The 279,328-nt window shown below is 53.9% G+C and overlaps 9 protein-coding genes, 1 long non-coding RNA gene and 6 pseudogenes across 27 annotated transcripts in view; 13 read left to right on the forward strand and 3 right to left on the reverse strand.

Moving 5' to 3' along the window:
• The first annotated feature begins 676 nt into the window (after window positions 1-676).
• On the forward strand, window positions 677-2,520 carry LOC141989713 (glycine-N-acyltransferase-like protein 3). The gene is made up of 4 exons (XM_074956639.1): window positions 677-791; window positions 1,086-1,167; window positions 2,064-2,287; window positions 2,372-2,520. Exons 1-4 carry the CDS (start codon window positions 677-679, stop codon window positions 2,518-2,520), a joined length of 570 nt encoding a protein of 189 aa, XP_074812740.1.
• Window positions 2,521-11,367: 8,847 nt separating this feature from the next.
• Window positions 11,368-20,007, forward strand: LOC141989920 (glycine N-acyltransferase-like protein 3). The gene is made up of 6 exons (XM_074956849.1): window positions 11,368-11,528; window positions 12,640-12,772; window positions 13,802-13,909; window positions 14,255-14,376; window positions 14,750-14,875; window positions 18,714-20,007. Exons 1-6 carry the CDS (start codon window positions 11,368-11,370, stop codon window positions 19,195-19,197), a joined length of 1,134 nt encoding a protein of 377 aa, XP_074812950.1. The 3' UTR covers window positions 19,198-20,007.
• A 14,305-nt stretch (window positions 20,008-34,312) lies between these two features.
• LOC141988681 (glycine N-acyltransferase-like protein 3) lies at window positions 34,313-54,607 on the forward strand. Of its 5 annotated transcripts, XM_074954575.1 has the most exons (7): window positions 34,313-34,354; window positions 35,119-35,204; window positions 48,836-48,966; window positions 50,848-50,955; window positions 51,890-52,010; window positions 52,391-52,511; window positions 53,836-54,607. In XM_074954575.1, the coding sequence occupies exons 3-7, from the start codon at window positions 48,889-48,891 to the stop codon at window positions 54,290-54,292; spliced, it is 885 nt and encodes a 294-aa protein (XP_074810676.1). In that variant the 5' UTR covers window positions 34,313-34,354; window positions 35,119-35,204; window positions 48,836-48,888; the 3' UTR covers window positions 54,293-54,607. The 5 variants fall into 5 exon arrangements, with proteins under 5 accessions (XP_074810676.1, XP_074810677.1, XP_074810674.1 ...); XM_074954573.1 differs by lacking the exons at window positions 34,313-34,354; window positions 35,119-35,204 and adding an exon at window positions 48,469-48,721; XM_074954572.1 differs by lacking the exons at window positions 34,313-34,354; window positions 35,119-35,204 and adding an exon at window positions 48,470-48,707.
• Window positions 54,608-63,258: 8,651 nt separating this feature from the next.
• Window positions 63,259-68,284, forward strand: LOC141989921 (glycine-N-acyltransferase-like protein 3; annotated as a pseudogene).
• A 2,762-nt stretch (window positions 68,285-71,046) lies between these two features.
• LOC141988358 (glycine N-acyltransferase-like protein 3) lies at window positions 71,047-77,309 on the forward strand (annotated as a pseudogene).
• A 10,134-nt stretch (window positions 77,310-87,443) lies between these two features.
• Window positions 87,444-107,946, forward strand: LOC141988680 (glycine N-acyltransferase-like protein 3). 5 transcript variants are annotated; one of them, XM_074954570.1, is made up of 7 exons: window positions 87,444-87,485; window positions 88,250-88,335; window positions 102,176-102,306; window positions 104,188-104,295; window positions 105,230-105,350; window positions 105,731-105,851; window positions 107,176-107,946. In XM_074954570.1, the coding sequence occupies exons 3-7, from the start codon at window positions 102,229-102,231 to the stop codon at window positions 107,630-107,632; spliced, it is 885 nt and encodes a 294-aa protein (XP_074810671.1). In that variant the 5' UTR covers window positions 87,444-87,485; window positions 88,250-88,335; window positions 102,176-102,228; the 3' UTR covers window positions 107,633-107,946. The 5 variants fall into 5 exon arrangements, with proteins under 5 accessions (XP_074810671.1, XP_074810670.1, XP_074810672.1 ...); XM_074954569.1 differs by lacking the exons at window positions 87,444-87,485; window positions 88,250-88,335 and adding an exon at window positions 101,784-101,926; XM_074954568.1 differs by lacking the exons at window positions 87,444-87,485; window positions 88,250-88,335 and adding an exon at window positions 101,797-102,061.
• Window positions 107,947-113,921: 5,975 nt separating this feature from the next.
• LOC141988686 (glycine-N-acyltransferase-like protein 3) lies at window positions 113,922-118,944 on the forward strand (annotated as a pseudogene).
• Window positions 118,945-121,706: 2,762 nt separating this feature from the next.
• LOC141988359 (glycine N-acyltransferase-like protein 3) lies at window positions 121,707-127,969 on the forward strand (annotated as a pseudogene).
• A 10,233-nt stretch (window positions 127,970-138,202) lies between these two features.
• Window positions 138,203-158,487, forward strand: LOC141988683 (glycine N-acyltransferase-like protein 3). Of its 5 annotated transcripts, XM_074954580.1 has the most exons (7): window positions 138,203-138,251; window positions 139,017-139,102; window positions 152,731-152,861; window positions 154,743-154,850; window positions 155,771-155,891; window positions 156,272-156,392; window positions 157,717-158,487. In XM_074954580.1, exons 3-7 carry the CDS (start codon window positions 152,784-152,786, stop codon window positions 158,171-158,173), a joined length of 885 nt encoding a protein of 294 aa, XP_074810681.1. In that variant the 5' UTR covers window positions 138,203-138,251; window positions 139,017-139,102; window positions 152,731-152,783; the 3' UTR covers window positions 158,174-158,487. The 5 variants fall into 5 exon arrangements, with proteins under 5 accessions (XP_074810681.1, XP_074810680.1, XP_074810678.1 ...); XM_074954579.1 differs by lacking the exons at window positions 138,203-138,251; window positions 139,017-139,102 and adding an exon at window positions 152,340-152,481; XM_074954577.1 differs by lacking the exons at window positions 138,203-138,251; window positions 139,017-139,102 and adding an exon at window positions 152,447-152,602.
• Window positions 148,922-237,550, reverse strand: CLCF1 (cardiotrophin like cytokine factor 1). 3 transcript variants are annotated; one of them, XM_074954584.1, is made up of 3 exons: window positions 236,099-237,550; window positions 204,374-204,540; window positions 148,922-149,514 (listed from the first exon to the last, which is right to left on the reverse strand). In XM_074954584.1, exons 1-3 carry the CDS (start codon window positions 236,124-236,126, stop codon window positions 149,071-149,073), a joined length of 639 nt encoding a protein of 212 aa, XP_074810685.1. In that variant the 5' UTR covers window positions 236,127-237,550; the 3' UTR covers window positions 148,922-149,070. The 3 variants fall into 3 exon arrangements, 2 of the variants coding, with proteins under 2 accessions (XP_074810685.1, XP_074810684.1); XM_074954583.1 differs by lacking the exon at window positions 148,922-149,514 and adding an exon at window positions 198,140-199,037; XR_012639808.1 differs by lacking the exons at window positions 204,374-204,540; window positions 236,099-237,550 and adding an exon at window positions 186,042-186,299.
• On the forward strand, window positions 167,146-171,730 carry LOC141988685 (glycine-N-acyltransferase-like protein 3; annotated as a pseudogene).
• On the forward strand, window positions 174,930-181,192 carry LOC141988360 (glycine N-acyltransferase-like protein 3; annotated as a pseudogene).
• Window positions 237,551-249,182: 11,632 nt separating the features above from the next.
• Window positions 249,183-259,380, forward strand: RAD9A (RAD9 checkpoint clamp component A). Of its 4 annotated transcripts, none has more exons than XM_074954586.1 (12): window positions 249,183-249,433; window positions 254,368-254,574; window positions 254,836-254,906; window positions 255,220-255,354; window positions 255,844-255,958; window positions 256,454-256,553; window positions 257,428-257,537; window positions 257,804-257,910; window positions 258,002-258,066; window positions 258,321-258,443; window positions 258,709-258,925; window positions 259,141-259,379. In XM_074954586.1, the coding sequence occupies exons 2-12, from the start codon at window positions 254,541-254,543 to the stop codon at window positions 259,243-259,245; spliced, it is 1,182 nt and encodes a 393-aa protein (XP_074810687.1). In that variant the 5' UTR covers window positions 249,183-249,433; window positions 254,368-254,540; the 3' UTR covers window positions 259,246-259,379. The 4 variants fall into 4 exon arrangements, with proteins under 4 accessions (XP_074810687.1, XP_074810688.1, XP_074810690.1 ...); XM_074954587.1 differs by having other exon boundaries at window positions 249,183-249,412; XM_074954589.1 differs by lacking the exon at window positions 254,836-254,906 and having other exon boundaries at window positions 257,428-257,503; window positions 259,141-259,380.
• A 1,264-nt stretch (window positions 259,381-260,644) lies between these two features.
• On the reverse strand, window positions 260,645-266,521 carry PPP1CA (protein phosphatase 1 catalytic subunit alpha). The gene is made up of 7 exons (XM_074954590.1): window positions 266,312-266,521; window positions 264,585-264,716; window positions 264,081-264,311; window positions 263,498-263,602; window positions 262,008-262,231; window positions 261,518-261,652; window positions 260,645-261,064 (listed from the first exon to the last, which is right to left on the reverse strand). Exons 1-7 carry the CDS (start codon window positions 266,364-266,366, stop codon window positions 260,954-260,956), a joined length of 993 nt encoding a protein of 330 aa, XP_074810691.1. The 5' UTR covers window positions 266,367-266,521; the 3' UTR covers window positions 260,645-260,953.
• A 201-nt stretch (window positions 266,522-266,722) lies between these two features.
• TBC1D10C (TBC1 domain family member 10C) overlaps window positions 266,723-279,328 on the forward strand; it is a 17,117-nt gene continuing 4,511 nt past the window's right edge. Inside the window, exons 1-9 of the mRNA XM_074954592.1 lie at window positions 266,723-267,054; window positions 267,463-267,677; window positions 273,082-273,181; window positions 273,595-273,702; window positions 274,872-274,978; window positions 275,804-275,918; window positions 276,608-276,673; window positions 277,124-277,313; window positions 277,995-278,149. Of these exons, the coding sequence (XP_074810693.1) occupies window positions 266,857-267,054; window positions 267,463-267,677; window positions 273,082-273,181; window positions 273,595-273,702; window positions 274,872-274,978; window positions 275,804-275,918; window positions 276,608-276,673; window positions 277,124-277,313; window positions 277,995-278,149 (1,254 nt within the window). The 5' untranslated portion in view covers window positions 266,723-266,856. The remainder of the gene's footprint in view (window positions 267,055-267,462; window positions 267,678-273,081; window positions 273,182-273,594; window positions 273,703-274,871; window positions 274,979-275,803; window positions 275,919-276,607; window positions 276,674-277,123; window positions 277,314-277,994; window positions 278,150-279,328) is intronic.
• The window catches only part of LOC141988693 (uncharacterized), an 8,589-nt gene continuing 7,233 nt past the window's right edge, over window positions 277,973-279,328 (reverse strand). The window contains exon 3 of the long non-coding RNA XR_012639810.1: window positions 277,973-278,122. This is a non-coding gene — a long non-coding RNA (uncharacterized LOC141988693). The remainder of the gene's footprint in view (window positions 278,123-279,328) is intronic.

Genomic DNA, 279,328 nt, shown 5'->3' on the forward strand with positions numbered 1-279,328 from the left:
AAAAAATACCCACTTCATCACATGCAACCATCTTGACTAAAGGCAGCCTGTGGTGTCAGCCCCACTGGCAAAGACAGCAGAGAGTGGCCATTTTGGAGAAGGGCAAAAATCTCCACCAAGGTGTAGAAGATCACGAGACACTTGAAACCCCTACTAAAAATTGGGAGGCTCGTGACAGAGCCATGAGAGCTGGAATTGCTCTGACACCCCCCCGCCCCATCTCTGGCAGGTTTACGGTGCCGTGATAAACATAAACCGTGGGAACCTAGCTGGGCACGAGGTTCTGGTCAGTGGATTCATGGCCTGAGTTAAAACCATCCTCACTTGGCCACGCAGAGAGATGCTGCCCCTCAGCCACTGTGCTACACCTAGGGGAATGGCTGACTCAATGGAGTGGCGAATGGGACACAGGGCCTTTCCCCTGGAGGGGGAGCTGGCTCTGATCTGGCCCCCAGGGAGGGGGCCTGGCTGGCTTGCGGGGGGAGGGGGAGGGCAGGGATTGGGATCCAGGGTGTTTCTCCTCTAGGGAGCTCCAAGATGGGGGCCAGACTGGCTTGGGGGGGAGGGATTGGGATTTGGGGCCTTTCCCCTCTAGGGGTCAGGTTGGCTCAGTGGGGGGGCAGGCAGAACAGTCATTCAATGGGGTTTCCACGTCTCCCTCAGCAGGTGGCATTGGATGACTGATTTCTACACCAACATGTATGCGGCATTTCACCAGGACCTGGTCGCCTACCAGGCCCTGCTGGGCAGCACAGGTGGCATCAGCTGGGGCCAGGCCTTCCGCATCCATGGTAACCTCTGGGGCTGTCTCGTCCTGAGCGCCACAGCCACTGCTTGTCCCCCTCACCCTCTGGGGCCAAAACCCAGCAGACCCCAACACTGCCAGACCCTGAACCCACAGGCTTCTCAGGCTGTTCCCATGTGTCCAATGGGCTCAGGACACTGGGCTGGGATTGGCTCACTTGATGCAGGTCCCCTTTCACGAGACCTGTGTGCTGGTGGATTGGCTTGGTCTCCTCTCCTCCCCACATGCCAGGCTGGGCCCCCCACAGCCATGTTCTTCATTCAGTGCTCCCACTGCTCAGGGCCTGTCGCCGCCCCCTGCAAGGCTCCAGGATGGGTGTACGAGGCCTCGAGGGACACCGCCGAGGCCAAGGGGGTGCAGCTGTAGGCATCCAATTATTTCACCTACATTCAGCACTATGCCTGAAATCCAGTCAGTGTCTGCTGGGGAGTGGACAGATGGGGTGGGACAGCTTCACTGGAAAGCCCATGGATTGGCACTGCCCCTGTGGCCTGCTCTCTAGCTGCTCAGGGACCCCACAGACACTGGGCAGCTCAGGATCTGTGTGTGTGCGCGTGCACATGCACGGGGGTGGGGGTGGGGGCGGATCCTGCTTACCCAACACCAGACGTGTTATTTTAGAAAACTCCGGGGGCAGGAAGAGCAAAGCAGTGTTTGAACATTACAGACTATCCTGTACCCTGAAAAGGCAGATGGGGCAAAAAGTGGAACAGATAGACCCATGGGAGGAGGGCAAGCCAAGGTCTAGAGGAGCAATGGCGTCACTTGCTCCATAGCAAATGATGCTACTGCACAACAGCTGCCCGACCCACAGCCCTGGAGACCTGCACCCTGGCAAGCAACCCATGAAGAGCATGGACATCCACCTGCCCTATGAAATGGTTCTACCAGCCACAAGGGCCCCTGCGGGGCAGGAGCGTCTTCCCTCCCCAATGCCCATCCAGTCATCAGTGGCTCACTCAAGCCCTCAGCGAAGAGTCTGCCTCCCGGGGATGCTCTGGGAATGGGGAAAGCTTCCCTGAAGGAGACACTCCCTCCCAGACCCGCTGAGCAGGGACATGACAGTGCTGCTCCCATCTGCATTAGTGGGGAAAGGCCCCATGCTCTCAACTTCCCTGAGCCAGCCAGTTCCCTAGCCCCAGGGCCAGATCTGAGCCGGCACCCCACTGTGGGGAAAAGCTCCGTGTCCCATTCCCCACCCCGAGCCAGTCTGTCCCTCCCTCCCCTTGGCTCTACCTTGACCGTCTGTGCTCCCCAGGCTGGACTCTGCCATGTGGGAGACGTCCAGGGACGAGAGCCTCAGCAACCTGAGGAACAAGACATGGCTCTATGTGGGGACTGAGCAGAGCTGGCAGTACTTGGCCAACCTGATTCACCACTTCCCCAGCTTCTGCCTCCTGGATGCCACCGATCACCCAGTCAGTTGGAGCCTCATGGACCCCTTTGGTGCCATGGCGCATGGCTACACCCTGCCCCAGCACCGTAGGTGCGGCTAAATGCAGGTGCTTAGCACCATCACAGCCAAGCGGACTCATCCACAAGGCTGCTCCATCTTTGGCCACGTAGCCCTGGACAACCTCCCCATGCAGAGACTGCAGGAGAGCCAGAGCTTCCAGCGCCAGCCCAGCCTGTGCTATCATTATCCACACCCCAGAGCCAGTGATGGCTCCCAGCTGAGTGTCCTGACCCAGCACCAGCCACCACCTCCTACCTAAGTCCCCTTCCCCAGAAGCCTCTATGGGGCAGGGCTGAGGGCCAACAGGGTGGTCAGGAAAATCCAGGGCTCTGAATTGGGCCCCATGGAACTAGAAACATCTCCCATCTCTCCAGTGCCTCTTCATAACATAGCACATACCAGCCTCAGGGGTTGGGCCCTACCAAATTCACAGCCCGTTTTGGTCAATATCACAGGATTTTAAAAATAATAAACTTCACAGTTCCAGACATTTGGATCTGAAATTTCACCATGTTGAAATCATGGGGGTTCCCAACCAAAAATGCAGCTGGGGGGCCAGGTTGCAAGGCCATTCTGGGGGTGGAGGGGTGGGGGTTGCAGCATTGCTACCCTTAGTTTTGAGCAGCTGCTGGCAGCGGCACTGCCTTCAGAGCTGGGTGGTCAGAGAGCAGCAGCTGCTGGCCGGGAGCCCAGCTCTGAAGGCAGTGTTGCCACCAGCAGCAGCACAGAAGTGAGGGTGGCATAGTAGGAGAGGGGCCATCACTTTTTTGGGACAGGAAGGGCTGGTCTTAGGGGTGGGCAATAGCCCAGGTTGGTCAGGGAGGTGCCATGCCCCCCCCACATTTAGCCATCCCAAAGCCCCTTCAACCTCTGAGTGCTGGGACCAGAGCCAGGGAGGGACAGGGCTGTGGGCTCCTACCATGTACTGAGCTCCAGCTGCTAGTCCCAGTCAGGATGGGGAGGGACAGGTCTTCTTTTTCCCCTTCATGGGCCACTCCCTGGGCTGAGTCAGACCCACCTCCGGGACACTCCCCTGGCTTCAGGAAGCTCCGCAGCTGATGGCTGGGAACCCAGCTCTGAAGGGAGCACCACTGCCAGCAGCAGCACTCAAGCGAGGGTGGCCACCCTTACATTTGTGACACCGCCAGCAGCAGCGCAGAAGTAAGAATGGCAATACCGTATCATGCCACCCTCGCTGCTGCAGTGCTGCCAGCAGTGGCGATGGCTTCAGAGCTGGACGGCCCAAGAGCAGTGGCTGCTGGCTGGGAGCCCAGCTCTGAAGGCAGTGCTGCCGCCACCAGCAGCGCAGAAGTAAGGGTGACATAGTATTGGGGGGGCTGTCACTTTGGGGAGGGGGGCAGGTCCAGCCTTATGGGTGGACAACCCTAGGGTGCTGTGGCACAAACACAGCCAGCCCAAGGCCCCTTTAACCACTGAGTGCTAGGTCTGGAGCCAGGAAGGGGCAGGTCTAGGGCACCCCAGCCGAGGGCTCCTCCTGTGCACTGGGCTCTACACTCCAACCTCCAGAACCTCCCCTGGCTGCAGGAAGCTGCTGTTGGTGGCGGCGCAGACGTGCGGGGGGCAATACCACATCATGAACCCTCACTTCCGGGCTGCTGCTGGCGGCATCGCTGCCGTAAGAGCTGGGCTCCTGGCCAGCAGCCACTGCTCTCCAGTCGCCCAGCTCGTAAGGCAGCACTGCCACCAGCAGCTGCATAAAACTAAGGGTGGAAATCCCACGACCCCCCTACAATAGCTAGATTTTCTGGGGTAGCCCAGATTTCACAGTCTAATGCATTTTTCACAGCCTTCTTGGGTGGAACTTACCCTAAGTCAGGGGTGGCCAATCTAAGCCTGAGAAGGAGCCAGAATTTGCCAACGTACAAAGAGCTACAGTAATACATCCGCAGAACCCCGATCAGCTCCCCCCATCCCCCCGACTCCCAGCACCACCTGCCCACCAGCACCTCCCCCTGCCTCCCCACACCTCCTGATCAGCTGTTTTGTGGCATGCAGGAGGCTCAGAGGGGGAGGAGCGAGGGCATGGCAGGCTCAGGGGAGGGGGCGGGAAGGGGTGGAGTGGGGGCAGGGCCTGTGGCAGAGCCAGGGGTTGAGCAGTGAGCATCCCCCGGCACATTGGAAAGTTGGTGTCTGTAGCTCCAGCCCCAAAGTTGGTGCCTATAAAATGAGCCTCATATTAACTTCTGAAGAGCCACATGTGGCTCTGGAGCCACAGGTTGGCCACCCCTGCCTTAAGTCCTATAAACATAGCACCCTGCAGTCCAGCTCCCCTTTGCTGCTCCCTTCCTTAGCTTGTAGGTATCCTAGCAACTGTAACAATCTCCCATCCAATAAAGCTGTATGTCAGCCACAGCTCACAGGCCAGTATCAATGTGGTTGAGTGGCTGTAAATTCATATCCAACCCTCGGGATAAGTCTGAGAACAAACCATTCTTGCTGCTACAACCTGACTGCCAAAGGGGTTTTTAAATCATATTATTTGGGGGCCTGGGGGAAATGTAATTGCAGGATGGCAGAAGACTCAGAAGGTGCTTAAACTAGTAACATAAATGTCATATGTGAAAGTTTTCTGGAAGGGGGAATTAGAAGGCAGGGGGGAATAGGATAGAGGGGATTGGAGCTGCAGCAAAGGGAGGGGGATTATGAGGAGATCAGAGGGGCTAGGGGGTTCAGGTGATGTGATGGTGGGAAGGAGGCTAAGCAGGTGTCAGTCACGCTGTCAGGGTTCCCTCCCCACTCTGAATTCTAGGATACAGACGTGGGGACCCGCATGAAAGACCCCCCTAAGCTTATTTCTACCAGTTTAGGTTAAAAACTCCCCAAGGCACAAATTCTCCCTTGTACCTTGGATTAGGTAACACTGCCACCATCAAGTGATTTAGACAAACTCAGGGAAAGGACCACTTGGAGTTCCTACTCCCCCCAATATCCCCCTAAACCCCCTTTCTTGGGGAGACTTGAGAATAAACAAGATGAGCACAGACCAACCTTGGGTTGTTTTTTTTTTAGTGTCCTTGTCATAAATATAAAGGGAAGGGTAAACACCTTTAAAATCCCTCCTGGCCAGAGGAAAAACCCTTTCACCTGTAAAGGGTTAAGAAGCTAAGATAACCTCGCTGGCACCTGACCACAATGACCAATGAGGAGACAAGATACTTTCAAAGCTGGAGGGGGGGAGAAACAAGGGGTCTGGGTCTGTCTGTGTGATGCTTTTGCCAGGGACAGAACAGGAATAGAGTCTTAGAACTTAGTAAGTAATCTAGCTAGATATGCGTTAGATTCTGATTTCTTTAAATGGCTGAGAAAATAAGCTGTGCTGAATGGAATGGATATTCCTGTTTGTGTCTTTTTGTAACTTCAGGTTTTGCCTAGAGGGGATTCTCTATGTTTTGAATCTAATTACCCTGTAAGGTATTTACCATCCTGATTTTACAGAGGTGATTCTTTTTACTTTTTCTTCTATTAAAATTCTTCTTTTAAGAAACTGAATGCTTTTTTCATTGTTCTTAAGATCCAAAGGATTGGGTCTGTGTTCACCTATGCAAATTGGTGAGGATTTTTATCAAACCTTCCCCAGGAAGGGGGGTGCATGGTTTTGGTGAGGATTTTGGGGGGAAAGATGTTTCAAAACGGGCTCTTTCCTAATAAAATAAACCCGGTTAGACGTTTGGTGGTGTCAGCGAAAGTCCAAGGGCAAAAGGTAAAATAGTTTGTACCTTGGGGAAGTTTTAACCTAAGCTGGTAAAAGTAAGCTTAGGAGGTTTTCATGCAGGTCCCCACATCTGTACCCTAGAGTTCAGAGTGGGGAAGGAACCTTGACAGTCCTAAAAACACCCCAATCAGATTCTAAAAGAAATAGAACTTTATAAAGAAAAAAGGTAAAAGAAGCACCTCTGTAAAATTAGAATGGAAGATAATTTTACAGGGCAATCAGATTCAAAAACAGAGAATTTCCCTCAGGGCCAAACTTTAAAATTACAAAAAGAAATCCAGGAATACACCTTCCTCTCAGCACAAAGAAAAATCACAAGCCAAAACAAAAATAAGGTAATGCATTCCCTTGCTAGTACTTACTAATTCTAATGGAGTTGGATTGCTTGCTTCCTTGATCTGTGTCCGGCAAGCACACAGAACAGACAGACCAAAACCTTCCCTCCCCACTCCCACGATTTGAAAGTATCTTGTCCCCTTATTGGTCCTTTTGGTCAGGTGCCAGCCAGGTTACCTGGGCTTCTTAACTCTTTACAGGTAAAAGGATTTTATGCCTCTGGCCAGGAGGGATTTTATAGTACTGTATACAGGAAGGTTGTTACCCTTCCCTTTATATTTAGGGCACATGCCCGCATTCTTCCCTCCCATATGTGCCCTGGGATTGGGCAGTACTGTCCCTCTGAGGGTGTCTGAGGCATCATGTGAGCTGGAATCTGGAGTTCTCCCCCTTTAGGGGGCTCTGAGCCCCTCTCCCTGCCCCTGTGCATATGCTGGGATCAGGGGAGAACGTCTCTCTGAGGGTGTCTGAGCCCATCTCCCTGCCCCTTGGTGTGTGCCAGGATCTGGGGGTCCAGTCCCCTTTATATGGTGTTTGGCCCTTCTCCTTGCCTCCTCTCATGTGTGCTGGGAACTGGGGAACCCTACCGTCTGACGTCCTTTCTCTGCCCCCCACATGAGCTAGCATCCAGGGAAGCCCTGTCCCTCTAGAGGCGGGGAGCAGAGTGCAGCCATCCCAGGAGCATGCACCAAAACCACACCACTAGATCAGGGTGAGGAATTAAGAATGAGAAGGCTTGGTGCAAAACACAAGCTCCCAAGCACTGACCAGGGGAGAGGGGCTGAGAATACCCACTGAGGTGAATGGAGCTATTGTCCCAGGCTGTATCATCTCAATGGGTGCTCTTGTTCAGCAGATACCGTCACACCAAGATCTATGGGCCCTGTCACACTGCTCAGAGCCACCTGTACTTTCAGGATTGTCCCATGCTGGGGATCTGGAGATAGCAAAGCAGCTGCTGCTGATTAATTTCATACAATTTTACAGCTGAGTGCCAGGTTGGCTATGGTTAAAATAGAGAAGCCTTCTGTTTAAAATCAATTTTTCTAAGTGCTCTGAAATCCCCATGCTTACTTGGATTGTCTTGAAATTTGGGGTGCCTCCTGAGGGTATGATGTAGGGTTAGTGACCCACATTTGAGATAATTTGAACAAGAGGTTCCTGAACTACAGCCACCCACCATCTAAAATAAAAAAACAGCTTTTCTTCAAGTTCACATCTTTTACCAATAGTTTGTGTACACCTGCCTTCAAAAATGCTGATGCCTTAATGGGATGGCGTGATGGGGTTGGGACTCACCACCGCAGCGCCTCCTGCTGTTCACTCTGGGAATTAGCTCAGTTCATGTGGAGCGCCCTCTGCCAGTGGTGTCCCGTCCGTCTCTCGCCCTCGACTGGCTTCTCGACCTGTGTTGCTCCCAGCTCGTGGCATCCTCTTCAGGACGCTACCCTCTGGCAGTGCCTTAGCACTTAGAGGAGAGGAAAGTGATCAGGAAGAGTCAGCATGGATTCACCAATGGCAAGTCATGCCTGACTAACCTGATTGCCTTCTATGATGAGATAACTGGCTCTGTGGATGAGGGGAAAGCAGTGGACATGTTATTCCTTGTCTTTAGCAAAGCTTTTGATACAATCTCCCACATTATTCTCGCCAGCAAGTTAAAGAAGTATGGGCTGGATGAACGGACTATAAGGTGGATACAAAGCTGGCTAGATCATCGGGCTCAATGGGTAGTGATCAATGGCTCCATGTCTAGTCGGCAGCCGGTATCAAGTGGCATGCCCCAAGGGCCGGTCCTGGGGCCGGTTTTGTTCAATATCTTCATTAATGATCTGGAGGATGGCGTGGATTGCACCCTCAGCAAGTCTGCAGATGACACTAAACTGGGAGGAGTGGTAGATACGCTGGAGGGTAGGTATAGGATACAGAGGGACCTAGACAAATTAGAGGATTGGGCCAAAAGAAATCTGATGAGGTTCAGCAAGGACAAGTGCAGAGTCTTGCATTTAGGATGGAAGAATCCCATGCACCGCTACAGACTAGGGACTGAATGGCTCGGCAGCAGTTCTGCAGAAAAGGACCTAGGGGTTACAGTGGATGAGAAGCTGGATATGAGTCAACAGTGTATCCCTGTTGCCAAGAAGGCTAACAGCATTCTGGGCTGTATAAGTAGGAGCATTGCCAGCAGATCGAGGGACATGATCATTCCTCTCTATTCAGCATTGGTGAGGCCTCATCTGGAGTACTGTGTCCAGTTTTGGGTCCCGCACTACAAGAAGGATGTGGAAAAATTGGAAAGAGTCCAGCGGAGGGCAACAAGAATGATTAGGGGACTGGAGCACATGACTTATAAGGAAAGGCTGAAGGACCTGGGATTATTTAGTCTGGAGAAGAGAAGAATGAGGGGGGATTTGATAGCTGCTTTCAGTTACCTGAAAGGGGGTTCCAATGTGGATGGATCTAGACTGTTCTCAGTGGTAGAAGATGACAGAACAAGGAGTAATGGTCTCAAGTTGCAGTGGGGGAGGTCTGGGTTGGATATTAGGAAAAACTTTTTCACTAGGAGGGTGGTGAAGCACTGGAATGGGTTACTCTGGGGAGGTGGTGGAATCTCCTTCCTTAGAGGTTTTTAAGGTCAGGCTTGACAAAGCCCTGGCTGGGGTGATTTAATTGGGGATTGGTCCTGCTTTGAGCCGGGGGTTGGACTAGGTGACCTCCTGAGGCCCCTTCCAACCCTGATATTCTATTATTCTAAGTGGAATAGCCCCCCAAACTACCTTGTCTCAGTCACAGCTCTACCAAGCTGCTCCAGCTAACCCCTCCCCCATTCAGTAGAGCAACACCTAACATGCTGAGGACAGCTGGATCCCAGGGGCTCTTCGCAGTTCCAGGGGCAGGGTTAAGAACCATTGGCAGGCACCTTAACTCCTCATTGCTTGGTTTTCAGATGTGAGAATTTTGCTGGGCTTGACATTTTGGAAGGGTGCGTGGAACCTCTGGGCAACATTAACTCAGTGGTTTGCCAGTGACTTAGCACTGACCTCCTGGCACACAAGGGAGCAGGAGATGTGGACACAGCTCTACTACAGCTTGGAACAAAGTCACAGGGTGAGAAGGAGGCGACTGTGTTTGTGAGAACCCCAGAGACTCAGCATCCCAGGAAGTCACACGGGAACGCAGAGACAAGAGGAGGGAGAGCCAAGACGGATCCCACAGAGCTGGGGGTATTGAGGCAGTTGTTGATGCCAACATGACCTCTGCCTTCAGCTCGGCTTTGCCAAGCCAACCTGAGGATTCTCTGATGCCGGATTCCAGCTGAGTAATTGTGACAGGTTGGGTCACAGAAACCCCCTTGGGACTGCCACCTGATGTGCTGAGACTACCTCTGAGCCCATTTTCCCTGGCAGCTTGGGACTTCAGAACCCTGCCTTGTTGAGCCTAACATGCCAGTCTGCTCCAGCACAGACCCAGGATCTGAACCAACTCCTTCAAAAGCTGCAGACTTAACTGAAAACGGCTTAAGAAGTGCCCCTTTCTCCAGCACCCAGATATCCAGTTTCCAATGGGATCCAAACCCCAAATAAATCCGTTTTACTCTGTATAAAGCTTGTACAGGGTAAACTCATAAACTGTTCACCCTCTATAACACTGATAAAGAGATATGCACAGCTGTTTGCTCCCCCAGGTATAAATTACTTTCTCCGGGTCAATTAATAAGCAAAAAGTGATATTATTAAGTAGGATTTAAGTGGTTTCAAGTAATAACAGACAGAACAGAGTAAATTACCATGCAAAATAAAACAAAAACATGCAAGTCTAAGCCTAATACAGTAGGAAACTGAATATAGATGAAATCTCACCCTCAGAGATGTTCCAATAAGCTTCTTTCACAGACTAGACTCCTTTCTAGTCTGAGCCCAATCCTTTCCCCTGGTACAGTCCTTATTCCAGCTCAGGTGGTAGCTAGGAGATTTCTCATGACTGCAGCCCCCTTTGTTCTGTTCCATCCCCTTTTATGGCTTTGGCAGAAGGCGGGAATCATTTGTCTCTCTGGGTCTCCACCCCTCTTTCCTAATGCAAAAGCCCCAAGTTTAAGATGGATTCCAGTACCAGGTGACATGGTCACATGTCCTCTGAGATCCCAAGGCTTCATTCTTCCTGACCTGACTCACAGGAAGGCTTGCAAGTAAACAGAGCCATTGACAGTCAATTGTCCTGGTTAATGGGAGCCATCAAGATTCCAAACCACCATTAATGGCCCACACTTTGCATAATTACAATAGGACTTCAGAGTAATACTTCATATTTGTAGTTTCAGATACAAGAATGATACATACATACAAATAGGATGAACACACTCAGTAGATTATAAGCTTTGTAATGATACCTTACAAGAGACCTTTTGCATGAAGCATATTCCAGTTACATTATATTCACACTTATTAGCATATTTTAATAAAATAATATGGAGTGCAATGTCACAGTAATAAACGTGATGCCAAGTTTCTGCATATACGGATTGCATTGCTCCTGGCAGGTAATGAACCGTGACAGCCCCATGCTAAGGGGATTCCATCTTGTCATAGGTAGAAACCTGCCCAGCCCAGACCCCATGGCTGCTCCCCAATGCTGATAGAGACCATGTGAGATCCCGGCCACGGCATGGATATAACGGGTATAATGAGGAAAGAGTGTCCCAGGGCACACAACCCTTGGAGGACAGGGTTGGGAGAGACACAGAGCCAAGGCAAGGATAAAGCCAAGGAGAGGGGCCCAGACTGGGGTCTCCCAGCACAACCCTCAATGAAAAGCAATAGACAGAAACTGCAAGCTAGGAAGGAGCTGCGGTGGGGGAGCCTAGGGCTGGGACAGCAGGAGCTGTGGGTCGGACTCAGGATTGAGGGGCACCAGCAGAACTGGATTGCTCATGCCCTCCTCCTGACTGTGCTTGTGTTTCCTCAGAATTCTACTCCACTGGCCCCAGGAAATCGTCTCACCCCTCCCTGCCCATGGAAGGAGTGCCTTGTGACTGCAGGAATGCTGCTTTCCCCAGCTCTAGGCCAGGCACAGACTCTGTTAATGGTTCATTCACTCAGGGATAAGAGGCTGGAGCAGCCCCTGAGGGAGAGCAAGACCCAGCGGGGACAGGACCAGCTGCTGTCAGGCAGGGACCTCACTGCCTCACGGAGACTGTCCAGGTGAGTGGGACACAGAAACTGTCCAGGTGAGTGGGAGCTACTGGGGCCACCTGAGTCCTGCACAGCCCAGCCCTGGCATGGCTGGGGTCACAGAGACATAGACAGGACATATTATTGTAGGGTCTATTGTGAGCAAGGGAGAAGCACCTGGTATGTTATTGTGGGGTCTTGACTCTCACAAACACAGCTTAGCAAATTCTGGGGGAAAATGTTGTAAAGATTTGTTGCCCCTTACAAGAGAAATTAGACTCAGTGGAGGTATTGACCTGCCACTCCTTGTGCTCTGGGAACATCTAAGCGCCACTTGTTCAAATTCTCATCAAAAGTGATTTTTTGATTGAAAAGCTGAAACATTAACTGCAAGAAAGTGCTGATACTTAGGAGGAGAGGAAAATCCACAGGAAATGCTGCACTGAGAATATAACCATTGGGTTTGTTATTGCAGAGTCTCTGGTGGGTACAGGTGTGTAACCAGACTGGTTTCAAGTATCAGAGGGGTAGCCGTGTTAGTCTGGATCTGTAAAAGCGGCAGAGAGTCCTGTGGCACCTTAGGCCATGTCTACACTACGAAAGTACTCTGATTTTACAGAAGTCGATTTTTGGGGACAGATTGTATAAAGTCGCGTGCATGCATCCACACTAAGCACATTAATTTGGCAGTGTGTGTTCACAGTACCCTGGCAAGCATCAACATTCCGAGTGATGCACTGTGGGTAGCTATCCCACAGTTCCCGCAGTCCCCGCTGCCCATTGGAATTCTGGGCTGAGCTCCCAAGGCCTGATGGAGCCAAAAATTTGTCACGGGTGGTTATGGGTAAATGTCATCAGTCAACCCATAGACTAACAGACGTATTGGAGCATAAGCTTTCGTGGGTGACGAAGTGGGTATTCACCCACGAAAGCTTATCCTCTAAAACATCTGTTAGTCTATAAGGTGCCACAGGACTCTGCCGCTTTTACAGACTGGTTTGTTATTGTAGGGTCTACCCACAGCATTTGTTATTTTGGCAGGGCTGGAATGTTGCAGACACCCCTTGTGTCACCAGGGAGGTGTGGGCAGGGGGGCGGGGAGGGGGAGGTCACAGGGAACTGATGGGTCTCTCCCCTACAGGACATCCCTTGTGCCATCCCTGCTGGAATCTGTCAAGGGCCCATCCCCACCAGAGATGCTGATCCTGAGCTGCTCCTCCAAGCTGCGGCTGCTGGAGGGGACACTATGGAGCGTCCTGCCTGATACATTGCCGGTGACACGGACCCATCTTTTTTCCCACGTGCCACTTCCTGGGACGGGGATGGGAGCAGGGCAGAAAGTTCTCTCTCCCCAGGGTAAAGGGGTGGAGATTGGGCGGGCTGGGGGCAAGCCCCAACCCCTGGGTCAAGGGCTAGCTAGAGGGGGCAGGCCCCTCCCCCCAGGTGCTGGCTGCTCTCCCAGCCGCCCCCTCTCCACTCGCATCTCCTGTCTCCCAAAGTCCAAACCCAGCAAATTCCTGCTGTTCATCCAGTGTAGCCAGCAGGACCTCCCCAGTCAATCACAGGGCAGATTGGCTCTATATCAACCAATTACAGCGCCGGCAGGTTCTGAGCCAGCCAGTCACTGCATTGGCAGGCTCCGTGCCAGCCAAAGACCTGGGTAGCTCTAGCTTCCTCCATGACTCCATGCCCATCACATGGCTCAGGTGTATGTGTGGGGGTCAGCAGCCCCTTTGTCCTCCCTCTCCCACGCTCAGGGTCTCCCCTGCGATACCAGGCCCGGACCCACAAATAAGGGGTCAGACCCCTAAATCAGAAGAGTAAACCCAGGATGGTGGTTAGAGACTGGCCCCGCCCCGGCCCTCATCCCTCATAATCCCTTCCCCATATCTCTCCCCTCCACGTCTCTGCCCCCTCCCTGCCCCTCACCCCAACGCCTAGTATCCCCCACATCTCCCCACACGCTTCCCAATCGCCTCTCCTTGCTGCTCCTCACATTTCCCTGCCCCCCATCTCTGGTACCCAGAGCCTGGGGCAGCCGTCTTCCCTGGCCTCAGCCCCCTGAAATCATTGTGAGGTGGTGGCCATCTTGACTAAGGGCAGCCTGTGGTGTCAGCCCCATTGGCAGGGATGGGAGAGGGTGGCCATGTTGGAGAAAGGCAAAAACCTCACCTAATGTGCAGAAAATCACGAGATGCTGAAACCCCCCAATAAATATTGTGAGGCTCCAAACAGAGTTGTGGGATTGGGAATTGCTGCCCCTCCCCCAGCTCTGACCCCTACCACCTCCATGTCTCTGACAGGTCTATGACACTGTGATGACCATAAACCGAGGGAACCTGGCTGCGCAGGAGGTGCTGGTGGATTCATGGCCCAAGTTCAAAGTCGTGCTCACCCGGCCGCACAGAGAGGTGCCACCCCTCAGTCACCATGCTGCACCTGGGGAACTGGATGGCTCGGGAGGACGTAGAATGGGACCAGAGGCCTTTCCTCTCCAGGGGACCCCAGGACGGGGGGCCAGATTGGCTTGGGGAGGAGACAGGGACTGGGATTGGGATTGGGATTTGGAGCCCTTCCTCTTCAGGGGCCCACAGGGTGGAGCCAAGTTGGCTTGGGGGCTGGGAATGGGACATGCAGCCCTTCCCCTCTAGGGGGGGCCCAGGGCAGGGACGAGGCTGCCTCAGGGGATGGGGGGCAGGCAGATCAGTCATTCCATTGGGAGTTCTCCCGTCTTGGCTGTATGTCTCCCCCTGCAGGTGGCATCGGATGACTCTGATTTCTACACCAACACATACACGGTGTACTACCGGGACCTAGGTGCCTACCGGACCCTGCTGGGCAGTGCGGGTGCTGTCAACTGGGGACAGACCTTCCGTATCCATAGTAACATAGGCCCCACAGCATCTGGGAGAGCCCCACAGCAACTGAACACATATGTCGTGTCTGGGCCAAACCCAAGGATCCCGCCCTACAATGCCAGCCCCGAAGCCCTCCACTGCCCCTCCCCCAGGCTGCAAGGCTGCTCCCATGAGCCCTATGCAGGGCAGGTATATATGGGGTAGCCCCTTGCCAGTGCTGGGCTGGGATCAGCTCACCTGACCACACCCTCTTCCCTGATGGCTGGGGGTTTGGAAGCTCAGACTCCTGCCCCTCCCGCCCCCTGTGCCAGACTGGGCTCCCCACACATGTGGGCCCTTTTGTCACCACCATTCAGTCCCTTTCCCCACTGCTCATGGTCCGTCGCTGCCCCCTGCATGGCTCCAGGATGGAGTGTACAAAGTCTCTAAGGACATCGCCGAGGCTAAGGGGATCAAGCTGGAGGTGTTCTGCTACTTCACCTATTTTCACCCAGATCCCAGCTCCATGCCTGAGATCCGGTCAGTGTCTGCCTGTGTCACGGGGCCCCACAAGGGGCGTGGTAGGGAAGGAGGCAGCCTAAGAGGCGGGGGCATTGGCCAGTATGGCACCAGGATTAGGGTGACCAGACAGTAAGCATGAAAAATTGGGACAGGGGCTTCGAGGTAATAGGCACCTATATAAGACAAAGCCCCAAATATCAGGACTGTCCCTATAAAATCAGGACATCTGGTCACCCTAACTGGGATGCCCAAGATCTGGCTGGCTATTCCTTATGCAGGGCCCAGGGCATTGGGGTCATAGAATCATAGAATATCAGGGTTGGAAGGGACCTCATGAGGTCATCTAGTCCAACCCCCTGCTCAAAGCAGGACCAATCCCCAATTAAATCATCCCAGCCAGGGCTTTGTCAAGCCTGACCTTAAAAACATCTAAGGAAGGAGATTCTACCACCTCCCTAGGTAACGCATTCCAGTGTTTCACCACCCTCCTAGTGAAAAAGTTTTTCCTAATATCCAACCTAAACCTCCCCCACTGCAACTTGAGACCATTACTCCTTGTCCTGTCCTCTTCTACCACTGAGAATAGTCTAGAACCATCCTCTTTGGAACCACCTCTCAGGTAATTGAAAGCAGCTATCAAATCCCCCCTCATTCTTCTCTTCTGCAGACTAAACAATCCCAGTTCCCTCAGCCTCTCCTCATAAGTCATGTGTTCCAGACCCCTAATCATTTTTGTTGCCCTTCGCTGGACTCTCTCTAATTTATCCACATCCTTCTTGTAGTGCGGGGCCCAAAACTGGACACAGTACTCCAGATGAGGCCTCACCAGTGTCAAATAGAGGGGAACGATCACGTCCCTCGATCTGCTAGCCAACTTTCTACCCACCTTATAGTGCATTCATCCAGCCCATACTTCTTTAACTTGCTGACAAGAATACTGTGGGAGACCGTGTCAAAAGCTTTGCTAAAGTCAAGAAACAATACATCCACTGCTTTCCCTTCATCCACAGAACCAGTAATCTCATCATAGAAGGCGATTAGATTAGTCAGGCATGATCTTCCCTTGGTGAATCCATGCTGACTGTTCCTGATCACTTTCCTCTCCTCTAAGTGCTTCAAAATGGATTTCTTGAGGACCTGCTCCATGATTTTTCCGGGGACTGAGGTGAGGCTGACTGACCTGTAGTTCCCAGGATCCTCCTTCTTCCCTTTTTTAAAGATTGGCATTACATTAGCCTTTTTCCAGTCATCCAGGACTTCCCCCGTTCGCCACGAGTTTTCAAAGATAATGGCCAATGGCTCTGCAATCACAGCCGCCAATTCCTTTAGCACTCTCGGATGCAACGCGTCCGGCCCCATGGACTTGTGCTCATCCAGCTTTTCTAAATAGTCCCAAACCACTTCTTTCTCCACTGAGGGCTGGCCACCTTCTCCCCATGCTGTGATGCCCAGCGCAGCAGTCTGGGAGCTGACCTTGTTCATGAAGACAGAGGCAAAAAAAGCATTGAGTATATTAGCTTTTTCCACATCCTCTGTCACTAGGTTGCCTCCCTCATTCAGTAAGGGGCCCACACTTTCCTTGGCTTTCTTCTTGTTGCCAACATACTTGAAGAAACCCTTCTTGTTACTCTTAACATCTCTTGCTAGCTGCAGCTCCAGGTGTGATTTGGCCCTCCTGATTTCATTCCTACATGCCCAAGCAATATTTTTATACTCTTCCCTGGTCATTTGTCCAATCTTCCACTTCTTGTAAGCTTCTTTTTTATGTTTAAGATCCGCAAGGATTTCACCGTTAAGCCAAGCTGGTCGCCTGCCATATTTACTATTCTTTCTACACATCGGGATGGTTTGTCCCTGTAACCTCAATAGGGATTCCTTGAAATACAGCCAGCTCTCCTGGACTCCTTTCCCCTTCATGTTATTCCCCCAGGGGATCCTACCCATCAGTTCCCAGAGGGAGTCGAAGTCTGCTTTTCTGAAGTCCAGGGTCCGTATTCTGCTGCTTACTTTTCTTCCCTGTGTCAGGATCCTGAACTCAACCAACTCATGGTCACTGCCTCCCAGATTCCCATCCACTTTTGCTTCCCCTACTAATTCTTCCCGGTTTGTGAGCAGCAGGTCAAGAGAAGCTCCCCCCTAGTTGGCTCCTCTAGCACTTGCACCAGGAAATTGTCCCCTACATTTTCCAAAAACTTCCTGGATTGTCTATGCACCGCTGTAGTGCTCTCCCAGCAGATATCAGGAAGATTAAAGTCGCCCATGGGAACCAGGGCGTGTGATCTAGTAGCTTCTGCGAGTTGCCAGAAGAAAGCCTCATCCACCTCATCCGCCTGGTCCGGTGGTCTATAGCAGACTCCCACCACTACATCACTCTTGTTGCTCACACTTCTAAACTTAATCCAGAGACACTCAGGTTTTTCTGCCACCAGGATCCTGTTGCCACCAGCAGAATCTCAGTGGGATTGGCACTGAGCCCAGCCTCCTTCAGGGACCCTGCAGGAACTGGGGAGGATAGCCATTGGGTGTGGCCAGTCATGGGGATGGAGATCCCTGTTCAGCTCCTGCACAGGGCCCCCAGCCTCTGCCAGGAAACCCTGATGCAAATGGCTTCTGTGCCATCAATGGGGCCCCATCCGTGGCCCCTGAGGACCAGGCACTCCTGCAATCATCCATCAGCCCTGGCAGGGCTTGGGCAGCGAGAGGCCATGCTCCCCACATCCCTGCACCACGTCTCACCTGGCCCAGGATGGAGAGGAACCATCCCTGTCCACAGCCTGTTCAGACCTCGGCTTCTCACCCAGGACCCAGGGAAGGGCAGATACCCCAGGGGCACTGTAGGGATGGGGGGGGTCTCTATCAGGAAGGGTAATGAGACACTCAGTTTTAATGAGAAGGGATATTAGGCAGCCTTGCCCCTGTGTGGGTAAGAGGGTAAAGGCCCCGTGTCCCATTCCCCACTCCCTGAGCCAGCGGATCCCCCTGTTCTGGGGCCAGATCAGAGCTAGCGCCTCCTAGGGGGGAAAGGCCCTGTGTCCCATTTCCCATCCCCCAAGCAAGGCAGCTTCCTCACCTCTCCACTTGGCTCTATCATCCCCCTCTCCTGAGTCCCACAAGTTTGGCCAGGTCTGGAGCCCATCTTACAATGACCTTCATGGGAATCCCCCCCGTCCTGTGGGGGAAGCCCAGTTTGATTGACTGCCTCTCCCACATGCCCCTCCGGGGGAAGAGCTTCTGCAGTAAGAGGTCCCTGCCCCTCCCTCTCCCTGCAGTAACATGACACATTCTCATGGGACGGGGAGGGGGAAGAGGGAGCAGAATTTGCTCGGACATCTCAGGGTGGTTCCACTCCCTACTCCCCCGCCCCTCTTGTGAGCAATGGGACAGCCTGGTGTCCCTGTTCACCCCTTCCCTGGGACACCCAGCCTGGGAGGGGAAGAGGGGAGCCTGCTGCAGCCCCCACAGGGCTGGGAGGGGTGGAAGAACACCAGGAGGTGCAGAGGGGAAGCTGGGGCTTGGGGTTGGGGGCGGGAGGCTGGAGACAGAGTTGATGGGTGCCTGTGCGGGGGCAAAACTGATGGGGCAGAATGATTTGCTGGGCAGCAGATGGGCAGATATGGGGATAGGAGCTTCTGCAGGGAGGCCCATATCACCATAATAAATCTGGGAGTTTTGGCAACACTGATTATGTCACACCCAGGGGTTCGGGCCAGGGGAGTTCAGCTGTCAAGGGAGACCAGCAATCACAGCGTCATATTTTTAAAAAACCTCATGATCTTAGGGCCATCTCATGATTCTGAGGTGTCACTCTGATCATTGACATTTGGGGGTTGGCCCTGCTGCTCTCTGCTGCACCCAGGCTGGACCCGGCTGTGAGGCTCTCGTCCCTGGATGTCTCCCATGCCGGCCTGCTGAATGAGACATGGGTCTTTGGGGGGAACGAGAAAAGCGGGAAGTACCTGGCCAGCCTGATCCGCCACTTCCCCAGTGTCTGCCTGCTGGATGCTGTTGGCCACCCAGTCAGCTGGACCGCTTCAGACCTGTTTGGTGCCATGGGGCCTGCCTACACTCTACCCCAGCACCGGGGACGCGGCTACATGGGGATGCTGAATAATTTGATGGCCAAGAGGTTGCACGCACTAGGCTATCCCAGCTATGGCAATGCGGCCGCAGAGAACTACCACATGCAGAGTTTGCAGGAGAGGCAAGGCTTCCAACGCCAGCCCAGCCTGTGCCACTTCATTCACAGAGTTATACTTCATATTTCTAAGTATCAGAGGGGTAGCCGTGTTAGTCTGTATCCACAAAAACAACGAGGAGTCCGGTGGCACCTTAAAGACTAACGGATTTATTTGGGCATAAGCAAGCCTTTGTGGGTAAAAAACATCTGAAGAAGTGGGGTTTTTACCCACAAAAGCTTATGCCCAAATAAACCTGTTGGTCTTTAAGGAGCCACCGGACTCCTTGTTCTTTTCATATTTCTAGCTTCAGATACAAGAATGATACATGCATACAAATAGGAGGAATATATTCAGTAGGTTATAACCTTTGTTATGATACCTTACAAGGGACCTTTTGCATAAAGCATATTTCAGTTACATCATATTTACCCTCATAAGCATATTTCCATGAAACATATGGAATGCAACGTCACACCCTGCTCCTCAACTTACTGCCAGAGACTTGTACACTGTCCATGGCGGAGGCAGTATACATAAAATTCCTCTTTTCTGGACAGGGCATCTGCTACCCAGTTCTCTCTTCCTGTAATGTGCATAATTTCCACCTCAAATTCCTGCAGGACCAGGCTCAAGCGTAGCAGTTTGGAATTTGTGACCCCTCCCTTGAGGGCATCAGAAAGCATGCCTTGGAGGGAACTCCAGGAAGGTGGGGGAGAAGTTTTTTGAAGAGGATGGGAAACTGTATAGGGAGTCCCCTCTAGGGAAGAACCGAGGCCCCGGCCAACCCTATAAGCCAGGGATCTCAAACTCAGATCACCATGAGGGCCACATGATGATTAGTACATTGGCCTGAGGGCCGCATCACTGAAACCTTTTCATACAACAATACAAAAGTATAGTCAAAAATGAAAAAAATGAAGAGTAATATAGTATGCTATTAAAAGTCAACGTATTAACTTTTTTAAAACCGTAATGCGAAGAGGGGTTTTAATAAAATGTAAACACTCAGTAATGCACCTCACTCAAATGACAAAACATGCATTTACTTTTAGAATTACTTCGGTTAAAGCCCCCCCTCCCCTGCCCCTGGCCCTGCCCCCACTCCATCCCTTCCATGAGGCCCCACCCCTCTTCCCGCCCCATCCCATCCCCATTCCAACCCCTTCCCTAAATCCCCGCCCCGTCCCCACCTCTTCTTCCCCTCCTCCCCTGAGCACGCTGCATCCCCGCTCCTCCCCCGTCCCTCCTGGAAAGTCCTAAGTTTGGCAGCGGGAAGCACTGGGAGGTAGGCGGAGGAGCTAGGACGTGGCGTGCTCGGGGGGGGGGAGTGGAGGGCGGGGAGCTTGGCTGCTGGTGGAGTCGGCGCCTATGGCGGGCCGCAGGAAATAACTCAACGGGCCGGCCGCGTGTTTGAGACCTCTCCTATAAGCAGTTGGTTGTACCCAGTCAACCTGGGGAGGAATTAGTGCTGGTAGCGCATGATAGTCCTTTTGCTGGTCACTTCGTGGTACAAAGGACTTATGACAGGCTGAGGAGGAATTGCTACTGGCCAGGGATACAGAATGATGTGAGGGATTATTGTAGGACTTGTGCTGTGTGTCAAGAGAGGAAGAAACCAGTGGGACCCCAGAAGGCTCTGCTGCATCCCTTTCCTGTCATACAGGAGGCATTCCAAAGGGTGGCAATGGACATAGTGGGTCCTATGCCGTGCCCCACTCAGAGGGGGAACAAATATATTTTAGTCGTGGTGGATTTTGCCACTCGGTATCCCAAGGCAATTGTGCTGTCTAACATAGAGGCTGAAATGGTAGCAAGAGCCCTGCTCACCATATTCAGCAGAGTGGGCTTTCCTAAGGAGATTTTGTCTGATCGGGGGGCAAATTTTACGTTGCAGTTCTTCAATGAGTTATGGAAGGTGTGTGGGTGGAATGAGACAGCTTAAGACGGCCCCTTATCACCCCCAGGCCAATGAGCTCGTGGAAAGGTTCAATGGGACCCTAAAATCCATGCTGGGGATGTATGCCAAGAAAAGGGGCCAAAGTGGGCAGACAATTTATGAGTTTACCCTGTACAAGCTTTATACAGAGTAAAACAGATTTATTTAGGGTTTGGATCCCATTGGGAACTGGGTGTCTGGGTGCTGAAGAGGGGTGACCTGCTGAGCAGTTTTTGGTTAAAGTCTGCAGCTTTGGGGGTGTGGACCAGATCTGGGTCTGCGTTGCAGCAGGCTAGCGTGTCTGGCTCAACAAGGCAGGGTTCTGGAGTCCCAAGCTGGCCGGGAAAATGGGCTCAGAGGTAATTCCAGCACATCAGGTGACAGTCCCAAGGGGGTCTCTGGGACCAAACCTGTCACAGGTATATCTTATAAAAGAATAACAACCAGTTTTGGGTTGTGTTTGCCCTATTTCTCAGCAGTTCATCCTGAATTTGGCATCCTCAGTTGTGATCCACAAAGGCACGGTTACGGTGTGGGGCTCCACATGCTGTTGTGCGGAGTGGTAACAGCACGTGCAGAGGTTTGCTGCTGGTCACTAACATTACAAGGCATTATGAGAGACAGCCCAGGCTGGAGAGAGTTCAGGGGGGCACAGCGGTCCCACAATCCCAGGCTACACTCCGGGGATCCCGTCACACCATGGCACATGGCTGCAACCCTGCCCCAGTACCGTAGGCGCGGCTACATGCAGGTGCTCAGCACCATAACAGCCAAGCAGATGCATGCATGAGGCTGCCCCATCTTTGACCCTGGACAACCTCCCCATACAGAGGCTACAAGAGAGCCAGGGCTTCCAGCGCCAGCCCAGCCGGTGCCATCATTATCCACACTCCAGAGCCAGTGATGGCTCTCGCCTGAGCCCCGTGACCCAGCACCAGCTACCACCTCTTACCTAAGTCCCCTTCCCCAGCAACCTCCATGGGGCAGGGCTGAGGGCCAACAGTGTGGCCAGGAAAATCCAGCGTTCCGCATTGGGCCCAATGGAACTAGAAACATCTCCCGTCTCTCCAGCACCTCTCTGTAACAGAGCACATACCAGCCTCAGGGGTGGGGCCCTACCAAATTCATGCTCCATTTTGGTCAATTTCACGGTTTTAGGATTTTTTAAATTGTAATTTTCACAGTTTCAGATATTGTAAATCTGAAGTTGACCCCGTGGGTGTCCTGACCCAAAAGGGGGTTAGGAGGGGGTGCGGTATTGCCACCGGAGCTCTGAAGGCAGCACTGTCACCAGCAGCAGTGCAGGACTAAGGGTGCGGCCCCCCCTACAATAGCCAGATTTCATGGGGGAGACCAGATTTCATGGTTGTGAAGTTGGTAGGACTCTACCTATGGGGCCAACCGCTGCAGCCCCATAACCAGCCTCCTTGGATGGAACTTGCCCATAGCCCTATAGGCATAGCACCCCGCACCCCAGATCCCCTTTGCTGTCCCCTTCTTTGGCTTTCAGACTTCCTAGCCACTGTAGCAATCTCCCATCCAATGAAGCTACATGCCAACCACAGCTCCCAGGCCCCGTGTAGCTCAAAGCGGGGGTATTACAGTATCAAGGAGGTTGAAGGCTGAAAGTTCAAAGCCAACCCTTGGCAGAAGTCAGAGAAGGAACCATGCCTACTGCTATAACCAGCCTCTGCCAAAGGGGTTCTTAATCTTATTATTTGGGGGCGTGGGGAAAATGTAATTGCAGGATAGCAGAAGATTCAGAAGGTGCTTAAAATAGTTCACATAAATAAATGACCTCTGTGAATGCTTGCTGGGAGGGGAAATAGGGATAGAGGAGTTTGGGGCTTCAGCAAAGGGAGGAGGATTAAGGGGAGGTCAGAGGGGTTGGGGGTTCAGGTGAGGGGGTGGGATATTGGGACAGGTGATATGATGGTGGGAGGGAGGGTGAGTGGGTGTCAGTCACCCCCATATTCTTCCCTCCCATATGTGCCCTGGGATTGGGAGGACCTTTCCCTCTCGGGGTGTCTGAGCCCTACCTCTCTGCCCCTCTCATGTGAGCCAGAATCTGGGGGGCCCTCCCCCTTTAGGAGGCTCTGAGCCCCTCTCCCTGCCCCTGTGCATCCACTGGGATCTGCGGGGGCTGTCGCTCTCAGGGTCTCTGAGCCCTTTGTGTGTGCCAGGATCTGGGGTCCCTGCCCCTTTTTGGGGTGTCTGACCCCATTCCTTGCCTCCCCCCATGTGTGCTGGGATCTGGGGGACCCTGTGCCACTTCGATGGGCTGAGTCCTTCTCCTTGCCTCCCCTGCCCTTCTAGACAGTAGCTGAGCTCCTTCCCCTGCCCCCACAACACTAGATTGGGGCAAGGAACTAAGCATGGGCAGGCTTGGTGTATAGCAAGGGCTCCCAAGCACTGACTGAGGGAGGAGGGCTGAGAACACCACCGAGATGAATGGAGCTATTGGCCCAGGCTGTATTATCTCAATGGGCGCTCTCCTTCAGCTGATACCATCGCACTGAGATCCATAGGCCCCACGATAGCAAAGCAGCTGCTGCTGGTTAATTTCATACAATTTTACAGCTGAGCACCAGGTTGGCTACGATTAAAATTAAGATTTTTGTTTCAAAGCAGATTATTCTAGGTGCTCTAAAATCCTCATGCTTACTTGGATTGTCTTGAAATATGGGATGCCTCCTTGGGGTACGACGTAGGGTTAGTGACCCACATTTGAGATCATTTGATCCAGGGGTTCCTGAACTCCAAAAACAACTTTTCTTCAAGTTCACAGCTTCTACCAGTGGTTGTTTTGCACCACTGCCTTCAAAAATGCTGACGGCTTAATGGGATTGGAAGGTGAGGGTGAGCTGGAAATGCTGGGGGGGGGGGCGGGGAATACTAAATGTTGCAGGGTATGGTGGAGAGGGGGAAGGAGAGAGACACACCAGTCTTTTTACACATGTAACAAATAACCGCCACATTTTTGGGTCATAGACCAACTACACACTCCAAACGTTACAAAGCACAATCATTATCACCAATCCACTGTTACGTAGTGTGTGTGGGGAGCGGCGAAGAAATGCCCCGATACACCCATAATACACTTACTCATGCTCTGTCATTGCACTGTACTGAACAGGGGCTTCAACTACGTGAAGAGGGTTCCAAAGAGGATGGATCTAGACTGTTCTCAGTGGTGGCAGATGACAGAACAAGGAGTAATGGTCTCAAGTTGCAGTGGGGGAGGTCTAGGTTTGATATTAGGAAAAACCATTTCACTAGGAGGGTGGTGAAGCACTGTAATGGGTTCCCTAGGGTGGAATCTCCAGGTTCTTAAGGGCCAGCTTGACAAAGCCTTGGCTGGGATGATTTAGTTCGGGTTGGTCCAGCTTTGAGCAGGGGGTTGGACTAGATGACCTCCGAGGTCTCTTCCAAACCTAATCTTTTATGATTCTGTGATTCCCTACACTTGCCCAGCACACAAATGCTAAGGGCGAGTTTAGACTACAAAGGCAGATCAAGCCAGGGAAAAATTCTCACCCTGGAGCGAAGTTGTTACATTGGCCCAACTCCCTGTGCAGACAGCGCTAGGACAGCAGAAGAACTGTTGCTACAGCGTTTTCAGTGTAGACACGGACTGAGCCTGCTCTACATCACATCTGTTCAATTTTACAACCTCTTCAACCTCGTCCCCTTCGGGTACATGATGCCGTCTAACACTACAATGTCTTTTACCTTTCATTCCTACCCACCTCACTGATGACAGTCCCCCAGGCAGGAAGACCCCATGCCCCATTAGTGACACAACGTGCACAACCCAGTGCTGTAATGAGGTGAAATGGATCTCTCGGGGTACGCGGGCACCTTTCCTTTGATCACAGACCTGGGGGAGGAAGAGGGGCTCACCTTCACCGAGGGGAACAGCCCTCAAAACCACTTTGTCTCTGCCAAGCTGCTCCAGCTAACCCCTCTCCCATTCAGTACAGCGACACATAGAATCATAGAATCATAGAATATCAGGGTTGGAAGGGACCCCAGAAGGTCATCTAGTCCAACCCCCTGCTCGAAGCAGGACAATTCCCAGTTAAATCATCCCAGCCAGGGCTTTGTCAAGCCTGACCTTAAAAACCTCTAAGGAAGGAGATTCTACCACCTCCCTAGGTAACGCATTCCAGTGTTTCACCACCCTCTTAGTGAAAAAGTTTTTCCTAATATCCAACCTAAACCTCCCCCACTGCAACTTGAGACCATTACTCCTTGTTCTGTGATCAGCCACCACTGAGAACAGCCAAGCGCCATCCTCTTTGGAACCCCCTTTCAGGTAGTTGAAAGCAGCTATCAAATCCCCCCTCATTCTTCTCTTCCGCAGACTAAACAATCCCAGTTCCCTCAGCCTCTCCTCATAAGTCATGTGTTCCAGTCCCCTAATCATGGACAGGTGTAAGAGAGAACAAGTTGCCCTGGACTCGGAGGGAACTCTAGTCCAAGCCCTGAGAACTAGATTAAAGTCCCAGGCTGGAGCGGGTGATGTCACATGGGGGAAGAGAGTCCCAATGCCCTTAAAGAATCTACGCATTAGTGGTTGAGCAAACTCCAAGTGGGAAGCCATTTTCACCATGAGATGTACCTTAAGGGAGCTGAGTGAGAGTTTAAAATGTAGTGCAAAATCAAAGGGAGGAAAGAAGAGGTTGGGTCTGTCCGTTTGGAATGGTGCAAACTTGGAGTCGTTTCCATTTTGTAGATAGGTATGTGGAGTGGTCAACTTGTGGTTGTGTTGCAATATGTGTTTCAGCTTGACAGAGCATTCTGCTTCTAAGCCTTGGAACAAAGAAAGATCCAAGCCTGGAGGCGGAGGACCCATGGGTTGGGGTGAAGGGTCAGCCCATTGTTTTGAGAGAGCGGGTGAGGAATGGGCTGACGTCAGAGGAACAGGACGGCATATTGCCATCTGCATCAGGTAAGGGAGCCAGACTTGTCATAGTCAAGAGGGGCAATCACAATAACTCTCGCTTTGTTTTGTTGAATTTTCAACAGAATCTTGGATAGGGTAGGAAACTGGGAAAAAAGGCATACAAGTGGGCCCTGTCCCCTGGGAAGGTGAGGGCAACTGCCAGTGAATGTTTCCTGAAGCCAGCCCTGGAGCAGTAACAAGGACCTTTCTTGTTCCGATAAGTAGCGAAGAGATCCATAGGCCGGGTTCCCCAAAGGGTGGCTATATCTTGATGCACCTCTGAATTCAGTATACACTTATTGTTGTGAGAAAATTCCAGCAGAGACTGTTGGTTGTCCAGTTCTGTATCCCTTGTAGACAGACAGCTGAGATGAGCATATTGTGATGGGTGCATCAGTTCCAAAGTTTGAATGCTGTCTTCCAGAGGGAGGGAGATCTGGCAGCTCCTTGGCAGTTTATACAAAACATACAGGTCACATTAAGTCCATCATAACCTTTGTGGGTTGTTTTTGATGAAAGGCAGAGTTTGTGCACAGGCACTCCTGACAGCCCTTAGCCCCAAAAGAGTGATATGGAAGGTCATTTCTGTTGAAGGCCATTTGTCCTGAACCTTGTTGTTGTGTAGTTGAGCTCCCCAGCACATTAGGGAGACATGTTTCCCAGGGTGGTGAATGTGGGTAGTGAGAGGAGCGCTCTTGCTTGTACTGCATCAGGTTGGTGCTGATAAAGTCCAGTCACTGTACCGGGCTTAGTATGCCACTACAATGAAGTGAACCTTGGAGAATACCCTGTGTGGAGCAGTCTGTACCTATAGTGATCCTGCCCCAAAGGTAAGCAGTAGGAAATCTCCTGTATGATGGTTGTATTGAGATATGGAACTAGGCACCCTGTAGGTTCAGGGCTAGAAGTCAATCTCTTTGCTCTAGAGCTGGTCCTAACTGCTGTGAAGTAAGGTAAGGTGACTTCTGAGTGGTGTGACAGGTGTATAGATGGCAGCTGATGCTGTAAGGTATCATTGTTCAGGTCCCCGACCAGCTCATCAAAGTGCTTATAAGAGGCAGTTTCAGAGGTCATGGACTGGGGTGCAGACTGTTCTCACTTTTGAGCCCTGGGCCTCTTACACTGTGGCTCATAACAGCACAGAGATGGTGAGTATTGAGAAGGTTGTGATCTGTGGTGTGGTTGAGAGGTATATCTTCTCTTCTGTTCCACAGTGTAGATTCCTAAGGAGTGTAGTGCGGTCCGAGAATCCTTCAGGATGTGGAGGGAAAATCTGTCTTCTCCGCAAAGAGTTTGGCCCTTCAAATTGGAAGTCTGTAGCTCTTTGGGCAATCTAGAGAGGTGTAACAAACAAAAAAACAACCCACAACCCACCTCAGTACCACTGTCATGGAGACTGGGCGGGCAGCTGTAACAGCTACATCCAGTGGTATCTCTAGGACCTGTCTGGCTATTAACTGACCTTCTCTAAGAAGGGTCTGAATCTGTTCTTTTTGTGTTTCCAGTAATGTTTCAGAAACATCCTGGGTTTCCCAAGATTAACAAAATTGTTTTGGCCATGACAGTTTGGTAATTTATGACTCTAAACAGTAATGTTGTCGATGACTACGCCATCTTGCGAAGCCTGATCATATGGAGATGACTTGGCATTATGTTGGCATTATGTTGGCATTATGTTGCTTGCTTCATGCATTAACCACATCCACTATGATGGAGTTGGGTTGCGGATGCTGAAAACAAAGTCTGCCTCTTTGGGTAGAGATGTAGGGTTGGTTTTTTTTTTTTGCACTCTGTTGCTGGTTGGTGCGATGGAGGCTGGCTCTGCCAGATGATTTTGGTAGGATCTAGAATCAGCTCATTAATTGGGAGGACAGTTCTAGATGAGACGGTAGTGTGCAGAACTTCCACCAACTTGTGATGTGTATCTGCCACCTCCTGTAAGGGAATCTGCAGCTCGTCTGCCACCCTCTTGGTAAGATCCAGAAAGTTCTGAAATCTTCACCTAGTGATGCGGGGTGGGCAGCACAGTCTCATCTGGGAGAGAGGAGGAGAAGTGCGCTGAAGAGGTAGCTTCCTCTTCAGGTGGGTTTTTTTTCTTCTTCTTCCCCTTCTTTCCTGTTCTGAAAAAGCTTTCTCCTGCCCTGGCTCAGGTGCCAGGATGTAGCAAATCATCTGGTGGACTCTCCCTGAGAGACGGTCACGCCATGCGTGTGTATATACCCGAAGAGTTACAATATGGCCTTGGGAGGGAGAGGCAGGAAGGCAGGCAGGGGCGGCTGACGTGATGGAATTGGGGATGACCCTTGTAGTGTGGTGGTGGGCCCCCTTGAGGGGCCAGGGAATGATCTCCTCCTGGCCAGTGTCAGATTCGTCAGTGGGTGAGGGTGCCGCTGACTGGGGTATTGGCAGTATACAGCCCAGTGCTAAAACGATTCTGGGTGCCGGGATGTGCTCGATACCGGGGTCCTGGTACCAAGTAATGGGGATTGTGGTTCTTCCCTAATCATCAGGTATCCAGGGTACCAGAGCTCATGCAGTACCATGGGTCCATTTGGTACCACAGAGGAGGGTCCACGGTACATTCTCAGTACCGATAGTTGGCCAGAGCATTCCTTAAATGAGAGTTTTGCCCAGTACAAAAAGGTTGTTGGTGCCACTTTTTTAGAGACGATATGGTAATTGTCTCTCCCTGGGTATTGAGGCCACAGGTCTCCAGAGTATCAGAGTACCTGTGCTACCATGGGCTCCATCCGGAATCCCAGAGGAGTGTCTGTAGTCGGTATCAATGGTTGGGAAGGTGCAGAACACTTCCTAGATGGGAGGTTTGTTGCATCTGGTACCAAAGGGTATCTCTATGCCGCTCTTTTAGAGATGCTACGGTAACTGTCCCCTCTCCTTAGGGGACCATACCCTTGCCTGAGAGCATGAAGGTGGAAGCCTCTGGTGTCTCCCTGCAGAAGCAGAGCTGACAGCAGGGCTTCTCTGTGTCACTCTTTTAGAGCTGGTACATAACTGTCCCCTCTCCCTGCAGTAGTTGCCCAGAGTAGAGCTCAGAGCAGCACAGAGCTCACAAAAGCCCCTTGTCTCTGCTGAGAGCAGAGCTCAGAGCAGGGCCAGTTCACAGCAGGAAGCCCCTTCACAGGTTTCAGCTTCCAGAGCTTCGGTGCCCAACCAGAGCAGCAGCAGGAGGTTCCTCTGCGGGGATCCGTGCCGAGATGGCCACGCTGGGGAACGCCCCTCTGGCTGGCCAGTCGCTGGGGTCGGTGCCGAGATGGCCGCGCTGGGGAACGCCCCTCTGGCTGGCCAGTCGCTGGGGGTCGGTGCCTAGATGGCCACGCTGGGGAACGCCCCTCTGGCTGGCCAGTCGCTGGGGGTCGGTGCCTAGATGGCCGCGCTGGGGAACGCCCCTCTGGCTGGCCAGTCGCTGGGGGTCGGTGCCCAGGTGGCCGCGCTGGGGAACGCCCCTCTGGCTGGCCAGTTGCTCGGAGGCGCCTTTCCAGGGGGAGTCTCCTGGTGGCTTATTTTTCCCCGTTTCTCCCTCTCTCTTCTGTTCTTCACTACTTGACCCCTTTTGAAGGGTGAGCTCCGGGGATGATCAGGGGTCAACACCCACCAGAGGCCCCTGCAGACTGAAGTGTTTTCTCAATAGGGAGGAATTTTTACTTCAGCTCCCAGCTCCTGTGAGGCTGCAGTTTTAGGTGTGGCAGGTACAGCACTTTTGTGAGGGTCTCCCAGGCACAGTGAGTGTCTGGCCATTACAGGAACTGACTCCTGGCAGGAGAGGCACCGCCTGGAGCAGAGAGAGCCAGGCAAGCCCCTGGGTTAGGGGGTGTCATCCTCTAGCAGGGAGGAATATGCAGAAGAACATTGTCTTTACTTTTTTTTTTTTAAACTGAAAAAGAAAATAATTATGAGTCTACTAGATGCCTGCGGTGGGGAGATGCCCCCAGACAGGAAAGGAAAGTGAAGTTCTTTTCCTTTCTCTCTTTTCTTTTTAAACCAAAGGAATAAAATAAAACAAAACACTAGCCTGAGTACTTTTAGGGAGAAGAAAGGTAACAAAACAAACACTACTTATGCTAATGACACAGATAAGGACAACTGCTCCTTCCATCAGAGGCCAAAGGCAATAGAGAAGAAAGTGAGGGGGGTTCCCTGTGCAGTGCTAAAGACCCTCCAGGCAGACCACAAGGGAGGGAGAGCACATGTCCGGGCTCAAGGGGACACTGCTACCAAAAATCTCCGATTAGAGGTGCAGGGGAGCACCCATAGGGACACTAGTCGAAGAAGAACAGTTTTTCAACCAGGTTTTCAAATGAAATTTTCCAAAAAAAGGTTCTGCTTGTTCCCAGTGTCGGCTTTGTGTCAAAATACTGAGGGCCTGAAAACCAAAGTGTCCTGGATGCATAACCTAGTCTACAGGGTGGTGTCTGCAGCAAGTAAGGTCAGGGTCAAATATCTAGGACTTCCTTTTGAAAAGTAACCAATAGCACCTGTTGGAATCATCCCGTCCTGCCTCCCCCCACCCCACCCCCCCGCAACTTTCTGGGATCACTAAATATCTTCCCTGGGGGGACTTTAAGAGCAAACACTTCCTCACTCACAAGCGCTGAGTGTGTATGAAACAAGAAGAGCTTTGTTGGAGGGGATGGGGAAACCAGCACCCAACTGGGGAGAGCACAGCAATTACAACTCACCTATCTGTAGTTATGAATCGTAAGTAAACACCCAGTCCTGTCCCTTTGTGTCTCCAGCTGTGTCCCCTGATTCAGTTCCCCACCCACAACCACTGAACAGATGCCCCTTCAGCAGTGGTTTCCTCCTCTGCTATGCTCCACTCACTGTTTGGTGTCAGCTGTTGGCCTGGTCCTAGAGCCTGGAATCAGGCAGGCCTGTGCCCTATCCTTTGAGAAATGCCAGCTGGGCCAGCCCCCAGGCTCCACCACTTCACTCAGCTCTGGTGATTTCAGTCTCATTTGCTGAAGGGAGTAAGGGAGGGCTGCCCAGGGCTCCCTCAGCCCTGCTGCCACCCTCTGCCACTTTGGCAAAGAGCCACCTCGGTGCTGCCTCCCAATGAAGAGTTTTCTGACTTTGCAAAGTCTTTAGCAGAGTCACTCCACGCTGCGGCAAACAGGCCCAGACCCAGAGCACGCCTCTGCTGAAAAAGACAAATTCCCCCTTCTACCTTCCATGCTCCACTACCCACTGGCTGCAGCTTTGCTTAGGGTGACCCCTCGTCCAGGGCACAGTCAGTACAGTTCCCGTGCCCGCTGCCACACAATAAGCCTTGCAACGTTTCACTGCTCCAACAGCCAAAACGGACATGAGCTTTAACCACAACAACCCAACGTTGATGCTGAGATGGTGAGGCGTCCCGCGGCTTCCCCTGCCCCCATCCAGAGCCCAGCATCATGCCAGAGATCAGGTCAGCGTCTGCCCACACTACGCAGCCCCTGTAGGGTGGGGGAAGGAGCCCCAGGGCAGCCTGAGGATCACTCAAGATATGGCCAGCTGTCTCTGTCCTTCACCCCATGCAAGGGCCCACGCACAGGGGTCTTTATGGCACCAGCAGAATCCCCGCGGGATTAGCACTTAGCCCTGCCTTCCTCAGGAAGAATAATCATGGGGCAGAGAGAATCATGGGGTACAAGCTCCCTGCTTCAGCACCTGCACAGAAGCCCCTCATCCTCAGCCAGGAAAAAGTGATTCAAATGGATTCCGTGCCACCAAAGGGGCACCACCCACAGCCCCTGGTGGACCGGGCACTCCTGCCGTCAGCCATGGGAGGCCTTGGGCAGGGAGTGGCCATATTCTCCCCATCCCTGCATCACGTCTCACCTGGCCCAGGATGGAGAGGAACCTTCCCTGTCTAGAGCCCATGCAGAATTAATGGGCACATGGAGACTGGGCGGATGTGGGGGTAGGAACTTTAGCAGTGGGAGCCCAAATCACCTTAATACATTTTGGAGTTTTGGGAACCTAGAAGTCTCACCCACACTTGTGGGGGTTGGGCAGCGGGGGGTTCGACACTCCTCAGACAGACCAGAACACACAGTGTCATCTGCTTTGTAAAGAATCTCAAGATTTTGGGGCCTGACAGCCAACTGCTGACCACAGGGGCAGGGCCCTACTGCCTGAGGCTGGACCCAGCCAGGGGGCTCTTGACCCTGGACATGCTGAACGAGATGTGGGCCGAGAGGCATAACGAGCAGAGTTAGTGGTTCCTCTCTGGCCTGATCCAGCACTTTCTCTACTCCTTCCTCCTGGATGGCGCCGGCCCATCAGCTAGAACCTCATAGACCTATTCCTGTTCCAGGACAGGGGCCGAGGGAGAGGGTTCGGATAGTCCTGGGGTCAGCGTTGGGCCCAGTGGGATGCATAATATTTTCCAGCTCAATCCCCATGGGGCCCGCCCTGCCCCTAGCCCCATAACCGGCCTTATAGGGTCTGTCCTACTCTCCCAAAGAGTTCTGGGTGTGTAATCCCTTCTGCCAGGTGTTGTCTGCAGCAATGAGGGCAGGTTCAAATATCTAGCCCTTCCTTTAGAAAACTAGTGAATACCACAGACTCGAGCCCCAATCCAGAATTTCTGGGGTCGCTAATTATCTTCCCTGGGAACCCTTAAGAGGCAAATATTTCCCCACTCTCAAGCCCTGAATCTGTGTATGAAACAAGGAGGGCTTCCATGGTGGGAAAGGGAACCCAGCATCATCTTGGGAAAGCACTGCAACAATATGTATCCATAGGGTTACCATATTTGACCATTCAAAAAAGAGGACACTCCATGGGGGGCGGGGGATATTTGCTCGCACCCCCCCACCCCTGTCCCTGCCCCAACTCCACCCCTTCCCCAAAGTCCCCACCCCAACTCTGCCCCCTCCCTGCCCCATTGGACCCCTTCCCCAAATCCCCGCCCCAGCCCCACCTCCTCCCCTGAGCGCACCGCATTCCCCCTCCTCCCCCCTCCCTCCCAGCTGCACGAAACAGCTGTTTCATGGCGCAAGTGCTGGGAGCTAGGGAGAAAAAGCAGGCACTCTCTTGAGGGATCAACAATCACTCTCTTTCTTGAATGATCAACTCTTCTTTGGGGAAAAATAATAATGGCAAAATCCCAGACATGTTTAGATATTTAAAAATTCCTCCTGGATGGCGATTTAAGAACCAAAAAGCCGGACATGTCCAGGAAAATACGGACGTATGGTAACCCTTGTATCCAAGTTGTGAATAATAAGTAAATACCCGCTCCTACCCCATGGTATCTTCAGCCGTGTCCTCCAACTCCTTCCTCCCCACTGGTGTGAATGACCAAATACAAGTGTCCTTTCAAAAGTTCCTTCCTCCCTCCCTCCTCTACTATGCCCCACTCATATTTGGGGCAGCTGGTAGTGTTATCCCAGAGTCTTTGAGTGCACTCCATAGCTTCCACCTCCAAACCCATCTACGGTGATTCTAGCTGTTAGCGCTGGTATTAGGGCATCATTAGACTTCACTCCACCCTGGTTTTACTTCCCACAGCTCCAGCAGATGATCACCACCTTCTCACGGCTTCACAGCAAGAAACTACCCCACTTCTTTGCAAAATCTTCCAGGAAAAAAGATCCACAGTACTTCACACCCTTGAGCGAAGTCCTTACCACCAAGCATGTGGCCATAACAAAAAAAAGCACCTTTCCCTCTCTCTTTAGATCAGGGGTCTCAAACTCAAACACATGAGGACTAGTACATTGGCCCGAGGGCTGCACCACTGACCACCCCCTGACCTGCTGCCCCGGCCCCGCCCCCACTCCACCCCTTCCATGAGGCCCCGCCCCTGCCCCGCCTCTTCCCACCCCTTCCCTGCCCCCACTCCAACCCCGTCCCCGAAATCCCAACCCCAACTCCGCGGGGTGCATCAGGGAGCTCAGGGCAGGGGGTTGGGGTGCAGGAGGGGTGCAGGGTGCCGCAGGGGGCTCAGGGCAGGTGGTCGGGGTGCAGGAGGGGTGTGGGGTGTGGCAGGGGGCTTAGGGCAGGGGGTTGGGGTGCGGGGTGCAGCAGGGGGCTCAGGGCAGGGGGTTTTGCTGCAGGAGAGGTTTGGGGGGCAGGTCTGGCCCGGCGCACACTGGGGGCAGGGCAGGCTCCTTGCCTGCCTGCCCTGCCCCCTTGCCGCTCCGGGAAGCGGCCGGGACCTGGGGGAGGGAGGAGGGGTCCACAGGGGTCTGTGTGTTGCCCTGGCCGCGCCTCCAGGTACCTCCCCCAAAGCTCCCATTGGCCGGGAACAGGGAACCGCTGCCAATGGGAGCTTTGTGGGAGGTACCTAGAGGATCAGCCAGGGCAACACACAGACCCCTGTGCCCCCACCCCAGGTCCCGGCTGCTTCCTGGAGCGGCGCAGGGGCAGCGCAGGCAGGGAGGGAGCCTGCCCTGCCCACGGTGCACGCTGGGACGAAGCCGCTCTAGGTAAACGCTGGGCGGGCCGGGGGGGGGCCGTGGGGAGCTGGCGGGCCGCAGAAAATAACCCCATGGGCTGCGTGTTTGAGACCCCTGCCTTTGTCTCTCCTGCTGTTTCCTCTGAATCAGTTCCCCGCCCACAACCACTGAACAGATGCCACTTCAGCAGCAGTTTCCTCCTCCGCTACGCTCCACTCACGGTTTGGTGTCAGCTGTTGGCCTCGTCCCAGAGCCTGGTGTCAGGCAGGCCTGTGCCCTATCCTTTGAGAAATGCCAGCTGGGCCAGCCCTCAGGCTCCACCACTTCACCCAGCTCTGGTGATTTCAGCCTTGTTTGCACGGGGTAAGGGAGGGCTGCCCAGAGCTGCCTCAGCCCTGCTGCCTCCTTCTGCTGCTTTGGCAAAGGGCCACCTCGGTGTTGCCTCCCAGTGAAGAGTTTTCTGACTGCAAATCTGACCCCCCAACCCCCATGTCTCCAGCAGACCCACAACGCCACAGTGAACATTAACCACGGGAACCCGGCTGGGCACAAAGTGCTGGTGGATTCACAACCCTCGTTCAAAGTTGTTCTTACCCAGCCACAGACAGGAGTGTCACCCCTCAGCCACCACTCAGCACCCAGGTGGCCAGGCTGCTTCAGGGAATCGGGAATGGGACACGGGGCCTTTTTTCCCTCTGGGGGCCTCCAGACACAGGCCCGGCTGACTTGGAAGGGGTGGGGTGGAGGAGCAGGCAAATCAATCATTCCATTGGGCTCTATGTCTCTCCTGGCAGGTGGCATCAGACAACTCTGATTTCTACCAACATGGACGCAGAGTTCTACTGGGCCGTGCTGGGCAGCGCGGGCGTGATCAAGTGAGGTTAGGTCTTCTGCATCCACGGCAATGTCTGGGGCTGCCTCCTTCTGAGCCCCACAGCCACTGCATGTCCCCCTCTACCATCTGGGACCAAACTCCAGCAGACTCCGACACTGCCAGACCCTGAGTCTCCAGGTCCCCACAGTTCCCACCAGGCTGCTCCCATGTGCCCCATGGGCTCAGGACAGGATTGGCTCACTTGGTGCAGGCTCCCTTTTGTGAGACCTGCATACCAGTGGGTCAGCTTGGTACCCTCTCCTGCCCATATTCCAAGCTGGGCCCCCCACAGCCACGTTCCCCATTCAGGGCTGCCACTGCTCTGGGCCTGTTGCCACCTCCTGTAGGGCTCCAGGATGGGGTGTACGAGGCCTTGAGGGACATCACTTGGGCCAAGGGGGTGCAGCTGGAGGCATCCAACGACTCCACCTACCTCCACCCGGATCCCAGCACCATGCCTGAGATCTGGTCAGTGTCTGCCTGGGGGTGGGCACAGTGGGGTGGACCGAGTAACTGGAAGGCCCACAGACTGGCCAGCTGGCCCCATTCCTCACCCCATCTGGGCCCCAGGCACAGGGGCTCACGATACCAATTGCCGTATCCCACTGGGATTGGCACTGCCCACACAGCCTGCTCTCTGGCTCCTCAGGGACCCCACAGACACTGGACAGCTCAGGCACGGGGTGTGTGTGTGGTGGGCTCCTGATTCCCCAACACTAGAGGTGTCATTTCAGAAAAAACTCAGGGGGCAGGAAGAGCAAAGCTGTGTGTGAACATTACAGGCGATCCTGTACCCTGCAGAGCCAGGTGGGACAAAAAGTGGAGCAGATAGACCCATGGGGGGAGGGCAAGCCAAGATCTAGAGGGGCAATGGCCTCCCTTGCTCCATAGCAAATGATGGCCCTGCCCAACAGTTGCCCGCCCTGCACCCCTGGAGACCTGCACCCTGGCAAGCAGCCCAGGCAGAGCACAGGCAGCTACCAGCCACTTGCCCCATGCCACGGCTCCATGAGCCACAAGAGCCCCCCGGGGGCAGGGGCATCTTCCCTCCCCAAAGCCTGTTTAGTCATCAGCAGCTCATTCAGGCCCCCAGCAAAGGGCCTGGCTCCCGGGGATGCTCTGGGAATGGGGAGAAGCTTCCCTGAGGAATGAGATACCCCCTCTGAGACCCACCGAGCAGGGACATGACACAGCGCTTCTCCCACCTGTGTTAGCAGGGAAAGGCCCCATGCACCCCACTTCTCTGAGCCAGCCAGCTGGCCAGCCCCAGGGCCGGATCGGAGCCAGCACCCATTGAGGTCCCCACCTCCCCATTCCCCACCTCCTGAGCCATCCTGTCCCTCCCTTCCCTTGGCTCTACCCTGCCCCTTTGAGCTCCCCAGGCTGGACTCTGCCATGAGGCTCTCGTCCCTGGACGTCTCCCACGCCGACCTGCCGAACGAGACGTGGCCCCATGGAGGGACTGAGCAGAGCTGGCAGTACTTGGCCAACCTGATCTGCCACTTCCCAAGCTTCTGCCTCCTGGATGCCACTGGCCACCCTGTCAGCTGGAGCCCCATGGACCCCTTTGGTGCCATGGCGCATGGCTACACCCTGCCCCAGCACCGTAGGCACTGCTACATGCGGGTGCTCAGCACCATGACAGCAAAGTGGATGCATGCGTGAGGCTGCCCCATCTTTGGCCACGTGGCCCTGGACAACCTCCCCATACAGAGGCTACAGGAGAGCCAGGGCTTCCAGTGCCAGCCCAGCCTGTGCTATCATTATCCACACCCCAAAGCCAGTGATGGCTCCCGTCTGAGCCCCCTGACCCAGCACCAGCCACCTCCTCCTACCTAAGTTCCCTTCCCCAGAAACCTCTATGGGGCAGGGCTGAGGGCCAACAGGGTGGCCAGGAAAATCCAGGGCTCCGCATTGGGCCCCATGGAGCTAGAAACATCTCCCATCTCTCCAGCACCTCTCCATAAAATAGCACACACCAGCCTCATAGGTGGGGTGGGGCCCAACAAAATTCATGGTCCATTTTGGTCAATATCACAGGATTTTATAAATCATAAACTTCATGGTTCCAGATATTTAAATCTGAAATGTCAGTGTTGAAATCGTGGGGGGTTCCCGACCAAAAATGCAGCTGTAGGGGCAGGTTGCAAGGCCATTCTAGGGGAGGTCACAGCATTGCCACCCTTAGTTCTGAGCAGCTGCTGGCAGCAGTGCTGCATTGAGAGCTGGGTGGCTGCTGGCCTGGAGCCCAGCTCTGAAGGCAGTGTTGCCACCAGCAGCAGTGCAGAAGTGAGGGTGGCATAGTAGGAGAGGGGCCATCACTTTTTTGGGACAGGAAGGGCTGGTCTTAGGGGTGAGCAACAGCCCAGGGTGTCGTGGTCAGAGGGGTGCCATGCCCTCCGCTACATTCAGTCATCCCAAAGCCCCTTAAGCCTCTGCGTGCTGGGACCAGAGACAGGGAGGAGCAGGGCTGGGGGCTCCCCAGGTGGGGCCTCCTACCACGTACTGAGCTCCAGCTGCTGGTCCCATCCAAGCTGGGGAGGGATGGGTCTTCCTCTTCCCCTGCATGGGCCACCTCCGGGACCCTCCCCTGGCTTCAGGAAGCTCCGCAGCTGATGGCTGGGAACCCAGCTCTGAAGGGAGCACCACCGCCAGCAGCAGCACTCAAGCGAGGGTGGCCACCCTTACATTTGTGACACCGCCAGCAGCAGCGCAGAAGTAAGAATGGCAATACCGTATCATGCCACCCTCACTGCTGCAGTGCTGCCAGCAGTGGCGATGGCTTCAGAGCTGGACGGCCCAAGAGCAGTGGCTGCTGGCTGGGAGCCCAGCTCTGAAGGCAGTGCTGCCGCCACCAGCAGCGCAGAAGTAAGGGTGACATAGTATTGGGGGGGCTGTCGCTTTGGGGAGGGGGGCAGGTCCAGCCTTATGGGTGGACAACCCTAGGGTGCTGTGGCACAAACACAGCCAGCCCAAGGCCCCTTTAACCACCGAGTGCTAGGTCTGGAGCCAGGAAGGGGCAGGTCTAGGGCACCCCAGCAGAGGGCTCCTCCTGTGCACTGGGCTCTACACTCCAACCTCCAGAACCTCCCCTGGCTGCAGGAAGCTGCTGTTGGTGGCGGTGCAGATGTGCGGGTGGAAATATCACACCATGAACCCTCACTTCCGGGCTGCTGCTGGCGGCATCGCTGCCGTAAGAGCTGGGCTCCTGGCCTGCCGCCGTCACTTTCCAGCTGCCCTGCTTCTAAAGAAGCACTGTCACCAGCAGCTGCGGAGGACTATGGGTAACAATCCTGCAACCCCCCTACAATAGCCAGATTTCCTGGGGTAGACCAGATTTCATGATCGGTAATGCATTTTTCACAGCCGTGAATTTGGTAAGGCCCTACTCTTGGGGCCAGCCACCGCAGCTCCATAACCAGCCTCCCTGGGTGGAACTTACCCTCAGTCCTATCAACATAGCACCCTGCAGTCCAGCTCCCCTTTGCTGCCCCATTCCTTAACTTGTAGACATCCTAGCAGCTGTAACAATCTCCCATCCAATAAAGCTGTATGTCAGCCACAGCTCACAGGCCAGTATCAATGTGGCTGAATGGCTGTAAGTTCATATCCAACCCTTGAGAGAAGTCTGAGAACAAACCATTCTTGCTGCTACAACCTGACTCTGCCAAAGGGGTTTTTAATCTTATTATTTGGGGCTGTGGGGGAAATGTAATTGCAGGATAGCAGAAGATTCAGAAGGCGCTTAAACTAGTAACAAATAAATAAATGCCATATGTAAATGTTTGCTGGGAGGGGGAATTAGGAGGCAGGGAGAAATAGGGGTAGAGGGGATTGGGGCTGCAGGAAAGGGAGGGGGAGTACTGGAGATCTGAGTCGTTAGGAGATTTCAGGTGAGGGAGTGGGATATTGGGACAGGATATAAGGTGGTGGGAGGGAGGCTGAGCGGGTGTCAGTCACACTCATATTCTCCCCTCCCATATGTGCCCTGAGATCTGGAGAGGGTCTGTTGCTCTGGGGGTGTCTGAGCCCATCTCCTTGCCCCTGTGTCTGCCAGGATCGGGAGTCCCTGCTCCTTTACAGGGGTGTCTAATCGCTCTACTTGCCTCCCCTCAGGTGTGCTGGGATCTAGGGGACCCTTCCTCTCTAGGTGTTATCTGACCTCCTTTCCTTGCCCCACACGTGAGCTGGCATCCAGGGAAGCCCTGTCCCTCTGGCAGGGAGCTGAGTGCAGCCCTCCCAGGAGCATGCACCAAAACCACACCACTAGATCGGGGTGAGGAACTAAGAACAAGAAGGCTTGGTGCAAAACACAAGCTCCCGAGCCCTGACCAGGGGAGAGGGGCTGAGAATACCCACTGAGATGAATGGAGCTATTGTCCCAGGCTGTATCGTCTCAATGGGTGCTCTCCTTCAGCGGATACCATCACACCGAGATCTATGGGCCCCGTCACACAGCTCAGAGCCACCTGTACTTTCAGGATTGTCCCATGCTGGGGATCTGGAGATAGCAAAGCAGCTGCTGCTGATTAATTTCATACAATTTTACAACTGAGTGCCAGGTCAGCTACAGTTAAAATTGAGTAGGCTTCTATTTAAAACCAATTCTTCTAAGTGCTCTGAAATCCCCATGCTTACTTGGGCTGCCTCCTGGGGGTATGGAGTAGGGGGAGTGATAGGGTGACCGCATGTAACATTTTGGCCAGGATAGTCCCTTTTTGAAGCCAAAAGAAAAGGAGGACTTGTGGCACCTTAGAGACTAACAAATTTATTTGAGCATAAGCTTTCGTGAGCTACAGCTCACTTCATCGGATGCATTCAGTGGAAAATACAGTGGGGAGATTTGTATACACAGAGAACATGAAACAATGGGTGAGCTACACATACACACTGTAAGGAGGGTGATCAGGTAAGGTGAGCTATTTCCAGCAGGAGAGCAGGGGGTGGGGTGGGGGGGAACCTTTTGTAGTGATAATCAAGGTGGGCCATTTCCAGCAGTTGACAAGAACATCTGAGGAACATTGGGGGAGGGGGTGGGGTGGGGTGGGGGAATAAATACGGGGAAATAGTTTTATTTGTGTAATGACCTATCCACTCCCAGTCTTTATTCAAGCCTAACATTCAAAAACCAGTCAGAGAACACTTCAATCTCTTTGGTCACTCGATTACAGACCTAAAAGTTGCAATCCTTCAACAACCAAAACTTCAAAAACAGACTCTAACGAGAGACTGCTGAATTGGAATTAATTTGCAAACTGGATACAATTAACTTAGGCTTGAATAAAGACTGGGAGTGGATGTGCCATTACACAAAGTAAAACTATTTTCCCATGTTTATTCCCCCCCTCCCCCCACTGTTCTTCAGATGTTCTTGTCAACTGCTGGAAATGGCCCACCTTGATTATCACTACAAAAGGTTCCCCCCCTCCCCCTGCTCTCCTGCTGGTAATAGCTCACCTTACCTGATCACTCTCCTTACAGTGTGTATGGTAACATCCATTGTTTCATGTTCTCTGTGTATATAAATCTCCCCACTGTATTTTCCACTGAATGCATCCGATGAAGTGAGCTGTAGCTCACGAAAGCTTATGCTCAAATAAATTTGTTAGTCTCTAAGGTGCCACAAGTCCTCCTGTTCTTTTTGTGGCTACAGACTAACACGGCTGCTACTCTGAAACCTTTTTTAAGCCATGTCCCTGCCATCCCAACTCTTTTTTTTTTTTTTTGCAAAAATGGGCGTTTGTCCCATTTGCTCTTGTTGACTTGATCAGTTGGCAAGAGCAAACAGGACACATGCTCACTTTTGTCAAAAAGTGGGGTGTGGAAGAATGTGAGGGAGGGGGGCGAGCTGTGATGCCAGCCCCACAGAGGGAGGGTGGCAGGGCTTGGGTGCGGGGGCAGGCAAGGCTCGAGCAAGCAGTGATGCCAGTCCCAGCCTCGCGTTGGGAGGGGCTCGGTCTAGTCCCATGTGGTGTCCCATTTTTCCTTTGGAAAATATGGTCACCCCATTGAGTGACCCACATTTGAGGTGATTTGAATAAGATGTTCCTGAATAAGAGGTCATTTATGATCTGGAGGATGGCGTGGATTGCACCCTGTGACGTTATTGACATAATCTGGGACCATATAGATCATTGTTGCAATCAAGGTCCTGTAGTGGCACCAAATCTTACATAAAGGGGGTCAAATGAGGTGTCTAAGACAAGGTTATGGTTTGCTGGTTATGATTATGCTATCTGTATACGTGTATCATTTTTATAGTTGAAGTTATGAATATTGGCTCTATACTGTCTGTATTTCAAACTTATGCTATGCTTCTGGGGGACACCCCAGAGAAGTTGGTGTCAGCTCTGCCTAGCCTGCTTGATGGCCCATTCAGGACCATCAGCTATACAAGTGAACAACTGAGAGAAGGCACATACGCCTTGCGACTCAGCAAGGTATGCAGGGACCTGCCTATGGAGAGAACTCTGAGGTTTTTCCAGGCCATGTGATGGACAGCTTGTCTTTGGGACAAAAAAAGAGAGACCACATGGCAAGAGACTATAGAAAGCTGCTGCAGCTCCTCCATCTGGTCTTCAATCCTGCTTCTTACCTCTGGAGGAACTTTGCTACGATGAAGCTTTGAACGAAGGACGGAAAGACCCATCCCAGCTGTGGATGTTCTCCAGAGACGTGATTTGAACCTGCAGTTTATTCTATCACTGCTACACGACTGAACCAAGAACTTTGCCATTACTGTATGTAATTGATTCCATTTAACCAATTCTAGCTCTCATCTATTTCTTTTTCTCTTTATCAATAAACCTTTAGATTTTAGATTCTAAAGGATTGGCAACAGCGTGATTTGTGGGTAAGATCTGATTTGTATATTGACCTGGGTCTGGGGCTTGGTCCTTTGGGATCAGGAGAACCCTTTTTCTTTTACGGGGGTATTGGTTTTCATAACCATTTGTCCCCATAACAAGTGGCACTGGTGGTGATACTGGGAAACTGGAGTGTCTAAGGGAATTGCTTGTGTGACTTGTGGTTAGCCAGTGGGGTAAAACCAAAGTCCTCTCTGTCTGTCTGGTTTGGTTTGCCTTAGAGCTGGAAAAACCGCAGCCTTGGGCTGTAACTGCTCTGCTTTAAGCAATTTGTCCTGAACTGGCACTCTCAGTTGGGTCCCACCAGAACCAGCATCGTTATACACCTTCAGCAAGTTTGCAGATGACACTAAACTGGGAGGAGAGGTAGATACGCTGGAGGGTAGGGATAGAATACAGATGGCCCTAGACAAATTAGAGGATTGGGCCAAAAGAAATCTGATGAGGTTCAACAAGGACAAGTGCAGAGTCCTGCACTTAGGACGGAAGAATCCCATGCACCGCTACAGACTAGGGACCGAATGGCTCGGCAGCAGTTCTGCAGAAAAGGACCTAGGGGTTACACTAGATGAGAAGCTGGATATGAGTCAACAGTGTGCCCTTGTTGCCAAGAAGGCCAATGGCATTTTGGGCTGTATATGTAGGGGCATTGCCAGCAGATCGAGGGACGTGATCGTTCCCCTCTATTTGACATTGGTGAGGCCTCATCTGGAGTACTGTGTCCAGTTTTGGGTCCCACACTACAAGAAGGATGTGGAAAAATTGGAAAGCGTCCAGCGGAGGGCAACAAAAATGATTGGGGGACTGGAACACATGACTTATGAGGAGAGGCTGAGGGACCTGGGATTATTTAGTCTGCACAAGAGAAGAATGAGGGGGGATTTGATAGCTGCTTTCAACTACCTCAAATGGGCTTCCAAAGAGGATGGATCTAGACTGTTCTCAGTGGTAGAAGATGACAGAACGAGGAGTAATGGTCTCAAGTTGCAGTGGGGGAGGTTTAGGTTGGATATTAGGAAAAACTTTTTCATTCGGAGGGTGGTGAAGCACTGGAATGGGTTCCCTAGGGTGGTGGTGGAATCTCCTTCCTTGGAGGTTTTTAAGGTCAGGCTGGACAAAGCCTGGCTGGGATGATTTAGGGTGTGGCTACACTTGCAGATGTAGAGTGCTGTGAGTTAAACCCGCCTTCGTACAGCGCAGTAGGAAAAGCGCTGCAGTCTGTCCACACTGACAGCTGCAAGCACACTGGCGTGGCTACATTTGTGGCACTTGCAGTGGCATTTGGAGGGATGCATTGTGGGCAGCTATCCCACAGAGCACCTCTTCCCATTCTGGCGCTGTGGCTTGTGGGAAGGGGGTGGGGAGTGCGGGGCATTCTGGGTCCTGTCCCAATGCCCCGTGATGCATCGCTTCACATCCCAGCAATCCCTGTGCTTCCGTCCACATTCGGCGCCACCTTTCAATGGTTTTTGTACTGCGCGCTCTGTCTTCCCTTTCGGTCTGCGGGAATGGAGCCCAAACTGCTGAGGAATATGCTGACGCGTCTCACCTGCACGTCACATTTGGCAGTTGAGTTATTCCTTAAAATCCAAAGTGACAGTGAGGACTCTGACGATGATATCGACTCGAATAACGCAAATGACACGAGTTTGCTTGTGGCATTCACGGACATGCTCACCACCGTGGAACGCTGCTTTTGGGCTCGGGAAACAAGCACTGAGTGGTAGGATCACATTTGTCGTGCAAGTCTGGGATGACAACCAGTGGCTGCAGAACTTTCAGATGAGCAAAGCCACTTTCATGGGACTGTGGGAGAAGCTCGCCCCCACCCTGCGGCGCAAGGACACGAGACTGAGAGCTACCCTGATGGTGGAGAAGCAGGTGGCTATTGCAATCGGGAAGCTGGCAACTCCAGACAGCTACCGATTGGTCTCTAACCAATTTGGAGTGGGGAAGTCAACCGTTGGAATCGTGTTGATGCAAGTTTGCGGGGCTGTTAATCACATCCTGCTCAGAAGAACCGTGACTCCGGGTAACGTGCGTGACATTGTGGCTGGCTTTGCACAAATGGGTTTGCCTAACTGTGGAGGGGTGATAGATTGGGACGCATATTCCAATTCTGGCACCAGCCCACCTAGCCTCCGAGTACGTTACTCGGACGGGCTATTTCTCTATGGTTCTCCAGGCGCTTGTGGATCACCGTGGGCATTTCATTGACATTAACGCAGGCTGGCCTGGAAAGGTGCATGACACACGCATCTTTATTAACACTGGCCTGTTCAGGAAGCTGCAAGTCGGGACTTTTTCCCCAGACCAGAAGATCACCATAGGGGAAGTCGAAATGCCCATTGTGATCCTGGAGACCCCGCTTACCCATTGATGCTGTGGCTCATGAAACCCTACACAGGGAGCCTTGACAGCAGCAAGGAGTGGTTCAACAACAGGCTGAGCCAGTGCAGAATGACTGTGGAATGTGCTTTTGGCCATTTAAAGGGTCGCTGGCGCTCTCTGTATGGGAAGCTGGACCTGGCCGATAACAGCATCCCCGCAGTTATATCCGCGTGTGGTACCCTCCATAGTATTTGTGAAGGGAAGGGTGAAAGATTCACTCAGGCATGGAACTCGTAGGTTCAACACCTGGAGGCTGAATTTGAACAGCCAGAGAGCAGGGCTATTAGAGGGGCCCAGTGTGGGGCTGCAAGGACTAGGGATGCCTTGAGGGAGCAATTTGAGGCTGAAAGCAAACAGTAATGTCTGGTGTGGTGCCCTGCACAGGAGTGAAGTGCAGTGGGAATCTGTGTTTGCTACGTATGATACTCTGACTTGCAGTGCCTGTTGGTTTCCTGCGCTAAGGTTTCTTTTACGATATGCAATAATAAAGAATGTTTTCAAAGCCAAAAAATAAATTTATTGAAAAGAAACACACCACAACTGCTTGGGAAACACAAAGGGCAAGGGGGTGGGGTGGGGAACGGTACAATCACAGATTTGCGTATGTCCTGTCTGGAGTGCTGTGCAATGCGTGCTGTACTTCAGGATGGCTATACTGCATGGTGATGGGGGTTGAGTGCAGTGGGTAAGGGTTGTAATTTTCAGGGCTGCGTGGTGAAGCTACAGGTGTTGGAGGCAGTGGGTGGCGGTAAGAACCCAGATGTTGGGGAAAGTGGTTTGGAGTGACATGGTGGCACAAGGGAAAGAGTTTTGGGACTCTTTCCCTTGTGCCACCATGTCACTCCAAACCACTTTCCCCAAGAGCTGCAGGGGGCGGTAGGCACGGTAGTGCTCCGCCTGCATGGCTACGAGCACCTGGATTGAATCCGCTTGGCTCTCCATGATGCTTATCAGCCACTCTGTGCTTTGGTGCCGGCAATCTCCATTCTGCTGGTGGACCCTCCTTTCCCTTTCCCGCCACTCCTGCACTTTTTTATTTTCATTAGTTGAATGCTGCATGACTTCATGCAGCATGTCCTCTTTGCTTCTACATGGGCTCTTCCTGATTCTTTGCAGCCTCTCAGCCATTGATAACACAGACGGCTGAGGTCTCAAGGGTTGCATCTGTAAAGGCAAAATGCAACACTTAACAGAGGCAGCATTGTTCACACCAGACAGAGCAATGATTCCCCCGTACTCAAGGGCAAGCACAGTCTACACAGTAGCATAATTTGCCCATCCCAAAGCGAGCACACATAACCCACGGGAGCCCCAAAATGGTAAGTAAGCACAGGGTCAAGCATGACTGATTGTTTCACGGCTGTACTGTCCTCTGGATTTCTGTGCCTTGAGGAGAGCCAACAGCGGCAGTGGGCCCCTATAATGAACACTGTCCCCACATTTTCCACAGGAGTTCCTCCTGGGAAATATCTTGCTGCTGAGGGTGACCAGGGCAGCAAGGGAGGGTCTTCTACTACAATGTGGATTCCGCCCTGCCCCATATGCAGCTTGCCTGTGTGGAGCAATGGTCCCCCCGCCCCTCACGGCACAGTGGCGCGGACATGTCAGCGTTACTGGGACAAAGAACACAGTAGCTCTCCCAAAAAACCTGCACAAGCGTATTGCCCAAGTTCTGGCTGAGACCTTTGAAGAGAGCACTGAGGCCCATTACCATGATGTGAGAGAGCACATCAATCCCCTATTCCGCATCTAGGCATGCATGCAGCCCTAACCCTCCTCACCCCAAGAGCCCGCACCAAATAACTTCCTTCCCAAAATAAAAGCCGGTTACCGAAAACCTCCTCTGGTGTTTACCCTTCCCCAAGCACCGGCCGCTGCGACTGGTAACCTTCCTCCTGGCTTGAGAACAGCTCCTGGCTGCATGCATCTAGGGATGCCGGGGTGTCTTCCTGTGCCGGAGCACCCTCGCTCCCGCTTTGCTGCTCCTCCTCCTCCTCCTCCCGCCTTGTTGCACTGGGCTCTGAGGTGTCCATGGTGGTGCTTGGAGTGGAGGTGGGGTCACCCCCAAGTATTGCATCCAGCTCTTTGTAGAAATGGCAGGTCGCGGGAGCAGCACCGGAGCGGCTGTTTGCTTCACAGGCTTTGCGGTAGGCGTTCCGCAGCTCCTTCACTTTAACTCTGCACTGCAGGGCGTCCCGGTCATGGCCCCTTTCCATCATATCCCTTGATATCTGCCCAAAGGTATCGTAATTCCTGTGGCTGCAGCGCAGCTGGGACTGGACAGCTTCCTCCCCCCGAACACTGATGAGGTGCAGCACCTCGCCATTGCTCTATATTGGGGATCGCCTGGCGCGTGGAGGCATGGTCACCTGGAAAGATTCGCTGAGAGCACTCCACGCCTGGCTGAGCAAACAGGAAGGGGATTTTCAAAATTCTCAGAGAATTTAAAGGGCGGGTCTGACAGTTGGTCACCTGAGGGCAGGGCAGTAGAGGTCAAAGCGATGACCAGAGTGGCTAGAACAGGCATTGTGGGATACTTCTGGAGGCTGATCACAGCGCCATAACAGACCAGGGCATCCACACGCGGTGCTCCAGCGGGGGCACAGAAAATGTTATTCTGCTCGCCGAGGTGGAGTATCAGCGGCGCTGTATCTGCGGAGTCAGAGCGCTCTACGTGCCTTGCCAGTGTGGACGGGTAGTGAGCTAGTGCGCCCGGGGCTCCTTTATTGCACTGTAACTCACAAGTGTGGCCAAGCCCTAAGTTGGGGATTGGTCCTGCTTTGAGCAGGGGGTTGGACTAGATGACTTCCTGAGGTCCCTTCCAACCTTGATATTCTATGATTCTATGAACTACAGCTATCCACCCAAAAACTGCTTTTCTTCAAGTTCACAGCTTCTACCAATGGTTTTTGTGCACCCCTGCCTTCGAAAATGCTGATGGCTTAAGGGGATCGGCAGGAGATGGTGAGCTGGAAATGCTGGCAGGGTACCAGGGGAAGGCTGTATGTAGTAGGGGATGGAAGAGGTTGGGGAGGAGCGAGACACCAGACTTTTTACACATGTAATAAAATAACCACCAAGTTTTTGGGTCATAGACCAACTACACACTGCAAACGTTACAAAGCACAACCGTTATCTCCATTCCACTGAGGACAGCTGGGGCAGAGTTAAGGACCATAGGCAGGCACCTTAACTCCTCATTGCTTGGTTTTCAGATGTGTGAGTTTTGCTGGGCTTGACATTCTGGAAGGGTGCGTGGAACCTCTGGGCAACATTAACTCCACGGTTTGCCAGTGACTTAGCACACAAGGGAGCAGGAGACATGGACACAGCTCTGCTGCAGCTTGGAACAAAGACACAGTGTGCGAGGGAGGTGACTGTGTTTGTGAGAACCCCAGAGACTCAGCATCCCAGGAACTCACACAAGGATGCAGAGACAAAAGGAGGGCGAATCAAGATGGATCCCACAGAGTTGCTGGGCCACCATGACCTCTGCCTTCAGCTCTGATTCTCTGATGCTGGATTCCAGCTAATTAATAAATATGACGCTAGGTCGTGACAGATACTGATTGCATTGCTCCTGGCGGGTAATGAAACATGACAGCCACATCCCAGAGGGCTTCCATCTTTTGGTAGGTGAAACCTGCCCACCCTGGACCCCATGACCCCTCCCCAATCCTGAGAGGGACCCATGTGAAATCCCAGCCTCTGCATGGGCAAAACAAGCACAGAGTGTAGGGCACACATGCCTCGGGGGACAGGGCTGGGAGAGACACAGGCCAGAGGGAAGGATGCAGCCAAGGAGAGGTGCCCAGACTGGAGGCTCCCATCCCAGCAGAACCCTCTATCAAAGTCCATGGCCCACTTCTGGCTGTGCTCATGTTTCCTCAGAATTCTACTCCACTGGCCCCAGGAAATCATTTCACCCCTCACTGCCCATGGAAGGAGCCTGATCGTGCCTTGTGACTTCAGGGAGGTGCCCCCGGCTCAGGGCCAGCCACAGGCTCTGTTAATGGTTCATTCGCTCAGGGTTAAGAGGCTGGAGCAGTACTCAAGGGAGAGATCCAGTGGAGACGGGACCGCACTGCCTTCTTCAAGGCTGCTCCTGACCCTAGCACAGAGACTGCCTCGGTGAGCGGGAGCTAGTTGGGCAACCCTAGCCCTGCACAGACCAGCCCTGGCATTGCTGGGGCCACAGACAGGGACTGTTATTGTAGGGTCTCTGGTGAACACAGTGGCTGCACCCAGACTGGTATGTTATTGCAGGTTTGTTATTGTAGAGATTGGAGGTTGCAGACACCCTGCCTGCTTCTGGGGTCACTTGGGGGTGTGGGGATAGACACACATAACTGAAGGGTTTCTCTTCTCCCCTCCTCCCAGGTGTCCCCTACATCACATTCCCGGGAAGCTGCCAAGGGCCCATCCTGACAGAGATGCTGATCCTGAGCTGCTCCTCCAAGCTGCAGCAGCTGGAGGCGACTCTACGGAGGCGCCTGCCTGAGACATTGCAGGTGACATGGCTGTGTCTAGCCCCACTGCCCGCACCCCTGGGACGGGACTCAACCCCCCCACCTCTGCCCCACCCATGGAGCAGAGAGCAGGGGAAGGTCCCTCTGACTCCCCTGGGAGGTGGGTTAGAGAGCAGGCTGGAGGGGCAGGCTCCTCTGCCCACAGGGTAGGAGATAGCATGGGGGGCAGGACTCCCCCCAGGCACTAGCTGCTCAGTTCTCCTGGCCACCCACTCCTACCTCGCTCCTTGTGTCTCCCACAGACCAAACCCAGCACCAATTCCTGCTACTCATCCAGCGTAGCTGGCGGGACTTCCCCAGCCAATCACAGGGCAGGTTGGTCCCGTGCCAGCCAATCAGAGAGTTGGGTAGCTGTGGCTCCCTCCATGACTGTACGCCCATCACATGGCTCTAGTGTCTGTGGCGGGTCACCAGCCCCTTCAATCCCCCTCCCCTGACACACCTGACCAAAGGTTGCCAACTTTCTGACTGCAGAAAATTGAACACCCTTGCCCCACTGCTGCCCCAAGGCCCCGCCCCTTTCCCAAGGCCCCATCTCCTCTCACTCCATCCCCCTTCCCTCTGTTGCTCGCTCTCCCCCACCCTCGCTCATTTGCTTATTTTCATTGGGCTGGGACAGGGGGTTGGAAGTGGGGGGTGACAGCTCCAGCTGGGGGTGAGGGCTGGGGATGAGGGGTTTGGGGTGCAGAAGGGAGCTACAGGCTGGGGCTGAGGAGCCTGTAGTGTGGGAGGGGGCTCCAGACTGGGGGTTAGAGTACAGGAGGGGGTGTGGGCTCCGGCAGGGGGTGTGGGCTCCTGGGTGGGGCCAGAAATGAGGGGCTCGGAGTGGGCTCCAGGCTGGGGCAGGGGGTTGGGGTGCAAAATGGGGTGAGAACTCTGGCTGGGGGTGCAGGCTCTGGTGTGGGCCTGAGGATGAGGGGTTTGGGGTGCAGAAGGGGGCTCTGGGATGGGGCTGAGGGGTTTGGAGTGTGGGAGGGGGCTCAGGGCTGGGGAAAGGGTTGGGAAGCGGGACAGGGCGCAGAGTACAGTTTCCGGGAGGGAGTTTGTGTGCAGGACGGGGTTACGAGCTGGAGCAGGGGGTTGGGGCGCAGGAGGGAGTTCGGGGTGTGGGCTCCGGGTGGAGCTAACCTCAGGTGGCTCCCAGAAGCGGTTGGCATGTCCAGCTCCCAGACGGAGGGGCCAGGGGGCTCTGCACATTGCCCGCATCTGTAGGCTCCGCCCCTGCAGCTCCCATTGACCACAATTCCCAGCCAACAGGAGCTGCAGAGCCGGTGCTCAGGGCAGCGGTAGCGTGCAGAGCTCCCTGGCTACCCCTGAGCCTAGGAGCCGGAGGGGGAAAATGCTGCAGCTTCCAGGAGCCGCACAGAGCCAGAGCAGGCAGGGAGCCTGCCTTAGCCCCACTGTGCCACCGACTGGACTTTTAGCAACCTGGCCAGCGGTGCTGACTGGAGCTGCCAAGGTCCGTGAAAACCAGATGCCTGACAACCCTAACCCAGCCACGGTCAGGGGCTCCCCTATGATACCAGCCCAGGGGCCACAAATCAGGGGTCAGACACCAAAAATCAGGAGAGTAACCCCAGCGGGAGGGGGCAGGAGACCACCATCTTCCCTGGCCTCGGCCAACTGAAATCGTTGTGAAGTGGTAGTCACCTTGACTAAGGGAAGCCTGTGGTGTCAGCCCCATTGGCAGGGATGGGAGAGGGTGGCCATTTTGAAGAAGGGCAAAAAACTGCCAAGGTGCAGAAGATCACGAGACGCTGAAACCGCCCGGTAAACATTGGGAGGCTCCTGACGGAGTCGTGAGAGCTGGAATTGCTGCCCTGCCCCCAGCTCTAACCCCCGCCACATCCATGTCACTGGCAGGTCCATGGCGCCGTGATGACCATAAATCGTGGGAACCCGGCAGCACAGGAGGTGCTGGTGGATTCGTGGCCTGAGTTCAAAGCCGTCCTCACACGGCCACGCAAAGAGGTGCTGCCCCTCAGCCACCGCGCTGCACCTGGGTGGTCTGGCTCTCTTGGGTGCTGGGGAGTGGGACCTGGGGCCTTTCCCCTCTAGGTGGGGCATGGTGTGGGGGCCAGGCTAGGTCGGGGGCAGGAATTGGGATTCAGGTCCTTTCCCCTATAGGTGGCCCCAGGGCGAGGACCAAAGTGTTTCGGGGGGGCAGGGATTGGGATTAGGGACCTTTCCATTCTACAGCAGTAGTTCTCAACCTTTTGGGGCTTAGGACCCATTTGTAACTGTTTATGGCCTATTGTGATGCAGTAAATAGTCTGGGCGTGGAGGTCCCAGGGTGGTTTCTGTTGGATTCTGCCCCCTGTGGGTGGTTGGGTCCTGCCCAGCACTCACCCCACAATAGCAGCTCCCGTGGTGTGGGGCTGGCTGGGCTAGGCTCGTTGCTCTGGCCATTGCAACCACTGGGGTTTCAGCGCCGCTCAGGTTTGATCCCGCCCCCCTAACTGGACCAAATTTGTGAGAGTGGAGTTGTGCCCTGGCTCATGGGGCTCCAGTACCACTCCTCAAATTTGGCCTACCCAGACTCCCATTGTCATGGTGGCTGGGCCAAACCTGAATGCCACCAGGACCCCAGAGGTTGCAGTGCCTGGAGCAGGGAGGCAAGTCCAGCCAGCGCCATGGGACAGTAGCCACAGGAGCTGCCATGGGACCCTTTGAAATATTCTGGCAACCCATTTTTGGGTCCCGACCCACAGGTTGAGAAACTCTGCACTGGGGAACCCCAGGTTGGGAGACAAACTGGCTCAGGGAGGGCTGGGATTGGGATTTGGGGCCTTTCCCTTCTAGGGGGCCCCCAAGCAGGGGCCAGGCTGGCTCGGGAGCGGGGGGCGGGCAGATCAGTCATTCCATTAGGAGTTTCCACTTCTTGGCTGCATGTCTCCCCTGGCAGGTGGCATTGGATGACTCTGATTTCTACACCAACATGTACGCGGCATACTACCGGGACCTGGGTGCCTACAGGGCCCTGCTGGGCAGCGCCGTCAACTGGAACCAGGCCTTCTGTATCCACGGTAATGTGGGCCTCACAGCACCAGGGAGAGCACCACAAAGACTGACCATATAAATACTGCGTGGGCCCAACCCCAGGATCCTGCCCTACAGTGCCAGCCCCGAATCCCTCCACTGCCCCTCCTCCAGGCTGCAAGGCTGCTGCCATGAGCCCTATGCAGGGCAGGTACATATGGGGTAGCCCCTTGCCAGTGCTGGGCTGAGATCAGCTTACCTGACCACGTCCTTCTCCTTGAGGCCTGGGGCTGGTAGGTTTGGAAGCTCAGACTCCTGCCCCTCCTGCCCCCTGTCCCAGGCTGGGCTCCCCACACATATGGGCCCTTTTGTCACCACCATTCAGTCTCTGTCCCCACTGCTCATGGCCCGTTGCTGCCCCCTGCAGGGCTCCGGGACGGGCTCTACGAGGCCTCCAGGGACATCGCCAACACTAAAGGGGTCAAGCTGGAGGTGTTCCGCTACTTCACTTATTTTCACCCGGATCCCAGCACCTTGCCTGAAATCCAGTCAGTGTCTGCTTGCGCCAGAGGGCCCCATGGGAGGGGTGGGGTTGGTAGAGAAGGGGACAGTCTGCAGGGTGAGGGAATTGGCCAGTATGGTGCTGGGATGCCCAAGATGTGGTTGGCTATTACCCATGCAGGACCTGGGGCACTGGGGTCCTATTGCCAGCAGTATAAACCCTGTAGGTTGGCACTGAGCCTGACCTCCTTCAGGGACCTCGCAGGGACTGGGGAGCGTAGCCATGGGGTGGGGACAACCATGGGGAGGGAGATCCCTCTTCAGCTCCTGCACAGGGCCCCAGCCTCTGCCAGGAAACCCTAATGCAAATGGCTTCTGTGCCACCAATGGGACCCCATCTGTGGCCCCTGGGACCAGGCACTCCTGCAATCAGCCAGCCCTGGCAGGGCTTGGGCAGCGAGAGGCCGTGCTCCCCCCATCCCTACACCATGTCTCACCTGGCCAAAGGGACATTAGGCAGTGTGGGTTAGTGGGGAAAGGCCCCGTGTCCCGCTCCCCACCCTCTGAGCCAGCCATTTCCCTCCTCCACTTGGCTTTAGCAATCCCCTCTCCTGAGTCCCAGGAGTTTCACTGGGGAGCCCATCTTACAATCACCTACATCGGAATTCCCCCCGCCTGTGGGGGAAGCCCCCTCTCATTGGCTGCCTCTCCGAGACCTCCTGGGGAAGAGCAGCCAATCAGAGCTCCTGCAGTAAGATCTCCTTCCCCCCACTCCCTGCAGTAATGTGACACCTTTCTCACAGAAGGGAAGGAGGGAGCAGGAATTGCTCAGCATCTCAGGATGGCTCCACTCCCTCTCCCCACCCCCTCCCACACCCAAACTCCCTCCCAGAAGCTGTACCCTGCACCCAGTCCCACTCCCCAACCCCCTGCCCCAGCCCTGAGCCTGTGAGCAATGGGGACAGGATGGTGCACATGCTGCCCCCATCCCAGGAACACCTGGCCTGGGAGGGGAAGAGGGGAGCCCGCTGCAGCACCCACTGGGTTGGGAGGGGGCAGAACAACACCAGGAGGTGCAGAAGGGAGGCTGGGGGGGCTAGGAAGAGTTGATGGGCACCTGGCTGGGAACAGAACTGATGGGGCAGAATTAATTGCTGGGCAGAAGATCCCAAATCACCATAATAAATCTGGGACTGTTAATAACACTGTCACAACCAGGGGTCGGGGGAGTTCAGCTATCAAGGGAGACCAGCAATCACAGTCATCTTTTAAAAAAAACCTCACGATCTTAGGGCCAATCTCATGATGTTGGGGTCTAATTCACGATCGCTAACCCTTGGGGCTTGGCCCTGCTGCTCTCTGCCTCCTCAGACTAGACCCGGCTGTGAGGTTGTCAACCCTGGATGTCTCCCACCTCGACCTGATGAACGAGATGTGGCCCTATGGGGGGAACAAGTACAGCAAGAGGTTCCTGGAAAGCCTGATCCGCCGCTTCCCCAGCTTCTGCCTCCTAGACTCTGCTGGCCACCTTGTCAGCTGGACTGTTTCAGACCCATATGGTGCCATGGGACGTAGCGTCACTATGACCGAGCACCGGGGACGCGGTTACAATGGGGTCCTGAACAACTTGTTAGCCAAGCGGTTGCACGCACTAGGCTATCCCAGCTACGGCCACGTGGCCGTGGACAACTACCCCATGCAGAGGCTGCAGGAGAGGCAGAGCTTCCAGCGCCAGCCCAACTTGTGCCACTTCATCCTCCACAACGCAGCACTGCATAGAACCCCCACGTTAACCCCCAGCCCAGCAGCGGGCACAGCCCCCGCATGAGTCCCCAGCCCAGCCACCCAGGGGACCTGCCAGGCTGGGACTAACGGAAGCCAAGGGAGGGGGGTGCGGGAGTCTGGAGATCAGTGTTACACCTCGTGGAACCAGTAACATCTCCCAGCTCCAGCCTCACATGGGATCTGCTACCCTCATCCCCAAAGGCCTTGCCCTCCCTCACAGCCCTGTACCCAGCTTTACAGGGTCTGTCCTGCTCTCCCGAGCCCCATAACCTGCCCTTCTTGGTGGAGCCTATCCCCCCAGACCCATACACACAGCACCCCCATCGAGTGGTTTCCCCAGGAATTGAAATTGGGGAGGTGTTCGAATTTACGGGGGGGGGTGTCAGGGCCGATGAGGGGTGAGACTATGAGGGCGAAGGGGGGCTGTATGGCACCATAGTAAAAACTGAAAAATGTTTCATGACCATTTTATTAGATTTAACTCATGTTTTAAAATCATCACACAAATTAAAGTTGGCTACTCAAGCCTTCTATGAAGCACTACGTCTACATCCTTCCTGGTTTCTTGTTATAATTTTCCACAACTCTGTTAATGAATTTCTTGAATGCAATACGTTCATCTTTGGCGGCTTCTCATGTGTCCGGTACTTCCATTCCTTCAATTGATATGCTCATCAGTTGATTCACATGATCAGGCAGAAGGCGACTTCTTTCAGAACACAAAATGCTATTCAATGATGAAAAAGAACTGTAGCTGTTGTGACTGGGAGTAGCAAAAGATGAATTCCTACTTCTTTCAGCCCAGGAAACAAAGCATAAAGATCGGGTCGAGCCACTAGTGATGATAAAAAAGAAGTTGAAGTCAAATCTTCATTTATTCGTCGTATGATATTCCACTCTGTGTTCAAATTCTCTGTTCTATCCTGAGCACACGGCAGCCCCATTGCTAGTAGTGCCTCACTCCACTCAACTGTCGGTGTTTTATAAGACAGGGATCTGTAAAAGCTACGCAGAGGTTGAGTAGAATCTAGAAGTCTCTGTTGTAGATTTTTAAGAATCAAGTTTGTGTACTTTTTCAGTTGTCTTAACAAACACTTCTTGTCTTCTTCACTTAAGGATTCAGTATAAATGCCTTCATTAGTCAACTTCTGGACTGAAGTCTTGGCTTCTTCCAGTATTTTTTCAGTGGATAGCTCTCTGATTGATCCAAATGTAGCTTCTATTGATGGACAAAGATCTACTACTGTTGTAGCAGATGCCTGGATGGCATTGTTTAATGACCCAAGTGGTTTCAACAGTAGACTACAAGAGAGAGAATGGCAATAGTCTTCTCTGAACGTAGTAGCAAAAGTAATCCACCAGCCTCACTTCTTAGATCCATCCCATCTTGGTAGATACTTTCCAAAGCCAGTAATAACGGCTGGAGTAATTTTAAGACAACAGCCAAGGCTCGCTCATGAGAAAGCCAGCAGGTTTTCCCAGGTTGGACTAATTTGAACTTCAGTCCCAGTCTAGCTTCTATATTTTCCAAGATATTCAGTCTTTTTGGACTCTTGCTGAAAAAAGAATATAATGAAGACATTAAATTTATAGCTTTTTTAATGTCTTTTGAAGATTCTGCAGCTTGTACTAGTGCTAGTTGGAGAAGATGGCCTCTGCAGTGTGTATAGGAGAGACGAGGGTTACACTTTTCTCTGAGCAAAGCTTGTGCTCCACCATGTCTTCCAGAGATGTTTGCAGCTCCATCAAATGCACAAGCAGCCATCTGTTTGGGGTCCAGTTGACAAGCATTTAACTCTTCTAAGATGTGGGTTGTCACAGATGCAGCCGATGTGTCTTCTATAACTTGAACATCTAGAAATGCATCTACTGGCCTACCCCTGACATCAAGATAACGTACACAATGACTTAATACTTGATGCCCATTTGCATTGGCGCATTCATCACCTCAGTCACTGGAAAAATCATGGAGCAGGTCCTCAAGGAATCAATTCTGAAGCACTTAGAGGAGAGGAAAGTGATCAGGAACAGTCAGCATGGATTCACCAAGGGCAAGTCATGCCTGACTAATCTAATTGCCTTCTATGACGAGATAACTGGCTCTGTGGATGAGGGGAAAGCGGTGGACATGTTGTTCCTTGACTTTAGCAAAGCTTTTGACAGGTCTCCCACAGTATTCTTGCCAGCAAGTTAAAGAAGTATGGGCTGGATGAATGGACTATAATGTGGATAGAAAGTTGGCTAGATTGTCGGGCTCAACGGGTAGTGATCAAGGGCTCCATGTCTAGTTGGCAGCCGGTATCAAGTGGAGTGCCCCAAGGGTCGGTCCTGGGGCCGGTTTTGTTCAATATCTTCATAAATGATCTGAAGGATGGTGTGGATTGCACCCTCAGCAAGTTTGCAGATGACACTAAACTGGGAGGAGAGGTAGATATGCTGGAGGGTAGGGATAGGCTACAGAGGGCCCTAGACAAATTAGAGGATTGGGCCAAAAGAAATCTGATGAGGTTCAACAAGGACAAGTGCAGAGTCCTGCACTTAGGACGGAAGAATCCCATGCACCGCTACAGACTAGGGACCGAATGGCTAGGCAGCAGTTCTGCAGAAAAGGACCTAGGGGTTACAGTGGACGAGAAGCTGGATATGAGTCAACAGTGTGCTCTTGTTGCCAAGAAAGCCAATGGCATTTTGGGATGTATAAGTAGGGGCATTGCCAGCAGATCGAGGGACGTGATTGTTCCCCTCTATTCGACATTGGTGAGGCCTCATCTGGAGTACTGTGTCCAGTTTTGGGCCCCACACGACAAGAAGGATGTGGAAAAATTGGAAAGAGTCCAGCGGAGGGCAACAAAAATGATTAGGGGACTGGAACACATGACTTATGAGGAGAGGCTGAGGGAACTGGGATTGTTTAGTCTGCAGAAGAGAAGAATGAGGGGGGATTTGATAGCTGCTTTCAACTACCTGAAAGGGGGTTCCAAAGAGGATGGATCTAGACTGTTCTCAGTGATAGCTGATGACAGAACAAGGAATAATGGTCTCAAGTTGCAGTGGGGGAGGTTTAGGTTGGATATTAGGAAAAACTTTTTCACTAGGAGGGTGGTGAAACACTGGAATGCGTTACCTAGGGAGGTGGTGGAATCTCCTTCCTTAGATATTTTTAAGGTCAGGCTTGACCAAGCCCTGGCTGGGATGATTTAGTTGGGGATTGGTCCTGCTTTGAGCAGGGGGTTGGACTAGAAGACCTCCTGAGGACCCTTCCAGCCCTGATATTCTCTGATTCTATGATTGTATCAAAAGCTTTGCTAAAGACAAGGAATAACATGTCCACTGCTTTCCCCTTATCCACAGAGCCAGTTATCTCATCATAGAAGGCAATTAGGTGAGTCAGGCATGACTTTTCCTTGGTGAATCCATGCTGACTGTTCCTGATCACTTTCCTCTCCTCTAAGTGCTTCAAAATGGATTCCTTGAGCACCTGCTCCATGATTTTTCCAGGGACTGAGGTGAGGCTGACCGGCCTGTAGTTCCCCGGATCCTCCTCCTTCCCTTTTTTAAAGATGGGCACTACATTAGCCTTTTTCCAGTCATCTGGGATCTCCCCCGATCGCCACGAGTTTTCAAAGATAATGACCAATGGCTCTGCAATCACATCTGCCAGCTCCTTTAGCACTCTCAGATACAGCGCATCCGGCCCCATGGACTTGTGCTCATCCAGCTTTTCTAAATAGTCCCGAACCACTTCTTTCTCCACAGAGGGCTGGTCACCTCCTCCCCATACTATGCTGCCCAGTGCAGTACTCTGGGAGCTGACCTTGTTTGTGAAGACAGAGGCAAAAAAAGCATTGAGTACATTAGCTTTTTCCACATCCTCTGTCACTAGGTTGTCTCCCCCATTCAGTATGGGGCCCACTCTTTCTCTGACTTTCTTCTTGTTGCTAACATACCTGTAGAAACCCTTCTTGTTACTCTTAACATCCCTTGCTAGCTGCTACTCCAAGTGTGATTTGGCCTTCCTGATTTCACTCCTGCATGCCTCAGCAATATTTTTATGCTCCTCCCTGGTCATTTGTCCAAGCTTCCATTTCTTGTAAGCTTCTTTTATATGTTTAAGATCAGCAAGGATTTCACTGTTAAGCCAAGCTGGTTGCCTGCCATATTTACTGTTCTTTCTACACATCGGGATGGTTTGTTCCTGCAACTTCAATAACTATTCTTTAAAATACATAAAATACATAAAATTTATTTGGGCATAAGCTTTCGTGGGCTATAACCCACTTCATCAGATGCATGGAGTGAAAATACAATAAGCAGAATATATATTATAGCACATGAAAGGATGGGAGTTGCCTTACCAAGTGGGGGGTCAGTGCTAATGAGGCCAATTCAGTTAGGGTGGATGTGGCCATTGCCAGCGTTGACAAGAAGGGGTGAATATCAACAGAGGGGAAATTACTTTTTGTAGTGACCCAGCTGGGTGTGTCCTTGCCTGTGGATGGCTGTGTAAGTGCAGTGTGTGTCAGAGGTTTGTAGCTTGACATCAGCATCACAGTGTGAGAGACAGACCAAGCTGGTGGGTTTGGAGGACTCAGCGGTCCCATAGTCCAGGTTGCACACTGGGGACCCTGTCAAAGGGGACTCCCTGCTTCAGCCCCCACATAGGGACCCCAACACTGGAGGTGTCATTTCAGAAAAAGTCAGGGGGCCGGGGGTTGAATATTACAGGTGATAATATCCTGCAACGCAAGGTGGGGCAAAAAGTGGAGCAGATAGACCTATTAAAAGTTGGGGGGGGGTACCAAGGCCCGGGGGGGGGTGGGGAGATGTCTCCTTACTCCATAGCAAATGAGGCCCGACTCGCACATCTAGATATCTGCACCCTGGCAAGCAGCCCAGGCAAAGCACAGATAGCCACCAACCACATTTCCTCCACTAGCCATCAGCCCCATGCCACAGCTCTGCCAGCCACAAGGCAAGGGGCAGGGGCATCCTCCCTCTCCAAAGCCCGTTCAGTCATTGGTGGCTCACTCAGGCCCCCAGCAAAGGGTCTGGCTCCCGAGGGCACTCTGGGAATAGAGAGAAGCAAGGGAGGCGACTGTGTTTGTGAGAACCCCAGAAACTCAGCATCCCAGGAAGTCACATGGGAATGCAGAGATAAGAGGAGGGAGAGCCAAGATGGATCCCTGAGAGCTGCACGTATTGAGGCAGTTGTTGCTGCCAACACGACCTCTGCCTTCAGCTCGTCTTTGCCAAGACAACCTGAAGATTCTCTGATACAGGATTCCAGCTGAGTAATGAATGTGACGCTGAGTTGCTGCAGATACGGATTGCATTGCGCACGGCAGGTAATGAACCATGACAGCCCCTTGCCATCTTGTCATAGGTAGAAATCTGCCCAGCCTGGACCTCTTGGCTGCTCCCCAATACTGATAGGGACCCATGCAAGATCCCAGCCAGAGCATGATGAGCAAATCAGGCACAGAGCCTCCTAGGGCACACAAGCCTCAGGGGACAGGGCTGGGGGAGACACAGAGCAGAGGAAAGCACAAAGCCAAGGAGAGGGGCCCAGATTGGGGGCTCCCAGCACAACCCTCAAATCAAAGCAATAGACAGAAACTGAAAGCTAGGAAGGAGCTGCTCTGTGGGAGCCCAGGGCTGGGACAGCAGGGGCTGTGGGTCGGGATTGAGGGGCACCAGCAGAACTGGTTTGCCCATGCCCCACTCTTGGCTGTGCTTGTGTTTCCTCAGAATTCTACTCCACTGGCCCCAGGAAATCGTTTCACCCCTCACTGCCCATGGAAGGAGCCCGATGGTGCCTTGCAATTGCAGGGACGTGGCTGCCACAGCTCTGGGCCAGGCACAGACTCTGTTAATGGTTCATTTGCTCAGGGGTAAGAGGCTGGAGCAGCCCCAACGGAGAGCAAGACGTGGCGAGGACAGGGCCACCAGCCACTGCCAGGCAGGGACCTCACTGCCCCCCAGGCACCCTATCTGCCAAATTCTCCACGGTTCCCCTTATCCCAGGTGAGTGGGAGCTACTGGGACTCCCAAGTCCTGCACAGACCTGCCCTGGCATGGCTGGGGCCAGACACACAGACAGGGATTGCCATTGTAGGATCCTTGGTGAGTACAGAGGCTGGCTTCTTAATGTAGGATCTCTGGGGAGCACAGGGGCTGCACCCAGACTGCTTTATTGCAGGTTTGTTATTGCAGGGGTGGGAGGTTACACACACCCTGCCAGCTTCTGTTGTGACATGGGGGGATAGACACAGGTAACTGATGGGTTTCTCTCCTTCACCCACCCAGGTGCCCCCCACGCCACACCCGTTGGAATCTGCCAACGGTCCGTCCCCATCAGAGATGCTGATCCTGAGCTGCTCCTCCAAGCTGAGGCTGCTGGAGGGGACACTACGGAGGCACTTGCCTGAGACGCTGCCGGTGACATGGCTGTGCCTAACCGCACTGCCCACACCCCAGGGCCAGGACTCAACCCTCCCGCCCCTCCATGGGGCAGAGAGCAGGGGAAGGTCCCTCTGACTCCCCTGGGAGATGGGTGAGAGATCAGGCCGGAGAGGCAGGCCCCTCCCACCCAGATGCTGGCTGCTCTCCCAGCCACCCGCTCCTCCCTCGTGCCTCCCAAAGTCCAAACCCAGCTCCAATTCCTGCTGCTCACGCAGTGTAGCCGGCGGGACCTCCCCAACCAATCACAGGGCAAGTTGGCTCCATATCAGCCAATCACATCACAGGCAGGCCAGGCACCGTGTCAGCCAATCACTGCATGGGCGTCCTCCGTGACAGCTAATCAGAGAGCTGGGTAGCTCTGCCTTCCTCCATGGCTCCATGCCCATCACATGGCTCAAGTGTGTGGGGGGTCACCAGCTCCCTTGTCCTCCCCCACCCTCCCATGCCCAGGGTCTCCCCTGCGATACCAGCCCACAGGCCACAAATCAGGGGTCAGACCCCAAAAGTCAGGATAGTAAACCTGGGGGGGACAGGGGAAGAAGAGGCAGGCCCCCACAGCTTCCCCACTCATATGCCCTGCCCCACATCTTCCCCCAACACTCACTCCCTCCACATACCTGCACCCTCCCTGACCCTCACACTGATCCCTAGTGTCACCCCCACATCCCCCCACTCGTCCCCCAATCCCCTCTCCTTGCTGCTCCCCACATTCTCCTGCAACCCCCCAGTCTGTGCTTCCCAGAGCCTGGAGGAAGCCATTTTCCCTGGCCTTTGCCCCCTGAAATCATTGTGAGGTGGCAGTCATCTTGACTAAGGGCAGCCTGTGGTGTCAGCCCAGTTGGCAAGGACGGCCATTTTTGAGAAGGGAAAAATACTCCCCAAAGGCACAGAAGATCATGAGACTCTGAAACCCCCTGATGAATAATGGGAGGCTCCTGACAGAGTCACGAGAGCGGGAATTTCTGCCCCTCCACCAGCTCTGACCCCTGCCCGATGTCTTTGGCAGGTCCTCGGTGCCGTGATGACCATAAACCACAGGAACCTGGCTGGGTACGAGGTGCTGGTGGATTCGTGGCCCGAGTTCAAAGCTGACCTTACCCGGCCATACAGAGAGGTGCCTCCCCACAGCCATCGCGCTGCACCTGGGGGCCTGCGGGAATTGGGAATTGTGCCAGCCACAAGGGCCCAGCCTGGGCAGGGGCATCCGCCCTCTCCAAAGCCCGTTCAGTCATTGGTGGCTCACTCAGGCCCCCAGCAAAGGGTCTGGCTCCCGAGGGCACTCTGGGAATAGAGAGAAGCAAGGGAGGCGACTGTGTTTGTGAGAACCCCAGAAACTCAGCTCCCAGGAAGTCACATGGGAATGCAGAGATAAGAGGAGGGAGAGCCAAGATGGATCCCTGAGAGCTGCACGTATTGAGGCAGTTGTTGCTGCCAACACGACCTCTGCCTTCAGCTCGTCTTTGCCAAGACAACCTGAAGATTCTCTGATACAGGATTCCAGCTGAGTAATGAATGTGACGCTGAGTTGCTGCAGATACGGATTGCATTGCGCACGGCAGGTAATGAACCATGACAGCCCCTTGCCATCTTGTCATAGGTAGAAATCTGCCCAGCCTGGACCTCTTGGCTGCTCCCCAATACTGATAGGGACCCATGCAAGATCCCAGCCAGAGCATGATGAGCAAATCAGGCACAGAGCCTCCTAGGGCACACAAGCCTCAGGGGACAGGGCTGGGGGAGACACAGAGCAGAGGAAAGCACAAAGCCAAGGAGAGGGGCCCAGATTGGGGGCTCCCAGCACATCCCTCAAATCAAAGCAATAGACAGAAACTGAAAGCTAGGAAGGAGCTGCTCTGTGGGAGCCCAGGGCTGGGACAGCAGGGGCTGTGGGTCGGGATTGAGGGGCACCAGCAGAACTGGTTTGCCCATGCCCCACTCTTGGCTGTGCTTTTGTTTCCTCAGAATTCTACTCCACTGGCCCCAGGAAATCGTTTCACCCCTCACTGCCCATGGAAGGAGCCCGATGGTGCCTTGCAATTGCAGGGACGTGGCTGCCACAGCTCTGGGCCAGGCACAGACTCTGTTAATGGTTCATTTGCTCAGGGGTAAGAGGCTGGAGCAGCCCCAACGGAGAGCAAGACGTGGCGAGGACAGGGCCACCAGCCACTGCCAGGCAGGGACCTCACTGCCCCCCGGGCACCCTATCTGCCAAATTCTCCACGGTTCCCCTTATCCCAGGTGAGTGGGAGCTACTGGGACTCCCAAGTCCTGCACAGACCTGCCCTGGCATGGCTGGGGCCAGACACACAGACAGGGATTGCTATTGTAGGATCCTTGGTGAGTACAGAGGCTGGCTTCTTATTGTAGGATCTCTGGGGAGCACAGGGGCTGCACCCAGACTGCTTTATTGCAGGTTTGTTATTGCAGGGGTGGGAGGTTACACACACCCTGCCAGCTTCTGTTGTGACATGGGGGGATAGACACAGGTAACTGATGGGTTTCTCTCCTTCACCCACCCAGGTGCCCCCCACGCCACACCCGCTGGAATCTGCCAACGGTCCGTCCCCATCAGAGATGCTGATCCTGAGCTGCTCCTCCAAGCTGAGGCTGCTGGAGGGGACACTACGGAGGCACTTGCCTGAGACGCTGCCGGTGACATGGCTGTGCCTAACCGCACTGCTCACACCCCAGGGCCAGGACTCAACCCTCCCGCCCCTCCATGGGGCAGAGAGCAGGGGAAGGTCCCTCTGACTCCCCTGGGAGATGGGTGAGAGATCAGGCCGGAGAGGCAGGCCCCTCCCACCCAGATGCTGGCTGCTCTCCCAGCCACCCGCTCCTCCCTCGTGCCTCCCAAAGTCCAAACCCAGCTCCAATTCCTGCTGCTCACGCAGTGTAGCCGGCGGGACCTCCCCAACCAATCACAGGGCAAGTTGGCTCCATATCAGCCAATCACATCACAGGCAGGCCAGGCACCGTGTCAGCCAATCACTGCATGGGCGTCCTCCGTGACAGCTAATCAGAGAGCTGGGTAGCTCTGCCTTCCTCCATGGCTCCATGCCCATCACATGGCTCAAGTGTGTGGGGGGTCACCAGCTCCCTTGTCCTCCCCCACCCTCCCATGCCCAGGGTCTCCCCTGCGATACTAGCCCACAGGCCACAAATCAGGGGTCAGACCCCAAAAGTCAGGATAGTAAACCTGGGGGGGACAGGGGAAGAAGAGGCAGGCCCCCACAGCTTCCCCACTCATATGCCCTGCCCCACATCTTCCCCCAACACTCACTCCCTCCACATACCTGCACCCTCCCTGACCCTCACACTGATCCCTAGTGTCACCCCCACATCCCCCCACTCGTCCCCCAATCCCCTCTCCTTGCTGCTCCCCACATTCTCCTGCAACCCCCCAGTCTGTGCTTCCCAGAGCCTGGAGGAAGCCATTTTCCCTGGCCTTTGCCCCCTGAAATCATTGTGAGGTGGCAGTCATCTTGACTAAGGGCAGCCTGTGGTGTCAGCCCAATTGGCAAGGACGGCCATTTTTGAGAAGGGAAAAATACTCCCCAAAGGCACAGAAGATCATGAGACTCTGAAACCCCCTGATGAATAATGGGAGGCTCCTGACAGAGTCACGAGAGCGGGAATTTCTGCCCCTCCACCTGCTCTGACCCCTGCCCCATGTCTTTGGCAGGTCCTCGGTGCCGTGATGACCATAAACCACAGGAACCCGGCTGGGTACGAGGTGCTGGTGGATTCGTGGTCCGAGTTCAAAGCTGACCTTACCCGGCCATACAGAGAGGTGCCTCCCCACAGCCATCGCGCTGCACCTGGGGGCCTGCGGGAATTGGGGGGTGGGGAGTAAGACATGGAGCCTTTCTCCTCTAGGCAGGGGCCAGCCTCGCTCGGAGGGGGGATTGGGATTTGAGGCCTTTTCCTTCTGGGGGCCCCAAGGTGGGGGCCAGGCTGGCTCAGGGGGGGGAAAGGGGGGTTGGCCAGCAGATCAGTCATTCCATTGGGAGTTCCCCACTCTGCTCCATGTGGGGAAGGGGGGGTTGGCCAGCAGATCAGTCATTCCATTGGGAGTTCCCCACTCTGCTCCATGTCTCCCCCAGCAGGTGGCATTGGACGTCTCCGATTTCTACACCAACATGTACGTGGCGTTTTACCGGGACCTGGGTGCCTACTGCGCCCTGCTGGGCAACGCCGTCAACTGGAGCCAGGCCTTCTGGATCCACGGTAACATGGACCCCACAGCACCAGGGAGAGCCCCACGGCGACTAAGCATATATGTTCTGTCTGGGCCAAACCCCTGGATCCCGCCCTACAGTGCCAGCCCCGAATCCCTCAGATCCCCCCAGTCTGCCAGCTGTATGGGGGACAGGAACATATGGGGTTGCTCCTTCCAGGGCTGGGCTGGGGTCGGCTCAGCTGAGCACATCCTTTTCCCTAAGGGCTGGGGCCAGTAGCTTTGGAAACTCAGACTCCTGCCCCTCCCGCCCCCTGTGCCAGGCTGGGCTCCCCACACATATGGGCACTTTTCTCCCCACCATTCAGTCCCCATCCCCACTGCTCTCAGCTCGTCACTGCCCCCTCCAGGGCTCCAGGATGGGGTGTACGAAGCCTGCAGGGACATCTCCGTGGCTAAAGGGGTCCAGCTGGAAGCGTCCCGCTACTTCACTTACCTCCACCCGGATCCCAGCTCCATGCCTGAAATCCGGTCAGTGTCTGCTTGTGCCACAGGGCCCCTGGCCAGTGTGGCACTGAGATGCCCAAGGTCTGGCTGGCTATTCCCCATGCAGGGCCTGGGGCACTGGGGTCTTGTTGCCACCAGCAGAATCCCAGTGGGATTGGTAGGGAACTCAACCTCACTCAGGGAACCTGCAGGGATTGGGGAGCGTAGCCATGGGGTGGATTCAGCCATGGGGAGGGAGATCCCTCTTCAGCTCCTGCACAGGGCCATCAGCCGTCAGCCTTGGCAGGGCTTGGGCACTGAGCAGCTGTGCTCCCCTGATCCGTGCACCACATCTCTCCTGGCCCAGGAACCTTCCCTGCCCACAGTCTGTTCAGACCTCGGCTCCTCACATAGGTGCCGACTTCTGCTTCCTCCAGTGGGTGCTCGATCCGCCTCTGCCCCCGGCCTTGCCCCGACTCCACACCTTCCATGACTCCCCGCCCCTGCCCCAAAGTCCCTGCCCTAACTCCACCCCCTCCCTGCCCCTATTCTGACTCCTTCCCCAAATCCCTGCCCTGGCCCCGCCTCTTCCCCGCCTCCTACCCTGAGTGCACCACATTCCCGCTCCTCCCCCGCCCTCCTGGAGCTTGCTTGGCGGTGGGCGGGGACGGAAGCGCTGGGAGGTAGGCAGAGGAGCGGGGAAGTGGCGCGCTCAGGGGGGGAAGGCAGAGGTGGGGTGGGGGGGAGGGAAGCTTGGCTGCCGGTGGGTGCAGAGCACCCACTATTTTTTTCCTGTGGATGCTCCAGCCCCGGAGCACCCACGGAGTCAGCGTCTATGGCTCCTCACCCAGGAAGGGAAAGGCACCCCAGGGGCGTTTTGGGGGTGGGGGAATCTCTATCAGGAAGGGGAATGAGACACTCAGTTCAAACGAGACGGGACAATAGGCAGAGCTGCCCACTGTGTGGGTTAGTGGGGAAAGGCCCCATGTCCCATTTCCCCCCCACCCCCACCCAAACCAGACAGCTGCCCACTTTACTTGGCTCCAGCGTCACCCTTTCCTGAATCCCATGAGTTTGGCTGGGTCTCACAGTAATCTTCATGGGAATCCCGCCCTGCCTGGGGGGAAAGCCCCTTCTGATTGGCTGCCTCTCAGAACTGCTGCAATAAGAGTTCCCTGCCCCTGCCCCTCCCCACAGTAATGTGACACCTTTCTCATGGAAGGGGAGAGAAGAGGGGGGAAGAGGCAGCAGGAATTTCTCAGCATCTCATGGTGACATCACTTCCACTCCCCATCCCTTCCTGTGAGCAATGGGACGGGACGGTACCTGGGCTCCCCCTGTCCCTGGGACACCCAACCTGGGAAGGGCAGAGGGGAGCCCGCTGCAGCTGCCATAGGGCTGGGAGGCGTGGAAGAACATCAGGAGGTACAGAGGGGAGGCTGGGAACAGAGCTGATGGTTCCCGGTACGGAGCAGAACTGATGGGGCAGAATGAATTAGGGGATGGTATGATGGGATAGCCTAATGTTGGCAATTAATTGATCTTTGCCCAATGGTCTGTGATGGGATGTTAGATGGGGTGGGATCTGAGTTACTACAGAGAATTCTTTCCTGGGTGTCTGGCTGGTAAGTCTTGGTCACATGCTCAGGGTTTAGCGGATCACCATATTTGGGGTAGGGAAGGAATTTTCCTCCAGGTCAGATGGTCACTTCTGACCTTAAAGTCTATGATTCTAGTCTATGATTCTATGAATTGCTGTGTGGGAGATGGAGAGATGCTGGGGTAGGAGCTTCTGCAGGGAGGCCCATATCACCATAATAAATCTGGGACTGTTGGCAACAGTGATTGTCACACCGGGGGAATTCAGCTGTCAAGGGAGGCCAGCAATCGACAGCGTAATCTTTTTTAAAAGCCTCATGATCTTAGGGCCAATCTCATGATTCTGAGGTGTCACTCCTGATCGCTGACATTTGTGGGTTGGCCCAGCTGCTCTCTTCCCTCCCGCCCCCCAGGTTGGACCCGGCCGTGAGGCTCTCGTCCCTGGACATCTCTCACACTGACCTCCTGAATGAGACATGGGTCTTTGGGGGGAATGATAGGAGCAGGAGGTACCTGACCAGCTTGATCCGCTACTTCCCCAGCATCTGCCTCATGGATGCTGCCAGCCACCCTGTCAGCTGGATCACTTCAGACCAGTTTGGCGCCATGAGCCATGTCTAGACTCTGCCCCAGCACCGGGGGCGTGGCTACAATAGGGTGCTAAGCAGCTTGATAGCCAAGCGGTTACACAAACTAGGCTATCCCAGCTACAGCCACGTGGCCCTAGACAACTACCCCACGCAGAGGCTGCAGGAGAGGCAGAGCTTCCAGTGCCAAACCAGCCTGTGCCACTTCATCCTTCACAATGCAGCACTGAATAGAACCCCCATGTTAACCCCCAGCCCGGCTCCAGACACAGCCCCTGCATAAGTCCCCAGCCCAGCCACCCAGGGGACCTGCCAGGCTGGGGCTAAGAGAAGCCAAGGGAGGAGGGTAGAGGAGTCTGGGGATCAGTGTTAGGCCCAGTGGAACCAGTAACATCTTCCAGCTCCATCCTCAAATGGGGTCTGCTTCCCACAGCCTCACAGCACCATACGCAGCTTTACAGGGTCTGTCCTAGTCTCCCAAGCTCTATTACCTGCCCTCCTGGGTGGACCCCAGTCCCCCGACCCCATATCTGTAGCACCCCCATCCCAGTTCCACTTTCAGACACCGCAGCAAGAGCTCAGTGATATTCCATCCAATCAAGTTACATGCTCACCCTCCTCCTGCTTCTGCTCTGCTCCTCCTCCCCCGCTTTCCCTGGAACAGCCTGCTCAGCGTATTACATCTCTAACTCCTCCACAGTCAGTGTGTCACCGTCCCCCCAACCCTGCCAGAGACGTCTCCCCTGGATCTCCTTCTCTCCTGTTTCATAGATTCATAGATACTAAGGTCAGAAGGGACCATTATGATCATCTAGTCTGACCTCCTGCACAACGCAGGCCACAGAATTTCACCCACGCACTCCTGCGAAAAACCTCTCACCAGTGTCTGAGCTATTGAAGTCCTCAAATCGTGGTTTAAAGACTTCAAGGAGCAGAGAATCCTCCAGCAAGTGACCGGTGCCCCATGCTACAGAGGAAGGCGAAAAACCTCCAGGGCCTCTTCCAACCTGCCCTGGAGGAAAATTCCTTCCCGACCCCAAATATGGCAATCAGCTAAACCCTGAGCATATGGGGCTTGTCACATCTCTCCCCATTGCAGTCTGCTCTCATCAGCTCTTTTCCCCGCTCCTGAACAATACAAGCCACAGCAGCTTTAAATGGGGCAGGAGGGGCTGGGCAATTGGTCCCCATTCAGCAACATCTCCTTGAGCACAACGTGCTGGGCATGATGCTTCTAACCCATGATGTTCCACATGGATACAAACCAGTTCCTATGCCAAGGACTCCCTCAGTCTGTCTCAGTAACTCAAAGGTTAAATACCTTTCGGGGATGTTGATTATCTTCAAACCAAACTTCACTATCCCCAAGGACTCCTGGCCTGAGGTCACACTCAAAAGCAATCCAGACGTGTTAAATTCAGCACCACACAGCCAAGACACCCAAATCCCCTTAACTCCACCCACCAGCATTGACCAATAGCATGAAGCGTTTCTGGCTTTGTGATCCCAGCTGCGATTACACTGACTGTTGAAGACACCTTTGAGTATTTCCCCTTTACAGCGGCACTCCCTGGCACGACTGGGACCTCGTGGGCGAGGGGGATGGCAGAATTACAGCTAGGGCCATGCAACAGTTTCCCATTTTTCAACCCACTTTTCAAATGAAATTTTCCCAAAAGAGGTTCTGCTTGTTCCCAGAGTGTCGGCTTTGTGTCCAGACACTAAGAGCCTGAAAACCAAAGTGTTCTGGGTGCGTAAGCCGGTCTGCAGGGTGATGTGTGCAGCAACAAGGGTCCGGTCAAATATCTAAGGCTTCCTTTGGTAAATTAACCAATAGCACCAGTTGGAGCCATCCTACCAAATTTCTAGGATCACTAAATATTTTCCCTGGAGGGACTTTAAAAGGCAAACTGAGTGAGTGGGGAGAGCACAGCAATTGCAACTCACCTATCTGTAGTTAAGAATAATAAGTAAACACCCAGTCCTGCCCTTTAGTGTCCCCAGTTGTGTCCTCTGATTCACTTCCCTGCCCACAACCACTGAACAGATGACACTTCAGCAGTGGTTTCCTCTTCTGCTACGCTCCACTCACAGTTTGGTGTCAGCTGTTGGCCTCATCGCAGAGCCTGGCATCAGACAGGCCTGTGTCCTACTATCCTTTGAGAAATGCCAGCTGGGCCAGCCCTCAGGCTCCACCACCCCACCCAGCTCTGGTGATTTCAGCCTCATTTGTGCGGGGTAAGAGAGGGCTGCCCGGGGCTCCCTCAGCCCTGCTGACACCCTTGGCCGCTTTGGCAAAGGGCCACCTCGGTGCTGCCTCCCAGTGAAGAGTTTTCTGACTTTGTAAAATCTGCCCCTCTGCTCCCCATGGCTCTCGCAGATCCACAGCGCCGTGATGGATAAACTGTGGGAATTCGGCCAAGAGTGAGGTGCTAGTGGATTAGTGGCTGGAGCTCTAAGCTGTGCTGACCCAGCTGCACAGAGAGGTGCCACCCCTCAGCCACCACACTGCACCTGGGGGCTTAGCTGGCTCGGGGAGTGGGTAATGGGACACAAGGTTTTTTTCCCTCCAGGGGACCCCAGGGCGGGGGCCAGGCTGGCTTGGGGCGACAGGCAGATCGGTCATTCCAGTGGGAGTTCCCCCTTCTCGGCTCCATATCTCCCCTGGCCGGCGGCATCAGCTGACTCTGATTTCTACACCAACATGTACATGGCATTCTACAGAGGACGGTGCTGGGCAGCATGGTCACTATCAACTGGGGCTAGGCCTTTTGTATCCACAGTAATGTTGGGGTGCCTCGTCTTGAGCCCCACAGCCACTGCATGTCCCCCCACCGTCTGGGGCCTAACCCCAGCAGCCCCAGACAGTCCCAGCCCGTGAATCTCCAGGCCCTCCCCAGCTGCTTCCGTATGCCCCATGGGGTCAGGCTGCTGGGCTGGGATTGGCTCACTTGATGCAGGCCCCCTTTCATGAGACCTGCATGCTGGTGGATTGGCTTGGTCCCCTCTCCTCCCTACCTGCCAGTCTGGGCCCCCCACAGCCACGTTCCCCATTCAGGGCTTCTACTGCTCAGGGTCTGTTGCCGCCCCCTGAAGGGCCCCAGGACAGGGTGTTTGAGGGACATTGCTGGGGCCAATGGGGTGCAGCTGGAGGCATCCAACCACTTCAACTACCTCCACCCGATCCCAGCACCATGCCTGAGATCCGGTCAATGCCTGCCTGGGGGTGGGCACAGGGGTTGGACAGCTTCACTGGAAAGCAGCTGGCCCCGCTCCTCACCCTGCCTGGGCCCCAGGCCAATGGCAACATCCCACAGGGATTGACACTGCCTACACAGCCTGCTCTCTGGCTGCTCAGGGACCCTGCAGGCACTAGAGAGCTCAGGCACAGGGTGTTTGGGGTGGGGGTGTGACATTACACTCCATAATCTTTATGAAAATATACTTATGATATGGATATGACATAACTGAGATGGTTTATGCAAGATGGTTCAGGTGAGATATCATTGGAAAGGTTATGATTTACTGAATGTGATTATCCAATTTGTAAGCCTGTATCATTTCTCTATCTGAAGTTAGGAATATTGACTATGTATCTGTATTTCAAATGTGTTACTTCGGTTGTCACCCCCAACCAGCCCTTCAGGTACAACAATGGAAAAGCCAGACAGGGCTAATGTCCCATTAGCAAAGACAATGGACTGTGAAAGAGCTTAGTCTTCCTCTGGGTGCTCCAGACAGCCTACGAGTAATGGCTGTCACAGCCCTGCAGAGACATGGGTCTGAGTCATCTGGTACTGGACCCACCCCTTGGAATGCTAGTGTTCTTCCACTGCGAGACAAAGGGTTCCCACCATACACAAGAGATATATAAGGCAGGGGAGTGATATGATCATGGTTCTCCTCTGCCTCCCCACCCAAAGAGACACTGAAAAACACCTGGAAACAAGAACTGAACTTAGGGGAGAAGGGTTGAACCCAGGTTGGGAGGGCGTCCAGTCTGTGAGTGGAAATACCTGAAGTCTCAAGCTGCAGGCCAGTGCAGCTGCCTTTCTAGACTTTCTATAATCTACCTGTGACAATAGTTAGGGTGAGAAATTACGTTTTATAGCCTGTTTCTTTAGTGAATCAAATTTAGTTTGCGTGTTTTGTTTTATTTGCTTAGTAATCTGCTTTGTTCTGTTTGCTACCCCTTTAACCACTTAAAATCTGCCTGTTATAGGTAATAAAATTTGCTTTGTTTATTATTAAATCCAGTTTCTGTAATTTCTAACTGGGGGTGGGGAGGGGAAGAAGTTGTGCATATCTTCTACCACATTGAGGGAGGGGGCAAATTTATGAGCTTGCATTGTATAGATTTCTCTACAGTGCAAGACAATATACCTTTGGGTGTGCACTCCAAGGGAGGTGGATACCTGAGTGCTGGGACAAATCCCTTAAGCTGAGGCTTTCCAGAGCTGATCTCAGTGTCTGTGTTGTTCTGCAGTTGGGTATGGCCCTGCCTCTGGGTGTGCTGGAGGAGGCTTACTGGCCTGGCTCAGCAAGACAGGTAAAAAGGGGGCCCATGCTGCCAGAACAGGTGATCTCAGTGGTGTCCCCGCACATGAGGTGGCATCCCAAAGGGGGGCAACCCGTCTCAGGGGATCCTGATTCAGCCCCCACGTAGGCTGTCATTTCAGAAAATCATGAGAGTTACGGGGAGCAAAGCTGTGTTTGAACATTACAGGCGATCCTGTATCCTGAAAAGGTAGGTGAGGCAAAAAACGGAGCAGATAGACCCATGGAGGGAGGGCAAGACAAGGTCTAGGGTGGCAATGGCCCCCCTTGCTCCATAGCAAGTGATGCCCCTGCCCAACAGCTGCCCAACCCACAGCCCTGGAGATCTGCACCCTGGCAAGCAGCCCAGGCAGAGCACGGACAGCTACCGGCCATGCTTCCTCCACCGGCCATCTGTCCCGTGCCACGACTCCGCCAGCCACCAGGGCCCCAGGGGCAGGGGCATCTTCCCTCCCCAAAGCCTGTTCAGTCATTGGCCGCTCACTCAGGACCCCAGCGAAGGGTCTGGCTCCAGGGTCACTCTGGGAATGGGGAGAAGCTTCCCTGAGGAAGGAGATATCCCCTCTGAGACCCACCGAGCAGGGACATGACACAGCGCTGCTCCCACCTGTGTTAGTGGGGAAAGGCTCCATGCTCCCAACTTCCCTGAGCCAGCTAGTCCCTCCCTCCCCTGGATTTACCCTGTCCCCCTCTGCTTCCCCAGGCTGGACTCTACCATGAGGTTCTCGTCCCTGGACATCTCTCATGCCGACCTGATGAACATGAAGTGGCCCTATGCGGGGAATGAGCAGAGCCAGGAGTACCTGGCCAACCTGATCCACTGCATCCCCTGCTGTTACCACCTGGACACCAGCAGCCACCCCATCAGCTGGAATGTCATGGACCCCTTTGGTGCCATGTGTGACATTCTGTACCTTGGGGGAGTGTCCTGGAACCCCCATATTCCTCATGTATATATGATTGTGATCTTGCATATAAAGTAGGCCATGTGAGGTATCAGGGGAAAGGTTATGATCTGCTGAAAGTCATTTTCCTATCCATATATGTATATCATTAATGCATATGAAGTTATGAGAATTGTGTTGTATGGTTGTCACTAAAGCATGCTGTAAGTTGGGGAATCAGTCAGATATTAGCCCCCTGGAGGCAACAGCAAGGAAAGTAACCAATGCCCAGGCAGGGTGTCAAACAACCCATCAACAGCCATTGTCCAGCACCCACACCCCACCCACACCAAGGGAATTGCTCAACCTTGCTTGGGGACTCAGCAATGCCCACAAGACATGCCTGGACTTGTGTTCTCCAAGCACATGGGACTGAGGGTATAAAACATAACACAGGGGCCCCATGCTTGGCCTTTTCTCCTGCCCCCACCTGTGCTGCAAGCAACAAAGACACTCACAGAAGATTGAAGACTCCAGCAGAGGAGACTAGTCCAGATTTCAAGGGTGAAATCTGTGTACTATGAACTGTAATAGCCAGTGGGGTGAGAAAAATTGCTTAATCTAGATGTTGTCCAGTCTAATAGGGTTGAGAGTTTAGACTGCATGCTTATAGTTTATTTTCCTTTGGTAACTAACTCTGATTTTTTGCCTATCACTTATAATCACTTAAAATCTATCTTTTGTAGTCAATACATTTGTTTAACTGTTTATCTTTACCAGTGAGTTTGCCTGAAGTGTATGGTAAATATGCTCAGGTTTTGCCAAGGTTGGTGTATATCCACTTTCCATTGATGAAGTGGGGAAGGGTGGGGATCTGGGACCAATTAATAAATTTGCACTGCCCATCTTGAGCATCTACTACCGTGTCAGCCAATCACTGCATGGGCGGGCTCCGTGACAGCTAATCAGAGAGCTGGGTAGCTCTGGCTCCCTTCATGGCTCCATGCCCATCACATGGCTCCAGTGGGTGTGCGGGTCACCAGCCCCTTTGACCCGTCTCCCCCACACTCAGGATCTCCCCTGCAATACCAGCCCAGGGGCCACAAAACAACTTAGGGATCAGACCCCCAAATCAGAGAGACAAGCCCCAAACAGCCCTCACTCCCCATAGACCTTGTCCCATATTACCCCCAACACTCAACCCCCCCACATCACAATTCCCTCCCTGCCTCTCCCGCCCAACCCTAGTGGCACCCCACATCCCCCCACTCAGCCCCCAATCTCTTCTCCTTGCTGCTCCCCACATTCCCCTGCAACGCCCCAGTCTCTGCTCCCCAGAGCCTGGGGCAGCCATTTTCCCTAGCCTTGCCCCCCTGAAATCATTCTGAGGTGGCAGCCATCTTGGCTAAGGGCAGCTTGTGGTGTCAGCCACACTGTCAGGGACAGGAGAGGGCGGCCATTTTGGGGAAGGGCAAAAAACACTCGGAGAAGGCGCAGAAGACCACGACGCTGAAACCGCACAATAAACATTTGGAGGCTCCTGGCACAGTCGTGAGAGTGGGAATTGCTGTCCCTCCTCCAGCTCTGATCCCCAACACCCTTGTATCTCTGGCAGGTTCTCAGTGTCGTGATGAACATAAACCGCGGGAACCCGGCTGGACATGAGGTGCTGGTGGATACATGGCCCGAGTTCAAAGCCATCCTCACCCGGCCGCACAGAGGGGTGCTGCCCCTTAGCCACCGCGCTGCACCTGGGGGACTGGCTGGCTCAGGCGGGGTTGAGGGGCGGGGAGGAAGGGAATTGGGATTTGGGGCCTTTCCAGGCTGGATCAGGGTGGGCAGGCAGATCAGTCATTCCTTTGGGAGTTCACCACCCTGCTCCATGTCTACCCCGGCAGGTGGCATCGGACGACACTGATTTCTACACCAACACATACGCAGCGTTCTACCGGGACCTAGGCGCCAACCGGGCCCTGCTGGGCAGTGCCGTCAACTGGGGCCAGGCCTTCTGCATCCTCGGTAACATGGGCCCCACAGCACTGGGGAGAGCCACACAGCGATTGAGCAGATAAATCATGTCTGGGCACGACCCCTGGATCCCGTCCTACAGTGCCAGCCCCGAAGCCCTCAGCTCCCCTGAGGCTGCGCGGCTGCTCCCATGAGCTCTCTGGGGTCAGGTACCTATGGGGCAGCCCCTTGCCAGGGCTGGGCAGGGGTCAGCTCACCTGACCACATCCTCTTCCCTGAGGGCTGGGGCTAGTGGATTGGAAGCTCAGACTCCTGTCCCCTGTGCCAGGCTGAGCTCCCCACACATATGGACCCTTTTCTCACCACCCTACAGTCCCCGTTCCCACTGCTCACGGTGCATTCCTGCCACCTGCAGGGCTCCAGAATGGGGTGTACGAGGCCTCCAGGGACATCGCCAAGGCTAAGGCAGTCCAGCTGGAAGCATCCCGCTACTTCACCTACCTCCACCCAGATCCCAGCACCATGCCCGAGATCCGGTCAGTGTCTGCCTGCATCACAGGGCCCCACAGGGGGTGTGGTAGGGAAGGGGACAGTCTGAGAGGCTGGGGCATTGGCCAGCATGGCACTGGGATACCCACGCTCTGGCTGGCTATTCCCCATGCAGGGCCTGGGGCCCTGTTGCCACCAGCAGAATCCCAGTGGGATTGGTGCTAAGCCCAACCTCCCTCAGGGACCCCGCTGGGACTGGGGAGCATAGCCATTGGGTGGGGCCAGGTACGGGGAGGGCCCTGTTCAGCTGCTGCACAGGGCCCCAGCCTCTGCCAGAGAACCCTGATGCAAATGGCTTCTATGCCACCAATGGGACCCACCCACAGCCCCTGGGGAAGGGCACTCCTGAAAATAGCTATCAGCCCTGGCTGGGCTTGGGCAGTGAGCGACTCTGCTCACCCTGTCCCTTCACCACATCTGTCCTGGACCAGGATGGAGAGGAACTTTCCCTCTCCACAGCCTATTCAGACTTCGGCTCCTCACCCAGAACCCCAGGAGGGGCAGATACCCAGGGGGCGTCTCTACCAGGAAGGGAAATGAGACACTCAGTTCTAACTAGAAGGGACATTAGGCAGAGCTGCCACTGTGTGGGTTAGTGTCCCATTCCCCACCCCCTGATCCAGCCAACTCTCCCCTCCACTTGGCTACAGCATCCCCCTTTGCTGAGTCCCATGAGTTTGGCGGGGTCTCATGATGACCTTCATGGGAATTCCCCTCTGCCTGAGGGGGAAGCCCCCTCCGATTGGCTGCCTCTCACAGCTGCTGCAGTAAGAGTTCCCTGCCCCTCCCCGCAGTAATGTGACACCCTTGTCATGGGTGGAGTGGGGAGGGGGGGAAGAGGCAGCAAGAATTGCTCAGCATCTCAGGGTGACATCGCTTCAGCTCCCCATCCCTTCCTGTGAGCAATGGGGACAAGATGGTGCCTGGGCTTCCCCCTTCCCTGGAACACCTGGCCTGGGAGAGGGGAGCTTGCTGCAGCCCCCAAAGGGCTGGGAGGGGTGGAACAACATCACGAGGTGCAGAGGGGAGGCTGGGGACAGAGTTGATGGGTGACTGTGAGAGGCAGAACTGATGGGGCAGAATGAATTGCTGTATGGGAGATGGAGAGATGTGGGACTAGGAGCTTCTGCAGTGGGGCCCATAACACCCTAATAAATCTGGGAGTGTTGGCAACACACGGAGGTGGAAGGAGTTCAACTATCAAGGGACACCAGCAATCACAACATAATCTTTAAAAAAAGCCTCATGATCTTAGGGCCAACCTCATGATTCTGGGGTCTGACTCCCGATCACTGACCCTTGGGGCTTGGCCCTGCTGCTCACTGCCCCCCCAGACTGGACCCGTCTGTGAGGCTGTCATCCCTGGATGTTTCCCACGCCGACCTGCTGAATGAGACGTGGGCCTTTGGGGGGAACGACAACAGCAGGAGGTACCTGGCCAACCTGATCCGCCACTTCCCCGGTGTCTGCCTCCTGGACGCTGCTGGACGCCCTGTCAGCTGGATCATTACAGACCCGTTTGGCATCATGACTCACGGCTACACCCTCCCCCAGCACCAGGGACGCGGCTACATCCAAGTGCTGCTGAATGTCATGGCCAAGCAGATGCACGCATGGGGCTATCCCAGCTACGGCCACGTGGCCGTGGACAACTAACCCATGCAGAGGCTGAAGGAGAGGCAGGGCTTCCAGTGCCAGCCCAACTGGTGCCACTTCATCCTCCACAACACAGCACTGCATAGAACCCCCACGTTAACCCCCAGCCCAGCAGCGGGCACAGCCCCCGCATGAGCCCCCAGCCCAGCCACCCAGGGGACGTGCCAGGCTGGGGCTAAGGGAAGCCAAGGGAGGGTGTGGGGGAGTCTGGGGATCAGTGTTATGCCCAGTGGAACCAGTAACATCTCCCAGCACCAGCCTCACATGGGGCCTGCTACCCGCAGCCCCAAAGGCCTTGCCCTCCCCCACAGCCCGATACTCATCTTTAGAGGGTCGGTCCTACTCTCCTGAGCACCATAACCTGCCCTCCTTGGTGGACCCTACCCCCCAAGACCTGTACGCACAGCACCCCCATCCCACTTCCCCTACACTGCCCCATCCCAGTTCCTCTTCCAGACACGCCAGCAATGGATCAATGATCTTCCACTTAATCAAGTTACATGCTCACCCTCCTCCTGCATCTGCTCTGCTCCTTCTCCCCTGCTTTCCCTGGGACATCCTGCTCAGCCTATTGCATCTCTAACTCCGCCAGTCAGTGTGTCACCCTCCCCACACCCTGGCAGAGACATCTCCTCCGGATCTCCCTCTCCCCTGCTTCTCTGGGGCTTGTCACATTTCTCGCCATTGCAGTCTGCTCTCATCAGCTCCTTTCGCCACTCCTGGACAATACAAATGGTAGCAGCTTTAAACGGGGCAGGAGGGGCTGTGCAATAGGTCCCCATTCAGCAACATCTCCTTGAGCACAAAGTGCCGGGCATGATGTTTCTAACACACAATACCTGTTCCGTATTGATACTAACCAGCCCGAAAGTGTTCCCATGCCAAGGACTCCCTCAAGGGCCAGTCTGTCTCAGTAACTCATGGGTTAAATACCTCCTGGGGATGTTGATTATCCTCAAACCAAACTTCACTATCCCCAAAGATTCCCGGCCTGAGGTCACACTCAAAACCAATCCAGATGTGTTAAATTCAGCACCACACAGCCAAGACACCCAAATCCCCTTAACTCCACCCACTGGCATTGACTGATAGCAGGAAGCGTTTGGGGCTTTGTGATCCCAGCTGCAATTAAATTGATTGTTGAAGACACCTTTGAGTATTTCCCCTGGCACGGCTGGGACCTCATGGGTGACGGGGATGGCAGAATTACAGCTAGGGCCTCACAAGAGGAAGTTACTCACCTTGTGCAGTAACGATGGTTCTTGGAGATGTGTGTCCCTATGAGTGCAGTGTCCCTTTGGTAGCAGTGTCCCGTTGAGCCCGCTCATGTGCTCTCCCTCCCTTGTGGTCTGCCTCAAGGCTCTTTAGCACTGCACGGGCGAACCCCCCTCACTTCCTTCTCTACCACAGAGCCCCATAGAGAACTCTGAAGTAGAGGGGAGGAGGGCGGGTTGTGGAGCACCCATAGGGACACACATCTCGAAGAACCATCGTTACTGCACAAGGTGAGTAACTTCCTCTTCTTCTTCGAGTAGTGTCCCTATGGGTGCTCCACTTTAGGTGACTCCGGAGCAGTACCCACCACTGGAGGCTGGGACTTTGGAGCGGAGTCTTTTACTACAGAGAGCACTATGGAGTCGAAGATGGTGCAAGTAGCCAAATGTTCAGTGATCGCATTATGTTCTGTGAAAGTATGGACAGAGGCCCCAATCATTGCTCTATAGATTGGGGAGATAGGGGTATCCCTATGGAATGTGATTGAGGTCAGAACTGATCTCATGGAGTGCATATGGATGGAAGCAAGTTGCGCCCTTGCTAATTGATTAATGCAACTAGAGACCCATTTGGATAGTCTTTGAGGAGATATCACAGAGCTTTTGGATCTTTCTGTGGATGAAAGGAAGAGTTTAGGGGATTTCCTGAAGTCCTTAGTCCTATCCAAGTAGAATGCTAATGTCCTTCTAATATCTAGCATATGCACAATTGTCTCCCAGTTGTCACAATGTAGTTTTGGGAAAAAAACAGGGAAATGGATCTGTTGAGTCATATGGAAAGTGCAGAAAAAGTCAGGCAAAAATTGGGATATGGCCTTAGAGTTACTTTTTTTTTTTTTTTTAAAGACAAAGGCCGTGAATGATGGGTGTGCCATCAGGGCCCCTATTTCTCCTATGTGCCTAGCTGAGGTGATGGCAATTAGAAATGCCGTCGTCGTGGACAGGTATAAGAGAGAACAAGTTGCCCTGGACTCGGAGGGAACTCTAGTCCAAGCCCTGAGAACTAGATTAAAGTCCCAGGCTGGAGCAGGTGATGTCACATGGGCGAAGAGCGTCCCAATGCCCTTAAAGAATCTATGCATTAGTGGTTGAGCAAACTCCAAGTGGGAAGCCATTTTCACCATGAGATGTACCTTAAGGGAGCTGAGTGAGAGTTTAAAATGTAGTGCAAAATCAAAGGGAGGAAAGAAGAGGTTGGGTCTGTCCGTTTGGAATGGTGCAAACTTGGAGTCGTTTCCATTTTGTAGATAGGTATGTGGAGTGGTCAACTTGTGGTTGTGTTGCAATATGTGTTTCAGCTTGACAGAGCATTCTGCTTCTAAGCCTTGGAACAAAGAAAGATCCAAGCCTGGAGGCGGAGGACCCATGGGTTGGGGTGAAGGGTCAGCCCATTGTTTTGAGAGAGCGGGTGAGGAATGGGCTGACGTCAGAGGAACAGGATGGCATATTGCCATCTGCATCAGGTAAGGGAGCCAGACTTGTCATAGTCAAGAGGGGCAATCGCAATAACTCTCGCTTTGTTTTGTTGAGTTTTCAACAGAATCTTGGATAGGGTAGGAAACTGGGAAAAAAGGCATACAAGTGGGCCCTGTCCCCTGGGAAGGTGAGGGCAACTGCCAGTGAATGTTTCCCCAAGCCGACCCTGGAGCAGTAACAAGGACCTTTCTTGTTCCGATAAGTAGCAAAGAGATCCATAGGCCGGGTTCCCCAAAGGGTGGCTATATCTTGATGCACCTCTGAATTCAGTATACACTTATTGTTGTGAGAAAAAATGGGGTGCAGACTGTTCTCACTTTTGAGCCCTGGACCTCTTACACTGTGGCTCATAACAGCACAGAGATGGTGAGTATTGAGAAGATTGTGATCTGTGGTGTGGTTGAGAGGTATATCTTCTCTTCTGTTCCACAGTGTAGATTCCTAAGGAGTGTAGTGCGGTCCGAGAATCCTTCAGGATGTGGAGGGAAAATCTGTCTTCTCCGCAAAGAGTTTGGCCCTTCAAATTGGAAGTCTGTAGCTCTTTGGGCAATCTAGAGAGGTGTAACAAACAAAAAAACAACCCACAACCCACCTCAGTACCACTGTCATGGAGACTGGGCGGGCAGCTGTAACAGCTACATCCAGTGGTATCTCTAGGACCTGTCTGGCTATTAACTGACCTTCTCTAAGAAGGGTCTGAATCTGTTCTTTTTGTGTTTCCAGTAATGTTTCAGAAACATCCTGGGTTTCCCAAGATTAACAAAATTGTTTTGGCCATGACAGTTTGGTAATTTATGACTCTAAACAGTAATGTTGTCGATGAATACGCCATCTTGCGAAGCCTGATCATATGGAGATGACTTGGCATTATGTTGCTTGCTTCATGCATTAACCACATCCACTATGATGGAGTTGGGTTGCGGATGCTGAAAACAAAGTCTGCCTCTTTGGGTAGAGATGTAGGGTTGGGTTTTTTTTTTTGCACTCTGTTGCTGGTTGGTGCGATGGAGGCTGGCTCTGCCAGATGATTTTGGTAGGATCTAGAATCAGCTCATTAATTGGGAGGACAGTTCTAGATGAGACGGTAGTGTGCAGAACTTCCACCAACTTGTGATGTGTATCTGCCACCTCCTGTAAGGGAATCTGCAGCTCGTCTGCCACCCTCTTGGTAAGATCCAGAAAGTTCTGAAATCTTCACCTAGTGATGTGGGGTGGGCAGCACAGTCTCATCTGGGAGAGAGGAGGAGAAGTGCGCTGAAGAGGTAGCTTCCTCTTCAGGTGGGTTTTTTTTCTTCTTCTTCCCCTTCTTTCCTGTTCTGAAAAAGCTTTCTCCTGCCCTGGCTCAGGTGCCAGGATGTAGCAAATCATCTGGTGGACTCTCCATGAGAGACGGTCACGCCATGCGTGTGTATATACCCGAAGAGTTACAATATGGCCTTGGGAGGGAGAGGCAGGAAGGCAGGCAGGGGCGGTTGACGTGATGGAATTGGGGATGACCCTTGTAGTGTGGTGGTGGGCCACCTTGAGGGGCCAGGGAATGATCTCCTCCTGGCCAGTGTCAGATTCGTCAGTGGGTGAGGGTGCCGCTGACTGGGGTATTGGCAGTATACAGCCCAATGCTAAAACGATTCTGGGTGCCGGGATGTGCTTGATACCGGGGGCCTGGTACCAAGTAATGGGGATTGTGGTTCTTCCCTAATCATCAGGTATCCAGGGTACCAGAGCTCATGCAGTACCATGGGTCCATTTGGTACCACAGAGGAGGGTCCACGGTACATTCTCAGTACCGATAGTTGGGCAGAGCATTCCTTAAATGAGAGTTTTGCCCAGTACAAAAAGGTTGTTGGTGCCACTTTTTTAGAGACGATATGGTAATTGTCTCTCCCTGGGTATTGAGGCCACAGGTCTCCAGAGTATCAGAGTACCTGTGCTACCATGGGCTCCATCCGGAATCCCAGAGGAGTGTCTGTAGTCGGTATCAATGGTTGGGAAGGTGCAGAACACTTCCTAGATGGGAGGTTTGTTGCATCTGGTACCAAAGGGTATCTCTATGCCGCTCTTTTAGAGATGCTACGGTAACTGTCCCCTCTCCTTAGGGGACCATACCCTTGCCTGAGAGCATGAAGGTGGAAGCCTCTGGTGTCTCCCTGCAGAAGCAGAGCTGACAGCAGGGCTTCTCTGTGTCACTCTTTTAGAGCTGGTACGTAACTGTCCCCTCTCCCTGCAGTAGTTGCCCAGAGTAGAGCTCAGAGCAGCACAGAGCTCACAAAAGCCCCTTGTCTCTGCTGAGAGCAGAGCTCAGAGCAGGGCCAGTTCACAGCAGGAAGCCCCTTCACAGGTTTCAGCTTCCAGAGCTTCGGTGCCCAACCAGAGCAGCAGCAGGAGGTTCCTCTGCGGGGATCCGTGCCGAGATGGCCACGCTGGGGAACGCCCCTCTGGCTGGCCAGTCGCTGGGGTCGGTGCCGAGATGGCCGCGCTGGGGAACGCCCCTCTGGCTGGCCAGTCGCTGGGGGTCGGTGCCGAGATGGCCGCGCTGGGGAACACCCCTCTGGCTGGCCAGTTGCTCGGAGGCGCCTTTCCAGGGGGAGTCTCCTGATGGCTTTCCCCCCCACCCTTTCTCCCTCTCTCTTCTGTTCTTCACCACTTGACCCCTTTTGAAGTGTGAGCTCCGGGGATGATCAGGGGTCAACACCCACCAGAGGCCCCTGCGGACTGAAGAGTTTTCTCTAAACAGAGGAATTTTTACTTCAGCTCCCAGCTCCTGTGAGGCTGCAGTTTTAGGTGTGGCAGGTACAGCACTTTTGTGAGGGTCTCCCAGGCACAGTGAGTGTCTGGCCATTACAGGAACTGACTCCTGGCAGGAGAGGCACCGCCTGGAGCAGAGAGAGCCAGGCAAGCCTCTGGGCAGGGGGTGTCATCCTCTAGCAGGGAGGAATATGCATAAGAATATTGTCTTTACTTTTTTTTTTTTAAACTGAAATAGAAAATAATTATGAGTCTACTAGATGCCTGCGGGAGGGGGGGGGGGATGCCCCCCCAGACAGGAAAGGAAAGTGAAGTTCTTTTCCTTTCTCTCTTTTCTTTTTAAACCAAAGGGATAAAATAAAACAAAACACTAGCCTGAGTACTTTTAGGGAGAAGAAAGGTAACAAAACAAACACTACTTATGCTAATGACACAGATAAGGACAACTGCTCCTTCCATCAGAGGCCAAAGGCAATAGAGAAGAAAGTGAGGGGGGTTCCCTGTGCAGTGCTAAAGACCCTCCAGGCAGACCACAAGGGAGGGAGAGCACATGCCCGGGCTCAAGGGGACACTGCTACCAAAAATCTCCGATTAGAGGTGCAGGGGAGCACCCATAGGGACACTAGTCGAAGAAGAACAGTTTTTCAACCAGGTTTTCAAATGAAATTTTCCAAAAAAAGGTTCTGCTTGTTCCCAGTGTCGGCTTTGTGTCAAAATACTGAGGGCCTGAAAACCAAAGTGTCCTGGATGCATAACCTAGTCTACAGGGTGGTGTCTGCAGCAAGTAAGGTCAGGGTCAAATATCTAGGACTTCCTTTTGAAAAGTAACCAATAGCACCTGTTGGAATCATCCCGTCCTGCCTCCCCCCACCCCACCCCCCCGCAACTTTCTGGGATCACTAAATATCTTCCCTGGGGGGACTTTAAGAGCAAACACTTCCTCACTCACAAGCGCTGAGTGTGTATGAAACAAGAAGAGCTTTGTTGGAGGGGATGGGGAAACCAGCACCCAACTGGGGAGAGCACAGCAATTACAACTCACCTATCTGTAGTTATGAATCGTAAGTAAACACCCAGTCCTGTCCCTTTGTGTCTCCAGCTGTGTCCCCTGATTCAGTTCCCCACCCACAACCACTGAACAGATGCCCCTTCAGCAGTGGTTTCCTCCTCTGCTATGCTCCACTCACTGTTTGGTGTCAGCTGTTGGCCTGGTCCTTGAGCCTGGAATCAGGCAGGCCTGTGCCCTGTCCTTTGAGAAATGCCAGCTGGGCCAGCCCCCAGGCTCCACCACTTCACTCAGCTCTGGTGATTTCAGCCTCATTTGCTGAAGGGAGTAAGGGAGGGCTGCCCAGGGCTCCCTCAGCCCTGCTGCCACCCTCTGCCACTTTGGCAAAGAGCCACCTCGGTGCTGCCTCCCAATGAAGAGTTTTCTGACTTTGCAAAGTCTTTAGCAGAGTCACTCCACGCTGCGGCAAACAGGCCCAGACCCAGAGCACGCCTCTGCTGAAAAAGACAAATTCCCCCTTCTATCTTCCATGCTCCACTACCCACTGGCTGCAGCTTTGCTTAGGGTGACCCCTCGTCCAGGGCACAGTCAGTACAGTTCCCGTGCCCGCTGCCACACAATAAGCCTTGCAACGTTTCACTGCTCCAACAGCCAAAACGGACATGAGCTTTAACCACAACAACCCAACGTTGATGCTGAGATGGTGAGGCGTCCCGCGGCTTCCCCTGCCCCCATCCAGAGCCCAGCATCATGCCAGAGATCAGGTCAGCGTCTGCCCACACTACGCAGCCCCTGTAGGGTGGGGGAAGGAGCCCCAGGGCAGCCTGAGGATCACTCAAGATATGGCCAGCTGTCTCTGTCCTTCACCCCATGCAAGGGCCCACGCACAGGGGTCTTTATGGCACCAGCAGAATCCCCGCGGGATTAGCACTTAGCCCTGCCTTCCTCAGGAAGAATAATCATGGGGCAGAGAGAATCATGGGGTACAAGCTCCCTGCTTCAGCACCTGCACAGAAGCCCCTCATCCTCAGCCAGGAAAAAGTGATTCAAATGGATTCCGTGCCACCAAAGGGGCACCACCCACAGCCCCTGGTGGACCGGGCACTCCTGCCATCAGCCATGGGAGGCCTTGGGCAGGGAGTGGCCATATTCTCCCCATCCCTGCATCACGTCTACCTGGCCCAGGATGGAGAGGAACCTTCCCTGTCTAGAGCCCATGCAGAATTAATGGGCACATGGAGACTGGGCAGATGTGGGGGTAGGAACTTTAGCAGTGGGAGCCCAAATCACCTTAATACATTTTGGAGTTTTGGGAACCTAGAAGTCTCACCCACACTTGTGGGGGCTGGGCAGCGGGGGGTTCGACACTCCTCAGACAGACCAGAACACACAGTGTCATCTGCTTTGTAAAGAATCTCAAGATTTTGGGGCCTGACAGCCAACTGCTGACCACAGGGGCAGGGCCCTACTGCCTGAGGCTGGACCCAGCCAGGGGGCTCTTGACCCTGGACATGCTGAACGAGATGTGGGCCGAGAGGCATAACGAGCAGAGTTAGTGGTTCCTCTCTGGCCTGATCCAGCACTTTCTCTACTCCTTCCTCCTGGATGGCGCCGGCCCATCAGCTAGAACCTCATAGACCTATTCCTGTCCCAGGACAGGGGCCAAGGGAGAGGGTTCGGATAATCCTGGGGTCAGCGTTGGGCCCAGTGGGATGCATAATATTTTCCAGCTCAATCCCCATGGGGCCCGCCCTGCCCCTAGCCCCATAACCGGCCTTATAGGGTCTGTCCTACTCTCCCAAAGAGTTCTGGGTGTGTAATCCCTTCTGCCAGGTGTTGTCTGCAGCAATGAGGGCAGGTTCAAATATCTAGCCCTTCCTTTAGAAAACTAGTGAATACCACAGACTCGAGCCCCAATCCAGAATTTCTGGGGTCGCTAATTATCTTCCCTGGGAACCCTTAAGAGGCAAATATTTCCCCACTCTCAAGCCCTGAATCTGTGTATGAAACAAGGAGGGCTTCCATGGTGGGAAAGGGAACCCAGCATCATCTTGGGAAAGCACTGCAACAATATGTATCCATAGGGTTACCATATTTGACCATTCAAAAAAGAGGACACTCCATGGGGGGCGGGGGATATTTGCTCGCACCCCCCCACCCCTGTCCCTGCCCCAACTCCACCCCTTCCCCAAAGTCCCCACCCCAACTCTGCCCCCTCCCTGCCCCATTGGACCCCTTCCCCAAATCCCCGCCCCAGCCCCACCTCCTCCCCTGAGCGCACCGCATTCCCCCTCCTCCCCCCTCCCTCCCAGCTGCACGAAACAGCTGTTTCATGGCGCAAGTGCTGGGAGCTAGGGAGAAAAAGCAGGCACTCTCTCGAGGGATCAACAATCACTCTCTTTCTTGAATGATCAACTCTTCTTTGGGGAAAAATAATAATGGCAAAATCGCGGACATGTTTAGATATTTAAAAATTCCTCCTGGATGGCGATTTAAGAACCAAAAAGCCGGACATGTCCAGGAAAATACGGACGTATGGTAACCCTTGTATCCAAGTTGTGAATAATAAGTAAATACCCGCTCCTACCCCATGGTATCTTCAGCCGTGTCCTCCAACTCCTTCCTCCCCACTGGTGTGAATGACCAAATACAAGTGTCCTTTCAAAAGTTCCTTCCTCCCTCCCTCCTCTACTATGCCCCACTCATATTTGGGGCAGCTGGTAGTGTTATCCCAGAGTCTTTGAGTGCACTCCATAGCTTCCACCTCCAAACCCATCTACGGTGATTCTAGCTGTTAGCGCTGGTATTAGGGCATCATTAGACTTCACTCCACCCTGGTTTTACTTCCCACAGCTCCAGCAGATGATCACCACCTTCTCACGGCTTCACAGCAAGAAACTACCCCACTTCTTTGCAAAATCTTCCAGGAAAAAAGATCCACAGTACTTCACACCCTTGAGCGAAGTCCTTACCACCAAGCATGTGGCCATAACAAAAAAAAGCACCTTTCCCTCTCTCTTTAGATCAGGGGTCTCAAACTCAAACACATGAGGACTAGTACATTGGCCCGAGGGCTGCACCACTGACCACCCCCTGACCTGCTGCCCCGGCCCCGCCCCCACTCCACCCCTTCCATGAGGCCCCGCCCCTGCCCCGCCTCTTCCCACCCCTTCCCTGCCCCCACTCCAACCCCGTCCCCGAAATCCCAACCCCAACTCCGCGGGGTGCATCAGGGAGCTCAGGGCAGGGGGTTGGGGTGCAGGAGGGGTGCAGGGTGCCGCAGGGGGTTTAGGGCAGGCGGTTGGGGTGCAGCAGGGGGCTCAGGGCAGGTGGTCGGGGTGCAGGAGGGGTGTGGGGTGCGGCAGGGGGCTTAGGGCAGGGGGTTGGGTTGCGGGGTGCAGCAGGGGGCTCAGGGTAGGGGGTTTTGCTGCAGGAGAGGTTTGGGGGGCAGGCCCCCAGTGGCCCGGCGCGCACTGGGGGCAGGGCAGGCTCCTTGCCTGCCTGCCCTGCCCCCTTGCCGCTCCGGGAAGCGGCCGGGACCTGGGGGAGGGAGGAGGGGTCCACAGGGGTCTGTGTGTTGCCCTGGCCGCGCCTCCAGGTACCTCCCCCAAAGCTCCCATTGGCCGGGAACAGGGAACCGCTGCCAATGGGAGCTTTGTGGGAGGTACCTAGAGGATCAGCCAGGGCAACACACAGACCCCTGTGCCCCCACCCCAGGTCCCGGCTGCTTCCTGGAGCGGCGCAGGGGCAGCGCAGGCAGGGAGGGAGCCTGCCCTGCCCACGGTGCACGCTGGGACGAAGCCGCTCTAGGTAAACGCTGGGCGGGCCGGGGGGGGGCCGTGGGGAGCTGGCGGGCCGCAGAAAATAACCCCATGGGCCGCGTGTTTGAGACCCCTGCCTTTGTCTCTCCTGCTGTTTCCTCTGAATCAGTTCCCCGCCCACAACCACTGAACAGATGCCACTTCAGCAGCAGTTTCCTCCTCCGCTACGCTCCACTCACGGTTTGGTGTCAGCTGTTGGCCTCATCCCAGAGCCTGGTGTCAGGCAGGCCTGTGCCCTATCCTTTGAGAAATGCCACCTGGGCCAGCCCTCAGGCTCCACCACTTCACCCAGCTCTGGTGATTTCAGCCTTGTTTGCACGGGGTAAGGGAGGGCTGCCCAGAGCTGCCTCAGCCCTGCTGCCTCCTTCTGCTGCTTTGGCAAAGGGCCACCTCGGTGTTGCCTCCCAGTGAAGAGTTTTCTGACTGCAAATCTGACCCCCCAACCCCCATGTCTCCAGCAGACCCACAACGCCACAGTGAACATTAACCACGGGAACCCGGCTGGGCACAAAGTGCTGGTGGATTCACAACCCTCGTTCAAAGTTGTTCTTACCCAGCCACAGACAGGAGTGTCACCCCTCAGCCACCACTCAGCACCCAGGTGGCCAGGCTGCTTCAGGGAATCGGGAATGGGACACGGGGCCTTTTTTCCCTCTGGGGGCCTCCAGACACAGGCCCGGCTGACTTGGAAGGGGTGGGGTGGAGGAGCAGGCAAATCAGTCATTCCATTGGGCTCTATGTCTCTCCTGGCAGGTGGCATCAGACAACTCTGATTTCTACCAACATGGACGCAGAGTTCTACTGGGCCGTGCTGGGCAGCGCGGGCGTGATCAAGTGAGGTTAGGTCTTCTGCATCCACGGCAATGTCTGGGGCTGCCTCCTTCTGAGCCCCACAGCCACTGCATGTCCCCCTCTACCATCTGGGACCAAACTCCAGCAGACTCCGACACTGCCAGACCCTGAGTCTCCAGGTCCCCACAGTTCCCACCAGGCTGCTCCCATGTGCCCCATGGGCTCAGGACAGGATTGGCTCACTTGGTGCAGGCTCCCTTTTGTGAGACCTGCATACCAGTGGGTCATAGAATCATAGAATCATAGAATATCAGGGTTGGAAGGGACCCCAGAAGGTCATCTAGTCCAACCCCCTGCTCGAAGCAGGACCAATTCCCAGTTAAATCATCCCAGCCAGGGCTTTGTCAAGCCTGACCTTAAAAACCTCTAAGGAAGGAGATTCTACCACCTCCCTAGGTAACGCATTCCAGTGTTTCACCACTGGGGTCAGCTTGGTACCCTCTCCTGCCCATATTCCAAGCTGGGCCCCCCACAGCCACGTTCCCCATTCAGGGCTGCCACTGCTCTGGGCCTGTTGCCACCTCCTGTAGGGCTCCAGGATGGGGTGTACGAGGCCTTGAGGGACATCACTTGGGCCAAGGGGGTGCAGCTGGAGGCATCCAACGACTCCACCTACCTCCACCCGGATCCCAGCACCATGCCTGAGATCTGGTCAGTGTCTGCCTGGGGGTGGGCACAGTGGGGTGGACCGAGTAACTGGAAGGCCCACAGACTGGCCAGCTGGCCCCATTCCTCACCCCATCTGGGCCCCAGGCACAGGGGCTCACGATACCAATTGCCGTATCCCACTGGGATTGGCACTGCCCACACAGCCTGCTCTCTGGCTCCTCAGGGACCCCACAGACACTGGACAGCTCAGGCACGGGGTGTGTGTGTGGTGGGCTCCTGATTCCCCAACACTAGAGGTGTCATTTCAGAAAAAACTCAGGGGGCAGGAAGAGCAAAGCTGTGTGTGAACATTACAGGCGATCCTGTACCCTGCAGAGCCAGGTGGGACAAAAAGTGGAGCAGATAGACCCATGGGGGGAGGGCAAGCCAAGATCTAGAGGGGCAATGGCCTCCCTTGCTCCATAGCAAATGATGGCCCTGCCCAACAGTTGCCCGCCCTGCACCCCTGGAGACCTGCACCCTGGCAAGCAGCCCAGGCAGAGCACAGGCAGCTACCAGCCACTTGCCCCATGCCACGGCTCCATGAGCCACAAGAGCCCCCCGGGGGCAGGGGCATCTTCCCTCCCCAAAGCCTGTTTAGTCATCAGCAGCTCATTCAGGCCCCCAGCAAAGGGCCTGGCTCCCGGGGATGCTCTGGGAATGGGGAGAAGCTTCCCTGAGGAATGAGATACCCCCTCTGAGACCCACCGAGCAGGGACATGACACAGCGCTTCTCCCACCTGTGTTAGCAGGGAAAGGCCCCATGCACCCCACTTCTCTGAGCCAGCCAGCTGGCCAGCCCCAGGGCCGGATCGGAGCCAGCACCCATTGAGGTCCCCACCTCCCCATTCCCCACCTCCTGAGCCATCCTGTCCCTCCCTTCCCTTGGCTCTACCCTGCCCCTTTGAGCTCCCCAGGCTGGACTCTGCCATGAGGCTCTCGTCCCTGGACGTCTCCCACGCCGACCTGCCGAACGAGACGTGGCCCCATGGAGGGACTGAGCAGAGCTGGCAGTACTTGGCCAACCTGATCTGCCACTTCCCAAGCTTCTGCCTCCTGGATGCCACTGGCCACCCTGTCAGCTGGAGCCCCATGGACCCCTTTGGTGCCATGGCGCATGGCTACACCCTGCCCCAGCACCGTAGGCACTGCTACATGCGGGTGCTCAGCACCATGACAGCAAAGTGGATGCATGCGTGAGGCTGCCCCATCTTTGGCCACGTGGCCCTGGACAACCTCCCCATACAGAGGCTACAGGAGAGCCAGGGCTTCCAGTGCCAGCCCAGCCTGTGCTATCATTATCCACACCCCAAAGCCAGTGATGGCTCCCGTCTGAGCCCCCTGACCCAGCACCAGCCACCTCCTCCTACCTAAGTTCCCTTCCCCAGAAACCTCTATGGGGCAGGGCTGAGGGCCAACAGGGTGGCCAGGAAAATCCAGGGCTCCGCATTGGGCCCCATGGAGCTAGAAACATCTCCCATCTCTCCAGCACCTCTCCATAAAATAGCACACACCAGCCTCATAGGTGGGGTGGGGCCCAACAAAATTCATGGTCCATTTTGGTCAATATCACAGGATTTTATAAATCATAAACTTCATGGTTCCAGATATTTAAATCTGAAATGTCAGTGTTGAAATCGTGGGGGGTTCCCGACCAAAAATGCAGCTGTAGGGGCAGGTTGCAAGGCCATTCTAGGGGAGGTCACAGCATTGCCACCCTTAGTTCTGAGCAGCTGCTGGCAGCAGTGCTGCATTGAGAGCTGGGTGGCTGGGTGGCTGCTGGCCTGGAGCCCAGCTCTGAAGGCAGTGTTGCCACCAGCAGCAGTGCAGAAGTGAGGGTGGCATAGTAGGAGAGGGGCCATCACTTTTTTGGGACAGGAAGGGCTGGTCTTAGGGGTGAGCAACAGCCCAGGGTGTCGTGGTCAGAGGGGTGCCATGCCCTCCGCTACATTCAGTCATCCCAAAGCCCCTTAAGCCTCTGCGTGCTGGGACCAGAGACAGGGAGGAGCAGGGCTGGGGGCTCCCCAGGTGGGGCCTCCTACCACGTACTGAGCTCCAGCTGCTGGTCCCATCCAAGCTGGGGAGGGATGGGTCTTCCTCTTCCCCTGCATGGGCCACCTCCGGGACCCTCCCCTGGCTTCAGGAAGCTCCGCAGCTGATGGCTGGGAACCCAGCTCTGAAGGGAGCACCACCGCCAGCAGCAGCACTCAAGCGAGGGTGGCCACCCTTACATTTGTGACACCGCCAGCAGCAGCGCAGAAGTAAGAATGGCAATACCGTATCATGCCACCCTCACTGCTGCAGTGCTGCCAGCAGTGGCGATGGCTTCAGAGCTGGACGGCCCAAGAGCAGTGGCTGCTGGCTGGGAGCCCAGCTCTGAAGGCAGTGCTGCCGCCACCAGCAGCGCAGAAGTAAGGGTGACATAGTATTGGGGGGGCTGTCGCTTTGGGGAGGGGGGCAGGTCCAGCCTTATGGGTGGACAACCCTAGGGTGCTGTGGCACAAACACAGCCAGCCCAAGACCCCTTTAACCACCGAGTGCTAGGTCTGGAGCCAGGAAGGGGCAGGTCTAGGGCACCCCAGCCGAGGGCTCCTCCTGTGCACTGGGCTCTACACTCCAACCTCCAGAACCTCCCCTGGCTGCAGGAAGCTGCTGTTGGTGGCGGTGCAGATGTGCGGGTGGAAATATCACACCATGAACCCTCACTTCCGGGCTGCTGCTGGCGGCATCGCTGCCGTAAGAGCTGGGCTCCTGGCCTGCCGCCATCACTTTCCAGCTGCCCTGCTTCTAAAGAAGCACTGTCACCAGCAGCTGCGGAGGACTATGGGTAACAATCCTGCAACCCCCCTACAATAGCCAGATTTCCTGGGGTAGACCAGATTTCATGATCGGTAATGCATTTTTCACAGCCGTGAATTTGGTAGGGCCCTACTCTTGGGGCCAGCCACCGCAGCTCCATAACCAGCCTCCCTGGGTGGAACTTACCCTCAGTCCTATCAACGTAGCACCCTGCAGTCCAGCTCCCCTTTGCTGCCCCATTCCTTAACTTGTAGACATCCTAGCAGCTGTAACAATCTCCCATCCAATAAAGCTGTATGTCAGCCACAGCTCACAGGCCAGTATCAATGTGGCTGAATGGCTGTAAGTTCATATCCAACCCTTGAGAGAAGTCTGAGAACAAACCATTCTTGCTGCTACAACCTGACTCTGCCAAAGGGGTTTTTAATCTTATTATTTGGGGCTGTGGGGGAAATGTAATTGCAGGATAGCAGAAGATTCAGAAGGCGCTTAAACTAGTAACAAATAAATAAATGCCATATGTAAATGTTTGCTGGGAGGGGGAATTAGGAGGCAGGGAGAAATAGGGGTAGAGGGGATTGGGGCTGCAGGAAAGGGAGGGGGAGTACTGGAGATCTGAGTCGTTAGGAGATTTCAGGTGAGGGAGTGGGATATTGGGACAGGATATAAGGTGGTGGGAGGGAGGCTGAGCGGGTGTCAGTCACACTCATATTCTCCCCTCCCATATGTGCCCTGAGATCTGGAGAGGGTCTGTTGCTCTGGGGGTGTCTGAGCCCATCTCCTTGCCCCTGTGTCTGCCAGGATCGGGAGTCCCTGCTCCTTTACAGGGGTGTCTAATCGCTCTACTTGCCTCCCCTCAGGTGTGCTGGGATCTAGGGGACCCTTCCTCTCTAGGTGTTATCTGACCTCCTTTCCTTGCCCCACACGTGAGCTGGCATCCAGGGAAGCCCTGTCCCTCTGGCAGGGAGCTGAGTGCAGCCCTCCCAGGAGCATGCACCAAAACCACACCACTAGGTCGGGGTGAGGAACTAAGAACAAGAAGGCTTGGTGCAAAACACAAGCTCCCGAGCCCTGACCAGGGGAGAGGGGCTGAGAATACCCACTGAGATGAATGGAGCTATTGTCCCAGGCTGTATCGTCTCAATGGGTGCTCTCCTTCAGCGGATACCATCACACCGAGATCTATGGGCCCCGTCACACAGCTCAGAGCCACCTGTACTTTCAGGATTGTCCCATGCTGGGGATCTGGAGATAGCAAAGCAGCTGCTGCTGATTAATTTCATACAATTTTACAACTGAGTGCCAGGTCAGCTACAGTTAAAATTGAGTAGGCTTCTATTTAAAACCAATTCTTCTAAGTGCTCTGAAATCCCCATGCTTACTTGGGCTGCCTCCTGGGGGTATGGAGTAGGGGGAGTGATAGGGTGACCGCATGTAACATTTTGGCCAGGATAGTCCCTTTTTGAAGCCAAAAGAAAAGGAGGACTTGTGGCACCTTAGAGACTAACAAATTTATTTGAGCATAAGCTTTCGTGAGCTACAGCTCACTTCATCGGATGCATTCAGTGGAAAATACAGTGGGGAGATTTGTATACACAGAGAACATGAAACAATGGGTGAGCTACACATACACACTGTAAGGAGGGTGATCAGGTAAGGTGAGCTATTACCAGCAGGAGAGCAGGGGGTGGGGTGGGGGGGAACCTTTTGTAGTGATAATCAAGGTGGGCCATTTCCAGCAGTTGACAAGAACATCTGAGGAACATTGGGGGAGGGAGTGGGGTGGGGTGGGGGAATAAATACGGGGAAATAGTTTTATTTGTGTAATGACCCATCCACTCCCAGTCTTTATTCAAGCCTAACATTCAAAAACCAGTCAGAGAACACTTCAATCTCTTCGGTCACTCGATTACAGACCTAAAAGTTGCAATCCTTCAACAACCAAAACTTCAAAAACAGACTCTAACGAGAGACTGCTGAATTGGAATTAATTTGCAAACTGGATACAATTAACTTAGGCTTGAATAAAGACTGGGAGTGGATGTGCCATTACACAAAGTAAAACTATTTTCCCATGTTTATTCCCCCCCTCCCCCCACTGTTCTTCAGATGTTCTTGTCAACTGCTGGAAATGGCCCACCTTGATTATCACTACAAAAGGTTCCCCCCCTCCCCCTGCTCTCCTGCTGGTAATAGCTCACCTTACCTGATCACTCTCCTTACAGTGTGTATGGTAACATCCATTGTTTCATGTTCTCTGTGTATATAAATCTCCCCACTGTATTTTCCACTGAATGCATCCGATGAAGTGAGCTGTAGCTCACGAAAGCTTATGCTCAAATAAATTTGTTAGTCTCTAAGGTGCCACAAGTCCTCCTGTTCTTTTTGTGGCTACAGACTAACACGGCTGCTACTCTGAAACCTTTTTTAAGCCATGTCCCTGCCATCCCAACTCTTTTTTTTTTTTTTTGCAAAAATGGGCGTTTGTCCCATTTGCTCTTGTTGACTTGATCAGTTGGCAAGAGCAAACAGGACACATGCTCACTTTTGTCAAAAAGTGGGGTGTGGAAGAATGTGAGGGAGGGGGGCGAGCTGTGATGCCAGCCCCACAGAGGGAGGGTGGCAGGGCTTGGGTGCGGGGGCAGGCAAGGCTCGAGCAAGCAGTGATGCCAGTCCCAGCCTCGCGTTGGGAGGGGCTCGGTCTAGTCCCATGTGGTGTCCCATTTTTCCTTTGGAAAATATGGTCACCCCATTGAGTGACCCACATTTGAGGTAATTTGAATAAGATGTTCCTGAATAAGAGGTCATTTATGATCTGGAGGATGGCGTGGATTGCACCCTGTGACGTTATTGACATAATCTGGGACCATATAGATCATTGTTGCAATCAAGGTCCTGTAGTGGCACCAAATCTTACATAAAGGGGGTCAAATGAGGTGTCTAAGACAAGGTTATGGTTTGCTGGTTATGATTATGCTATCTGTATACGTGTATCATTTTTATAGTTGAAGTTATGAATATTGGCTCTATACTGTCTGTATTTCAAACTTATGCTATGCTTCTGGGGGACACCCCAGAGAAGTTGGTGTCAGCTCTGCCTAGCCTGCTTGATGGCCCATTCAGGACCATCAGCTATACAAGTGAACAACTGAGAGAAGGCACATACGCCTTGCGACTCAGCAAGGTATGCAGGGACCTGCCTATGGAGAGAACTCTGAGGTTTTTCCAGGCCATGTGATGGACAGTTTGTCTTTGGGACAAAAAAAGAGAGACCACATGGCAAGAGACTATAGAAAGCTGCTGCAGCTCCTCCATCTGGTCTTCAATCCTGCTTCTTACCTCTGGAGGAACTTTGCTACGATGAAGCTTTGAACGAAGGACGGAAAGACCCATCCCAGCTGTGGATGTTCTCCAGAGACGTGATTTGAACCTGCAGTTTATTCTATCACTGCTACACGACTGAACCAAGAACTTTGCCATTACTGTATGTAATTGATTCCATTTAACCAATTCTAGCTCTCATCTATTTCTTTTTCTCTTTATCAATAAACCTTTAGATTTTAGATTCTAAAGGATTGGCAACAGCGTGATTTGTGGGTAAGATCTGATTTGTATATTGACCTGGGTCTGGGGCTTGGTCCTTTGGGATCAGGAGAACCCTTTTTCTTTTACGGGGGTATTGGTTTTCATAACCATTTGTCCCCATAACAAGTGGCACTGGTGGTGATACTGGGAAACTGGAGTGTCTAAGGGAATTGCTTGTGTGACTTGTGGTTAGCCAGTGGGGTAAAACCAAAGTCCTCTCTGTCTGTCTGGTTTGGTTTGCCTTAGAGCTGGAAAAACCGCAGCCTTGGGCTGTAACTGCTCTGCTTTAAGCAATTTGTCCTGAACTGGCACTCTCAGTTGGGTCCCACCAGAACCAGCATCGTTATACACCTTCAGCAAGTTTGCAGATGACACTAAACTGGGAGGAGAGGTAGATACGCTGGAGGGTAGGGATAGAATACAGATGGCCCTAGACAAATTAGAGGATTGGGCCAAAAGAAATCTGATGAGGTTCAACAAGGACAAGTGCAGAGTCCTGCACTTAGGACGGAAGAATCCCATGCACCGCTACAGACTAGGGACCGAATGGCTCGGCAGCAGTTCTGCAGAAAAGGACCTAGGGGTTACACTAGATGAGAAGCTGGATATGAGTCAACAGTGTGCCCTTGTTGCCAAGAAGGCCAATGGCATTTTGGGCTGTATATGTAGGGGCATTGCCAGCAGATCGAGGGACGTGATCGTTCCCCTCTATTTGACATTGGTGAGGCCTCATCTGGAGTACTGTGTCCAGTTTTGGGTCCCACACTACAAGAAGGATGTGGAAAAATTGGAAAGCGTCCAGCGGAGGGCAACAAAAATGATTGGGGGACTGGAACACATGACTTATGAGGAGAGGCTGAGGGACCTGGGATTATTTAGTCTGCACAAGAGAAGAATGAGGGGGATTTGATAGCTGCTTTCAACTACCTCAAATGGGCTTCCAAAGAGGATGGATCTAGACTGTTCTCAGTGGTAGAAGATGACAGAACGAGGAGTAATGGTCTCAAGTTGCAGTGGGGGAGGTTTAGGTTGGATATTAGGAAAAACTTTTTCATTCGGAGGGTGGTGAAGCACTGGAATGGGTTCCCTAGGGTGGTGGTGGAATCTCCTTCCTTGGAGGTTTTTAAGGTCAGGCTGGACAAAGCCTGGCTGGGATGATTTAGGGTGTGGCTACACTTGCAGATGTAGAGTGCTGTGAGTTAAACCCGCCTTCGTACAGCGCAGTAGGAAAAGCGCTGCAGTCTGTCCACACTGACAGCTGCAAGCACACTGGCGTGGCTACATTTGTGGCACTTGCAGTGGCATTTGGAGGGATGCATTGTGGGCAGCTATCCCACAGAGCACCTCTTCCCATTCTGGCGCTGTGGCTTGTGGGAAGGGGGTGGGGAGTGCGGGGCATTCTGGGTCCTGTCCCAATGCCCCGTGATGCATCGCTTCACATCCCAGCAATCCCTGTGCTTCCGTCCACATTCGGCGCCACCTTTCAATGGTTTTTGTACTGCGCGCTCTGTCTTCCCTTTCGGTCTGCGGGAATGGAGCCCAAACTGCTGAGGAATATGCTGACGCGTCTCACCGGCACGTCACATTTGGCAGTTGAGTTATTCCTTAAAATCCAAAGTGACAGTGAGGACTCTGACGATGATATCGACTCGAATAACGCAAACGACACGAGTTTGCTTGTGGCATTCACGGACATGCTCACCACCGTGGAACGCTGCTTTTGGGCTCGGGAAACAAGCACTGAGTGGTAGGATCACATTTGTCGTGCAAGTCTGGGATGACAACCAGTGGCTGCAGAACTTTCAGATGAGAAAAGCCACTTTCATGGGACTGTGGGAGAAGCTCGCCCCCACCCTGCGGCGCAAGGACACGAGACTGAGAGCTACCCTGATGGTGGAGAAGCAGGTGGCTATTGCAATCGGGAAGCTGGCAACTCCAGACAGCTACCGATTGGTCTCTAACCAATTTGGAGTGGGGAAGTCAACCGTTGGAATCGTGTTGATGCAAGTTTGCGGGGCTGTTAATCACATCCTGCTCAGAAGAACCGTGACTCCGGGTAACGTGCGTGACATTGTGGCTGGCTTTGCACAAATGGGTTTGCCTAACTGTGGAGGGGTGATAGATTGGGACGCATATTCCAATTCTGGCACCAGCCCACCTAGCCTCCGAGTACGTTACTCGGACGGGCTATTTCTCTATGGTTCTCCAGGCGCTTGTGGATCACCGTGGGCATTTCATTGACATTAACGCAGGATGGCCTGGAAAGGTGCATGACACATGCATCTTTATTAACACTGGCCTGTTCAGGAAGCTGCAAGTCGGGACTTTTTCCCCAGACCAGAAGATCACCATAGGGGAAGTCGAAATGCCCATTGTGATCCTGGAGACCCCGCTAACCCATTGATGCCGTGGCTCATGAAACCCTACACAGGGAGCCTTGACAGCAGCAAGGTGTGGTTCAACAACAGGCTGAGCCAGTGCAGAATGACTGTGGAATGTGCTTTTGGCCATTTAAAGGGTCGCTGGCGCTCTCTGTATGGGAAGCTGGACCTGGCCGATAACAGCATCCCCGCAGTTATATCCGCGTGTGGTACCCTCCATAGTATTTGTGAAGGGAAGGGTGAAAGATTCACTCAGGCATGGAACTCGTAGGTTCAACACCTGGAGGCTGAATTTGAACAGCCAGAGAGCAGGGCTATTAGAGGGGCCCAGCGTGGGGCTGCAAGGACTAGGGATGCCTTGAGGGAGCAATTTGAGGCTGAAAGCAAACAGTAATGTCTGGTGTGGTGCCCTGCACAGGAGTGAAGTGCAGTGGGAATCTGTGTTTGCTACGTATGATACTCTGACTTGCAGTGCCTGTTGGTTTCCTGCGCTAAGGTTTCTTTTACGATATGCAATAATAAAGAATGTTTTCAAAGCCAAAAAATAAATTTATTGAAAAGAAACACACCACAACTGCTTGGGAAACACAAAGGGCAAGGGGGTGGGGTGGGGAACGGTACAATCACAGATTTGCGTATGTCCTGTCTGGAGTGCTGTGCAATGCGTGCTGTACTTCAGGATGGCTATACTGCATGGTGATGGGGGTTGAGTGCAGTGGGTAAGGGTTGTAATTTTCAGGGCTGCGTGGTGAAGCTACAGGTGTTGGAGGCAGTGGGTGGCGGTAAGAACCCAGATGTTGGGGAAAGTGGTTTGGAGTGACATGGTGGCACAAGGGAAAGAGTTTTGGGACTCTTTCCCTTGTGCCACCATGTCACTCCAAACCACTTTCCCCAAGAGCTGCAGGGGGCGGTAGGCACGGTAGTGCTCCGCCTGCATGGCTACGAGCACCTGGATTGAATCCGCTTGGCTCTCCATGATGCTTATCAGCCACTCTGTGCTTTGGTGCCGGCAATCTCCATTCTGCTGGTGGACCCTCCTTTCCCTTTCCCGCCACTCCTGCACTTTTTTATTTTCATTAGTTGAATGCTGCATGACTTCATGCAGCATGTCCTCTTTGCTTCTACATGGGCTCTTCCTGATTCTTTGCAGCCTCTCAGCCATTGATAACACAGACGGCTGAGGTCTCAAGGGTTGCATCTGTAAAGGCAAAATGCAACACTTAACAGAGGCAGCATTGTTCACACCAGACAGAGCAATGATTCCCCCGTACTCAAGGGCAAGCACAGTCTACACAGTAGCCTAATTTGCCCATCCCAAAGCGAGCACACATAACCCACGGGAGCCCCAAAATGGTAAGTAAGCACAGGGTCAAGCATGACTGATTGTTTCACGGCTGTACTGTCCTCTGGATTTCTGTGCCTTGAGGAGAGCCAACAGCGGCAGTGGGCCCCTATAATGAACACTGTCCCCACATTTTCCACAGGAGTTCCTCCTGGGAAATATCTTGCTGCTGAGGGTGACCAGGGCAGCAAGGGAGGGTCTTCTACTACAATGTGGATTCCGCCCTGCCCCATATGCAGCTTGCCTGTGTGCAGCAATGGTCCCCCCGCCCCTCACGGCACAGTGGCGCGGACATGTTAGCGTTACTGGGACAAAGAACACAGTAGCTCTCCCAAAAAACCTGCACAAGCGTATTGCCCAAGTTCTGGCTGAGACCTTTGAAGAGAGCACTGAGGCCCATTACCATGATGTGAGAGAGCACATCAATCCCCTATTCCGCATCTAGGCATGCATGCAGCCCTAACCCTCCTCACCCCAAGAGCCCGCACCGAATAACTTCCTTCCCAAAATAAAAGCCGGTTACCGAAAACCTCCTCTGGTGTTTACCCTTCCCCAAGCACCGGCCGCTGCGACTGGTAACCTTCCTCCTGGCTTGAGAACAGCTCCTGGCTGCATGCATCTAGGGATGCCGGGGTGTCTTCCTGTGCCGGAGCACCCTCGCTCCCGCTTTGCTGCTCCTCCTCCTCCTCCTCCCGCCTTGTTGCACTGGGCTCTGAGGTGTCCATGGTGGTGCTTGGAGTGGAGGTGGGGTCACCCCCAAGTATTGCATCCAGCTCTTTGTAGAAATGGCAGGTCGCGGGAGCAGCACCGGAGCGGCTGTTTGCTTCGCAGGCTTTGCGGTAGGCGTTCCGCAGCTCCTTCACTTTAACTCTGCACTGCAGGGCGTCCCGGTCATGGCCCCTTTCCATCATATCCCTTGATATCTGCCCAAAGGTATCATAATTCCTGTGGCTGCAGCGCAGCTGGGACTGGACAGCTTCCTCCCCCCGAACACTGATGAGGTGCAGCACCTCGCCATTGCTCTATATTGGGGATCGCCTGGCGCGTGGAGGCATGGTCACCTGGAAAGATTCGCTGAGAGCACTCCACGCCTGGCTGAGCAAACAGGAAGGGGATTTTCAAAATTCTCAGAGAATTTAAAGGGCGGGTCTGACAGTTGGTCACCTGAGGGCAGGGCAGTAGAGGTCAAAGCGATGACCAGAGTGGCTAGAACAGGCATTGTGGGATACTTCTGGAGGCTGATCACAGCGCCATAACAGACCAGGGCATCCACACGCGGTGCTCCAGCGGGGGCACAGAAAATGTTATTCTGCTCGCCGAGGTGGAGTATCAGCGGCGCTGTATCTGCGGAGTCAGAGCGCTCTACGTGCCTTGCCAGTGTGGACGGGTAGTGAGCTAGTGCGCCCGGGGCTCCTTTATTGCACTGTAACTCACAAGTGTGGCCAAGCCCTAAGTTGGGGATTGGTCCTGCTTTGAGCAGGGGGTTGGACTAGATGACTTCCTGAGGTCCCTTCCAACCTTGATATTCTATGATTCTATGAACTACAGCTATCCACCCAAAAACTGCTTTTCTTCAAGTTCACAGCTTCTACCAATGGTTTTTGTGCACCCCTGCCTTCGAAAATGCTGATGGCTTAAGGGGATCGGCAGGAGATGGTGAGCTGGAAATGCTGGCAGGGTACCAGGGGAAGGCTGTATGTAGTAGGGGATGGAAGAGGTTGGGGAGGAGCGAGACACCAGACTTTTTACACATGTAATAAAATAACCACCAAGTTTTTGGGTCATAGACCAACTACACACTGCAAACGTTACAAAGCACAACCGTTATCTCCATTCCACTGAGGACAGCTGGGGCAGAGTTAAGGACCATAGGCAGGCACCTTAACTCCTCATTGCTTGGTTTTCAGATGTGTGAGTTTTGCTGGGCTTGACATTCTGGAAGGGTGCGTGGAACCTCTGGGCAACATTAACTCCACGGTTTGCCAGTGACTTAGCACACAAGGGAGCAGGAGACATGGACACAGCTCTGCTGCAGCTTGGAACAAAGACACAGTGTGCGAGGGAGGTGACTGTGTTTGTGAGAACCCCAGAGACTCAGCATCCCAGGAACTCACACAAGGATGCAGAGACAAAAGGAGGGCGAATCAAGATGGATCCCACAGAGTTGCTGGGCCACCATGACCTCTGCCTTCAGCTCTGATTCTCTGATGCTGGATTCCAGCTAATTAATAAATATGACGCTAGGTCGTGACAGATACTGATTGCATTGCTCCCGGCGGGTAATGAAACATGACAGCCACATCCCAGAGGGCTTCCATCTTTTGGTAGGTGAAACCTGCCCACCCTGGACCCCATGACCCCTCCCCAATCCTGAGAGGGACCCATGTGAAATCCCAGCCTCTGCATGGGCAAAACAAGCACAGAGTGTAGGGCACACATGCCTCGGGGGACAGGGCTGGGAGAGACACAGGCCAGAGGGAAGGATGCAGCCAAGGAGAGGTGCCCAGACTGGAGGCTCCCATCCCAGCAGAACCCTCTATCAAAGTCCATGGCCCACTTCTGGCTGTGCTCATGTTTCCTCAGAATTCTACTCCACTGGCCCCAGGAAATCATTTCACCCCTCACTGCCCATGGAAGGAGCCTGATCGTGCCTTGTGACTTCAGGGAGGTGCCCCCGGCTCAGGGCCAGCCACAGGCTCTGTTAATGGTTCATTCGCTCAGGGTTAAGAGGCTGGAGCAGTACTCAAGGGAGAGATCCAGTGGAGACGGGACCGCACTGCCTTCTTCAGGGCTGCTCCTGACCCTAGCACAGAGACTGCCTCGGTGAGCGGGAGCTAGTTGGGCAACCCTAGCCCTGCACAGACCAGCCCTGGCATTGCTGGGGCCACAGACAGGGACTGTTATTGTAGGGTCTCTGGTGAACACAGTGGCTGCACCCAGACTGGTATGTTATTGCAGGTTTGTTATTGTAGAGATTGGAGGTTGCAGGCACCCTGCCTGCTTCTGGGGTCACTTGGGGGTGTGGGGATAGACACACATAACTGAAGGGTTTCTCTTCTCCCCTCCTCCCAGGTGTCCCCTACATCACATTCCCGGGAAGCTGCCAAGGGCCCATCCTGACAGAGATGCTGATCCTGAGCTGCTCCTCCAAGCTGCAGCAGCTGGAGGCGACTCTACGGAGGCGCCTGCCTGAGACATTGCAGGTGACATGGCTGTGTCTAGCCCCACTGCCCGCACCCCTGGGACGGGACTCAACCCCCCCACCTCTGCCCCACCCATGGAGCAGAGAGCAGGGGAAGGTCCCTCTGACTCCCCTGGGAGGTGGGTTAGAGAGCAGGCTGGAGGGGCAGGCTCCTCTGCCCACAGGGTAGGAGATAGCATGGGGGGCAGGACTCCCCCCAGGCACTAGCTGCTCAGTTCTCCTGGCCACCCACTCCTACCTCGCTCCTTGTGTCTCCCACAGACCAAACCCAGCACCAATTCCTGCTACTCATCCAGCGTAGCTGGCGGGACTTCCCCAGCCAATCACAGGGCAGGTTGGTCCCGTGCCAGCCAATCAGAGAGTTGGGTAGCTGTGGCTCCCTCCATGACTGTACGCCCATCACATGGCTCTAGTGTCTGTGGCGGGTCACCAGCCCCTTCAATCCCCCTCCCCTGACACACCTGACCTAAGGTTGCCAACTTTCTGACTGCAGAAAATTGAACACCCTTGCCTCACTGCTGCCCCAAGGCCCCACCCCTTTCCCAAGGCCCCATCTCCTCTCACTCCATCCCCCTTCCCTCTGTTGCTCGCTCTCCCCCACCCTCGCTCATTTGCTTATTTTCATTGGGCTGGGACAGGGGGTTGGAAGTGGGGGGTGACAGCTCCAGCTGGGGGTGAGGGCTGGGGATGAGGGGTTTGGGGTGCAGAAGGGAGCTACAGGCTGGGGCTGAGGAGCCTGTAGTGTGGGAGGGGGCTCCAGACTGGGGGTTAGAGTACAGGAGGGGGTGTGGGCTCCGGCAGGGGGTGTGGGCTCCTGGGTGGGGCCAGAAATGAGGGGCTCGGAGTGGGCTCCAGGCTGGGGCAGGGGGTTGGGGTGCAGAATGGAGTGAGAACTCTGGCTGGGGGTGCAGGCTCTGGTGTGGGCCTGAGGATGAGGGGTTTGGGGTGCAGGAGGGGGCTCTGGGATGGGGCTGAGGGGTTTGGAGTGTGGGAGGGGGCTCAGGGCTGGGGAAAGGGTTGGGAAGCGGGACAGGGCGCAGAGTACAGTTTCCGGGAGGGAGTTTGTGTGCAGGACGGGGTTACGAGCTGGAGCAGGGGGTTGGGGCGCAGGAGGGAGTTCGGGGTGTGGGCTCCGGGTGGAGCTAACCTCAGGTGGCTCCCAGAAGCGGTTGGCATGTCCAGCTCCCAGACGGAGGGGCCAGGGGGCTCTGCACATTGCCCGCATCTGTAGGCTCCGCCCCTGCAGCTCCCATTGACCACAATTCCCAGCCAACAGGAGCTGCAGAGCCGGTGCTCAGGGCAGCGGTAGCGTGCAGAGCTCCCTGGCTACCCCTGAGCCTAGGAGCCGGAGGGGGAAAATGCTGCAGCTTCCAGGAGCCGCACAGAGCCAGAGCAGGCAGGGAGCCTGCCTTAGCCCCACTGTGCCACCGACTGGACTTTTAGCAACCTGGCCAGCGGTGCTGACTGGAGCTGCCAAGGTCCGTGAAAACCAGATGCCTGACAACCCTAACCCAGCCACGGTCAGGGGCTCCCCTATGATACCAGCCCAGGGGCCACAAATCAGGGGTCAGACACCAAAAATCAGGAGAGTAACCCCAGCGGGAGGGGGCAGGAGACCACCATCTTCCCTGGCCTCGGCCAACTGAAATCGTTGTGAAGTGGTAGTCACCTTGACTAAGGGAAGCCTGTGGTGTCAGCCCCATTGGCAGGGATGGGAGAGGGTGGCCATTTTGAAGAAGGGCAAAAAACTGCCAAGGTGCAGAAGATCACGAGACGCTGAAACCGCCCGGTAAACATTGGGAGGCTCCTGATGGAGTCGTGAGAGCTGGAATTGCTGCCCTGCCCCCAGCTCTAACCCCCGCCACATCCATGTCACTGGCAGGTCCATGGCGCCGTGATGACCATAAATCGTGGGAACCCGGCAGCACAGGAGGTGCTGGTGGATTCGTGGCCTGAGTTCAAAGCCGTCCTCACACGGCCACGCAAAGAGGTGCTGCCCCTCAGCCACCGCGCTGCACCTGGGTGGTCTGGCTCTCTTGGGTGCTGGGGAGTGGGACCTGGGGCCTTTCCCCTCTAGGTGGGGCATGGTGTGGGGGCCAGGCTAGGTCGGGGGCAGGAATTGGGATTCAGGTCCTTTCCCCTATAGGTGGCCCCAGGGCGAGGACCAAAGTGTTTCGGGGGGGCAGGGATTGGGATTAGGGACCTTTCCATTCTACAGCAGTAGTTCTCAACCTTTTGGGGCTTAGGACCCATTTGTAACTGTTTATGGCCTATTGTGATGCAGTAAATAGTCTGGGCGTGGAGGTCCCAGGGTGGTTTCTGTTGGATTCTGCCCCCTGTGGGTGGTTGGGTCCTGCCCAGCACTCACCCCACAATAGCAGCTCCCGTGGTGTGGGGCTGGCTGGGCTAGGCTCGTTGCTCTGGCCATTGCAACCGCTGGGGTTTCAGCGCCGCTCAGGTTTGATCCCGCCCCCCTAACTGGACCAAATTTGTGAGAGTGGAGTTGTGCCCTGGCTCATGGGGCTCCAGTACCACTCCTCAAATTTGGCCTACCCAGACTCCCATTGTCATGGTAGCTGGGCCAAACCTGAATGCCACCAGGACCCCAGAGGTTGCAGTGCCTGGAGCAGGGAGGCAAGTCCAGCCAGCGCCATGGGACAGTAGCCACAGGAGCTGCCATGGGACCCTTTGAAATATTCTGGCAACCCATTTTTGGGTCCCGACCCACAGGTTGAGAAACTCTGCACTGGGGAACCCCAGGTTGGGAGACAAACTGGCTCAGGGAGGGCTGGGATTGGGATTTGGGGCCTTTCCCTTCTAGGGGGCCCCCAAGCAGGGGCCAGGCTGGCTCGGGAGCGGGGGGCGGGCAGATCAGTCATTCCATTAGGAGTTTCCACTTCTTGGCTGCATGTCTCCCCTGGCAGGTGGCATTGGATGACTCTGATTTCTACACCAACATGTACGCGGCATACTACCGGGACCTGGGTGCCTACAGGGCCCTGCTGGGCAGCGCCGTCAACTGGAACCAGGCCTTCTGTATCCACGGTAATGTGGGCCTCACAGCACCAGGGAGAGCACCACAAAGACTGACCATATAAATACTGCGTGGGCCCAACCCCAGGATCCTGCCCTACAGTGCCAGCCCCGAAGCCCTCCACTGCCCCTCCCCCAGGCTGCAAGGCTGCTGCCATGAGCCCTATGCAGGGCAGGTACATATGGGGTAGCCCCTTGCCAGTGCTGGGCTGAGATCAGCTTACCTGACCACGTCCTTCTCCTTGAGGCCTGGGGCTGGTAGGTTTGGAAGCTCAGACTCCTGCCCCTCCTGCCCCCTGTCCCAGGCTGGGCTCCCCACACATATGGGCCCTTTTGTCACCACCATTCAGTCTCTGTCCCCACTGTTCATGGCCCGTTGCTGCCCCCTGCAGGGCTCCGGGACGGGCTCTACGAGGCCTCCAGGGACATCGCCAACACTAAAGGGGTCAAGCTGGAGGTGTTCCGCTACTTCACTTATTTTCACCCGGATCCCAGCACCTTGCCTGAAATCCAGTCAGTGTCTGCTTGCGCCAGAGGGCCCCATGGGAGGGGTGGGGTTGGTAGAGAAGGGGACAGTCTGCAGGGTGAGGGAATTGGCCAGTATGGTGCTGGGATGCCCAAGATGTGGTTGGCTATTACCCATGCAGGACCTGGGGCACTGGGGTCCTATTGCCAGCAGTATAAACCCTGTAGGTTGGCACTGAGCCTGACCTCCTTCAGGGACCTCGCAGGGACTGGGGAGCGTAGCCATGGGGTGGGGACAACCATGGGGAGGGAGATCCCTCTTCAGCTCCTGCACAGGGCCCCAGCCTCTGCCAGGAAACCCTAATGCAAATGGCTTCTGTGCCACCAATGGGACCCCATCTGTGGCCCCTGGGACCAGGCACTCCTGCAATCAGCCAGCCCTGGCAGGGCTTGGGCAGCGAGAGGCCGTGCTCCCCCCATCCCTACACCATGTCTCACCTGGCCAAAGGGACATTAGGCAGTGTGGGTTAGTGGGGAAAGGCCCCGTGTCCCACTCCCCACCCTCTGAGCCAGCCATTTCCCTCCTCCACTTGGCTTTAGCAATCCCCTCTCCTGAGTCCCAGGAGTTTCACTGGGGAGCCCATCTTACAATCACCTACATCGGAATTCCCCCCGCCTGTGGGGGAAGCCCCCTCTCATTGGCTGCCTCTCCGAGACCTCCTGGGGAAGAGCAGCCAATCAGAGCTCCTGCAGTAAGATCTCCTTCCCCCCACTCCCTGCAGTAATGTGACACCTTTCTCACAGAAGGGAAGGAGGGAGCAGGAATTGCTCAGCATCTCAGGATGGCTCCACTCCCTCTCCCCACCCCCTCCCACACCCAAACTCCCTCCCAGAAGCTGTACCCTGCACCCAGTCCCACTCCCCAACCCCCTGCCCCAGCCCTGAGCCTGTGAGCAATGGGGACAGGATGGTGCACATGCTGCCCCCATCCCAGGAACACCTGGCCTGGGAGGGGAAGAGGGGAGCCCGCTGCAGCACCCACTGGGTTGGGAGGGGGCAGAACAACACCAGGAGGTGCAGAAGGGAGGCTGGGGGGGCTAGGAAGAGTTGATGGGCACCTGGCTGGGAACAGAACTGATGGGGCAGAATTAATTGCTGGGCAGAAGATCCCAAATCACCATAATAAACCTGGGACTGTTAATAACACTGTCACAACCAGGGGTCGGGGGAGTTCAGCTATCAAGGGAGACCAGCAATCACAGTCATCTTTTAAAAAAAACCTCACGATCTTAGGGCCAATCTCATGATGTTGGGGTCTAATTCACGATCGCTAACCCTTGGGGCTTGGCCCTGCTGCTCTCTGCCTCCTCAGACTAGACCCGGCTGTGAGGTTGTCAACCCTGGATGTCTCCCACCTCGACCTGATGAACGAGATGTGGCCCTATGGGGGGAACAAGTACAGCAAGAGGTTCCTGGAAAGCCTGATCCGCCGCTTCCCCAGCTTCTGCCTCCTAGACTCTGCTGGCCACCTTGTCAGCTGGACTGTTTCAGACCCATATGGTGCCATGGGACGTAGCGTCACTATGACCGAGCACCGGGGACGCGGTTACAATGGGGTCCTGAACAACTTGTTAGCCAAGCGGTTGCACGCACTAGGCTATCCCAGCTACGGCCACGTGGCCGTGGACAACTACCCCATGCAGAGGCTGCAGGAGAGGCAGAGCTTCCAGCGCCAGCCCAACTTGTGCCACTTCATCCTCCACAACGCAGCACTGCATAGAACCCCCACGTTAACCCCCAGCCCAGCAGCGGGCACAGCCCCCGCATGAGTCCCCAGCCCAGCCACCCAGGGGACCTGCCAGGCTGGGACTAACGGAAGCCAAGGGAGGGGGGTGCGGGAGTCTGGAGATCAGTGTTACACCTCGTGGAACCAGTAACATCTCCCAGCTCCAGCCTCACATGGGATCTGCTACCCTCATCCCCAAAGGCCTTGCCCTCCCTCACAGCCCTGTACCCAGCTTTACAGGGTCTGTCCTGCTCTCCCGAGCCCCATAACCTGCCCTTCTTGGTGGAGCCTATCCCCCCAGACCCATACACACAGCACCCCCATCGAGTGGTTTCCCCAGGAATTGAAATTGGGGAGGTGTTCGAATTTACGGGGGGGGGGTGTCAGGGCCGATGAGGGGTGAGACTATGAGGGCGAAGGGGGGCTGTATGGCACCATAGTAAAAACTGAAAAATGTTTCATGACCATTTTATTAGATTTAACTCATGTTTTAAAATCATCACACAAATTAAAGTTGGCTACTCAAGCCTTCTATGAAGCACTACGTCTACATCCTTCCTGGTTTCTTGTTATAATTTTCCACAACTCTGTTAATGAATTTCTTGAATGCAATACGTTCATCTTTGGCGGCTTCTCATGTGTCCGGTACTTCCATTCCTTCAATTGATATGCTCATCAGTTGATTCACATGATCAGGCAGAAGGCGACTTCTTTCAGAACACAAAATGCTATTCAATGATGAAAAAGAACTGTAGCTGTTGTGACTGGGAGTAGCAAAAGATGAATTCCTACTTCTTTCAGCCCAGGAAACAAAGCATAAAGATCGGGTCGAGCCACTAGTGATGATAAAAAAGAAGTTGAAGTCAAATCTTCATTTATTCGTCGTATGATATTCCACTCTGTGTTCAAATTCTCTGTTCTATCCTGAGCACACGGCAGCCCCATTGCTAGTAGTGCCTCACTCCACTCAACTGTCGGTGTTTTATAAGACAGGGATCTGTAAAAGCTACGCAGAGGTTGAGTAGAATCTAGAAGTCTCTGTTGTAGATTTTTAAGAATCAAGTTTGTGTACTTTTTCAGTTGTCTTAACAAACACTTCTTGTCTTCTTCACTTAAGGATTCAGTATAAATGCCTTCATTAGTCAACTTCTGGACTGAAGTCTTGGCTTCTTCCAGTATTTTTTCAGTGGATAGCTCTCTGATTGATCCAAATGTAGCTTCTATTGATGGACAAAGATCTACTACTGTTGTAGCAGATGCCTGGATGGCATTGTTTAATGACCCAAGTGGTTTCAACAGTAGACTACAAGAGAGAGAATGGCAATAGTCTTCTCTGAACGTAGTAGCAAAAGTAATCCACCAGCCTCACTTCTTAGATCCATCCCATCTTGGTAGATACTTTCCAAAGCCAGTAATAACGGCTGGAGTAATTTTAAGACAACAGCCAAGGCTCGCTCATGAGAAAGCCAGCAGGTTTTCCCAGGTTGGACTAATTTGAACTTCAGTCCCAGTCTAGCTTCTATATTTTCCAAGATATTCAGTCTTTTTGGACTCTTGCTGAAAAAAGAATATAATGAAGACATTAAATTTATAGCTTTTTTAATGTCTTTTGAAGATTCTGCAGCTTGTACTAGTGCTAGTTGGAGAAGATGGCCTCTGCAGTGTGTATAGGAGAGACGAGGGTTACACTTTTCTCTGAGCAAAGCTTGTGCTCCACCATGTCTTCCAGAGATGTTTGCAGCTCCATCAAATGCACAAGCAGCCATCTGTTTGGGGTCCAGTTGACAAGCATTTAACTCTTCTAAGATGTGGGTTGTCACAGATGCAGCCGATGTGTCTTCTATAACTTGAACATCTAGAAATGCATCTACTGCCTACCCCTGACATCAAGATAACGTACACAATGACTTAATACTTGATGCCCATTTGCATTGGCGCATTCATCACCTCAGTCACTGGAAAAATCATGGAGCAGGTCCTCAAGGAATCAATTCTGAAGCACTTAGAGGAGAGGAAAGTGATCAGGAACAGTCAGCATGGATTCACCAAGGGCAAGTCATGCCTGACTAATCTAATTGCCTTCTATGACGAGATAACTGGCTCTGTGGATGAGGGGAAAGCGGTGGACATGTTGTTCCTTGACTTTAGCAAAGCTTTTGACAGGTCTCCCACAGTATTCTTGCCAGCAAGTTAAAGAAGTATGGGCTGGATGAATGGACTATAATGTGGATAGAAAGTTGGCTAGATTGTCGGGCTCAACGGGTAGTGATCAAGGGCTCCATGTCTAGTTGGCAGCCGGTATCAAGTGGAGTGCCCCAAGGGTCGGTCCTGGGGCCGGTTTTGTTCAATATCTTCATAAATGATCTGAAGGATGGTGTGGATTGCACCCTCAGCAAGTTTGCAGATGACACTAAACTGGGAGGAGAGGTAGATATGCTGGAGGGTAGGGATAGGCTACAGAGGGCCCTAGACAAATTAGAGGATTGGGCCAAAAGAAATCTGATGAGGTTCAACAAGGACAAGTGCAGAGTCCTGCACTTAGGACGGAAGAATCCCATGCACCGCTACAGACTAGGGACCGAATGGCTAGGCAGCAGTTCTGCAGAAAAGGACCTAGGGGTTACAGTGGACGAGAAGCTGGATATGAGTCAACAGTGTGCTCTTGTTGCCAAGAAAGCCAATGGCATTTTGGGATGTATAAGTAGGGGCATTGCCAGCAGATCGAGGGACGTGATTGTTCCCCTCTATTCGACATTGGTGAGGCCTCATCTGGAGTACTGTGTCCAGTTTTGGGCCCCACACGACAAGAAGGATGTGGAAAAATTGGAAAGAGTCCAGCGGAGGGCAACAAAAATGATTAGGGGACTGGAACACATGACTTATGAGGAGAGGCTGAGGGAACTGGGATTGTTTAGTCTGCAGAAGAGAAGAATGAGGGGGGATTTGATAGCTGCTTTCAACTACCTGAAAGGGGGTTCCAAAGAGGATGGATCTAGACTGTTCTCAGTGATAGCTGATGACAGAACAAGGAATAATGGTCTCAAGTTGCAGTGGGGGAGGTTTAGGTTGGATATTAGGAAAAACTTTTTCACTAGGAGGGTGGTGAAACACTGGAATGCGTTACCTAGGGAGGTGGTGGAATCTCCTTCCTTAGATATTTTTAAGGTCAGGCTTGACCAAGCCCTGGCTGGGATGATTTAGTTGGGGATTGGTCCTGCTTTGAGCAGGGGGTTGGACTAGAAGACCTCCTGAGAAACCTTCCAGCCCTGATATTCTCTGATTCTATGATTGTATCAAAAGCTTTGCTAAAGACAAGGAATAACATGTCCACTGCTTTCCCCTTATCCACAGAGCCAGTTATCTCATCATAGAAGGCAATTAGGTGAGTCAGGCATGACTTTTCCTTGGTGAATCCATGCTGACTGTTCCTGATCACTTTCCTCTCCTCTAAGTGCTTCAAAATGGATTCCTTGAGCACCTGCTCCATGATTTTTCCAGGGACTGAGGTGAGGCTGACCGGCCTGTAGTTCCCCGGATCCTCCTCCTTCCCTTTTTTAAAGATGGGCACTACATTAGCCTTTTTCCAGTCATCTGGGATCTCCCCCGATCGCCACGAGTTTTCAAAGATAATGACCAATGGCTCTGCAATCACATCTGCCAGCTCCTTTAGCACTCTCAGATACAGCGCATCCGGCCCCATGGACTTGTGCTCATCCAGCTTTTCTAAATAGTCCCGAACCACTTCTTTCTCCACAGAGGGCTGGTCACCTCCTCCCCATACTATGCTGCCCAGTGCAGTACTCTGGGAGCTGACCTTGTTTGTGAAGACAGAGGCAAAAAAAGCATTGAGTACATTAGCTTTTTCCACATCCTCTGTCACTAGGTTGTCTCCCCCATTCAGTATGGGGCCCACTCTTTCTCTGACTTTCTTCTTGTTGCTAACATACCTGTAGAAACCCTTCTTGTTACTCTTAACATCCCTTGCTAGCTGCTACTCCAAGTGTGATTTGGCCTTCCTGATTTCACTCCTGCATGCCTCAGCAATATTTTTATGCTCCTCCCTGGTCATTTGTCCAAGCTTCCATTTCTTGTAAGCTTCTTTTATATGTTTAAGATCAGCAAGGATTTCACTGTTAAGCCAAGCTGGTTGCCTGCCATATTTACTGTTCTTTCTACACATCGGGATGGTTTGTTCCTGCAACTTCAATAACTATTCTTTAAAATACATAAAATACATAAAATTTATTTGGGCATAAGCTTTCGTGGGCTATAACCCACTTCATCAGATGCATGGAGTGAAAATACAATAAGCAGAATATATATTATAGCACATGAAAGGATGGGAGTTGCCTTACCAAGTGGGGGGTCAGTGCTAATGAGGCCAATTCAGTTAGGGTGGATGTGGCCATTGCCAGCGTTGACAAGAAGGGGTGAATATCAACAGAGGGGAAATTACTTTTTGTAGTGACCCAGCTGGGTGTGTCCTTGCCTGTGGATGGCTGTGTAAGTGCAGTGTGTGTCAGAGGTTTGTAGCTTGACATCAGCATCACAGTGTGAGAGACAGACCAAGCTGGTGGGTTTGGAGGACTCAGCGGTCCCATAGTCCAGGTTGCACACTGGGGACCCTGTCAAAGGGGACTCCCTGCTTCAGCCCCCACATAGGGACCCCAACACTGGAGGTGTCATTTCAGAAAAAGTCAGGGGGCCGGGGGTTGAATATTACAGGTGATAATATCCTGCAACGCAAGGTGGGGCAAAAAGTGGAGCAGATAGACCTATTAAAAGTTGGGGGGGGGTACCAAGGCCCGGGGGGGGTGGGGAGATGTCTCCTTACTCCATAGCAAATGAGGCCCGACTCGCACATCTAGATATCTGCACCCTGGCAAGCAGCCCAGGCAAAGCACAGATAGCCACCAACCACATTTCCTCCACTAGCCATCAGCCCCATGCCACAGCTCTGCCAGCCACAAGGCAAGGGGCAGGGGCATCCTCCCTCTCCAAAGCCCGTTCAGTCATTGGTGGCTCACTCAGGCCCCCAGCAAAGGGTCTGGCTCCCGAGGGCACTCTGGGAATAGAGAGAAGCAAGGGAGGCGACTGTGTTTGTGAGAACCCCAGAAACTCAGCATCCCAGGAAGTCACATGGGAATGCAGAGATAAGAGGAGGGAGAGCCGAGATGGATCCCTGAGAGCTGCACGTATTGAGGCAGTTGTTGCTGCCAACACGACCTCTGCCTTCAGCTCGTCTTTGCCAAGACAACCTGAAGATTCTCTGATACAGGATTCCAGCTGAGTAATAAATGTGACGCTGAGTTGCTGCAGATACGGATTGCATTGCGCACGGCAGGTAATGAACCATGACAGCCCCTTGCCATCTTGTCATAGGTAGAAATCTGCCCAGCCTGGACCTCTTGGCTGCTCCCCAATACTGATAGGGACCCATGCAAGATCCCAGCCAGAGCATGATGAGCAAATCAGGCACAGAGCCTCCTAGGGCACACAAGCCTCAGGGGACAGGGCTGGGGGAGACACAGAGCAGAGGAAAGCACAAAGCCAAGGAGAGGGGCCCAGATTGGGGGCTCCCAGCACAACCCTCAAATCAAAGCAATAGACAGAAACTGAAAGCTAGGAAGGAGCTGCTCTGTGGGAGCCCAGGGCTGGGACAGCAGGGGCTGTGGGTCGGGATTGAGGGGCACCAGCAGAACTGGTTTGCCCATGCCCCACTCTTGGCTGTGCTTGTGTTTCCTCAGAATTCTACTCCACTGGCCCCAGGAAATCGTTTCACCCCTCACTGCCCATGGAAGGAGCCCGATGGTGCCTTGCAATTGCAGGGACGTGGCTGCCACAGCTCTGGGCCAGGCACAGACTCTGTTAATGGTTCATTTGCTCAGGGGTAAGAGGCTGGAGCAGCCCCAACGGAGAGCAAGACGTGGCGAGGACAGGGCCACCAGCCACTGCCAGGCAGGGACCTCACTGCCCCCCAGGCACCCTATCTGCCAAATTCTCCAGGGTTCCCCTTATCCCAGGTGAGTGGGAGCTACTGGGACTCCCAAGTCCTGCACAGACCTGCCCTGGCATGGCTGGGGCCAGACACACAGACAGGGATTGCCATTGTAGGATCCTTGGTGAGTACAGAGGCTGGCTTCTTAATGTAGGATCTCTGGGAAGCACAGGGGCTGCACCCAGACTGCTTTATTGCAGGTTTGTTATTGCAGGGGTGGGAGGTTACACACACCCTGCCAGCTTCTGTTGTGACATGGGGGGATAGACACAGGTAACTGATGGGTTTCTCTCCTTCACCCACCCAGGTGCCCCCCACGCCACACCCGCTGGAATCTGCCAACGGTCCGTCCCCATCAGAGATGCTGATCCTGAGCTGCTCCTCCAAGCTGAGGCTGCTGGAGGGGACACTACGGAGGCACTTGCCTGAGACGCTGCCGGTGACATGGCTGTGCCTAACCGCACTGCCCACACCCCAGGGCCAGGACTCAACCCTCCCGCCCCTCCATGGGGCAGAGAGCAGGGGAAGGTCCCTCTGACTCCCCTGGGAGATGGGTGAGAGATCAGGCCGGAGAGGCAGGCCCCTCCCACCCAGATGCTGGCTGCTCTCCCAGCCACCCGCTCCTCCCTCGTGCCTCCCAAAGTCCAAACCCAGCTCCAATTCCTGCTGCTCACGCAGTGTAGCCGGCGGGACCTCCCCAACCAATCACAGGGCAAGTTGGCTCCATATCAGCCAATCACATCACAGGCAGGCCAGGCACCGTGTCAGCCAATCACTGCATGGGCGTCCTCCGTGACAGCTAATCAGAGAGCTGGGTAGCTCTGCCTTCCTCCATGGCTCCATGCCCATCACATGGCTCAAGTGTGTGGGGGGTCACCAGCTCCCTTGTCCTCCCCCACCCTCCCATGCCCAGGGTCTCCCCTGCGATACTAGCCCACAGGCCACAAATCAGGGGTCAGACCCCAAAAGTCAGGATAGTAAACCTGGGGGGACAGGGGAAGAAGAGGCAGGCCCCCACAGCTTCCCCACTCATATGCCCTGCCCCACATCTTCCCCCAACACTCACTCCCTCCACATACCTGCACCCTCCCTGACCCTCACACTGATCCCTAGTGTCACCCCCACATCCCCCCACTCGTCCCCCAATCCCCTCTCCTTGCTGCTCCCCACATTCTCCTGCAACCCCCCAGTCTGTGCTTCCCAGAGCCTGGAGGAAGCCATTTTCCCTGGCCTTTGCCCCCTGAAATCATTGTGAGGTGGCAGTCATCTTGACTAAGGGCAGCCTGTGGTGTCAGCCCAGTTGGCAAGGACGGCCATTTTTGAGAAGGGAAAAATACTCCCCAAAGGCACAGAAGATCATGAGACTCTGAAACCCCCTGATGAATAATGGGAGGCTCCTGACAGAGTCACGAGAGCGGGAATTTCTGCCCCTCCACCAGCTCTGACCCCTGCCCCATGTCTTTGGCAGGTCCTCGGTGCCGTGATGACCATAAACCACAGGAACCTGGCTGGGTACGAGGTGCTGGTGGATTCGTGGCCCGAGTTCAAAGCTGACCTTACCCGGCCATACAGAGAGGTGCCTCCCCACAGCCATCGCGCTGCACCTGGGGGCCTGCGGGAATTGGGGGGTGGGGAGTAAGACATGGAGCCTTTCTCCTCTAGGCAGGGGCCAGCCTCTCTCGGAGGGGGGATTGGGATTTGAGGCCTTTTCCTTCTGGGGGCCCCAAGGTGGGGGCCAGGCTGGCTCGGGGGGGAAGGGGGCGTTGGCCAGCAGATCAGTCATTCCATTGGGAGTTCCCCACTCTGCTCCATGTGGGGAAGGGGGGGTTGGCCAGCAGATCAGTCATTCCATTGGGAGTTCCCCACTCTGCTCCATGTCTCCCCCAGCAGGTGGCATCGGACGTCTCCGATTTCTACACCAACATGTACGCGGCGTTTTACTGGGACCTGGGCGCCTACTGGGCCCTGCTGGGCAACGCCATCAACTGGAGCCAGGCCTTCTGGATCCACGGTAACATGGGCCCCACAGCACCAGGGAGAGCCCCACGGCGACTAAGCATATATGTTCTGTCTGGGCCAAACCCCTGGATCCCGCCCTACAGTGCCAGCCCCGAATCCCTCAGATCCCCCCAGTCTGCCAGCTGTATGGGGGACAGGAACATATGGGGTTGCTCCTTCCAGGGCTGGGCTGGGGTCGGCTCAGCTGAGCACATCCTTTTCCCTAAGGGCTGGGGCCAATAGGTTTGGAAACTCAGACTCCTGCCCCTCCCGCCCCCTGTGCCAGGCTGGGCTCCCCACACATATGGGCACTTTTCTCCCCACCATTCAGTCCCCATCCCCACTGCTCTCAGCTCGTCACTGCCCCCTGCAGGGCTCCAGGATGGGGTGTACGAAGCCTCCAGGGACATCTCCGAGGCTAAAGGGGTCCAGCTGGAAGCGTCCCGCTACTTCACTTACCTCCACCCGGATCCCAGCTCCATGCCTGAAATCCGGTCAGTGTCTGCTTGTGCCACAGGGCCCCTGGCCAGTGTGGCACTGAGATGCCCAAGGTCTGGCTGGCTATTCCCCATGCAGGGCCTGGGGCACTGGGGTCTTGTTGCCACCAGCAGAATCCCAGTGGGATTGGTAGGGAACTCAACCTCACTCAGGGAACCTGCAGGGACTGGGGAGCGTAGCCATGGGGTGGATTCAGCCATGGGGAGGGAGATCCCTCTTCAGCTCCTGCACAGGGCCATCAGCCGTCAGCCTTGGCAGGGCTTGGGCACTGAGCAGCTGTGCTCCCCCGATCCGTGCACCACATCTCTCCTGGCCCAGGAACCTTCCCTGCCCACAGTCTGTTCAGACCTCGGCTCCTCACATAGGTGCCGACTTCTGCTTCCTCCAGTGGGTGCTCGATCCGCCTCTGCCCCCGGCCTTGCCCCGACTCCACACCTTCCATGACTCCCCGCCCCTGCCCCAAAGTCCCTGCCCTAACTCCACCCCCTCCCTGCCCCTATTCTGACTCCTTCCCCAAATCCCTGCCCTGGCCCCGCCTCTTCCCCGCCTCCTACCCTGAGTGCACCACATTCCCGCTCCTCCCCCGCCCTTCTGGAGCTTGCTTGGCGGTGGGCGGGGACGGAAGCGCTGGGAGGTAGGCAGAGGAGCGGGGAAGTGGCGCGCTCAGGGGGGGAAGGCAGAGGTGGGGTGGGGGGGAGGGAAGCTTGGCTGCCGGTGGGTGCAGAGCACCCACTATTTTTTTCCTGTGGATGCTCCAGCCCCGGAGCACCCACGGAGTCAGCGTCTATGGCTCCTCACCCAGGAAGGGAAAGGCACCCCAGGGGCGTTTTGGGGGTGGGGGAATCTCTATCAGGAAGGGGAATGAGACACTCAGTTCAAACGAGACGGGACAATAGGCAGAGCTGCCCACTGTGTGGGTTAGTGGGGAAAGGCCCCATGTCCCATTTCCCCCCCACCCCCACCCAAACCAGACAGCTGCCCACTTCACTTGGCTCCAGCGTCACCCTTTCCTGAATCCCATGAGTTTGGCTGGGTCTCACAGTAATCTTCATGGGAATCCCGCCCTGCCTGGGGGGAAAGCCCCTTCTGATTGGCTGCCTCTCAGAACTGCTGCAATAAGAGTTCCCTGCCCCTACCCCTCCCCACAGTAATGTGACACCTTTCTCATGGAAGGGGAGAGAAGAGGGGGGAAGAGGCAGCAGGAATTTCTCAGCATCTCATGGTGACATCACTTCCACTCCCCATCCCTTCCTGTGAGCAATGGGACGGGACGGTACCTGGGCTCCCCCTGTCCCTGGGACACCCAACCTGGGAAGGGCAGAGGGGAGCCCGCTGCAGCTGCCATAGGGCTGGGAGGCGTGGAAGAACATCAGGAGGTACAGAGGGGAGGCTGGGAACAGAGCTGATGGTTCCCGGTACGGAGCAGAACTGATGGGGCAGAATGAATTAGGGGATGGTATGATGGGATAGCCTAATGTTGGCAATTAATTGATCTTTGCCCAGTGGTCTGTGATGGGATGTTAGATGGGGTGGGATCTGAGTTACTACAGAGAATTCTTTCCTGGGTGTCTGGCTGGTAAGTCTTGGTCACATGCTCAGGGTTTAGCGGATCACCATATTTGGGGTAGGGAAGGAATTTTCCTCCAGGTCAGATGGTCACTTCTGACCTTAAAGTCTATGATTCTAGTCTATGATTCTATGAATTGCTGTGTGGGAGATGGAGAGATGCTGGGGTAGGAGCTTCTGCAGGGAGGCCCATATCACCATAATAAATCTGGGACTGTTGGCAACAGTGATTGTCACACCGGGGGAATTCAGCTGTCAAGGGAGGCCAGCAATCGACAGCGTAATCTTTTTTAAAAGCCTCATGATCTTAGGGCCAATCTCATGATTCTGAGGTGTCACTCCTGATCGCTGACATTTGTGGGTTGGCCCAGCTGCTCTCTTCCCTCCCGCCCCCCAGGTTGGACCCGGCCGTGAGGCTCTCGTCCCTGGACATCTCTCACACTGACCTCCTGAATGAGACATGGGTCTTTGGGGGGAATGATAGGAGCAGGAGGTACCTGACCAGCTTGATCCGCTACTTCCCCAGCATCTGCCTCATGGATGCTGCCAGCCACCCTGTCAGCTGGATCACTTCAGACCAGTTTGGCGCCATGAGCCATGTCTAGACTCTGCCCCAGCACTGGGGGCGTGGCTACAATAGGGTGCTAAGCAGCTTGATAGCCAAGCGGTTACACAAACTAGGCTATCCCAGCTACAGCCACGTGGCCCTAGACAACTACCCCACGCAGAGGCTGCAGGAGAGGCAGAGCTTCCAGTGCCAAACCAGCCTGTGCCACTTCATCCTTCACAATGCAGCACTGAATAGAACCCCCATGTTAACCCCCAGCCCGGCTCCAGACACAGCCCCTGCATAAGTCCCCAGCCCAGCCACCCAGGGGACCTGCCAGGCTGGGGCTAAGAGAAGCCAAGGGAGGAGGGTAGAGGAGTCTGGGGATCAGTGTTAGGCCCAGTGGAACCAGTAACATCTTCCAGCTCCATCCTCAAATGGGGTCTGCTTCCCACAGCCTCACAGCACCATACGCAGCTTTACAGGGTCTGTCCTAGTCTCCCAAGCTCTATTACCTGCCCTCCTGGGTGGACCCCAGTCCCCCGACCCCATATCTGTAGCACCCCCATCCCAGTTCCACTTTCAGACACCGCAGCAAGAGCTCAGTGATATTCCATCCAATCAAGTTACATGCTCACCCTCCTCCTGCTTCTGCTCTGCTCCTCCTCCCCCGCTTTCCCTGGAACAGCCTGCTCAGCGTATTACATCTCTAACTCCTCCACAGTCAGTGTGTCACCGTCCCCCCAACCCTGCCAGAGACATCTCCCCCGGATCTCCTTCTCTCCTGTTTCATAGATTCATAGATACTAAGGTCAGAAGGGACCATTATGATCATCTAGTCTGACCTCCTGCACAACGCAGGCCACAGAATTTCACCCACGCACTCCTGCGAAAAACCTCTCACCAGTGTCTGAGCTATTGAAGTCCTCAAATCGTGGTTTAAAGACTTCAAGGAGCAGAGAATCCTCCAGCAAGTGACCGGTGCCCCATGCTACAGAGGAAGGCGAAAAACCTCCAGGGCCTCTTCCAACCTGCCCTGGAGGAAAATTCCTTCCCGACCCCAAATATGGCAATCAGCTAAACCCTGAGCATATGGGGCTTGTCACATCTCTCCCCATTGCAGTCTGCTCTCATCAGCTCTTTTCCCCGCTCCTGAACAATACAAGCCACAGCAGCTTTAAATGGGGCAGGAGGGGCTGGGCAATTGGTCCCCATTCAGCAACATCTCCTTGAGCACAACGTGCTGGGCATGATGCTTCTAACCCATGATGTTCCACATGGATACAAACCAGTTCCTATGCCAAGGACTCCCTCAGTCTGTCTCAGTAACTCAAAGGTTAAATACCTCTCGGGGATGTTGATTATCTTCAAACCAAACTTCACTATCCCCAAGGACTCCTGGCCTGAGGTCACACTCAAAAGCAATCCAGACGTGTTAAATTCAGCACCACACAGCCAAGACACCCAAATCCCCTTAACTCCACCCACCAGCATTGACCAATAGCATGAAGCGTTTCTGGCTTTGTGATCCCAGCTGCGATTACACTGACTGTTGAAGACACCTTTGAGTATTTCCCCTTTACAGCGGCACTCCCTGGCACGACTGGGACCTCGTGGGCGAGGGGGATGGCAGAATTACAGCTAGGGCCATGCAACAGTTTCCCATTTTTCAACCCACTTTTCAAATGAAATTTTCCCAAAAGAGGTTCTGCTTGTTCCCAGAGTGTCGGCTTTGTGTCCAGACACTAAGAGCCTGAAAACCAAAGTGTTCTGGGTGCGTAAGCCGGTCTGCAGGGTGATGTGTGCAGCAACAAGGGTCCGGTCAAATATCTAAGGCTTCCTTTGGTAAATTAACCAATAGCACCAGTTGGAGCCATCCTACCAAATTTCTAGGATCACTAAATATTTTCCCTGGAGGGACTTTAAAAGGCAAACTGAGTGAGTGGGGAGAGCACAGCAATTGCAACTCACCTATCTGTAGTTAAGAATAATAAGTAAACACCCAGTCCTGCCCTTTAGTGTCCCCAGTTGTGTCCTCTGATTCACTTCCCTGCCCACAACCACTGAACAGATGACACTTCAGCAGTGGTTTCCTCTTCTGCTACGCTCCACTCACAGTTTGGTGTCAGCTGTTGGCCTCATCGCAGAGCCTGGCATCAGACAGGCCTGTGTCCTACTATCCTTTGAGAAATGCCAGCTGGGCCAGCCCTCAGGCTCCACCACCCCACCCAGCTCTGGTGATTTCAGCCTCATTTGTGCGGGGTAAGAGAGGGCTGCCCGGGGCTCCCTCAGCCCTGCTGACACCCTCGGCCGCTTTGGCAAAGGGCCACCTCGGTGCTGCCTCCCAGTGAAGAGTTTTCTGACTTTGTAAAATCTGCCCCTCTGCTCCCCATGGCTCTCGCAGATCCACAGCGCCGTGATGGATAAACTGTGGGAATTCGGCCAAGAGTGAGGTGCTAGTGGATTAGTGGCTGGAGCTCTAAGCTGTGCTGACCCAGCTGCACAGAGAGGTGCCACCCCTCAGCCACCACACTGCGCCTGGGGGCTTAGCTGGCTCGGGGAGTGGGTAATGGGACACAAGGTTTTTTTCCCTCCAGGGGACCCCAGGGCGGGGGCCAGGCTGGCTTGGGGCGACAGGCAGATCGGTCATTCCAGTGGGAGTTCCCCCTTCTCGGCTCCATATCTCCCCTGGCCGGCGGCATCAGCTGACTCTGATTTCTACACCAACATGTACATGGCATTCTACAGAGGACGGTGCTGGGCAGCATGGTCACTATCAACTGGGGCTAGGCCTTTTGTATCCACAGTAATGTTGGGGTGCCTCGTCTTGAGCCCCACAGCCACTGCATGTCCCCCCACCGTCTGGGGCCTAACCCCAGCAGCCCCAGACAGTCCCAGCCCGTGAATCTCCAGGCCCTCCCCAGCTGCTTCCGTATGCCCCATGGGGTCAGGCTGCTGGGCTGGGATTGGCTCACTTGATGCAGGCCCCCTTTCATGAGACCTGCATGCTGGTGGATTGGCTTGGTCCCCTCTCCTCCCTACCTGCCAGTCTGGGCCCCCCACAGCCACGTTCCCCATTCAGGGCTTCTACTGCTCAGGGTCTGTTGCCGCCCCCTGAAGGGCCCCAGGACAGGGTGTTTGAGGGACATTGCTGGGGCCAATGGGGTGCAGCTGGAGGCATCCAACCACTTCAACTACCTCCACCCGATCCCAGCACCATGCCTGAGATCCGGTCAATGCCTGCCTGGGGGTGGGCACAGGGGTTGGACAGCTTCACTGGAAAGCAGCTGGCCCCGCTCCTCACCCTGCCTGGGCCCCAGGCCAATGGCAACATCCCACAGGGATTGACACTGCCTACACAGCCTGCTCTCTGGCTGCTCAGGGACCCTGCAGGCACTAGAGAGCTCAGGCACAGGGTGTTTGGGGTGGGGGTGTGACATTACACTCCATAATCTTTATGAAAATATACTTATGATATGGATATGACATAACTGAGATGGTTTATGCAAGATGGTTCAGGTGAGATATCATTGGAAAGGTTATGATTTACTGAATGTGATTATCCAATTTGTAAGCCTGTATCATTTCTCTATCTGAAGTTAGGAATATTGACTATGTATCTGTATTTCAAATGTGTTACTTCGGTTGTCACCCCCAACCAGCCCTTCAGGTACAACAATGGAAAAGCCAGACAGGGCTAATGTCCCATTAGCAAAGACAATGGACTGTGAAAGAGCTTAGTCTTCCTCTGGGTGCTCCAGACAGCCTACGAGTAATGGCTGTCACAGCCCTGCAGAGACATGGGTCTGAGTCATCTGGTACTGGACCCACCCCTTGGAATGCTAGTGTTCTTCCACTGCGAGACAAAGGGTTCCCACCATACACAAGAGATATATAAGGCAGGGGAGTGATATGATCATGGTTCTCCTCTGCCTCCCCACCCAAAGAGACACTGAAAAACACCTGGAAACAAGAACTGAACTTAGGGGAGAAGGGTTGAACCCAGGTTGGGAGGGCGTCCAGTCTGTGAGTGGAAATACCTGAAGTCTCAAGCTGCAGGCCAGTGCAGCTGCCTTTCTAGACTTTCTATAATCTACCTGTGACAATAGTTAGGGTGAGAAATTACGTTTTATAGCCTGTTTCTTTAGTGAATCAAATTTAGTTTGCGTGTTTTGTTTTATTTGCTTAGTAATCTGCTTTGTTCTGTTTGCTACCCCTTTAACCACTTAAAATCTGCCTGTTATAGGTAATAAAATTTGCTTTGTTTATTATTAAATCCAGTTTCTGTAATTTCTAACTGGGGGTGGGGAGGGGAAGAAGTTGTGCATATCTTCTACCACATTGAGGGAGGGGGCAAATTTATGAGCTTGCATTGTATAGATTTCTCTACAGTGCAAGACAATATACCTTTGGGTGTGCACTCCAAGGGAGGTGGATACCTGAGTGCTGGGACAAATCCCTTAAGCTGAGGCTTTCCAGAGCTGATCTCAGTGTCTGTGTTGTTCTGCAGTTGGGTATGGCCCTGCCTCTGGGTGTGCTGGAGGAGGCTTACTGGCCTGGCTCAGCAAGACAGGTAAAAAGGGGGCCCATGCTGCCAGAACAGGTGATCTCAGTGGTGTCCCCGCACATGAGGTGGCATCCCAAAGGGGGGCAACCCGTCTCAGGGGATCCTGATTCAGCCCCCACGTAGGCTGTCATTTCAGAAAATCATGAGAGTTACGGGGAGCAAAGCTGTGTTTGAACATTACAGGCGATCCTGTATCCTGAAAAGGTAGGTGAGGCAAAAAACGGAGCAGATAGACCCATGGAGGGAGGGCAAGACAAGGTCTAGGGTGGCAATGGCCCCCCTTGCTCCATAGCAAGTGATGCCCCTGCCCAACAGCTGCCCAACCCACAGCCCTGGAGATCTGCACCCTGGCAAGCAGCCCAGGCAGAGCACGGACAGCTACCGGCCATGCTTCCTCCACCGGCCATCTGTCCCGTGCCACGACTCCGCCAGCCACCAGGGCCCCAGGGGCAGGGGCATCTTCCCTCCCCAAAGCCTGTTCAGTCATTGGCCGCTCACTCAGGACCCCAGCGAAGGGTCTGGCTCCAGGGTCACTCTGGGAATGGGGAGAAGCTTCCCTGAGGAAGGAGATATCCCCTCTGAGACCCACCGAGCAGGGACATGACACAGCGCTGCTCCCACCTGTGTTAGTGGGGAAAGGCTCCATGCTCCCAACTTCCCTGAGCCAGCTGGTCCCTCCCTCCCCTGGATTTACCCTGTCCCCCTCTGCTTCCCCAGGCTGGACTCTACCATGAGGTTCTCGTCCCTGGACATCTCTCATGCCGACCTGATGAACATGAAGTGGCCCTATGCGGGGAATGAGCAGAGCCAGGAGTACCTGGCCAACCTGATCTGCTGCATCCCCTGCTGTTACCACCTGGACACCAGCAGCCACCCCATCAGCTGGAATGTCATGGACCCCTTTGGTGCCATGTGTGACATTCTGTACCTTGGGGGAGTGTCCTGGAACCCCCATATTCCTCATGTATATATGATTGTGATCTTGCATATAAAGTAGGCCATGTGAGGTATCAGGGGAAAGGTTATGATCTGCTGAAAGTCATTTTCCTATCCATATATGTATATCATTAATGCATATGAAGTTATGAGAATTGTGTTGTATGGTTGTCACTAAAGCATGCTGTAAGTTGGGGAATCAGTCAGATATTAGCCCCCTGGAGGCAACAGCAAGGAAAGTAACCAATGCCCAGGCAGGGTGTCAAACAACCCATCAACAGCCATTGTCCAGCACCCACACCCCACCCACACCAAGGGAATTGCTCAACCTTGCTTGGGGACTCAGCAATGCCCACAAGACATGCCTGGACTTGTGTTCTCCAAGCACATGGGACTGAGGGTATAAAACATAACACAGGGGCCCCATGCTTGGCCTTTTCTCCTGCCCCCACCTGTGCTGCAAGCAACAAAGACACTCACAGAAGATTGAAGACTCCAGCAGAGGAGACTAGTCCAGATTTCAAGGGTGAAATCTGTGTACTATGAACTGTGATAGCCAGTGGGGTGAGAAAAATTGCTTAATCTAGATGTTGTCCAGTCTAATAGGGTTGAGAGTTTAGACTGCATGCTTATAGTTTATTTTCCTTTGGTAACTAACTCTGATTTTTTGCCTATCACTTATAATCACTTAAAATCTATCTTTTGTAGTCAATACATTTGTTTAACTGTTTATCTTTACCAGTGAGTTTGCCTGAAGTGTATGGTAAATATGCTCAGGTTTTGCCAAGGTTGGTGTATATCCACTTTCCATTGATGAAGTGGGGAAGGGTGGGGATCTGGGACCAATTAATAAATTTGCACTGCCCATCTTGAGCATCTACTACCGTGTCAGCCAATCACTGCATGGGCGGGCTCCGTGACAGCTAATCAGAGAGCTGGGTAGCTCTGGCTCCCTTCATGGCTCCATGCCCATCACATGGCTCCAGTGGGTGTGCGGGTCACCAGCCCCTTTGACCCGTCTCCCCCACACTCAGGATCTCCCCTGCAATACCAGCCCAGGGGCCACAAAACAACTTAGGGATCAGACCCCCAAATCAGAGAGACAAGCCCCAAACAGCCCTCACTCCCCATAGACCTTGTCCCATATTACCCCCAACACTCAACCCCCCCACATCACAATTCCCTCCCTGCCTCTCCCGCCCAACCCTAGTGGCACCCCACATCCCCCCACTCAGCCCCCAATCTCTTCTCCTTGCTGCTCCCCACATTCCCCTGCAACGCCCCAGTCTCTGCTCCCCAGAGCCTGGGGCAGCCATTTTCCCTAGCCTTGCCCCCCTGAAATCATTCTGAGGTGGCAGCCATCTTGGCTAAGGGCAGCTTGTGGTGTCAGCCACACTGTCAGGGACAGGAGAGGGCGGCCATTTTGGGGAAGGGCAAAAAACACTCGGAGAAGGCGCAGAAGACCACGACGCTGAAACCGCACAATAAACATTTGGAGGCTCCTGGCACAGTCATGAGAGTGGGAATTGCTGTCCCTCCTCCAGCTCTGATCCCCAACACCCTTGTATCTCTGGCAGGTTCTCAGTGTCGTGATGAACATAAACCGCGGGAACCCGGCTGGACATGAGGTGCTGGTGGATACATGGCCCGAGTTCAAAGCCATCCTCACCCGGCCACACAGAGGGGTGCTGCCCCTTAGCCACCGCGCTGCACCTGGGGGACTGGCTGGCTCAGGCGGGGTTGAGGGGCGGGGAGGAGGGGAATTGGGATTTGGGGCCTTTCCAGGCTGGATCAGGGTGGGCAGGCAGATCAGTCATTCCTTTGGGAGTTCACCACCCTGCTCCATGTCTACCCCGGCAGGTGGCATCGGACGACACTGATTTCTACACCAACACATACGCAGCGTTCTACCGGGACCTAGGCGCCAACCGGGCCCTGCTGGGCAGTGCCGTCAACTGGGGCCAGGCCTTCTGCATCCTCGGTAACATGGGCCCCACAGCACTGGGGAGAGCCACACAGCGATTGAGCAGATAAATCATGTCTGGGCCCAACCCCTGGATCCCGTCCTACAGTGCCAGCCCCGAAGCCCTCAGCTCCCCTGAGGCTGCGCGGCTGCTCCCATGAGCTCTCTGGGGTCAGGTACCTATGGGGCAGCCCCTTGCCAGGGCTGGGCAGGGGTCAGCTCACCTGACCACATCCTCTTCCCTGAGGGCTGGGGCTAGTGGATTGGAAGCTCAGACTCCTGTCCCCTGTGCCAGGCTGAGCTCCCCACACATATGGACCCTTTTCTCACCACCCTACAGTCCCCGTTCCCACTGCTCACGGTGCATTCCTGCCACCTGCAGGGCTCCAGAATGGGGTGTACGAGGCCTCCAGGGACATCGCCAAGGCTAAGGCAGTCCAGCTGGAAGCATCCCGCTACTTCACCTACCTCCACCCAGATCCCAGCACCATGCCCGAGATCCGGTCAGTGTCTGCCTGCATCACAGGGCCCCACAGGGGGTGTGGTAGGGAAGGGGACAGTCTGAGAGGCTGGGGCATTGGCCAGCATGGCACTGGGATACCCACGCTCTGGCTGGCTATTCCCCATGCAGGGCCTGGGGCCCTGTTGCCACCAGCAGAATCCCAGTGGGATTGGTGCTAAGCCCAACCTCCCTCAGGGACCCCGCTGGGACTGGGGAGCATAGCCATTGGGTGGGGCCAGGTACGGGGAGGGCCCTGTTCAGCTGCTGCACAGGGCCCCAGCCTCTGCCAGAAAACCCTGATGCAAATGGCTTCTATGCCACCAATGGGACCCACCCACAGCCCCTGGGGAAGGGCACTCCTGCAAATAGCTATCAGCCCTGGCTGGGCTTGGGCAGTGAGCGACTCTGCTCACCCTGTCCCTTCACCACATCTGTCCTGGACCAGGATGGAGAGGAACTTTCCCTCTCCACAGCCTATTCAGACTTCGGCTCCTCACCCAGAACCCCAGGAGGGGCAGATACCCAGGGGGCGTCTCTACCAGGAAGGGAAATGAGACACTCAGTTCTAACTAGAAGGGACATTAGGCAGAGCTGCCACTGTGTGGGTTAGTGTCCCATTCCCCACCCCCTGATCCAGCCAACACTCCCCTCCACTTGGCTACAGCATCCCCCTTTGCTGAGTCCCATGAGTTTGGCGGGGTCTCATGATGACCTTCATGGGAATTCCCCTCTGCCTGAGGGGGAAGCCCCCTCCGATTGGCTGCCTCTCACAGCTGCTGCAGTAAGAGTTCCCTGCCCCTCCCCGCAGTAATGTGACACCCTTGTCATGGGTGGAGTGGGGAGGGGGGGAAGAGGCAGCAAGAATTGCTCAGCATCTCAGGGTGACATCGCTTCAGCTCCCCATCCCTTCCTGTGAGCAATGGGGACAGGATGGTGCCTGGGCTTCCCCCTTCCCTGGAACACCTGGCCTGGGAGAGGGGAGCTTGCTGCAGCCCCCAAAGGGCTGGGAGGGGTGGAACAACATCACGAGGTGCAGAGGGGAGGCTGGGGACAGAGTTGATGGGTGACTGTGAGAGGCAGAACTGATGGGGCAGAATGAATTGCTGTATGGGAGATGGAGAGATGTGGGACTAGGAGCTTCTGCAGTGGGGCCCATAACACCCTAATAAATCTGGGAGTGTTGGCAACACACGGAGGTGGAAGGAGTTCAACTATCAAGGGACACCAGCAATCACAACATAATCTTTAAAAAAAGCCTCATGATCTTAGGGCCAACCTCATGATTCTGGGGTCTGACTCCCGATCACTGACCCTTGGGGCTTGGCCCTGCTGCTCACTGCCCCCCCAGACTGGACCCGTCTGTGAGGCTGTCATCCCTGGATGTTTCCCACGCCAACCTGCTGAATGAGACGTGGGCCTTTGGGGGGAACAACAACAGCAGGAGGTACCTGGCCAAACTGATCCGCCACTTCCCCAGTGTCTGCCTCCTGGACGCTGCTGGACGCCCTGTCAGCTGGATCATTACAGACCCGTTTGGCATCATGACTCACGGCTACACCCTCCCCCAGCACCAGGGACGCGGCTACATCCAAGTGCTGCTGAATGTCATGGCCAAGCAGATGCACGCATGGGGCTATCCCAGCTACGGCCACGTGGCCGTGGACAACTAACCCATGCAGAGGCTGAAGGAGAGGCAGGGCTTCCAGTGCCAGCCCAACTGGTGCCACTTCATCCTCCACAACACAGCACTGCATAGAACCCCCACGTTAACCCCCAGCCCAGCAGCGGGCACAGCCCCCGCATGAGCCCCCAGCCCAGCCACCCAGGGGACGTGCCAGGCTGGGGCTAAGGGAAGCCAAGGGAGGGTGTGGGGGAGTCTGGGGATCAGTGTTATGCCCAGTGGAACCAGTAACATCTCCCAGCACCAGCCTCACATGGGGCCTGCTACCCGCAGCCCCAAAGGCCTTGCCCTCCCCCACAGCCCGATACTCATCTTTAGAGGGTCGGTCCTACTCTCCTGAGCACCATAACCTGCCCTCCTTGGTGGACCCTACCCCCCAAGACCTGTACGCACAGCACCCCCATCCCACTTCCCCTACACTGCCCCATCCCAGTTCCTCTTCCAGACACGCCAGCAATGGATCAATGATCTTCCACTTAATCAAGTTACATGCTCACCCTCCTCCTGCATCTGCTCTGCTCCTTCTCCCCTGCTTTCCCTGGGACATCCTGCTCAGCCTATTGCATCTCTAACTCCGCCAGTCAGTGTGTCACCCTCCCCACACCCTGGCAGAGACATCTCCTCCGGATCTCCCTCTCCCCTGCTTCTCTGGGGCTTGTCACATTTCTCGCCATTGCAGTCTGCTCTCATCAGCTCCTTTCGCCACTCCTGGACAATACAAATGGTAGCAGCTTTAAACGGGGCAGGAGGGGCTGTGCAATAGGTCCCCATTCAGCAACATCTCCTTGAGCACAAAGTGCCGGGCATGATGTTTCTAACACACAATACCTGTTCCGTATTGATACTAACCAGCCCGAAAGTGTTCCCATGCCAAGGACTCCCTCAAGGGCCAGTCTGTCTCAGTAACTCATGGGTTAAATACCTCCTGGGGATGTTGATTATCCTCAAACCAAACTTCACTATCCCCAAAGATTCCCGGCCTGAGGTCACACTCAAAACCAATCCAGATGTGTTAAATTCAGCACCACACAGCCAAGACACCCAAATCCCCTTAACTCCACCCACCGGCATTGACTGATAGCAGGAAGCGTTTGGGGCTTTGTGATCCCAGCTGCAATTAAATTGATTGTTGAAGACACCTTTGAGTATTTCCCCTGGCACGGCTGGGACCTCATGGGTGACGGGGATGGCAGAATTACAGCTAGGGCCTCACAAGAGGAAGTTACTCACCTTGTGCAGTAACGATGGTTCTTGGAGATGTGTGTCCCTATGAGTGCAGTGTCCCTTTGGTAGCAGTGTCCCGTTGAGCCCGCTCATGTGCTCTCCCTCCCTTGTGGTCTGCCTCAAGGCTCTTTAGCACTGCACGGGCGAACCCCCCTCACTTCCTTCTCTACCACAGAGCCCCATAGAGAACTCTGAAGTAGAGGGGAGGAGGGCGGGTTGTGGAGCACCCATAGGGACACACATCTCGAAGAACCATCGTTACTGCACAAGGTGAGTAACTTCCTCTTCTTCTTCGAGTAGTGTCCCTATGGGTGCTCCACTTTAGGTGACTCCGGAGCAGTACCCACCACTGGAGGCTGGGACTTTGGAGCGGAGTCTTTTACTACAGAGAGCACTATGGAGTCGAAGATGGTGCAAGTAGCCAAATGTTCAGTGATCGCATTATGTTCTGTGAAAGTATGGACAGAGGCCCCAATCATTGCTCTGTAGATTGGGGAGATAGGGGTATCCCTATGGAATGTGATTGAGGTCAGAACTGATCTCATGGAGTGCATATGGATGGAAGCAAGTTGCGCCCTTGCTAATTGATTAATGCAACTAGAGACCCATTTGGATAGTCTTTGAGGAGATATCACAGAGCTTTTGGATCTTTCTGTGGATGAAAGGAAGAGTTTAGGGGATTTCCTGAAGTCCTTAGTCCTATCCAAGTAGAATGCTAATGTCCTTCTAATATCTAGCATATGCACAATTGTCTCCCAGTTGTCACAATGTAGTTTTGGGAAAAAAACAGGGAAATGGATCTGTTGAGTCATATGGAAAGTGCAGAAAAAGTCAGGCAAAAATTGGGATATGGCCTTAGAGTTACTTTTTTTTTTTTTTTTTTTAAAGACAAAGGCCGTGAATGATGGGTGTGCCATCAGGGCCCCTATTTCTCCTATGTGCCTAGCTGAGGTGATGGCAATTAGAAATGCCGTCGTCGTGGACAGGTATAAGAGAGAACAAGTTGCCCTGGACTCGGAGGGAACTCTAGTCCAAGCCCTGAGAACTAGATTAAAGTCCCAGGCTGGAGCAGGTGATGTCACATGGGCGAAGAGCGTCCCAATGCCCTTAAAGAATCTATGCATTAGTGGTTGAGCAAACTCCAAGTGGGAAGCCATTTTCACCATGAGATGTACCTTAAGGGAGCTGAGTGAGAGTTTAAAATGTAGTGCAAAATCAAAGGGAGGAAAGAAGAGGTTGGGTCTGTCCGTTTGGAATGGTGCAAACTTGGAGTCGTTTCCATTTTGTAGATAGGTATGTGGAGTGGTCAACTTGTGGTTGTGTTGCAATATGTGTTTCAGCTTGACAGAGCATTCTGCTTCTAAGCCTTGGAACAAAGAAAGATCCAAGCCTGGAGGCGGAGGACCCATGGGTTGGGGTGAAGGGTCAGCCCATTGTTTTGAGAGAGCGGGTGAGGAATGGGCTGACGTCAGAGGAACAGGATGGCATATTGCCATCTGCATCAGGTAAGGGAGCCAGACTTGTCATAGTCAAGAGGGGCAATCGCAATAACTCTCGCTTTGTTTTGTTGCGTTTTCAACAGAATCTTGGATAGGGTAGGAAACTGGGAAAAAAGGCATACAAGTGGGCCCTGTCCCCTGGGAAGGTGAGGGCAACTGCCAGTGAATGTTTCCCCAAGCCGACCCTGGAGCAGTAACAAGGACCTTTCTTGTTCCGATAAGTAGCAAAGAGATCCATAGGCCGGGTTCCCCAAAGGGTGGCTATATCTTGATGCACCTCTGAATTCAGTATACACTTATTGTTGTGAGAAAAAATGGGGTGCAGACTGTTCTCACTTTTGAGCCCTGGACCTCTTACACTGTGGCTCATAACAGCACAGAGATGGTGAGTATTGAGAAGATTGTGATCTGTGGTGTGGTTGAGAGGTATATCTTCTCTTCTGTTCCACAGTGTAGATTCCTAAGGAGTGTAGTGCGGTCCGAGAATCCTTCAGGATGTGGAGGGAAAATCTGTCTTCTCCGCAAAGAGTTTGGCCCTTCAAATTGGAAGTCTGTAGCTCTTTGGGCAATCTAGAGAGGTGTAACAAACAAAAAAACAACCCACAACCCACCTCAGTACCACTGTCATGGAGACTGGGCGGGCAGCTGTAACAGCTACATCCAGTGGTATCTCTAGGACCTGTCTGGCTATTAACTGACCTTCTCTAAGAAGGGTCTGAATCTGTTCTTTTTGTGTTTCCAGTAATGTTTCAGAAACATCCTGGGTTTCCCAAGATTAACAAAATTGTTTTGGCCATGACAGTTTGGTAATTTATGACTCTAAACAGTAATGTTGTCGATGACTACGCCATCTTGCGAAGCCTGATCATATGGAGATGACTTGGCATTATGTTGCTTGCTTCATGCATTAACCACATCCACTATGATGGAGTTGGGTTGCGGATGCTGAAAACAAAGTCTGCCTCTTTGGGTAGAGATGTAGGGTTGGTTTTTTTTTTTTGCACTCTGTTGCTGGTTGGTGCGATGGAGGCTGGCTCTGCCAGATGATTTTGGTAGGATCTAGAATCAGCTCATTAATTGGGAGGACAGTTCTAGAGGAGACGGTAGTGTGCAGAACTTCCACCAACTTGTGATGTGTATCTGCCACCTCCTGTAAGGGAATCTGCAGCTCGTCTGCCACCCTCTTGGTAAGATCCAGAAAGTTCTGAAATCTTCACCTAGTGATGCGGGGTGGGCAGCACAGTCTCATCTGGGAGAGAGGAGGAGAAGTGCGCTGAAGAGGTAGCTTCCTCTTCAGGTGGGTTTTTTTTCTTCTTCTTCCCCTTCTTTCCTGTTCTGAAAAAGCTTTCTCCTGCCCTGGCTCAGGTGCCAGGATGTAGCAAATCATCTGGTGGACTCTCCCTGAGAGACGGTCACGCCATGCGTGTGTATATACCCGAAGAGTTACAATATGGCCTTGGGAGGGAGAGGCAGGAAGGCAGGCAGGGGCGGCTGACGTGATGGAATTGGGGATGACCCTTGTAGTGTGGTGGTGGGCCCCCTTGAGGGGCCAGGGAATGATCTCCTCCTGGCCAGTGTCAGATTCGTCAGTGGGTGAGGGTGCCGCTGACTGGGGTATTGGCAGTATACAGCCCAGTGCTAAAACGATTCTGGGTGCCGGGATGTGCTCGATACCGGGGGCCTGGTACCAAGTAATGGGGATTGTGGTTCTTCCCTAATCATCAGGTATCCAGGGTACCAGAGCTCATGCAGTACCATGGGTCCATTTGGTACCACAGAGGAGGGTCCACGGTACATTCTCAGTACCGATAGTTGGCCAGAGCATTCCTTAAATGAGAGTTTTGCCCAGTACAAAAAGGTTGTTGGTGCCACTTTTTTAGAGACGATATGGTAATTGTCTCTCCCTGGGTATTGAGGCCACAGGTCTCCAGAGTATCAGAGTACCTGTGCTACCATGGGCTCCATCCGGAATCCCAGAGGAGTGTCTGTAGTCGGTATCAATGGTTGGGAAGGTGCAGAACACTTCCTAGATGGGAGGTTTGTTGCATCTGGTACCAAAGGGTATCTCTATGCCGCTCTTTTAGAGATGCTACGGTAACTGTCCCCTCTCCTTAGGGGACCATACCCTTGCCTGAGAGCATGAAGGTGGAAGCCTCTGGTGTCTCCCTGCAGAAGCAGAGCTGACAGCAGGGCTTCTCTGTGTCACTCTTTTAGAGCTGGTACGTAACTGTCCCCTCTCCCTGCAGTAGTTGCCCAGAGTAGAGCTCAGAGCAGCACAGAGCTCACAGAAGCCTCTTGTCCCTGCTGAGAGCAGAGCTCAGAGCAGGGCCAGTTCACAGCAGGAAGCCCCTTCACAGGTTTCAGCTTCCAGAGCTTCGGTGCCCAACCAGAGCAGCAGCAGGAGGTTCCTCTGCAGGGATCCGTGCTGAGAAGGCCACGCTGGGGAACGCCCCTCTGGCTGGCCAGTCGCTGGGGTCGGTGCCGAGATGGCCGTGCTGGGGAACGCCCCTCTGGCTGGCCAGTCGCTGGGGGTCGGTGCCGAGATGGCCGCGCTGGGGAACGCCCCTCTGGCTGGCCAGTCGCTGGGGGTCAGTGCCTAGATGGCCGCGCTGGGGAACGCCCCTCTGGCTGGCCAGTCGCTGGGGGTCGGTGCCTAGATGGCCGCGCTGGGGAACGCCCCTCTGGCTGGCCAGTTGCTCGGAGGCGCCTTTCCAGGGGGAGTCTCCTGGTGGCTTTTTTTCCCCCTTTCTCCCTCTCTCTTCTGTTCTTCACCACTTGACCCCTTTTGAAGTGTGAGCTCCGGGGATGATCAGGGGTCAACACCCACCAGAGGCCCCTGCGGACTGAAGAGTTTTCTCTAAACAGAGGAATTTTTACTTCAGCTCCCAGCTCCTGTGAGGCTGCAGTTTTAGGTGTGGCAGGTACAGCACTTTTGTGAGGGTCTCCCAGGCACAGTGAGTGTCTGGCCATTACAGGAACTGACTCCTGGCAGGAGAGGCACCGCCTGGAGCAGAGAGAGCCAGGCAAGCCCCTGGGTAGGGGGTGTCATCCTCTAGCAGGGAGGAATATGCATAAGAACATTGTCTTTACTTTTTTTTTTTTAAACTGAAATAGAAAATAATTTTGAGTCTACTAGATGCCTGCGGGGGGGGGGGGGGGGGATGCCCCCAGACAGGAAAGGAAAGTGAAGTTCTTTTCCTTTCTCTCTTTTCTTTTTAAACCAAAGGGATAAAATAAAACAAAACACTAGCCTGAGTACTTTTAGGGAGAAGAAAGGTAACAAAACAAACACTACTTATGCTAATGACACAGATAAGGACAACTGCTCCTTCCATCAGAGGCCAAAGGCAATAGAGAAGAAAGTGAGGGGGGTTCCCTGTGCAGTGCTAAAGACCCTCCAGGCAGACCACAAGGGAGGGAGAGCACATGCCCGGGCTCAAGGGGACACTGCTACCAAAAATCTCCGATTAGAGGTGCAGGGGAGCACCCATAGGGACACTAGTCGAAGAAGAACAGTTTTTCAACCAGGTTTTCAAATGAAATTTTCCAAAAAAAGTTCTGCTTGTTCCCAGTGTCGGCTTTGTGTCAAAATACTGAGGGCCTGAAAACCAGAGTGTCCTGGGTGTATAACCTAGTCTACAGGGTGGTGTCTGCAGCAAGTAAGGTCAGGGTCAAATATCTAGGGCTTCCTTTTGAAAAGTAACCAATAGCACCTGTTGGAATCATCCCGTCCTGCCTCCCCCCACCCCACCCCCCCGCAACTTTCTGGGATCACTAAATATCTTCCCTGGGGGGACTTTAAGAGCAAACACTTCCTCACTCACAAGCGCTGAGTGTGTATGAAACAAGAAGAGCTTTGTTGGAGGGGATGGGGAAACCAGCACCCAACTGGGGAGAGCACAGCAATTACAACTCACCTATCTGTAGTTATGAATCGTAAGTAAACACCCAGTCCTGTCCCTTTGTGTCTCCAGCTGTGTCCCCTGATTCAGTTCCCCACCCACAACCACTGAACAGATGCCCCTTCAGCAGTGGTTTCCTCCTCTGCTATGCTCCACTCACTGTTTGGTGTCAGCTGTTGGCCTGGTCCTAGAGCCTGGTATCAGGCAGGCCTGTGCCCTATCCTTTGAGAAATGCCAGCTGGGCCAGCCCCCAGGCTCCACCACTTCACTCAGCTCTGGTGATTTCAGCCTCATTTGCTGAAGGGAGTAAGGGAGGGCTGCCCAGGGCTCCCTCAGCCCTGCTGCCACCCTCTGCCACTTTGGCAAAAAGCCACCTCGGTGCTGCCTCCCAATGAAGAGTTTTCTGACTTTGCAAAGTCTTTAGCAGAGTCACTCCACGCTGCGGCAAACAGGCCCAGACCCAGAGCACGCCTCTGCTGAAAAAGACAAATTCCCCCTATCTTCCATGCTCCACTACCCACTGGCTGCAGCTTTGCTTAGGGTGACCCCTCGTCCAGGGCACAGTCAGTACAGTTCCCGTGCCCGCTGCCACACAATAAGCCTTGCAACGTTTCACTGCTCCAACAGCCAAAACGGACATGAGCTTTAACCACAACAACCCAACATTGATGCTGAGATGGTGAGGCGTCCCGCGGCTTCCCCTGCCCCCATCCAGAGCCCAGCATCATGCCAGAGATCAGGTCAGCGTCTGCCCACACTACGCAGCCCCTGTAGGGTGGGGGAAGGAGCCCCAGGGCAGCCTGAGGATCACTCAAGATATGGCCAGCTGTCTCTGTCCTTCACCCCATGCAAGGGCCCACGCACAGGGGTCTTTATGGCACCAGCAGAATCCCCGCGGGATTAGCACTTAGCCCTGCCTTCCTCAGGAAGAATAATCATGGGGCAGAGAGAATCATGGGGTACAAGCTCCCTGCTTCAGCACCTGCACAGAAGCCCCTCATCCTCAGCCAGGAAAAAGTGATTCAAATGGATTCCGTGCCACCAAAGGGGCACCACCCACAGCCCCTGGTGGACCGGGCACTCCTGCCGTCAGCCATGGGAGGCCTTGGGCAGGGAGTGGCCATATTCTCCCCATCCCTGCATCACGTCTACCTGGCCCAGGATGGAGAGGAACCTTCCCTGTCTAGAGCCCATGCAGAATTAATGGGCACATGGAGACTGGGCAGATGTGGGGGTAGGAACTTTAGCAGTGGGAGCCCAAATCACCTTAATACATTTTGGAGTTTTGGGAACCTAGAAGTCTCACCCACACTTGTGGGGGCTGGGCAGCGGGGGGTTCGACACTCCTCAGACAGACCAGAACACACAGTGTCATCTGCTTTGTAAAGAATCTCAAGATTTTGGGGCCTGACAGCCAACTGCTGACCACAGGGGCAGGGCCCTACTGCCTGAGGCTGGACCCAGCCAGGAGGCTCTTGACCCTGGACATGCTGAACGAGATGTGGGCCGAGAGGCATAACGAGCAGAGTTAGTGGTTCCTCTCTGGCCTGATCCAGCACTTTCTCTACTCCTTCCTCCTGGATGGCGCCGGCCCATCAGCTAGAACCTCATAGACCTATTCCTGTCCCAGGACAGGGGCCGAGGGAGAGGGTTCGGATAGTCCTGGGGTCAGCGTTGGGCCCAGTGGGATGCATAATATTTTCCAGCTCAATCCCCATGGGGCCCGCCCTGCCCCTAGCCCCATAACCGGCCTTATAGGGTCTGTCCTACTCTCCCAAAGAGTTCTGGGTGTGTAATCCCTTCTGCCAGGTGTTGTCTGCAGCAATGAGGGCAGGTTCAAATATCTAGCCCTTCCTTTAGAAAACTAGTGAATACCACAGACTCGAGCCCCAATCCAGAATTTCTGGGGTCGCTAATTATCTTCCCTGGGAACCCTTAAGAGGCAAATATTTCCCCACTCTCAAGCCCTGAATCTGTGTATGAAACAAGGAGGGCTTCCATGGTGGGAAAGGGAACCCAGCATCATCTTGGGAAAGCACTGCAACAATATGTATCCATAGGGTTACCATATTTGACCATTCAAAAAAGAGGACACTCCATGGGGGGCGGGGGATATTTGCTCGCACCCCCCCACCCCTGTCCCTGCCCCAACTCCACCCCTTCCCCAAAGTCCCCACCCCAACTCTGCCCCCTCCCTGCCCCATTGGACCCCTTCCCCAAATCCCCGCCCCAGCCCCACCTCCTCCCCTGAGCGCACCGCATTCCCCCTCCTCCCCCCTCCCTCCCAGCTGCACGAAACACCTGTTTCATGGCGCAAGTGCTGGGAGCTAGGGAGAAAAAGCAGGCACTCTCTTGAGGGATCAACAATCACTCTCTTTCTTGAATGATCAACTCTTCTTTGGGGAAAAATAATAATGGCAAAATCCCAGACATGTTTAGATATTTAAAAATTCCTCCTGGATGGCGATTTAAGAACCAAAAAGCCGGACATGTCCAGGAAAATACGGACGTATGGTAACCCTTGTATCCAAGTTGTGAATAATAAGTAAATACCCGCTCCTACCCCATGGTATCTTCAGCCGTGTCCTCCAACTCCTTCCTCCCCACTGGTGTGAATGACCAAATACAAGTGTCCTTTCAAAAGTTCCTTCCTCCCTCCCTCCTCTACTATGCCCCACTCATATTTGGGGCAGCTGGTAGTGTTATCCCAGAGTCTTTGAGTGCACTCCATAGCTTCCACCTCCAAACCCATCTACGGTGATTCTAGCTGTTAGCGCTGGTATTAGGGCATCATTAGACTTCACTCCACCCTGGTTTTACTTCCCACAGCTCCAGCAGATGATCACCACCTTCTCACGGCTTCACAGCAAGAAACTACCCCACTTCTTTGCAAAATCTTCCAGGAAAAAAGATCCACAGTACTTCACACCCTTGAGCGAAGTCCTTACCACCAAGCATGTGGCCATAACAAAAAAAAGCACCTTTCCCTCTCTCTTTAGATCAGGGGTCTCAAACTCAAACACATGAGGACTAGTACATTGGCCCGAGGGCTGCACCACTGACCACCCCCTGACCTGCTGCCCCGGCCCCGCCCCCACTCCACCCCTTCCATGAGGCCCCGCCCCTGCCCCGCCTCTTCCCACCCCTTCCCTGCCCCCACTCCAACCCCGTTCCCGAAATCCCAACCCCAACTCCGCGGGGTGCATCAGGGAGCTCAGGGCAGGGGGTTGGGGTGCAGGAGGGGTGCAGGGTGCCGCAGGGGGCTTAGGGCAGGCGGTTGGGGTGCAGCAGGGGGCTCAGGGCAGGTGGTCGGGGTGCAGGAGGGGTGTGGGGTGCGGCAAGGGGCTTAGGGCAGGGGGTTGGGTTGCGGGGTGCAGCAGGGGGCTCAGGGCAGGGGGTTTTGCTGCAGGAGAGGTTTGGGGGGCAGGTCTGGCCCGGCGCACACTGGGGGCAGGGCAGGCTCCTTGCCTGCCTGCCCTGCCCCCTTGCCGCTCCGGGAAGCGGCCGGGACCTGGGGGAGGGAGGAGGGGTCCACAGGGGTCTGTGTGTTGCCCTGGCCGCGCCTCCAGGTACCTCCCCCAAAGCTCCCATTGGCCGGGAACAGGGAACCGCTGCCAATGGGAGCTTTGTGGGAGGTACCTAGAGGATCAGCCAGGGCAACACACAGACCCCTGTGCCCCCACCCCAGGTCCCGGCTGCTTCCTGGAGCGGCGCAGGGGCAGCGCAGGCAGGGAGGGAGCCTGCCCTGCCCACGGTGCACGCTGGGACGAAGCCGCTCTAGGTAAACGCTGGGCGGGCCGGGGGGGGGCCGTGGGGAGCTGGCGGGCCGCAGAAAATAACCCCATGGGCTGCGTGTTTGAGACCCCTGCCTTTGTCTCTCCTGCTGTTTCCTCTGAATCAGTTCCCCGCCCACAACCACTGAACAGATGCCACTTCAGCAGCAGTTTCCTCCTCCGCTACGCTCCACTCACGGTTTGGTGTCAGCTGTTGGCCTCGTCCCAGAGCCTGGTGTCAGGCAGGCCTGTGCCCTATCCTTTGAGAAATGCCAGCTGGGCCAGCCCTCAGGCTCCACCACTTCACCCAGCTCTGGTGATTTCAGCCTTGTTTGCACGGGGTAAGGGAGGGCTGCCCAGAGCTGCCTCAGCCCTGCTGCCTCCTTCTGCTGCTTTGGCAAAGGGCCACCTCGGTGTTGCCTCCCAGTGAAGAGTTTTCTGACTGCAAATCTGACCCCCCCAACCCCCATGTCTCCAGCAGACCCACAACGCCACAGTGAACATTAACCACGGGAACCCGGCTGGGCACAAAGTGCTGGTGGATTCACAACCCTCGTTCAAAGTTGTTCTTACCCAGCCACAGACAGGAGTGTCACCCCTCAGCCACCACTCAGCACCCAGGTGGCCAGGCTGCTTCAGGGAATCGGGAATGGGACACGGGGCCTTTTTTCCCTCTGGGGGCCTCCAGACACAGGCCCGGCTGACTTGGAAGGGGTGGGGTGGAGGAGCAGGCAAATCAATCATTCCATTGGGCTCTATGTCTCTCCTGGCAGGTGGCATCAGACAACTCTGATTTCTACCAACATGGACGCAGAGTTCTACTGGGCCGTGCTGGGCAGCGCGGGCGTGATCAAGTGAGGTTAGGTCTTCTGCATCCACGGCAATGTCTGGGGCTGCCTCCTTCTGAGCCCCACAGCCACTGCATGTCCCCCTCTACCATCTGGGACCAAACTCCAGCAGACTCCGACACTGCCAGACCCTGAGTCTCCAGGTCCCCACAGTTCCCACCAGGCTGCTCCCATGTGCCCCATGGGCTCAGGACAGGATTGGCTCACTTGGTGCAGGCTCCCTTTTGTGAGACCTGCATACCAGTGGGTCAGCTTGGTACCCTCTCCTGCCCATATTCCAAGCTGGGCCCCCCACAGCCACGTTCCCCATTCAGGGCTGCCACTGCTCTGGGCCTGTTGCCACCTCCTGTAGGGCTCCAGGATGGGGTGTACGAGGCCTTGAGGGACATCACTTGGGCCAAGGGGGTGCAGCTGGAGGCATCCAACGACTCCACCTACCTCCACCCGGATCCCAGCACCATGCCTGAGATCTGGTCAGTGTCTGCCTGGGAGTGGGCACAGTGGGGTGGACCGAGTAACTGGAAGGCCCACAGACTGGCCAGCTGGCCCCATTCCTCACCCCATCTGGGCCCCAGGCAGAGGGGCTCACGATACCAATTGCCGTATCCCACTGGGATTGGCACTGCCCACACAGCCTGCTCTCTGGCTCCTCAGGGACCCCACAGACACTGGACAGCTCAGGCACGGGGTGTGTGTGGTGGGCTCCTGATTCCCCAACACTAGAGGTGTCATTTCAGAAAAAACTCAGGGGGCAGGAAGAGCAAAGCTGTGTGTGAACATTACAGGCGATCCTGTACCCTGCAGAGCCAGGTGGGACAAAAAGTGGAGCAGATAGACCCATGGGGGGAGGGCAAGCCAAGATCTAGAGGGGCAATGGCCTCCCTTGCTCCATAGCAAATGATGGCCCTGCCCAACAGTTGCCCGCCCTGCACCCCTGGAGACCTGCACCCTGGCAAGCAGCCCAGGCAGAGCACAGGCAGCTACCAGCCACTTGCCCCATGCCACGGCTCCATGAGCCACAAGAGCCCCCCGGGGGCAGGGGCATCTTCCCTCCCCAAAGCCTGTTTAGTCATCAGCAGCTCATTCAGGCCCCCAGCAAAGGGCCTGGCTCCCGGGGATGCTCTGGGAATGGGGAGAAGCTTCCCTGAGGAATGAGATACCCCCTCTGAGACCCACCGAGCAGGGACATGACACAGCGCTTCTCCCACCTGTGTTAGCAGGGAAAGGCCCCATGCACCCCACTTCTCTGAGCCAGCCAGCTGGCCAGCCCCAGGGCCGGATCGGAGCCAGCACCCATTGAGGTCCCCACCTCCCCATTCCCCACCTCCTGAGCCATCCTGTCCCTCCCTTCCCTTGGCTCTACCCTGCCCCTTTGAGCTCCCCAGGCTGGACTCTGCCATGAGGCTCTCGTCCCTGGACGTCTCCCACGCCGACCTGCCGAACGAGACGTGGCCCCATGGAGGGACTGAGCAGAGCTGGCAGTACTTGGCCAACCTGATCTGCCACTTCCCAAGCTTCTGCCTCCTGGATGCCACTGGCCACCCTGTCAGCTGGAGCCCCATGGACCCCTTTGGTGCCATGGCGCATGGCTACACCCTGCCCCAGCACCGTAGGCACTGCTACATGCGGGTGCTCAGCACCATGACAGCAAAGTGGATGCATGCGTGAGGCTGCCCCATCTTTGGCCACGTGGCCCTGGACAACCTCCCCATACAGAGGCTACAGGAGAGCCAGGGCTTCCAGTGCCAGCCCAGCCTGTGCTATCATTATCCACACCCCAAAGCCAGTGATGGCTCCCGTCTGAGCCCCCTGACCCAGCACCAGCCACCTCCTCCTACCTAAGTTCCCTTCCCCAGAAACCTCTATGGGGCAGGGCTGAGGGCCAACAGGGTGGCCAGGAAAATCCAGGGCTCCGCATTGGGCCCCATGGAGCTAGAAACATCTCCCATCTCTCCAGCACCTCTCCATAAAATAGCACACACCAGCCTCATAGGTGGGGTGGGGCCCAACAAAATTCATGGTCCATTTTGGTCAATATCACAGGATTTTATAAATCATAAACTTCATGGTTCCAGATATTTAAATCTGAAATGTCAGTGTTGAAATCGTGGGGGGTTCCCGACCAAAAATGCAGCTGTAGGGGCAGGTTGCAAGGCCATTCTAGGGGAGGTCACAGCATTGCCACCCTTAGTTCTGAGCAGCTGCTGGCAGCAGTGCTGCATTGAGAGCTGGGTGGCTGCTGGCCTGGAGCCCAGCTCTGAAGGCAGTGTTGCCACCAGCAGCAGTGCAGAAGTGAGGGTGGCATAGTAGGAGAGGGGCCATCACTTTTTTGGGACAGGAAGGGCTGGTCTTAGGGGTGAGCAACAGCCCAGGGTGTCGTGGTCAGAGGGGTGCCATGCCCTCCGCTACATTCAGTCATCCCAAAGCCCCTTAAGCCTCTGCGTGCTGGGACCAGAGACAGGGAGGAGCAGGGCTGGGGGCTCCCCAGGTGGGGCCTCCTACCACGTACTGAGCTCCAGCTGCTGGTCCCATCCAAGCTGGGGAGGGATGGGTCTTCCTCTTCCCCTGCATGGGCCACCTCCGGGACCCTCCCCTGGCTTCAGGAAGCTCCGCAGCTGATGGCTGGGAACCCAGCTCTGAAGGGAGCACCACCGCCAGCAGCAGCACTCAAGCGAGGGTGGCCACCCTTACATTTGTGACACCGCCAGCAGCAGCGCAGAAGTAAGAATGGCAATACCGTATCATGCCACCCTCACTGCTGCAGTGCTGCCAGCAGTGGCGATGGCTTCAGAGCTGGACGGCCCAAGAGCAGTGGCTGCTGGCTGGGAGCCCAGCTCTGAAGGCAGTGCTGCCGCCACCAGCAGCGCAGAAGTAAGGGTGACATAGTATTGGGGGGGCTGTCGCTTTGGGGAGGGGGGCAGGTCCAGCCTTATGGGTGGACAACCCTAGGGTGCTGTGGCACAAACACAGCCAGCCCAAGGCCCCTTTAACCACCGAGTGCTAGGTCTGGAGCCAGGAAGGGGCAGGTCTAGGGCACCCCAGCCGAGGGCTCCTCCTGTGCACTGGGCTCTACACTCCAACCTCCAGAACCTCCCCTGGCTGCAGGAAGCTGCTGTTGGTGGCGGTGCAGATGTGCGGGTGGAAATATCACACCATGAACCCTCACTTCCGGGCTGCTGCTGGCGGCATCGCTGCCGTAAGAGCTGGGCTCCTGGCCTGCCGCCATCACTTTCCAGCTGCCCTGCTTCTAAAGAAGCACTGTCACCAGCAGCTGCGGAGGACTATGGGTAACAATCCTGCAACCCCCCTACAATAGCCAGATTTCCTGGGGTAGACCAGATTTCATGATCGGTAATGCATTTTTCACAGCCGTGAATTTGGTAGGGCCCTACTCTTGGGGCCAACCACCGCAGCTCCATAACCAGCCTCCCTGGGTGGAACTTACCCTCAGTCCTATCAACGTAGCACCCTGCAGTCCAGCTCCCCTTTGCTGCCCCATTCCTTAACTTGTAGACATCCTAGCAGCTGTAACAATCTCCCATCCAATAAAGCTGTATGTCAGCCACAGCTCACGGGCCAGTATCAATGTGGCTGAATGGCTGTAAGTTCATATCCAACCCTTGAGAGAAGTCTGAGAACAAACCATTCTTGCTGCTACAACCTGACTCTGCCAAAGGGGTTTTTAATCTTATTATTTGGGGCTGTGGGGGAAATGTAATTGCAGGATAGCAGAAGATTCAGAAGGCGCTTAAACTAGTAACAAATAAATAAATGCCATATGTAAATGTTTGCTGGGAGGGGGAATTAGGAGGCAGGGAGAAATAGGGGTAGAGGGGATTGGGGCTGCAGGAAAGGGAGGGGGAGTACTGGAGATCTGAGTCGTTAGGAGATTTCAGGTGAGGGAGTGGGATATTGGGACAGGATATAAGGTGGTGGGAGGGAGGCTGAGCGGGTGTCAGTCACACTCATATTCTCCCCTCCCATATGTGCCCTGAGATCTGGAGAGGGTCTGTTGCTCTGGGGGTGTCTGAGCCCATCTCCTTGCCCCTGTGTCTGCCAGGATCGGGAGTCCCTGCTCCTTTACAGGGGTGTCTAATCGCTCTACTTGCCTCCCCTCAGGTGTGCTGGGATCTAGGGGACCCTTCCTCTCTAGGTGTTATCTGACCTCCTTTCCTTGCCCCACACGTGAGCTGGCATCCAGGGAAGCCCTGTCCCTCTGGCAGGGAGCTGAGTGCAGCCCTCCCAGGAGCATGCACCAAAACCACACCACTAGATCGGGGTGAGGAACTAAGAACAAGAAGGCTTGGTGCAAAACACAAGCTCCCGAGCCCTGACCAGGGGAGAGGGGCTGAGAATACCCACTGAGATGAATGGAGCTATTGTCCCAGGCTGTATCGTCTCAATGGGTGCTCTCCTTCAGCGGATACCATCACACCGAGATCTATGGGCCCCGTCACACAGCTCAGAGCCACCTGTACTTTCAGGATTGTCCCATGCTGGGGATCTGGAGATAGCAAAGCAGCTGCTGCTGATTAATTTCATACAATTTTACAACTGAGTGCCAGGTCAGCTACAGTTAAAATTGAGTAGGCTTCTATTTAAAACCAATTCTTCTAAGTGCTCTGAAATCCCCATGCTTACTTGGGCTGCCTCCTGGGGGTATGGAGTAGGGGGAGTGATAGGGTGACCGCATGTAACATTTTGGCCAGGATAGTCCCTTTTTGAAGCCAAAAGAAAAGGAGGACTTGTGGCACCTTAGAGACTAACAAATTTATTTGAGCATAAGCTTTCGTGAGCTACAGCTCACTTCATCGGATGCATTCAGTGGAAAATACAGTGGGGAGATTTGTATACACAGAGAACATGAAACAATGGGTGAGCTACACATACACACTGTAAGGAGGGTGATCAGGTAAGGTGAGCTATTTCCAGCAGGAGAGCAGGGGGTGGGGTGGGGGGGAACCTTTTGTAGTGATAATCAAGGTGGGCCATTTCCAGCAGTTGACAAGAACATCTGAGGAACATTGGGGGAGGGGGTGGGGTGGGGTGGGGGAATAAATACGGGGAAATAGTTTTATTTGTGTAATGACCCATCCACTCCCAGTCTTTATTCAAGCCTAACATTCAAAAACCAGTCAGAGAACACTTCAATCTCTTTGGTCACTCGATTACAGACCTAAAAGTTGCAATCCTTCAACAACCAAAACTTCAAAAACAGACTCTAACGAGAGACTGCTGAATTGGAATTAATTTGCAAACTGGATACAATTAACTTAGGCTTGAATAAAGACTGGGAGTGGATGTGCCATTACACAAAGTAAAACTATTTTCCCATGTTTATTCCCCCCCTCCCCCCACTGTTCTTCAGATGTTCTTGTCAACTGCTGGAAATGGCCCACCTTGATTATCACTACAAAAGGTTCCCCCCCTCCCCCTGCTCTCCTGCTGGTAATAGCTCACCTTACCTGATCACTCTCCTTACAGTGTGTATGGTAACATCCATTGTTTCATGTTCTCTGTGTATATAAATCTCCCCACTGTATTTTCCACTGAATGCATCCGATGAAGTGAGCTGTAGCTCACGAAAGCTTATGCTCAAATAAATTTGTTAGTCTCTAAGGTGCCACAAATCCTCCTGTTCTTTTTGTGGCTACAGACTAACACGGCTGCTACTCTGAAACCTTTTTTAAGCCATGTCCCTGCCATCCCAACTCTTTTTTTTTTTTTTTGCAAAAATGGGCGTTTGTCCCATTTGCTCTTGTTGACTTGATCAGTTGGCAAGAGCAAACAGGACACATGCTCACTTTTGTCAAAAAGTGGGGTGTGGAAGAATGTGAGGGAGGGGGGCGAGCTGTGATGCCAGCCCCACAGAGGGAGGGTGGCAGGGCTTGGGTGCGGGGGCAGGCAAGGCTCGAGCAAGCAGTGATGCCAGTCCCAGCCTCGCGTTGGGAGGGGCTCGGTCTAGTCCCATGTGGTGTCCCATTTTTCCTTTGGAAAATATGGTCACCCCATTGAGTGACCCACATTTGAGGTAATTTGAATAAGATGTTCCTGAATAAGAGGTCATTTATGATCTGGAGGATGGCGTGGATTGCACCCTGTGACGTTATTGACATAATCTGGGACCATATAGATCATTGTTGCAATCAAGGTCCTGTAGTGGCACCAAATCTTACATAAAGGGGGTCAAATGAGGTGTCTAAGACAAGGTTATGGTTTGCTGGTTATGATTATGCTATCTGTATACGTGTATCATTTTTATAGTTGAAGTTATGAATATTGGCTCTATACTGTCTGTATTTCAAACTTATGCTATGCTTCTGGGGGACACCCCAGAGAAGTTGGTGTCAGCTCTGCCTAGCCTGCTTGATGGCCCATTCAGGACCATCAGCTATACAAGTGAACAACTGAGAGAAGGCACATACGCCTTGCGACTCAGCAAGGTATGCAGGGACCTGCCTATGGAGAGAACTCTGAGGTTTTTCCAGGCCATGTGATGGACAGTTTGTCTTTGGGACAAAAAAAGAGAGACCACATGGCAAGAGACTATAGAAAGCTGCTGCAGCTCCTCCATCTGGTCTTCAATCCTGCTTCTTACCTCTGGAGGAACTTTGCTACGATGAAGCTTTGAACGAAGGACGGAAAGACCCATCCCAGCTGTGGATGTTCTCCAGAGACGTGATTTGAACCTGCAGTTTATTCTATCACTGCTACACGACTGAACCAAGAACTTTGCCATTACTGTATGTAATTGATTCCATTTAACCAATTCTAGCTCTCATCTATTTCTTTTTCTCTTTATCAATAAACCTTTAGATTTTAGATTCTAAAGGATTGGCAACAGCGTGATTTGTGGGTAAGATCTGATTTGTATATTGACCTGGGTCTGGGGCTTGGTCCTTTGGGATCAGGAGAACCCTTTTTCTTTTACGGGGGTATTGGTTTTCATAACCATTTGTCCCCATAACAAGTGGCACTGGTGGTGATACTGGGAAACTGGAGTGTCTAAGGGAATTGCTTGTGTGACTTGTGGTTAGCCAGTGGGGTAAAACCAAAGTCCTCTCTGTCTGTCTGGTTTGGTTTGCCTTAGAGCTGGAAAAACCGCAGCCTTGGGCTGTAACTGCTCTGCTTTAAGCAATTTGTCCTGAACTGGCACTCTCAGTTGGGTCCCACCAGAACCAGCATCGTTATACACCTTCAGCAAGTTTGCAGATGACACTAAACTGGGAGGAGAGGTAGATACGCTGGAGGGTAGGGATAGAATACAGATGGCCCTAGACAAATTAGAGGATTGGGCCAAAAGAAATCTGATGAGGTTCAACAAGGACAAGTGCAGAGTCCTGCACTTAGGACGGAAGAATCCCATGCACCGCTACAGACTAGGGACCGAATGGCTCAGCAGCAGTTCTGCAGAAAAGGACCTAGGGGTTACACTAGATGAGAAGCTGGATATGAGTCAACAGTGTGCCCTTGTTGCCAAGAAGGCCAATGGCATTTTGGGCTGTATATGTAGGGGCATTGCCAGCAGATCGAGGGACGTGATCGTTCCCCTCTATTTGACATTGGTGAGGCCTCATCTGGAGTACTGTGTCCAGTTTTGGGTCCCACACTACAAGAAGGATGTGGAAAAATTGGAAAGCGTCCAGCGGAGGGCAACAAAAATGATTGGGGGACTGGAACACATGACTTATGAGGAGAGGCTGAGGGACCTGGGATTATTTAGTCTGCACAAGAGAAGAATGAGGGGGATTTGATAGCTGCTTTCAACTACCTCAAATGGGCTTCCAAAGAGGATGGATCTAGACTGTTCTCAGTGGTAGAAGATGACAGAACGAGGAGTAATGGTCTCAAGTTGCAGTGGGGGAGGTTTAGGTTGGATATTAGGAAAAACTTTTTCATTCGGAGGGTGGTGAAGCACTGGAATGGGTTCCCTAGGGTGGTGGTGGAATCTCCTTCCTTGGAGGTTTTTAAGGTCAGGCTGGACAAAGCCTGGCTGGGATGATTTAGGGTGTGGCTACACTTGCAGATGTAGAGTGCTGTGAGTTAAACCCGCCTTCGTACAGCGCAGTAGGAAAAGCGCTGCAGTCTGTCCACACTGACAGCTGCAAGCACACTGGCGTGGCTACATTTGTGGCACTTGCAGTGGCATTTGGAGGGATGCATTGTGGGCAGCTATCCCACAGAGCACCTCTTCCCATTCTGGCGCTGTGGCTTGTGGGAAGGGGGTGGGGAGTGCGGGGCATTCTGGGTCCTGTCCCAATGCCCCGTGATGCATCGCTTCACATCCCAGCAATCCCTGTGCTTCCGTCCACATTCGGCGCCACCTTTCAATGGTTTTTGTACTGCGCGCTCTGTCTTCCCTTTCGGTCTGCGGGAATGGAGCCCAAACTGCTGAGGAATATGCTGACGCGTCTCACCGGCACGTCACATTTGGCAGTTGAGTTATTCCTTAAAATCCAAAGTGACAGTGAGGACTCTGACGATGATATCGACTCGAATAACGCAAACGACACGAGTTTGCTTGTGGCATTCACGGACATGCTCACCACCGTGGAACGCTGCTTTTGGGCTCGGGAAACAAGCACTGAGTGGTAGGATCACATTTGTCGTGCAAGTCTGGGATGACAACCAGTGGCTGCAGAACTTTCAGATGAGAAAAGCCACTTTCATGGGACTGTGGGAGAAGCTCGCCCCCACCCTGCGGCGCAAGGACACGAGACTGAGAGCTACCCTGATGGTGGAGAAGCAGGTGGCTATTGCAATCGGGAAGCTGGCAACTCCAGACAGCTACCGATTGGTCTCTAACCAATTTGGAGTGGGGAAGTCAACCGTTGGAATCGTGTTGATGCAAGTTTGCGGGGCTGTTAATCACATCCTGCTCAGAAGAACCGTGACTCCGGGTAACGTGCGTGACATTGTGGCTGGCTTTGCACAAATGGGTTTGCCTAACTGTGGAGGGGTGATAGATTGGGACGCATATTCCAATTCTGGCACCAGCCCACCTAGCCTCCGAGTACGTTACTCGGACGGGCTATTTCTCTATGGTTCTCCAGGCGCTTGTGGATCACCGTGGGCATTTCATTGACATTAACGCAGGCTGGCCTGGAAAGGTGCATGACACACGCATCTTTATTAACACTGGCCTGTTCAGGAAGCTGCAAGTCGGGACTTTTTCCCCAGACCAGAAGATCACCATAGGGGAAGTCGAAATGCCCATTGTGATCCTGGAGACCCCGCTAACCCATTGATGCCGTGGCTCATGAAACCCTACACAGGGAGCCTTGACAGCAGCAAGGTGTGGTTCAACAACAGGCTGAGCCAGTGCAGAATGACTGTGGAATGTGCTTTTGGCCATTTAAAGGGTCGCTGGCGCTCTCTGTATGGGAAGCTGGACCTGGCCGATAACAGCATCCCCGCAGTTATATCCGCGTGTGGTACCCTCCATAGTATTTGTGAAGGGAAGGGTGAAAGATTCACTCAGGCATGGAACTCGTAGGTTCAACACCTGGAGGCTGAATTTGAACAGCCAGAGAGCAGGGCTATTAGAGGGGCCCAGCGCGGGGCTGCAAGGACTAGGGATGCCTTGAGGGAGCAATTTGAGGCTGAAAGCAAACAGTAATGTCTGGTGTGGTGCCCTGCACAGGAGTGAAGTGCAGTGGGAATCTGTGTTTGCTACGTATGATACTCTGACTTGCAGTGCCTGTTGGTTTCCTGCGCTAAGGTTTCTTTTACGATATGCAATAATAAAGAATGTTTTCAAAGCCAAAAAATAAATTTATTGAAAAGAAACACACCACAACTGCTTGGGAAACACAAAGGGCAAGGGGGTGGGGTGGGGAACGGTACAATCACAGATTTGCGTATGTCCTGTCTGGAGTGCTGTGCAATGCGTGCTGTACTTCAGGATGGCTATACTGCATGGTGATGGGGGTTGAGTGCAGTGGGTAAGGGTTGTAATTTTCAGGGCTGCGTGGTGAAGCTACAGGTGTTGGAGGCAGTGGGTGGCGGTAAGAACCCAGATGTTGGGGAAAGTGGTTTGGAGTGACATGGTGGCACAAGGGAAAGAGTTTTGGGACTCTTTCCCTTGTGCCACCATGTCACTCCAAACCACTTTCCCCAAGAGCTGCAGGGGGCGGTAGGCACGGTAGTGCTCCGCCTGCATGGCTACGAGCACCTGGATTGAATCCGCTTGGCTCTCCATGATGCTTATCAGCCACTCTGTGCTTTGGTGCCGGCAATCTCCATTCTGCTGGTGGACCCTCCTTTCCCTTTCCCGCCACTCCTGCACTTTTTTATTTTCATTAGTTGAATGCTGCATGACTTCATGCAGCATGTCCTCTTTGCTTCTACATGGGCTCTTCCTGATTCTTTGCAGCCTCTCAGCCATTGATAACACAGACGGCTGAGGTCTCAAGGGTTGCATCTGTAAAGGCAAAATGCAACACTTAACAGAGGCAGCATTGTTCACACCAGACAGAGCAATGATTCCCCCGTACTCAAGGGCAAGCACAGTCTACACAGTAGCCTAATTTGCCCATCCCAAAGCGAGCACACATAACCCACGGGAGCCCCAAAATGGTAAGTAAGCACAGGGTCAAGCATGACTGATTGTTTCACGGCTGTACTGTCCTCTGGATTTCTGTGCCTTGAGGAGAGCCAACAGCGGCAGTGGGCCCCTATAATGAACACTGTCCCCACATTTTCCACAGGAGTTCCTCCTGGGAAATATCTTGCTGCTGAGGGTGACCAGGGCAGCAAGGGAGGGTCTTCTACTACAATGTGGATTCCGCCCTGCCCCATATGCAGCTTGCCTGTGTGCAGCAATGGTCCCCCCGCCCCTCACGGCACAGTGGCGCGGACATGTTAGCGTTACTGGGACAAAGAACACAGTAGCTCTCCCAAAAAACCTGCACAAGCGTATTGCCCAAGTTCTGGCTGAGACCTTTGAAGAGAGCACTGAGGCCCATTACCATGATGTGAGAGAGCACATCAATCCCCTATTCCGCATCTAGGCATGCATGCAGCCCTAACCCTCCTCACCCCAAGAGCCCGCACCGAATAACTTCCTTCCCAAAATAAAAGCCGGTTACCGAAAACCTCCTCTGGTGTTTACCCTTCCCCAAGCACCGGCCGCTGCGACTGGTAACCTTCCTCCTGGCTTGAGAACAGCTCCTGGCTGCATGCATCTAGGGATGCCGGGGTGTCTTCCTGTGCCGGAGCACCCTCGCTCCCGCTTTGCTGCTCCTCCTCCTCCTCCTCCCGCCTTGTTGCACTGGGCTCTGAGGTGTCCATGGTGGTGCTTGGAGTGGAGGTGGGGTCACCCCCAAGTATTGCATCCAGCTCTTTGTAGAAATGGCAGGTCGCGGGAGCAGCACCGGAGCGGCTGTTTGCTTCGCAGGCTTTGCGGTAGGCGTTCCGCAGCTCCTTCACTTTAACTCTGCACTGCAGGGCGTCCCGGTCATGGCCCCTTTCCATCATATCCCTTGATATCTGCCCAAAGGTATCATAATTCCTGTGGCTGCAGCGCAGCTGGGACTGGACAGCTTCCTCCCCCCGAACACTGATGAGGTGCAGCACCTCGCCATTGCTCTATATTGGGGATCGCCTGGCGCGTGGAGGCATGGTCACCTGGAAAGATTCGCTGAGAGCACTCCACGCCTGGCTGAGCAAACAGGAAGGGGATTTTCAAAATTCTCAGAGAATTTAAAGGGCGGGTCTGACAGTTGGTCACCTGAGGGCAGGGCAGTAGAGGTCAAAGCGATGACCAGAGTGGCTAGAACAGGCATTGTGGGATACTTCTGGAGGCTGATCACAGCGCCATAACAGACCAGGGCATCCACACGCGGTGCTCCAGCGGGGGCACAGAAAATGTTATTCTGCTCGCCGAGGTGGAGTATCAGCGGCGCTGTATCTGCGGAGTCAGAGCGCTCTACGTGCCTTGCCAGTGTGGACGGGTAGTGAGCTAGTGCGCCCGGGGCTCCTTTATTGCACTGTAACTCACAAGTGTGGCCAAGCCCTAAGTTGGGGATTGGTCCTGCTTTGAGCAGGGGGTTGGACTAGATGACTTCCTGAGGTCCCTTCCAACCTTGATATTCTATGATTCTATGAACTACAGCTATCCACCCAAAAACTGCTTTTCTTCAAGTTCACAGCTTCTACCAATGGTTTTTGTGCACCCCTGCCTTCGAAAATGCTGATGGCTTAAGGGGATCGGCAGGAGATGGTGAGCTGGAAATGCTGGCAGGGTACCAGGGGAAGGCTGTATGTAGTAGGGGATGGAAGAGGTTGGGGAGGAGCGAGACACCAGACTTTTTACACATGTAATAAAATAACCACCAAGTTTTTGGGTCATAGACCAACTACACACTGCAAACGTTACAAAGCACAACCGTTATCTCCATTCCACTGAGGACAGCTGGGGCAGAGTTAAGGACCATAGGCAGGCACCTTAACTCCTCATTGCTTGGTTTTCAGATGTGTGAGTTTTGCTGGGCTTGACATTCTGGAAGGGTGCGTGGAACCTCTGGGCAACATTAACTCCACGGTTTGCCAGTGACTTAGCACACAAGGGAGCAGGAGACATGGACACAGCTCTGCTGCAGCTTGGAACAAAGACACAGTGTGCGAGGGAGGTGACTGTGTTTGTGAGAACCCCAGAGACTCAGCATCCCAGGAACTCACACAAGGATGCAGAGACAAAAGGAGGGCGAATCAAGATGGATCCCACAGAGTTGCTGGGCCACCATGACCTCTGCCTTCAGCTCTGATTCTCTGATGCTGGATTCCAGCTAATTAATAAATATGACGCTAGGTCGTGACAGATACTGATTGCATTGCTCCCGGCGGGTAATGAAACATGACAGCCACATCCCAGAGGGCTTCCATCTTTTGGTAGGTGAAACCTGCCCACCCTGGACCCCATGACCCCTCCCCAATCCTGAGAGGGACCCATGTGAAATCCCAGCCTCTGCATGGGCAAAACAAGCACAGAGTGTAGGGCACACATGCCTCGGGGGACAGGGCTGGGAGAGACACAGGCCAGAGGGAAGGATGCAGCCAAGGAGAGGTGCCCAGACTGGAGGCTCCCATCCCAGCAGAACCCTCTATCAAAGTCCATGGCCCACTTCTGGCTGTGCTCATGTTTCCTCAGAATTCTACTCCACTGGCCCCAGGAAATCATTTCACCCCTCACTGCCCATGGAAGGAGCCTGATCGTGCCTTGTGACTTCAGGGAGGTGCCCCCGGCTCAGGGCCAGCCACAGGCTCTGTTAATGGTTCATTCGCTCAGGGTTAAGAGGCTGGAGCAGTACTCAAGGGAGAGATCCAGTGGAGACGGGACCGCACTGCCTTCTTCAGGGCTGCTCCTGACCCTAGCACAGAGACTGCCTCGGTGAGTGGAGGCTAGTTGGGCAACCCTAGCCCTGCACAGACCAGCCCTGGCATTGCTGGGGCCACAGACAGGGACTGTTATTGTAGGGTCTCTGGTGAACACAGTGGCTGCACCCAGACTGGTATGTTATTGCAGGTTTGTTATTGTAGAGATTGGAGGTTGCAGACACCCTGCCTGCTTCTGGGGTCACTTGGGGGTGTGGGGATAGACACACATAACTGAAGGGTTTCTCTTCTCCCCTCCTCCCAGGTGTCCCCTACATCACATTCCCGGGAAGCTGCCAAGGGCCCATCCTGACAGAGATGCTGATCCTGAGCTGCTCCTCCAAGCTGCAGCAGCTGGAGGCGACTCTACGGAGGCGCCTGCCTGAGACATTGCAGGTGACATGGCTGTGTCTAGCCCCACTGCCCGCACCCCTGGGACGGGACTCAACCCCCCCACCTCTGCCCCACCCATGGAGCAGAGAGCAGGGGAAGGTCCCTCTGACTCCCCTGGGAGGTGGGTTAGAGAGCAGGCTGGAGGGGCAGGCTCCTCTGCCCACAGGGTAGGAGATAGCATGGGGGGCAGGACTCCCCCCAGGCACTAGCTGCTCAGTTCTCCTGGCCACCCACTCCTACCTCGCTCCTTGTGTCTCCCACAGACCAAACCCAGCACCAATTCCTGCTACTCATCCAGCGTAGCTGGCGGGACTTCCCCAGCCAATCACAGGGCAGGTTGGTCCCGTGCCAGCCAATCAGAGAGTTGGGTAGCTGTGGCTCCCTCCATGACTGTACGCCCATCACATGGCTCTAGTGTCTGTGGCGGGTCACCAGCCCCTTCAATCCCCCTCCCCTGACACACCTGACCAAAGGTTGCCAACTTTCTGACTGCAGAAAATTGAACACCCTTGCCCCACTGCTGCCCCAAGGCCCCACCCCTTTCCCAAGGCCCCATCTCCTCTCACTCCATCCCCCTTCCCTCTGTTGCTCGCTCTCCCCCACCCTCGCTCATTTGCTTATTTTCATTGGGCTGGGACAGGGGGTTGGAAGTGGGGGGTGACAGCTCCAGCTGGGGGTGAGGGCTGGGGATGAGGGGTTTGGGGTGCAGAAGGGAGCTACAGGCTGGGGCTGAGGAGCCTGTAGTGTGGGAGGGGGCTCCAGACTGGGGGTTAGAGTACAGGAGGGGGTGTGGGCTCCGGCAGGGGGTGTGGGCTCCTGGGTGGGGCCAGAAATGAGGGGCTCGGAGTGGGCTCCAGGCTGGGGCAGGGGGTTGGGGTGCAAAATGGGGTGAGAACTCTGGCTGGGGGTGCAGGCTCTGGTGTGGGCCTGAGGATGAGGGGTTTGGGGTGCAGAAGGGGGCTCTGGGATGGGGCTGAGGGGTTTGGAGTGTGGGAGGGGGCTCAGGGCTGGGGAAAGGGTTGGGAAGCGGGACAGGGCGCAGAGTACAGTTTCCGGGAGGGAGTTTGTGTGCAGGACGGGGTTACGAGCTGGAGCAGGGGGTTGGGGCGCAGGAGGGAGTTCGGGGTGTGGGCTCCGGGTGGAGCTAACCTCAGGTGGCTCCCAGAAGCGGTTGGCATGTCCAGCTCCCAGACGGAGGGGCCAGGGGGCTCTGCACATTGCCCGCATCTGTAGGCTCCGCCCCTGCAGCTCCCATTGACCACAATTCCCAGCCAACAGGAGCTGCAGAGCCGGTGCTCAGGGCAGCGGTAGCGTGCAGAGCTCCCTGGCTACCCCTGAGCCTAGGAGCCGGAGGGGGAAAATGCTGCAGCTTCCAGGAGCCGCACAGAGCCAGAGCAGGCAGGGAGCCTGCCTTAGCCCCACTGTGCCACCGACTGGACTTTTAGCAACCTGGCCAGCGGTGCTGACTGGAGCTGCCAAGGTCCGTGAAAACCAGATGCCTGACAACCCTAACCCAGCCACGGTCAGGGGCTCCCCTATGATACCAGCCCAGGGGCCACAAATCAGGGGTCAGACACCAAAAATCAGGAGAGTAACCCCAGCGGGAGGGGGCAGGAGACCACCATCTTCCCTGGCCTCGGCCAACTGAAATCGTTGTGAAGTGGTAGTCACCTTGACTAAGGGAAGCCTGTGGTGTCAGCCCCATTGGCAGGGATGGGAGAGGGTGGCCATTTTGAAGAAGGGCAAAAAACTGCCAAGGTGCAGAAGATCACGAGACGCTGAAACCGCCCGGTAAACATTGGGAGGCTCCTGACGGAGTCGTGAGAGCTGGAATTGCTGCCCTGCCCCCAGCTCTAACCCCCGCCACATCCATGTCACTGGCAGGTCCATGGCGCCGTGATGACCATAAATCGTGGGAACCCGGCAGCACAGGAGGTGCTGGTGGATTCGTGGCCTGAGTTCAAAGCCGTCCTCACACGGCCACGCAAAGAGGTGCTGCCCCTCAGCCACCGCGCTGCACCTGGGTGGTCTGGCTCTCTTAGGTGCTGGGGAGTGGGACCTGGGGCCTTTCCCCTCTAGGTGGGGCATGGTGTGGGGGCCAGGCTAGGTCGGGGGCAGGAATTGGGATTCAGGTCCTTTCCCCTATAGGTGGCCCCAGGGCGAGGACCAAAGTGTTTCGGGGGGGCAGGGATTGGGATTAGGGACCTTTCCATTCTACAGCAGTAGTTCTCAACCTTTTGGGGCTTAGGACCCATTTGTAACTGTTTATGGCCTATTGTGATGGGCGTGGAGGTCCCAGGGTGGTTTCTGTTGGATTCTGCCCCCTGTGGGTGGTTGGGTCCTGCCCAGCACTCACCCCACAATAGCAGCTCCCGTGGTGTGGGGCTGGCTGGGCTAGGCTCGTTGCTCTGGCCATTGCAACCGCTGGGGTTTCAGCGCCGCTCAGGTTTGATCCCGCCCCCCTAACTGGACCAAATTTGTGAGAGTGGAGTTGTGCCCTGGCTCATGGGGCTCCAGTACCACTCCTCAAATTTGGCCTACCCAGACTCCCATTGTCATGGTGGCTGGGCCAAACCTGAATGCCACCAGGACCCCAGAGGTTGCAGTGCCTGGAGCAGGGAGGCAAGTCCAGCCAGCGCCATGGGACAGTAGCCACAGGAGCTGCCATGGGACCCTTTGAAATATTCTGGCAACCCATTTTTGGGTCCCGACCCACAGGTTGAGAAACTCTGCACTGGGGAACCCCAGGTTGGGAGACAAACTGGCTCAGGGAGGGCTGGGATTGGGATTTGGGGCCTTTCCCTTCTAGGGGGCCCCCAAGCAGGGGCCAGGCTGGCTCGGGAGCGGGGGGCGGGCAGATCAGTCATTCCATTAGGAGTTTCCACTTCTTGGCTGCATGTCTCCCCTGGCAGGTGGCATTGGATGACTCTGATTTCTACACCAACATGTACGCGGCATACTACCGGGACCTGGGTGCCTACAGGGCCCTGCTGGGCAGCGCCGTCAACTGGAACCAGGCCTTCTGTATCCACGGTAATGTGGGCCTCACAGCACCAGGGAGAGCACCACAAAGACTGACCATATAAATACTGCGTGGGCCCAACCCCAGGATCCTGCCCTACAGTGCCAGCCCCGAATCCCTCCACTGCCCCTCCTCCAGGCTGCAAGGCTGCTGCCATGAGCCCTATGCAGGGCAGGTACATATGGGGTAGCCCCTTGCCAGTGCTGGGCTGAGATCAGCTTACCTGACCACGTCCTTCTCCTTGAGGCCTGGGGCTGGTAGGTTTGGAAGCTCAGACTCCTGCCCCTCCTGCCCCCTGTCCCAGGCTGGGCTCCCCACACATATGGGCCCTTTTGTCACCACCATTCAGTCTCTGTCCCCACTGCTCATGGCCCGTTGCTGCCCCCTGCAGGGCTCCGGGACGGGCTCTACGAGGCCTCCAGGGACATCGCCAACACTAAAGGGGTCAAGCTGGAGGTGTTCCGCTACTTCACTTATTTTCACCCGGATCCCAGCACCTTGCCTGAAATCCAGTCAGTGTCTGCTTGCGCCAGAGGGCCCCATGGGAGGGGTGGGGTTGGTAGAGAAGGGGACAGTCTGCAGGGTGAGGGAATTGGCCAGTATGGTGCTGGGATGCCCAAGATGTGGTTGGCTATTACCCATGCAGGACCTGGGGCACTGGGGTCCTATTGCCAGCAGTATAAACCCTGTAGGTTGGCACTGAGCCTGACCTCCTTCAGGGACCTCGCAGGGACTGGGGAGCGTAGCCATGGGGTGGGGACAACCATGGGGAGGGAGATCCCTCTTCAGCTCCTGCACAGGGCCCCAGCCTCTGCCAGGAAACCCTAATGCAAATGGCTTCTGTGCCACCAATGGGACCCCATCTGTGGCCCCTGGGACCAGGCACTCCTGCAATCAGCCAGCCCTGGCAGGGCTTGGGCAGCGAGAGGCCGTGCTCCCCCCATCCCTACACCATGTCTCACCTGGCCAAAGGGACATTAGGCAGTGTGGGTTAGTGGGGAAAGGCCCCGTGCCCCGCTCCCCACCCTCTGAGCCAGCCATTTCCCTCCTCCACTTGGCTTTAGCAATCCCCTCTCCTGAGTCCCAGGAGTTTCACTGGGGAGCCCATCTTACAATCACCTACATCGGAATTCCCCCCGCCTGTGGGGGAAGCCCCCTCTCATTGGCTGCCTCTCCGAGACCTCCTGGGGAAGAGCAGCCAATCAGAGCTCCTGCAGTAAGATCTCCTTCCCCCCACTCCCTGCAGTAATGTGACACCTTTCTCACAGAAGGGAAGGAGGGAGCAGGAATTGCTCAGCATCTCAGGATGGCTCCACTCCCTCTCCCCACCCCCTCCCACACCCAAACTCCCTCCCAGAAGCTGTACCCTGCACCCAGTCCCACTCCCCAACCCCCTGCCCCAGCCCTGAGCCTGTGAGCAATGGGGACAGGATGGTGCACATGCTGCCCCCATCCCAGGAACACCTGGCCTGGGAGGGGAAGAGGGGAGCCCGCTGCAGCACCCACTGGGTTGGGAGGGGGCAGAACAACACCAGGAGGTGCAGAAGGGAGGCTGGGGGGGCTAGGAAGAGTTGATGGGCACCTGGCTGGGAACAGAACTGATGGGGCAGAATTAATTGCTGGGCAGAAGATCCCAAATCACCATAATAAATCTGGGACTGTTAATAACACTGTCACAACCAGGGGTCGGGGGAGTTCAGCTATCAAGGGAGACCAGCAATCACAGTCATCTTTTAAAAAAAACCTCACGATCTTAGGGCCAATCTCATGATGTTGGGGTCTAATTCACGATCGTTAACCCTTGGGGCTTGGCCCTGCTGCTCTCTGCCTCCTCAGACTAGACCCGGCTGTGAGGTTGTCAACCCTGGATGTCTCCCACCTCGACCTGATGAACGAGATGTGGCCCTATGGGGGGAACAAGTACAGCAAGAGGTTCCTGGAAAGCCTGATCCGCCGCTTCCCCAGCTTCTGCCTCCTAGACTCTGCTGGCCACCTTGTCAGCTGGACTGTTTCAGACCCATATGGTGCCATGGGACGTAGCGTCACTATGACCGAGCACCGGGGACGCGGTTACAATGGGGTCCTGAACAACTTGTTAGCCAAGCGGTTGCACGCACTAGGCTATCCCAGCTACGGCCACGTGGCCGTGGACAACTACCCCATGCAGAGGCTGCAGGAGAGGCAGAGCTTCCAGCGCCAGCCCAACTTGTGCCACTTCATCCTCCACAACGCAGCACTGCATAGAACCCCCACGTTAACCCCCAGCCCAGCAGCGGGCACAGCCCCCGCATGAGTCCCCAGCCCAGCCACCCAGGGGACCTGCCAGGCTGGGACTAACGGAAGCCAAGGGAGGGGGGTGCGGGAGTCTGGAGATCAGTGTTACACCTCGTGGAACCAGTAACATCTCCCAGCTCCAGCCTCACATGGGATCTGCTACCCTCATCCCCAAAGGCCTTGCCCTCCCTCACAGCCCTGTACCCAGCTTTACAGGGTCTGTCCTGCTCTCCCGAGCCCCATAACCTGCCCTTCTTGGTGGAGCCTATCCCCCCAGACCCATACACACAGCACCCCCATCGAGTGGTTTCCCCAGGAATTGAAATTGGGGAGGTGTTCGAATTTACGGGGGGGGGGGGGGGGGTGTCAGGGCCGATGAGGGGTGAGACTATGAGGGCGAAGGGGGGCTGTATGGCACCATAGTAAAAACTGAAAAATGTTTCATGACCATTTTATTAGATTTAACTCATGTTTTAAAATCATCACACAAATTAAAGTTGGCTACTCAAGCCTTCTATGAAGCACTACGTCTACATCCTTCCTGGTTTCTTGTTATAATTTTCCACAACTCTGTTAATGAATTTCTTGAATGCAATACGTTCATCTTTGGCGGCTTCTCATGTGTCCGGTACTTCCATTCCTTCAATTGATATGCTCATCAGTTGATTCACATGATCAGGCAGAAGGCGACTTCTTTCAGAACACAAAATGCTATTCAATGATGAAAAAGAACTGTAGCTGTTGTGACTGGGAGTAGCAAAAGATGAATTCCTACTTCTTTCAGCCCAGGAAACAAAGCATAAAGATCGGGTCGAGCCACTAGTGATGATAAAAAAGAAGTTGAAGTCAAATCTTCATTTATTCGTCGTATGATATTCCACTCTGTGTTCAAATTCTCTGTTCTATCCTGAGCACACGGCAGCCCCATTGCTAGTAGTGCCTCACTCCACTCAACTGTCGGTGTTTTATAAGACAGGGATCTGTAAAAGCTACGCAGAGGTTGAGTAGAATCTAGAAGTCTCTGTTGTAGATTTTTAAGAATCAAGTTTGTGTACTTTTTCAGTTGTCTTAACAAACACTTCTTGTCTTCTTCACTTAAGGATTCAGTATAAATGCCTTCATTAGTCAACTTCTGGACTGAAGTCTTGGCTTCTTCCAGTATTTTTTCAGTGGATAGCTCTCTGATTGATCCAAATGTAGCTTCTATTGATGGACAAAGATCTACTACTGTTGTAGCAGATGCCTGGATGGCACTGTTTAATGACCCAAGTGGTTTCAACAGTAGACTACAAGAGAGAGAATGGCAATAGTCTTCTCTGAACGTAGTAGCAAAAGTAATCCACCAGCCTCACTTCTTAGATCCATCCCATCTTGGTAGATACTTTCCAAAGCCAGTAATAACGGCTGGAGTAATTTTAAGACAACAGCCAAGGCTCGCTCATGAGAAAGCCAGCAGGTTTTCCCAGGTTGGACTAATTTGAACTTCAGTCCCAGTCTAGCTTCTATATTTTCCAAGATATTCAGTCTTTTTGGACTCTTGCTGAAAAAAGAATATAATGAAGACATTAAATTTATAGCTTTTTTAATGTCTTTTGAAGATTCTGCAGCTTGTACTAGTGCTAGTTGGAGAAGATGGCCTCTGCAGTGTGTATAGGAGAGACGAGGGTTACACTTTTCTCTGAGCAAAGCTTGTGCTCCACCATGTCTTCCAGAGATGTTTGCAGCTCCATCAAATGCACAAGCAGCCATCTGTTTGGGGTCCAGTTGACAAGCATTTAACTCTTCTAAGATGTGGGTTGTCACAGATGCAGCCGATGTGTCTTCTATAACTTGAACATCTAGAAATGCATCTACTGGCCTACCCCTGACATCAAGATAACGTACACAATGACTTAATACTTGATGCCCATTTGCATTGGCGCATTCATCACCTCAGTCACTGGAAAAATCATGGAGCAGGTCCTCAAGGAATCAATTCTGAAGCACTTAGAGGAGAGGAAAGTGATCAGGAACAGTCAGCATGGATTCACCAAGGGCAAGTCATGCCTGACTAATCTAATTGCCTTCTATGACGAGATAACTGGCTCTGTGGATGAGGGGAAAGCGGTGGACATGTTGTTCCTTGACTTTAGCAAAGCTTTTGACAGGTCTCCCACAGTATTCTTGCCAGCAAGTTAAAGAAGTATGGGCTGGATGAATGGACTATAATGTGGATAGAAAGTTGGCTAGATTGTCGGGCTCAACGGGTAGTGATCAAGGGCTCCATGTCTAGTTGGCAGCCGGTATCAAGTGGAGTGCCCCAAGGGTCGGTCCTGGGGCCGGTTTTGTTCAATATCTTCATAAATGATCTGAAGGATGGTGTGGATTGCACCCTCAGCAAGTTTGCAGATGACACTAAACTGGGAGGAGAGGTAGATATGCTGGAGGGTAGGGATAGGCTACAGAGGGCCCTAGACAAATTAGAGGATTGGGCCAAAAGAAATCTGATGAGGTTCAACAAGGACAAGTGCAGAGTCCTGCACTTAGGACGGAAGAATCCCATGCACCGCTACAGACTAGGGACCGAATGGCTAGGCAGCAGTTCTGCAGAAAAGGACCTAGGGGTTACAGTGGACGAGAAGCTGGATATGAGTCAACAGTGTGCTCTTGTTGCCAAGAAAGCCAATGGCATTTTGGGATGTATAAGTAGGGGCATTGCCAGCAGATCGAGGGACGTGATTGTTCCCCTCTATTCGACATTGGTGAGGCCTCATCTGGAGTACTGTGTCCAGTTTTGGGCCCCACACGACAAGAAGGATGTGGAAAAATTGGAAAGAGTCCAGCGGAGGGCAACAAAAATGATTAGGGGACTGGAACACATGACTTATGAGGAGAGGCTGAGGGAACTGGGATTGTTTAGTCTGCAGAAGAGAAGAATGAGGGGGGATTTGATAGCTGCTTTCAACTACCTGAAAGGGGGTTCCAAAGAGGATGGATCTAGACTGTTCTCAGTGATAGCTGATGACAGAACAAGGAATAATGGTCTCAAGTTGCAGTGGGGGAGGTTTAGGTTGGATATTAGGAAAAACTTTTTCACTAGGAGGGTGGTGAAACACTGGAATGCGTTACCTAGGGAGGTGGTGGAATCTCCTTCCTTAGATATTTTTAAGGTCAGGCTTGACCAAGCCCTGGCTGGGATGATTTAGTTGGGGATTGGTCCTGCTTTGAGCAGGGGGTTGGACTAGAAGACCTCCTGAGGACCCTTCCAGCCCTGATATTCTCTGATTCTATGATTGTATCAAAAGCTTTGCTAAAGACAAGGAATAACATGTCCACTGCTTTCCCCTTATCCACAGAGCCAGTTATCTCATCATAGAAGGCAATTAGGTGAGTCAGGCATGACTTTTCCTTGGTGAATCCATGCTGACTGTTCCTGATCACTTTCCTCTCCTCTAAGTGCTTCAAAATGGATTCCTTGAGCACCTGCTCCATGATTTTTCCAGGGACTGAGGTGAGGCTGACCGGCCTGTAGTTCCCCGGATCCTCCTCCTTCCCTTTTTTAAAGATGGGCACTACATTAGCCTTTTTCCAGTCATCTGGGATCTCCCCCGATCGCCACGAGTTTTCAAAGATAATGACCAATGGCTCTGCAATCACATCTGCCAGCTCCTTTAGCACTCTCAGATACAGCGCATCCGGCCCCATGGACTTGTGCTCATCCAGCTTTTCTAAATAGTCCCGAACCACTTCTTTCTCCACAGAGGGCTGGTCACCTCCTCCCCATACTATGCTGCCCAGTGCAGTACTCTGGGAGCTGACCTTGTTTGTGAAGACAGAGGCAAAAAAAGCATTGAGTACATTAGCTTTTTCCACATCCTCTGTCACTAGGTTGTCTCCCCCATTCAGTATGGGGCCCACTCTTTCTCTGACTTTCTTCTTGTTGCTAACATACCTGTAGAAACCCTTCTTGTTACTCTTAACATCCCTTGCTAGCTGCTACTCCAAGTGTGATTTGGCCTTCCTGATTTCACTCCTGCATGCCTCAGCAATATTTTTATGCTCCTCCCTGGTCATTTGTCCAAGCTTCCATTTCTTGTAAGCTTCTTTTATATGTTTAAGATCAGCAAGGATTTCACTGTTAAGCCAAGCTGGTTGCCTGCCATATTTACTGTTCTTTCTACACATCGGGATGGTTTGTTCCTGCAACTTCAATAACTATTCTTTAAAATACATAAAATACATAAAATTTATTTGGGCATAAGCTTTCGTGGGCTATAACCCACTTCATCAGATGCATGGAGTGAAAATACAATAAGCAGAATATATATTATAGCACATGAAAGGATGGGAGTTGCCTTACCAAGTGGGGGGTCAGTGCTAATGAGGCCAATTCAGTTAGGGTGGATGTGGCCATTGCCAGCGTTGACAAGAAGGGGTGAATATCAACAGAGGGGAAATTACTTTTTGTAGTGACCCAGCTGGGTGTGTCCTTGCCTGTGGATGGCTGTGTAAGTGCAGTGTGTGTCAGAGGTTTGTAGCTTGACATCAGCATCACAGTGTGAGAGACAGACCAAGCTGGTGGGTTTGGAGGACTCAGCGGTCCCATAGTCCAGGTTGCACACTGGGGACCCTGTCAAAGGGGACTCCCTGCTTCAGCCCCCACATAGGGACCCCAACACTGGAGGTGTCATTTCAGAAAAAGTCAGGGGGCCGGGGGTTGAATATTACAGGTGATAATATCCTGCAACGCAAGGTGGGGCAAAAAGTGGAGCAGATAGACCTATTAAAAGTTGGGGGGGGGTACCAAGGCCCGGGGGGGGTGGGGAGATGTCTCCTTACTCCATAGCAAATGAGGCCCGACTCGCACATCTAGATATCTGCACCCTGGCAAGCAGCCCAGGCAAAGCACAGATAGCCACCAACCACATTTCCTCCACTAGCCATCAGCCCCATGCCACAGCTCTGCCAGCCACAAGGCAAGGGGCAGGGGCATCCTCCCTCTCCAAAGCCCGTTCAGTCATTGGTGGCTCACTCAGGCCCCCAGCAAAGGGTCTGGCTCCCGAGGGCACTCTGGGAATAGAGAGAAGCAAGGGAGGCGACTGTGTTTGTGAGAACCCCAGAAACTCAGCATCCCAGGAAGTCACATGGGAATGCAGAGATAAGAGGAGGGAGAGCCAAGATGGATCCCTGAGAGCTGCACGTATTGAGGCAGTTGTTGCTGCCAACACGACCTCTGCCTTCAGCTCGTCTTTGCCAAGACAACCTGAAGATTCTCTGATACAGGATTCCAGCTGAGTAATAAATGTGACGCTGAGTTGCTGCAGATACGGATTGCATTGCGCACGGCAGGTAATGAACCATGACAGCCCCTTGCCATCTTGTCATAGGTAGAAATCTGCCCAGCCTGGACCTCTTGGCTGCTCCCCAATACTGATAGGGACCCATGCAAGATCCCAGCCAGAGCATGATGAGCAAATCAGGCACAGAGCCTCCTAGGGCACACAAGCCTCAGGGGACAGGGCTGGGGGAGACACAGAGCAGAGGAAAGCACAAAGCCAAGGAGAGGGGCCCAGATTGGGGGCTCCCAGCACAACCCTCAAATCAAAGCAATAGACAGAAACTGAAAGCTAGGAAGGAGCTGCTCTGTGGGAGCCCAGGGCTGGGACAGCAGGGGCTGTGGGTCGGGATTGAGGGGCACCAGCAGAACTGGTTTGCCCATGCCCCACTCTTGGCTGTGCTTGTGTTTCCTCAGAATTCTACTCCACTGGCCCCAGGAAATCGTTTCACCCCTCACTGCCCATGGAAGGAGCCCGATGGTGCCTTGCAATTGCAGGGACGTGGCTGCCACAGCTCTGGGCCAGGCACAGACTCTGTTAATGGTTCATTTGCTCAGGGGTAAGAGGCTGGAGCAGCCCCAACGGAGAGCAAGACGTGGCGAGGACAGGGCCACCAGCCACTGCCAGGCAGGGACCTCACTGCCCCCCAGGCACCCTATCTGCCAAATTCTCCAGGGTTCCCCTTATCCCAGGTGAGTGGGAGCTACTGGGACTCCCAAGTCCTGCACAGACCTGCCCTGGCATGGCTGGGGCCAGACACACAGACAGGGATTGCCATTGTAGGATCCTTGGTGAGTACAGAGGCTGGCTTCTTAATGTAGGATCTCTGGGGAGCACAGGGGCTGCACCCAGACTGCTTTATTGCAGGTTTGTTATTGCAGGGGTGGGAGGTTACACACACCCTGCCAGCTTCTGTTGTGACATGGGGGGATAGACACAGGTAACTGATGGGTTTCTCTCCTTCACCCACCCAGGTGCCCCCCACGCCACACCCGCTGGAATCTGCCAACGGTCCGTCCCCATCAGAGATGCTGATCCTGAGCTGCTCCTCCAAGCTGAGGCTGCTGGAGGGGACACTACGGAGGCACTTGCCTGAGACGCTGCCGGTGACATGGCTGTGCCTAACCGCACTGCCCACACCCCAGGGCCAGGACTCAACCCTCCCGCCCCTCCATGGGGCAGAGAGCAGGGGAAGGTCCCTCTGACTCCCCTGGGAGATGGGTGAGAGATCAGGCCGGAGAGGCAGGCCCCTCCCACCCAGATGCTGGCTGCTCTCCCAGCCACCCGCTCCTCCCTCGTGCCTCCCAAAGTCCAAACCCAGCTCCAATTCCTGCTGCTCACGCAGTGTAGCCGGCGGGACCTCCCCAACCAATCACAGGGCAAGTTGGCTCCATATCAGCCAATCACATCACAGGCAGGCCAGGCACCGTGTCAGCCAATCACTGCATGGGCGTCCTCCGTGACAGCTAATCAGAGAGCTGGGTAGCTCTGCCTTCCTCCATGGCTCCATGCCCATCACATGGCTCAAGTGTGTGGGGGGTCACCAGCTCCCTTGTCCTCCCCCACCCTCCCATGCCCAGGGTCTCCCCTGCGATACCAGCCCACAGGCCACAAATCAGGGGTCAGACCCCAAAAGTCAGGATAGTAAACCTGGGGGGACAGGGGAAGAAGAGGCAGGCCCCCACAGCTTCCCCACTCATATGCCCTGCCCCACATCTTCCCCCAACACTCACTCCCTCCACATACCTGCACCCTCCCTGACCCTCACACTGATCCCTAGTGTCATCCCCACATCCCCCCACTCGTCCCCCAATCCCCTCTCCTTGCTGCTCCCCACATTCTCCTGCAACCCCCCAGTCTGTGCTTCCCAGAGCCTGGAGGAAGCCATTTTCCCTGGCCTTTGCCCCCTGAAATCATTGTGAGGTGGCAGTCATCTTGACTAAGGGCAGCCTGTGGTGTCAGCCCAGTTGGCAAGGACGGCCATTTTTGAGAAGGGAAAAATACTCCCCAAAGGCACAGAAGATCATGAGACTCTGAAACCCCCTGATGAATAATGGGAGGCTCCTGACAGAGTCACGAGAGCGGGAATTTCTGCCCCTCCACCAGCTCTGACCCCTGCCCGATGTCTTTGGCAGGTCCTCGGTGCCGTGATGACCATAAACCACAGGAACCTGGCTGGGTACGAGGTGCTGGTGGATTCGTGGCCCGAGTTCAAAGCTGACCTTACCCGGCCATACAGAGAGGTGCCTCCCCACAGCCATCGCGCTGCACCTGGGGGCCTGCGGGAATTGGGAATTGTGCCAGCCACAAGGGCCCAGCCTGGGCAGGGGCATCCGCCCTCTCCAAAGCCCGTTCAGTCATTGGTGGCTCACTCAGGCCCCCAGCAAAGGGTCTGGCTCCCGAGGGCACTCTGGGAATAGAGAGAAGCAAGGGAGGCGACTGTGTTTGTGAGAACCCCAGAAACTCAGCTCCCAGGAAGTCACATGGGAATGCAGAGATAAGAGGAGGGAGAGCCAAGATGGATCCCTGAGAGCTGCACGTATTGAGGCAGTTGTTGCTGCCAACACGACCTCTGCCTTCAGCTCGTCTTTGCCAAGACAACCTGAAGATTCTCTGATACAGGATTCCAGCTGAGTAATAAATGTGACGCTGAGTTGCTGCAGATACGGATTGCATTGCGCACGGCAGGTAATGAACCATGACAGCCCCTTGCCATCTTGTCATAGGTAGAAATCTGCCCAGCCTGGACCTCTTGGCTGCTCCCCAATACTGATAGGGACCCATGCAAGATCCCAGCCAGAGCATGATGAGCAAATCAGGCACAGAGCCTCCTAGGGCACACAAGCCTCAGGGGACAGGGCTGGGGGAGACACAGAGCAGAGGAAAGCACAAAGCCAAGGAGAGGGGCCCAGATTGGGGGCTCCCAGCACATCCCTCAAATCAAAGCAATAGACAGAAACTGAAAGCTAGGAAGGAGCTGCTCTGTGGGAGCCCAGGGCTGGGACAGCAGGGGCTGTGGGTCGGGATTGAGGGGCACCAGCAGAACTGGTTTGCCCATGCCCCACTCTTGGCTGTGCTTTTGTTTCCTCAGAATTCTACTCCACTGGCCCCAGGAAATCGTTTCACCCCTCACTGCCCATGGAAGGAGCCCGATGGTGCCTTGCAATTGCAGGGACGTGGCTGCCACAGCTCTGGGCCAGGCACAGACTCTGTTAATGGTTCATTTGCTCAGGGGTAAGAGGCTGGAGCAGCCCCAACGGAGAGCAAGACGTGGCGAGGACAGGGCCACCAGCCACTGCCAGGCAGGGACCTCACTGCCCCCCGGGCACCCTATCTGCCAAATTCTCCACGGTTCCCCTTATCCCAGGTGAGTGGGAGCTACTGGGACTCCCAAGTCCTGCACAGACCTGCCCTGGCATGGCTGGGGCCAGACACACAGACAGGGATTGCTATTGTAGGATCCTTGGTGAGTACAGAGGCTGGCTTCTTATTGTAGGATCTCTGGGGAGCACAGGGGCTGCACCCAGACTGCTTTATTGCAGGTTTGTTATTGCAGGGGTGGGAGGTTACACACACCCTGCCAGCTTCTGTTGTGACATGGGGGGATAGACACAGGTAACTGATGGGTTTCTCTCCTTCACCCACCCAGGTGCCCCCCACGCCACACCCGCTGGAATCTGCCAACGGTCCGTCCCCATCAGAGATGCTGATCCTGAGCTGCTCCTCCAAGCTGAGGCTGCTGGAGGGGACACTACGGAGGCACTTGCCTGAGACGCTGCCGGTGACATGGCTGTGCCTAACCGCACTGCTCACACCCCAGGGCCAGGACTCAACCCTCCCGCCCCTCCATGGGGCAGAGAGCAGGGGAAGGTCCCTCTGACTCCCCTGGGAGATGGGTGAGAGATCAGGCCGGAGAGGCAGGCCCCTCCCACCCAGATGCTGGCTGCTCTCCCAGCCACCCGCTCCTCCCTCGTGCCTCCCAAAGTCCAAACCCAGCTCCAATTCCTGCTGCTCACGCAGTGTAGCCGGCGGGACCTCCCCAACCAATCACAGGGCAAGTTGGCTCCATATCAGCCAATCACATCACAGGCAGGCCAGGCACCGTGTCAGCCAATCACTGCATGGGCGTCCTCCGTGACAGCTAATCAGAGAGCTGGGTAGCTCTGCCTTCCTCCATGGCTCCATGCCCATCACATGGCTCAAGTGTGTGGGGGGTCACCAGCTCCCTTGTCCTCCCCCACCCTCCCATGCCCAGGGTCTCCCCTGCGATACTAGCCCACAGGCCACAAATCAGGGGTCAGACCCCAAAAGTCAGGATAGTAAACCTGGGGGGGACAGGGGAAGAAGAGGCAGGCCCCCACAGCTTCCCCACTCATATGCCCTGCCCCACATCTTCCCCCAACACTCACTCCCTCCACATACCTGCACCCTCCCTGACCCTCACACTGATCCCTAGTGTCACCCCCACATCCCCCCACTCGTCCCCCAATCCCCTCTCCTTGCTGCTCCCCACATTCTCCTGCAACCCCCCAGTCTGTGCTTCCCAGAGCCTGGAGGAAGCCATTTTCCCTGGCCTTTGCCCCCTGAAATCATTGTGAGGTGGCAGTCATCTTGACTAAGGGCAGCCTGTGGTGTCAGCCCAATTGGCAAGGACGGCCATTTTTGAGAAGGGAAAAATACTCCCCAAAGGCACAGAAGATCATGAGACTCTGAAACCCCCTGATGAATAATGGGAGGCTCCTGACAGAGTCACGAGAGCGGGAATTTCTGCCCCTCCACCTGCTCTGACCCCTGCCCCATGTCTTTGGCAGGTCCTCGGTGCTGTGATGACCATAAACCACAGGAACCCGGCTGGGTACGAGGTGCTGGTGGATTCGTGGCCCGAGTTCAAAGCTGACCTTACCCGGCCATACAGAGAGGTGCCTCCCCACAGCCATCGCGCTGCACCTGGGGGCCTGCGGGAATTGGGGGGTGGGGAGTAAGACATGGAGCCTTTCTCCTCTAGGCAGGGGCCAGCCTCGCTCGGAGGGGGGATTGGGATTTGAGGCCTTTTCCTTCTGGGGGCCCCAAGGTGGGGGCCAGGCTGGCTCAGGGGGGGGAAGGGGGGGTTGGCCAGCAGATCAGTCATTCCATTGGGAGTTCCCCACTCTGCTCCATGTGGGGAAGGGGGGGTTGGCCAGCAGATCAGTCATTCCATTGGGAGTTCCCCACTCTGCTCCATGTCTCCCCCAGCAGGTGGCATTGGACGTCTCCGATTTCTACACCAACATGTACGTGGCGTTTTACCGGGACCTGGGTGCCTACTGCGCCCTGCTGGGCAACGCCGTCAACTGGAGCCAGGCCTTCTGGATCCACGGTAACATGGACCCCACAGCACCAGGGAGAGCCCCACGGCGACTAAGCATATATGTTCTGTCTGGGCCAAACCCCTGGATCCCGCCCTACAGTGCCAGCCCCGAATCCCTCAGATCCCCCCAGTCTGCCAGCTGTATGGGGGACAGGAACATATGGGGTTGCTCCTTCCAGGGCTGGGCTGGGGTCGGCTCAGCTGAGCACATCCTTTTCCCTAAGGGCTGGGGCCAGTAGCTTTGGAAACTCAGACTCCTGCCCCTCCCGCCCCCTGTGCCAGGCTGGGCTCCCCACACATATGGGCACTTTTCTCCCCACCATTCAGTCCCCATCCCCACTGCTCTCAGCTCGTCACTGCCCCCTCCAGGGCTCCAGGATGGGGTGTACGAAGCCTGCAGGGACATCTCCGTGGCTAAAGGGGTCCAGCTGGAAGCGTCCCGCTACTTCACTTACCTCCACCCGGATCCCAGCTCCATGCCTGAAATCCGGTCAGTGTCTGCTTGTGCCACAGGGCCCCTGGCCAGTGTGGCACTGAGATGCCCAAGGTCTGGCTGGCTATTCCCCATGCAGGGCCTGGGGCACTGGGGTCTTGTTGCCACCAGCAGAATCCCAGTGGGATTGGTAGGGAACTCAACCTCACTCAGGGAACCTGCAGGGATTGGGGAGCGTAGCCATGGGGTGGATTCAGCCATGGGGAGGGAGATCCCTCTTCAGCTCCTGCACAGGGCCATCAGCCGTCAGCCTTGGCAGGGCTTGGGCACTGAGCAGCTGTGCTCCCCTGATCCGTGCACCACATCTCTCCTGGCCCAGGAACCTTCCCTGCCCACAGTCTGTTCAGACCTCGGCTCCTCACATAGGTGCCGACTTCTGCTTCCTCCAGTGGGTGCTCGATCCGCCTCTGCCCCCGGCCTTGCCCCGACTCCACACCTTCCATGACTCCCCGCCCCTGCCCCAAAGTCCCTGCCCTAACTCCACCCCCTCCCTGCCCCTATTCTGACTCCTTCCCCAAATCCCTGCCCTGGCCCCGCCTCTTCCCCGCCTCCTACCCTGAGTGCACCACATTCCCGCTCCTCCCCCGCCCTCCTGGAGCTTGCTTGGCGGTGGGCGGGGACGGAAGCGCTGGGAGGTAGGCAGAGGAGCGGGGAAGTGGCGCGCTCAGGGGGGGAAGGCAGAGGTGGGGTGGGGGGGAGGGAAGCTTGGCTGCCGGTGGGTGCAGAGCACCCACTATTTTTTTCCTGTGGATGCTCCAGCCCCGGAGCACCCACGGAGTCAGCGTCTATGGCTCCTCACCCAGGAAGGGAAAGGCACCCCAGGGGCGTTTTGGGGGTGGGGGAATCTCTATCAGGAAGGGGAATGAGACACTCAGTTCAAACGAGACGGGACAATAGGCAGAGCTGCCCACTGTGTGGGTTAGTGGGGAAAGGCCCCATGTCCCATTTCCCCCCCACCCCCACCCAAACCAGACAGCTGCCCACTTTACTTGGCTCCAGCGTCACCCTTTCCTGAATCCCATGAGTTTGGCTGGGTCTCACAGTAATCTTCATGGGAATCCCGCCCTGCCTGGGGGGAAAGCCCCTTCTGATTGGCTGCCTCTCAGAACTGCTGCAATAAGAGTTCCCTGCCCCTGCCCCTCCCCACAGTAATGTGACACCTTTCTCATGGAAGGGGAGAGAAGAGGGGGGAAGAGGCAGCAGGAATTTCTCAGCATCTCATGGTGACATCACTTCCACTCCCCATCCCTTCCTGTGAGCAATGGGACGGGACGGTACCTGGGCTCCCCCTGTCCCTGGGACACCCAACCTGGGAAGGGCAGAGGGGAGCCCGCTGCAGCTGCCATAGGGCTGGGAGGCGTGGAAGAACATCAGGAGGTACAGAGGGGAGGCTGGGAACAGAGCTGATGGTTCCCGGTACGGAGCAGAACTGATGGGGCAGAATGAATTAGGGGATGGTATGATGGGATAGCCTAATGTTGGCAATTAATTGATCTTTGCCCAATGGTCTGTGATGGGATGTTAGATGGGGTGGGATCTGAGTTACTACAGAGAATTCTTTCCTGGGTGTCTGGCTGGTAAGTCTTGGTCACATGCTCAGGGTTTAGCGGATCACCATATTTGGGGTAGGGAAGGAATTTTCCTCCAGGTCAGATGGTCACTTCTGACCTTAAAGTCTATGATTCTAGTCTATGATTCTATGAATTGCTGTGTGGGAGATGGAGAGATGCTGGGGTAGGAGCTTCTGCAGGGAGGCCCATATCACCATAATAAATCTGGGACTGTTGGCAACAGTGATTGTCACACCGGGGGAATTCAGCTGTCAAGGGAGGCCAGCAATCGACAGCGTAATCTTTTTTAAAAGCCTCATGATCTTAGGGCCAATCTCATGATTCTGAGGTGTCACTCCTGATCGCTGACATTTGTGGGTTGGCCCAGCTGCTCTCTTCCCTCCCGCCCCCCAGGTTGGACCCGGCCGTGAGGCTCTCGTCCCTGGACATCTCTCACACTGACCTCCTGAATGAGACATGGGTCTTTGGGGGGAATGATAGGAGCAGGAGGTACCTGACCAGCTTGATCCGCTACTTCCCCAGCATCTGCCTCATGGATGCTGCCAGCCACCCTGTCAGCTGGATCACTTCAGACCAGTTTGGCGCCATGAGCCATGTCTAGACTCTGCCCCAGCACTGGGGGCGTGGCTACAATAGGGTGCTAAGCAGCTTGATAGCCAAGCGGTTACACAAACTAGGCTATCCCAGCTACAGCCACGTGGCCCTAGACAACTACCCCACGCAGAGGCTGCAGGAGAGGCAGAGCTTCCAGTGCCAAACCAGCCTGTGCCACTTCATCCTTCACAATGCAGCACTGAATAGAACCCCCATGTTAACCCCTAGCCCGGCTCCAGACACAGCCCCTGCATAAGTCCCCAGCCCAGCCACCCAGGGGACCTGCCAGGCTGGGGCTAAGAGAAGCCAAGGGAGGAGGGTAGAGGAGTCTGGGGATCAGTGTTAGGCCCAGTGGAACCAGTAACATCTTCCAGCTCCATCCTCAAATGGGGTCTGCTTCCCACAGCCTCACAGCACCATACGCAGCTTTACAGGGTCTGTCCTAGTCTCCCAAGCTCTATTACCTGCCCTCCTGGGTGGACCCCAGTCCCCCGACCACATATCTGTAGCACCCCCATCCCAGTTCCACTTTCAGACACCGCAGCAAGAGCTCAGTGATATTCCATCCAATCAAGTTACATGCTCACCCTCCTCCTGCTTCTGCTCTGCTCCTCCTCCCCCGCTTTCCCTGGAACAGCCTGCTCAGCGTATTACATCTCTAACTCCTCCACAGTCAGTGTGTCACCGTCCCCCCAACCCTGCCAGAGACGTCTCCCCTGGATCTCCTTCTCTCCTGTTTCATAGATTCATAGATACTAAGGTCAGAAGGGACCATTATGATCATCTAGTCTGACCTCCTGCACAACGCAGGCCACAGAATTTCACCCACGCACTCCTGCGAAAAACCTCTCACCAGTGTCTGAGCTATTGAAGTCCTCAAATCGTGGTTTAAAGACTTCAAGGAGCAGAGAATCCTCCAGCAAGTGACCGGTGCCCCATGCTACAGAGGAAGGCGAAAAACCTCCAGGGCCTCTTCCAACCTGCCCTGGAGGAAAATTCCTTCCCGACCCCAAATATGGCAATCAGCTAAACCCTGAGCATATGGGGCTTGTCACATCTCTCCCCATTGCAGTCTGCTCTCATCAGCTCTTTTCCCCGCTCCTGAACAATACAAGCCACAGCAGCTTTAAATGGGGCAGGAGGGGCTGGGCAATTGGTCCCCATTCAGCAACATCTCCTTGAGCACAACGTGCTGGGCATGATGCTTCTAACCCATGATGTTCCACATGGATACAAACCAGTTCCTATGCCAAGGACTCCCTCAGTCTGTCTCAGTAACTCAAAGGTTAAATACCTCTCGGGGATGTTGATTATCTTCAAACCAAACTTCACTATCCCCAAGGACTCCTGGCCTGAGGTCACACTCAAAAGCAATCCAGACGTGTTAAATTCAGCACCACACAGCCAAGACACCCAAATCCCCTTAACTCCACCCACCAGCATTGACCAATAGCATGAAGCGTTTCTGGCTTTGTGATCCCAGCTGCGATTACACTGACTGTTGAAGACACCTTTGAGTATTTCCCCTTTACAGCGGCACTCCCTGGCACGACTGGGACCTCGTGGGCGAGGGGGATGGCAGAATTACAGCTAGGGCCATGCAACAGTTTCCCATTTTTCAACCCACTTTTCAAATGAAATTTTCCCAAAAGAGGTTCTGCTTGTTCCCAGAGTGTCGGCTTTGTGTCCAGACACTAAGAGCCTGAAAACCAAAGTGTTCTGGGTGCGTAAGCCGGTCTGCAGGGTGATGTGTGCAGCAACAAGGGTCCGGTCAAATATCTAAGGCTTCCTTTGGTAAATTAACCAATAGCACCAGTTGGAGCCATCCTACCAAATTTCTAGGATCACTAAATATTTTCCCTGGAGGGACTTTAAAAGGCAAACTGAGTGAGTGGGGAGAGCACAGCAATTGCAACTCACCTATCTGTAGTTAAGAATAATAAGTAAACACCCAGTCCTGCCCTTTAGTGTCCCCAGTTGTGTCCTCTGATTCACTTCCCTGCCCACAACCACTGAACAGATGACACTTCAGCAGTGGTTTCCTCTTCTGCTACGCTCCACTCACAGTTTGGTGTCAGCTGTTGGCCTCATCGCAGAGCCTGGCATCAGACAGGCCTGTGTCCTACTATCCTTTGAGAAATGCCAGCTGGGCCAGCCCTCAGGCTCCACCACCCCACCCAGCTCTGGTGATTTCAGCCTCATTTGTGCGGGGTAAGAGAGGGCTGCCCGGGGCTCCCTCAGCCCTGCTGACACCCTCGGCCGCTTTGGCAAAGGGCCACCTCGGTGCTGCCTCCCAGTGAAGAGTTTTCTGACTTTGTAAAATCTGCCCCTCTGCTCCCCATGGCTCTCGCAGATCCACAGCGCCGTGATGGATAAACTGTGGGAATTCGGCCAAGAGTGAGGTGCTAGTGGATTAGTGGCTGGAGCTCTAAGCTGTGCTGACCCAGCTGCACAGAGAGGTGCCACCCCTCAGCCACCACACTGCGCCTGGGGGCTTAGCTGGCTCGGGGAGTGGGTAATGGGACACAAGGTTTTTTTCCCTCCAGGGGACCCCAGGGCGGGGGCCAGGCTGGCTTGGGGCGACAGGCAGATCGGTCATTCCAGTGGGAGTTCCCCCTTCTCGGCTCCATATCTCCCCTGGCCGGCGGCATCAGCTGACTCTGATTTCTACACCAACATGTACATGGCATTCTACAGAGGACGGTGCTGGGCAGCATGGTCACTATCAACTGGGGCTAGGCCTTTTGTATCCACAGTAATGTTGGGGTGCCTCGTCTTGAGCCCCACAGCCACTGCATGTCCCCCCACCGTCTGGGGCCTAACCCCAGCAGCCCCAGACAGTCCCAGCCCGTGAATCTCCAGGCCCTCCCCAGCTGCTTCCGTATGCCCCATGGGGTCAGGCTGCTGGGCTGGGATTGGCTCACTTGATGCAGGCCCCCTTTCATGAGACCTGCATGCTGGTGGATTGGCTTGGTCCCCTCTCCTCCCTACCTGCCAGTCTGGGCCCCCCACAGCCACGTTCCCCATTCAGGGCTTCTACTGCTCAGGGTCTGTTGCCGCCCCCTGAAGGGCCCCAGGACAGGGTGTTTGAGGGACATTGCTGGGGCCAATGGGGTGCAGCTGGAGGCATCCAACCACTTCAACTACCTCCACCCAATCCCAGCACCATGCCTGAGATCTGGTCAATGCCTCCCTGGGGGTGGGCACAGGGGTTGGACAGCTTCACTGGAAAGCAGCTGGCCCCGCTCCTCACCCTGCCTGGGCCCCAGGCCAATGGCAACATCAGGGATTGACACTGCCTACACAGCCTGCTCTCTGGCTGCTCAGGGACCCTGCAGGCACTAGAGAGCTCAGGCACAGGGTGTTTGGGGTGGGGGTGTGACATTACACTCCATAATCTTTATGAAAATATACTTATGATATGGATATGACATAACTGAGATGGTTTATGCAAGATGGTTCAGGTGAGATATCATTGGAAAGGTTATGATTTACTGAATGTGATTATCCAATTTGTAAGCCTGTATCATTTCTCTATCTGAAGTTAGGAATATTGACTATGTATCTGTATTTCAAATGTGTTACTTCGGTTGTCACCCCCAACCAGCCCTTCAGGTACAACAATGGAAAAGCCAGACAGGGCTAATGTCCCATTAGCAAAGACAATGGACTGTGAAAGAGCTTAGTCTTCCTCTGGGTGCTCCAGACAGCCTACGAGTAATGGCTGTCACAGCCCTGCAGAGACATGGGTCTGAGTCATCTGGTACTGGACCCACCCCTTGGAATGCTAGTGTTCTTCCACTGCGAGACAAAGGGTTCCCACCATACACAAGAGATATATAAGGCAGGGGAGTGATATGATCATGGTTCTCCTCTGCCTCCCCACCCAAAGAGACACTGAAAAACACCTGGAAACAAGAACTGAACTTAGGGGAGAAGGGTTGAACCCAGGTTGGGAGGGCGTCCAGTCTGTGAGTGGAAATACCTGAAGTCTCAAGCTGCAGGCCAGTGCAGCTGCCTTTCTAGACTTTCTATAATCTACCTGTGACAATAGTTAGGGTGAGAAATTACGTTTTATAGCCTGTTTCTTTAGTGAATCAAATTTAGTTTGCGTGTTTTGTTTTATTTGCTTAGTAATCTGCTTTGTTCTGTTTGCTACCCCTTTAACCACTTAAAATCTGCCTGTTATAGGTAATAAAATTTGCTTTGTTTATTATTAAATCCAGTTTCTGTAATTTCTAACTGGGGGTGGGGAGGGGAAGAAGTTGTGCATATCTTCTACCACATTGAGGGAGGGGGCAAATTTATGAGCTTGCATTGTATAGATTTCTCTACAGTGCAAGACAATATACCTTTGGGTCTGCACTCCAAGGGAGGTGGATACCTGAGTGCTGGGACAAATCCCTTAAGCTGAGGCTTTCCAGAGCTGATCTCAGTGTCTGTGTTGTTCTGCAGTTGGGTATGGCCCTGCCTCTGGGTGTGCTGGAGGAGGCTTACTGGCCTGGCTCAGCAAGACAGGTAAAAAGGGGGCCCATGCTGGCAGAACAGGTGATCTCAGTGGTGTCCCCGCACATGAGGTGGCATCCCAAAGGGGGGCAACCCGTCTCAGAGGATCCTGATTCAGCCCCCACGTAGGCTGTCATTTCAGAAAATCATGAGAGTTACGGGGAGCAAAGCTGTGTTTGAACATTACAGGCGATCCTGTATCCTGAAAAGGTAGGTGAGGCAAAAAACGGAGCAGATAGACCCATGGAGGGAGGGCAAGACAAGGTCTAGTGTGGCAATGGCCCCCCTTGCTCCATAGCAAGTGATGCCCCTGCCCAACAGCTGCCCAACCCACAGCCCTGGAGATCTGCACCCTGGCAAGCAGCCCAGGCAGAGCACGGACAGCTACCGGCCATGCTTCCTCCACCGGCCATCTGTCCCGTGCCACGACTCCGCCAGCCACCAGGGCCCCAGGGGCAGGGGCATCTTCCCTCCCCAAAGCCTGTTCAGTCATTGGCCGCTCACTCAGGACCCCAGCGAAGGGTCTGGCTCCAGGGTCACTCTGGGAATGGGGAGAAGCTTCCCTGAGGAAGGAGATATCCCCTCTGAGACCCACCGAGCAGGGACATGACACAGCGCTGCTCCCACCTGTGTTAGTGGGGAAAGGCTCCATGCTCCCAACTTCCCTGAGCCAGCTAGTCCCTCCCTCCCCTGGATTTACCCTGTCCCCCTCTGCTTCCCCAGGCTGGACTCTACCATGAGGTTCTCGTCCCTGGACATCTCTCATGCCGACCTGATGAACATGAAGTGGCCCTATGCGGGGAATGAGCAGAGCCAGGAGTACCTGGCCAACCTGATCCGCTGCATCCCCTGCTGTTACCACCTGGACACCAGCAGCCACCCCATCAGCTGGAATGTCATGGACCCCTTTGGTGCCATGTGTGACATTCTGTACCTTGGGGGAGTGTCCTGGAACCCCCATATTCCTCATGTATATATGATTGTGATCTTGCATATAAAGTAGGCCATGTGAGGTATCAGGGGAAAGGTTATGATCTGCTGAAAGTCATTTTCCTATCCATATATGTATATCATTAATGCATATGAAGTTATGAGAATTGTGTTGTATGGTTGTCACTAAAGCATGCTGTAAGTTGGGGAATCAGTCAGATATTAGCCCCCTGGAGGCAACAGCAAGGAAAGTAACCAATGCCCAGGCAGGGTGTCAAACAACCCATCAACAGCCATTGTCCAGCACCCACACCCCACCCACACCAAGGGAATTGCTCAACCTTGCTTGGGGACTCAGCAATGCCCACAAGACATGCCTGGACTTGTGTTCTCCAAGCACATGGGACTGAGGGTATAAAACATAACACAGGGGCCCCATGCTTGGCCTTTTCTCCTGCCCCCACCTGTGCTGCAAGCAACAAAGACACTCACAGAAGATTGAAGACTCCAGCAGAGGAGACTAGTCCAGATTTCAAGGGTGAAATCTGTGTACTATGAACTGTAATAGCCAGTGGGGTGAGAAAAATTGCTTAATCTAGATGTTGTCCAGTCTAATAGGGTTGAGAGTTTAGACTGCATGCTTATAGTTTATTTTCCTTTGGTAACTAACTCTGATTTTTTGCCTATCACTTATAATCACTTAAAATCTATCTGTTGTAGTCAATACATTTGTTTAACTGTTTATCTTTACCAGTGAGTTTGCCTGAAGTGTATGGTAAATATGCTCAGGTTTTGCCAAGGTTGGTGTATATCCACTTTCCATTGATGAAGTGGGGAAGGGTGGGGATCTGGGACCAATTAATAAATTTGCACTGCCCATCTTGAGCATCTACTACCGTGTCAGCCAATCACTGCATGGGCGGGCTCCGTGACAGCTAATCAGAGAGCTGGGTAGCTCTGGCTCCCTTCATGGCTCCATGCCCATCACATGGCTCCAGTGGGTGTGCGGGTCACCAGCCCCTTTGACCCGTCTCCCCCACACTCAGGATCTCCCCTGCAATACCAGCCCAGGGGCCACAAAACAACTTAGGGATCAGACCCCCAAATCAGAGAGACAAGCCCCAAACAGCCCTCACTCCCCATAGACCTTGTCCCATATTACCCCCAACACTCAACCCCCCCACATCACAATTCCCTCCCTGCCTCTCCCGCCCAACCCTAGTGGCACCCCACATCCCCCCACTCAGCCCCCAATCTCTTCTCCTTGCTGCTCCCCACATTCCCCTGCAACGCCCCAGTCTCTGCTCCCCAGAGCCTGGGGCAGCCATTTTCCCTAGCCTTGCCCCCCTGAAATCATTCTGAGGTGGCAGCCATCTTGGCTAAGGGCAGCTTGTGGTGTCAGCCACACTGTCAGGGACAGGAGAGGGCGGCCATTTTGGGGAAGGGCAAAAAACACTCGGAGAAGGCGCAGAAGACCACGACGCTGAAACCGCACAATAAACATTTGGAGGCTCCTGGCACAGTCGTGAGAGTGGGAATTGCTGTCCCTCCTCCAGCTCTGATCCCCAACACCCTTGTATCTCTGGCAGGTTCTCAGTGTCGTGATGAACATAAACCGCGGGAACCCGGCTGGACATGAGGTGCTGGTGGATACATGGCCCGAGTTCAAAGCCATCCTCACCCGGCCACACAGAGGGGTGCTGCCCCTTAGCCACCGCGCTGCACCTGGGGGACTGGCTGGCTCAGGCGGGGTTGAGGGGCGGGGAGGAGGGGAATTGGGATTTGGGGCCTTTCCAGGCTGGATCAGGGTGGGCAGGCAGATCAGTCTTTCCTTTGGGAGTTCACCACCCTGCTCCATGTCTACCCCGGCAGGTGGCATCGGACGACACTGATTTCTACACCAACACATACGCAGCGTTCTACCGGGACCTAGGCGCCAACCGGGCCCTGCTGGGCAGTGCCGTCAACTGGGGCCAGGCCTTCTGCATCCTCGGTAACATGGGCCCCACAGCACTGGGGAGAGCCACACAGCGATTGAGCAGATAAATCATGTCTGGGCGCGACCCCTGGATCCCGTCCTACAGTGCCATCCCCGAAGCCCTCAGCTCCCCTGAGGCTGCGCGGCTGCTCCCATGAGCTCTCTGAGGTCAGGTACCTATGGGGCAGCCCCTTGCCAGGGCTGGGCAGGGGTCAGCTCACCTGACCACATCCTCTTCCCTGAGGGCTGGGGCTAGTGGATTGGAAGCTCAGACTCCTGTCCCCTGTGCCAGGCTGAGCTCCCCACACATATGGACCCTTTTCTCACCACCCTACAGTCCCCGTTCCCACTGCTCACGGTGCATTCCTGCCACCTGCAGGGCTCCAGAATGGGGTGTACGAGGCCTCCAGGGACATCGCCAAGGCTAAGGCAGTCCAGCTGGAAGCATCCCGCTACTTCACCTACCTCCACCCAGATCCCAGCACCATGCCCGAGATCCGGTCAGTGTCTGCCTGCATCACAGAGCCCCACAGGGGGTGTGGTAGGGAAGGGGACAGTCTGAGAGGCTGGGGCATTGGCCAGCATGGCACTGGGATACCCACGCTCTGGCTGGCTATTCCCCATGCAGGGCCTGGGGCCCTGTTGCCACCAGCAGAATCCCAGTGGGATTGGTGCTAAGCCCAACCTCCCTCAGGGACCCCGCTGGGACTGGGGAGCATAGCCATTGGGTGGGGCCAGGTACGGGGAGGGCCCTGTTCAGCTGCTGCACAGGGCCCCAGCCTCTGCCAGAGAACCCTGATGCAAATGGCTTCTATGCCACCAATGGGACCCACCCACAGCCCCTGGGGAAGGGCACTCCTGCAAATAGCTATCAGCCCTGGCTGGGCTTGGGCAGTGAGCGACTCTGCTCACCCTGTCCCTTCACCACATCTGTCCTGGACCAGGATGGAGAGGAACTTTCCCTCTCCACAGCCTATTCAGACTTCGGCTCCTCACCCAGAACCCCAGGAGGGGCAGATACCCAGGGGGCGTCTCTACCAGGAAGGGAAATGAGACACTCAGTTCCAACTAGAAGGGACATTAGGCAGAGCTGCCACTGTGTGGGTTAGTGTCCCATTCCCCACCCCCTGATCCAGCCAACTCTCCCCTCCACTTGGCTACAGCATCCCCCTTTGCTGAGTCCCATGAGTTTGGCGGGGTCTCATGATGACCTTCATGGGAATTCCCCTCTGCCTGAGGGGGAAGCCCCCTCCGATTGGCTGCCTCTCACAGCTGCTGCAGTAAGAGTTCCCTGCCCCTCCCCGCAGTAATGTGACACCCTTGTCATGGGTGGAGTGGGGAGGGGGGGAAGAGGCAGCAAGAATTGCTCAGCATCTCAGGGTGACATCGCTTCAGCTCCCCATCCCTTCCTGTGAGCAATGGGGACAAGATGGTGCCTGGGCTTCCCCCTTCCCTGGAACACCTGGCCTGGGAGAGGGGAGCTTGCTGCAGCCCCCAAAGGGCTGGGAGGGGTGGAACAACATCACGAGGTGCAGAGGGGAGGCTGGGGACAGAGTTGATGGGTGACTGTGAGAGGCAGAACTGATGGGGCAGAATGAATTGCTGTATGGGAGATGGAGAGATGTGGGACTAGGAGCTTCTGCAGTGGGGCCCATAACACCCTAATAAATCTGGGAGTGTTGGCAACACACGGAGGTGGAAGGAGTTCAACTATCAAGGGACACCAGCAATCACAACATAATCTTTAAAAAAAGCTTCATGATCTTAGGGCCAACCTCATGATTCTGGGGTCTGACTCCCGATCACTGACCCTTGGGGCTTGGCCCTGCTGCTCACTGCCCCCCCAGACTGGACCCGTCTGTGAGGCTGTCATCCCTGGATGTTTCCCACGCCGACCTGCTGAATGAGACGTGGGCCTTTGGGGGGAACGACAACAGCAGGAGGTACCTGGCCAACCTGATCCGCCACTTCCCCGGTGTCTGCCTCCTGGACGCTGCTGGACGCCCTGTCAGCTGGATCATTACAGACCCGTTTGGCATCATGACTCACGGCTACACCCTCCCCCAGCACCAGGGACGCGGCTACATCCAAGTGCTGCTGAATGTCATGGCCAAGCAGATGCACGCATGGGGCTATCCCAGCTACGGCCACGTGGCCGTGGACAACTAACCCATGCAGAGGCTGAAGGAGAGGCAGGGCTTCCAGTGCCAGCCCAACTGGTGCCACTTCATCCTCCACAACACAGCACTGCATAGAACCCCCACGTTAACCCCCAGCCCAGCAGCGGGCACAGCCCCCGCATGAGCCCCCAGCCCAGCCACCCAGGGGACGTGCCAGGCTGGGGCTAAGGGAAGCCAAGGGAGGGTGTGGGGGAGTCTGGGGATCAGTGTTATGCCCAGTGGAACCAGTAACATCTCCCAGCACCAGCCTCACATGGGGCCTGCTACCCGCAGCCCCAAAGGCCTTGCCCTCCCCCACAGCCCGATACTCATCTTTAGAGGGTCGGTCCTACTCTCCTGAGCACCATAACCTGCCCTCCTTGGTGGACCCTACCCCCCAAGACCTGTACGCACAGCACCCCCATCCCACTTCCCCTACACTGCCCCATCCCAGTTCCTCTTCCAGACACGCCAGCAATAGATCAATGATCTTCCACTTAATCAAGTTACATGCTCACCCTCCTCCTGCATCTGCTCTGCTCCTTCTCCCCTGCTTTCCCTGGGACATCCTGCTCAGCCTATTGCATCTCTAACTCCGCCAGTCAGTGTGTCACCCTCCCCACACCCTGGCAGAGACATCTCCTCCGGATCTCCCTCTCCCCTGCTTCTCTGGGGCTTGTCACATTTCTCGCCATTGCAGTCTGCTCTCATCAGCTCCTTTCGCCACTCCTGGACAATACAAATGGTAGCAGCTTTAAACGGGGCAGGAGGGGCTGTGCAATAGGTCCCCATTCAGCAACATCTCCTTGAGCACAAAGTGCCGGGCATGATGTTTCTAACACACAATACCTGTTCCGTATTGATACTAACCAGCCCGAAAGTGTTCCCATGCCAAGGACTCCCTCAAGGGCCAGTCTGTCTCAGTAACTCATGGGTTAAATACCTCCTGGGGATGTTGATTATCCTCAAACCAAACTTCACTATCCCCAAAGATTCCCGGCCTGAGGTCACACTCAAAACCAATCCAGATGTGTTAAATTCAGCACCACACAGCCAAGACACCCAAATCCCCTTAACTCCACCCACCGGCATTGACTGATAGCAGGAAGCGTTTGGGGCTTTGTGATCCCAGCTGCAATTAAATTGATTGTTGAAGACACCTTTGAGTATTTCCCCTGGCACGGCTGGGACCTCATGGGTGACGGGGATGGCAGAATTACAGCTAGGGCCTCACAAGAGGAAGTTACTCACCTTGTGCAGTAACGATGGTTCTTGGAGATGTGTGTCCCTATGAGTGCAGTGTCCCTTTGGTAGCAGTGTCCCGTTGAGCCCGCTCATGTGCTCTCCCTCCCTTGTGGTCTGCCTCAAGGCTCTTTAGCACTGCACGGGCGAACCCCCCTCACTTCCTTCTCTACCACAGAGCCCCATAGAGAACTCTGAAGTAGAGGGGAGGAGGGCGGGTTGTGGAGCACCCATAGGGACACACATCTCGAAGAACCATCGTTACTGCACAAGGTGAGTAACTTCCTCTTCTTCTTCGAGTAGTGTCCCTATGGGTGCTCCACTTTAGGTGACTCCGGAGCAGTACCCACCACTGGAGGCTGGGACTTTGGAGCGGAGTCTTTTACTACAGAGAGCACTATGGAGTCGAAGATGGTGCAAGTAGCCAAATGTTCAGTGATCGCATTATGTTCTGTGAAAGTATGGACAGAGGCCCCAATCATTGCTCTGTAGATTGGGGAGATAGGGGTATCCCTATGGAATGTGATTGAGGTCAGAACTGATCTCATGGAGTGCATATGGATGGAAGCAAGTTGCGCCCTTGCTAATTGATTAATGCAACTAGAGACCCATTTGGATAGTCTTTGAGGAGATATCACAGAGCTTTTGGATCTTTCTGTGGATGAAAGGAAGAGTTTAGGGGATTTCCTGAAGTCCTTAGTCCTATCCAAGTAGAATGCTAATGTCCTTCTAATATCTAGCATATGCACAATTGTCTCCCAATTGTCACAATGTAGTTTTGGGAAAAAAACAGGGAAATGGATCTGTTGAGTCATATGGAAAGTGCAGAAAAAGTCAGGCAAAAATTGGGATATGGCCTTAGAATTTTTTTTTTTTTTTTTTTTAAAGACAAAGGCCGTGAATGATGGGTGTGCCATCAGGGCCCCTATTTCTCCTATGTGCCTAGCTGAGGTGATGGCAATTAGAAATGCCGTCGTCGTGGACAGGTATAAGAGAGAACAAGTTGCCCTGGACTCGGAGGGAACTCTAGTCCAAGCCCTGAGAACTAGATTAAAGTCCCAGGCTGGAGCAGGTGATGTCACATGGGCGAAGAGCGTCCCAATGCCCTTAAAGAATCTATGCATTAGTGGTTGAGCAAACTCCAAGTGGGAAGCCATTTTCACCATGAGATGTACCTTAAGGGAGCTGAGTGAGAGTTTAAAATGTAGTGCAAAATCAAAGGGAGGAAAGAAGAGGTTGGGTCTGTCCGTTTGGAATGGTGCAAACTTGGAGTCGTTTCCATTTTGTAGATAGGTATGTGGAGTGGTCAACTTGTGGTTGTGTTGCAATATGTGTTTCAGCTTGACAGAGCATTCTGCTTCTAAGCCTTGGAACAAAGAAAGATCCAAGCCTGGAGGCGGAGGACCCATGGGTTGGGGTGAAGGGTCAGCCCATTGTTTTGAGAGAGCGGGTGAGGAATGGGCTGACGTCAGAGGAACAGGATGGCATATTGCCATCTGCATCAGGTAAGGGAGCCAGACTTGTCATAGTCAAGAGGGGCAATCGCAATAACTCTCGCTTTGTTTTGTTGAGTTTTCAACAGAATCTTGGATAGGGTAGGAAACTGGGAAAAAAGGCATACAAGTGGGCCCTGTCCCCTGGGAAGGTGAGGGCAACTGCCAGTGAATGTTTCCCCAAGCCGACCCTGGAGCAGTAACAAGGACCTTTCTTGTTCCGATAAGTAGCAAAGAGATCCATAGGCCGGGTTCCCCAAAGGGTGGCTATATCTTGATGCACCTCTGAATTCAGTATACACTTATTGTTGTGAGAAAAAATGGGGTGCAGACTGTTCTCACTTTTGAGCCCTGGACCTCTTACACTGTGGCTCATAACAGCACAGAGATGGTGAGTATTGAGAAGATTGTGATCTGTGGTGTGGTTGAGAGGTATATCTTCTCTTCTGTTCCACAGTGTAGATTCCTAAGGAGTGTAGTGCGGTCCGAGAATCCTTCAGGATGTGGAGGGAAAATCTGTCTTCTCCGCAAAGAGTTTGGCCCTTCAAATTGGAAGTCTGTAGCTCTTTGGGCAATCTAGAGAGGTGTAACAAACAAAAAAACAACCCACAACCCACCTCAGTACCACTGTCATGGAGACTGGGCGGGCAGCTGTAACAGCTACATCCAGTGGTATCTCTAGGACCTGTCTGGCTATTAACTGACCTTCTCTAAGAAGGGTCTGAATCTGTTCTTTTTGTGTTTCCAGTAATGTTTCAGAAACATCCTGGGTTTCCCAAGATTAACAAAATTGTTTTGGCCATGACAGTTTGGTAATTTATGACTCTAAACAGTAATGTTGTCGATGAATACGCCATCTTGCGAAGCCTGATCATATGGAGATGACTTGGCATTATGTTGCTTGCTTCATGCATTAACCACATCCACTATGATGGAGTTGGGTTGCGGATGCTGAAAACAAAGTCTGCCTCTTTGGGTAGAGATGTAGGGTTGGGTTTTTTTTTTGCACTCTGTTGCTGGTTGGTGCGATGGAGGCTGGCTCTGCCAGATGATTTTGGTAGGATCTAGAATCAGCTCATTAATTGGGAGGACAGTTCTAGATGAGACGGTAGTGTGCAGAACTTCCACCAACTTGTGATGTGTATCTGCCACCTCCTGTAAGGGAATCTGCAGCTCGTCTGCCACCCTCTTGGTAAGATCCAGAAAGTTCTGAAATCTTCACCTAGTGATGCGGGGTGGGCAGCACAGTCTCATCTGGGAGAGAGGAGGAGAAGTGCGCTGAAGAGGTAGCTTCCTCTTCAGGTGGGTTTTTTTTCTTCTTCTTCCCCTTCTTTCCTGTTCTGAAAAAGCTTTCTCCTGCCCTGGCTCAGGTGCCAGGATGTAGCAAATCATCTGGTGGACTCTCCATGAGAGACGGTCACGCCATGCGTGTGTATATACCCGAAGAGTTACAATATGGCCTTGGGAGGGAGAGGCAGGAAGGCAGGCAGAGGCGGTTGACGTGATGGAATTGGGGATGACCCTTGTAGTGTGGTGGTGGGCCACCTTGAGGGGCCAGGGAATGATCTCCTCCTGGCCAGTGTCAGATTCGTCAGTGGGTGAGGGTGCCGCTGACTGGGGTATTGGCAGTATACAGCCCAATGCTAAAACGATTCTGGGTGCCGGGATGTGCTCGATACCGGGGGCCTGGTACCAAGTAATGGGGATTGTGGTTCTTCCCTAATCATCAGGTATCCAGGGTACCAGAGCTCATGCAGTACCATGGGTCCATTTGGTACCACAGAGGAGGGTCCACGGTACATTCTCAGTACCGATAGTTGGCCAGAGCATTCCTTAAATGAGAGTTTTGCCCAGTACAAAAAGGTTGTTGGTGCCACTTTTTTAGAGACGATATGGTAATTGTCTCTCCCTGGGTATTGAGGCCACAGGTCTCCAGAGTATCAGAGTACCTGTGCTACCATGGGCTCCATCCGGAATCCCAGAGGAGTGTCTGTAGTCGGTATCAATGGTTGGGAAGGTGCAGAACACTTCCTAGATGGGAGGTTTGTTGCATCTGGTACCAAAGGGTATCTCTATGCCGCTCTTTTAGAGATGCTACGGCAATTACAACTCACCTATCTGTAGTTGTGAATCGTAAGTAAACACCCAGTCCTGTCCCTTTGTGTCTCCAGCTGTGTCCCCTGATTCAGTTCCCCACCCACAACCACTGAACAGATGCCCCTTCAGCAGTGGTTTCCTCCTCTGCTATGCTCCACTCACTGTTTGGTGTCAGCTGTTGGCCTGGTCCTTGAGCCTGGAATCAGGCAGGCCTGTGCCCTGTCCTTTGAGAAATGCCAGCTGGGCCAGCCCCCAGGCTCCACCACTTCACTCAGCTCTGGTGATTTCAGCCTCATTTGCTGAAGGGAGTAAGGGAGGGCTGCCCAGGGCTCCCTCAGCCCTGCTGCCACCCTCTGCCACTTTGGCAAAGAGCCACCTCGGTGCTGCCTCCCAATGAAGAGTTTTCTGACTTTGCAAAGTCTTTAGCAGAGTCACTCCACGCTGCGGCAAACAGGCCCAGACCCAGAGCACGCCTCTGCTGAAAAAGACAAATTCCCCCTTCTATCTTCCATGCTCCACTACCCACTGGCTGCAGCTTTGCTTAGGGTGACCCCTCGTCCAGGGCACAGTCAGTACAGTTCCCGTGCCCGCTGCCACACAATAAGCCTTGCAACGTTTCACTGCTCCAACAGCCAAAACGGACATGAGCTTTAACCACAACAACCCAACGTTGATGCTGAGATGGTGAGACGTCCCGCGGCTTCCCCTGCCCCCATCCAGAGCCCAGCATCATGCCAGAGATCAGGTCAGCGTCTGCCCACACTACGCAGCCCCTGTAGGGTGGGGGAAGGAGCCCCAGGGCAGCCTGAGGATCACTCAAGATATGGCCAGCTGTCTCTGTCCTTCACCCCATGCAAGGGCCCACGCACAGGGGTCTTTATGGCACCAGCAGAATCCCCGCGGGATTAGCACTTAGCCCTGCCTTCCTCAGGAAGAATAATCATGGGGCAGAGAGAATCATGGGGTACAAGCTCCCTGCTTCAGCACCTGCACAGAAGCCCCTCATCCTCAGCCAGGAAAAAGTGATTCAAATGGATTCCGTGCCACCAAAGGGGCACCACCCCCCGCCCCATGGGAGGCCGTGGGCAGGGAGTGGCCATATTCTCCCCATCCCTGCATCACGTCTCACCTGGCCCAGGATGGAGAGGAACCTTCCCTGTCTAGAGCCCATGCAGAATTAATGGGCACATGGAGACTGGGCGGATGTGGGGGTAGGAACTTTAGCAGTGGGAGCCCAAATCACCTTAATACATTTTGGAGTTTTGGGAACCTAGAAGTCTCACCCACACTTGTGGGGGCTGGGCAGCGGGGGGTTCGACACTCCTCAGACAGACCAGAACACACAGTGTCATCTGCTTTGTAAAGAATCTCAAGATTTTGGGGCCTGACAGCCAACTGCTGACCACAGGGGCAGGGCCCTACTGCCTGAGGCTGGACCCAGCCAGGAGGCTCTTGTCCCTGGACATGCTGAACGAGATGTGGGCCAAGAGGCATAACGAGCAGAGTTAGTGGTTCCCCTCTGGCCTGATCCAGCACTTTCTCTACTCCTTCCTCCTGGATGGCGCCGGCCCATCAGCTAGAACCTCATAGACCTATTCCTGTCCCAGGACAGGGGCCGAGGGAGAGGGTTCGGATAGTCCTGGGGTCAGCGTTGGGCCCAGTGGGATGCATAATATTTTCCAGCTCAATCCCCATGGGGCCCGCCCTGCCCCTAGCCCCATAACCGGCCTTATAGGGTCTGTCCTACTCTCCCAAAGAGTTCTGGGTGTGTAATCCCTTCTGCCAGGTGTTGTCTGCAGCAATGAGGGCAGGTTCAAATATCTAGCCCTTCCTTTAGAAAACTAGTGAATACCACAGGCTTGAGCCCTTACCCAGAATTTCTGGGGTCACTAATTATCTTCCCTGCAAGCCCTTAAGAGGCAAATATTTCCCCACTCCCAAGCCCTGAATCTGTGTATGAAACAAGGAGGGCTTCCATGGTAGGAAAGGGAACCCAGCATCATCTTGGGAAAGCACTGCAACAATATGTATCCACAGGGTTACCATAATTGAACATTCAAAAAAGAGGACAGTCCACGGGGAGGGTGGGGGGGGTGTATTTGCTCGCTCGCCCCCACATCCCTGCCCCCATCCCAACTCCACCCATTCCCCAAAGCCCCTGCCCCAACTCCGCCCCCTCCCTCCCCCATTGGACAGCTTCCCCAAATCCCCGCCCCGGCCCTGCCTCCTCCCCTGAGCCTGCCGCATTCCCCTCCCTCCCAGCCATGTGAAACAGCTGTTTCACGGCGCAAGTGCTGGGAGCTAGGGAGAAAAAGCAGGCACTCTCTCGAGGGATCAACATTCACGCTCCTTCTTGAATGATCAACTCTTCTTTGGGGATAAATAATAATGGCAAAATCCCGGACGCTTTTAGATATTTAAAAATTCCTCCTGGATGGCGATTTAGGAACCAAAAAGCCGGACATGTCCAGGAAAATACGGACGTATGGTAATCCTTGTATCCAAGTTGTGAATAATAAGTAAATACCCGCTCCTACCCCATGGTATCTTCAGCTGTGTCCTCCAACTCCTTCCTCCCCCACTGGTGTGAATGACCAAATACAAGTGCCCCTTCAAAAGTTCCTTCCTCCCTCCCTCCTCTGCTATGCCCCACTCATATTTGGGGCAGCTGGTAGTGTTATCTCAGAGTCTTTGAGCGCACTCCATAGCTTCCACCTCCAAACCCATCTACGGTGATTCTAGCTGTTAGCGCTGGTATTAGGGCATCATTAGACTTCACTCCTCCATCATTAGACTTCCCACAGCTCCAGCAGATGATCACCACCTTCTCACGGCTTCACAGCAAGAAACTACCCCACTTCTTTGCAAAATCTTCCAGGAAAAAAGATCCACAGTACTACACACCCTTGAGCGAAGTCTTTACCACCAAGCATGTGGCCATAATGCCCCCCCACAAGAAAAAAGCACCGTTTTCTCCCTCTTTAGATTAAATGCCCTTGCCATACCCCCAACTCCAAAACCAGTAATGAATATTTGTGGTTTTGATTAGGGTGACCCCCTCCCCCATGGTATACTCAGTACAGCTCTGTTACCCAGCTATAACACAATAAGGAAAATAACAGTTTATTGAGCCAAAACCTAAAACTTAAAAGAATTTTAAACAAAATGACCCAAACGTTCATGCTGGGACAATGGGTAATAAAATGCAAATAAGCTTAGGCTCACTCTGTGTCTTCCCCCAGACACCAAAAGATGGCAGCAGAGAGTCTCATGGAGTGTCGGTCCCTCTGGTGTTCTCAAGCAGCTCTGGGCTGCTCTTCCCCATGCTCACCAAGAGGTGGAAGAGGTGAGCTCCCCCCCAGCGCATCGGGCCACAGGCCGAACAGGTTGATTGGTCAAACACTGAAATAGATTGATTGAAAATGGCACCACAATGCATCATGGAAGTTGTAGTTGGGTTGCCTTATGCCCCCATTCTCTTCTATGGGCTCTCTGGCTAGACTACATTTCCCATGAAGCACCATGGCCAGGGATACTTATTATTGGTCGTTCACACCAGTGGGTGGCAAACTGAGTCAGAGCTGCCTATAGCATGAGATGGGGCAGTGGGTGTTTACTGAGCATGTGTATGGCTATATATAGTTGAGTTGTTATTGCCATGCTTTCCCATGCTGATACCAGAATCCCCTTCCCTCTACAAAGCTCTCCTTGTTTCATACACAGACTCGGTGCTCATGAAGGGTGCTCATGCCTATTCAGTACGCCCAGGGGAGATGTTTAGTGATCCCAGAAAGTCTGGGTAGGGGGCTCAAGCCGGGAGTATATGTTACTTTTCAGAAGGAGTCTCTAGATATTTGAATTTCCACTAATTGCTGCAGCCAACACCCAGCAGCTGGGGTTATAAACTCTGGTTTTTCATGGCTCCCATATTCTGATCAAATATCGACACAGACCCTTTGTGTGACAAAATTTCATATGTAACCCCAATTTTCTTTCCAAAACCAGGGCATTTTTGAGCAGCCCTGATTGGATGGCTGCCATCCCCCTCGCCCATGTGGTCCCAGCCATGCCAGGGAGCGACGCCACAAAGGAAGAAAACTGGAAGGTGTCTTCAACAATCAGTTTAATCACAGATGGGATCACAAACCCCAAAATGCTTCCAGCAATCAGCTGATGATGGTGGGCACCGTTAAGGGGATTTGGGTGCTTTAGCAACAAGTCCGGGTTGCTTTTGATTGTAACCTCAGCTTGGGATTCCCCGTGGCTCCCCCGGTGAAGAAAACTGAGTGAAAAGAGCTAATGAAGGCAGGCTGCAGTGAGGAGAGAAGTGCAAGTCCCAGGGCAGCAGCAGGGTGACAGGGAGTATATGGGGGTGCTACCCTATCGGGGGAGCTGGGAACGTGGCAATTGTGAAGGACTTGGACACAATACACTGAGTGGGCTATTCCAGAGGAAAGGGGTGGAGGAGGAGCAGAACAGAAGCAAGAGGCAGGTGTGCATAGCTTTACTGGGTGGAAGATCATTGAACTGTTGCTGGGGTGACTGGAAGCCAGGGGCAGCGGAGGGGAGATGGGATGGGGAATGTGTTACAAAACCAAGGGGTAGGGTCATAGAATCATAGAATATTAGGGTTGGAAGAGACCTCAGGAGGTCATCTAGTCCAATCCCCCACTCAAAGCAGGACCAGCACCAACTAAATCATCCCAGCCAAGGCTTTGTCAAGCCAGGCCTTAAAAACCTCTAAGGATGGAGATTCCACCACCTCCCTAGGGAACCCATTTCAGTGCTTCACCACCCTCCTAGTGAAACAGTGTTTCCTAATATCCAACCTAGACCTCCCCCGCTGCAACTTGAGACCATTGCTCCTTGTTCTGTCATCTGCCACCTTTGAGAACAGCCGAGCTCCATCCTCTTTGAAACCCCCCTTCAGGTAGTTGAAGGCTGCTATCAAATCCCCCGTCACTCTTCTCTTCTGCATACTAAATAACCCCAGGTCCCTCAGCCTCTCCTCGTAAGTCATGCCCCAGTCCCTTAATCATTTCCGTTGCCCTCCGCTGGACTCTCTCCAATTTGTTACATCCCTTCTGTAGTGGGGGGACCAAAACTGGACGCAATACTCCAGGTGCGGCCTCACCAGTGCCCAATAGAGGGGAATAATCACTTTCCTCTATCTGCTGGCAATGCTCCTACTAATACAGCCCAGTATGCCATTGGCCTTCTTGGCAACAAGGGCACACTGCTGTGTCATATCCAGCTTCTAGTCCACTGTAATCCCCAGGTCCTTTTCTGCTTAGCCCGTTGGTCCCCAGCCTGTACTGGTGCATGGGATTCTTCCGTCCTAAGTGCAGAAGTCTGCACTTGTCCTTGTTGAATCTCATCAGATTTCTTTTGGCACAATCCTCTGATTTGTTTAGGTCACTCTGGACCGTATTCATACCTTTCACCGTAACTACCTCTCCCCCCAGTTTAGTGTCATCTGCAAACTTGCTGAGGGTGCAATCCATCCCATCATCCAGATCATTAATAAAGATGTTGAACAAAACCGGCCCGAGGACTGACCCCTGGGGCACTCCGCTTGATACAGGCTGCCAACTAGACATGGAGCCATTGATCCACTACCCGTTGAGCCCAACAATCTAGCCAGCTTTCTATCCACCTTATAATCCATTCATCCAATCCATACTTTTTAAACTTGCTGGCAAGAATACTGTGGGAGACCGTATCAAAAGCTTTGCTAAAGTCAAGATATATCACATCCAGAGCTTTTCCCATATCCACAAAGCCAGTTATCTCATCATAGAAGGCAATCAGGTTGGTCAGGCGTGACTTGCCCTTGGTGAATCCATGTTGACTGTTCCTGATCACATTCCTCTCCTCAAAAGTGCTTCAGAATGGATTCCTTGGGGACCTGCTCCATGATTTTGCTGGGGACAGAAGTGAGGCTGACCGGCCTGTAGTACCCCGGGGTTCTCTTTTTTCCCTTTTTTAAATATGGGCACTGTATTTGCCTTTTTCCAATCGTCCGGGACCTCCCCCGATCGCCACAAATTTTCAAAGATAATGGCCAATGGCTCTGCAATCACATCAGCCAACTCCCTCAGAACCCTTGGATGCATTAGATCTGGACCCATGGACTTGTGTATGTCCAGCTTTTCTAAATAGTCCTTAACCTGTTCTTTCACCACTGAGGGCTGCTCACCTACTCCCCATGCTGTGTTGCTCAGTGCAGTAGTCTGGGAGCTCACCTTATCTGTGAAGACCGAGGCAAAAAAAGCATTGAGTACTTTAGCTTTTTCCACATCATAGAATATCAGGGTTGGAAGGGACCTCAGGAGGTCATCTAGTCCAACCCCCTGCTCAAAGCAGGACCAATCCCCAATTTTTGCCCCATCATGTACACAGTGGTGATGATGGCAGGGCCCCTCTGCCCCACAGGGACTAGATGACATGCCCAGCTCTGAGGAGGATGGGGGATAGCAGCACTTGCACAAAACATTGGGGAATGGAAGAAGGGGTGTCCTATATCCAAAAGATGCTAAGCCCCCCTCTCCCCACAGCAGAACACCCCCCACTGAGCCCCTGCCCTGCTCTTCACAGCACAGCACCCCCCACTGAGCTCCCTGCCCCACTCCCCACAGCACAGCACCCCCCACTGAGTCCCTGCCCTGCTTCCTGCAGCACAGTGCCCCCTACTGAGCCCCCTGCCCCTCTCCCCACAGCAGTGTCCCCCACTGAGCCTTTCCAACCCACCCCCTGCAGAGTGTAGTGTGTGTGAGGTGGACGGTTTTCATCACCTCTTTACAGTGCCCCCTAGTGACCTGGTGCTGCTTCTGCTTCTGCCCCAGAGGGCGCCCCTTGCATCCCACCCCTGCAGTGGGGCAGGGGCTCAGCTACATACCCGAGACTAAAGTCAGGGCTGGAATGAAGGAGCAACATAGGCCCCAATGCCCCTGGGCAGATGAGTGGGGGGAAGGGTCAGAGCAGATGCTACTGGGTGGGGAGCACGTGGCAGGGCCTAGGGACAGCCTGGGAGTGTGCTGGGGAATCCCCTTCTCAGAGAGAATGGGGCACCGGCAGAGCTGTGGGTGGGGGGAGCCCAGGGCTGGGCTAGTGGTGGACGGAGGAAGAGGATGCAGGGCAGGACTGGGGGCACCGGCAGAGCTGTGGGTGGGGGGAGCCCAGGGGCTGGGCTAGTGGGGGACGGAGGAAGAGGCTGCAGGGCAGGATTGGGGGCACCGGCAGAGCTGTGGGTGGGGGGAGCCCAGGGCTGGGCTAGTGGGGGACGGAGGAAGAGGCTGCAGGGCAGGAAGAAGGTGCATCAGTAGAATTTGGGGGGAGCCCAGGGCTGGGCTAGCGGGAGGCTGCAGGTCGGGGGCACAGAGCTGGGGGTTTCCTGGGGCTATCTGTGCTGGCGAGGCGCGCTATCCCATCTGGCCACTGGGTGTCACTGTTACTTCCAGGATTCGTAGCTCTCTGGCTGGGAGGAAGCAGAGGGCTCAGAGTTAACCCCCTCTCCGCCGAGGGCCTTGGTGCCTCCTCCATACTGGGCCCGCCAGAGGTGAGGGGGGCGGGGCGCCAGTGGCTGATTAGCTGGGCTGGGTTCTGGGGCGCTGCTTTCTCTGGCTCCTTGTCCGCACGTCTCTCCAAGGCCTGCTGCAAATACATGTCCATACAAGAGCCCCTCACCCCCACAGCATAGAGGAAACTGAGGCACGGGGCTGGCAGTGATACCCCAGGATCACTGCCAGCCCATCCCAAACCTGGTCACCAATCATAGTGGCCCTGGCCAACCCCTGGCCAATGTAGCCTTTCTCCCTCCCCTATATCATCAGTGTTATCCTGGCTCCATACCCTACTCTTTCACAGCTCTAGACTTTGCTGTGTTGTTAACTCTGAAGCCTAGTGATTCCAGATTAAATGCCTGCATTGTTAACACTTTCATGGCTGATCATTTACAAATCTAGCTGATGTGCTCCACATCCTCCCCTCCAATGCAAAACTGCCCTCCGCCATGTTGCGTGCTGAGAGCCCCAACTGCCCCACACCCAAATCTCTGCAAAGTCATGTGCTCATTATAAAGCTCTTTTACATGGACAGTTTAGGGATTTCAGTACAAAGAAGATGGCCTATTAGGGCAGTCCCCAGTCAGGATCAGGGCCCAGTACTGCACAAACACACACAGAGAGGCCCTGCCCTGAAGAACCAGATTTCACTGTGTGAAACCATCCCAGTTCTAATCTCTCTGCTGCTTCCCACCCAGTGCTGAGATGCAGGCCCCACCGGGGAGAGGTGCAAGAACTGTTTATACAGGGATCTTTTGCCCACCACTAAGATGCAGCCATCTGTGGGATGGGTCACAGACGCTGTTTATACAGTGATCCCTCACCCAGTGCTGAGATGCAGCTACCCCTCTGGGGAGGAGCCCAGCATCTGTTCTACACCTGCAGATTATTTTAGGACCCAAAGCGATGGTGAATGAGCACGGCCAATAGAAGGAGGCAGAATGGATGCACCAGAAGGGGTGGGAGAATGGGACCCAAGTTCTGATACCACAGAAACTCTGTGGTCTCCCTTCCTAGGGTTAACCAACCCCAAGCCTGCTTAGCTTCAGGGCTGTGCAGAGCTCATGGTCTGGGGATCAGAGAGTGACTCACTTGGGATCTTGGCCTTCCCCCCACCCCCATCCCTGACCCAGGGCAGCCTCGGCTTTGTCCCCTGCCAGGAATGGGGAGGGAATTGGGGCTGAGTCAGTCGGATTCCGGGAGCCCTGGCTCCAGGGAGACAAAGGGAGGAAGCAGGGGGCACCGACCCCAGCCCCAGCCTGCCTCTGTTGGGCGTGAGGCATCCAACATGGCACTGAGTCACCACCATCCCCCTGGTCCTTTCCCCCCCACCCCCTTTCAACTCTGCTGGTGTCCCTCAATCCCAACCTGCAGCCCCCTGCCCCGCATCCCACATGGGGCAGGGAGGGGCTGGGAAAGAGAGACACAAACTCCCGGGGGAGCCGTGTGAGGGTCACCCAGCTCAGCCAGGACTCCCTGCTCTCCCCAGCCTTCACAGCGGTCTGAGATCCCAGTGCCTCTCCCCCTTCTCCCCTTCCAGGGGCATGTCCAGGGTGCCAGGCTGGAGGCCCCACTCTGAGCCCATCGCTGACCAAGAGAAGTATGTTAGCCACAGCCAAGAGGGCAGTGGCCATGAACAGCCCACATACACACACACCCTGCTCTGCTGGCCCCTCAACCCTGACCCGCAGCCCCTGCTAGCCCAGCCCTGGGCTCCCTGAACCAGGTGTGGATTCTGCCAGGCTGCAGTGTGTGTATATGCTGCATTCCCGGCCCCCCCCCTCGACTCCCCAGCTATATTTAGGGGCTCCTCCCCATTGATTAGCTGCAGTTGCTGGGTGAATTTATGAGGCAGGGAAGGTCATGAACGCGGTTCTGGGGCTCCACAAGCTGAGCAAACCCAGCCAGCGAGAAGGGGAGAGGCCGGGGACCTACCCCAGACACTAACCAAAGTGAAAATGAGCAAGAGCCACGATTTTGTACTCATGGAAAGTGTCAGGGGGCGGGGGTGTGGATGAATGGGTGTATTGGGGGATGGGTGGATGGAGAGGTGTATTGGGGGATGGATGGAGAGGTGTATATGGGGATGGTGGAGGAGTGTATAGGGGGATGGATGGGTGGAGGGGTGTGCATGGGGATGGATGGAGGGGTATATTGGGGGATGGATGGAGGGATGTGTATGGGGACAGATCGAGGGGTGTATTGAGGGATGGAGGGTTGGAGGAGTGTGTATGGGGATGGATGGCGGGGTGTATTGGAGGATGGATGGATGGAGGGGTGTGCATAGGGATGGATGGAGGGGTGTATTGGGGGATGGATGGAGGGATGTGTATGGGGACAGATGGAGGGGTGTGCATAGGGATGGATGGATGGAGGGGTGTGCATAGGGATGGATGGAGGGGTGTATTGGGGGATGGATGGAGGGATGTGTATGGGGACAGATGGAGGGGTGTATTGGGGGATGGAGGGGTAGAGGAGTGTGTATGGGGATGGATGGAGAGGTGTATTGGAGGATGGATGGATGGAGGGATGTGTACATGGGTGGGTGGATGCCTAGATGGACGGGTGTGTAGGGGCTGGCTAGATTAGGTCCAGAAGCAGGGAGTTAGGGGGCTAGGCAGTGTTTTGACCCCATAATGCCTGCCATATTGAACTTTTTGGTGAGCTCTGCACTGGTAGGAGATGCCAGATGGGCCTGAACCTCCCATTTATCCTCAGAGCAGGTGCAGCAAGGTCAGCTCCCCCAACCATGACATTTTAATTATGAAGCGGAGGAGTGGGGTCTAGTGGGTAGAACCACAGAGGAAGGGTACGGTGGGGTGAGGTGAGGTGGGGTGGGTTAATAGCTAGCACACCTGGGTTCTATTCTCGGCTTTGCTTTTAATTGGCTGTGACAGAGCCCTATGTCCTCCCTGTTCCTCGGTTTCCCCCTTGGACATAAGAAGCCTGCTGTCAGACACAGAGGTGGGGAGGGCTCGTTCCCTGTCAGACACGTCATGTCGCACAGGTAGGAGCTGCCAGGATGGGCAAAGGGGCCTGGGACTTGCCTTCCCATCCAGCTTCACCCCCACATCCATCTCAGGGCCACTCCCCTGATTACTGTTCCTTGCTAAAAAGCAGTCTCCCCACCCCCACCCTGTCATGTTCTCTTTCCCCAACCCTAGTGCCCCAGCCATGTTGTTGCTCTTCCCCCTCCCCCCTCCTTCATGCTCTCCTTCCCCGCCCAGTTCTCCTTGACCCTTCAGGTAACACCCCTCTGCTACCTATTTCTTTCCCTTCCTGCCAGGAAACCCCCCTCTCTACCCTAAAGCCTCATGATGGCCAACCTTCCAGGAAAACGTGTGTGACATAGCACATGGCACCGGGGTGGGGGCAGATCGGGATCTGGATCAAGGGCAGGGACCTGGGGGACAGATAGGGGTGGGGGTGGATTGGGGTTGTATTTACTTGGGTTAGGGATCTAGGGTGGCGGACAGTTAGTGGTAGAATCTGGGGCAGCTGATTGGGATGCAGTGAATTCTAGCAGCCCAGTGAGCTCTCAGCCAGTCCCAACCCAAGATGCCAGTGAGCCAAGCTCATGGAGGAAGCCTTTTATTTGTTAATACAAGAATAAAAATTCTGCAATAAATACCATCTAATAAATAATATTTCCAAATAAATAAATATTAATATAGACAAACCAAGAAAAACACAACCCGGTGGGGGAATGTGGGGGGTGGAGAAGGGCGGGGTCACAGGCCCTTAACCCTGATCCCACATCTGGACCATGGGCAGGGGGGTGGGCAGCAGGGCCTATGCCAGGTAAAGAGCCCCCACAACTGCCCAAATGCTACGTCTGTGACAATGTAAACTTTAAGGAAATGCTGCATGTGTCATGGTATGAGATGGCAAAGGGATATTGCCCCACCCCTTCCTGGTTTAGCTCCCCTGCCTTCCTGGTCCTCATGGGTGTTTTGTCAGGAGGTGGGGCCAAAAGATGCATCAGCATTGCAATTGGAGAAGCGCTGGAGGTCTGCTTTCAAATCCTACCCCTATTTTGGACCCCAACCTTTCCTCTTCCAAATCCTGCCCCTTCCTGGTTTGGACCCCAACCTTTCCTATTCCAAATCCCGGCCCTTCCTGTTTTGGACCCCAACCTTTCCTGGTTCAACATCTGCCCCTTCCTGTTTTGGACCTCAATTTTTTCTGTTTCATTCCCCCTCCCCCTTCCTGTTTTGGATCCCCAGACTTTCCTGTTTCACACCCCGATCCTTCCTATTTCTTGTCCCTCTTACCCCACGATGCTGCAGTGTCATGGGGTGAGATTGCCCCATTTGCAGGCGTGACCGGAGGGCTGGCGCTGGTGGCATTGCCCATCTCAGCTCCTGCCCCCAGCCATGAGGGAAGTGATGCATGGAGGGGAGAGCTGGAAGCTCTCAAAGAGACATGGAGGCCAGGCTGCAGGCCAGTGTCAGGGGCTCTGAACCTGAGGAAAGGCTGGATGAGTCCAGGTCTCTGTGCATGAGAGGAGGGGTGGGGGATTGCAGCAGGGGAGGGGGACACAGAGGAAGAATTGGATCAAACCAGAGGTACAGAGTATGACGCAGCAAGAGACAAAGCCAGACAAGGCTTAGGACTGCCCATGGTAAATAGACAGTGCTGACTGCTGCCCAGAGCACATGGGGGTGGGGTTTATTGTTGCTCTGGGTGAAAGGGAGGGGGGTTATTGCTGTCCAGATCTGGGGGTGGGGCTTATTGCTGCTCTGGGCTGTACTGGGGGAAGGAGGGTTATTTCCCTGTTTTGGAAAGAAAATAGGTCCCTTGCTGGAGAATAAGGAAAAGGCGGGGGGAGGGAAGGAGAAGGATGGGGACGTGCTGCATGGCATCACAGATGGGAAGGAGGCTGGGAACCATGGAAGGGAGGGAGAGGGGTAAGGGGTGGGAGGCACAGTGGGGCCTGGGTTTGGAGGTTCGGAAGATCTGAGGGGAGGTGAAAGTCAGCAGCCCCTTATCTTGAGGCACAGCATGATGACTGGAGTGGGAGTGGAGTGGGAGGGGACAGATGCCCCGCACCTCAAGGCACAGCGTGGTGATGGGGTGTGGGGGGCAGGGGTCAGAAACCCCTAGCCTCGAGGCGCAGCATGAGGGCGGCGGGCGGCACCTTCTTCTTAAGGCGGTTGAAGTCCTTGGCGGAGCGCCACAGCCAAGTCTGCAGCTCCTTGAGCAGCCAGAAGTCATCCATCTTCTTGAGGAAGTCGTTGTGGGAGCTAGTGGCACCCGGCCCCCGGGCCCAGGTGGGGTCGGTGCTGCCCAGTGGGCTGGGCAGCGGGTAGCCCAGCGAGGACATGACGCTGGCAATGCTCACCACCAGGCCCTGCAGGCTGGTGCAGAAGTGGCCCAGGTTCTTGCGCAGCTCGGCTTTGGCCACCTGCCCATCCATGCCACGCAGGTAGCACAGCAGGTGTGTGTAGGCCCGGTAATTGGCTGCCAGCCGGGCATTGTCATTCAGGCTGCGCCACAACTCAAAGTCCACAGTGGCACTGGGCACCATCTCGGCCCTTGTCATCCGGGGAGGGTTGAAGTCTGGCTCATTGAAGGGGGGGCCAAGGTAATTCAGCTGCAGTGGGTGAGAGAGGGGAGAGAGGTCATTAGATTCACACAGACAGAACCCAATGCGACCCTCGGACACTCCTGCTGGGGTCAGGCCTGACCCAAGGATGGCCAGAGACTCTGAGGGGATCAGCATGGGGACACCCCAGCTGCCACTTGGCCCTCCTAAGTGGCCCCAAGGAGATGTCCAGCAGAGGAGGCACGGGAACAAATCCCTCTTGGGAGAGGATGGGGGTAAAGAGGAGGCACCGGAAGGGGCCAGTGATACTCAAGAGCCCTACAGCTCAGCCCTGTCCATTGCTGGAAGGAGATCCTCAGTCATGGGGCATAGTGCAGCTGGGTGAGGCTGGGAGCGACCAGGGGCATTTGTGGCCCTTAGCCCTGGCCCTGCAGCTTCGGGATGGAGTGCTGCCTGGGGGAGTACATGGTGAGTAGGTCTGAATCGACCTCTCTCCCAAATCCATGGGCTCCCTAAACCCCTCAGGTGGTGGCTTCTAGCCCAGGAGGGCATGGCTTCTTCTCCCGGCATAACTGGCTGCCAAGTGGGTGCCCCGGTGAGGACAGACACGGGGGGCCTGTCCCTGGCCAGGTGCAGGGGACAGGAGGCTGGGGTCTCAGTGGGCTGTGGCTCTGGAGTGAATGCCATGAGGATAACAGGCTTTGGCCCATGCACCAAAGGGCCCAGTGCCAGTCCCTGCATGAAAGAGGATGTGGGGGGGAGGGATAAAAGTCTGTGGGACCGGAGCCCCTCAGCCCCACAGCCAGAGGGTATTGCCAACCAAGGCAGGGGCATGGAGTCGGGGAACCCCTGTGGAGGAGGGGATAATGGAGGCTGGAGTGGGAACACTGGCACCAAAATGCCATGAGGTGGGGGAAGCACTGCTGGGCCTTGGGGGTAGTAAGTCTCGGGGACTGTGGCCCCCGGGGAAGGGCTGCCTCTGCCCCGTCATGAGCTGTGGAATTTCCTGTGCCCCCTGGCATGGGCGAGGACACTTCAGAGCACGGCGGGCGGCTCTCAGGAATTCCTCCAGGGATGATGGAGGGAAGGGGGGGCCCTGTCTCGCAGGTGAGGCCCTAATGACGGGGCTGGGAAGCGGCAGGAGGAACCGGCTGTCGGCCCCAGGGATGAGGTAATTTACGGGCGGCTGAGTGGGGAAGTGGAGGTGAACTAAGGCCATCGGAGTGCTCTGGAGAGGGGGGTCCTTTTCCCCCCCAGACAGTGAAAGGGGGGGCAAGGGGCGTGTTCACCGCCTGGGCCTATGCACAGGATGGAGAACAATGCCGGGCTGGGGAAACTAGTCAGCCCCAGCACCCTCCCTCTCACATGCTGACCCCTCTCATCGCATGCAGATACACGCTGACCCCCCTCGCCCTACGCAGACATATGCTGACCCTCTTCGCCCCACACGCTGACCCCCCAACCCCACACAGACACATGCTGACCTCCACATACTCATTCTCACATGTACATTTCACATGAGTGCACATTCTCACTCTCAGGTACTTTCACACTCCATACACACATGCAGTGACACACACTCCAACATGCATGCCCCCTGTCTCACACACATACATCCCACACATACCCATCCTGCATACCTGCGTATTCTCACCCCCACATCTGCACAGTGACACACACGCATGCCCCCACTCACCCCCATACACACAGCACACCCCACACACTGACACACCACACACACACACTAACACATACCGACATGCACAACCACACACACATGCACACCCCACACACATACTGTCACACATGCAGCCCCAGACACGGGCACACCCCCCCACACACAGTGACGCACATGCCCATTTTCACCCTCAACACATGTGCTCACTCTCTCACACATGCTTGCTAACATGCCTCCACACATGCAAATTCCCATACCTATCCTCCAAACTGCTACCCCCCTGCCTCCCCACACCCAGGGATTCCCCGTCCCCCAGGATGGCATGGGGAGCAGCCCCCGCAGCAGCAGGGGAGCCCTAGCAGGCATTCAAGGAGAATCAGGGAGTGGAAGGGAGGTGTGTCACCGCTGCGGGTGGGGCGGCATGGGCAGCTGAACAATCTGACAAGCTCAGGAGATGAATTAATTTCCTCAGTGTTGCCCGAAGGCAAATGGAGACATCTCTCCCCATCCGTTGCGCAAGCCTAAGCGGAAGCTGGTGGGGGTGCAGAGACAAGGTGAGCACCCTAGGATGGGGGAGGGAACGGGAGCAAAGGGGGAAGAGGGGGAGACATACACAGAGGTGTGTTGGGGGGGCAGACACAGAGTGAGCTGGAGTGAAAGCAGAGAGACTGAAGAGCACTAACATGCACTGACATGTGAACATGGGAGCATGCCTCACACATGTGACCAGAAGGAGAGAGCTGAAACAGACACACAAGCCGGGTTTTCCCCTGCTGAGTGCCCTCCAACCCTACCCCATGACCCTAGAAGAAAGGGGAGCTCTAGCAAAGGCCAAGGACACCTCCAGGGTGCAGACAGCTGACAAGGGATGTCATGGGATAAGGTCCTACACTGGGGCTGCTGAGTTGGATTAACCACTGGAGAACTCAGACAGCCCTAGACTTTAAGGCCAGAAGGGGCCACTGAGATCATCTAGTCGGATTTCCTGCATAACCCAGGTCAGAGGGCCATCCTTGGGGTTTCCTGTCTCCAGCCCAGAACTGCTGCACTAGAGCAGATCCTTTAGAAAGAGCCCCACTGTGACAAGAAAGAATCCAGGGAGAGGAACCTGCTCGCTATGCCTTGTGGGAAACTGCCCCAAAGGATGGCACATTGCTTAGAGTCTGGCGACCTACTGAACAATTGTATCAAGTGTCCAAAAATGGCCTTTCATCTCAGATATGGATATTTTCACCCTCTAATGTTCATTTTTTCAAAATTTTCCATTTTTCATCGACCCCGCCCCCACCCATGAACATTTGAGGTTGGGTTTTTAAAGGTTTTCCGCTCTCACCTGCATTTTCTGTGTCAAAATGGAAACACAATGAAAGGAGGAGGGGGAATCGAACATTTTCGATAAAAATGTGTGAAGAATTTGGAATAAAAAATGAAAGTGCTGCCGAGTGACACTTACTGTGAACTTGCCAGTAGTATTCACAGAGCCTCTGAAAGGGCTGCGCCTCGTTCCCAGCCTGAGCGTTGCTGACTTCTGCCTTTGCTAGTTTAAGGAGCCCTCCCCCATCAGTATCATCTTCCCATCTAGGTACTTACTGACGAGGGTCAATCACCCCTTAACCTTCTCTTCCACAACCCCAGTAGATAAATACCATCCCGCAGACTTTCCCAGAGTTCGCCTCATTCTTGTCGCTCTTTCCTGAACCCCGTCCAGTTTTTCTGATATGGTCACCAGAACCAGACACGCTGTTCCTGTAATGGCCTCACTAATGCCATACACAGAGGTAACACCACTTCCCTGCTCCCACTGGACATTCCCCTGCTTGTGCAGCCAAGGATCATGTGAGCTATAGCATTGCACTGGGAACTCATGTTTGTTTGGTTATCTACCATGACCCCCTAGTCCTTTTCATTCAAAGACACAGTCCCTCCTCCAGTATGCATGACCGACATCTAGGAACAAAGAATGTATGTTCTTGCATTTGGCTCTGTTAAAACACACCTTGTTCACACGGGCCCAGTTTACCAAGCAATCCAAATCAATCTGTCTAACTAACCTGTCACCATCAGAATTTACCACTGCCGATTTTGGTGTTATGTGCTAACTTTATCACCAGTGATTTTGTATATTCTTCCAGATCAATGATAAAAATATCGAATGGCTTTGGGCCAAGAGGAGATCCCTGCAGGGCCCCAACAGAAACACCCCTATTGGATGAGGATTACCCAGTTATAATTAATTTTTCAGCTCTATCAGTTAGCCAGTTTCTAATCCATTTAATATGGGCTAGGCTGATTCTGCACAGTACTGTTTAATCAGATTATCCTGCGGGAATAAGCCAAATGCCTTACAGATACCAATGTATGTTACGGCAGCACAGTTATCTTCATCTATCAAATCTGTGATTGCAACAAAAAACAGGATATCAGGTTTGTCTGACAAGCTCTATTTTCCAAAACATGGCTCCCTGGCATTCATCATGGTACCATCCTTTAATTCTTTGTTGTATCCCATTTAAGCCTTTCCATGATTTTGCCCGGGATCGGTGTCAGGGTAACTGGCCTATAGTTACCCAGGGTTTCTTATAACCCATTGGCACAAAACTCTAGAGAGGGAAGGGAAATCTACAGGTCAGGGTGGACAATATCCATGGGAAGTTTTGCCATTGGACATTGCCAGGGAGATGAGGCTAGAAGGGCCCATTAGTCTGATCCAGTGTGGTAGGAACACAAGGCTTGATGGGCCCAAGGGTCTGATTTGGCCTAGCATGGAGGAAGAAGATACAGATTGGATGGGCTTGTGGGTCTGGTCTGCCAGAGCGGGGTGGAGAGGGATACCAGGCTGGATAGGCCCATGGGTCTGATGCGGGCGGTGTCCCCCGTTGCCATGGTTGGGTGCCTGTTCTGTGCATGGTGGAGCGTGGCCCAGCCGGGGCGTCTCCCAGGCGAGTTCTGACACACGGGCCTCACCTCACCCCATGGAGAGACAGCACAACAGAGTGTAAACAGTGGGAGACTCCCCCGGTGCCCCAGGACAGGGAGGGGGCATGATGCAGGGCATCCTGCCAGGGCTAGAGCCACACAGCGGGGAGGGTGTGAGCTCGGAGAGATGCATGACAGAGCAGGGCAGGTGGGTGCAGACAGGGAGAGTGGGAGCCCCAGCTCCCCAGAAGGGGATGTCGGCGGGGGTCTGTGTGTGTGGAGAACTGGGCCAAGAATAGAGAGGGGGCTGGGGATGGGAGACAGAGACCCCCAATCAGGGAGAGGCAGAGGATTTGCAGCTCCTTCCTCCACTCCAAGAGCTGTCTTCCGACTCAGCCCCCAGACCACATCAGTATGATGCAGAGCCGGATCCTATAACAGAACATGCCTCAGCCATTTGTCATCCCTGCTCCCTCGTGTGCTGCAGGGTGGGGGGGGGGGATTGAGTTACAAACCCCCCAGCTCCCCTGGGGTGGGAGAATCACTTTTGGGAGCCTGTCATTTACCAAGACCCCCCAAGGAGGACAGAAAGGAATCAACCCTCCCTCACCCCTCCGGGGAGACATCTAAGTTGGGGGTGGGAGGAGGAGAGAGAGTGCACAGGAGGCATGGGAGTGAGAAAGGGGCAGGAGAGATGAGCGGGAGAGCAGAGGACAGGCAGGGATGGGTGAGGAAAGGGGAGATGGGGTCACAGGGCTGTGCCCTGCTCCATAGCCCTCCCTGTACTCACATAGGTGCCGGCGAGTGTGCGCAGCTGGTGTTCCAGATACCTGGTGAGGTCGTATGTCTTCTGGATGGACTGGCCAGCGCCCACCTCGTCTGTGCTGTTCAGGGCGGGGACCGCGGGCAGGTTCCAGAGTGCGGCGCACAGGAAGGCAAAGATCCCCCAAGAATCTCCTGCAGGGAACACAATGACCAGCTCAGGGGTCTCTTTGACACAGGCAAGGGCAGAGCCTACTTCTGTTGAGCCCCGCCCGCCCCAGCAGGGGGCGCTGAGACATTGGGGAAGAGGAGGAGCCTGTGACTGCCCAGACCTGCCCTCGCAGCAGGGGGCACTGTGACACCAGAGAGAGGGTGGTTCTTCCTCTGCCCAGCTCCATCCTTCCCAGCAGGGGGTGCTGTGACATTGAGGAGAAGGAGGAACCTATGGCTGCCTACTCCCACCCTCTCCAGCAGGAGGTGCTGTGACATCAATGTGTCTCTGGAGCTGTCACCCCATTGTTCTGCCCCAGGGCTGTGTTCAGGTTGGGTCTGAACGTGCTCTGGCTGGCGGTAGAGGAGAGGCAGATGGGGTGCACTCTCTGGGGCCATCCAGGCCAGTTCCCCAGCCCAGCACCCCGGGGAGGCAGGATGTATGTCTCTCACACCTTGTCTCATGTTCTCCTCCCCGCCACCCTGAATGGCCTCCAGCCCCAGCTGCTCAGCCAGGTATTTTTATGGGTGTCTCACACACCTGTTTCAAATGAGCCATAAAGCCTGTACAGCACTCAGGGAAGAGCTGGGAGCAAGAGGCAGATGCTGTGGGTGTCAGGGAGTCAAGGCCCAGCTGGTCTAAAAGGCCTTTTCAGGTGTGCCTGGCTGTCACCAATCCCCGCCACCTGCCCAGTCCAGGGTTGAGTATCTCTGCTGGGTCCCAAGCCCCAAGGGAAAGGGGGGGAACAGAGGGTTCAGAGCTGGAGGTAAAAGCCTCTCTTACTGCTTCAGAATGTGTGATTTGGTTTGATGCTCAGCTAAACGTGGGCTCAGGGCCCACTGGAGGCATGGGGTGGTGGGTGCTGCAGGGCCCATCGGGAGCTCAGCAGCTGTCAGGGATTCAGGGTGGTTAGAGCTCTTGGGGCTCTAAGGCATAGGGAGCTGTCAAGGTTTGTAGGCTTAGAGGTTCGAGAGCATGGTGATTTCAGTCTCCAGAACCATGCAGCGTTCCAGTGTCTCACTGCAGCTCCGCTGGGCTTGGCAGGAAGGAGCTGTAAAGGGAGACATGCCTGCGTAGGCTGCTGGCTCTTGGCCATGGAGGGGACATGCCCATTACTCGTGCTGGTGCGTGAATCCTGCTCAGGAAGGTGATTCTCACCTGCGATGAATCACCCATGAGACACAAAGCCCAGGCCCTGGCCACTTGCACGCTTCATTAAAGAGCATCCTGCAGCACTTTGCCTTACTCAGGTGTTCACACCGTGGCCTGGACCAATCCCAACCTGGGCAATTCCATTCTGCCTCCCTACACCTCTTGCAGTTCTTCTGGAGATGGCCTCTCCTAGACAGCATTACAGTTGATAAACAGCGGATAAACAGCTCCAAGCGCCACTCTAGAGGAGGCTGCATCTCAGCACTGCATGAGTAATCCCTGTTTATACAGCTGCTGGGCCCCAACCCAGAGGTGGCTACATCTTGGCACCAGACAAGGGATCCCTGTATAAACAGCTGCTGCATCCTCCCAGAGGCAGCTGCATCTCAGTTATTTTAACTAAGCCAGGACCAGCCACACTCCATGGACAATATGGCTACTCTCAACATCACAGCATCAGTGGGTATAGCACTTGGATCCTCCTACTGATGAAGCCCAAGTGTGGGCCACTGAGCTAATGGAGAATCCCCATTTGCTATGAGAAGTACAGTGCCTATGACACACAGCTAAACAGTTCCACTTCAGCCCAGCAGATGGCAACAGTCTCATACACCCCCGGCTCATGACAGAGCTGACATGCAATTTGCCCCTGTACTTTTAAACAGGGAGTGATGGGAATAGAGTCAAATGAATCGGAAATGACATCAGACAGTGACTTCATAGCATGAGATCTCTCCTTGCCCCAATGCCCCTGCAAAGCAATCAATAGGCTAGCAGCTTGCTAATGAGTTATGGTAAGCTCCATACTGACTGGCTGAGGCCTCTCTGATGTCACAGCCTCCCCACACATTAACAACAGAAACATGCTGGACATGTTGTAAAACAGTGACTGGAATGTAACTAATTGGAGGGAGTGAAGGGGGAGGGCAGGGAGGGCTGGGGGTGGCAGGCAGCAAGCAGGCCCCTTCCGTCCTGCCCCGCTGCCTCACCTCCCTTTCATCCCCTCTGCACCCTGCCAGCAGCTTGGGGGCTGGAATGCACTCCTGCCAACTCTTAATTGAAAAAGTGTGTCATGCTTGCAGAGCTATTTTCCAGAGCTGGGGTTGGCAGAGCCCACAGATTTCTAACCCAGTGTGGGGAGGGGCTAGACAGCAAGGGCCAGGCCAAGAGCCAGGTCAAGGAGTCACCTGCCAGAGGGTTCTGTTTCCACAGCCTCCCTTCTTCTCTGGCCCACCTCTCCCCTCACCCTCTGCTCCCTGAACCATTCCTCTCCCGCCTCCTTCCCTGGTTTCCTCTCCCGCTTGGCCCCTCCCCTGTTCCCCATCACCCTCCTCCCCCCATCCTTCCCCCCCCCCCGCCCCCTGCAGTGAACCTTCTGGCAGCCCCTCCCTGCTTGTTTGGCAGGGCAGAGCGAGTGCTGGAACATGGGCCCAGAGTGGAGTTGGCCCCAATTCAGGGGAGGAAACAGGCAGCCCATTAAAGCGAGGTGTCACATGTTCCTTCACCTGGGTCACTTGGCCTGTGCAGTCGCTGCGCTTTCCCTTTAAGAGCCCAGTCTGCTTAGCTGCCTGGGAGGCACAGACCCAAATGCTGCAACTAGCACCTTCCCTAGTGTTGTGCATGTGTGTAGGGGTGGGGAGCACATGCGCTCCTACCTTGGTGCTGACCAGCCAGGGAACCACCAGGAGAGGCCAAAGGGCCCAGCTAGCCTGACGTTGCCCCACCCCTGATACACTGTGAGAGACCAATGGGCACATCTACTCTGCTGTCCCTCAACCCGCTGCTGCACCAGATCACACCAGGGCTTGTCTAGCTCCCATCCCTCACTGTGCCATGCTGGATCAGAGCAATAAATCCCCTAGATCAGTACCCCATACCCATTCCCTCTTACATTGAATCAGACAATGGGCTTGTAGCTCAGTATCCCCTTTCCTACCAAGCCCAGATCAGACCAACCAGCCCACCCAGCATGATATTCCTCTCTCCCTCCAGCCCAGCTACTACCTGTCAGACCAAAGGGCCCATCTAAGCTGGTATCTCTCCCCACAGACACCAGGTTGGATCAGACCAATGGGCCCCTCTAGCCCAGTACCATTTCCCATCCTGCTGTGCTGGATCAGACCAATGGTCCCCAGACTGATATTCTGCCTTCATCTGTTTCATACGGATGTTGCAAACCACCCAATGCACCTTACTGCACCATCCTGTGCCATGGTGCCTAATTCTTTCCTGTTCCCCAGCTGGGGATCAGCTCAGGCCCAGAAGCCTGAGAGTGCAGAGCTCACCTAGCTCCCCTCCCTGCAATCTCTCCCTATTCCCATGAGCCTATACCCCCTCTTGTGGGAGTGCAGTGAGCTCTCTGCCTCAGGACCAACCTGCAGCAGCGAGTCCCACAGGAGGAGGCTCAATTAGGAACACTTGACTGAGTGCCCCTTGATCATGGGTGAGAGCTCCATCCCAGCCCCTCGCTCACATCTCCACACACAAGCCTGAGTCTCTCTCCTCTCCTGGCACATCCTCATGCTGGGGAGCAGGCCCTGTCTCTTCCTCATTCTGGTCTCTCCCTCCCAATCGCAGCCAGACACTTTTGTGCCTCCCCACAGACCCCATTGCTGATGGGGAATCATGGTGCCTGGCTCTTTTCCCAGCTGACTCAGGGCCTGTCAGTGCCTACAGGTAACTTCTTTGCAGCATGGAGTTCTGGCTGCCAGAGTGCCTCCCCTGCACCTGCCCTGCAGCAGTTGAATTCGAGGGAAGGTCTGGAGGGAATATGCCTCAGATTGTCCCCATGTCCTAATTAAAATAATCACTGGCTGGTGTTAACACATGTTCCCCAAACCTCGGAAGACTGGGTGCCCCCTTCAGGCAAATGCAACTAATAGCATCCGCCTTGTGGTTAAAGGCCTACCCGTATAATCTTACACCTGAAAAATATGCTCCCCCCAACTTTCTGATGTGCTCTGACCAGCAGTGAAAGAGTTAACAATGTTGACACTTAAAGTGGCATTTTGGGCATGTGAGTGAGTGCCCAGTGAAACCAGTAGGGCGGTTCATACCTCAGAACCTTTGTCTCGGGCTCTCTGCAAACTCAGGCTGCATCAATTAGACTTGGTTCATATTTACAAGGTTTTCTTCCCAGCCAGAACAGTGGAGTCTTACTCTTTTAAAATGAAAGCTGCCCCCCCCCCCAGGAACAATTGGGATGCCTGTTTATCTGCCCATAGCCCCCTGTTATCCCAGTCCTTGGCTTTCTCCCTGCCCCCAGATCTGCTGATGCCCCTCAAGCTGGACCTGCAGCCCCCTGTTATTGCAGTCCTGGGCTTCCTCCACAGTTGTGCCAGTGCCCATCAATCCAGACCTACAGCCCCTCTGTTATCCCAGTCCTAGGCTCCCCTCTCCACAGCTCAGCTGATGCTCCTTGATTCCAAACTAGTTTTTCAAACCCCACACTCAATACGTTGGGAAACACTGTGTTAAGACCTGGCCAAACCTCAGCATTTACTGCACCCTCCTCCTCCTTTCTATGTTGCTTCTATCTGTAATACTATAATGATAGCAGCACTGAGAGGCACCAACCAAGATCAGGCCCCCATTGTGCTGGGTGCTGCGCAGACACATAGCGAGTGACAGTCGCTACCCCGAAGAACTGAGTCTTAAAAGACCACATACACAAAAGAAGGACCATTGTCTTCACTTTACTGGTAACTGAGAGGTGAAGAGCCTTGTCCATGCTCCCACAGGAAGTCTGGTAGAGTGAGGAATTGAACCCACCACCTCTCATGGGTTTCAGCCTATGGGTGCAATCACAAGCCCAGCCTTCCTCCTTAAATCACAGAACCAAATCCAACTCTCTCAGGCAGTCTACTCTTCACAGCCAGTGGTAAACCCTCCCTTCCTATTCCCTGATCCTCTTAGCAACTTTTGAATGGAGGGAACAGCTTTTCATACCACGCACACTTAGCCTGTGGCACTCCCTGCTGTGAGGTGTTACTGGAACTAAGAGCTCAGCAGGATTCATAAAAAAGTCGTGCATTTCTAGGGAGAATGAGAACACCCAATTAGAACAGCAAAGATTCAAAATAGCCAAGAACTTTAGGAGGGACCAAACCCCTCCTGCCGCAGGGCGAAGCCCACCCCCAGCTGATGGGAGCTAGAGACTACACTGGTGGGCATGTTATCCCCTAACTCCCCACCCCGGGGTTTCCTGAAGCTCTCTTAGAAGCAGGTGATATGGAGCACTGTCAAAGATGGAATACCAGGCTAGATGTGCCCCTGCTCTGATAACTGCTCTGTCTTTACACATCTCAGAGGCACCCCAGGATTCCACACAACATCCACAGAGGGAGCTTTATTGTTAAGCCTTTCCAAGGACTCAGTGAGGCTAGAAAGAGCTCCATTATCCTGCCCACTCCCAACAGCCAGGCTGCTGTGTCCCACTCCTACTCCTAAGCAGGGGTCTCTTCTCTTTCCCATGGTAGTGCTAACAGGATTCCCGGCTCTGTCAATCCTGGAGTCTGGGGTGATGCACACCTTCCTTACTGACATTGTTTTGTGAGTGGTGCAGCCTTGTCACTCTTGATGAGGTCATCAGCTCCTAGGGATTTATTGCCCTCAACAACTCCAGCTGTTCTACTGCCTGCTGTCTCCGGAGCAGGGCCCCTCCCTTACTCCCCGGACTCCACATTTAACAACACTTTGCCTTTCAACAGCACCCTCCAGACTGCAAGAGCCGCAGGGGCAGGGATGGAGGATGTGAGAGGCCTCTTTAGAAAGGAGTGTAGCTTTAGAAATCCCATGAGTCAGCCAGTCAGGATCATTTATGCCCCCCTCTTACAAACAGGGGAACATAGGCACACAAAGGGGAAGGGACTTGCCCCAGGTCACACAATGGCACAGCTTGAAGAGAATCCAGGAGTCCTGCTGCCTAGTTTGGTGCCCTACCCTTTCTCTCCTTCTGCCTAGGTAGTAACATGCTAAGGTAGGTAGATTGCCTTCAACTGCCCTCTATCCTGAGTGGGACCTCATGGTCTTGACTCTGCCTTTATGTCTCTTTACCTTCCTGTTTTAGAAGACTGGGGACCCACATTGAACACTGAGGGTCCATCTACACTGCATTTAAAAACGCAGGGCAGCAAGTCTTAGAGCACAGGTCTACAGACTTGGGCTTGCACTACAGCGCTAAAAAGTGCTGTGTAGACATTGTGGCTCGGGCTGGAGCTTGGGTTCTGAAGCACAGGGAGAGGGGTGGGCCTCAGCACCTGAGCTCTGTAAGGAAGGCCTGTCAGCTTTGTTAGGAGAAGACCATAAAGGTGGGGGCTCCCCATGGGGGGAAAATGCATTTACCATGCCCTTAAGGAACATGGAGATTGTTCGGGGAGAGAAGATGGTTTGTTTTTAACAGAAAAATGATGAGTAGATACTGTGCCATAGGGAGGTGACGTCCTGGGAATTAGGGGGTAGAAGATGCTCTAGGACTGCAAGGACCCCAGTTCGTGATGGAGTGAGCCCTTTACCTGCAGCCAGATGGCAATAGTTTTCATTTGAGGACGGAGCCCTTTCCTGGATTGTAAGAGAATGGCTTGAGCCCTCCGAGAGTCGAAACAGTCCACACTGGTCAACAGGTCATCTACCCTTCACATTGCTAGGGGAGTGTCTGTGGGTTGGGATGCAGACTCCTCCCTTGCAGTTGACTCAGGAGACCTGAGGACAGAGGCAAGCAGATAAGGTTACTTCTTGGTCATCTCCAGTGCTGATGAGGCCAGAAAAAGGCTCTTAATATAACATTGACTCTGTCCAATCTGCTCTCCCTTATGACTCTGGGGATCAGAGGAGGAGGAGCCAAGATGTGGAGAAGATGGAGGCTCCAGGCCAGCAGAAACTGTGTGAGAGAGATTTTGTTCCTGTGTGCTCTTGAGCAGTACACTTGGCATTTGGTGTATTTCTGGAATGTGAAGCGGTCTATTACCAGGTGATCCCATCCGTGAAATAATGCTCTGGCCACTGCTGGTTTCAAGGACTGCTCGCATTGATCCCGAGAGCTCCTGCTGAGCAGGTCCTCCTCCATGTTCCCCTTGCCAGAGAGGAGAAGAGCCACATACCAATCCCTGAGGGGTAATGGTAGGATGATGTCCCTTGCTGTGAAAATCCTGAACTTGAATGTCCTTATGTACCTCTTGAGGTTTCTGAGGTCTAGGTTGGGTCTCAGATCATTGCTCTCCTTGGAGATCAGAATATCCCTTGACGATCTGCGGGACGTCTATGGCTCACTTCCTGAGAAGGGAATCCAGCTCTTCCAACAGGACTCTCTGGTGAGACAGGTGCCTGAAGAGGGAGGGAAGAGGGGGAGGTGGCCTGGTGCAGAACTGGGTGGAATATCAGTTGTAGATGATGTCTAGTACCCAGAGAGTGGAAGTAATCATGCACCAGGCACGGTGGAAGGAGGAGAAACAAAGTCAGAAGAGAGGGAATGAGGAGGGACAAAGGACTGGAGATGTGATGTATGCAGCTCTTGACTGCACCATCAGAGCTGCTGCTTAGGGGCTGATTCTGGGGGCTGAGGATGCATGGTGAGGAATCCTGCTCCAGTGCTGCTGAGGCTGTTGGCCAGAGCACGTTTTGGAGGCAGGTGATACCACCTGTGGGACCATGTCCCTTGGTGTTGTGAGGGAGCCTGTCTTTGGAAGAGACCAGGACCTCGTCAGTTCTGTCACTCAAGAGGTCCATGCCTTCAAAGGCAGATCTTTGATTTTCCCTGGGGATGCAGGTGTTAGGCCACTGTACCTCAGCAAGGACTACCTCCTGAGAACCATTCCTGTGGTTGTTCTTGCTTTGGTGTCTGAGATATCATGACCTCTCCAAGTGACAAAGGAGCAACTATGTGACCCTTGGGGTGAGTTTGCTGTTAGTTTGTGTCAGGTGATAGGACGGGGTCGAGAACAAGGGTAATGATGCCCAGTGCAGAGTAGGTGTTGAGGCTGGCGCCTTCTGCATTAGTGCCAAGGCTACTGAGGCCTTAGTAGGCAGTGCCAATTTTGTCACTTTAGAGTGAACTGCCCCCAGTGACACTGAGTGAGGGATCCGCATCACACAGCGGGCTGAGGAGATTCCCATCTTGAGCCTATGATTCAAGGCAGTGCTGAAGCTGAAGTGGCAGTGTGTGTATTGGGTTACCGTGTCAGAAGAGTGCAGCACAGAGGCTGGTCTCAATACTCCAAGGGGTCCATCAAAGGTATCAGGCTGCAGGCACTGAAAAGCCAGAGGAGCCTCCAATATCTCTGCTGTCTGTCATGGGGAGTGAAGGCATGACAGACTGTATATGAAGTTACCCAGTGGGTTTCACCATGGCATAGGAGGCACGAGATGTGGGTGTTTGTCTCCGATATAATTGCTGGACAAGAGGCACGTCTCTTGAAGTTGTTGTGGGGCCCGACATAGCCCCAGTGAGGGACAAGGGAAGGGCTATCACCACTGGAATCACCTATACTACACTAAAAGCTAGCTGTTTACGAGGAAAGATCAAGCTAGGGTTAGAGAGCCTCTAGCCCAAATTCCTTTAGCTCATTGCCTCAGTCCTTCGCTGCCACCACAGAGAAGGGTACATGCCTTTACATAGAGTAGATGACATCACTCTCACACAAGATATCGCATGCACCCTCCTGTAGACACGGCTTTTCTGGGCGGTTCCAAAGCTGGACATCAAGGGCACTCGGCCCCACAAATGGGAAACACAGAGGCCCTCAAAGAACCTGCCCAAGGAGAAATTTAGGTTTGATTATGTCTAGATTTATAAAGGAAGTGGAGCAGAGTTAGCTGGAAGTAGCTCACTAGTCCTGACCTAACCATGACCCTTTTCCCCGATCTAGACAAATCCTTAGTGGTTTGCAGGTGGGCTTAGGCCCCTTAAACACACTCACCCCGCCTAACACAGCAGCAGAAGCTCTTATGACCCCAGAGATATCTGATCCTTTGGTCTGAGCTCTCGGCCTCGCTGACATCCAGTTCCATAGGCTAACTGCATTGTTTAATAGAGTCATCACTCTGTAGTGATGCAAGGGTAGGAAATGGCCTCTGGAAATGACCCCTCAGGCCCCACTGCCCTCCCCTGGATCTCCTGATCCCTAAGGATGTGGGTTGGGCCTTGCTGTGTTCTCGTACCTGCCCACTGGCTGCTGCTGTGGTTGCTCGTGGTTCTCCTTCCGGGCAGTGACTCTAGCAGTGGAGCCCTCAGCAGCCACCGTGCTGCTTCCAAGGATTCGTTTCCTCCTGCTCCCCTTCGGGCTGCTTCTTGCAAACATCGGCAGTTTGTTCTGTTCCCCTCCTGGCCACTTGCTTTCACTGGGCCATTGCAGGCAGCACTATTCCTGCCAGCACATCAGACTCAATTACACAGCAGTGCAGTCGCTGTGAACCAGCGACTCCCTGACCTGACCCAGCTAGGTTACTCAGAACTCAGTCCAGAGCAGCCTCTCCTCCCAGCTGCTCCAGAATGAGAGACACAGAAACAGTCCTTTATATGGTCTTGAGAAAGCATTTCTCCAAGGCCAGTTCCGACGGGACACCTGGGTGGGTTATATTTGGGTACTCCGAGTCACCTACTATTAACGCTACGGCAGACTTTCTTACCTTCTTAATCTCAACATCCCTGCATTCCTCGTCTGTGGTGAGGAAGGCTCCAGGTTCTTTCATTAGCACCTTGCAAGGCTCTGCAGACGTGTCAGTCCTAGCACACCACCCCCGACTACCCCAGCCCTGGGTTCCCCCCACCCCTAGCTCTGCCAGTGCATCTCAACCCTGACATGCAGCCCCCTGCTGTCCTAGTCCTGGGCTCCCCACTCCCAGCTCTGCTGGCTCTCCTCAACCCTGACACAGCCCTCTCTTTTCCTATAAACAATTTTAACTTTCATTAAAAGACAAAAGGCCCTGTGCAGGATGTTCTTGGGGTCAAGGTGGTGGAAAACAGCCTTGTTTATGGAGCTGCCGTCTTAGGCCATAGTCAGACAAAAGAAACAAGATCTGAGCAGAGGGAGGCACCAACCTCTGCTCCCTGTGACCAGCCAGTGTAGGTGGTGGCCTCAAGTCCTGTTCTAAAGTAGGGGGATGGGGCTGAGAGCTGTACAGAGGGGAATCTCTGGGGGGGATGCACACTGGGGCTGGGGGATTCCCACACTATAGGGCGTCACTGGTGGGTAAGGAGGGTGACACTGGCCAGCTCCAGAAAGGGGAGGCCCTGGGGAATACTGGCTGGAGATTCAGAGGCAGAGCCCCCTTTGGCACCTGCTCTCTGCATGTCAGTTCAGGGTAGGGCTGGGTGTGCAGGATGTGGATGGTAGAGGTCGTGATGGACAGGGGAGATCAGTGCCAGGCTGGGCCCATGGATGGACTGATCCCGACAGGTATTTACAGAGATACAGAGAGAGCAGCCCAGCTCGAGGTGATTAGGGAGCCACAGACTAAACAGACCTCACTAATGTGACGGGGGGGTCGGGGGGAGAATCTACTGTAATGCCCTTGAACCTGATCCTATAGTGTGCAGGGAGGGAGGGTCTCTCTGGGGCATAGTGGGGAGGCTCATGGGGGGAGCAGTGTGGGGGAAGGGGATCTCTCTGCGTCCCACAGGGGGAATAATGTATGGGGAGGTGGGGGGCTCTGGGGCAGGGTGGGGGTTCCCATGAGGGGGGCAGTGTGTGGGGAGGTGGCATCTCTCTGAGGCAGGTTGTGGGGATGGTGGAGGGCCTTGGCAGGGCAGACAGGTGTCAGTAGGGTCAGGCGAATTCTATGCATCCCAGCCCTGGCCTCAGCCCCCTGCCACTCCCTTCACGGAGAGGCATCCAGGCTAGGTTGAGATGAGTCCCAGCAGAGCGTGATGGGCTGGGATGACACATGGAATGCCCACGGGAGTCTGAGATGGGCAGGAAGCAGGGAAAAGTCCCCTGGTAAGGAATGTGGACACCATGTCAGGACCTGTCAGCTAGAATACCAATGCTAGCAGGGGTAAGAAGTGGTACTGGATAGCCAGGGGCCAGAAGTCATACTGACCCCAGCCAGAAGTCATACTGACCCCAGCTCAGAGAGGGGTCTGAGTCATATTGGGAATAATGTGGGAGCCCAACTTGGGAGGGAGGAGTCATGCTGAGGCACAAGGAGAGACCCTGACTTGGGGGGAAGGGCTGTGAGTTGTATTGGGAGGTAAGAGGGAACCCCAACATGGAGAGAACCCACGAGGAATACTGAGAAGTAAGTGGGGAGATTCCAACTCGAGGCAGGTCAGGGAGCTATACCAGACTGCTAGGGGGGATCCCTTATTCGGGGATGGCCAGAGAGCCCTGCCAAGGAATGAGGGGGAATCCTGACTTGGGGAGGGCTTGGGAGGTTTACCAGGGTGTGAGGGGGAGACCCCAAATCAGTGACGGGCTGAGAGCTATCCCAAGGATGAGAGGCGACCCCAACTTGGGGAGGGACTAGGAGATGTCCTGAAGTCAAGGGGGCACTGAGACTCAGGAAGGTGAGGGGGGACCCAGAGGTGAGGGGGGACCCCTACTTGGAAGGGAGTTGTGTGCTGTCCCCGGGGGTTGAGAGGGGAGACCCCAACTTGGGAAGGAGCTGGGAGCTGTTCTGGGCAAAGGGGGGAGACCCTAATATAGGGAGGGCCCGGGAGTGGCCCACAATGACCTTTGCAGAGGCCTGCAGGAAACCGCAGCCTGGGATCCCGTCATCTCCCCTGACGTCAGGGGCAGGTTATGAAAGACAAACCAATTAGCCTGTTATTTTATAAAGGTCACGTCTCGTTTCCAAGACGTTTCCCGTCCAACTGGCACCTCGCTCAGCAGCCGAGGGAGCTGCCTTCCCCAGACTCCACTTCCCATCACAGCTCCAGGAATCTCCCCGTCATATCTCCCGTGGTGGGGGCGACAATGCTGATGCCCCTCAACCCTGACTCACAGCCTGCCTTTGCTCCCCTCCCCCACAGCTCTGCTGATGCCCCTTAATTATGACTCACAGCCACCCAACTATTCCAGGCCCGGACTCTCCCCCCACCCCCTGCTCCACTAATGCCTCTAAATCCTGCTTCACAGCTCCTCAGCTATCCCGGACCTAGACTATTCCCCACGCCCACCCCAACAGCTCTGCCAATGCCCCTCAATCCTGACCCACAGGCCAACAGCCATACCAGCTCTAGGCTCCCCCCCACATAGCTCAATAGATGCCCCATAATCCTGACTTGCAGCCCCCCTGCTACTGCAATTCTTCTGTACCCCAGCAGCTGGGAGTACTTGGCTGCCCTGCTGGTGGAAGTACCAGGATGGTTATTACAGATGGAAGCTATGTGATGCCCTTTCATGTCAGATTTCACAGTCAAAGATGCAAAGAGATTAAGAAACAAACTACTAGTCAAGCTCCAATGATGTGGGCATCTGGGAAGGGACTCCCCCTGCTAGCACCAGTCCATCTGGCTGTGCCTACTCTGTAATGGGACACCTTCACACTGCTCCCGCCCTGTGGGACCCTGCCCCAAAGAGACCCCTCACTCTGCCCCTCACACTGCTCCCCCTGTGGGACCCTGCTCCCAAATGTGGGAGGCAGGATCTTGCACTGGAAGCTGCGAGGAAAGTAAAGCTCCCTCTACACTAAGCACATTCGGCCGGGAGTGAGCAAATCCACATTGGTTGGCTGGGGTCTTCTCTCGTGCTGGCAGGTTAAGGTGCTTTATGCAAGGACTGCTCCCCCTAGGTGAGGGGGAGAGCTCCTCTGGGTGTGTGTAGGCCTGGGAGCACACCAGCGGGTTGTGTATGTGTGTACCCCTGCCTGTGCAAGTGTGTGTGGGGGAGCTGTTCACTGGTGTGGGGCGGGGTTGCTGGGAGGGAAGTGCTAATGTGTAACTCCCCCTCCCTCCTGTGTTTGCTTTGGCCCAGTCCACGGTGGCGTGAGCCCCAGCACAGAACTTTATGGCCCATTTTGACACATTTTCCTGCTCGCTGCATGAAGGAGGGCTGCACAGACAGGGCTGGGACAAGACCCTGCGCCCACTGCAGGGTCAGGTTTCTAGAACTTGCCTTGCATGGTGAGAGCTGCTGCCTTCCAACCCAAATACAAACACAGTGAGATGGAAGGAGACAGAGCTGGTGAGGGGGATGGAGAGAGAGGGAACGGGAGAGAAAGAGAAAGAGCCAAGGCAGTAAAACAGAAGAGTGAGAAAGAGCGGATGGGGAGAAGCTCCTGCACTGGGGGTCACAGCTCCCACCCAAATCACTTCTAGGGTATGTCTACAGTGCAATTAGACACCTGCAGCTGGCCCATGCTGACTTTGGATCAGGCTAAGGGGCTGTTTATTTGCAGTGCAGATGTTCTGGTTCAGGCTGCAGTACGAGCTCTGGGACCCTCCCATCTTGCAGGGTTCTAGATGCCGGGCTCCAGCCCAAGCCTGAAAGTCTACACCTTAAACTGCCCCTTAGCCTGAGCCCTGCAAGCCCAAGTCAGCTGGCACGGCACAAGCACAGGTTTCAATTGCAGTGTAGATGTACCCCTCCAGATGTCCTGGGGCCAAGCTGCAGGTCTATGCCAAAGGGGAAAGGGGTAGGCCTAGGGCTAGTGGGAGGGATGGCATTATGCTTGGGGCTGGTGCTGGCATTAAGAATAGGTTTGGGGTTAGAAGTGGGATTGAGGGGGAATGAGAGTGAATGTGGTTAGGGATGGGGTCACAGGAGGGTTGGGTTGAGAGCAGGGAGGAAAACTGAATAGGATGGGACAATCATTGGGGATAGGGTGGAAGTGACATTGTGCTTAGGGTTGGATTATAGGTGAATATTAGGGTGCGATGAGCTGTTGCTTGCGTTTAGGGAAGCATTTTGGGAGGGCCTGGGTGTAGGTGAGGGTTAGGGTGCAGATGAAGCTGTTAGTTGGCTTTAGGGTATAGGGAAGCACTGGGGAAGGATCAGGGTGATTAGGATTGGGTTTCAGTGAAAGTGTTGGTTAGATTTCTGGTCTAGTTAAGGGTTAGGATGTCGGTTGGGGCAAGGGTTAATGGGTTGGTGGTGGGAGGGAGTTGGAGGTGGGCTTCAGGGAATGTGAAGGTTAGATGATGTGTGGGATTGGCTGCAGGTTAGGGTATTGGTTGGGGTGGGATTGAGGTCAGAGTTAGGGTAAGATTAGGACTGTGTTCGCATTTGGGGTGAGGGTTAGGACACTGGTTGCAGTTAGGATGTGGGCTGGAAGGAATCAGGGTGAGGCTTAGGGTTAGGCTTCAGGTGAGGGTTAGAATGAGATCAAGGCATGAGCTTGGCTCAGGAGTAGGTTAGCGTTAGGCTGTGGGTTGGGGTTGGCTGAGAGTTAAGTGTGAGCTGGGGTGACGGCTAGAGTTGGGGTATTATGGTTACGGATTTAGGTATTGGTAAGCATCAGGGGACATTAGGGCAGCGGCTGGGGTTAGGATGTTGTGGCGGGAGGGAGTTAAGTTAGGTTGTAGGCAGGGGCTGGAGTGTCAGTTGGGTTTAGGATGAAGGTCCATGATCAGGTGGGGTTCGAGTTAGGGGGTTGCCTGGGGTTAGGTTTACACATCATGATTGTCTCTGCATCTGCTTGTTACCTCTGATCATGTTTCAGGCTGAGAGAGCAGGAAAGGCTGGAAGTGACCATGTGTGTGTGTGGGGCCCCTGGAGTCTCTTGCTCTTCGAAATGGGAGGCTCATTTGTATAAATAATAAAGGCTTCACGGATGTGCAGAAAACGGCTTGTGAAATTAACCAGACAATGGCTGTGCTTTCCAGGGATTTTTCAGTTCTGAGGTAAGCTATGTCGCGGCAGGCGAGAGGAAGAGAGATGGGAGAGGGATGTAGGGTTAGACATAGAGGGACGGGGAACAGAGAAAGGAATGAGATAGAAGAGGAATGGACATACAGAGGGGAGAAAAAATGAGAGCTTGGCCTTGTCTAAACAGGAAAGTCACACTAGAGTAACTTTCCATAGATCAGGGAGAGTGAGACTCAATATACAACTGGAGGACAAAACCATGATCACAAAAAAATAAGAATGGCCATACTGGCCATCTAGCCCAGTATAATGTCTGTGGACAATGGCCAGTGCCAGATGCTTCAGAGGGAAAGAACAAAACAGGGCAATTATCAAGTGAGAGACCCCTGTTGTCCAGTGCCAGCTTCAGGCAGTCAGATGTTTAGCGACACCCAGAGCATGGGGCTGCATCCCTGACCATCTTGGCTAATAGTCATTGATCTACCTGTCTTCCATTAGCGTATCTAATTCTTTTTTGAATCCTGTTATACTTTTGGCCTTCACAACACCCCATGACAGCAAGTTCCACACATTGACTGAGAGTTGTATGAACAAATATTTCCTTATGTTTGTTTTAAACCTACTGCCAATTAGTTTCATTGGGTGACCCTTGATTCTTGTGTTATATGAAGAGGATGGTAACACTTCCTTATTCACTTTCTCCACACCAGTCATGATTTTATAGATCTCTATCATATCCCTCCTTAGTAATCTCTTTTCTAAACTGAACAGTCCCAATCTTTTTAATCTCTCTTTGTATGGAAGCTGTTCCACCCTCCTAATAATTTTTTTCTTGCCCTTCTCTGTACCTTTTCCATTTCTAATATATGTTTTTTTAGGTGGGACAACCAGACCTGCACACTGTATTCAAGGTTGGGGGTACCATGGATTTATATAGTGGCATTATAATATTTTCTGCCTTATTATCTATCCCTTTCCTAATGGTTCCTAATATTATGGTGGGTTTTTTGACTGCTGTTGCACATTGAGCAGATGTTTTCACAGAACTATCCACGATGACTTCAAGATATCTTTCTTGAGTGGTAACAGCTAATTTAGACCCCATCATTTTGTATGTATATAGTTGGGATTATGTTTTCCAATGTGCATTACTTTGCATTTATCAACATTTAATTTCTTCCGCCATTTTGTTGCCCAGTCAGCCCGTTTTGTGAGATCCCTTTGTAACTCTTCACAGTTTGCTTTGGACTTAACTATCTTGAGTAATGTTGTATTGTCTGCACACTTTGTCACCTCACTGTTTACCCTTTTTCCTAGATCATTTGTGAATATGTTGAACAGCTCTGGTCCCAGTACAGATCCATGAGAGTCCCCGCTATTTACCTCTCTCCACCGTGAAAACTGGCAATTTATTCCTACCCTTTGGTTCTTATATTTTAACCAGTTACTGATCCATTAGAGGACCTTTCCTCTTATTGCATGACTGCTTAGTTTGCTTAAGAGCCTTTGGTGAGGGAACTTGTCAAAGGCTTTCTGAAAGTCCAAGTACACTAAATCCACTGGATCACCCTTGTCCACTATTCCTACCTACATGCCTCCAGCTTTCACCCTGACCACACTACACGATCCATTGTCTACAGCCAAGCTCTGCGATACAACCGCATTTGCTCCAACCCCTCAGACAGAGACAAACACCTACAAGATCTCTATCAAGCATTCTTACAACTACAATACCCACCTGCGGAAGTGAAGAAACAGATTGATAGAGCCAGAAGAGTTCCCAGAAGTCACCTACTACAGGACAGGCCTAACAAAGAAAATAACAGAACGCCACTAGCCGTCACCTTCAGCCCCCAACTAAAACCCCTCCAACGCATTAAGGATCTACAACCTATCCTGAAGGATGACCCAACACTCTCACAAATTTTGGGAGACAGGCCAGTCCTTGCCTACAGACAGCCCCCCAACCTGAAGCAAATACTCGCCAGCAACCACATACCACACAACAGAACCACTAACCCAGGAACCTATCCTTGCAACAAAGCCCGTTGCCAACTGTGCCCACATATCTATTCAGGGGACACCATCACAGGGCCTAATAACATCAGCCACACTATCAGAGGCTCGTTCACCTGCACATCCACCAATGTGATATATGCCATCATGTGCCAGCAATGCCCCTCTGCCATGTACATTGGGCAAACTGGACAGTCTCTACGTAAAAGAATAAATGGACACAAATCAGATATCAAGAATTATAACATTCATAAACCAGTCGGAGAACATGTCAATCCCTCTGGTCACGCGATTAAAGACATGAAAGTTGCAATATTACATCAAAAAAACTTCAAATCTAGACTCCAGCGAGAAACTGTTGAATTGGAATTCATTTGCAAATTGGATACAATTAACTTAGACTTGAATAGAGACTGGGAGTGGCTAAGTCATTATGCAAGGTAACCTATTTCCCCTTGTTTTTTCCTACCCCCTCCCCCCCCTCCTCGGACGTTCTTGTTAAACCCTGGATTTGTGCTGGAAATGGCCCACCTTGATTATCATGCACATTGTAAGGAGAGTGGTCACTTTAGATAAGCTATTACCAGCAGGAGAGTGGGTTTGTGTGTGTATGTGTTGGGAGGGGAGGGTGAGAAAACCTGGATTTGTGCTGGAAATGGCCCAACTTGATTATCATACACATTGTAAGGAGAGTGATCACTTTAGATAAGCTATTACCAGCAGGAGAGTGGGGTGGGGGGAGGTATTTTTTCATGCTTTGTGTGTATAAAAAGATCTTCTACACTTTCCACAGTATGCATCCGATGAAGTGAGCTGTAGCTCATGAAAGCTTATGCTCAAATAAATTGGTTAGTCTCTAAGGTGCCAGAAGAACTCCTTTTCTTCTTGTCCACATGCTTGTTTACACCCTGAAAGAATTCTAATAGATTGGTGAGGCATGATTTCCCTTTACAAAAACCATGTTGACTCTCTCCAACATACAGTGTTCACCTATGTGTCTGATAATTCTGTTCTTTACTATAGTTTCAACCTAATTTCCTGGTAGAGAAGTTAGGCTTACCAGCCTGTAATTTCCAGGATTGCCTCTGGAGCCCTTTTTTAAAATTGCCATTACATTAGCTATCCTCCAGTCATCTGGCACAGAGGCTGATTTAAGTGATAGCTTACATACCACAGTTAGTAGTTGTGCAATTTCATATTTGAGTTCCTTCAGAATTCTTGGGCAAATACCATCTGGCCCTGGTGACTTATTACTGTTTAATTTATCGGTTTGACTATTTGATGATATAGTAACAAGAGTTTTTGTTGAGTCTCTTAATATATTTACAAAGCAAGGTTCTACGGCAGATTGCCCTGCAACATTAGAAATAAAGGAACAAATGAATTTCAAAATTGACCCTGGAGCGGAGCCAAGATAATCACAGATCACATATGAAAAATGATTAGTGATTGCCCAATGTTAATACAGAAAATACAACTTGATTAATAAAGCAGGCTCAAAATGAACCCATGTGGCAAAGCCCCACTGGCATTGTTAAGAACAGATACCACTCAGAAATAATGGACAGGAAGCCTCATGCGTGCTTAGGTTAAGGAGACGGCTGCAAATACAGATGATCAAACAGGTGTATAACTTGTCTACAGAACAGGATGCAAAAGATATTAAAGAGTTTCATGAGCTGTTTAATGGACTGGGATGCATTTAAGGATATTATACGTCATGCTGATATAGATCCCAGTCTGCCACCAAAAATACATGCACCAAGTTAAGTCCCATTAGCACTGAGAGATAACATAAAAACTGAACTTGGCCAGATGGTTAAGTTAGGTACTATTGGGCTAACAGTGTGGTCACCATGTTACATTCTACATTTAAACATATTCAGGATTTCTACAGATCCAAAAGTTTTGGATAAGGCCACCAAACATGAATGCTTCCCCATGAGGACAATTGAGGAGTTCATGTCTAGACTTCAAAATGTAATAATAATTCACTTTTGGAAGAAAGCCAAGCATTTTGGCAGGTCCAACTCAGCAGTGAAAATGTAAAACTCTGAACATCCAACTTCCATTTTGGTAGACATATGTTCATACAATGTCCTTTCAGCATTGCCTTGTGTCCTGGATCTTGGGGGAGCTGGATAGAGTGGAAGTATTAATCAATGATCTGCTAAGTTGGGTTGAAAATGATCAACCAAATGACAGGATGGGACACATTCTGCAGTGGGCCACAGCACTGGAGAGGAGAAATGCTGAATGAGTTGTGTTATTTAGGACACATACTCAGTGACAAAGGAATTCAGCTGGACCCAGGAAAGATGGAAGTGACTGGACAAATAGAAAGAGACAAGGAGATCTTACATAGACTGATGGTTGGATTAGCATAGATAAGCAAACTGATCCTTCACTTTTTGCAGTTAGGGGCTCTACTCAGAATGCTTGTGGAGGGCAGTTCAGAATGGCACTGGGATGTAACTGGCAAGAGAAAAACTTTTGGGAATTAAAATTTTTTGTCACAGAAGCACTGGTACTGAAATATTTTGAAATTAATAAAAAGCCTAAGATCTCAGCTGCCACCACCTCTTCTGGGACAGGAGCTGCCCTTCTGCCAGATGATCACCCAGTAGCAGATGCAGCCAAAGCATGGGCTAAAACCCAACAAAATTATGCTCAATTGAAGTGGAAATGTTGTAATTGTACATGATTGTGAGCAGTTTCATGAGTATGTTTATGGACAGAAACCTACTGAGGTTGAGAAAGACCATAAGCCATTAAAAGCGACTTTACCAAAACCATTGTGCAAAGCAATGTCTAGGCTTCAGACAGTGATTGTGACATTGCAAAAGAATTCATTGAGTGTGAAATGTAGACCCAGCAAGGAGCTTTTTATATTAGGCACACTTTTAAACTCCTATCAACGTGAAAACAAGGAGCTACAGGAAAATAAGTTTGAAGTAATATGACCCATTCATTTCCAAAACAAAAGTTGACAAGTTCCAATGAGAAACACCAAACGACCCAACCTCATGAGAACAGAAGAGAAGAATTCTATACAGATAGTCAATGGAAAAAGCCCAACCACCTCCAAGTATAAAAACTTACTGCAACCAGAGATGGAATTGCTGCATCTGATGGCATTCTGTCCAAATGACATCATGTCGTAAGCATGAGATCACAAATGCAAAGCATCTTCCACAGTACTTATCTGGCTATCGAACCATGTAAGAATAGAGACCAAGATGCCCTATTGTAGCCAAGCATGAATGCTGCCATTAAAGAGAACATATCTGAGCTTGAAGGCTGCAATCAATACAGGAAACAGAATGCAAAAGAACTGAAACCATATGAGATTCCTGAACTCCCTTGTCCAAAGTTGGTGCAGTTCTAGTTGAACTTAACAAGGAAAGATTACCTCTTATTAATCAACTCCTACTTAATTATTTTTTAAATTGAACTGTTGCACAACATATCAAGTAACTATGTCATCCATCATTGAAATTGCCCTTTGCACACCATAGGTTTCCAGATGAGTTAACAACAGAGGATGGTCCACAATTCACGAGTGCAATTGTCTTGGATTCTTTCTGCAATTGTCTTGGATTCTCAGTTCAAGCCCTTACCTTAGTCAAAGGGGTTAGCTGAAAAGTCACTTCAATATCAAAGGATGTGATTTAAGAAATCTCCTGATAGATCTAAGGGATCATAGAATCATAGAATATCAGGGTTGGAAGGGACCTCAGGAGGTCATCTAGTCCAACCCCCTGCTCAAAGCAGGACCAATCCCCAACTAAATCATCCCAGCCAGGGCTTGGTCAAGCCTGACCTTAAAAATATCTAAGGAAGGAGATTCCACCACCTCCCTAGGTAACGCATTCCAGTGTTTCACCACCCTCCGAGTGAAAAAGTTTTTCCTAATATCCAACCCAAACCTCCCCCACTGCAACTTGAGACCATTACTCCTTGTTCTGTCATCAGCTACCACTGAGAACAGTCTAGATCCATCCTCTTTGGAACCCCCTTTCAGGTAGTTGAAAGCAGCTATCAAATCCCCCCTCATTCTTCTCTTCTGAAGACTAAACATCCCTAGTTCCCTCAGCCTCTCCTCATAAGTCATGTGTTCCAGTCCCCTAATGATTTTTGTTGCCCTCCGCTGGACTCTTTCCAATTTTTCCACATCCTTCTTGTAGTGTGGGGCCCAAAACTGGACACAGTACTCCAGATGAGGCCTCACCAGTGTCAAATAGAGGGGAACGATCACGTCCTCGATCTGCTGGGGTCTGTACTTAGCACTGTTAGGATACGCCAACACACCTCTCAAAGCTTCATTAGAATTACCAAGTCAGAGACTCAAGGGCAGAAGGACAGATGCCTTAGTGGCAGCACCTAAGGAGCTTTGTGAGCCAAAGACAGAAAATACTATGACAGGCTTCCCAAAAGTGACCCCTATTGCAAGTGGGAGTGAACATTAGACTCCAAACAGAAAGCAGCTATTAATGTACCGAAGCAACAGTTGCACCATCCACCCCAATGTCATAACCACCCTAAGGGACAATCTGACAGGAGGCATTTAAACAATACCAAGGTGACACTGGCTCGCTGTTGATGTCCTCCCTTTAACACATCCAGAATGCTGTCAGCTCTTGAGTGCTGACAGAAGTAATGCATGCCCACTCAGTCACTGACAGTGAAAAACACCAGGAGTAGCAAAAACAGCTTCCCAGGGCAGATCTCCAGCAGGCTGACTAAAGAGGCCACCACGGAACAAGCTGTTCTGAGAACAAGAACACATAAAAAAATCAAAGGAAAAACTAATCCCCAACGATCCCTCCTCTATCACATTCTCCTTCCTCTTTCCCACTCTCAGCCCCAGAGACCTCGTTCCATCCAGTCTCCTGACCCCCCCTCGGACCTACTCTCATGCTTCCTCTCAATCTCTCGCTCTCTCCAGCTCCTTCTCCTCACAATACAAACATGCATTGATCTCCCCTACTATAAAAGCCCCAGCCTTGACCCCACCTCTCCCTTCTCCCCTTCATCTCCAGATACATTGGGCATGCAGATTACACCCACAGTTTTAAGCTCTTTTCCTTCCTCTTCATTCTAGACCCCCTCCTACACACCACTGAAATAGCTCTCATCAAGAGCCCTAACAACCTCTTTATGGCCAAATTTCAGGGTCTCCACTCCAGCTTCCTCTTCCTAGATCTATCAGATGCCTTTGACATTGTCAGCTATTCTCTTCTTCTCCTTATCTTATCATCCCTGGGCTTTTCTGACTCTGTCCTATCCTGATTCTCCTTCAATAATCAGATCGCCCTGTCAGTGGCTCCTCCCCCTCCTCTCTCCCTTGCAGTGGCTCCTGGTTTTGTCCTTGATTCCCTCCTCTTCTACCTTACCCCCTATCTCTGGATGAGCTTAGCTACAAACAAGGCTTTTACAACCATCTTGATGATGATGACCCACACCTCTCTCTCTAACCCAGACCTGTCTCCATCCATCCTATCTTTCTGACATCTCCTTGTGGATGACCAGCCAGCAATTCAAACTTAACATGGCCTAAACAGGGCTCCTGATCGCCTTTCCTCTCCCCTCCTTCTTTTTCTATTATGGTGGACAACACAACCATCCTCTCTGTCATTCATATTCATAACTCCAAATTCTTCCAGGACTCAGATTTCACCCTAGACCCACTCATCCAGGCCATGTCTCAATCTTGCCACTTCTTCCCCTGCAATATCTCAAAGGTCCAGCCTTTTCTCTCTGTACAGGCTACCAAAGTTCTTGTTCAGACTTTTGTCCTCTTATACCTTGATTACTGTAATATCCTCTTAGTCTCAATGCCTCCTGCCTTGCTCACTGTCACATTAATCCAGAATGTTGCCAGTAGGCTCATCTTCCTGGCCAGTCGTTCTGACCCTCTTGCCACTTCTGTGTCCATCTCTGGCTCCCCTTTCTTCAAACACTAGGTTCTTGTCCTTACTGTTGTCCATCAATCAGCCCCACTCCACCTCTCCTATTGAATTTCTTATCAAGGTTTATTCCTGCCTTTGCTCTGCCAGTGATACCAGTCTTGATTGTCTGAACATCTCTTTTTCCAACACTTTCTCACAGGCTGTCCTCTAGGCATGTGAAGGGCTCCCCATCAAAATTACTAAAGCCTTGTCCTTTGCAGGTCCTTTGCAGGATCCCTCCTTAGAACCTACTTTGCCATGATGCCTACAAATCACTATCTTCCAGCATCAGCTAGGCTAATGGCCACCTATGACCACTGACGCTTCTGTGATTGATAATTTAGATCAACAGGAGTTGCCATGTTGGATCAGTGGCCTATCTAGCCCAGTATCCTGTCTCCAACAGTAGCCAGTAGCTGCTTCAGAGGAAGGATGTTTTCAGTGGGGAGTTATAGGATAATAAATCCCCAGGGAACGTCTCCTCTTAAGCCTCAATAGTTAGGCCTGATCTACACACAGAGTTGCAGTGATGTAACTCAAGGTGTAATTTTACAGCAATTTACTTAAACTGTCAAACATTTAGGGATTAGGTCATGCCACCGAGTTGAAGGGTTTATATCTCTTACAAAATTCATGAGAATTTTTTAAAATATCTACTACTATAAATTCTGGATATTCTTATCTGTCTAAATGCCTGATCAGTTTTGAGTCCTGCTCAAGGGGATCTTGTAGCAGTGAGTTCCACAGGCTAAGTGTGAACTGTATGTAAAAGTAGTTCCTTTGATCAGTTTTCAATTTGCACCTTTCAGTTTCATGAATAGTCCCCTGTTCTTGTAGGAAAATGCCCCAGTCTCTATTGAAAGCCCTGTCTCTGAGATTACTTGGTCCCCCACAACTGTTTATTTATGCACTGCATATTGTCTGTATCTTAATTTGTGAGTGCTAGGGCAAAGACAGCCTAGAGGTTTGGAGCTTGGAGGTATAATTCACGTCCTATGTAGACATGCACATGCTATCCCTACTTGTGCTAACATGCTAAAATAGCAGTGTGGCCACAGTGGCACAGGTGGCAGCTTGCGCTAGCCATCCAACTCGAGTACATACCTAGGACCTGGGATGGGGCTGTACTTGGGCAGCTATGTGGACATACCCTTTGTCTGTACAGCACCTAGCACAATGAGGCCCTGAAAGCTGACTGGGGTCCTGACTGATGGTACTGCAACAGAAATAATAAAGAAATGGCCATGTAAGAACATAAGAATGGCCCTACTTGGTCAGACCAAAGGTCCATCTATCCCAATATTCTGTCTTCCGACAGTGGCCAGTACCAGGTGCCGCAGAGGGAATGAACAGAACAGATTATCATCAAGTGATCCATCCCCTGTTGCCCATTCCCAGTTTCTGGCAAACAGAGGCTAGGGACACCATTCCTGCCTATCCTGGCTAATAGCCATTGATGGATCTATCCTCCATGAATTTATCTAGTTCTTTTTTGAACCCTGTTATGGTCTTGGCCTTCACAACATCCTCTGGCAAGGAATTCCACAGGTTGACTGTGCGTTGTGTGAAGAAATACTTCCTTTTATTTGTTTTAAACCTGCTGCCTATTAATTTCATTTGGTGACCCCTAGTTCTTGTGTTATGAGAAGCAGTAAACAACACTTCCTTATCTCCTTTCTCTACACCAGTCATGATTTTATAGACCACAATCATACCTCCCCTCAGCCGTCTCTTTTCCAAGCTCAAAAGTCCCAGTCTTATTAATCTCTCCTCATACGGAAGCCATTTCATACCCCTAATAATTTTTGTTGCCCTTTTCTGAACCTTTTCCAATTCCAGTATATCTTTTTTGAGATGGAGTAACCACATCTGCACACAGTATTCAAGATGTTAGTGTACCATGGATTTATATAGAGGCAACATGATATTTTCTGTCCTATTATCTAACCCTTTCTTAATTATTCCCAGCATTCTGTTTGCTTTTTTGCCTGCCACTGCACATTGAGTGGATGTTTTCAGAGAACTATCTGCAATGATTCTGAGATCTTTTTCTTGAGTGGTAAGAGCTAATTTAGACCCCATCATTTTATATGTATAGTTGGGATTATGCTTCCCAATGTGCATTACTTTGCATTTATCAACATTAAATTTCATCTGCCATTTTGTTGCCCAGTCACTCAGTTTTGAGAGATCCTTTTGTAGCTCTTCGCAGTCTGCCTGGGTCTTAACTATCTTTAGTAATTTTGTATCTGCAAATTTTGCCACCTCACTGTTTACCCCTCTTCCCAGATCATTTATGAATATGCTGAATAGGTCCCAGAACAGACCCCTGGAGGACACCACTATTTACCTCTCTCCATTCTGAAAACTGACCATTTATACCTACCCTTTGTTTCCTGTCTTTTAACCAGTTACCAATCCATGAGAGCACCTTCCCTCTTATCCCATGGTAGCTTACTTTGCGTAAGAGCCTTCGGTGAGGGACCTTGTCAAAGGCTTTCTGAAAATCTAAGTACACTATATCCACTGGCTCCCCTTGGTCCACATGCTTTTTGACCCCTTCAAAGAATTCTAGTAGATTGGTGAGGCATGATTTCCCTTTACTAAAATCATGTTGACTCTTCCTCAACAAATTATGTACATCTATATGTCTGACAATATTGTTCTTTATTATAGTTTCAACCAGTTTGCCTGGTACTGAAGTCAGGCTTATAGGCTTGTAATTGGAAGCCAGGTAGGCTCAGAGATGGCATTTACTGACAGGAGGCTGAATAGTCCTCTCATCTGTCTGGGGTTCAGCTGTCTCCCCTGACCTCCAGGCCAGGTGTTTCTATGTGGAATATTATAAATGGGATAAATGTCTCCGTGTTTGTTATTTTTGGCTGATATTTTATTTAATTTTCAACAAACAAAACATGGACTCACAGCCAGATGTAACAGCCACCACTGCAGTAAGTGGCTACTGACCCTGTCATGTGACAGGGAAATTAACTCTTTGGAATCTTTACACGGTTCACACCACTCCGCTGTCCACCAACACCACACACACAGGGAATCCCCATGGATATCCCTCTGCCTCCTGTAGCTATGACACTATTTGTAGGGAATCCCCTGTCTACCCCCATGGCCATGCGGCCTCCCTGGGGGAATCCCTGCAGATATCATAATAGCTCTTAATTTCCTGCTGTATGCTGGGATTGAGGAGTATTGGCAGAGCTGTGTGTGTGGAGAGCCCAAGACTAGATTAGCTGGGGGCTATGGGTTGGAACTGATGGGCACCAACACAGCTGGGGATGTATGTTGGAGGAGGGGTGGTTGAACTCCAGGGATAGGATAGCATAGCAGGGAACCTGGTAGTTGGAATACATAGGCATCAGCAGAGTTGTGTGTATAGGGAGCCCAGGGCTGGGATAACAGAGGGATCAGGACTGAGGGCAGTAGCAAAGTTTTGTAGGGGAAGTCCCCAACATGTTCTGTTTGCAATTGCCCAGTATTGCATGATCATGAAGGGAGTGATTCTGGTACAATCTGTGTGTCCGCAAGGGCCACATTCATCTCTCATATGTCTGGCCTTTGTAGGGTATAGTAAGGGTTGGATGGTTTTTTTGGTTTGGTCTGGGGTTTTTTGCATTTTTTGCATTTTCCTATCATCATATACAGTACATTCCTCTGTGCATGTGTGAGTGAGTGTGCGAGACTAAGTGAATGAATGTGTGGGTGTGAATTAGTGTCCGAGTGTGAGGTTACTCCATGCCCCTCCTTTCCCTCTTCCCCCGTGCCTCATGTCTCCCCCCACCCCCGGTCTCGCACACACGCCCGTCGATACATTCGGAGCCTGCTCGCACTGATTGTTTACATCCTGTCTCCTCTATATGTTTATAAATATATCAGAGCACGGGAGACTCCAGTGAGGCCTGTAATTAGCTGGGCCTGGATTTCCCATCACCGGCTCCAGCCAGGAGCATGATGGAAACAAACTTGTTTAACATGGGTGCGCAGGCCCCTAATTCCATCCAGACCCGTGAGCCTGGGGAAAGGCACTTCCCAGCTCTCGCTCTCTCACTCCCCCCTGCCCCCACTGAGACACACAGACACAAATACACACAAACTGTGATTGAGACACATACAAGTAGCAGAGAGAGACACACACAAACTGATTGAGACACACACCCACACACTGAGTCACACATTCATGCGTCTTGCCTACACCAGAATAATAACCCATTGCTGGCAATATTTCTCTTCCTCAGCAGCCTGCGCCCCAACATTCAATGACTTTGCCCTCATTCCCTTGCTCAGCATGGCCCATGCTCAATCCAAGCTGCTCATGTTTAACCTGTCCCTTGGGCAGATCCCAGGCCAGTGCCTGCAGCATCCCTTGATGGCCCTGAAACATATGGGCCAGGCCTGAACCCAGATAGTGCTGCAGTAGATTCCCCTGCAGAGATCAGAGTGGAGGGGAAAAGACAGTGACGATGCCAAGTGAAAGGGAGCCAAGCAACCAGGCCAGCCCAGATCATGCCCCCACGCCATGAATCAATGGGATCCTCCTGAGAAAGGCTACCAGACTTCCCCAGCTAACACTCACCAGCTCTCTACCCATACCTAGCACCTGAGGAACTCAAATTGCTCACACACAGTGGCCAAAGCCTCCCAGCTGCCCTGTGCCAAGTTCACTATCTTCACAGGGAGACATTGAGGCCCAGAGAGGGGAGGAGACCTGCTTTAGGGCACAGTGAATAAACAGAACACAACCCAGCTGTCCTGACTCAAACATTAGGGCTTATTCCCTGCCTCACATGCCAGCCTGAGGATGAGAGAGGAGGGGAGAAAACCATGCAGAGGAATTTAGCAAACCACAGAAACCGTTGTGTCTCCCCTACCTCCTCTGCCAGCAGTAAAACTAACCTGGCTATGTCTTCACTGCAGAATTAACTACAGTTATTACTCTGGAGTGAACTCCTCTTGAGTTAGGCTAGTTCAAGTGAGAGCAGTTAAGTTGTGAAATAACATTCCAGTTGCACAGAGCTGTCATGTTAGCAGCTGACAAGCTGGGCTAACTCAAGTGTAACCTATACTCCCTGACTGGTCAGCCAGCTTGAGCTGAAAGCACCACCACACTCAGTGAAGCGGTTTTGTGTGTGGACGGGACTCAAGTTAACTCTGCAGTGAAGACAGTTTCCTCCTATATGTGAGGAGAAGTTCACAATACACCACAAACCAATTCCTAAAGTGGCTCGAGTTAATGAGGCTCAAAGAACCCTTTGATATGCCCCGGAAACCATAGTGCCAAACATGTGTAACTGCCATGCCAATGTGGACATGGCTACTGGGAATGAGGCGTGTGCAGCTCTGCAGTGTGGACAAACGCAAGTGGGCTTGGCAAACCCAGACCCAGGTACAATCTGCAGTGTAGACATACCCCTAGTATCCCCCAATCTCCATGCTGCTAGCGGCAAAGCTAAGCCAAGTGTTTGAGAGTAAGTACAGGAAATGTGTACCTCTGTGTGTGTGTGCATAAGCATGTAAGTGTATGTGAATGTGTGTTTGTGTGAGTATGCAAGTATGCACATGTGAAGACATACATGCATGAGTAGGGGAGTGTGTCTGGCATTCAGGTGTGTGCGCGTGCTTATGTGTGCTTGCATGCAAACATCTGCACTCACATGAGTACATGTGCACATGCATGAGCATGCAAATGTGAGCGTGTGTGCTCATGTTAGGGAGTGCACATGCAAGAGTGTGTGAGTGCGGAGACATCAGCCTGTGTGGTCATGTGATCGTCAGCCTGTGTGGTCATGTGTACATACATGAGTGTATGAGTGGGAACATGCCAGCGTGTGTGCATGGATAAGAATGCAAGTGGGAGCATCTCAGCACATATGCACATGTGAGCATGTATGCACATGCATGACTGTACGAGTGGGAGTATGTCAGCATGTGAGCATGAATGAGCCTGCAAATGTCAGCATGTCAGCATGTGAGCACAAGCATGAGCATTGTGAGTTGGACCATGTGCGTATTGCAAGCAAGTATATGTGGGCATGAGCATGTGAGTGTGTCAGCATGTGTGCTTATGCGAGTGTGTGCGCAGGCCTGAGCTTGCAAGTGGCAGCATGTCAGTGTGTATGCTCATGTGAGCGTGTGTGTACATGAATGAGCGTGCGAGTGAGAGCATGTCAGCATGTGTGCTCAGGCAAGCATGTTGTGCAGGCATATAAGATGTGCCTGTCTGGATTAGCCCACCTGCCTGTGCAGCTGGAACCCAGACTCTAACAGTGGTCACGACCTGTGCTCTCTAAGCCATTTCTCAAGCATCCTCCCGAGTCAGACCCTTCACACAATGTCCTTTGTCTCTCTGATGGTTCATCGGGCTGGCCCTGGCCCTGCCATGTGCCTCTACTCACTCACCGATGGCCAGTTTGCAGACCAGTCTTGCTGTTGATTTCAGTGGAGTCAGGTCAGGGCTGGGATGGGATGGGTAGGTTCCCCCTTGAGCAAACTTAGTGTCTGGTTGTCAACCTCAGCGCAGCTACCCTGGGGATAGCAAGGGAGCAAGCACTAGAGTGGTCAGGGCTCCAGCTTCTCCAGGTCAGTGTCCTGAAGCCATGCCCTGAGTAGGGCACATGCATGCGTGCGCACAGCATGCATACACACAGACCTTGGGGACATAGTGCTAAAATGGGTGCTGAATAACTTCAGATGCAACCTGTGGTTTCTGTTTGTGCTGTTGCAGATCCCGCCTCGCATGCAGATTGGAGTTGGTGTGTTTCCACCTGTTTGCCTGTGTTTATGTTGGCATAGGTGTATGTGTGAATGAGAGAGTTTGCCAGTGCGTCCACCTCTGTGTGTGCATGTATGTGAAAGAGTTTTCCTGTGTGTGTATACAGAGGATGTGTGTAGGGGAGTTTGCATGTGTGCGTGTGTGTGAGAGTTTGCCTCTGTGTGTGTGTATGTGTCTTTGTGTGTGTGTGTGCTGGCGTATGTACATGTGTGCACCAGTGTGTGTGCATGTGTGTATGAGAGAAAAATTGCCTTGTGAGTGTAGGTGCAGGTACAGTGGGGAAGGATTTTAATTTATGGAAAAATGTGCCACTTAGCAGGGAATAAATCCTCCCCAAAGCCAATCCCGTAAGGAGAGCCCTTTGCATTTCCCTTTGGAGGCTTTTTTTGGTTTGTGGCTAATGCAGCCCAGATGTGCGCAGGGGCTGTGCCCTCGCAGCGCCTGCCAAATAGGAGCTGGGTACATCGATTCCTGTCAGGATCCAAGTGTTTCTGATGAGTGACAAAGCTGAGGGGCTTTGAAGCTCCAAGCTTCACAGCTCATTCTAGGACTCATTCCCTTCCCTTCTCCCCAAAGACAGAGAAAATCCAACTTCCCCCAGCATCATGTACTTGGGGAGACAGAATGGGATGGGGACAAGGTGGGATTTTGCTAGACACTTGCCCTTCTCCATCTCCCCTTCCTCTGTACATTATTCTTCTTCCATTTCTCAGTTTGTCTTTCCCTCCTCAATCCGCCCAGAGATTTTCGTTGTTCCGCACTCTTGGCCAAGAAATAGCCCTTGCCAGCTACAGACCAGACAGACAGACAGACAGCATGTTTCTGGGGATTGTGCATGGAGAATTCGGATTTCTAGTCCTCAGAGACCTGAAGGAGCAAATCCTGCCCTAGGGTTTCATTCGGTCTGTCTTGGGTCTTTGTAGATAGATCCATTAAGTCTTTCTGTCCTCACACTTTCTGGCCCTTCTCTCCCACTTTCCCCACTATGCTCTTCCTGACTCACTCCAGCATCTCCAGTCTGGAACAAAAAATGAACAGAATTTTTTTTGTTTTTCAAATAACTGACTCCATCCAAGGAGGAGAATATCACCTCATCCCGTGCAACAAATCTAACAGCACAATTGTCAAAAGAGCGAGTCCAGGAAAGTCAAGATTTTGACCTTTTAAGGGTTGTTTTTACAATTTTATTTTATTTTAATGGCAACCTCTTTCCCAGAAAGCTTGCAGTGTAGTCTGCAAAACACAAAACCCCTACTGCTTATACAATTACACCCTCCACACTCTGGGGCTGTTCGTTTCCTTGAAAACATTTTTTGCTCCCCCACAAAGAGGCACTTTTCTAACTAGGTTTCAAATGTTAAAACTCCAAAGATTAACACAAACACAAACAAAAAGTCCTTCACAACCAAGAAAAGCTCTGGAGAATTTTGAAGGGGGAGTCCATGCCTTCCAAAGAGGGGTATTTCCTCAGTGTCCCTGAAACCTAGCTTCAATGTCCTTTAAAAAATGCAGTCTATTTTAGCAACCAAACCCTTTCTCTTTTTTTTTGGTGTAAGTGCTTAAATCGAGCCATAGGGGAAAAAAAATCTTTCTGCTCTAAATCCTGGTGACTTTCATTTTCCTCTTCTCTCTGTCAGTCCTGGATTTTAATTCTCCGTGCTAAGCGGCATTTCCCCCACAGTAATCACAAACATGCATGGAAAAGAGAGAACGAGAGAAAGCAAAGAAAAAAAAGGGGGGGAAAGTCTTAAATCAATCACAAAGCCAGACAGACGTTTTAATCAAATCAAATTAGAATCAGCAGCGGTTCAGAAAAGAAAAACACGACACGCACAGTGAGACCCCCGCCCCTACACCCCCATCCCCTGCCAAAATAGTAGAGACGCTTCGGTCTTACCTGAAATCTCCCCAGCAACATATAGCATAGTAGACTCAGATTGTGGGGTTGGGGTGGGGGAAGGAAGGCTGCAGAATTTGTTCAAAAGAAATCAAACTTTTTGGTTAGTTTACACTAAACCCAAAGCCCCAAGCGAATGGCGAAGCCTCCCTTTCTCCCTGATCGTTCTGCCCTGTTTCTCTCTCTCTCTCTTTTTCCTCTTCCCTATTTGTTTTGGTTTGTGTTTGCTTGGGTGTTAGGTGGAAAAAGCTGTCTCGGATATTTTTTTTTTTGGTGTGTGTGTGTGTGTGCGCAAAGTTTTAAACATGCTCTCTCGCTCTCTCCCCCTTTCCACCTCCCTTGATTTGCTCTTTTGATTGGTGTCCAGGAATGCAAGAATAAAAAAAATTGCATACACCCTCTCTCCAAGCTGCTTGCTTTTTTTTTTTTTTTTTTAAATTCAAGTGTTAAGCAGAACCAGGTTGCTTTCAAGAATGTATTTGATGCAATTGTACACAAGACCAGGCTCCATTCATTTTTCTCTCTTTCCCCTCCTCCCACCCTTGGCTCTTCAGCTTTGGGCAAAGGTAGGGAGCTATGGAACTAAAGGGCGACGTGCTTTTCTGAAAGCAAGAGGAGGAGGGAAAAAAAGAGACATTTTAAAAATATATCTTAGAGGATAGGGGGCAATGCCACCCCTTTCACACACACCCCAGATCTTTGGATGTTGCAAAGCTTTTGTTAGAGGCATTTTGGAAAGAGATTGCGGAAAATTAAAGAGTGTTTCCCAAAGAGTTGTGGGTGGAGGGCGCGCTGGGTGGGGAGGGGAGATGGGACGCAGCAGGCAAGGAGGAGGGGGAGGGCTGACTTCCCTTTGGAGAAGGGGAGGTTGGGAAAGGTGCAGAGGTCTCCCTACCTGCTCTGAAATCCATTTGGTAAAGCCAAAGCTACACTCAGGACTTGCAGCCCTTCAAGGTAGGTTTGTGATTTAGTGCTTCCTTTCTCCAAGGGGGCTGCACAGAGTCTGCGGTCCTTTATTTTTGGCCAGGATTAATAATCCCATTTGCCAATCCCACTCATTTAGGGTTTGGTTTGGGTTGGTGTGTGGTTTTCTTTTCTTTTTTTTTTTTTTAAATGAGGCTATTCTTTAGCCCTCTTTTTTTTTCCTGACGTGTAAAGCTTTAACCACAAGCTGAAACACCAGTCCCTGAGGGGGGGTATAAAGGGGGGAGAGGAGGAGAGGTAGAGGCAGATTGGTTATTCTCTTTTCTACAAAATAAAGTTTTAGTAGGAGGGGGTGAAGTTAAGTATGCGGTGCCACCCTGTGTCAGAAACGTTGGAGTGTCAGAGAGATGGAGGGGGTGGTGACTGAGAGAAGGGTACAGTCAGAGAAAGATGGAGAGAGAGAGAGAAAGAAGGAAAGATACAGACAGATGGAAAGAAAGAAAAAGGAAAGAGAAAAATATACAAATATACAGAGACAACAGAAGGGAAAAAAGGAAGGAAAGATAGATAGACAGACAGACAGAAGCTGTCTCAGTCTCTCCTCTACTTTCTATAATGTTCAGCCCACCTCTCCTCTTTTTCTCTCTTCCTCACATTCCAGAATTTTTTTAAAAAAAGTTTTGCCCATAAGAAAAAAACCTACAAGCCAAAAGGCAGCCCTCTGCCCTTGCCCCAGCCCAAATGCCAGACACCGGACTTGGAAAAGTGATGCTGGTTCATTCATTTTTTTTCTCCCCTTTCTGCTAACCTTTCATGGAAAACAAAATACAGTTGATTTTTGGGTTGTTGTTTTTTAAATTGTTTTCTCTAAACAAGAGAGAAAGGAAGCCGCGTGCAGTGGTTTAGTCATCGGCAGGTGACTAACCCTGCTAAGCATTTCACCAGGCGACAGACACCAGAATGGGATGGATGGGGGTGAGTGCAAATATTTTGATGAAAGGAGAGTTGTGGGCTTTCTGGGGGGTGGAATTCTGAGTTCCCACCCTCCCTCCTCACTAAAGTTCACACGTTTTCTATTTTTCATTCATTCATTCTTTCTTTCTCCCTTTGTGTGTTTGTGTAGGGGGTGTGTGTTAGATTTGTGATTCATTAATCAGCAAAAGGCATCATAGCCCCATTTCAACAGAAGACCTTTCAACTGCATATTGTGACTCAGCACTGGGCTCCAACTTTGTAAAAAGTTAGATGCAGAGGCAGCTTTCCCATCTGCTTGGTGGTATTTTTCAAAATAAATGTCTCTGCATTCAAAATCTGAAATATTTAAAAATTAAAAGTATTTTGCTAAATCTAAATGCAGCAGAATAAATATTTCCACCCTAAAACAGGTGACCAGTGTCCAAAAAGACATCATCCCTTCCTCCAGGAATATTTTATGTACAATAAATACTTATGTAACACACACATACATGTTATATACAAATACACACACACACAATGTAAATTTAAATGCATTTAAAAGTCTAATAGGTTCAGCAGACATTTATACAGTCATCATTCTGTTTCTCCCTTGTTTTGCATTTACACATACATTTGTGTATGCACAAGAACTACATAATGATATGGGCCCAATCCTGCAGTCCTTCCTCTGGCAAAATTCCCATTCACCAGTTTGCAAAATACATACAAAACTCATTGCAGTATTGTGTAGCACTGGTGTCCAAGTTCAGTGAGTTTTTCCTCTCTGAACAACTGCTCTGGTGAATGACATAAAAAGCTTCAAGATCTCTGTAAAAACTCAGTTTTGTTTGGTTTTAGCAGTCTGGTTTAATATAGATTTGTGACTTTTTTTCTTAAAAGATTTTCAAACAAGAATATTTATTTTTTGCGTAGTGCAACAACTAAAAAAAAGTTTGTTTTCAATTAGCCTCATTTATGGGACAAGCTTTGCTCTTGGTGTCTCTGTAAACTAGATGAGAGCTTTGGAAATAAATTTTACATTTAAAATAAACTATCAAATGTTATTAAACTTGGTATGTTGGGGATAAGGGAAAAGCAAAAAAATCTAAAATAAAAACCAGACAAAAAAATCCAAAACCCTGTTTATTCACATTAGTAAATATTTACATTTTTTTCAAACAAGAAAAGCAGGAAGAGCTTTTTGTTCTGTAGAACAAAATACAATCAATGGATCCAAAATTATTTTCATTTGTGAACCATACTTGTTGCTGTTATTGTTAAAACGTTATTAGGATTTATACTTTGTGGAAAAGGAAAAAAACTATTACAATCCTTTTAACTTGGGGTGAGGGGATGCATTCATTTTTGCAAGTTTTCTCTTAATGCTTTGTGTAAAACAAAGGCACTTATGGTCACAACTTGTGTTAGATTTTTAAACAGTGCCTGGAGCTCCCAAAAGATAAAACTCAAAATTAGTTTAAAATACAATCAGGGTTTTTAAACCTCCCAATACTGCAACATTTTTGTTTGAAAATTCTTCAACTAGTTTTTCTCTTTGGTGGTACTCACCATAAGAGTGTGAATAACTCAAGTTTTCTGCCATTTCTTAAACAGCAATTCTGCTATCATTTACAACTTGTTTATGTATAATCATTTATATACACGTGTATATTGATTTATGTAATAAATACACACAAACAGATTTAAGTGAGTCTATATTGCAAAACAGACAATGATATTAATATTTACAACACAAATACTGACATATTTATGTACACTTCTGTATTTCTTTTTAGATAAACACAATTCTAAGTGTGTAATATGTACACATACACCCCCAATATCCTTATTCCACCCCATGTTTTTATTAGATACACAGTATTTGACTGTAGGGAAATGTAGGTTACAGGCTGGTTAAAATGGGGGATTGTTTCCTTTGCAACATTAACAGGCAAAATGTGAGCCCAGAATGCACGTCTCAAATTGTGTTTGTTTCATTCTCAATCCAAGGGAATGCCTTTTTTAAAAAAACTGCTCAGAGCTGGTAGGCAGGAATGGGGCAGTGCGATATGCCACCAGGAAAGCTTTGGAGACCCACTGATATTGCTTGAGCAATTACAGACAAGGAAATTCTTTTCTTGGCTTCAGAAAACTGGGGGTTTACCCTTCCGCAGAGGGACATTGAACAACACTAGCTTTCAGCATACATGTCTGCCAGCCACAGGTAACAAGAGACAGAGGGAGGGGAGTGGGAAAAGAAAAAGAAAAGAAAAGAAAAGAAAAGAAAAGTGTAGGTGCCTCTTTGTAAGGTTCCCTAATTCCACTCTTTTCTTCAGGACTAAATCTCACCCTATACCCCTGTAATACCCGGGGAGGTGGGGGTGGAATCCCCAGTAACCTAGAACAAGCTCTCTGAATGGGGGATAGATGTGGGGGAGAAATCCCATTATTTGTCATTTCTCTATTTGGCTTTTGCTTTGTTTTCTGGCTTTCAGATGAAGGGGCAGAGGGATAGACAGAGCAAGGGCTGAAGAACAAACTTTGAAAGCTAGGAGCAATTCCTTCCTCAGGCACAGACTGACTGAATTGAGGTCTTTTTGCTTTTACCAAAAGGAGCTGCTTCCCAGTTCCAGTCAAACAGATGCTGCCGCGATTGCAGCCCTGAGACAGAGCAAGAGAAGCTCACTGGATTAGCTTAATAAATTATCTTCTCATCCCAATAAAGCTACTGAAACTGACAGTCACTTTGTCCTTCCTGAAGCCTCTGCCCCTCCTTCACCCAACATAGGGAAAAGTCCCTCCCTGAGAGATGTGGTATTGCAGTACCAGAGCTTTGGAAGTAGGATCACCCTCAGCCCCTCTCATAGATTCATAGATACTAAGGTGAGAAGGGACCATTATGATCATCTAGTCCGACCTCCTGCACAACGCAGGCCACAGGATCTCACCCACCCACTCCTACGAAAAACCTCTCACCTATGGCTGAGCTATTGAAGTCCTCAAATCGTAGTTTAAAGACTTCACTTTGCTCTGGCTGGTATAATCTGCTGTAAGGATGTCCCAGTTTATATCCAAGCGATGGGGGTGGGGGGTAAGAGGCTCAGTCCCAAGGCTCTAGATGAGGGACAGCACTGTGGGGGAAGCTCTCTCAACCCCCACCCCTGCCTGGCTATTTCCTTTATACCCCAACCTTCACTGCATCAGGGACCCCATTCCACCCCAGACATTCCCCCAACCTTGGGGACCATCTCCCCTGGATGCTCCCCTCTCCACTATTTAAGCACCATGGATGCTCAACCAGTCCTGTGTAGTTCCTTGTGCATGTCAATATGGGACAGTCCCACCAACGGTGTATTTCTGCCTGGCCTTCTTAGTGGTGCTGCAGGGTATTTGGCCTCCCCTTCCAGCAGGCTGGTAGGGAAGCCCCCTACAGCTAATAGCTGGAGAAAGAAGCACTTAAGTCTCCTGTGTCCAGAGGTCACCATGATGCAGCCATAATCTTTGGGAGCTGCAACACCTGAGCCAAAGGTCATGTAGCTGTCTGCAGTCTTGCTGCCTCGGGTGCAAGAGCTAGGCTGGAGACTAAGGGTATAGATACTCTGCAAATGGGAGCATGCTTGCCAGTGTGGGCAGATAGATGTTCTAGCTCTGCTCGAGCTAGTCCGCTGAAAATACTAGTGTGGCCATGGCAGCACTGGTGGCAGCTCAGGCTAGCCTCCTGAGAATGTACCCAGGGGGTTGGGCGGGTTTGTAGTCAGGTGGCTAGCCCGAGCTACTCCTTGACTCCTTGGCCACACTATTATATTTAGTGTAATAGCTCGAGCAGAGCTAGTGCGTGACACTCCCAGTTACAGTGTAGATGTAGCATAAAAGGGGTCCTTGCCAGCCTTCCTTGGCACCACATGGGGCTGATGCTGCTGTGTTTTGCAGGGAAAGGGCTCTGGGCTGGAGAAATTGGGGCTCACAATAAACTGCCTCCCCGTGGCTGGGTGGGAAGTGGTAGCTGATGGGGCAGCCATGTGGGGGCTTGGTTCCCTGAGCCCAATCAAGTGCCATCCTGACCCTTGTCTGTGGGGCTGCCTGGAGCAGTGGTGGGGCTGTTAGAGAGGAGGAGAGAGGAAAGCCTTTCCTCACACAGGGAGAGAGCTTCCTACTCCTCCCCAAGCAGTCCCAGGCACTGTCTGGATCCTCCCCATTTTGGGGGTGTTAACAAGGAAAGCTGGGTCTGGGCAGGTTCCAGCCTGGACATGGCTATTGGCACTGAGGCTTTGTTTGGCAGGGTCTGGGATGAGCAACAGGTTTGAGATGGGGGCCAGCTGGCCCCATCCGTCATGCTAGGCCTCTCAGCAGCCTTGGAGCTGGTGGGCTGGAGCTGCCCTGCAGACAAGAGCTGATGGGAGGGTCACCCCTCCAAAGCCCCGCCCACCTTCTGGGCTCTTTGTATATCCCAGAGGGCTCTTGGGCAGATTATGTCTAAGAATAGGGTAGAGCATCTTTGGTATGTGGCTCACGTGGGTGATACTTGGATGCCCCATGGCCCTGGCTGCTTCAGACTCTGTCTGGGTGAAACTGTTGGTAGCACTGCTGGTGGCAGGTTTCAAGGCTGCTCCCTCCCCTTCCACCAGATTAGAAACAGGAAGCTGGGCTTAGAACCTTGGTTTCACTTCTCACTGGGATTTCTCCACAGAGAGCCCTTGGAGCTGGTCGGCTAACTTGGAGTCTGTAAAGCTCATTCTCTGTTGTTCCCTCTCAGCTGGCAGACAGCACTCTCCTCATACCTGTGCAGTAGCAGGTTCCCCCCTGCTGCCCTTGGCTCCTTACAATTCTCCCTCAGGAGGCATTACAATGGAACTCTCCATTTCTAATCAGGCCATTTCAATCCTTCCCCTTTGAGGCCATTACAGAGCTCACCAAGTGTAACCCAGGGCTGCTGTTCCAGCTCTGCCCATTGGGATGCCAACCAATAGAGATGGCTGCCAGCCCAGGGTCAGAGCTGCCATCCCATCCCATCCATTGGGGCATCAGCCCGGAGTCATGGCCACTGTTCCAGTCCAGCCCGATTGGGGCACCAGCCCAGGATTTTGGCCACCATTCCAGTCCTGCCCATTGGGCACTAGCCTGGGTCACAGCCACTGTTCCAGGCCCACCTCTTGGGGTGCTAGTGGAAGAGGCCATTGTTTACAGAAGGCTTCCCTGTCCTGTCTGCTCAATGACAACGGGCTGAGTCATTTCCTGGGGGCTGCTCTCCTCTTTCCTATCCAGTGCTCAGCCCATGGAGGAACTCACAACATCTAGTAAAGGGTATTTTTAGGAAAGGAGGTAGATATGCCCCATGCCAACAAGGGCAACTGAACCTGCAAGGCTGTTTCCCTAAGGCACTGAGACCCAGCAATGTCCCAAGAGCCTCCTGATCCAGCAGGCCCAGGGATGGCAGCAGACACTGAGTGATGATTACAGACCAGCCCTGTGAGTGGGTGACTCCAAGTGTCCTGATCTAGCCCTATCACCAGACTTTTTATACTGTCTCCAGACTCCATTCTGCATGCAATTCAACCCCATTTTTAAAGCTTCCCACGGGCTCACTCCAAGCAACCATCCACTCATCTGGCACCACACTCCTCTTGGTCTCTTCATACTACTTGGACAAGTCTTCTCCTAGGTACCTCCTACCTAAAATCCCATGTTCCTTATGTAGAAGCCTCCCTTGATCCCTCTTCCTGACTCTCTCCTCACTTGGGAACATCACAGGTAGATTCTTTAATTGTGAAGCACTTTGGGAGACAATTTGTACCAAAAACACTACACAAAACACAGGGAAGTTCAATGGGTCAGGGACGGCCTCAGGCCCTGCCCATGAGCTGCAGGCCAGCCATGAAAATGGAGCTTATGTGCCATGCTGATGGTTGTTTTAGAGAGAGATAGCACAAGAACCAGGAGTGCAATGGCTATATCAGGCCCTGCCTGTGGGTTCTAGGCCAGCCATGAGCTGCTCTTAAACGCAGATGGAATGTCCAGAGGCCCTCCATGGAGTGGCTCAGTCCAGCCATGGTGATGGGGCTCTCAGAATCAGGGATGAGACAGCCCTGTGATAGCAGGCAGTCCCCAGAGGATGTGTGTCTGAGCAGCCTGCTCCCAGTCTAGCCTGCCTCCTCTGCTTGGCGGCTGCATTGTTTAGGACATTGGTCGTCTCCATGGCACTGGACTGGGACATCCTCTGCGTGGGAGGGGATACTCACAGAGCAAAGGGCTCCACCTGGCCAGCTTGGCTCAGTGGGTAACACACGCCCTGGCAGGCTGCCAAGCTCTCCTATCCCCTTGGCAGGCGAGCTGAGCTCCTCTTGCCCGTCCCCCAGGCGCCCCGCTCCTGGGCAACGTCACAGGAAGCATCGTGGGCGGCTGACCTCACCTTCTGCAGAGCATGAGTTGCACATTCGCCCTCCAGCAGCGCCATCAGCCAGCCAAGCCTCCCACTTGCTGACCTTTCCATTGGACTCGCTCCCATCCCTGCTCACTGCACCTTCCCTCCCCTTCCCACTGACTCTGCCCCCGCCAGTCTCCTGTCTAGACTGTGCCCAATTCCCTCCCCCTCCCCCCCGCCCCGCACCTACCCATCTTTTCTGCCTTCCCATCAGCCCCTCTCTTCTGTCTGCTTTGGGCGACAGTTGAATACCCCAGAGCTCCCTCCATGGCATTATCCCACCCCTGCAGGAGTGGAAGTTGAGTCCATAGGTCCCCTTGGAGATGGGAATCAGAGAAAGAAGAGCGGCCTCACAGTGAGACATGTAGGGACATGTGGGACAGCAGTCTACAGATACCCTACCTCTGAGACCAGGCAGCCAGACACTGGAACCTCTGCAGAGGGGAGATTTGGAACTCTGGTGACCCTTCAGTTTCCTACTTTAAATCCTCCCCAAGCCTCTAAAATGCCCCCTCCCCAAAGTGAGAACCTGGGGCTGGGATCTCAGGGGCCCAGCCCGTAGCTCTGTCCCCTCCCACTTCCAAGGGGATTCCGGGTGGCTCTGCTGGGAGCCAGCCAGGGGATTTCTCCACACACAGAGCAGGCACTTCGCTTCCCCATTTCTCAGTGCAGTGATAAGCACCTGTCACCCCCTGCTGGGAAAAACATGAAATGCAACAGTTTGCCAGAACCCAAAGACCAGCTGTGTCTGTCTGTCTCTCAAAACAAAGCCCACAGAAAATAAATAAAGATCTATATGGACTGGCTGCTGCATTGGCCAGGACAGTCTCTGCAGGGAGCCAGTGGTTCTGGAATGTATGTGACTTGACCCTGAGTGAGTATGTGTGTGGGGAGCACGATGGGCAGTGATGGCTGAGCCTGAGAGGGTGGGGTGAGAGGGTGGGGTGTGGGAGCAGTACTGGAGAGTGAAGGGTGACCTTGTTTGAGTGTGAGGATGCAGTACTGGGGAGCAGTTGTACAGGGGCTGTCCTGTGAGAGTATGGTTGATGGTGCTGGGGGAGCTGAATGTGGGGGGGATCAGTGCTGTGGAGCAGCAGGAGCTGACCCTGTGTGAGAGGTGGGGGAGCAGTGCTGTGGAGCAGGGAGTGCTGACCCTGTGTGAATGTGGCGTAGAGGAACAGTTCTGGGGAGCAGATGATGCTGACCCTGTGTGACTGCAGTCGGTGGGGGGGGGGGGGCTGTGCTGGGGAATAGGCAGGACTGACTCTGTGTGAATGAGGAGTAGGGAAGCAGTTGATGGTGGTGCTTGGGAGAGCTGACCCTGTGTGAGTGAGTGGGTTGGTTGGTTTGTTGAGAGGGCCGCTCTACGGTGAGACTGACCTTGTGTGGGTGTGGGAGTCTCCCCCAGAGGGGGTTATAGACTCTCCCTGACCTAACTTAAGGGCTCCACAGACTCAAGCCCCACCACTCATTGCCTAGTGTTATCCTCCCCTGTGTCTAGTCAGTGCAGGATCTGGGAGGTCAGGATAGAGGAGGGGAGGGGTGCACATGGCTTTGGACACTGCAGAGGTGTGTGCATCACGATCCCAGCCAGCTGTGTCCTATCCACAGCTCCATAAAACTCTGAGCCCCGAGGCCAGAGATCCTCATGGGGATGCTCGCTCCATAGGAGCCCAGTTGCTGTTCAAGAGCTGGAACAGACACGCTAAACACCAAATCTGGTTCTTCTCCTCCTCTTGGGAGGAAGAGGGGCTGTGCCAAGAGCCTCTTCCAGGGGCCACTGATGTCCAGTTCCAGTTCTTTTCCTCCTTCTGAAGGCTAAACCCAGAGCCCATTGCAGGGGCACAGGGATGCAGTTCTGGTTCTTCACCTCTCTGCAGGACTGCACCCAGAGCCCATTCTATGGTGGGCACAGAAATCCCATTTGTAACACATTTGGTGGGTCTGAGCCCAGTCCCCAACATCCACAATCCTAATGGGCACCTCCTAATGGGCTCCCGGCAGAGAAGCCAAGGAGTTACTGTACCAGAGAGTTATTGAGCTAATTCAGGGACGGTGGGGACTTGGCCCTCCACCAGCTTCCCTGGCTGTACCTGTTCTAGGGGATTCAGAGAGGGCTCTGGACTCCAGGGTTCTCACCTCAACCTATCATCCCCTCCATTTCCCCCCCTCCTCCAAAACTAAGCAACACACCCTAAACACATTAATCAAAGAGAGATGGGGAAAAGAAAGGAAAGGAAAGGAGGTGGGAAATAAAGGAGGAGCTGTGGGATTTATTGCAAGCGAAGAGTGGTAGCATTAAGCATAAGGCCACTAACTTGTCTTAAATAAAGATAATTTCAGCATCTCTCTTCTGGCTCTGGAGGGGGTTAACCCTGTGGTTCTATTGCTTAAATCAGGATCAGAGCTCCATTTCATGAGAATACACAGACATCATAAACACAGAATAAAGGATGGTCCCTACTCCCAAGAGCTCCAATCATTATTAAAAGCCAGCACAACAAGTGAACATGATGGATGCTAGGAGGGTAGTAATGAGGGATTCTTGCAGTTACCGAGCCTGACAACAGGCAGGTCCCACATGAGGTATTTTTTTGTTAGAATTCCCTATCAAACCAGATCCCTTGGACTCCCTCAAGGCTCCACCCCAGGAACACGTGATTCTGGGCTTGCTGCCCATTATTTTTAGAGCATTTTATTTATTTTCCCTTTCTGTACAGACTCTCCACACCATGGCCTTTTACCCAACACCATTGTTCCCATCTCAGACCGTGGGCCAGTCCCTCAAGGAGTGTAATCCCCATCTCTTTGCTGCTACACAGGGGGCCAGGATGGGTTCCGAAAGCATAGGGAATCCACTGATCAGTTACATAATGCCTGCTTTGATGTCCGCACCTGTGAGGATACCATTGGGGCCTGCCCGCTACCTAACTCCCTGCTTAGGAGGCCTGTCACTGGGGACTTCCTTATTGCTGTTGATCTTTTGTGTGGAAGGTGCTCAGATACGATAGTGATGGACAGCAGGCCAAAACTAGACATCTCAACCATCCAGGAGTCAATCTCCCAACACTACAAAAACACTCCCAGAGTCTGGAAATGCTGAAACCCGAGGGGCTGCTCAGCTAAAAGGAACCTTCATGTAGAGCTGCTGAGAGGGGATATGGGGCTACCAGGGCCCTAGAAGCCTGGCATCACAGAAAGGAGGGGACAGAGGTCGGCTCCATTACCAGTTGCAGTTTGCAGCAAGAAGTACCTCTGGCATAACAGTCCCTTTGTGCTGCACAGAACGCCCCTTGAAGATAACAGTCAGAGTTCCCGTTTCTCAAGGAAACAAAACTTCCTGTTAGCCCCATAGACTCAGCCCAGTGACAGGAGAGGGAACCAGAGGCTAGTCTGGCTCACACATCACCAGTAGGACGGTTAGATGAGCCAAGTGCTCTTGGTTACACTTGGGCAATCTAATGAAGGCAATGTAGTTAGGACTATGTGGCTCACCTGGGACCAGGACTCAATGGTGATGAGGGGGAGGGGAATGTGGCTGCACGTGGCTCACCTGAGGGTGTGACCTGAAGGTCACAGGACAGTTTGGGCGGTGACTGCACAGAGGTCAGGATATGGCCTGCCGAATCATTCTTGCTGGTGATGCTACAAGGCGGGGAAGACCTTAGCATAGCTCCCAGCTCCTGGGGAGTTTGAGGCATTTGTGTCACTGAGATGATGAGTACAGGGCCCCAAGAGGTGGGTTCGATAGTCACTCACCAGAACAGAGCTGCGCAGTGAGTCATCGTTTGCCTGTGCTGTGATGGGGAGGCCGCGAGGTCCTGCTCAGCTAGGGCACAGGGAGGGGCACAGGAGCTTCAGCCCCTGACAAAGGATCCTGAGCTGGGAAGGGGCTAGGAAAGCCCTTGCAAAGGCTCCTCCTGGCCCCTTTGCTTCTTGTCCTCATCCTCTGCACGAGCAGCTTGTGCCCAGATGAGGTGCCAGTGCCGGGGCATGGCTAAGCGGCCACCTAGATCATGTGCCACAAAGAGGCAGACTGTGGTTGCCCATGGAGACCACAGCTTCCAACAAACCTGGGGTAGCAAGTGTGGGACCTGGGGAGGGAACCTGAGCCTAAAGTCTCCAAGAGGAGAATGAGGTGAGCCCAGAGGGCGGGAAAGAGTCTGGGCCCAGGGGAGGAGACTCGGAGGGGGGGTGTTTGAGTGGGGGCCAGAGGGGCAGCCTGGGCCCCAGGGGGCGGGGTATCTCTGAGATGGGGCAGGGAAAGGAGCCTGAGCCTAGTGGGGTGTGTCTCTGAGCTTGAGAGTGGGTCTCTGAGAGTGGGGAGGGAGCCCGAGCAGGAGCTGTCTTGGGGGTGGGGGCAATCTGGGCCCCAGGGAAGGTCTGTGAGGGCAGGCGGGGCAGGACCTGAGCGAGGGGGGAGCAGGGGAGGGAGCCTAGGCTGGGGTGAGGCTCTTGGTTGACCTCGGCACTCTACCTCCTGCATTCGAGGCCCCATTGGCTGGTAGTTCTGTCCCTCTCTCCTCCCAGCCAATCAGCGTCGTTCGGCTCCTCCAATGGCAGGAGGGGACGAGCCCACCAGGCGAAGTGGCCTGGGTGACGCGAGGACAGCCAGAACAAGGCTCCACCCAGGGAGCTCACGTGCCCGCTAGCCGGGCCGGCGCGGCTCCTCTCTGGAGACTTTGTCACGTGAAGAGAAGAGCTTCCCCCTCCACGTGACCCGTGAGCCAGTAGGACAGGCTAAGAGGCGGGGCCGAGGCCGGGCTCGGCCAATGGGAAGACGGCCGAGGGAGGGGAGGTGGGTTGCCCAGAAGCGGCGTCAGGAGTGGCGCGGGTGCTGGGCGACAGCATCCGGAAGAGGCGCTGTCTCTCCAGAAGCCCGGGCGCCTCCTGTTCGGGAGCTGTCCGGCGAGTGGCGGGCCGGGCCGGGCCGGGCCGGGCCGACCCGCTCTGCGCTGCGGTCGCTGGAGATCGGGCAGCACCGAGCAAGGACGGGGAGCGCGCCCCGGGGACAGGTGTGATGGATCGGAGCTAAGGTGGGCGGGGTTAGGGGGAATGGGCGGGGCTAAGAGCGGTGTCTAAGGCAGGCATGATTGCTCATGCATGGGGTGGCTTGGGGCAGGATTTGGTAGGGTGTGTTGGAGTGGGGCAGGGTACGACAGGGTGCAGATGGATAGTGTGTGGTATGGGGAGGGGAGGGGAGGGGATGGGTGGGGAGGGGAACAGCATGTGGGGGTAGGACAGGGTGCCAGAGGTGAGGTGAGGTGGGAGAGGGCAGGGTGCTGGAGGTGGTGTGGAAGTCTGGCAGTGTCTGGTATGGGGTTGGGACAGGACAGGGTGCTGGAGGTGAGGCAGGGCAGGGGAGCAGTATGTAGGAGTGGAGTAGGACAGGTTGCTGGGGGGACAGTGTGTGGGGGGCAGGGACAGGTACTGGGGGGGTGGGGGGCAGTGTGTGGTGGGAAGGACTGGGCGCCGCAGAGTCTGTTGATGCCCCCAGCAGCGGCACACCTGCACTGACAAAGCATCTTCCCCTTCAGTTCTGTTTCCTTGGCCGGGGGGCTGCTCTTGTGCTGGCGGGGTCACTAGGCCCTTCAGAGTGGTTTGGATGGGGATGCAGATGGAGAGTAGCAGAAACTGACAGTAGGGCTGCAGGCTCCATGCTAACAAAGCAAGCTGTAGGGAGGTGTGGGCTGGGACCCTCATCACCTGCCTCCAATCCCAACTGCAGGCATCCCAGTTCAGTCTGGCCTTGGTGACCAGTGTGGTTAGTGATCTGGACCATGTCCAGTCTAGGATTTAGGGGAGGGATGGGTTAAATGGCATTAGATTAGCTCAGTCTCACTAACGCAGGCATTACATTGACTGGCTCAGCGTATCCTAAACATCTGAAGTACAGTTTCTTTTCTCTTGACTAGGTGTTAGGTTAATCACTGTTATTTAGCCATCTATCTTCCTACCCTGGTGTGGCCAGAGCCCAGGAAGAGGGTGCACCCAGCTCGCTAAGGAGACCTGCAGCTGCTGTGAAAATGGCAGGAGTTGCAATCAGCACAGGACAGAAAGGCTCCCTGGAGAAGGAGGGGGCTGATTAAAAGAAGGGGAGAGGTTAGGAATGTGAGCAGTGACTTGCAAAATGAGGCACTGAATGGGCAAGTGCAGCTGGGACACCTGAGAGGGATGATCTGCCAGCCAGAACCTGGCTGGGAGATGGGACAGCCAGAGTGGCCAGAAGGAGCTGGGGGGAGGACAGGTGGCAAAGGAGACCACCTGGGTCTGTGATGGGATGAGGCTGCAGGAAAGGCTGGTGCAGGTTGAGGCTTAGTGTGCGTCTCCCACAGCAGGAACGAGCCCTGTTCTTTGCAGAGCTGAGGCAGTTGGGACGTTGTGTTTGGGAGCTGGGCCTCTCGGAACCAGAAAGGGATTGACAAACCCCAGGGCATGAGAAGAGCCACAAAACAGTACAGGGAGCTGGAGGGGGAGACTCCAGGGAAGGGGGTGGGGGGAGCAATCGGCCTAAGGGCAAGGGAATGAGCCCCCAGGAGGGAGAGGGGTAACATGCAGGGGCAAGATTAGGAGCTCCAGCAGGGGACTAAGAAAGTAAATCTACCTCCCTTGATCCTTCTTGAAGCTTCAGTCTGACAGGGGTTCTCCTTCACTTCCTGCTAGGCACTCCTGTGTGGCTGTTCAACAGCTGCCTAGCCCCACCCCAGAGGTGGCTGCACATTAGTGCTGGGTAAGGGCAGGGCCGGTGCAACCATTAGGCGAACTAACGCGATCGCCTAGGGCGTCAAGATTTGGGGGCGCCAAAAAGCGGTGCCCCCCAATTTTTTTTTTTTACATTTTAACTTGTCTTTTCTCCGAGCATGGGCGCTGCCTGGCTGCCGCGCAGCACCAGGGGACGGACCCTGGGCGCAGCTTTCACTGAGGCGGGCGGGGCAGCACTGCGGGCAGTAGAAGATTCACCATGGCGCCAGGCCCACACTCCGAAGGGGCCCGGCGGCCACTCTTCACCGTCCCCCACTCTCCCCTGCAGGGGCAGAAGCTTGGTGCTGGGGTTCTGTTCTACTTCAATAGGGCAGGCTGTGCCTGCAGCCTACCTTCTCCCCTCCCCCGCCTCTTCCCACAGCGTGCTGGGTTCCCACTCCCACTCTCCCTCCCTCTCCCTCCCTGCCACCGATCAGCTGTTGCCAGGGAGAGGGAGGAAGTGGAGAAGAGGCAGGAGCGGGGCCTTGGGGGAAAGGGGTGGAATTGGGATATATCCCCTCCAGCCCCCTGCCATGAGCCGCTCAGGGCAGGGGGCTGGGAGCATCCCCATGACCCTAGCCCACACCCCCAGCCCTCTGCCCTGACCCCTGCACCCCCCACACCTCCCAGCCCTGACCCCTGCACCCCCCACAAATACCCAACCCCCCCACACCACATGCCCTGATTCCTGAACCCCCCTCACACACACCCAGCCCTCAGTCCTGACTCCTGCACCCCCACATATACCCAGCCTGCCCACCTCATGCCCTGACTCCTGCACATCTCCACCCCCAGCAGGGACTAATCCTTCCCCCATGACCCCCTGTGCTTATCTTGCCCCTGGCCCCTGTCTTGTTCCAGCTGGGGACCAATCCTTCCCCCCCACCATGCCCAGTTGTCAAGGTGGATAAAAATCAATGACTTAAAAAAAAAAAATTGGATTTTTTTTTTAATTTAAATCGGATTTTTGAGGGAAAAATCCATCTAAAGATACATTATATCTTAATTAAAACTATGATGGAATAGGGATTATAAATTCTAATTCTATAGTATGAGACAATATATTCATGTAATGTTTAAGAAAAGTTTTGTAAATGAGTTCTAATAGTTCATGGATTAGGGACCCAATCTTATGGGGTTCTGTATAGATTATTTATGTTAATTTTTCTATCTACCCAATGGGACTCAGTGCTCAGTTTAGAAGATACCATCAGAGATGCTTAGTTTTGCAGTTCTCAAACTGTGGACTTGTGTCTCCAGAGATAACACGGTTGTTAACAGCAAAAATGTTTTAAATAAATAAATAATGTATAGAGGTGAGAAATAACAGACCTGAACTCTATTGTCCCTCTGCAAATTTGTGTACACAGGGTCAACCCCTTACCTCTCTTTAAAAGTGAAAAGTTTCAAAAAGTTCAATGAATAGAAGAATAGAATTTGGGGCAGAATAGATCTGGACAAGGAGAAGTCTGGAGATAAATGTGAGAAGTGAGGGATATATGCTTTTTTTTGTTAAAATATTTTATGTTTGCTGTTGAAGAAAAAAATCGAGAATACTTAATGTTGTTGTTTTAGCTAAGTAAAACAATTTAAATGTCTTTCTGGTGATGTTCTCCTCCTAATACAGCCTGGCAAGAAAATCCTCCAAATATTAATGATTAACCTCTTGAATTGAAGATAGTTCACCTCCCAATGACTTCATAAATATCTGCTTCAATTATCTTTGATAAATGAAATAACCAAACAATCATTCATTTTCTGATATAGCTGTAAAACTCATCTGAAAAGTTTTCAAAAATAAATCATTTAAAAAATGTATAGTGTGTACCTTCTAAAAATGAAACCTACATCTATCTCTGAGTTGTGAAGAATATGTATTAAGGTTAGAACAACCAACAAGAATGCACTTTTATGTAGAAACCCATGATTAAATCAAGTCTTTCTAACTAGTGATTTAAGTCATGATTTAAATCAAATCCACCCTGCTCGCTGTGCTCTTGCCCCGGCCTCTTCATTCCCCAGGGGGGCCCACAAAAAGTTAATCCAGCCCTGGGGGCAGCCGGGCCGGCCCCCTCCAGGGTGGGGAGCGCGGGGCCCGGCCTGCTCTGAGGCAGAGCACAGCCCCTATGGGCCCACAAGATGGGCCAGGCTTGTCCCCCCTAAGGCAGGACCCTTTGCGGAGCAGGGCTGTGGCAAGACCAGATGGGAGCTGCAGGTGGGCGCTAGGGGGATGGAGCGGGACTCCTTGCCCAAAGCCTGAGGGTAAGGGATAGCTCAGTGGTTGGAGCATTGGCCTGCTAAATCCAGGGTTGTGAGTTCAATCCTTGAAGGGGCCATTTAGGGATCTGGGACAAAAATTGGGGATTGGCCCTGCTTTGAGCAGGGGGTTGGACTAGGTCCCCTGAGGTCCCTTCCAACCCTGATATTCTATGGTACCTTGGTACCTGCCGCTGCCTCCCCGTGTGCCCCCTGCAGCCTTCCTGCTGGTGCCCCAGCTCCCCATAGCGAGCAGCCTCAGTGACCCCTGCCTGCCCCCCTCATTCTACATTTGGCCCAGGACATTTTTAAATTTCTTGGGGCAGTTTACCCATCTCAGGATTTCTGTGGGAAGTGCTCACCTGGAGCCACAGCTGGTCAATGCAGAGACAAGCAGGCACCATGAGGCATTATAGTTACCAAACATGGAAACCTCCCCCTCTGGGTACCCAGAGTGTGTGTGTGTGTGTGTGTGTGTGTGTATATGTGTGTGTGTGACGTCATTTTCCTCATCACGCGCAGCCGTCACCCGTTCTGACAGATTGTTATCATGCTAAGTTGACTAGTTTTCGGAGGTTGTCGATTGAGGCTAACTATTTTTGTTGTTTCAGATCTAAGACTCTGGCAAGTGCTGCTGCATCAAGTATTAACTTTGTGTCAATTGTGTGTGTATGTTCAGTGTTTGAGTGTATATGTTTATGTGCGACTATGTGTGTGTAGGTTGTTGAAATTTGTCCTATTGATATTGTCATTGCCACTTTGTACTGTAGTGAAGCAGTACGAGGGGAGGGGAAAGGAGGGGGAGGGGAGCGCAACATGGAAGTTTTGCCTAGGGCGCAAATATCCTTGCACCAGCCCTGGGTGAGGGATCCCCGTGCATACAGGGGAAGTGCTTTGGGATCCTTCAGGGGAAAGGAACTAGAGATGTGCTGAGTTGATTATTTAGGGTGGTGTCTCTCCCATTTCTTCCCAGCATGTTGTACTGATTAGTCCCTGGAAGAGGCCCCAGTGCAGCACCCGAGGCACAGACTCTCCCCACCACAGGGCTGGATTATCTTGGGGTTCACGGCGCTGTGACCGGGGTTAGAGTTTGACACTCCCCCCACCCAAGGGTGGGAAAGAGCCCAGCTGCATCACTCTGTGGCCATGAGGTGCCTTGTTACCGGGGGCAATGTCAAAGGTGCGTGCAGGGCTACCAGATGGGCAGGGGGATGGGGAATAGGACGTGAGGCCTTTTCCCCCTAAGGGTCACTGGCTCCCATCTGGCCCAGGGCAGAGGGACTGGTCTCAGCAGGGTGGGGAATGGGACACGGGGCCTTTCCCCTCTAGGGGGCGCTGGCTCCAAATGGCCTTACTTCCTGCCTCAGAGAGCAGGAGTTTAGGGGAGTGGGGGTGGGATGGGTCTGGCCCAGGGTCACTGTCTCTCTCCTTCCCCCCCCAGTCATAGGGAAGGCCGTGCACTCTCTGTCCCGCATCGGAGACGAGCTCTATGTAGAGCCCACGGAGGATGGGGTAAGGGGGGGTTTGTTCTAACTGTTGGGGGGCACCCTTCTGATCTGAGGGGGAGGGAAGAACTGAAGGGGGTTGTCAGCAGAGGACAGGGGGGTCTAATCAGGGTTTGGGAGTTATCACTGAGCTCCAAGAGGAGCAAGTTGGGTCGCTCTCTGGTTGGTGATGGGGCTGGCTTTCCCATGGGGGAGGCGGAGGAGCTAGTCAGTGGCGGGGCTGGCTTTCCCATGGGGGAGGCGGAGGAGCTGGTTGGTGGCGGGGCTGGCTCTCCCCGTGTTGGGCTGGTCGGTGACGCGGCTGGCTCTCCTCTCCACAGCTCTCCCTGCGTGCTGTGAACTCTTCCCGCTCAGCCTACGCCTGCTTCCTGTTCGCCCCACTCTTCTTCCAGCTTTACGAGGAAGGGAACTTGGACCCCGATGGGGAGACCTTCCGCTGCAAGGTCCTCATGAAGGTGCGGCTGTGGTGCCGTCAGGGTGTCAAGGGTGGGCCTCAGAGGGATGCCCCAGGGCACAGGGATATCTGAGATATGGGAAGCCCAGCAGAGGGCCCTGGCCCAGGGAGAGCTGGGCTCAGGGCTGTGCCCCTGGCTGCACCCCTGGCCAGTGCTGTCTCCTAGCAGCCTGTGTGCCTAGTCCCTGTGTCCCAGGGGCTCGCCTGCAGGGAGCAGGAGCTTGTGGCTTCCTTTGCCCTGGGCAGTGAGTGCAGCTGGCACAGGGTGTGGTGGGAGAGTGAGGGAGGGATCAGAAGGGATCAGGGCTTGGGACCATCCTGTTCCATGGGAAAGAATCTTGGTGTGAATCTGCAGGACTCCTGGGTTCTCTCCCTGGCTCTGGGAGGGGAATTGGTGTCTCATGGTTACAGCAGGGGAGCTGGGAGCCATTTCCCCAGCTGTGTGGCGGGAGGTGCAGGTGGTGACGGGGTGGTGTCTATGACCCCCTAGTCCTTCCTGGCTGTGTTCCGCTCGCTGCCCTCGCTGGAGAAGACAGTGGAGAAGTGTCTGATTTCCCTGAACCCCCGGGCCAGCCGGCTGGTTGTCCAGCTGCACTGCAAGTACGGTGAGTGCACCGCTGCTGGGGAGCCCTCTAGTGGGGTGGGAGGTGGGGATCTGGGTGGCCCTTCTGGGACAAGAAAGGGTGTCCAGGAAGCTCCATTAGCGGGGTGGGGGAGGGAGATGAGGGAGCCCTCCAATGACAGGGGGCACCTCAGGGGTCCAGTGACAGTAGCAGGGGGCCTGGATGGAGTGAGTTTGGGTTGGAGGGCTGGGGCGAGCGGAGCTGGGAGCCAGGTGGGCAGAGGGGGCCCTGCAATGAATGGTACTGGGAAGTGGAAGGGGGCTTGCAGGTGGGCGGGGCCAAGGGGTGAGTGAAGCTTTGGGCGGGGGGCAGTTTCCAAGGGTCAGACCCTCGGCCTGGTTCCCTGTTGAACATAGGGCCAGGCTGGTGAGGTGTACTGGGGAGGATCTGCAGGGGCGGGTCCTGGGCTGGTGATGGTCCTGATGCCAGGGCAAAGACGGCCCTGGCCCTGAGCTGCTGTCCCGATGCCCTTGCCAGGAGTCACCAAGACCCACAACCTGTCATTCCAAGAGTGCGAGTTGCTGCAGGCCGTTTTCAACAAGGATCTGTGCGCCAACATGCTGCGCGCCCCTGCCCGGTGAGTGGCCTCTGCCGAGTCAGGGGAGAGGAAGCGAAGCATGAGGTATAGCTGAGGAGTTCACAGCCTTTTTCTTTCTGAGGCCTCCCTGCATGCTATAAAAATTCCAGGGCCCAGTGGGGAGGCCTCCAGGCTTCAGCTGCCAAAGCAGGGGCTTCTTCTGGGCAGGAGGGACATGGGCCCGCTGGGGCTCAGGGGCTTCAGCCGCAGTGTCGGGGGGATCTTGGGACTGTGGGCTTCAGCCACTGGGTGAGGGGAGGAGTTCGGGGCTTTAGCCCTGTGGGGCTGCGGCTTCTGCCTTACGGGGCGCCAGGGCTCGGCGCGCCAGGCTTTGGCCCTGCAGCTTCACTTCTGGCTTCAGTCTCGCGGGGGAAAAGAGACTTGGGGTTTTGGGCTTCAACTGTGGAGCCCCGCAGACCCCTGAAACCAGTTCACGCCCTCCCTGGGGTGCTGTGGACCTTTGGCTGAGAACCACAGATATAGATGAGGGGAGCGCAGAGAGATTGGGAACATATGCTGGCTCCCTTGGGTGCTAGTTTGGGGTGGGAAGATCAGGGGGGCAGAAGCTGTCTGGGGTGCTAGGTCGGCATGGAAGAGGTTGGAGGTTCGGGGGGGCACAGCTGGCTCTTTAGGGCGCTAGGTTGGCATGGAGAGGGTGGGAGGATTGGCGTCACAGCTGGCTCTCTGGGGTGCTAGGTTGGCACAGGTGGAAGGATCGAGGGGCACAGCAGGCTCTCTGGGGCGGTAGCTTGGCACAGAGGGGGTGGGAGGATCGGGGGTACAATTGGCTCTCTGGGGCGCTCCACGGAGTGGGTGGGAGGATGCAGCTATGTCTGTAGGGTGGGGCTCACAGCTCGCTCACCTCTGGTGGCAGGGTGCTGGTGGATGCTGTGGTCCATTTTCCGGTGACACTGGCCGAGGTGACGCTGGGGGTCAGCCCTGCTGGGAAGGTGAGCTTCCGCAACTACCTGGATGAGGAGACAGGTGAGCCAGCCCGCCCACCATGGGCTCCATCCTAAAGAGACACAGCACAGCCCAGCCCCTCTGCCATGGGGATGGATTGGAGCTGGCACCCCCTAGAGGGGAAGAGCCCCATGTCCTACTCCACAAGCCCTGGTGTCTGGGCTGGCTGGCATCTCTGGGGCAGGTTTTGGCAGCAGTTTATGGAGAGTGGCTGGTGGGTCCTGGGGGGTGGCTTGGCAGTGTGGGGACACCAGGGGGCTGATGCTGAGCCCCCTCTCTGTCCCCAGAGCCCAGCAGGATAATGGTGACTGAGCTGTGCCTCTCCGAGGATGAGTTCCAGGACGTCCAGGTGCAGCAGCAGTCCCATGTCACCTTCTGCCTCAAGGAGTTCCGGGTGAGCAAGCAGGGCCCCCCTGCCCCCCAGCTCTTCTGCTCTAGCCCCAGAGAGTGAGGCTGCCTCACTGACCCTGTCTGTCTGCCCCTAGGGTCTCCTGAGCTTCGCCGAGTCCTCCAACCTGCCCCTCAACATCCACTTCGACTCCCCTGGCAGGTATGTCCAGGCCAAATGTTTGTGGGGTGGGGATGCTCCCTCTACCTCAATGCCTTGAGCTGGCTCTCCCCAGATGGGATCACGTACTCATTGCCACTCACTCCCTGCCCCTCTGGATTGGTTGGGGTCGCATGTGGACTCCGCAGCCTCCTGCTGTAGCTCTCTTTTTCTGTCTGTACACACCCTGTGCTGTCCCTGTAGAGTACTGGACCGCCCCTCCCAATCTGTCTCATCCCCCTGTGCTATCCCTGCAGGCCGGCCATCTTCACCCTGTCGGACCCCCTGCTGGAAGTGCACCTGGTCCTGGCCACCCTGTCAGATCCCAACAGCAGCTCTCAGGTCCGCTCCACAACCTTGCAGGCTCAGCCGGCCAATGGGTAAGCAGGGCCCTGCGGGTTTGAAAGTGGCATTCAGTTGTCATTAGAGTTCAGAGTGAACAGCCCCATCAGACTGGTTGGCTGCCACCTCCCTCATAGAGCTGCTGTTGCAGGCTGTCCGCAGACTCAGGTAGCAGCTTCTGTGGGGATGCCTAAGGGTGGGAGAGCTGGGTTACTGGGCTGGCCACAAGGGGGAGGGGTAAGGACCCCATCTCCAGAGGCAGGGTTTGACTGTGGCCCCAGCCCCACTCCCTTCTCCCCACAGTGCCTTTCCCCTGGCTACTGCTGATGACTTCACAGCCGATGACATTGATTCCTACATGATTGCTATGGAGACCACATGTGAGGAGGGGCCAGGGCTGCCCTCCAGCCCCACCTTTCCCCAGAGACGCCCCCATCCGGGCATTGCCCTGGAGTCAGAGAGCAGTGCCATGGAGAGTGATCTGGAGGGGGCTGTGCCAGGGACCCCCCCACAAAAAAAGGTATGTGGTGGTGACTGGGGGGGGTGCCCTAATGTGGGCAGAGGCATCAGGGCTGTTCTGTGGAGGGGAGCTGTGTGGACTCCCAGCTGCTGGTGGGAGGGGTGTATGGGAGCCTGGGGGGAATGGGACCATGTGGGTGGAGGGGGAGCGTGGGTGGAGAGGGAAGCTGGGGAGTCCCCCCCCCACACACACACATCCTGCTGCATCTCTTTCAGTTCCGCTCCTTGTTCTTTGGGTCAGTGCTGACCCAGTCTCAGGCTGGGACCCATCCAGGGCCCAGCCAGGATGTGCTGGCTGAGGACAGTGAGGGAGAGTCCTGAGAGGTCACCTTCTGCAGCCTGGCTCCAAGCCCCCAAGAGCCTGCATGGAGAAGCTGGACTTTACAACCCATTACCTCTGCTGAAGCAGGGCTGGGGATGCTGCTTCCAAGCCCCTGTGAAGACATTGCCCTGTAAATAAAGCTTTTATAATAAAACATGCCGCTGCCTGCAGAGCTGCTGCTGGGGCTGAAGGAGAAGCTCCGCTCCACCCCCAGGCAATTGGCGGGCAGGATCCTTTCCTTCCCACACCTTGCAAAAGCTGGGCCAGGAGTCGGGGGCAGGCTGTTCCATCCCCCAAGTGCCTCTTACTGTAGCCAAGCTAGCTGGGCTCCCTGCTGCTTGCCTAGGTCCTTCTTGCAGGGCTGGTGGGTTTGAGGCTGTGACAGGGGGTGTATCTGCCCCAACTTGCCCTGCAGGGACTGTCCTCGCTCAGGGCAAATCCCTGGAAGCTGCTAGAGCCCTGCTGCTAGCCGTGAGGGAGCTGGCTATGGAGCTGAGCTGCTGGGCTAACAACAGCCACAGGCTGAGCAGCTGGGGCACACAGTAACCCTCTTACTGCCCAGGAGCACCATCCCACCCAGCCCTGGGGTCCAGTAAACAGTCACCCCATCCTTTCCCTGGTTAGAAGCCAGCAAATCTGCAGCTGCCAGCGTGCACGGTGTCTACCTCGGCTGAGGGAAGCTGCCAGACTGTCTGCTGGGGGGCCACAAACTAGGCAGAGCAGGGGGCTGGGTCCTGTTCCTGGGCACCTGGCTCGTATTAGCCCTGCTGCTTCCCAGCCAAACTGGGGGCAGGAAGAACAGGCCCATGCTTTCCCCCTCCAGCACACTCCCATTGTAAGGGCTGTCATACCCCCTTCCAGGCAGCTGAGTTCACCCCAATATCCTCTGCTACAGTGACCCCCACATGCTGCCTCCTCCCATCTTAATGAGGGGGCAGTCAGGCTCAGCTGCCACTGACACCCTCAACATCCCCTTCCTGGCAGGGAGCCCTTGGCTCCTGGAGCCATCAAGGTCCCTGCAGGGGCTGTGGTCCCCTGCTCTCCATCATACCAGGATAGTTCATGGCCCCACCATAACACAACCCCAACCGATGGTGTAGGGGCAGCACAGCTCTCCCCAGAAGTGGCTGCACATCAGCACTCCGCCTGGGGGGGGTGGGGCGTGAGGAGGTGCTGGGGGCTGGAAGGCACTAGGCCCCTGCTCACAGGTCAGAAAGGAGCACCCTGTGGCATTGGCTGCAACAGGCAGGGGTTGAGGGGAGATACCATTGTCCACTCTCAGGGGCATTAGAACCTCAGCATGGGGCAAGACAGGGTATTCCCTGCATAGCCCCAAAGAGGGCCCCTGCCATGAGCTGGGAATGGAGGGACAGGGAGGCAGCAGGGTAAGAATTTCTGGTAAATATTTATTCAAAAAAGAAATCTTCTCAGCATTGTGGGGGAGGGGCAAGGGGCTCAACTGGCAAAATAGACTTGATCCAAAAAGGTTAAACCCACTCCCCCAGAATCAAGAGCACTCCTTGGCTCCCTCTCCCCAGAGCAGGATTTTTGGTATCAAACTCCAGGAGTTTAAAAATAATAAATCAGCTCTGCCCCAGGCAGGCAGGGTGGGCACTAGACAGCAGAGCCCCTCTGTGCAGAGAACCAAAGGACAGGGCAGTGAAGGGGCACCCCCAGTCCATGGGGTAGGGCAGAGGGAGCAGCTGGTTACTTCTTGGCCTTGGCCGAGTTACGCGGGGGTGTGACAGGGCGCCCGCCGGGGTTCAGGCCGCTGAACTGCCCGTACTTGCCCTTGTTCTTGTCAGCCGGTTTCAGGATCTGCAGGAGAAGAGGCAGGTTGGATGCAGAGAAGGGGGTCCCAGCCTGCTGGGCCCTGCCCCTCAAGAGCTGGCACAGGTACTGGGCCAGGGCCCATTCCAGCCCCCGCAGCCCAGGGGATCTACTGCTCTTGAAATTTCAGCCCCGCCCCCTTGCTGAAGAAGTGGCTGCCATAGGGACACACCTCCTCAGAGTCCAGACTTGGGGTCTCCAAAGCTCCTCTAAGGCCCAGATCCTTCCCCATCTGGGCTGTTACTGGAAGGGGAGGTTGTCCTCTGCAGGAGGTTTCCTCCCCCACTCGCCCTTATCCCAGCTGATGTCTGACACCCCTCCCAGCTCCCCCTGGCAGGGAGCTCAGGCTGCAGAGCCAGGGCTGCCACAGGGTGCTGGCTCCACAGCCCCCCTGCCCCAGCAGGGTGGGCATGGCACTGCCCTGCCCTGCCCCGGGCTCACCTGGAAGGAGCACATGAGCGTCTCATCCACACTCATCATAGCGCCTGCGTTGTCAAACTCGCCGCAGTAGTTGGGGGCTGAGAAGAGTGTCACCAGCTGGCGCTTGGCAAAGAACTCGTAACCATCCTCCACCACCTGGGGCAGGGAGGCAGAAGGTAGTATCCGGCCCGATCCACCCCCAGGCACCCCACTCCATGCCCCCAGCTCTGCCTGACCCCCAAACTGGCACAGCCTGGCACCACAGACTAACCCCTCTCTGTCACCCACATGGGACACAGGAGCAGGAACAGACTGATCCAAACAATGCAAACCACCCCCAGCCAGCAGGTTCCTGTACCCCAGCCAGGGGAAGCCCCACCAGAGAGCACCCCACACAGCTCTGACAATGCCCTCCATTCAGACCCCCGGCCCCCCAGCCATCCCGGCCCTTCTGATGCCCCTCAATCTCATCCAACAGCCCCCTAGTGCTGGGCTCCCCCCCAGCTGGTACCTGGTGTGCCCGACAGATAAGGTCCAGGTCGTGTTTGTGCAGGAACTTAGCGACCACCTCAGAGCCGAAGGTGAAGGAGACGCCGCGATCATTCTCGCCCCAGCCCTGGACATCCTTATCGGGGTCAGACCAGAGGAGGTCGCACAGCAGGCCCTGATCTGGCACGTCCGTGGGGCGCATGATCCTGCGGATCTGCTCCATCGACTGCAGGTCTGGCGAGAGCCCTGAGGGGAGGGGGGAAGTTAGTCTGTTAGATTCCGCCCCACACATTGTGGTAGCATATTAATAGGGCCCTTCGTTTTCAGTTTTTATGTTATTTAATTTTCCCCAGGAATTTATCAGTGTTTATTACCACACCATCACCACCACCAGGTGAAAATTCAGTGCAAAAAACTTAATTTTTCTGGGTAAATATTGGTTTTATTTTGGTGGACGGAAGGACGGGGGGGAAAGTATTCAGTAAATTAATGCTGTGAATTCCATTCATCAATGTGGTTTGCTGCAGAACTAAAACAGAACTCAAAACACAATGCCACCTCTGAGTTTAAGAAAACAATATATCTCTAATCCCCAAATAAAGCTTTTTATTTGAACATTTTACTGCTATAGACTTAGAACTATTCGCATGTAAATATTTACATTTACTAATTGGGCCACACCATTTGCAGCACATACACTCAACTTCATCCTTTTCTCGTTTTTTTGTTTTTGAAAACTTTTGAATACTTCCTTCTGTTCAGAAATGTATTCTGATACAGATTTTCTTCCCATTTTAGTGTGTCAGATCTTTAAACCGTTATCTGCTAACAGCTTGAAACGTGTACGTGGTGAGCATGAGATTCATCAGTATGTTCAGATGCACATGCACTTCAGAGCTTGCATGCTGCCTGTTTATTTCTTGTGTGTATCTTCTAGACCAATACATAGCCTTAGTTCAACAGGCAGCTTTGCATATACACACAGACTAATGTATTATCGTGATACATATAGCTCATGCAATGCTTTGTATTTTCCTAATCAAACTTTTTTTATATATATTTGAATGACAGAAAAGTAGGGTGAAAATCAGAAAAAAATGAATAATACTTTTTGTAAAACCTGGGGATTTTTCGGTAAAAATCAGTTTAAACTGAAAACAAAGGGGCTTACGTTTTAATTATCCCACCATACACAGCCCCTATAGCAACTCCCTGCCCCCAAATATCTGCCTTGCAGCACCCCACCCCAGATGCTCCCACCCCCACAGCTCTCCCAGCATCCATTAGCCCTACCCCAACACCCCCCCATCCCATCCCCATGACAACACCCTGCCCTGATCAAGCGCCCACAGCCGCATGGGACACTAGCACCCTCCGCCTTCCCCAGCAGTGCCCTCTACTGGACGAAGCCCACACTGGAATTCCTGAAACACCCCACTAGGTTGTCTCCCTGCCCCCCCAGGGACAGGGTCACGGGGCACTGCCCCACACACCCTGCGGCCCCTCCCACACCTCCATGGCCGCAGAAGATCTTCTCGTCCACAATGGCAGCGATGGGCAGGCAGTTGAAGCAGTCGGTGAACGTCTTCCACAGCTTGATGTTGTAGCGCCTCTTGCCTGTGGGGGACAATGTGGGGGATGGGAGTCCAGTCACTGTGGGAGACACAGGAGCAGGGCCCCCCCCCTCCAAGGCTGGGCCCTGGTCTGCTGAGAGAGACCTAGGCCATACAGGGAGCCAAATAAACTGTACAGTGACGGCACATAGGGCCTTCCTCTGTAGGGGGTGCCAGTCAGACCCCGTCAGCTAGGGGGCACATGGGATATAGGGCAGAGGCTGCCCTCTGCCATGGATACTGGCACACTCATGGTTCGGGGTGTAGGGGATATGGTGGTCAGGGCAGAGGGGGTACAAGAGTATAGATATGGGGCAGTGGAGGATATGGAGAGTACAGGGGGCAGAGTAATGTGGGCACACTCATCATAGAAGCCGTAAACGCGGTTGATGCTGGAGCACTCATGGTAAGGGTGAGGAGAGCTGGGTTGGGGGGGAAACTCGGGGGGCCAGGTGGTGGTGGTGAGGGGCCCCCACACTCACACTCATCGTAGAAGCCGTAGATGCGGTTGATGCTGGCACACTCATGGTTGCCACGCAGCAGGAAGAAGTTCTCAGGGTACTTGATCTTGTAGGCCAGCAGGAGGCAGATGGTCTCCAGCGACTGCTTCCCCCGGTCCACATAGTCTCCCAGGAAGAGGTAGTTGCTCTCAGGCGGGAAGCCCCCGTACTCAAAGAGCCGCAGCAGGTCGTAGTACTGCCCATGGATGTCACCTGGGAGGTCAGGAGGTGAGTACAGCAGCTACCACAGCCAGGCCTAACCCACCTACCCCACAAAGCCAGGGTCCTCCCCCCACAGACCCAGGGATCCATCTCACCTCTGGAAAGGGCCAGGAAGTGGGTCACGGATCCACCCCTGGCTTCCCCCCCGCCGAGCCCAAGCCAGCGAACCCCCCCAGAGTGAACAAGAGGTGCAGGGAATCCCCCCCAGCCTCTACCCCATGGCTGCTAGGAGGAAGGTTCCCACTCCCGACCTTGCTCACTCACCGCAGATTTTCAGTGGTGCCTCCAGCTCCAGCAGGATGGGCTGGCTCAGGAAGATCTCCCGCGACTTGAGGCAGAGGCCCCGGATCTCACTCTCCGTCAACTGCACGTTCTTGCCGGGCCGGGAGCCTTGCACTGCAACACAGCACAGCGGGCGTCTCTGCTGGGCTGCGGTCATAGCCCCTGCAAAGCTCACAGACCCACCCACAGCTCAGGGCAAGGCCCCAGCTCCAGCTGGAATGGTTCAAGGGACTACAGGGCTGAACTGCCTGAGGCTTTTCTGGGCAGGCCTATGTACCGCCCCCCCCCTCCCCCCAACACACGGGCAGGTTAACAGGTGAGTCAAGACCAGCAAAAGGGGAGGAGGTGTCAAGGAGCCCTGGCCCTGCCTAGGTCCTCACCAGCTCTGTGCAGCCGGCTCAAGAGGTGCAGTGAGGCTGGACCCAGACCCACCATGGGCATCTCACACAGGACCTTCGGCCAGAACCCATATGGGATCTTCAGACACTCTACCAGTTAGAGGAGAGCTCGTACCCCCTACAGAGGAAAGGCCCTGCATCCCATTTCCTCACCCCTCTGAGCCAGCCAGTCCCTCCACCCCGGGGCAGGATTGGACCCAGCACCCCCAGTGGGGAAAGGCCCCATGTCCCATTCTCACACCCCTCTGAGCCAGCAAGTCCCCCCACCCTGGGATAGGATCAGAGCCAGTGCCCACTAGAGGAAAAGGTCCTGTATCCCATTCCCCACCCCTTCCGCTCCTGGTCACACTAAAGCCCTTTTCAACACTGCAGGCTGCAAGAATACACGTTTTAAGAAGCAAGGTGGCCTGGTAGCTGATACTGGATTGTGAGATCAGGCACCTGGGTTCTTTCCCCAGCTCTAAACTGTTCTGTAACCTTGGGCCACTCAGTTTCCCCATATGACACACAGGACTAATGCTTCTGCTTTGCCTTTGTGATGCATGGGGATGCGAGATCAGATAATCTGCTGCTCAGCAACTGCTCCGGTCCAGGGTCCAGCCCCAGGGGTCAACTACCACCCAAAAAGCGTAGCTAGGGTCGCCCCCCCAAACACCCGTAGTATTATAAGGGTGCAGGGAAGTAACAGCTACTCTCTCCCTCCCTTTTGTTAGCAGCACTGGGAGAGCAGAGGTGGCACTGGGATCACCGTCACCTCCCCCCGCCCACCGGTCTGTCTCTTTCCACAAACGCCCCCCCATTCCCGGTCTCCCCTCCCTCCACAAACGCCCCCGCCCCCCGGGGTCTCCCCCTCCAGCGGCGATCAGGTCCCCACACCGCCCCCGGGAATGGGAGAGTCCCTAGCTCCTCCCTGGGGCCTAGGAACAGCGCATCCCACCCAGGACTGCCATGAAACGTACACGCCATGGGCCCGGCGGGCGTGGGGCAGGCAGCAAGCGGCCGGGCCGCTACCGGACCCCGGTCCCCGCCCTGCACGTAGGGCCAGCCCTGACCCCCGCCCAGGAGCGCGCTGCAGGCAGGGAGACCCGAGCGAAAACAAAGGAACCCACGAAGTCAGCACGGAACTTCCCGGAGCGCCCGGCCCGGCCCGTTCCAGCCACAGCGCCCCGGGGCTCCCCGCGGCCGGCCCCGCCACAGCCCAGCCCGTGCGGGGCGGGGGGCAGGGCAGGAGCCAACCGGACAAACCCCCAGCACCGCCCCACGCCCTCCATCGCCCCCGCTCGGGCTCCTCCCGTCCCGGCCCCCCCGCACCTTCCAGCAGCCGCCCGATGATGGAGTCCAGGTTGAGTTTCTCGCCCTCCGACATGGCGGCTCTGCGGGGGGAGGCCCGGACTCCTGGGTTCCTCACGCTGCACTCACCCCCCGCCCGCCTGCTTGGCTCCGCGAGGTCGGGGCCGAGAGCCTGGCTCTGACTGACTGCCGCTTTCAGCCAGGAGGCGGGTCGGGAACGCCGCGCCCCCTAGAGGAGTGGAGGGATTATGAGCAGACACCGGCCTAGAGCCCCGGGGGAGGGGCGCGGCTCCGCAGCGTGGCCTCTGCCAGCAGGGGGCACTGCAGGGAGCCGGGTGGGGGCGCTGGCTGGGGCGGGGGGGAGCTCCCGGCTACTCCAGCCCCAGCGTCTGCCAGCAGGGGGCGCTGCAGGAAGCCGAGTGAGGGCGCTGGCTGGGGCGGGGGGGAGCTCCAGGCTACTCCAGCCCCAGCCTCTGCCAGCAGGGGGCGCTTCAGGGAGCGGGGTGGGGGCGCTGCCCCACAAACACACTCCCTGTGGCCTCAGGCTCCCCTCCCCCTTCACCCACATGCTGCCTGCTGCCTCAGCCCTGTCAGGTGCAAAAGGAAATGACAGCAAAGAGGAAATAAGTTTGCAGCGCCCGTGGGGAGCGCGCTGGACTGAGGTGTTGGCAAGGGACGGATGCACGGCCGTGCCACTTGGGCACTGCTCCACTGGGAATGGCCCCAGCACAGAGCACGAGCTAAGGGGATTGGGCACATTGAAGGTGAGTGGGAACGAGGGAACGGAGCACGGGGAGGGCTCCTTGGGGACAATGTGGGGAGATTGCCTAGGAACCCCCCTGAGCTGTGCCAGGGGGCCAAACTTGGAGACCAGGGCTGCACAAAGTCACCCCCGGGATAGACACAAGAAATTTGGGGTGGGGGGCTCTGTGTGAGGGTGTTACGCTCCCTGCCCAGAAACCAGGCCCCCGTGGGTTCCTCCCCCCAGTACACAGGGCAGACTCTGGGGGAGAGGGGATGAGGGGTCCCAGGGGGCAGACCCTGGGGGAGATGGGGGTGCAGGGCCCTGGGCAGGTCAGACCCTGGGGATGTCTCCTGGGGTGTTGGGTTCAGGGCTGGCCATGCTGGGCGCTCACTGCAGGCCCCTCTCCCTGCCCTCCCTCCCCCTGCAGGGTGTTGGGCTCGCGGGCATGGCGTCCGGCCCCATGTCCTCCGCTGACTCCTCCAGCCTCAGTACCCCGGAGGAGCTGTTGGACACCTTCGACTCAGCCCTTGGGCGCCATGATGACTCCAGCTCGCTGGGCTCCGACTCTGAGCTGAACGGGGCCGCCCCCTATCGCCAGACCGACCGCTATGGCTTCCTTGGGGCCAGTGGCGCCCAGGATGGGTGAGTGGGGCAGGCCTGGGCATTGGAGTGCTCAAAGTGGGCATTGCAGAGGGGTGCTGCAAAAGGCACTCCTGTGTCCCCTAGGGGTGAGCACGCTGCATGGCTGACCTGGATGCCTCAGTCCCATTCCTCGTCCTGATCTCTTCCTCCCTGGAACCATCGTGGGTGCTGGGCTGATACCCACCTGAGCTCTGAGCCTGGATCCAGTATCTCCCCGTCTGTGAGCTGAGGATATGGGGTGCTCAGGCCCATAGAACGGACATACACAGAGGAGCTGAGCCCCTGGCCTGGGGACTGGGGAATCAGCCCACACCCAAGAGGAGCAGCTTGTGGTTGTGGCCCTGCCCCCCAGCTCTCTCCTAGTCCTGCTGCCCCCTGGGGGGTGGGGCAGAAGCAGGGAAGAGGTGGAGTTTGGGGAACGAGGGTCTCAGGAACTGGGAGAGAGAACGGTTTGGGACTCTTGCATCAGGGCCCTGTGCACCAGCCCCACCTCCCTAACAGCCGGATGTAGGGGAGCCCCCGACCCAGGGAATATGTCGGGGATGCCCTCTGGGGTCTCCACACCCAAGGTGCTAGTGAGGGCAGGCCCTCTGCTGGGGAGGCACAACGGTCCCTGGGCACCCCGGTTCACTCTCTGTACCTTCCCCCAGCTGGGGAATCACGAGTGGGTGTACAGCCCCAAAACCTGGATCCAGGTAGAGTCGGCTCAGGCCATCAGCCTCATGGCTGGGTCAGCTGAGGTTGCGGGAGCTTTTGGGGTAGGGTTTGGAAGAGCCCATGCCACCCCGGTGCCAGTGCGCCATGCTGCCGCCCCGCTTCCTGCAGCAGAGCGTCCTGTGTGCCCTCCTTCCTAGAGGCAGCCCCAGCCCCATAACTGTCTACGTCTACAATCACAATAACACCTAGCTCTTCCAGAGCACCTGCCATCCCATCTCCTATTGGATGGGAGGGGTCCGGGGGTGGTGTCCTACTCCCTATTGTACAGATGGGGAAACTGAGGCACCAAGCAGGGCAGGTGACCTGCCCCAGCTCACACAGCCAGCACTGACTGCAAAGTGCTGCAGGGTGAAAGATGCTATGTTACTATAACATCCTCTCCTGCTTCCCTGGGACCTGGATTATTGGGATGTCTCCCTGGACACTGGGCTAGCTGATGGTGATAACAAATGTGAGGGCTAAGCTTAGCTAGTGCCAAGGGGTTTAATGGTGATTATCCAGCATGGCAAGGCTAAGGTCTGTTTGGTTGTTGTTTTAATGCACAGTGTGCTGAAGGCAGATGACAGGGTGGGGTTTTCTAACTACTGGCTCAGTCAGGATTCCAAGGTCCTCCCTTGGGGGAGAGGGGCACGTTTAAGTAGGGTCTAACCAAACAGATCCCAGTTCTGAAATCCGCAAGGTGCGTCTGCAAAGGAGCAGAGCTCAGGAACACCAGAGATGGAAGCTCTGTCTTTGGAGGGGATTTTCCCTCCCCTTCCTTACTGTTCGTTACAAAAACCGTAGGAAATGAAATGCAAACTATGACGTCAATGCAACACTCGGAGGCATGGGAAGGCTCCTGGATCCCTGGCTGGAAGGCCAGAAGGGGCTGTTCTGATCATCTAGTCCAGTGGTTTTCAGCCTTTTTTCATTTGCAGACCCCAAAAAAATTTCAAATGGAGTTGCAGGTCCCTTTGGAAATCTTAGACATGATCTGCAGACCCCACCCATGATCTGCAGACCACGGGCTGAAAACCACTGGTCTAGTCTGATCTCCTGCGGAGCCCAGGGGTGACTCTTCCACTGATCCCAGAACTTGTGATGAGCTCGAGCAGGTCTTTAGAGATGTCCCCTCTGGACTGCCAGGCTCCGAGGCCTGGAGAATGCTCCGGCCCTGGGGGAAGCTGGGGAACTCTGCCCCATTCCCATGCAATGATCGTGCAGAGGACATGAGCTCAGAAGCTGTGGTTTTCTTCCTAACTGCTCACACCTGTCCATGGCCCTTTTCTTTCTTTGGGTTCTGGGGGTGGGGCGTGTGCTAATGACGGGTGTGAGGCCCATGTCAGCCCCAGAGAAGAGCTCTGGCCCCTCACCCCTCTGGGAAGGGCTCTGAGCACTGTGAGTGCTGGGCCAAGGGAGGGGAGCACCCTGGACCTCTCGACCCGCATGAACTAACTTCCTGTTTCAGCAGCTCATGGCTCAGCCACATCCTGTCCCCGTCTCCATGGTGATGTGCACACCGTGCTTGCAGCAGTGTGCGGTCAGGGACGTCAGTGCCCCAGCCTCCCCCACCCCCACCTCACCCCGCCGAGTGGCTCAGGGTGTGAACGGGCCCAGGAGAGAAGAGAGAACAGCCCTGTTCAGCCCCACACCTGTTTTCCCTGGGATCCTTTCCTACAGCCTCGCCCTGGGGATCCACTCTGTGCTGCTGGGAAGGTTGCATGTGGTGGGGCTGCCAACCTGCCCCCGAAGGCAATTCCCCTGCCCAACAGACCTGTCACTGCCCACACCCGTGTCCTGATAAAGAGTATGAGAGTGAAGCTCTGTGGGTTAAAACACTGATAGTCTTACTCCCTCTTTATTTAGTGTTTATTTGCTCATTATTCAGTATTTGCTCGCTCATTTCTCAGTGTTTACTTGGTCATTACTCAATGTTTATTTGCTCATTACTCAGTGTTTACATGGACATTACTTGGTGTTTATTCGCTCATTGCTCGGTGTTTATGTGGACATTACTCAATGTTTACTCACTCATTACTCGTTATGTGGACATTACTCAATGTTTACTCGCTCATTGTTTGGTGTTTATATGTGGACATTACTCGGTGTTTACGCACTCATTACTCGGTGTTTACGCACTCATTACTCAGTGTTTACACACTGATTACCCAGTGTTTAGGTGCCCATTACTCATTACAACAAAAATGATTAGGGGTATGGAATAGCTTTTACATGTGGAGAGATTAAAAAGACTGGGACTGTTCAGCTTGAAAAAGAAACGACTAAGGGGGGCTATGGTAGTGGTCTATAAAATCATAACTGGTGTGGAGAAAGTGAATAAGGAAGTGTTATTTACCCCTTCACATAACACAAGAATCCGGGGTCACCCAATTAAATTAACAGGCAGCAGGTTTAAAACAAACAAAAGGAAGTATTTCTTCACACAACACACAGTCAGTCTGTGGAACTCATTGCCAGGGGATGTTGTGATGGCCAAAAGTATAGCTGGGTTCAAGAAATAATTAGATAAGTTCATGGAGAATAGGTCCATCAATTACTTTTAGCCAAGATGGTCAAGGACACAACTCCATGCTCTGGGTGTCCCTAAACCTTTAACTGCCAGATGCTGGGAGTGGACGATATGGGATGGATCACTCAATAATTGCCCTGTTCTGTTCATTCCCTCTGAAATACCTGGCATTGGCCACTCTCAGAAGACAGAATACTGGACTAGAGGGATCACTGGTCTGAGCCAGTATGGCCGCTCTTACATTCTTAGTGTTTACTCACTTGTTACTCCATGTTGTTTACTCACACGTTATTTTGCTTTTTCATGTTCATTACTCAATATTTACTTGTTCCTCAATGTTTACTTGCTCGTTACTCAATGTTTACTTACTCATTACTCAGTGTATGTCTACACACGAAGCACTACAGCAGCACCACTATAGTGTAGACACGTGCTATGGTGAGGGAAGGCATTTTTCCCATGCTGTAGTAAATCCACCCCCCTCGAGAGGCAGTAGCTAGGCCAATAGAGGAATTCTTCCATCAACCTAGCTGTGTCTGCAGTCGGGGTTAGGTTGACCTAACTATGTTGCACAGGGCATGACATTTTCCACAGTCCTTAGTGATGTAGCTAGGTTGACCTAAGTTTTATATGTAGACCAGGCCTCAGTGTTTACTCGCTTGTTATTCAGTGTTTACTCACTCGTTACTCAGGGTTTACTCGCTCGTTACTCAGGTGTTACATAGGCCCAGATGGAGGGCAGGCAGTTTGTGGCAGGTGCCAGTTCTGCCCTCCTCACAGGCTACAACAACCCTTGAGGCTCAACTAGTGCCTCTGCTGCAGTGGACCGATGGAGCTTTGCACAGAACAGTCAGAGACAGTGCAGCACTTCCCCTAAGTGTGTCTCTGTTCTGCCCCCAGGACACCACATCTACCTGGGGCTGCTGCAAGGTGGCATATGAACTGGCAAAGCCAACTTTGCACCTGGACCTAGGGGCCTCTGCATAAAGACTCCCTAGGGCAACAGGGAGTTGAGCCCTTGGCATTTGCTAGGTCATTACTCAGCCATGACTTCGTGTTTAGTTGGTTATTACTCAAATGCCACCTGGTGTTTGCTTAGCCATTGCTCAGTATTTAGTTAGTATTTACTCAGTCATTATTCAGGGTTTACTCAGTGGTTATTAAGGCATTGTGTGGTGTTCATTTAGTCATTACTCAGTAGTCAGGGTTTACTAAATTGTTACTAAGTGTTTATTGAGTCATTATTTGGTCTTTACCTGGTCATTACTCATGGTTTACTCAGTTGTTACTTGATCACTCCTTTGCTGCTACTCGGGTTTATGTAGTCATTACCCAAGCATTACTTGATATTTACTCAGATGCTACTCAGCGATTACTTGCTAATGCTCAGTGTTTACTCACTTGTTACTCAGGGATTAGTAAGTATTTACTCAGTCATTACTCACTGATTAGTTGTTAATCATTACTCCTTGCTTACTTGGTTGTTACTCAAACCCATGGTCTCCATGGCAGAGGGAATGCATCCAGGTCTGGTTGCTCAGAATGTGCCCCATGAATTTACAAACCCAATAAACAAGAGCTTCTGGTGGGAGTGTGGGGGTTGTGGGGTGTCTCTGAAGCACATGGAGGGTGAAAAGCAATGCTCTGGGTCTCTAAACAATAACGGACGGTTAAGACAATGCTCCCTCAGCATGCAGAATGTGGGGGTGACGCTGGCGGGGAGGTCTATGGCTCATCTGGGGGTAGTGTTGGCAGGATGATGGTGCTGCCAGCCTGTAGCTGGGGTTAGGCAGGAGAAGGGTCAGAGTTAAGGTGATGTTGGAACATCCTGATTTGCCCAGTGTTTAGTTTTCACATTCCCAGGTGCCACCTCCCCCTGCCCAGCCCCAGGGTAGGGCAGGGGTACAGGGAGCTGAGGCAACAGTACGCAGAGAGGAAGGATTGGACAGGGGGTGGGCAATGAGGAGGCTGTGTTCTCTTCCCAGAGTAGTGCCCCAGGAGGGGAGCCTAGTGCGGCGACTGAATGAGGGAGAAGAGGGGGCACAAGCGAGGAGGAAAGAGGGAATGAAAGAGAGGTAGAAGGGGTGCACCAGAGGGACAAAGAGATGGTAGGAATGGAGGCACAGGGCGAGGAGGAGATGGCCTTTGGCCTGACACCCATTCTCTTCACTCATCCAGCCCGGCCCAGCCCCCAGTAGAGCTCGTCCGGCACCGGGAAAACAGATGGCTGGAGATGACATCACACTGGGAGAAGGCCATGGCCAGGAGGTACAAGAAGGTGAGGAGGAGCCACAGAGAAATCCCAACCCCTCTATGGGGCCACCCCGATTGCCCAGTGGGGCACTCAGCCCTCCCATGGAGCACCCCAAAGGGCCCTGCTAATCCCCCCAGGGAGCAACCAGTCTCCCCATAGGGCACCCCAGTGTGCTCCAGTCCCCCAGGGGATTGGCTGCTGCCAGGGCTTCCCCCATTACATCTCCTGACAGTGTCATGCCACACAGCTGAGCCCCCTGGAGCTAGGGTCTCCCTGCCCCTGAAGCCTGTGTCCCAGGGCCCTGGCTCTGTCTAGTGTCTGGCATGCTGGGCCCCCATTCCCTGGCCTCATCCCATGGGGGGGTGCACTGGGTCCCCTCTCCCTGGCCCTGCCCTGTGGAGGGTTGTGCTGTGGTTGATGCAGTTCTCTGGCTCCAGGTGAAGGTCCTGTGCCGTAAAGGGATCCCCTCGTCCATGCGCGCCCGCTGCTGGCCCCTGCTGTGCGGAGGGCAGGCCAGCATGACCCACAACCAGGGCAAGTACAAGGTAACCAGCTCCTCCCCTCTCCCCTGCCTCCCTTGCAGCTCCCACTCTCCCTTGGCATCCTCTGCCTCCCACCCACCACCTCTGGCCCACCAGCATCCATGCCGATGCCCCCAAGCTCTGAGCCAGCTGCCTCCCACACTTTCACACGCCTGGCTCTAGGCACTGGCTATGCACAAAGCTACCCTGTATTGACTAGCGTGCAGAGAGGATAACATCCCAGCTAGCACTGCTGCTAGGGGAGCGCTCCTTTAGCTCCTGCAGCAGGCACCTGCATTGCTGCAGTGGCAGGAGGGGAGCTCTCCGCTCCCCAGGGCCAGAGGGCAGGGGGTTAATATAGAGGGTGAAAGGGCCTGATCTTGTTCTCCCTGACCCTGCTGACTGCCATGGGGTGACTGGCAGGAGAACAAGATCTGGCCCCAGGGTGAGTCATTGTCAGTGTCAGAATATGACGTCTCGAGGCCCAGATCCACTGGATCTGTGCTATGACCCAGCTTATAAACAGTGCTGTGTGGGTACCCCTTCAGTGTACCAGTCTCCCGAGGGGTCCCATTCTTCCTTCAGGGCTGGCCACAAGGCCTTAATGCCTCCGAGATGGAGCTGCTGGACTCCAGCCCTCCTTCTTTTGTGCCATGAGCTCCGCCCCACAAGTCCCAACTGAGCCAGACGCCTGGTCAGAGATATTCATCCTCTCCAAGGCCCCGCTGGCACATGGAGCAGGGAGTCCTGAGGGGAGGAGCAGAGGGACAAAAGTTAAGACATCATCCGTCCTGACCAGCACCAGGGCTCCATGAGCCATGCTGCTGCTGCTGTGAGAACTGCAGTTTCCTTTCTCTGTCCGTGTCCCTTTGTCCCTCAGTCCCAGGTGAGAGACTGCAACTGATTTCATGTGTTCAGCCTGCTGGGAGCCCTTGCTGATAGGTGGCAGTTCAGTCATTGGGGTTTCCATTGCTCTTGGTTGGTCCCAGCCAGAGCCGAAGGACCCACATCCAGTTGCTCTGATGCCCCTTCTGGCCCACACTGCACCTGCAAACACAACCACCATGCCAGGAGCCACTAACAGCCGCCCCAGGCCCTGATCTCCCGCCGCTAACCCTGAGCCCCTGGCTTGGGGATGGAGTGGGGTGGCCCACTTCCTATCGCCATAGTCACCTATTGCCATGTCACCGTAGGAACTGGAACAGTCACCTGGCGACCCGCAGTGGTTGGAGACCATTGAGAAGGACATCCACCGCCAGTTCCCCTTCCACGAGATGTTCCTGTCGCCTGAGGGGCACGGGTAAGGGGGTGGCAGGGGCACAGCCAAGTGCTGGGGGAGCAGAGGGAAAACCCTGCTGGGGCTAATGCCTGAGTTGTCCCTGCAGCTGGAGCGGGGTGCTGTGTCCTGCCACCCAAGCCAGGATGATCCTCCTGGCTGGGCAGCACTGCCCTAGTGGGCCTGTGGTTCCCATTCCAGGCACTTGCCACTGAGTGGTGCTGTCTCCCCGCTGACACCAGCTCCCAGCGGCTCCAGTTAAAGAGCAGGGATTGTCCAAGGGGCAGGGGTCCATGCCATTGAATTGCGCCGGCTGGGGCACCACTCAGGCATATGAGCCAGAGTCATCCCCCCACACCCGGGCAACCTGCAACTGAATGGTGTCCCCTGGGGAGTGCCCAGCTGGGCAGCAGAGTTACCCCCAAACCCCTGAGGAGAGAGGGAGTTTGTGACCCATCTATCAGTCCCCATCCACACTCCTCCTTCTTTCTATCTATCCCTCCCTCCCTCCCTATTCACACTCCTTCCTCCCTCTATCCATCCCTCTCTCCCTTCCTCCCTCCATCCACATCCACACCTATCCCTCCCTCCCTCTATCCACACATCCACCCAATAGACTCCCCTCTAGGTATCTATTTAGAGAGTTCTGTATATATGTAGCCTCATGGACTCAGGACACCTGGGTTCTCTTCCCAAAGGTCTGATCTGACATGGGGTGGGGTATGGGTGGTGGCAGGGGATGATACTGGGCTAGATGGGCCCAGTGTTCTGGTCCTGTATGGGGAGGGAGCTCTGCACCGGGCACCCCATGTCCAGGCCCAACTGTAACACCCAGCCCCATCCGTGCAGGCAGCGAGGGCTCCTGCAGCTCCTGAAGGCCTACACTGTGTACCGGCCCCACGAGGGCTACTGCCAGGCCCAGGGTCCTGTGGCTGCAGTGCTGCTCATGCACATGCCTGCTGAGGTGAGTCATGCTCAGCAGCTACTGGGAACCATGCCCTCCCCCAACTCACTGCCTCCCCCCCGCCCTGGCACCTGACCTCACTGCCCTGCCCCTCCCCCGCTGCCCAGCATCTGTCCTCACTGCCCTGTCCCTCCCCTACTGCCCTGCCCCTCCCTGCAGGTCACCCGCCCTCACTGTCCTGCCCCTGTGCCCATTGCCCTGCCCCACCTCATCCTACTGCCCAGCCCCACCTCACAGGGCACCCACCCCCATTGCCCTGCCCCTGTCCCCACTCTCCTGAACCCACACCAGGCACCTGCCCTCACTGCCCTGCCCCACCCTGTCAAGTACCCACCCCCACTGTTCTGCCTCCCTGTGATATAATCCCATCCACTCATGGGCACTGACTCATGGGCACTGCCCTCCCCCAGGCAGCAGCCAGCTCCCATCCCCTCACAAGACACCCTCCCCATCCCCACGGGTCACCAACCCCACTCCCAGCCCTCATTAGCCACTACCCTCAGGCCCCTTTGCATGCTGGGGCAGCCAGTTCCCCTCTTCCCCACACATGATACACACCTTCCCCCTCACATAAACTCTGTGCTGCTCCCCTGACAGCCCCCTGTGCCTCTCCTCTATTCACCACTGCCCCCCGTGTGCTCCGGGGACCCCAACATCCCCCATGACTAATGTCTCCCCCTCCTCTGCAGCAAGCCTTCTGGTGCCTGGTGCAGATCAGTGAGCGCTACCTGCCTGGCTACTACAGCCCCGAGATGGTGAGAAACCCCCTGTGCCCCTCCCCCAGGATGGGAATTCCACAGGGTCATGGACCCTTATAAGATGCAACATGGAGTCAGCAAGGGATGGGGAGGACCCTGCAGCTGCCTGGCCACGCCCTCCCCATCAGGGGGTGCTGGGACACCAGGGATGGGGAGGAGCCTGCATCTGCCTGGCCACGCCCTCCCCATCAGGGGGCGCTCGGACACCAGGGAGAGGGAGGATTCCTGCTGTGACGCCACGGAGGGGGAGGAGCCTGCACTGCCCAGCCCCACCTTCCCCAGCAGGGGGTGCTGTGACACCAGGGAGGAGGAGGAGCCTGCATTGCCTAGCCCTACCTTCCCCAGCAGGGGAGTAGGAGAGGGCTGTGGAGCTGGAGCCTGCATGCTTGGCAGCAGGGTGAGGCTGTGCAGCGGGCAGATCTGATGGGTTCTTGGTTGCCCCCGCAGGAGGCAGTTCTGCTAGATGGCGAGGTCTTTGTGGCACTGCTGCGGCGCGTCTGCCCCAAGGCCTACAAGCACCTACAGAAGCATGATGTGGGGCCGCTGCTCTACGTCACTGAGTGGTTCCTGTGCCTCTACAGCCGCACCCTGCCCTTCCCCACCGTGCTACGCATCTGGGATGCCTTCCTCAGCGAGGGTGTGTGATACGCTGGCTCAGCCCAGAGCTCCACCAACTGCCAGCCATCCAGCCTGCAGCCAGGGCTGTACTGGGGGCATGGTCCTGCACAATTTATGGCTCCCCCACAGCTGAGACATCCTGGCTGCTCTGGACCAGGAGGGGCGGGGCCGGGTCATGTTGTCTTGGTGGATTCACAACTCCCCACAAGCCTGTTGCCTGTTTCATGGCTCCAGCTTCCCCAGCTCCGCTGACTGCTTCAGGGCTCCAACACACACCTTGACTGGCTGTTTCATGGCTCTCCTCCCAGGTCCCCTGGCTGTTTCATGGCTCACCCGGCCACCTCTTGGCTCCCCCTCCCAGAGGCCTTTGACTGCTTCAAGGCTCTCCCCCCACCCCCCCAGCTCACCTGGCTGTTTCATGGTGTCCCCCACACACAGCTCCCCTGGCTGGTTCATGCCTCCCTGTGTAGGTCCTCCTGGTTGTTTCACATTCTCTCTCTCTCTCACTCACACAGAGCTCCCCTGACAGTTTCATGGCTCCCCCTCCCAGGTGCCTTTAGCTGTTTCATGGCTCCCTCCTAGGTCACCATAGCTGTTTCAGCCCCTCCCGCCTGCTCGCCCCCATCACCTGGCTGTTTCAGGGCTGCGCCAGCGCCCCCTACTGCTGGCTTGGGGCCTGACGGCTGCGATCTCCCTGCAGGGGTGAAGGTGCTGTTCCGGGTGGGGCTGGTGCTGGTGCGCCTGGCTCTGGGCTCTTCGGAGAAGCTGCGGGACTGCACGGGCGTGGTGGAGACACTGGAAAAGCTGCGCAGCATCCCGGCCCGCCTGCTGCAGGAGGACACATTCATGGCCGAGGTGAGGCGCAAGGCAGGGACCAGGCTGGACTTCTGCTGCAGAGATAGGAACCTTCTCCAGCCTCCAGCACAGCCCCTGGCGGGGCCTGGCCTCCCTCCTCTATTCAGCCCACAGGGCCAGGCCTCCCCAGCTCCTTCCTCCCCCATTCTCCTGCCCCCTCCCCAACTCAGTCCCTGCAGGGACAGGCCTCCCCAGCTCTGTCCTGCCCCCTTCTTCTGCCCCCTCCCCAACACAGCTCCCAAGGGCCATGCGTCCCCAGCTTTGAGCTCCCCCTCGCCCTGCCCTTCCCCTTCCCCAAATCAGCCCCCTGAGAGGCTTACAGCACAGTGCTCCCTGCTGGGGAGGGAGGGGCTGGGCAGCTGCTTTACAGGCTTTACTTCCCCCCCCACCCTCCCAGTGTCATAGAATCATAGAATATCAGGGTTGGAAGGGACCTCAGGAGGTCAACTAGTCCAAGCCCCTGCTCAAAGCAGGACCAATCCCCAACTAAATCATCCCAGCCAGGGCTTGGTCAAGCCTGACCTTAAAAACCTCAAAGGATGGAGATTCTACCACCTCCCTAGGTAACACATTCCAGTGTTTCACCACCCTCCGAGTGAAAAAGTTTTTCCTAATATCCAACCTAAACCTCCCCCACCGCAACTTGAGACCATTGCTCCTCGTTCTGTCATCTGCTACCACTGAGAACAGTCTAGAGCCATCCTTTTTGGAACCCCCTTTCAAGTAGTTGAAAGCAGCTATCAAATCCCCCCTCATTCTTCTTTTCTGCAGACTAAACAATCCCAGTTCCCTCAGCCTCTCCTCATAAGTCATGTGTTCCAGTCCCCTAATCATTTTTGTTGCCCTCCGCTGGACTCTTTCCAATTTTTCCACATCCTTCTTGTAGTGTGGGGCCCAAAACTGGACACAGTACTCCAGATGAGGCCTCACCAATGTCGAATAGAGGGGAACGATCACGTCCCTCGATCTGCTGGCAATGCCCCTACTTATACATCCCAAAATGCCATTGGCCTTCTTGGCAACAAGGGCACACTGTTGACTCATATCCAGCTTCTCATCTACTGTAACCCCCTAGGTCCTTTTCTGCAGAACTGCTGCCTACTCATTCGGTCCCTAGTCTGTAGCGATGCATGGGATTCTTCCGTCCTAAGTGCAGGACTCTGCACTTGTCCTTGTTGA

This window comes from Natator depressus, chromosome 6 (assembly GCF_965152275.1).
Source record: "Natator depressus isolate rNatDep1 chromosome 6, rNatDep2.hap1, whole genome shotgun sequence".
Taxonomy (NCBI): Eukaryota; Metazoa; Chordata; order Testudines; family Cheloniidae; genus Natator; species Natator depressus.

What these genes read in the sequence shown, in the direction of transcription:
- LOC141989713 (XM_074956639.1), top strand. Translation starts at nt 677, where the DNA reads ATGACTGATTTCTACACCAACATGTATGCGGCATTTCACCAGGACCTG. An exon ending in CCAGGCCTTCCGCATCCATG is followed by an intron (nt 792 to 1,085) that starts GTAACCTCTGGG and finishes CCCACTGCTCAG; the next exon opens with GGCCTGTCGCCGCCCCCTGC. An exon ending in CTACACCCTGCCCCAGCACC is followed by an intron (nt 2,288 to 2,371) that starts GTAGGTGCGGCT and finishes TTGGCCACGTAG; the next exon opens with CCCTGGACAACCTCCCCATG.
- LOC141989920 (XM_074956849.1), top strand. Translation starts at nt 11,368, where the DNA reads ATGCTGCTTTCCCCAGCTCTAGGCCAGGCACAGACTCTGTTAATGGTT. An exon ending in GCCTCACGGAGACTGTCCAG is followed by an intron (nt 11,529 to 12,639) that starts GTGAGTGGGACA and finishes TCTCCCCTACAG; the next exon opens with GACATCCCTTGTGCCATCCC. An exon ending in TCCTGCCTGATACATTGCCG is followed by an intron (nt 12,773 to 13,801) that starts GTGACACGGACC and finishes TGTCTCTGACAG; the next exon opens with GTCTATGACACTGTGATGAC.
- LOC141988681 (XM_074954575.1), top strand. Translation starts at nt 48,889, where the DNA reads ATGCTGATCCTGAGCTGCTCCTCCAAGCTGCAGCAGCTGGAGGCGACT. An exon ending in CCAGGCCTTCTGTATCCACG is followed by an intron (nt 52,011 to 52,390) that starts GTAATGTGGGCC and finishes TGCCCCCTGCAG; the next exon opens with GGCTCCGGGACGGGCTCTAC. An exon ending in AGCACCTTGCCTGAAATCCA is followed by an intron (nt 52,512 to 53,835) that starts GTCAGTGTCTGC and finishes CTGCCTCCTCAG; the next exon opens with ACTAGACCCGGCTGTGAGGT.
- LOC141988680 (XM_074954570.1), top strand. Translation starts at nt 102,229, where the DNA reads ATGCTGATCCTGAGCTGCTCCTCCAAGCTGCAGCAGCTGGAGGCGACT. An exon ending in TCACACGGCCACGCAAAGAG is followed by an intron (nt 104,296 to 105,229) that starts GTGCTGCCCCTC and finishes CTCCCCTGGCAG; the next exon opens with GTGGCATTGGATGACTCTGA. An exon ending in AGCACCTTGCCTGAAATCCA is followed by an intron (nt 105,852 to 107,175) that starts GTCAGTGTCTGC and finishes CTGCCTCCTCAG; the next exon opens with ACTAGACCCGGCTGTGAGGT.
- LOC141988683 (XM_074954580.1), top strand. Translation starts at nt 152,784, where the DNA reads ATGCTGATCCTGAGCTGCTCCTCCAAGCTGCAGCAGCTGGAGGCGACT. An exon ending in CCAGGCCTTCTGTATCCACG is followed by an intron (nt 155,892 to 156,271) that starts GTAATGTGGGCC and finishes TGCCCCCTGCAG; the next exon opens with GGCTCCGGGACGGGCTCTAC. An exon ending in AGCACCTTGCCTGAAATCCA is followed by an intron (nt 156,393 to 157,716) that starts GTCAGTGTCTGC and finishes CTGCCTCCTCAG; the next exon opens with ACTAGACCCGGCTGTGAGGT.
- CLCF1 (XM_074954583.1), bottom strand. Translation starts at nt 236,126, where the DNA reads ATGCTATATGTTGCTGGGGAGATTTCAG. An exon ending in TGTTGCTGGGGAGATTTCAG is followed by an intron (nt 204,541 to 236,098) that starts GTAAGACCGAAG and finishes TGTTCCCTGCAG; the next exon opens with GAGATTCTTGGGGGATCTTT. An exon ending in GCACACTCGCCGGCACCTAT is followed by an intron (nt 199,038 to 204,373) that starts GTGAGTACAGGG and finishes CACCCACTGCAG; the next exon opens with CTGAATTACCTTGGCCCCCC.
- RAD9A (XM_074954586.1), top strand. Translation starts at nt 254,541, where the DNA reads ATGAGGTGCCTTGTTACCGGGGGCAATGTCAAAG. An exon ending in TCTGCCTCAAGGAGTTCCGG is followed by an intron (nt 257,911 to 258,001) that starts GTGAGCAAGCAG and finishes GTCTGCCCCTAG; the next exon opens with GGTCTCCTGAGCTTCGCCGA. An exon ending in CACTTCGACTCCCCTGGCAG is followed by an intron (nt 258,067 to 258,320) that starts GTATGTCCAGGC and finishes CTATCCCTGCAG; the next exon opens with GCCGGCCATCTTCACCCTGT.
- PPP1CA (XM_074954590.1), bottom strand. Translation starts at nt 266,366, where the DNA reads ATGTCGGAGGGCGAGAAACTCAACCTGGACTCCATCATCGGGCGGCTG. An exon ending in GGCACCACTGAAAATCTGCG is followed by an intron (nt 264,312 to 264,584) that starts GTGAGTGAGCAA and finishes CTGACCTCCCAG; the next exon opens with GTGACATCCATGGGCAGTAC. An exon ending in CGCTCATGTGCTCCTTCCAG is followed by an intron (nt 261,065 to 261,517) that starts GTGAGCCCGGGG and finishes CTTCTCCTGCAG; the next exon opens with ATCCTGAAACCGGCTGACAA.